The following is a 287,190-nucleotide window of genomic DNA, read 5'->3' on the forward strand; positions in this document are numbered from 1 at the left end:
GGCAAGTAACATGAGTTTGGTCTCCCCTCTAACGGAGTGAGATAGTCTGAGTCACAGGATTGTTCGGGGCATTAAGTGAAATAAAGCATGTCAACAGGGTAGTCGATTAATATACAGAGATAGCTTTCATGTTATTACGACTCCTGGATCCTCAGAGCGGGGGATGTTTAGAGATCCCTGAGTCCATTGATCACTGAATCAACGATATGTAGATAGCATTCTCCAGGACAGGGGCAGTTTTCAGTTGTATACATATTAGCTCATCTATTCTTCACAACAACTCTATGCAAAAGATACTATGGTTACCCCAGTTTTATGTTTGAGAAAACGAAGAGAAACAAAGAGCCTAGGACACTTGCCCAAGATGTCTTGGAATGGGTAAACAAGATAAAGCTGCTGTTTCCGCTCCTGCCTCTACTGAGAGGAGTACTCCCAAGTGTTCAGTTTTTTAAAAAAAAAGGAATGTTGTTTACAGTAGGCTTAGCCTGGCCTGATGGCGAGAGAAGGGCTGATAACCACTCCCCGGCCATTGCAAGGTCATCTCAAGTTTCTGGAGAACTCCCAGTTGGGACCCTCACCAAGATGAGAGGAGCCATAGATCCAGACCCCAGGTGTGGGCCACAGTCCTCCCGACCCCACAATGCCCCAGGCAGCATTCCTGGATGCTCTCCCCTAGGTTTGCAAGAACCACCTTTGGAGGCTCTTATGAGGGACCACCCACTCTCCTTACACATAGCTGCCACCTGCCCACTTTCTTCTAAAGCTTCCATTAGATTCTCAAAGAGGCTCATCATCTCAAAGAAAGTCCATTCACCAAACATACCTCTGGTCTAAATCTGGTGCTCCCCCAAAAAACTGACAGATGTACCTTTTTTTTTTTTTTTTTTTTTAACTTCTACAGTAAAGGGAGTTTCAGTTTCCCTAGCTTCTGGGACTTCTTGAGTGAGCTTTACTTGTGTGGATAAAAGAGAATCCATAGGTGGTATAGGGGGAGGAAAAAAAACATGTTTCCCTGTGCCCTCTTAGGATCAGTGTCTAGGGATCTGCATTTTAAACTGCCCGCCCCCCCCCCAATCCCAAAAAAAATGTGTTTATTTTACATCCCTATGAGAGGCCATACAGAAATGAAATGAAAACCCCAAAGAAATGGTTAAGTCTGAGGACATCTATGCCATTTTCAACGAAGAGCAACCAATAGTGGAGACGAGACAGAGGGAAAGAAGTTTAGGCTTCTAGAAAAGTGGCAAATTGTGGGAGATAAATATATGGGGACCAGTGATGGGAGACAAGGTCCGTCCTGGAAAGTCTGTGCATGCAGATGCGCATCAGTGTTGGCTCTGGGTCCCAGGTGATGAGAATGCTCTCTTGTTGGTACCGGGCGGGCACCTGATCACAGACATTTTATGACCTGCTTTTTTGGGTGGAAAGGAAGGCAGAGAGGCTGTCCTACATCTGTTGTTTCTCAAGTCCCTTTAGCTCAAAATAATCAATATGCCCACGTGGCATGATTTAGGGTGGCATGTCCTGATCCCTTCAGTGGGGAGGGTCCCATGATCTTCCCTCCACCCTCATCCTACCAGCCTCCTCCTAGGGCAGGGCCGCTGCCTCTCAGTACGCAGGTTAACAGCCTGGAGGTCTGCACAGGAGAGCAGAGCTGTGGGGACTTTGATGAGCTTTGCTGCAGGACCCGAATTTGTGATCCACGTGGGCCCCCGGCGGGGGACCTTCCCAGTGTTATCCCCACCCCGTGGGCTTCACCCAGTCCACTAAGGACGACGGTTTACAGCCACAAGGCTCCTTCCTTCTCAGAGGGAATTGGGGCTGCGCAGCGTCATTCTAAACGCTTTCCTGAAAAGCAATGCTTTCAAAGTTTACTTCTATAAAAAGAGTTTTCTGAATTAAACCCACTTAGGTTAAAAACCCATTCAAAGTTTTAACAGAGCATGGTGAACAAGTGCTGTTTTCAGGCAGCGCTAATACTCCTATACAGTTACACTTAGGTAGGGGAACCTGGGCTTAATTTAATCCAGTGCCTGGCCCACAGCGCGCCAAGGTCCGCAGGGAGTTTGCTCAAGCAGTTCTGCTCTCTCAAAGCCAAAATATAAGTAAATTAAAGTTCTTTACCGATTTGGGGGAAATTTTAACAGATCACATTTTTCCCGGTGCTACTCTTTTCAAAAGGAGAGCGATGAATAAAATCGCGTGTATTTTACAAGCTAACAGAATAATCTCCCTAACACCATTCTAATGTGTAAACAAACAGGTGTGTGTGCCCACAGGGCAGCAACCATGGGTGGAGGGGCAACCTGTGCAACCTGTATCTGTGGCAAAGTGAGATTTCTATTCCATTTGGACCAGGGTTCAAGGATGGCGTTAAGGGATATTTCAAGTAACATTCTTTTTTTTTTTTTTTAAGATTTTATTTATTTATTCATGAAAGACACGAGTGAGAGAGGCAGAGACACAGGCAGAGGGAGAAGAAGCAGGGTCCGTGCAGGGAGCCCAATGTGGGACTCGATCCCGGGACCCCAGGGTCTCACCCTGGGCTGAAGGCGGCACTAAACCGCTGAGCCACCCGGGCTGCCCACATTCTATTATAGTAGACGAAATACACATTCGTGGTCTAAAAAACCTTTGAAGTTCAGGCAAGTCTCAGGTACAAAAATCACCCTTGACCCTGTTGCAAGGAAGTAACGGACAAATTATTATTAAGATTTGAAAGTAGTAACCTACCTAGTGCCAGAGTTAGTTTAGGGAGTAGAGGGGCAGTCTATTATTATTATTATTATCATCATCATCATCATCATCATCATCATCATTATTTATTATTATTTTAAGTAAGCTTTACACCCAATGTGGGGCTTGAACTCATGACCCTGAGATCAAGAGTCACCTACCCACAGAGCCAGCTAGCCAGGTATCCCGGACAGTCTTTAAAGAAGTATTTGGGGCCCTGGGTGGCTTAGTTTGTTGGGCATCTGCCTTTGGCTGGTGGTTCTGGGATCCTGGGATCAAGCCCCGTGTCAGGCTCCCTGCTCAGCGACAGAGTCTGCTTTTCCTTCTCCCTCTGTCCCTCACCTCCTGCTCGTGCTCACTTGCACATGTTTTCTCTCTCACATGAATGCATAAAATATTTTTTAAAAATGAATAAATATATGAAGATGGTGCATGTAACACTGAAAAACAAGATAATAGTAATCTTGATTTTATATAGATGTTGATTGTTCGGAACTTCTGTGTCTTTATACATTGTCCTATTTATAATTATATTGCACCTGAGTGCTGTGAACAGCAATAATAATAGCAATTAGTGTTTCAGGAGCCCTCACAGTCTATCAAGCCTATATTTGATACCCTCCAAAACCAGGCAAAGCCTCCCATGAACACCACATCATATTTATATGATGAATAAATTTAATCATCACATCAAGTTAAATGAGTAGGATACTATATGAAGGAAGATATTAGAAAAAGATCTAGTGACTTTTGCATGGGACGCTCATCAGAGGAAACCAAAAACCACCTCTGGTTTTAAAGCCATTGTGCATCAGTTACACCTGCACCAGGAGGGAGACAGCGCACCCATATTAGGACAGGACAGGAAGCAAATGGAGCAGCACAGTGCACAACAGTGACAGAGTCCAAGCTTCAGAATAAAATGAAGATCCGTGAGTCCACTCTCACATAGATACAGCCTTGAATTACAGGTCAGCAAGTGCAGGAAGTGGGAATAGAACTTTCCTCACAGATGAATCCCACATCACAAGCAGAAGGAACAAGAGAAATAGAAAACCACCTTACTCTCTGTCAATTAAATAAATAAAATCTTAGAAAGAAAAAGAAAGAAAGAAGAAAAGAAAGAAAGAAGAAAGAAAAAGAAAGAAAGAAAAAAGAAAGAAAGAAAGAAAGAAAAAGAAAGAAAGAAAAGAAAGAAAGAAAGAAAGAAAGAAAGAAGAAAGAAAGAAAGAAAGAAAGAAAGAAAGAAAGAAAAAAAAAAAAGAAAGAAAGAAAGAAAGAAAGAAAGAAAGAAAGAAAGAAAGAAAGAAAGGAAGGAAGGAAGGAGAAAGAGCGAGCCAGCCACCTTGGGCAGATAGCCAAGCAATAATTGTCAGAGGCAAGGTCCTCCGAGGGGTGGGGTGGAGGGTTGAGGAAAAATGGAGTATTTGTAGTGTCTCAGAATAATCTCCCTCTACTCCTGACACTGCACCATGGGGACCCCGACACACAGCCTGACCCAGGGGCCCCGGGACATCCTCACTGAGGGTCAGACAGCCTGACCCGGGGCCCCGAGATCCCATCGCCATGCGGTTGTCCTTGCTAAAAACGTGTAACCTCTGTGTGATGGTGAAAGCATCAAATGAGCCTGGTCAAGATAGGGCACCAAGGCCAGGGGGGACCAAGCAGCCCCCGGAGCTGCCCCTGCAGGGAGGAGACTCAGGAGCCCCGCGGGCCCAGTGCCAGTGGGACCCGGGACCCCAAGCAGAGAAAGGACATTGATGGCAAATCCGGCCAGATGGGCGTCAGGCCTGTAGCGCGTTGAGCCGCATCCTATTAACGCCAATCTCCTGGAATGGGACCTGCTGCCTTGGAAGGTGCTAGCATGGGAGGAGCCGGGCGGGAGCCCCCGTCCCGAGGCCTTTCTGTACGGCTAACATTGTTTCAAAGGAAACAGTGAGGCAAAGAGAAGCGATGGCAACGGAGAGCGTGCCTGGCCTCCTCCCACTGGCGCCCCAGCCCGGCGTCCCCGGGGAGGTGCGGAGTGCTCGGTGGCCCCGGGCTTCTCCCAGGAGCAGGTGCTGCAGGCCCTGGAGAATCACCCTCAGGGCTGGAGGAAGGTTCCAGAAGCCAGTTACAGGAGCGCGGGCTCCAGCTTCCCGGGGACTGGCCTGTGACCCTGGCAGCGCGTTGCACTGAGGCGTCTGCAGGGCTGTGCAGGCAAGTCGGCAAAAGCGTGTGGATGATTTGAAATATGCAGAATCTGCAACATTCCCAGACTCATGCTGAGGTTGAGAGCAGGCCCCCCAGGGACACCCCTTCTCTTTTCCTGAGTTCTGAGCCACCGGACGACCAGGACAGCAGAGAGCAGATCCCCACTCTGCTAGTGTTACAGCCGGTTGGAACAAAGGGCTTTGTCCTGTCCATGGCTTTCTCTGAATATGCTCTGTCCAGCCCCCGGCCCCCCGCGGGCAGATCGGAGCGCCTGGCCCCCCGAGAAGGCAGGAGAGCCCGGCCGCCAGACCTGGAAGTGTGCAGAAGCCGCGGGCGAGCCGGGCACCCCTGGCTTCCCCCAGGCACCCATCAGAGGAGGCCCCTTGCCCGGCTCCAGGTGCCCTGGCAGGTGGGCAGGCTCCGGAGGCTGGGGCAGCGGGCGAGGGGTTTCTCTGCAGCTCCTACCTGCAGCACTAGCCGGAGTCCGTGAGTTAAGGCTGCCAGGGGCAGAGGGGACGGGGACAGAGTGTTGGTTTTGCGAGATGGGGGGCTCCTGGGGTTGGATGGTGTGACAGCGCGAGAACCCGCTCTGTGCCCCAGCCCTGCACGCTTACCCAGGGTGGGGACGGCACACCTGATGCTCTGTGTATTTTACCCTAATGCTTAAAACTTTTCGTTTAAAAACGCAAGGACAGAAGGTCCATGAGTTGCATAGCATGGCCGCGAGTCCCTCACGACTCCGCCAAATCTGTGTTCTTCAAAAGCAAAACAAGACACCATCACTCCGCCCTGCAGAGAAGCAGAAAACAGTCTCCGAAACTTCTAGTTGTTCCCTCTGCAAGGACTATAGCACGGGGTGACCGGAAAGCCCCCCCTCAGGGCCTCCCTGCTTGCTCCAGGAACGGGCGACAGGGGTGCAGGGAGCCCCCCCAGCCAAGCCGGGTCCCCGTCCAGGGCGCGGCGGGTGACCCCAGGGCCGCCGAGGTGGCCACGGCGCCGCGTCCTCACCCAGGATGCATCCGGACTCCCTTAGATCCGGAGCGGCTCTGGGGCGGCTCCAGATGGAGACTGAACCCGTGACCTCTGCACATAAAGACGTCCGTGACACCCACCGCGCCATCTGGGGCTCATAAAACCACATTCTCTATCTGTTCTTGGCTCGCAGGCCACTCCGGAGCTGAAGGGCAATATTTGGGACCGCTCTGGTTTATTCGTGGGCTTTAATTCAGAACACATTTCCACAAAGAGAAGCAGAACAAAGCACAATAGCACTAAAGTTCAATTTACATTCTCCGTCAGTGAAACAAAATGGAAATAAAAAACAGTTGTGCGGGACTCATTTATGACTACGCTGTGGCTCCAAAGGCTCCTTTCTTACAATGTCATGGAATAAAGGACATTTTTTAAACCGCCGGCAAAAGAGCTTAAGTGACCAAAAAAGGAGAGGTGAAGAATTTCTATTATGAAAAAAAATATTTTTAATGAGAGTGGTGATGACAGCCTGCGATCTCTCTCTCCCAACTTGGCAGAGGCGAAGTTATTAGAATATTTCCTGCCTCCGAGTCTCCTCGTGCGGGGACCGGGGTGTCTGGGGGTCCCTGGGAAGCCCCAGGAAATGCTGGCTCGGGGAAGCGGGTTTGCTGGCAGCCTGGCCTCCACCTGCCGGGACCGCGGGGCGCTAGGGCATCACCCCCTGACCTGCCCTCTGGGCCCACGTGCCCTCACGAGTTACATCTGGCTTGTCCTGCAGAACCCACTCCAGGTCCCCGCCGATGTCTGCACTGCCAACCCCCGTGTCGGCGATGCGGTCCTGCCCGCGGGATGGGACACGTCCTGAGATGCCGGTGTAGGCGCCGGGCTCCCCGAGTTCAACGTCAGGCTGGATCGTGGGCAGCTCAGCGGCAATAGAGGCACGAATAGACTCCTGAGCCCACGTCCTGCACAGTCTCCACCCGGCTGAGAAATGCAAACTCTTCGAGGAACACGTGGGGACTTTCATGACCATGGCCCCACCAAGCCCCTGGCAGCAAGCTGTCCTCGTCACCAGGCCTTCCCTTGCATCGAGTCTTCTCTACAACTGGGTCTCCCGGCCGGTTTATCTCTGTTTGTGTTTCTTTTGTAGGCTCTTCTTCACAGGACACCCTCACTACTCGTTCCCACGCCTGGCCCCACTGTTGTACCGTCGCCTCCCTAACCCTGGGAAGCATTTCTGCTTCATCTTTGGCTCTTGGCCTTTCGGCCCAATGCTTGCTGTGCCATCGGGGGCTTGTTCAGTGCCAGTAGGAGGAAGGAATGCTCCATCCGTGCTAAATTCGATCATTTTTCAAATTAAGTTTTAAAAAATGTTTTGTGTTCTTTTCATTGTGTATGAATACTTGCTAAAGAAATGCACTTTGGGGTACGCCTGGGTGGCTCAGTGGTTGGGTGCCTGCCTTTGGCCCAGGGCATGATCCTGGAGTCCTGGGATCGAGTCCCACATTGGGCTCCCTGCATGGAGCCTGCTTCTCCCTCTGCCTGTGTCTCTCCCTCTCTGTGTGTCTCTCATGAATAAATAAATAAATAAAAATCTTAAAAAAGAAAGAAAGAAAGAAAAGAAATGCATTTAGATTGTAGGAGATGTGGGGCACCTGGGTGGCTGAGTGGTTGAGCATCTGCCTTTGGCTCAGGGCATGATCCTGGGGTCCTGGGATCAAGTCCCACATCGGGCTCCCCACAGGGAATCTGCTTCTCCCTCTGCCTGTGTCTCTCCCTCTCTCTCTGTGTCTCTCATGAATAAATAAATAAAATTTAAAAAATAGGTTATGGTTTTCATGCCATTCACTAAGGAATACACCATCCTACACATCCAAGAAATAGGGGTTTTCTCTTCTATGGCCATGATATCATGATCATACTTAGTAATTCCCAAATAAAACCTAATGCCCAATCCATATCCAAATTTCCCCACTGTCCACCCCAAACGTCTTCTATAGTAGTTTTTTTTAGAGCCACGATCCAAGCATTGCATTCTACTTTTATCCCTGTCTTCTTACTTCTGTGTGACATTGTCCTGTCGGGGAGGCCAGGCCAGTTGTCATGAAAAGTGTCTCACTTTACAGATTTTTGTCAGATTGTTTCCTGCTGGTGTCATTTCGTGGCTCCTCTATCCCCATATTTCCTGTAACTAGAGTTATGTGTAAAGGTTTGATGAGATTTGAGTTAAAATGTTTCGAGCAAGGACACGGTAGGAGATCCACATGGATATTTCCCATGAATTCCTCTCATCCTCATGAAGCCATGTGCTGCCTCCCACACCCAGACAAGCTTCTTGGCCATCAGTCTTGTGCCTCCTCTCCCTGTCGAGAGCAATATGCTTGTCGCTGTGTCTCCTCGGGCCCCACACATCCACACCTCTGTTAGTAGTGTGCTCCATACAGAGGTCGTCTTTCTCTCGCAGGCAGGATCCATGGTAGCAGGCACAGTAGATGTGGCCCTTGAGTGTGGCTGGGACCTGGGACTCTCTTCCAATCGGTAGAACATAGCACAGGTGAAGGGATGGTGGATCGGCCTCCAAGGTCCAGCCTAAGGACCTTAGCATCTTTGGTCCCCTAAGGCTCCGAGTCTCTGCTGATCCCTTATTATCAGAACCACATACTTCATTTCTCAAATTACACCAGGACCATTAATATCACCCCCCACACACACACAATGGAACCATAAGTTCTTTGCAGGCAGGAGCCACATTTAAATACTGTACCTCCTGCATTCTGAGGCACCATGTTGCCTACCTAGGAGGTTCTCACTGAACACTTGTTATTAGCAAAGGTAGCAATTATTATATTCAACAACCTGCAAGTGCACACCGACTACCATCCTGGCTTTCCAGATGTTGAAAGCTATATCAATACATGTCTATATACAGAACCAAGTATGTTTATAATAAGGAGAGAAGTATAATAATATTTGGCTCTGCAAAAGAAAACACTGTTATTTGGAATTTCCTTTTATTTTTTTTTACTCCTTGGAAAAACAATACAAATGGAGTGAGTTAGTGACAATGCTTTCCAGATGTTCTCTAGATAAGACAATAACAAATATAAACAAGAATCTTTTCTTATTTTTCCTGAGAAAATTCAAATGAAAGTTCAGTCTTTAACCAATTGACCTTTGCCCAAACTCACATTCCCCAGTTAAGCTTCGGATGCCAAACACAGAAAGGACTTGAAAACGCCGTGAGTTGGTCAAGGCGCTGTAAGTCTAAGATGGAGTTCTGAGCACAGGGTTTCTTTCTCATAAATCCCACTAAAATGAGAAGAAACTTATTTTTTCAATGACACATCTATGGACTTGATAAAAAATAGCAAAAGGGCTTATTAGAGAAGTGAAATATTGTCCCTAATCACAAACAAGAGGGTGGCAGCTAATACAGAGACCAATGTGAATTGGAATCACCATCCCCAGGGGCGCCTGGATAGCTCAGTAGGTTAAGCATCTGCCTTCAGCTCAGGTCATGATCCCAGAGTCTGGCTCCCTGCTCAGCAGGGAGCCTGATTTTTCCTCCTCCTTCCCCTCTCCCTCTCTCTCCTCTTCCCCTCTTCCCCTACTCATTCTCTCTCTCTCTCAAATAAATAAATAAAATCATTTTTAAAAAAGGAATTACCATCCTTAGATCCAAGTGCATACTGAGTCAATAAGGTAAGAATGGGCTGCAATGAAAAAGGAGCAATAAAAGCAAAAGTTGCTAGAATTTTTTGAAATTGTGTATGTTATATCTAAAATGAATGATTTTACAACTGAAAATTTCCTTTGAAGTTTGAAATTGTTGATTGAACACAAGCAAAAGGAATTATCTGTGGTCTGTAAGGTAAAACCTAGGATTTCACAAATTAGAGAAAACTTAAGAGGTCCAAAGTACAGAGAGAAGTCAAGCATCTATTGGGTCCTCTGAAGAATAAAATAAAGTCAATAGACAGGTAGGAAACAATAAAAAATAATTAATGTAAGAAAATTTCCTAGAGATGTATATAAACTCAAGTTTTGAGATACAAAGAACCAAGCAGAAATGCCAAGCAGAAATGTTTAAAAGATGCTCATCAAGGTACAACTAGGAGAAACTGCTAATATCAAGGATAAAGAGGAGACTCCAAAACTTTTGAAGAGGGAAAATCAGTTTGTTTCATAAATGATGAGGATTAGACTGAGGGCATATCTGATGCTATACTGACACTTGAGAAAAGGGAAATAATGCTTTCCTTCTCAGGGAAATTATTTTGAACCTGGACTCTTGTTCCCACCCAAAACATCAACACAGTGTGAGGGAAAATAAAGACAAAGGTGAGTTTTTGATTGCAAGTAACCGGAGCCCCAGAGAGAGCCCCAGAGAGAGAGGATGACTGTCACATGGACTTGCTTCAGGGCCGAAGGATGCATGGAGACCTGTCTGCCCATCTCTCCATCCTGCCCTCATTAGCATTGGCTTCTTTCTAAAACTTGCTCCCACAAGGGTGTCAAGTTTCCTCATTTACGTGCATCAGAGGAGAATGAGGAGAAACTTTCCTTCCAGCAACAGGATATTAGTTTCTCTTTTCAATCTCATTGGACTGACTCAGGCTGTTTGTGCCCTACACAGAGTAACATGTGCCAATTGCCTTAGACTCATCCACCAACTGGGAATGGGGGTTACGTACCCTGAGTCATGTGCTCTAAGCAGATGAGGGGTAAATGCCTGAGAAAAACAGATTTTCTTGAAAAAAAAGAAGGGAACGTGGAGGCTGGATTCCTAAATGGCAATGTCCAGTGCATATCCTCACAGCCTTTCTCAAAAAATCCCTTGAGGACATATTCAAAAAAAAAAAAAAGAAAAAAAGGAAAAGCAGTCAGGAAAAGGATGACACATAAATCAAAGGATGATGAGCCAAGACACATAATGACATTAGAGGCATGTCCATGATAAGATGGCTCTCAAGACAACTTCACTTGTTGAATAAGGAATTCCCGAAAAAGTAGAAGCATACATTGTTAGTTTTTTTAAAAATAAAAGCGAATCTGGAGCTGCAACTCCCAATTATTTCAGTAAATATAGGAGAAAGAGGTAAAAAGGGAAGTGAAGATAGTTCAAAGACAACAAAACATACCATTGAGTTTGTCTTGAAAGGGAAGAGTAAACATAAGTACGTTTATTCTCAAAATTATAAGAAATATATCTTTGCCGAAGCGGTCGTGGTGAAATCACAAATATGAAAAAATAACAGATTCTTCCTCATTAGCACTCCGGGAAAAACAGGGTGAAACAACGAGAAACCATTTCTTCCCCCATCATTTTGGCGAACGTTTATTTTGATAATCCCGTTTTGGTAAAGGCGAGGGGAAATAGACTCTCGTAGAAGTATAAACATATGAACCGTTTGGGAGATGATTTACCAAGACCTCTCAAACGTTCAAACACACATACACATTCAACTAGCAATCCCCCTTCTGAGGAACCTTCCGACAGAAATATTTGCGCTGTTCACACAAATAAATATTGACAATGAGCCATGCAGTATGACTTAAAATAGCAAACAGTGATAAAGGACTGATATGCCCTCAGAGGAACAACCAAATAAAATGTTGAGTATCCATAGCACACAATCTTCTGTAGCCCTCTGAAGCAGAGTTTGGTGAGATTTTTTTTTTTTTTCTGTAAAGGGCCAGATAGTAAATGTTTTAGGTTTAGGGTGCCACACTCATGGTCTCTTGCAACTTCTCAACTCTGACATTAGAATGTGGAAGTAGATTAGAGAGGAAGACAAACCATGAGAGACTTCTGACTCTGGGAAACAAACAAAGGGTTGCAGAAGGGGAGGTGGATGGAAAGGTGGATGGGGTGACTGGGTGATGGCCACTAAGGAGGGCAAATGATGAGATGAGCACAGGAGCACAGGGTGTTGTACTATCTGTTGGCAAACTGAATTTAAATAAAATATTAAAAAAAAAAAGAATGCAGAAGTAGCAATAGGCAGTACTGAAATGAATGAGCATGGCAGTGTTTCAATAAAACTTTATTAAAAGAAGCAGCAATAGTCCAAGGGGACCTGGCTGGCTCCATCTGAAGAGCACATGACCCTTGATTTCGGGGTCATGAGTGCCAGCCCCACGTTGGGTGTAGAGATTACTAAAAAAAAAATAAAAATAAAAAAAGGCAGCAATAGCAGGCTGGATCTGACTACAGATTGTCTGACCTTTGCATTAAGGATTTCATTTGACCTACATACACTGATATGAAAATACCTCCATGATGCATTAATTTAAAAAATGAAGTTGGAGGGCAGCCCTGGTGGCGCAGCAATTTGGCGCCGCCTGCAGCCTGGGGTGTGATCCTGGAGACCCGGGATGGAGTCCCACATCGGGCTCCCTGCATGGAGCCTGCTTCTCCCTCTCTCTCTGCCTGTGTCTCTGCCTCTCTCTGTGTGTCTATGAATAAATAAATAAAATATTAAAAAAATGAAGTTGGAAAGCAATGTATTATACAATGCAATTTTGAAAAATTGTATGTAAATTTACATACATATGCAGTCAACGCTCATGACTCACAAGAATCATGTTCTGTTAAGCCATCATGAACAGTGAATTATCAAACACTGAACCAATGCTCCTAAGAGAAATAGATTTAGATTTAGGTTCCTGGGAGCATCTGGTCACAACTACTCAATATATAATCTTGTTTAAGTGTGTTTCCTTTTAAAGACACCTTATTTAATATATACCGTTGATTCATGAATATTGAACTCACAGCCAGCAGGACCGCCACTCACTCCTGAAGGAAGCTTATCCAGCACACGTGTTTTCTCCATGGGACCCATCACAGCCTTCCTGGGCTTGGGAGTACAAGCCAGCACTTCAACACCACGCTTGGGGGGATTTTCAATAGAGAAATCACCAGCAAATGCACGAGAATGAGAAAAACATGGCACTGAGTAGACCACATAAAGGATATTCCAGAATGAGCTAGAACAAGGAGGCAGAGCAACACCTGTTTGACCTTGGCTGGGGAAGTGCAAGTTGGATGACATGTTTTTTGCAGCTGCACCAATGTCCAAAAATGATGTTTTAAGTGTCCCAAGTAAGGAGGTTGGGGTTGCAGGTACATTTTAGTTACTAGAAAGACTTGCAAATGTGAAAGACTTGCAAATGAATAGCACGGATTAGGTGTACACATGTGTTTGTAAATGCGGAGGGAAAAGCTTTAGACAAAAACACTAGAAATAGGGGGTTAACTTCTGGGAAGGAAAGGAGTTTGGGGGATATAGGGAGGCTTTCAATGTCTTCCACCTGCCCTTCTGGCTGTGTTTCGGTTTCTCATGGGCCCATATTATTTTTGTGATATTCAAAACCTTTGAAAGATTTTTAAAAAATAATTGAGAATATATGTAGCTTGCTGGTCAAAGTATTTAAAAATGAGCTTAGAATTAATTTTCAAATTTCAGTGAGTACCCAAATGCTTGTCAGCTGATGGGTAGACAAAATGTGGTGTATCTGTCGAAGGGGAAATGAGTCCACAGTGATAAGAAGGGGGGATGCTGATACATGTTACAGTGTGGAGGACCTCACAGACTATCTGCTAAATGAAAGAAGCTGGTCGCAAATGACCACATTTTATACGATTTCACTCATTTATTTGAAATTCTAGGATAGACCAATCCCTATACACAGAAAGTAGATTAGCAGTTGCCCAAGGCTGGAGTTTTGGAGGGGGGGAATGAGGCTAGAAAGGTTTCTTTTAGGGGAGACAAATATTTTAAAATTCCATGGGACACGTGGGTGGCTTAGAGGTTGGGCGTCTGCCTTTGGCTCAGGGCGTGGTCCCAGAGTTCCAGGATCGAGTCCCACATCGGGCTTCCTGCATGGAGCCTGCTTCTCCCTCTGCCTGTGTCTCTGCCTCTCTCTGTGTCTCTCATGAATAAATAAATAAAATCTTAAAAATAAATAAATAAATAAAATGAAATTCCATTGTAAGGGCAATATATTCATAATTCTGTGAATATACTAAAAACACTGTTCATATACTTTATTATTTTTTAAATTTTATTTCTTTAAATATTTTATTTATTTATTTGAGAGAGAGACAGAGAGAGAGAGCACGAGCAAGGGGCAGAGGCAGAAGGAGAAATAGGCTCCCTGCCTAGCAGGGAGCCTGACACAGGGCTCAGTCCCAGGACCTCAAGATCATGACCTGAGAAGAAGGCAGATGCTTCCCCGACTGAGCCCCCCAGGTGCCCCCAAGTTGTACACTTTATTTTTTTTAAGATTTTATTTATTTATTCATGAGACACACACACATACACACACACACACACACACACACGCACACAGAGGGACAGAGACACAGGCAGAGGGAGAAGCAGGCTCCATGCAGGGAGCCTGACAGAGGACCTGATCCCAGGTCTCCAGGATCACACCCCAGGCCAAAGGCGGCGCTAAAACGCTGAGCCACCCAGGCTGCCCAGTTGTACACTTTAAATGAGTGAATTGTAGAGGATATGAACTGTATCCTAAGAAAGCTATTTTAAAAAATTGTTTTTTTTCAGTGAGTTATTTCCCTCCAACTCAATTTTAACTTCTTGTATATTTTCCTCAGAGGCCTCTGTGTTTTTTCTGATTTATTTTCCTTTTTATTGACATAATGAAGAGCAAGCATTTAAAAGATTCCGGAAAGTCACATGCTGGAAAGAAAGAGGTGTTGGTTTTGCATGATGTCTGGATTAAAGGTGATCTTTATTTATTTATTTTTAAGATTTTATTTATTTATTCATGAGAAACACAGAGAGACAGAGACAGAAGGAGAAGCAGGCTCCATACAGGGAGCCCAACGTGGGACTCGATCCTGGGTCTCCAGGATCAGGCCTTGAGCTGAAGGCAGCGCTAAATGGCTGAGCCACCAGGGCTGCCCAAGGTGATCTTTATTTTCTACTTTGTGCTCCCTCTTCTGGATTATGCAGATTTCCCAATGAGCATTGATTAAACACACTGATATTTTCATGATAAAGGTGGGCGCCTTCTTTGCCCTGCTTTTACATTTCAAAATCACTCAAACGATAGATCTGACTTTCCCATGGCACTTGTTTGGAATCTAGCTCCAATTTCCAAATAAAAGTCTTTATGGTTATTTTTTTGAAATTTGTTTCTTTTTTTATTTGTCACTGTGGAATTAAAGAGAAAAGTTTCTGTGTGCTTCCTGTAGTAAGATCTTCATGGTGAGAAGGTGAGTCATCAGATTTCTGAATAAAGCAGACTCATCTTCCGAGGAAGCATCCCTGCACTGTGATTCAGTAGTTGTCTTCCAGCGGGTTTTGGAAGTCTGGACTCAGTCAAGGCAACTAAGCTCCATTATTTACTAAAAAGGGTGGGATCCCCTCTTGGTATCTGTGGGGGACTGATAAAGGTTCCCGGTGAATCATACGTCCTTGTGTCCAGCTGCCTGTGCCCAGTGTCCCCAGCCTGTAGCTAGCATGTTGGAGTGAGGTCATCTGGGAGCTACCCTCCCTGTGAAACCGGGAAAAACCAGGACAGAATCTACCCACCCTGGTCACAGAAACATGAGCAATGAACCATTGCTTCTTTAAGCCATTAAAACACTTTGGGATGCTGTGTTTTTACAATAGATACCTGAGTCAGTATTTGAGGACCTAAAAGGATGAATTTTGACCCTAAGGACAGACGGAAAGTATAACAGGCCAGGGCACTGCTAGTTTGAGAGGCACTGGGAGATGTTCTTCCATACAAATTCCTATTTGCTTAAGGAAACCTGGGTTTCTTTCTGTTCCTTCCAAAAAATAAGCCCTAAGTAACACATATAAATTAGTACCAGGAGAGGGGTTAATGTAGCAATGGGTTCAAGATGGCCACAGATTCTTCAATACTTCTCCAGAAGAGTGTTCTTTGGTACCCCATCACTGAGAGTGTGGCAGGTGTGAAACTACATCAAATCTGGGCATAGCCTTTAAGACCAGTAGACATTATCTTACCGTCTTGCAGCCCTGAGCTGCCATGCATGTCTGACTCCCCAGAGGCCATCGAACTATGAGAAACCCAAACTGTGTGAAGACATCCCAGAGAGGAAGACATCAGGTGAAAAGAAAAGGGAAGAAAAGCCCATGAGGATGGAGACATGCTGAGTAGAGAAGGCATTTGGGAGGAAGTGCCAAGCCTCAGGCATCCTTGTTGACCCTACCTCACTCAGAGACTGACTAACCAGTTGAGCTCTTCCAAAATTCCTGATCCACATTCATGAGCAAAATCAAATGGCTGTTTTAAAACCCGTAGCTGTTTTTTAAATGGTTTAAAATCAAATGGTTGGAGGTACCTGGCTGGCTCAGCCAGTAGAGCATGCAACTTTTGATCTTGGAGTCATGAGACTCATGGCAGAGTTTACTTAAAAAATAAGTAAAGTTTTTTTTTTTAAAGGAAAATGGTTGTTTTAAGCCACTAAGTTTCAGTGGGGGGGGGGGGTCGTTATGTAACAATAAGTAACTGGAGAAAGTAACAGACCCTCAGGAAAAGTTGACAGTGGATTTGAGTCAAAGACCTTACTTTTCTATGAGAAGAGAGTAGCCAATGGCACCTGCAGGAAAACCTGCACTCTTGGGATAAACTCCATGTGGGCCACGTGATGTATCAGCCTTCTTATGTCTATAGGATTTGATCTGCTAGAATATTCCTTAGAATATTTTACATCGAGTTCCTGAGAAGTATGGGTCTGTAGTTTTGTTTTCTTGTAATGTCGTCGTATTGTTTTAGTATCATGGTGACACTGGCCTCATAAATTGAGCTGAGAATATCTCCTCCTTTTCAGTTTTATGGAAGACTAGATATAGAATTGCTGTTATTTCTTCCTCAGACATTTTGTAGAATTCACCAACAAAGTCATCTGGATTTGGCATTTTCTTTGGGAGGAAGGTTTCAACTATAATTTCAATTTCTTTAATAAATAGAGGGTCATTCGGTTTATCTATTTCCTTCAGAATGAGCTTTGGAGTTTTATCTTTCAAGTAATCTGATGATCTCTGACTTTTAATCATGGTGTTTAGCCATACTTACTGTGATTATCAGGCATCTTGCTCTTTGTTTTCTACTTGTCCCATCAGCTTTCTATTCCCTTTTCTGTCTTTTTTTCAGCCTCTTTAGGATTTATTGAATGGTTGTGTGTTTTTTGTTTTGTTTTGTTTTGTTTTGTTTTTTATGATTCTACTTGATCTCTTTCATTGGCTAATGGTCACAACTTTTTGTTTTGTTATGTTAGTGGTTGCTTTGGGGTTTACAGTATTCATCTTCATTTCATCACAATGTACTTATAAGTAACATTACACTTCTAGTATGAGAACCTTATAATACTATACATCCATTTTTCTTTCTTTCTTCTGTTTATTTTGTATTCAATTGTTGTCATATATTTTACTTCTACTTATGTTATAAACTCCACAAATTGTTCTGTCACATACTTTTAGAGCCTGGATTGTCTGATCCAAATTCCATTCTCTTCATCTACATGCTAACAACAAAACAAGAAAACAGAGGTGCCTGGATGGTTCAGTCAGTTGAGTATCTGACTCTTGGTTTTAGCTCAGGTCATGATCTCAGGGTCGTAAGACTGACCCCCGTGTCAGGTCCTGTGCTCAGTGCAGAGTCTGACTGAGGCTATCCCTCTCTCTCTCTCTTTCTGCCTGTCTTCCCATTTGCACATGCTCTCTAAATAAATAAAGTTTAAAAATCTTTTTAAAAAGCAACAAGAAGAAAACAAACAAAAACAAAAATTTCTGTTCAAAGTAGTCTTTGACAAGCCTACTTTAGCAAGTAGGAAAGGTTATGGGACATCTGGGTGGCTCAGTCTGTAAGCATCTGCCTTTGACTCAGGTCATGATCCCAGGGTCCTGAGATAGAGCCCTGTGTCAGGCTCCCTGCTGCTCAGCAAGGACCCTGCTTCTTCCTCTGCTGTTCCCCCTGCTTGTACTCTCTCTCTCTCTCTCTCTGTAAAATAAATACATAACTATAATCTTAAAAATGGGAAAGGTTATGCTGGTTAAATGTGCAGTGCTTGCCTAAAATGCAACACAATCAGGAAATTCAACTGCATGTTAGTATAGATTCTTCATGCTTTCAACAATGCATGTTCATTTCAGCCTCAAAAAGTTCTCAAAGAGCTGCTGGAATAAAATTGATAGACTTACAGGGTAATGTTACTATAAACTTTTTTTTTTCATGTAGAAAGTAAAAATGCATAATGTAGCACACGGCTTTGTGTTCTATAATGAATCATAATTGCTTACACATATGGTGCTTGCAGTATGCTGGGCACCATCCTGAGTGCTGTTCGTATATTAATTTATTTAACCTTACCTCACTGTTAAGTAGTCCATTTACAACAGGGCAGTGAGAATTACTATATATGGCAATTCAGAAAATGTTTAACTCAAGAGTGCAATCAATTTTAAGGATGATGTGCATCCTGTTATATTACTTTGCTACGTCAGTGAGATCAAGATTTACTAAAAAGGATTCAGTTTCCATCCCATGTGAATACTAAATTTCTTTCCCTCCTTAAAAAGAAAAACACTTTGTGCTTTATTATTTCAACAAGTTCTCAATCTTATTGCTTCAACTAGTCCCGATAAATTGTAGTTGTTACTGTTCATATCGTTTTTATACTATGGCATCAGACTCTCAAACAAATACTGACAGGAGCAGGGCTGGAATTTGCGGCGTTCTGCATTGTTTGTATAATCTACACTCCCGAAGAGATGAATAAATCATGCATTCTTGTGTAGCAGGGTAGAAAGAGTTCCCACATGCTCTCAGCAAAGGAACTCTGAGCACATCTGTGGAATGTCAGAGCCCTGGTTCAGGAGGTGAAGACCAGGGGAGGTATAAGTCCCATAGCACAGACTCTCAGGGAAGGTAGATGAGACCAGGGAGTGGGCCAGTCCAGCTAGCAATCCCACCTGGGAGGCTGCAGGGCTCTCTTTGAGGACCTGAGGACCTTCCCCATCCCCCACCCCCAGGCAGGATGCAGTAAGCCACACCCACACTCACAGCCAATGTCTTAGGGAAGAGAAGAGATGAAATCAGAAAACAAAAAACCAGCAGCTTTTGGGCCAGCTCATGTGGGGAGTTGAGTATTGAGTAAATACTTAATAAAAATAAGTAAAACATGTGGTAGTATAGATAGTGGTACATGCTCAGGAGAAAAAATAGAGCAGCCACAGGAGATAGGGATGGTCCACTCTGAGAACAGGGTTTCAGGGAAGGCACCACTGAGAAGGAGACTTTGAGGAGGTGAAGAAGTATGCCATGCAGCCTCTCAATAAGACCCTTCCAGGAAGCAGGTATGCAGGGCCCAGGTGGTTGAGGAAGACTAAGGAAGCCAGGACGGAAGGAAAGACAGGATTGCAGGAGTAGAAGGTCCATGGAGAGCAGATCATGTGGAATCTGTGAACCATTGGACAGATGTTTGCTTTTCCTACAGATGGGAACAGTCACAGAGGAAGTTGGTGGATGAGGAAGAGAAGACATGAGTTGGAGTCTAAGTGTGTCACCTTGGCTACCATCTAATTGCACTAACTCAGCTTCGAGTTAATGGAGGCCTGGACCATGGTAGAGGTCGTACAAATTACTTTGTGTAGGCATATATTCTGAAGATGGAGCCAACATGCCTTCTGATAGATTTGACGTGGGAGAAGATGAGGAGTCCAGGATGACATAGAAGTTTTTGGCCTGAGTAATGTTTGCAGAAATGGGAAAGACTGGAAGAGTAGGCCCAGGGGAAAATAAGCAGTCACGTTTGGGACAGTTTCAGTTGGATGTGTCTCTGATAAATTCAAGAGGAAATGTTGAGTGTGTTGTTGGGCATGTGACAGTGGTATTTAGGGGAGCGATTCAGCTGAGATGCCCATTTGGAAGTGTCGGTCTACAGTTGGCATTTACAGACACGAGACTGCCTGCCATCTCCCAGGGAATGACATTTAGAAGTTAGGGAGAGGAGAGGAAACAGAAAAGGAGGTGAAAATGGTGTGGCCAGTATGGTCTGAAGAAAACCAGGGTATGTTTAGGAAGCCAATTGAGAAAGTCTTTCCAAAAGGTAGTGGTCAAGGCTACTAATAAAGAGGGTTAGGACTTATAATTGACCCTTGAGATTACAACCATGGAAACCACAAAAGACCCTCCCGTGGGGAGCCTTTGTGGCTAGGTAGAGGTGAAATCCTGCTAGGAGTGATTTCAAGGTCAGAGAAAATGGTAGAGCAAGGACATCTGAACATTCTCTGCTCCGTAAAGGTAATGAGAAAACTGGCAAAATTATCAGTCAACTTTCCAAGAAGGCTGGAAGCTAACCAGAGGCTTGTAGCAATCGTAAATGTAGGAAGCGCTTCCATGAGACAAGCAGCCAAGTTTCAGTGAGAGCAGAAAGACATTTGAATAGAACAGAAGCTTTGTGGAGCTTTAACTGGTCCTTTTCTCAGCTTCTGCTCTCTCCTGCTTTGCAAAGTCTGAAAACCCAGCAGCCTGACAGCCACCAGGGAGGGCACAGTGGAGGCGAAGCTTCTCTACAGCCCCACTCCCAGAGCAGTGTCCTTGTTGGACATGTCTGGGGTTCCCTGGGAGACCCGCTTTCAAGGTTGAGCTCCTCCAGGAAGAAGAGAGATGTGTTGAGACCATGTAGAGGTAACTGGCCAACTTCACAAGTGTACGAAGCTGGGGCAAACGACAGACTGATGGCAAAGCTTGAAAGGGAAATTTGGAGAATGAGCTATCCAAAGGGGCTTTGGAAAGCTCCAGTCTTGCTCTGCTAGGTATGAAGACATGGATCTGTGAGGCTGTACTCTGTCCTTCTCCCCTAAAGTTGGGAGATCAAGTCTTTCCTGGAAGCTCTCGATCTTGCTCTGATGAGACTCCTCAGCGTGAATCCAGTTGTGGAATGGCCCAGCCGCCCCCCGAGAGCAGAAGCGTCCACGTGGACATGGTGATCACTAAGCCAGCTCTCCCTCTCTCCTAGGGGCAAAGACTCTGAGGTCTTCCCCTAACGCAAGGACCTGTTCCAGGCCTGTCTCCTAGCTTCTGGTCTTGGGCTGGTGGCAGCATCCCTGCCATCTTCCCTGGGGGTCTTCCCTCTCTACCTGGCTGTCTCCATGCCTCTTCGTAAGGATCCAGGCAAGGTGGATTAGGGCCCCTGATGATGTCATCTTAGGAGACATCACCTGAAAAGACCCTGTTCCCAAATAAGGCACTGTGAGTTAGAACTTCAACATCTTTTGTGGGGCACAAGGCAACCCATCACGTACATGAAAACCAGCTCACTGCAGGCCTCAGGCTCCCAGAAGCTTGAACTAGTGGAAACAGGACAATCCTCCAGGTGTCTCAGAGATGCTATTGCATAGGTAAGGAGTTAGATGGATAAGCGCCAGCCAGTAAGGATATGGTGGTTGGTCCACAGAGGATGGAGAGTCTACATTTGCTTTTAAGACTGAGAAATAAATTATATTTAAAGAGGATGTTGGAAGGTGTTCTAAGGCATGAAACCTTGTTGAACAAAAACCTTTGTAATATCAGTACTTTCGTCCCATAACCCTATTGCTGTAACCATGGTGATATAAATACATGTTGGTTTTATTGACTTTCCTTTTCGAAAAAGAATGAACTATTATTTTTAACTGCCCTGTCAGGGAAAATATTCTGACCATGTGTATGCTACAATGAGAAATTTATATCTGGTCTTTGTCCCAGGTTCCTGGCACAGAGCTCTTAATCCTCTTAGACTCTCCTGAGAGATGAGTAGCCTTTGTTTTTCATAAGGAGCTCCTCTCAAGCACACATGAGTTCATGCTAATGAGGGGACTGTGGGAGGGACCCTGACCCGCTTCGGATGGGGGCTGGTCACCAGAAAGGCCAAGCCGAGGGTAGAGGGGATGGAAGAGGGGCCAGAGATGTAGTTCAGTCACCGATGGCCAATGGTTTAATCAATTGTGCCCATGTCATGGAGCCTCCATATAGGGTCCTCAATGAAAGGCTTCGGAGAGCTTCCAAGATGGTGAAGCCATGGAGGAGCTGGGAGGGTGGTGCACCCACCTCTACCTTGCCTTGCACCTCCCAAGTTGAGAGTTGAATCGTATCTTTTAGAATAAACTGGAGGTAGTCAATAATGTGCTTCTCTGAATTCTGGGAGCCGTTCTAGCAGATTTCCAGAACTGAGGAGCCAAATGGGAGCCAAAGCCAGGGGCACCCAGGCTTGGACTGGCATCTGATGTGAGGGGGTGTGGTGGGAGTGAGCTCTTGGCCCGTGGAGTCTGTGCTAAATGCGGTTGGTCAGTGTCAGAATGGAGTTAAATTGAGGGACCAACCCCCAGGTGTTCTTTGGAAAATTGGTGTTGGAAAAGACACCATGTCCTTGATGTCAGGAGAGGAAAACACATCTCCCAAAAAACCTCTGGGAAGATGGAAGCTTTGCTAGCGGCAGTCCTTCTCAGGACGCCCACCTGCCCGGCAGGAGTCATCTTTGCACAAAATGCTGGCTCACAAAGAAAGATATTTCCTGTCAGTGTCTTTCCGCTGCTCCCTTTTCCTGACCTAAAGACTGGAAATTTAGGATAAAGTTTCTTTGTTAGAATCACGATGCTCGAGCTGCCACAAGCTTAGGAAGTTCGCGGTTCTTGGTGACAACAGAGAACTTGGTTTCCTCGTCTCTGAATCTGAATGTTGGGGAACAAGAAAGCATATTAGGCAGGTGGACCTATAGGGTTTGGGATGAAATTTATTTCACAAAACCACTGTAGTATCAGGCAGATGTGTAATTTTAGGATAAGCCTAAAAAGAATTCACTCAGTCGTGTAAGCATGAAATGGAGAACCTGCCAGCGTCATGTCATGAACATGGGCTCCCCATTAGAGAAAGGCAGTGGGCTGGGAAATGAAAGAATGTATTGTATTTGTCCCGAATCAGAGTTGAGCACAGCATTTTCTGCTCCCTCCCCCTCAGTCCCTCCCAGGTATGCCACCGCTGCTGCCTCTTGGGTGCTGGTGGGCACACATGGTTAGTGGCAGCTCAGCAGGCAGACGGGACCAGCACCACTTGGGCACCGTCACACCTGTGAGGTGTGCCTCCAGCTGGGGTTCCAGGCACACTGTCTGCATAGAGCCTTGACCTGTCGTGGGGTGACGGTGATAAAGGAGCTGTCCCCAAGGAAGGGACAGCCACAGGGAGGAGTGAGAGCCACAGCAGGGGAGGAAGTCAGGAAGAGCATGTTCCAGGTGGGAGGAGCAGCCTGGACCAGGCCCCACATGGAAGGGATCTTGGGCTCTTTGTAATTTGGAATGAAAGAGCCATATGGCTGGAATATGGGAGGAGGGTCACGTGCAGCAGAATGAGGCTGGGTATTGGTCCTTTGCGCAAGGTAAGGGCATCAGGCTTTAACCCTGAGAGCTGACATGCCATCGGAGAGTGGTGCAGTTCAACTTGGGTGTGAAAGAACTTTTTGAGGCGCCTGGGTGGCTTGGTTGAACATCTGACTCTTGATCTCAGCTCGGGTCTTTTTTTTTTTTTTTTTTTTCTGAAAGGTTTTATTTGTTTATTTATGAGAAACACGGAGAGAGAGGCAGAGACACAGGCAGAGGGAGAAGTAGTCTCCCCGTGGGGAGCCCAATGTGGGACTTGACCCCAGGACCCCAAGGTCATGCCCTGAGCCGAAGGCAGATGATCAACCACTGAGCCACTCTGGTGTCCCTCAGCTCCGATCTTGATCTCAGGGTTGTGAGTTCAAACCCCATGTTGGGTTCCACATTGGATGTGGACCCTACAGAAAGAAAGAAAGAAAGAAAGAAAGAAAGAAAGAAAGAAAGAAGAAAGAAAGAGACAGAGAAAGAAAGGCCTAAATCATTTTTATAGGGGATCTTATTACATAGCTGTGGAGAGCCCGTTGGAGCTGGGTGATGGAGGAGGGGACACTGGAACAGAGGCTCTTAATGAGGCAAGAGAGGATATTATCTTGAGTTAGGGTGATGGCCCTGGGGACAGAGGATAGTTGGCAGAAGCACCGCGGACAGGGCAATGGGCTGGATGTGCCGAGAAGAGGAGCCAAGTTGGGGGCGGTTGGTGTGTGTGTGTCTCGTGGAGCATGCATGGCAGTACCTTTCGGTGAGGGAGGGAATTTGGGAAAAAGATCAGGTTTTGGGCTGGGTTCAGGGTTGAGAAGAATGTAGGTCAGGAGATCAAGTTTGTATAATCGGAGTCTGAGGTGTCCCTGGGACAGCCAGGTGGAGATGCCCAAGCGGAGGTTGAGAGCACGGGCCCGGTTCAGGTTGGAGAAACGGACGCCAGCGTCGCCAGGATGGCAGCTGAAACCTTGGGCTGGGAAGAGGTTGTAGAGCGAAGAGACCCAGTGCAGCCTAACGGCCAAGGAAAAACAAGGAGGGACACCCGGAGAAACCACGGCGGGGCCGGGCCTTGGTGTCAGGAAGCCGAGGGGAAACGTGTGCTTTCAGGCGGGAATGGTCTAGGATACCATGCTGTGGAGGGGCTGAGCAAGAGAGAAACAAAGGCGTCCTTGATCCTGGCCAAGCTGTTTGCGTGATTCAAGGTGGGGCGGGGGGCCCGAAGCTGGACTGGCCAGGAGAGTGGGGACATGGAGCCCTCCTGTTTGTGGTTGGATGTTTGCATTGCTTGCTGCTGGTAGAGCAGAAAGATACAAGTCAGGGGAGGATTTTTCCAGTTGAAATGGAAAGAAACACGCGAGACCCCCCCACCACCACCACCACCCTGCACTGGTTTGCATGTACTCCCCACAGAAGCCCCCTGGGCAGAGGCTGTGCCGGGCAGCAGCCGCTCACCTTTCCCATCAGTGCAGTGATGCCTGCTAGGCTCTGATACCCCAGATCCCAGACCTCATTTGATCTGATCTAGCATTGCTGATACTCAAAAAGCATTACTCGTAAAAGAAAAAATTTCATTAAAATAAGAACGTGCTTCTTATGAAAGGACACTGTTTAAAAAAAAAAAAAAAAAAAAAAGACACCAAAGGACAAACTGGAGGCTGAGAGAACACATTATCTAGATCTGGATCTGCCTGAAATGAGCTTCTATACAGAACATAGAAAGAACTCATAAAACTATAAAACTCAAAAATAAGAAGATATATGACCCAGCTAGCAAATGAGCAAAAGATTTAAACAGACATTTCATACAAGAAGGTACACAAATGGCCAATAGGCTGTTGCTCAGATACGCCGGGACCCTTCTGCCCCAGAGCCTTCACACTGGCCTGTCAATGCACCTCAATGTTTTCCTCCGTTACCTGCATGACCCCTTCTCCTGGTCTTCCAGGGGGCCCACCACGCTCATTTCCTCCCTTCCTGCCAGCTGCCTGTCCCGAGGACAGCGTGGCTGTGTCCCATCCTGGTGGGGTGGCCGTCAGCCTCCTGGTGCACACTCCTCCACCAAGAGGCCCATGAAAGCAACAGTACACTGTGGAAACCCCACCAGGCTCTCAGGGTGGGGGAAGTGGGCTGCCGTGTTGGGAGGATGTTCAGGGAGCCCTGCGGGGACGTCCACGTGGGGGGAAGGGAGGCCTCCCCCCTGGTTAAGACCTGGGGCCTGTTAAGCCTTCAGATGAGGCAGCACTGGCTGACTTTGAGTAAAGCCTCTCCTGAACTCCTGACCCTCAGAAACTCGTAGATTAATAAATGTTTACTGTTTTATGCTGTCAGGTTTGGGGCTGATTTGTCATGCAGCGATCAGTAAGCAGTCCAGGCTGGAGGGAACGAGCAGCTTCGTTCTGACGTGGGATCAAAGCCACATTCTGCTACTTAGAAAGCACGTTATTGTGACTCTCCCCATGCATGAAGGCAAATGTGCTGTATTTTTTTGGTTCCTGTGGGTTCTGAACTCATAGAAAGGGAAGGAAGGAGGGAGTGCAGGGGAAGTTGCTGGGAACCAGCCAGAGTTATAGGTAGGGGAACTTTGGAGAAAGAAATGCTGCAAAGATAAAATTAAAAAAAAAAGATTTTATTTATTTATTCATGAGAGACCGAGAGAGAGGCAGAGACGCAGGCGGAGGGAGAAGCAGGCTCCCTGAGGGGAGCCCGATGTGGGATTAGATCCCGGGACCCCAGGATCACAGCCTGAGCTGAAGGCAGATGCTCAACCAGTGAGCCTCCCCGCAGGTGCCACTGCAAAGATAATTGCTATAAACCCTGTGTGATGGAATCCTGCATGATACAGTCTGCATTTCTGACTCCATCCCAGGAAGATGGCAAAAATATATGTTGCTGTTTAAACTTTCAGGTGGGCTTTGTTGGGGACCCCAGTCCTGTGAAAATTGCACACAGATGAGGGTCTGTGTGCACGATTAGGTCATTTCCCCAAAGTTCACACCAAAAGTAAGTGGCGCGGAGCTCTGACCCACTCGCCCTCCAGGCCCAGCAGAAAGCACAAGGAGCACAGATGCAGCACCCAGGGCTTTGCTGATGGCCCCTTCCCTGCCTTCCCTGTTTCCTCCAGAACCATGATGGAAGAGTCTGGAACTAAGTGCTTCAAGACCAACCCTTAAAGCTTTATTTACTCATAAAGCATCCTTGAGGGCCCCCAGGGGAAGAGAAGTGAGGGAAAAAACCCAAAGATAAAGATCTGGCAGTCCTCAAACAATGCGCGGGGGAGATTGCTGCCCGAAGCTGAGACAGGCACGAGCGCCAGCACCACGGGCTGTGCTCGGGCATCCGGCATCCGCAGCTGGCTCACGCTTTTACCATCTTTTCCCTTTCTGCCTGGATTTCCGGCGGCCCCTGGCCAGTGCCTGGCACAGTCCTTACAATGTGCATTAGGGAAGAGAGGTGTGTGGGATGTGGCTGCAAACAGATTCGGCCAGAGACGGAAGGGCCTAAAATCATTTTAACAGGGGTAATGCGGCGGGGCGGCCCAGCCGTACTGTCAGCAGGAGAACTTGGGTTTCCTGCCATGTGTGAGGCAGCGAGGGCCAATCCGGGGGTGGGGTGGGGCTGGGGGTGAGGGGGTAGGGGGTGGGGGTGGGGGTGGGGTGGCGAGTTCCGCCGTCTCGGGGGTCTGGCACCCAAGGCTAGGGCTCTCCCCAAATCACTGCAACCCGCAGGAAATGGGGCTTGAGGGGAAAAAAAAAAAAAGCCAAACAAACTGCTTGGTAATCAGTTAGAAGATAAATCTCACAAAACAAACAACGGAGATGCTGGCGGTGCCAAGTCCTTTGCTCCAAGAGAGCAAAAACAAAGAAAATTCCTAAGTTACAAACAGGAGGGTCAGGCTTTCCAATTGCAGACCCTGGCATGTGTTAAGCAAAACCAAGAATAAGCAAGAAAATATGCCATTTGAATTGCATTCAGAATGTCTTTTACAAGTGAAGCAAATTACTTCTGCATGTTCTGGGGCTCTGCAGAGAACAAATAGTGTTCTGCCTTTAATGGGTAAAATTACACAATTTGCTTTTAACAGTAAACCCGAAGCCACGGTGGCTTCAGATAGCATCGCGCTGCCTCTGCGCGGCTGTCCTCTCGGCGGTTTCCGGGCGTGCAGGAGGGACGCGGTCGTCCCCAGCGCGCAGCGTGGCGAGGGGGCCCCCGAGGGCGCCGCGGGGACGCGGCCCGGCCGGTTTCTTTCCCTGAACGGCTCGCTTCTCCACGCCCCGGCTCCGCGCCCTCCCGCACCGCTGGTTTCTGGGGCCGAGGGGCTGTCGGATTTGGGGTGGGCCCGGCCGGGAGCAGAGTGGTCCGGGGTTACTGAGCAGTGAGCGGGGCCCCGCGCGTCCCGCCCCCGGAGGTGGATGCCGGCGGCTCGGGCGCCCCTGCGGCCAGCGCGGCCGCCGCGAGGTCCGGCCACACGCCCCCGGGGCGCACCCCCGCGGCCCGGCGACCCGAGGGCGCGCGCGGGAGGCCCGTGCGGGGACCGAGCGGCCGCCCCCGCCCCCGGCCCGGGCCCCGGCCCCGGCCCCCCGCTTCCCGCGCGCCCCGCCCGCCCTCCCGCCCGCCGCGGGCGCGTCCCTCCGGCAGGGGGCGCCGGCGCCGGCCTCGCTCTGCCCATCGGGGCGGGCGAGCCCGGGACCCTGCCTCCTGCGCGCCGCGGTCCGCCCCCCGCGCTCCTCCCGGCGGCCGGCGGGACGCCCAGCCCGCGCCCCGGAGCCTCGCAGCCAGCCCGCGCCGCGCCCCAGCCCAGCGGCCGTCCGGGCCGGGCCGGGCCGGGAGAACACTAGGAGCTCCGCGGCGGGGACGCAGTCGCGCGGCGCCGGGGACGAAGGGCAGCGGCCGCGCGGCCCACAGGGGTGGTGGCGCCCGGCCCCGCGCGCCCCGCCGGCCCCCGCGCGCCCCGCCGGCCCCCGCGGCCCCCGCGGCCCCCACGGCCCCCACGGCCCACGGCCCGCGGCATGGCCCGGGGCTCGGCGCCGCCGCTGCTGTGCGCCCCGGCCGTCTGGGTGGCCGCCGCGCTCCTGCTCTGCGCGCCCCGGACCTCAGGTAGGACCCGCCGCCCCTCGGTGCCCAGGCGGGCGCCGCGCTCTGGGTCTGCGCCGCCGCCGCGGGGGCCCGGCCGCTTCCCGGGGGGCGCGCTCTGGGGGCGGCCGCGGCCTGCAGGGCCCGGGCGGGCGGGAGGCGCGGGCGCCGGCGGGGAAGCCCGCGTGCGGGGCGTGCGGGGCCGTGCGGGGCGGCGAGTGTGCCGGCGGCCCGGTCCCGCCGCGGCGTCCTCAGCTCTCGGGACCCGGGCTCGGGCCCTGCCGCCCAGGCTACTCCCGCGGGCTCCCGGCCCCCGCGCCCCCCTGTGCGCCCGAGCCTGGGGTTCCCGCGCCCCCCCGCCCCCAGATCCGAGGAGACGCTGCCTTCCCTTTTGTTGGCCCCGCCACCCCCTCCTCCTCTCCCGGGAGGTAGCCGAGCGGGGGCCTTTCGGCTGCCGGGCGGCTCCCCGAGACCCGGGCCGGGCCGGGACACGCGGCCGGGGGTCGGCCCGGGGCTCCCGGTGGCCCTGTCTGGGGGGCGGGCCCGCGCGGGCTGTGTGCGTGCGCCCCGGACACGCAGGAGCGCCCGAGGAGGCGGCGCCCGCCCACGCCGTCCGGACCCCTGGGCACCTCGGCCCGCGCGGGCTGCATTCCGGGCACCCCGCCGGGTGGGGGAGGGCGGCGCTGCCGCGGGCCGGGACGCTGGGAGGCCGAGGAGGGTCGCCCCCGCCCCTTCACACGAGAGACGGACCCGGCGTCGCCCCCTCTTGCACCGTGCACCCCCACCCCCATGTATTCCTGCAGGCAGGTGAGAGGGAGGGACAGGGACCGCCGCCCCGGGGGCCTCGCGCCTCCCGCGGTTTGCTGCCAGCCGCGCGCTCCGGGACGGGTGTACAGCACCAGGGGGGCCGGCCAGCCTTCTTTTGGGGGGAGTCGTCCGCGTTTAAGCAGATGCTGATTACTTCAGACATCGCTGATGACTTGATTTGGGAAGGGGGCTTGCGTTTCTGTCGCTGTCCCTTCAGCGCGTAAAAAAGCGCGCAGGGTGCCCTGCGCAATGGTGAGCAAACCTGGCCTATTCCGAGTCAGGCCGGGGGACCCTCACGACATCCCTGCACCCCTCCTCCCCGCACGGATCCCTCCCCCCGTTAGAGTGGGCGGGGGAATCTGCCGCTGCGCGGGGAGAGGGGGGCGCACGGGGCCTAAATCCGGGCCTGGACGCGCGGTGGCGCAGCGCTGGCGCTGGCGGTGCGCGGGGCTCGGTGGCCCTGCACGGCTGCCTGGCTGCACGCGCTGCGGCGGCTTTCGTTGCACGAGCGTTGCACGAGGGTGGGGTGCCGTGGGGTGCCGTGGGGTGCCGTGGGGTGCGGAGGGCTGTCAGCGGGGCGCTGCGAGAAAGGCGACTCCTCTGTTGCTCAGACCGACATCGGAACAAGCCCGGGGAAGTTGCTCGCGTTTCGGACCGAGTAGTTGAAACGTTGCCCGTCTCTTTCAGTCGTATTTCAGGAATCTCACGAGGAACAAAGCAATCCTGGGTCATTCTCCTTAACTCTGGAACCCCGAGCGGAGGTCACTTGCTTTTTTCCAGTAAAATAATCGTCTCCATAAGGGAGGGAGGAGGAAAGGTGTTCATCGTCATCCTCTTACTTCTGGAATGCTCCCGTTAGCTGAACGTTCAAACTTGTTCATATTCAAAATATGAATTCAGTTGTATGCTTACAGGAGATTTGGGTACTTTTGGCATCTTTTCTGCTGTGAAGAGGAATCCCTGCAATCTGAGTGTATTTTATACACAAAAGATGTGACTATATAAAAACATGGAAAGGTTATTGCAGAAGGATTCGTAGATTCTTATTCTGCATTTTTATGGAGAGCTCTGTTCCCTGAGGAGACAAATACCTAATGGGACTGTGTGCCCCGCCCAGGTAGGAAAGGCTGGAGTGGTGGTTTGGGGGTTCGCCCTTTTCCCATTTTGAGAGCGCAGGAGTGTTGATTTCTGGCCCAGATTCTTGGAGTGATGGTCATAATAAATAATGCTATCGGTCCATTTGGAAGCCAGCACAGGACAACATCTTGAATAAGACTTTGGAAAAAGAAAAGTTTTCATGTATGTTGTAAGGCAACATGTTTTTCTCATTATGGCTGTGTATGCAGCAAAGAAGCACACTTTTGAAATGTTTCGGCATTTAACAGCGGGGGCAGGCTTAACTCTGGTGTCCACTCAGTGCTGAATGCCATCCTGAGACCTGGATACACTGGCCCTGCGGGTCACCATCCACGTGGCAAGCTGCTGTATGAAGGATTCACAGAAACACCCTTGGGTGCCCATGGGTGCCTAACTCTCAATTAGTAAAGCAAGTCCCAGTTTGGAAAAAAAATGACCAGAATTTTGCTTAATGTTTTGCGTGCAACATGAGTTTGAGAATGTGCTTCCTGGGGACCATATCTGCAGATTGACGAGGCAAAATGGGAACCGCATTTCTGTTTTTATTGTTAAGCCTTTCTCCTCTTGTTGGGTCAAAGCACAGCCTTGTTAGGCGTTTGTGTGTCACTCTGCAGTAAAGTACTTGTTACCGGTGAACGGTTAGCCTTGGTTTAACCTCTGAGACACCAGAGCCTGGCAGAGCCAGATCTTTCCTTTGCAGTCTACCCCCCCCCCCGCCCCCCCCCCCGACCCCCAGGCCAGATCAGTGGGATAGAAATGTGGGGCCGCAGCTTGTCTGACAGGTAGGGAGGGTGCATCCTCTAAGAGGGGGATTCTGAAGCGGGTTTCCGCCGCAGAAGTGGCGTTCCTTTAAAATGCATTCCACGGGAGGCCAGGATGTGGAAAGTTATTATCATTGAAATGGGACCCGGGTGTGAAGGGCTGGCCCTCCCTAATCTGCAGAACCCTGGCCAGTCTGATTAAGCACAGGAAATTTGTGTACTCTGTAGCTCTTTTCCCTGGGAGAGCTCTAATGATATAATTCCAGGTCGTCGTCAAGGAAAAGACAGTGGGCTGCGAAGTGTTATCCCCACCTCGGGTTTATGACCATCTTCGGAAACGTTCCGTCGATGTCAGAGGCCTTTTGGTGTTTATTTGGTCCATTCCCTGGGAACCTGAAAGCGGACCCAAAGTCCTCCCCCACAGGAGTGTCCTGCGGTCACCGAGTGGAGAAGGACGGGGTAGCAGAGCTTTGGGTTTGCCCTGCTGTGCCCCATGGTGGGGGGCTCCTTAAAGGCTCTGACCCCATCCTGATGGATAAGGTTGTCCTTAAGATACTTCCTTCTTTGGGGACCCTGAGGTGACTGCCAGGCAAACTCCATGAATACCGTGCATGAAAGCTTTCAAAGCAAAGGGGGCTTTGCTTTGCAGAGAGAGGAAGCATTGCTGGGGAAGTCTTGCATGGCCAATAGCAATTTCATGAAAGGACAATTGGGGTTAAAAGCACTGATGTTGGAAACATTGCTTCGTGGTGACCCTTTGGGTCCTTTGGTTTTGTGTTCACTGCAGCACGGTATCAGAAATGTTAGGAGTTTGATGAGTACTGAGGACTTCCTGAGTATTGAAATAAAAAAAAATGGAGCAACCAGAGGAGGAGCTCTGACCCATTAAGTATGGATGCAACTGGGAGAGAGTGGGGGGTGGCTGGTACCAGCCTCTCTCTTTCTAGTAGGTATTTGGTTTTGTCCAGGAGCTTGCCACGTTGGAAATAAAAGGGCAGGACAGCTCTGCTTGCATGGACAAATGGTCATGAAACCTACCTGGGGTGTGATCTATTTAAAATCATGGTGACAGAGTGGCCGAGGAATTGTTGAACAATGCTGGGAATTTGCTGAAAGCTTTTCAAAAATAAGGAATTGTGTTGGTGTGGTGGTTTGCACCATTTTTGGGATTTCGGGTTTTTTGTTTTGATTTGATTTTTTAAAAATTCTATCTTGGAGAGAACCAAAAAAAAAAAAAATCAAAAACCAAAGGGAAGGAAGTAATTACAGAAAAATTTAGCCTCATTAGACTAAGTGGCTTGTCCTCTAGAAAGTCTCACGTTTCAGTGGGAAGTGGAGTGTGTGTCTTTAATTGTCATTGGAATGAGCTCCAGTAGGCACCCTGTCACTTGTGAGATGTTATCTGGGGAGAATGTGGTCGCTTCTTTGAGTCCTCCATGGGTGGGGGAGGGTTTGCCCCAAATCCCCCCAGTCCCCAGCCCAGTGATTTCCACAGCCCGGTGCCCTGCTGTGGGGGTGGGGTCGGTAACCCAGTGTGCACTTAAATTACAGAAATCCCCTTTGCAGATTGGAGCAGCAGAGGACAGTTGCTGCCGGGCACACTTTGCTATTCGGGTTAAAATTCATTAAACTGAAATGAAGGCTTGACTTCCTTCACTGCCCTGGCTGCATTTCACAGGCCCACGCACACAGAGGACATTCCTGGCACCGCAGGGAGCTCTGTCGCCACCCCCCGGGGCTGTTCCTCCCCTCTGTCCTGGGGCTCAGTGTTTGTCCTTAGCTTCAGGAGCACGTTGGAGAGTCCAGAGCAAGGAGGGGCTCCATCTGGTTTGCCTAGAGTTTGGATTGTTGCTGGTGGGAGATGGGAGGGCAGAACTGGATCCAACCGGATTGACCCTAACGTGTGGGACCCGGCCCTGAGCCTCTCGTGCAGTCCGTGGCACTGGGCGGGATGTCGCGGACAGGTGTGTGCACCATGCATGTGTGCCTGCGTGTGCTTGGGAGGGGCAACCCCGTAGCTCCATTAAGAGCGTGTCAAATGTTTTTTTTTTTTTTAAGATTTTATTTATTTATTCATGAGAGACATAGAGAGAGAGAGAGAGAGAGAGAGAGAGGCAGAGACACAGGCAGAGGGAGAAGCAGGATCCCTGCAGGGAGCCCGAGGCAGGACTCATCCCAGGTCTCCAGGATCACACCCTGGGCTGAAGGCGGCGCTAAACCACTGAACCACCGGGGCTGCCCCAAGAGCGTATAAAATGGTCTTAGGGGTGCCTGGGTGTCTTCCTTTTGGCCCAGATCATGATATTGGAGTCCTGGGATCAAACTTCATGTCGGACTCCCTGCTCAGCAGGGGAATCTGCTTCTCCCTCTGCCCCCCTGCCCCCGCCTTGTGCTCTCTCTCTCTCTCTCTCTGTAAAAGAAATAAATGAAATCTTTAGAAAAAAATCATCTTAGTGACGACTGTTGACTTGAATTAGGCCGAGTCTGAGATCTTGCAGCAGGACACCTTGAAGAAGTGAAAGGAACATAGTGTCTTGGAGGAATGTGCACCGTGCAGATTCAAAGCACATGCACAGGGGAAGGGACAAGGACTCCTTGCCCCCCCGTACCTGTGAGCCGCCCCCCCACAAGGCACCCTGGGGGTGCAGAAAGCAGGGTCCCACAGGGAGACCCACTCGTAGTGGTCCGGGCCAGGGAGAAAGGATGTGACATGTGAGGACACGCTCACGGAGTGTGTCAAATTCAGTCAAGTCTGGCAGCGTCAGTATTTGTCAGCCCTCCTAGAGAGAGCAGAAGACATGTGTGCACCCGGACGCGGAGGTCTCCCTTAGCCCAGACGCCAGCAGCCGCCCTGGGGATGGCCAGGTGCCCGCAGCAGCGGGAGCAGTAGGAAGTAGAAGCGGCCCGGGGCAGTCCATGGGGTAGGGGAGATCTCTGGAGTCAGGTCACAGGTGTGTTCAGGTCGTGAGGGGGTGAGTGGTCCAAGGGACTGGCCTGCAGTCATGTTCTAGATAATGGCAGCAGTGGTTGGGATGAGAGGATCTTGTTTGTACCCAAGACAGGAGGTGCATGAAATATCAAGGGGCTTGGTGTCGGACTCACTGGGGAGTTTCCAGGAAAGGTGCTGGATAAGGAGCTTCCTGGGGGGAAACCGACAGGGGACATGTCCATGTCTCGCTTAGGGGTCTGGAGGACGGTCACACTCAGCATTTTGGCTCCTGGCAGGCAGTGGGCATTGGACCAGAGAATGAGTGGGCTTTGGGGCACGGTGAGGAACTTGGTGTGGACATGGGAGCCCCACCTGGAAAGTGAGTGGCCCACCAATGGGTGGCAGGACAGATGTGGAAACAGGGGAGGGGCTGCAGGCTCAAAAAAGCTTTCAGGCACAGCCTCTGGGTCCCCCTAGGTGCAGGGTCTACCTTATAGCCCTACAGTGTGTTCTTATTTTGTGTTTTTCTTGTGGAACACCCCCCTCGAGAACATTTGGAAATAACATTTGGAAACTGAGAGTTTTCTTCCCAACAGTTGAAATAACCCCAGGTCACCGTATCATAATCATAGTCTTCACATAGTAGACTTCATATAACATCGGCTGTTGTTTCCAAAGCAACTTGAGATAGGGAAACATTGAGTGACACGCTACGTCTGCAGGAGATGATGGGACAAGGGGGTGCCCCCTCTAATGAACGTGAGAGGTGGATGCTGTGCAGAAGCGGAGAGCCTGGCTGGTTGTGCATCTGCAGTTTTTTTTTTTTTTTTTTTAAGATTTATTTATTTGAGAGAGTGAGAGAGAGAGAGCATGGGGGAGGGGTGGGGAGTGCAGAAGGGGAGGGAGAAGCAGACTCCCTGCTGAGCAGGGAGCCCCGATGCAGGACTCCATCCCAGGACCCTGAGATCATGACCTGAGCTGAAGGCAGGTGCTTCACCGACTGAGCCACCCAGGGGCCCCTGAAAACATTTTTAGTGATCCACTTCAGTTCAGTGGCAGGAAGCACGTTCACACTGTCCTGTGACCCCACCGTGCATCTCCAGAACTCTTCATCCCCCAAACTGAAATTCTGTCCCCATTAATCCCTGGCTCCCCCGTTCCCTCTCCCTCCAGCCCCCGGCACCCACTGTTCTGCTGTCTGTGTCTATGACTGGGCCGGCCGCCGAAGGTACCTTGAATAGATGGGCTTATTCGGCATTCATCCTTTGGTAACTGGCTTCTTTCACTTCGCCTAGTGTTTTCAAAGTTCATCCACTTGTAGGATATGTCAGTACTTCCTTCCTGACGCTGAAGAATATTCTGTTACGTTCACCCCCCACACACACCCCACGTCTCCTGCGTTCTGCTTTGCCATCTGTTGGTGGACATTCGGGTTGTTTCCCCTTTGCGGCTGGTCAGTCACGCTGTCCTGCACACGGGTGTACGTGGGGGGTGTCTCCGGGGCTTTGGGTGTATGCTCGCAAGTGGAATCGCTGGACGGCGTGGTGGTTCTCGTTTTACTGCCCAGGAACCGTCATCCTGCCCCTGCCGTAGCCACTTGCTGCTTTCCGTGTTACTGATAGTTGCGGTCACGGTGGATGTGAGGTGGGATTTCACTGCAGTTTGGATTTGCGTGTCTCCAACGACTAGTGACATTGAGCATCTTTTCCTGTCATTTGTGTGTATTTCATGGCCACCTGCATATCTTCTTTGGAGGAATGTCTATTCCAATCCTTTGCTCATTTTAAAAATCAGATTGTTTGGGTGTGTTTTTTTTTTTTTTTTTTGGTTGCATTGTAGGAGTTCTATATATCCTGGATATTAACTCCTTATCAGGTATAAGTGTAATTGTACATATTTACTCCCATTCCGTGGGCCACCTTTCCATTCTGCTTTGTGTGAGGTGCGTGTAGGGTTGGGCAAGGACCAAGTGTGTTGATTGTGTTGTAGGCAGAGTTCCTACTGTGGAAAGAAGGAGATGCTAATCTGGGATCCAGGAAAGCAAGAACCCACAGGAGGCTGGATTGGAATTGGAGACAGTGGCGTAAGTCATGATTTCATCTATTTGCTGACACAACAACACACACACGTGAATGTTCACGTTAGGAAGTCATAACTTGTAAACTGTCAATGATCTCTGATGTAGTCATGTTCCGCCGGCACCTCACTAGCAACGAGCACTCCCGCTGCCCGCATCTGGGCGGGTAGATGGGGTTCCCCAGTCAAGGAGCTGGGAGTCCTGGGGAGGCAAGACCGCTTGTGGGGCCAGCATGGGGAGGGATGCAAGGTGAGCCCGGAGCATGTTCTTGGGCCAGAAAGTAAGTGATCAGAGATAATGGGAATGTCTCAAACGTGCAGGTGCCCATTGCAGGAGCTCTGGAGGTCACATCTGGGACGTGCTAAGTGTCGAACAAAGGTGAGCGCGGGTTCGACATGGAACAAAATGGTTCAACGCTGATGAGTCAGTGAGTAACCGCATACATGTGTGTGTTTCCCGGGGCCGCCTGATGGAGCAGCACAAACAAGGGGACTTCAAACATAGGAAATAGAGGATGTCCGCAGAAAATGCCCGTGTCAGCGGTCCACACTCTTGGGAGTCTCCAGGGAATTTGTTTGTTTGTTTGTTTGTTTTTTGCCTCTTCCAGGTCCTGGTGACTGTCCCTTGTGGTGTCCCTTGTATCGTGGCGGCATCAGCTTGCTTTCTCCCTCACCTTCTCAGAGTTGCCCTTCCTTGGTGTCTGTGTGGGTCCCTTCCTCTTCTTGTAAGGACATCTATCATTGTGTTTAGGCTCCCTTTAAATCCAGGACAGTTTCGTCTCAGGGTCCCTTCACTTGTTACTGCTGCAAAGACTATTTCTAGATAAGGTCACATTTGAAGTTCTGGGTGAATATGAATTTTGAGAGACACTATTTAACCCACTTTGTTCCACAAATAAATAGAAGGGATGGGGAAGAGAGAGCACTTCCCTATAGCAAAATGCCAATTAGGGGACTCTGGGTGGCTCAGCGGTTGAGCGTCTGCCTTTGGCTCAGGGCGTGATCCCGGGGTCCCAGGATCGAGTCCCACATCGGGCTCCCTGCAGAGAGTCTGCTTCTCCCTCTATGTCTCTGCCTCTCATGAATAAATAAATAAATAAATAAATAAATAAATAAATAAATAAATAAATAAAAATTTAAAATGCCAATTAATAAATGTGCAGTGAGCAGGAAAAACCCCATTTAGCGATAGTAATTGTAGAGATTGATTTGGGCAAGAGTCCTCAATGAATGCTGAATCTAATTAGAAGAGGCCACGCATGGTGGGGAGCAGGAAATGTTCCTGGCCCACAGTGTTTCCCACTGCCCCCCACCCCAGCCCTCATTTGCAAGGGGACAGTTAGTGACAAGACTGGAGAGGCATAGGACGTCGCCCTAACTCGGTGATCAAGGCTCACGCCACCCGGGCGGGCCGATGGACACGTTCTTCTGAGAAGGGTGTCACTTGGGTTGCTTTCCAGCTGGAGATATGACACCTGACTCTGACGGTGACACACACCAGCAAGCCCAACTGGAGAAGCATCTTACTGAAACAGTTGGCTTTTAGCAGCAAACCTCAAGGTCGTGAACGACGAAGATGGCCAAGGAACGGGCCTATGGGACGGGGTGACCACATGCACTGTGTGATTCCAGATGGGTCGGTGCTATGGCAAAAACACGTGATGTGGGTATCGGTGGAACGTTTGATGAAATTGAAATATGGGCGTAAAATACTCAAAAATGTTGTCCAAGTTAACTTCCCTGAGTTTGTGAATCATAGGGAGGTCGTTGAAGAGAATGTCCTGACGTTTGGGATGTATATACTGTGCATTAATGGATAACGTAATGTCTACAATCTATTCGGAGTCTTTGGAGGGAGAGCATGGCGTGTGCGGAGACAGTATGGTGGACACATGGGGGAAATGTGAAAAATCTGTGGGTCTGATCAAGAGGATGGGTGTGTGTGTAGGGGGGAGTTTCCTGCATGAATCTTGCAACTTTTTTGTAAATTGGAATTGATTTACAGGGACTCCTGGGTGGCTAAGTAGTGGAGCATCTGCCTTCGCCTCCGGATGTGATCCCCGGGGTGCCGGGATCGAGTCCCACATCGGGGCTCCCTGCAGGGAGCCTGCTTCTCCCTCTGCCTCTCTCTCCGTGTCTTTCATGAATGAATAAATAAAATCTTAAAAAAAAAAAAGGAAATGATTTACAAGTAGAGGATTGAACAGGTCATTGCACACGTGTGACCATAGCCAGTGTCTCTAAGAAGAAAGACACAAACAGTTGTGTTTTATTGGAAATGGTGTCAGACCTCACACAGGGCTGGGGAGGCTGGCGGGGGGGGGGGGGGGGGGGAGACGCTCGTGTTTTCGACACAGGTTTCTTCAACGAGGCTGAAAATTGCCAAGTGTGAGTCTCGTCTCTAGATTGCCAGGACTTCTAACACATTTCCCCTTTGCTTTTTCATTATAAAAAACGTCAGGCAGACACACAATGAGACTAAGTACAGTGAACCCCTCTATATTTTTCCTGCAGCCTCCACAGTTACACGTCCTGTTAATTTTGTTTCATTTCCCCCGGCCCTCTTAATGGGTCCCAGACAGCCTTAATTTTTTTTTTTTAACCTGTAAATACTTCAGCATGAATGGTAAGGACTGTTCTCCACATAATCTCAATACTGTTATCACAGACAGGCGTTATCTGAGACCCAAGCCCTGCCCTGTTTTCCGCAGCCGGCTAGAAAATGGCCTTTGACACTTGCCTTGATCGCAGCGGGGGTGCAGGCGAGGTGTACCCCGAGCCTCGGTGTTCGCCATCCGAGCAGCCGTCAGCCAGACCTGGGGTTTGCAGTGGGTCTGCGCCGCTGCGTGGCGGCAGGTGCAGAGGTGTTCGCGCGGTGCAGGGGCTGTGGGTGCTCTGGGGGGGAAGGACCCCGCTGGGTCCTGGTGCAGAGGTGTGTGGGGGCCCGGGCTGGTGCTCCGGGAGAAAGGCGCTGCGGTGCGCTGCCTGGAGCAGGTGCTTCCTCACCACTCTCGGGGCTCGGTGTCGTCACACAAGGGTATCCAGGTGAAGGAACACAGGGTGGGGGAGATATGGGACCTCTTGGGTCCCTCCGACCCCTTCCTGCATTTCTCAGCATCAGTGCATCAGAAGGGTCCGTTTTGTGTGTCTCGGTGCAGAGGGTGTGATGTCCAGCCCCCCAGGGTTGGGGGGACCCGTTTACAGTCCGTAGGGCAGGTGAGGGGGTTTGTATCCAGAGCACCTGACCCCCGAGGTAGATGAGAAGGTTAATGTCCCACTTGCAGCAGAGACACAGCACACAGCAAACAGTTCATGGAGCAGCAGATGCAAAGGGCCAGAACCCCTAGGAAGGCGTCGGGCCTTGTTAGGCTCGAACATGATGCAGCTTACAAGACAGTCACCCCCCGCCAGTGGCGTTCCCCCTGAACCTTGGCTGGAGTCACCAGTGGGTAACGAGAGCCGTGCCAGCAGTGATGTGGGTGGCGTGGTGCTGGGGGAGGGTGGTGCACGCTGCCACTTGGAGGGCGGTCGGCACTGGCTCTTACCGTCACAAGGGTGCACGTCCTGGTCTTGCTCTAGAACAAGACATGTGTGCCCGGGCGGCACGCTGCTCACTGCCACCCCAGTTCGAATGGAGAGGAGTTGGAAACAGCGACGTGTCTTGCGATGGGAGCCAGATAGCCGGCACTGTGTCTCCTTGGGGGCTGACGTGGAAATGGGGACCCCTGGGTACCAACAGCGCAGTGATTCAGCGCGGGATGCTGGGTGGGACAAAAGTCAGGCCACAGAGGGATGCATGTTGCATGTGACTGGTGTAAAAAATCCCCCCACCATCCCCCCTTCCGTGTGTGTGTGTGTGTAGATGCTGGCCTCCAGAATCAGGCGTCTAGTCTACAAACACAGAATGACACCAGCGGTTCCCCAGGGGGAGGGGAGAGGAGGGCAGAGGGGTCTCAGGATCTTTTGTGCCGTTGTGCCTCCTGCACCGGTGACACCTCGTTGGGTCCTTTCTTTAAGCTGCCAGGGAAGACACTGTGTCTGGCATTTGAATAAAGGAGTCGAGGCTGTTGTCACAGACGCTGTTGCCTCCCATCACCTCCCTCCTTGCTTTGTCCTTTGCTGGCCAGAGCGGGAGGTGAAGGAGAACCGTGGGAAGGCTGTCTGTCGAGGAGACCGTGGCAGTTCCTAAGCCTGTTGGGGAGCGTTTTGATTTTTAGGGTGTTCACAGACAGGTAAGGACATAGGAGGCTGGGATGTGGGAACCCTAGGCCAGCCAGTTCCCCAGTTCTGCAGACTCTCTACCTCCAAGTGTCACATCCCCATCCCGTTCTTCACATATTGATCCTTTTTGAAGCTGTCCCCAAACCCTCCACGTGGAGTTGCACCTGCTGGGCAGCTTGTTGCAGGGCAACAGGGGGCAGCCAGTCCCCCTGTTTACTGCCACGGTCCCCAGAGCCACTGAGATATTTGGACCTTATGTAAATAGCCACAAGAACCAGAGTCTTCTGCATATTTTGAAACCGAAGCAAAAAACGGGAAATCTGAAAGAATGTTAAGATGGAACTATAGTGGGAGCTGCCTTTCAAAACTAACAACTTTGTGTTTCTCCGGTTGTGAGGCTGGAGGGCCCTTGCTCTCACTGGATGACTTTCCGTAAAGACAACACCACATGGGCACAGGGTGGATGACGTGACCCCCACAGAAAGGGATGCTGGAGCCCTAACTCTCAGGACTTCAGAATATGGTGTTGGCTGGAGAGAGGATTTTTACAGATGTGATCAAGTTAAAATGAGGTCATGACGGTGGGTCCTAAGGCAGTCTGACTGGCGTCCCTACAAAAAAGGAGAAACCAGGGCCCAGAAACAGCCTTGTGGTGGAGAGAAGGTGACAAAGGTGACGAGAAGACACAGGGAGAAAAGATGCCAAAGTCAGCCAGGCCCACATCTTGCGATCTCGGGGTTCAGCCTCTAGGTCAGTGGGATGATGAATGCCTGTTGTTCTGGTGCCGTTTGTTACCATGGCCTGTGCTGACCCATACGCTGCTGCCAGACACCCCTTCTGTCGATGAGCCTGGGAGTCCCGGGGACTGGTCAGTGTTAGGGTCTGGAACTGGGTCCCAGACACAGCAGGGCCAGTGCCACCCGATGGGGACGAGCCACTTGGCACAGAGGGCAGGGCTGTCCTCCTGGAGAGCTCGCTGTCCCGTGCTGCTCTCTCGACAGCGCTGTGGCCAGCCCTGTGTGCTGCTGCCAGCCGCCAGGCTGCCGTCGGGGGGCCGTGGGGCAGCCACCCGCCTGTCCCCCCACGTTCCTCCAGCCTCTTGCCTGGCTCTCGATGGGGGACGTGAGGCTTTGACGGGGGCGGACAGGGTGGGAGGGGGCAGCCCCCAGAGGTCAGAGCCGGGTGAGGTGCCTGCACACGCTCCCCTCCGGGGTGAGGCCTCCTCGAGGTGCCAGGCGCCCATCCCTTTGTGACTCTCGGGGGAACCACGGTAACAGCAAAAACAAAACCCGCTGAGAGCAAACATCCTGGGCGCTAGGATTGCGCTGCTTGTCAGCGTGGGTGATTTATCGGGGCCTGGAAGCCTTTGAAGCGGGAGGCGATTGGACTCCTTGAAGTCTGGCCCCACGGGGAAGCCATGGAAGCGCCAAATGGAGAGGAAGGGGTGAGGGGCCCCGGCTGGCTCGTGGGGTCCCCGGCTCCTGGTGTGGGGAGGGTTTCTCCTTTCTTCCCTTTTGTCCGGTTCCAAGGCTCGGGTGGCTCTGGGGGCAGTGGAGAATTGCCAGCAAGCAGAAAGAGACCTTTTGTGGGGACCTCCCGGGCAGGCCGCAGGGGCACGCGACCAGCAGGGTGGTACATGGTGTCAGCTCCTTTGGGTGCTGGACAGTGGGCATCGCAGGGGGCCGCACAGGGCGGAGAGTTCTAGGCAGGGGTGTCGGCGCGCACCCCAGCAGATTGCAAGGAGGCGTTGGCAGGGGCCGAGGCCACGTGCAAGGTGTCACCCAGACAAGGCCTGGTTGCATCAGGAATGGTCCAGTGCCTGATTATTTCATTGCGAAGATTCAGATGGCTGTTTTGACCTCTATGAGTTTTCTTTCATGGTTTGCAAAATTCAGTATGTCCTCGTCATTTCATTTTGGGAGAAGGAAAACCAGCCCGTTGTTTCTCAAGGCAGAGCTGAGGCACAATGACTTCTAATTAGTGGAGGGTTTCCAGAGTTCAACTAAAATTCACTTAACTTTGATTGTTGTTTTCTTCTGCTACTCTAAACTTGGAGCCCATTTCTTTTCTTTTTGAATAATAATTAAAAAAAAAAAATCCCCCAAACCCAAGATAGTCCAGTTTCTCCTACTTGACTAAGTCACTTTAGATCATGGACTCTAAAAGCCAAGCTGATTCAAAACAAAACAGAATAGAGCAAAACAAAAGAGAAAGAATGAAAACCAAGTGTGGGTATAAGCGGATTTGCTCAGGATTAAGGTTTTTAATTAATTAATTTTTAAAAAGATTTTATTTATTTATTCATGAGAGACACACAGAGGCAGGGACATAGGCAGAGGGAGAAGCAGGCTCTATGCAGGGAGCCCGATGTGGGACTCGATCCCGGGTCTCCAGAATCACACCCTGGGCTGAAGGCAGCACTAAACTGCTGAGCCACCGGGGCTGCCCAGGATTAAGGTTTTTAAAATGTTCTTTATAATGTTTTGTTCCTCCAGGCTATAGAATGAGGCCTGCCCTGTATTCTGGGTGTGTGGGGCGTGGGGTTGGGGGTTTTTACAATGTTGAGGGAGCTTTGGCTTGGGCCCAATTATCAATCTACTGTTGGGCCTAATTATCAATCTACCGTTGCAGGTATTTATTTAAAGAATCATTATGTGACAACCCCCACAAAACAATTCTATGCTGTTTTCTGTTTTTTACAGAAAATAGACAGATACTTCCAAGGGGCCTCCCTCTTGGCTTTGGGGCTTCATTTAGCTCTCTCTGGAATGTTTAAGTCTTACATCAGGGTAACTCACGTATTTATTACAGGACGAGGTACGAGTCAGGAAACACCAATCATACACGAAAAGCCCAGTAACACATGCTGATGGTTTGGGAAGAACCCCGTGAAGGGTGTAAACTGAGAAGCTCCCCCTCCCCCAACTCCTTCTCATGCCCCCCCCCACAATCCGGAGATCCCCAGATAGATGGTGGCCCGTCCATCTTGGCAGTCTCTGTGCTTCATTCCAGATGCTTTCTAGGCACATGTGCTTGCCTGTGCATCTCCTTTGTTTTTATTTAAATTGTGGCAAAATTTGCCTAACATAAAATTAACCATTATATTTATTTATTTAAAGATTTTATTTATTTCAGAGAGAGAGAGAGAGAAAGAATGAGCAGGAGGAGGGGCAGAGGGAGAAGCAGACTCCCTGCTGTGCATCCCAGTATGCCCGGGATCATGACCTGAGCCGACTGAGCCACCCAGGCGCCCCAGAATTAACCTTTATCTATGTATTTATGTATTTATTCATTCATTCATTCATTCATTCATTCATTCATGAGAGACACATACAGAGAGGCAGAGACACAGGCAGAGGGAGAAGCAGGCTCCCTGCAGGTAGCCTGATGCAGGACTCAATCCTGGGACTCCAGGATCATGCCCTGAGCCAAAGGCACACGCTCAACCGCTGAGCCACCGGGGCTGCCCAGAATTAACCATTTTAAAGTGCACAACCCAGGGGAGTTTAGTCTACTGACAGTGTTGTGCTCCCCTCCCAACTCCATCTGGTTCCAGAACATTCCCATCGCCACACTCACGGACTCTGTCTCTCTGGATTTGCCTTTTCTGGAAATTTTACATAAATAGAATCCTACACTGTGTGGCCTTTGTATCTGGCTTCCCTCACTGGGCAAAGTGTTTCCAAGCCCGTGCTGTGGCATCCCTGATCTGTTTTTATATTCAGTGAGATTATACCACACAGACTGCGCTGCTGTTTTGAACAACACTGGCTCTTAGAAATCTTTCCCTATTAGCACATGCCAGGCACCATTTCCACCCCTCGGCCTTTGCTAATATCTGCCGGTGGAGGCCCAAGGATGCCCACATTTCACTGGCCTCCCACCGGTGGATCCTTCTAATCCGAAGTTGGAGCTGATGCATACACTTCAGTGCTGCAGGGAACATCTGGATACACATTTTGTTTTGTTTTGTTTGCACTTGTGTATCTGGAGAGTCAGTTCCCAGAAGTGAATTTTTTTTTTTTTTAAATCTGGCATGTTTATGTTTAAATCTTTCATAGATTCTACAGGATTGCTCTTCCAGAAGGCAGCACTTTATCCTCCCAGTCCCGGGGTGTGAGCCAAGCCCTGTCCAACTCTGGGCATTGTCAGGCATTTTCATCTTGTTAAGCCTGAAAAGTGGAAATGGTATGTTAATCCTGTGTATTGACATTTTACCGTGAGGCCAAGTGTCTCCTAAATCCCCGTGTTTTCCTTTTTTCAGGGAAATAACTGTTTACTTTTTCTACTAATTTTCTGTTAGTTGTTCTCTGTTATTTCCCTGACTGCTCTTTTTTTTTTTTTTTTTTAAAGATTTTTATTTATTCATGAGAGACACAGAGTGGCAGAGACAGGCAGAGAGAGAAGCAGGCTTCTCGCAGGGAGCCCGATGTGGGACTCAATCCCTGGACCCTGGGATCATGACCTGAGACAAAGGCAGATTCTCAACCACTGAGCCACCCAGGCATCCTTTAGCTCTACTCCTGATCACATTTAACTGTTGATCACGGGAAAGTATTTTTTCTTTCCCGTGATCAAGATTGTCCTTGGTCTTTGCTTGATGGTATTTGTTTCTATACAGAAAGTTTTATGGGGACAAAGGAAACTGGCTTTTCTATACTTTGAATTTTGCCACAGTAATGTTATTTTTAATATTATCCTTTTTGGAGGGGTTCTTATGATTCATCTCTTAGGGTTGAATCTTTCATTGACATGGAATTCGGATCCACCTTTACTCTCCTCAGACAAATTGCTTGGAGATCCTTTATTGAATCATGCATTCCTTTCCATGATGGGAACAGCAGCCTTTTCTGGGTATTAAAAATTCCTTGTTAGCTTGGCGTTATTTTTAGGTTGTTCACTGGCTGTTCCACTTTCAGATACCACAGCTTTATATGTTTTAACATTCGGCTGCAGTAATCCGTTCTCTTACTCCCACCCCACTCCCCAGAGTTTTTTTAGCTAGTCCCACTTAGCTTTCTGAATGAATCTTGGAGCAGTTTTATTCTTCAGTAATGCAAGTTCTTAAGGGTCTGTTTTCCTGAGTGTGGCTTCAGCTTTACCTTTTAGATTGTGTCACGTATCGTGCAATGTTTTTGTTACTGTTGTTTCCAGGGTGGTCTGTAATCTCAGTTTCTGTATCTTCTGTGATTCGAGAGCAGGTTAAGAAGAAACCTTGATTGGGATGCCCAGGTGGCTCAGCGGTTGAGCATCTGCCTTCAGCTCAGGGCGTGATCTCGGGGTCCTGGGATCGAGTCCCACATTGGGCTCCCCACAGGGAACCTGCTTCTCCCTCTGCCTGTGTCTCTGCCTCTCTCTCTGTGTCTCTCATGGATAAATAAATAAAATCTTTAAAAAAATTTAATGATCTAACGTTTAAAAATGCTATGACAAAGTGGATAGGACTGTTGGCATCTGAGGATGTGTCAGTATTTACTGGAGAGTGATGAGGACCGCAAGCTTCGGTGGCACCCAGTCGGTCCTGGGGACCCAGCCCCCGGCTGGCCAGGGCAGCCAGCCACTGTGGTGCGCACCATATGGACAGGCCTCTGGGCGCCACGGTCGTCCCTCGGCAGCAGCTTCGGGTTGGGATTGGCCTTGTGCTCTTTGGACAGATTGTCCCGTATCTTTGGATCTGCCCATGAGAGGAGGCGTTATTATTACCCCCGTTATGGATGAGGAAGCTGCAGCAGGGAGGGATATGACCTGCCCAGAGCCATGCCTCTGCGCTGGTGGGGCCTGGGGACCCAGCTCTCTGAGTCCCACTCGCCCACCCCAGAGTCAGCAGGGCCACTGACCTTGGAGTGCAGGCCACCTTCCTTTCTTCTGTCCCCACACTGCTGTGGGCTGTAGGTGCACCACGGACTGTCCCCACGGGAGCTTCCACTGAAGGAAGGTTCTGTTCCAGGTCCCAAGGCAGAGGGACACGCAGGCCATGCAGGGCTCCAGAGGGAGGCATTAGGTCCATCGGGAGCAGAAGTGGGAGTGGGGGGCAGTGAGGCCAGAGCCTTCCTTGGGCTTCTGCAGGAAAGGTGAGGCCAGGCCAAGTAAGCAGCTTAGGCTCAGCCAGCTGGAATCTGGCGAGCTCTGGGCCCTGGGGGCTCTCCCTTGTTGGGTTCCTGGGCCCCGAGCACTTGGGGGTGTGGGTGCTGCACTGGTTGGTTTGCACAAGAAAGGCCTGCCCGGGAGCCCTTTGCACCTGGAAGAATTGGGTGGCCCAGGGCGGGGCTGCCTCTCCCCATCTGTGAGGTTGAGGTCCTAGATGCCAGAGCTTTGAGAAAGCAGCAAATAAGCAAATCTAGTTAGCACGGTTGGCTCTGTGATGAATGGGTGCCAAGTAGGCAAGTGCAGAACGTCAGGCAGCCGCAGAGTTAGGAGTGGCAGGCGGCGGCCCCTGGCACGGGCCCCAGCAGCCGTCCTGCCCCGGCCGGTGGGTGGGCGAGGACTTCTCCTCCGGGTGGCCTGCCTGCTGGTCACACTTCACTGTGGGTAGTTTGGGATTTGGATAGGCGTCCAAATGCGATGGAGGGCAGAGGCCACCGGGTGACTATTGAGATCCTCGGGTCTCGGGGTGTTTTGTTCCCTCCTGGGAGGGCGGCTCCAGGGCGAGGAGTCTGGACCTCTGACCTGCTGTGGGAGGACAGTCCCATCCAGGACACAGTTTGGCGCTGATGAAATAGTTATGGTCTGAACAAGACTGCTTTGCTCCGTTTGGCTGCATCTGGCTTGCGAAACGGGGCTAAACGTCCATTTCCCCCACTCCAGTGACACACCACTCCAAAAAATGTGTTACTGTGCACTTTTTCAAGTTGTGGTAAAATGCGCATCAGATTTGCCATTTTAATCATCATGAAGTGTGCAGTTGGTGGGGATCGACCCCATTCACACCGTTGTGCAACCATCCCCACCATCTGTCGTCAGGACTCTTGCTCCTGCAGGACTGAAGCTCTGTCCCCGTGAAGCCCAGACTCCCCGTCCCCATGCCCTCCCCCAGCCACTGTCCTCCCTGCCTCTCACTGAATCTGACACTCAAGGGACCTCATGTGCTGGACTCCTCCACTGTCTTTTAGTGGCTGGCTTATTTCACTTCGTACAACAAGGTTATCTGCAGACTGACCACTCTTGATCTTTTGCAAAGGTGGATGGATTTCTGCCTCTCCCAGCAGGGATGACCGGTGGCAATGACGATGGCTTGAAGTTTGAAGATGAGCCTCCGTCTATGGATCCACCTTAAATCGCTGTTGGAAAGGAAAATGCCAGATGTCTTCTTAAGTGCACTCTTGAGCGATGTGGGGTCTGGGGGGCACTGACTCCCCCTGCGCAGATGAAAATCCCCATGTAACTTCCGACTCTCCCAAAACGTAACTGCAGTCACTCTCCTGTTGACCGGAAGCCTTAGCAATAACATATCAGCAATGGATTAGCATGGTTTGTAGGGTGTGTGTGAGTGTAACATATTGCATTCTTACAAAAAGTCAGCCAGAGGAAAGAAAATATCATTAAGAAAATCGTAAGGAAGAGAGAATACATTCACGGTACCCTAATGTATTCATCAAAACACTTTTTACGTAAGTGGACAGTTCTGCTCAGTGTGAACCCGTGGTGTTTGAGGGTCAATTGTACACGCAAGTCAGACCCAAACAACTGAGGCCGGGGCCACGGAAGGCAAGTTACTCGTTCCCCACCAAAGAGGAATATGGGCAGCTGGCTGTTCTGTCCAGGAGTCCGTCACTGTGGGGTCAGAATGGTGTCCGCCCCCGGATCTGCCCCACTGCTTCTGTTGGATGGCGCAGGGGGCCGGCTTTCCTCTCCCCCGACCACCTCTCCTAATAGAGGGTCTCCGTTATCACGAGTTTGAGCTCCGGTGGATTAACCCATCTGTAGACTTGCTGCCCTACAAGAAGCTTTGGGGCATATGCATTTTGACTCAGGGAGTAATTAGGAGAGGGGATTGAAAACTGGGGCTTGTGCAGAGACAAGTCATAAGTTTGTGAAAAAGTGGGTGGTTGTGCCAGGCACCAGAAGTGTGCACACACACACATACTGGAAGCCAAGGACATCACTGGGGGCCTGGCTTGGTGAGCCCACCTGCACTGGATGAGGGCAGAGCTTGCCCGGGAGGGGCTGGGGTCCCCTCAGTGGGCTGTGTGAAGGCCGTATTGAGGAATTGCATTCCTGAGAGCTGTGTGAGTTCATGTCTGCAAGACAAACAGGTCCTGGGTGCTGGGAGGGTGTCCTTCTCCAGAGAACCAGAACCCCACGGCCATGATCATCTTAGTGTGGTCCCTGGGCCAGCAACACCTGGGCGAGAACTTGTTAGAAATGCAAGTTCTTGGGGCACCTCGGTGGCTCAGGGGCTAAATGCCCTCCTTTGGCTCACATGATCTCAAGGTCCTGGGATCGAGTCCTGCATCGAACTCCTTGCTCAGCCAAGCATCTCCTTCTCCCTCTGCCTGCCACTCCACCTGCTTGTGCTCTCGCTTTTTCTCTCAAATAAATAAATATAATTTAAAAAAATGCAAGTTCTTCTGGCCCAAGAACTGAGCCCGGCAGAGGGCCCTGGGCTCAGGGATGTCACAGAGGTACCAGTGGGGCTGTTCCTCTGACAACCCTGGTGTCCCCCCAGCCCTGTGTGCCCGGGGACCCTGCTCGCCTTAATCAGGAGGATAGTGAGCAGGTGGGCAGGTGCGCAGTCCAGAAAATGGGCTCCTTTGTGCGGACATTATTTGCAACAGGCCACGAATTTATAAGCACATTGGTAAAAATCTCAGATCAGTGTTAAAGTATTGATCAGTTCTGTCAACCTGAGTGATTCTAAGGCAGTGATTGCTCAGGGAGATTAATTGTGGTCCTTGAGGCACCGTCTTTAATGCTTTCTGTACAAATTTTAGGAAGAAAGCATGCGTCCAGGTGTGTGTTCATTTCCTCAGCCCGTGGTCTCCAGACCCATTTTCCTTCCCACGTCCTGAAGTAGCCAGTGGCAGGTTTTCTTGTCTTGGATGTTTCTGGCACGCGGTTTCTGGACGCTGGCATTGCAGCTCTGAATGCTGCCCGGGACGCATCATTTCAGCTAGCCAGAGCGCTACCTGCTGTACACCCGGGGGCTGCCCATTTGTTGGTTTATTCAGCAGCATACAGGGAGCCTCTCTGTTGCAAAGTGCACACTGAAATCCTCAGAGCTGATGACAACACATGCTTCACGTTCTCTTAATTGTTAATTATAACTTCAAGAAGTCTTTGGCGTGTGGGAGTGTTTTTTTTTTCTAAAGATTTTATTTATTTTAGAGAGAAAGAGAGAGTGCATGTATGTGTGTGTGTGTGTGTGTGCGCACACACAAACACGGAAGGAAAGGGAGAGAGAGAATCTAGAGCAGACTCCACACTGAGCATGGAGCCTGATGTGGGGCTCAATCTCACGACCCTGAGATCATGACCTGAATGGAAACCAAGAGTTAGACACTTAAAGGACTGAGCCACCCAGCCACCGAGGGAGTAGCTTTATGTGGAGGTTGAGGTGTCTTTGGGCAGGATTTGCTTGATGGAGCTGGGGGAGGCCATGTCCAGCAGAGCCCCAACATGTGGGCCTATGGGGGATGGTGCTTGGATATGCTTCATGCTGTGTACCGAGGACAAAGTCCGGACAGGCTGCAGGACCCACCCACAGGGCCCATCTGCAGAGCTTGACAGGAGAGGAGATGCTAAAACCCAGGAGTTGGTGCTTTGGAAAAGGTTCTCATGTAATGCTTATAAAGACTCTTCAAGGGGCATCCGGGTGGCTCAGCGGTTGAGCATCTGCCTTTGGCTCAGGTCATGATCCCAAGGTCCTGGGATTGGGTCCTGCATCGGGCTCCTCACAGGGAGCCTGCTTCTCCCTCTGCCTATGTCTCTGCCTCTCTCTCTGTGTCTCTCATGAATAAATAATTCTTAAAAAAAAAAAGTTCTTCAAGTCTGCAGAACATGCAACAGTTAGTATGCACATCTAATTGCCACTATGTAAACTGTTTCTCATTGCATTGTAAGGATGGGGGGGGGCAGGTGAGATTGGTGTGAGTTTCCGTTACACAGACCAGGTACATTTAGGAATGCGGTTCTGGGGTCACAGGGTGACTGTGTGTAGTGTTTGAGGCACAGCCAGTCTGTTTGTCGCAGGGGCCCACATCCTCACCAGGCAGGGTGTGAGGGATCTGGCTCCTCACATCCTCTGCAGTACTTGGCGGTGGCCTTCTTTTATTTATTCATTTACTATTTATATTTATTTATTTATTTTTAAGTAGGTTCCATGCCCAGCTGGAGCCCAACCCGGGGCTTGAACTCATGCCTGGAGATCAGGAGTCCCATGCTTAACTGAATGAGCTACCCAGGCTCCCCGAGTTGGCCTTCCTTTTTGATAAATGCTGGCCTTGGCCCACTGCCCTCTGTCCTCTCCCCCCTCCCTCAGGCGGGAGGGTCAAGCATGGTATTTATTCTTTTTTTTTTTTTTTTTTAAGATTTTATCTATTTATTCATAGACACAGAGAGAGAGGGGCAGAGACACAGACAGAGGGAGAAGCAGGCTCCATGCAGGGAGCCCGATGCGGGACTCGATCCCTGGTCTCCAGGATCACACCCCAGGCCGCAGGCGGCGCCAAACCGCTGCGCCACCGGGGCTGCCCTGGTATTTATTCTTAAATAAAAACAAGTGTGTGAAGTTAAAGAAGAAATTAGCATCATAGTTCCAGAGATTTCGAATCAGCAGTGTGTGCTCTATCAATATTCAGGTCCCAGTGATAACACTGTGGAGTCTTCTAGGTCATTCGATGAGGGTTACCTTTTCCAGCTTCTAAATCCTTTTTTTTTTTTTTTAATTTTTTTTTATTTATTTATGATAGCCACACACACAGAGAGAGAGAGAGAGGCAGAGACACAGGCAGAGGGAGAAGCAGGCTCCATGCACCGGGAGCCCGATGTGGGATTCGATCCCGGGTCTCCAGGATCGCGCCCTGGGCCAAAGGCAGGCGCCAAACCACTGCGCCACCCAGGGATCCCCCTTTTCCAGCTTCTTACCGGTTACTCAAAAGAGGATGGGAAAATAGCTCTCAAAGCTTCCATTTCACATAGTGTGCCCCTAATGTCAGGAGTTGAATTGGCTGTCCAGAGGCTGGACTTGCAGACCTCCAGGGGTCAGGTGGCATCAGAGGGGCAGGTGTAGGGTCGGGAGCCAGGGCTGCTCAGAGCTGTCCCGTCTGGCCTGTGCAAATATGTCTGAGAAAACGCAGGCTTGGTAGGTGTTGGAGCTCTTGGTTCACAGCTCCCTCATATTTCACCTGGCGGTGCACAGTGGATACCTGCTCTGAGGGGTGCAGAGAAACCTTCCAGTAAGGTCAGAGCAAGCGGGATGCGAGATCGCAGGCCCGAGTCCCACCTCCCACCGCTGCACCCCGCCTCTGGCAGCCTGAAATCCCCACTGTGCTAGTGGGAGCAGCTGAAATGAGAATTTAGATTGCCAAGAGCAAGTACCTCCAGAGACTTGGCTAACGTGGTGTTGTAGGAGCCCAGGTACACGTTTGGTAAGAAGAAAAAAAAAATTGAACAAGGCCGTTAACACGTGAAATGATCCTCTGAGATTTTTTTGAAAACGTTCATACTGGAAGCAGACTGGAGGTAGAAGAATAATATTTGGAAGGTCATAAATCACGGTTAGTTGTTCAGACGGTCCTGTGCTCAGGGACAGGGAGGCATCTGTGAGTTGTATTGAACCGGTACTTTTACGAGCTGGCCTTTGCTTTAATATGAATTTATACTGGATGAATTTGGTATTTAAAGAACAGAGTCAAGAAAAAGGAGGCTCGTGTAGGAATCCAAAGCACATCGTGTTATACAGTTGGGCTGAGGAGTTATGGTTGTCTGAGAAGGCAGCTGTTTAAGAAGCAAGAGATCTTGGGGGCGTCTGGGGGGCTCAGTGGGTGAAGTGTCTGCCTTCAGCTCAGGTCACGATCCCAGGGCCCTGGAATTGAACCCCGCATTGGGCTTCTTGCTTAGTGAGGAGTCTGCTTCTTTGTCTTCCTCTGCCCCTCTCTGCTTGTGCCTGTGTGCACGCTCTCTCTCTCTCAAATAAATAAAATCTTAAAAAAAAAAAAAAAAAAAAAAGGAAGCCGGGAGCCTGGGTGGCTCAGCGCTGGAGCATCAGCCTTTGGCTCAGGGTGTTATCCCGGGGTCCTGGGATCGAGTTCCACGTCGGGCTCCCTGCATGGAGCCTGCTTGTCTCTCTGCCTGTGTCTCTGCCTCTCTCTCTCTCTGTGTCTCTCACAAATACATAAATAGAATCTGGGAAAAAAAAAAAAAGAAGCAGGAGACCTTGTATAAAAACCCTATTTATTGGGAGTAGTCATCATGAACACTTATTCGGTGCCTATTGAGCAAAGAAGTTCATTCATGACACCTATGTGTCCCTTAGAGATTTCCCAGTGTGGGAAGCTGGATGCCATTTGTTTAAAAATGTGTCAAATCTTAGGCTGCGTGGTTGTGTCGAGAAGTGGCCTGGAATGTAAGGTCAACAGGGAATATGGACTTTGTAGAGTCATCGCCATGGGCTTGATGGGTGAGGAGGGTCTGGCTGGGGGTGGTGGCCAGTGTGTGTCACGGGCCTGACCGGGGCCAGAGAGGGCCGATCGCTGATTCTGTCTTGCTTGTTTTTTCAACTTCAGTCATCTGGAATGAAAGTCGTTTTTGGCTACCACGAAGCTAACCTCTTAGGTGCCACTGCAGACCGTGTGCACGGCTCATGTGCACGTGCTTCCTGCCCCTTTTATTTTCACAACAGAATTACTGCCATAGAGTACACATAAACTCTCCTCTTTGGAGGGAAGAACTCAGGATATTCGCAGAATCCCGCAGGACGCGACATCACCAGTGCCTTCTTTGACAAGATAGGACATTGCTGGCCCATGGCTATTGTCAGCCTGCAACAGTGGCTGTCTCGTGTGCTCCCGCTTTCACACATTTGTCTTAAAAGACCTTTTCCTGGGGACGCCTGGGTGACTCAGCAGTTGAATGTCTGCCTTCAGCTCAGGTCATGATCCTGCAGTCCTGGGGTCCCAGGGATCGGGATCGAGTGACCTCCTGCAGTCTTGGGGCCCCAGCTCTCCTGCCGTACCTGAAGGTCCCAGAAGATAGGACTATGGCCGCCTTTCTCACTGGTGCATCCCCATCCCACCCGTGGTGGGCACAGATCCATGGGCTTCTCAATTGTGTTGGAAGAGGGGATCCCTGGGTGGCGCAGCGGTTTAGCGCCTGCCTTTGGCCCAGGGCGCGATCCTGGAGACCCAGGATCGAATCCCACGTCGGGCTCCCAGTGCATGGAGCCTGCTTCTCCCTCTGCCTAGGTCTCTGCCTCTCTCTCTCTCTCTCTCTCTCTCTATCATAAATAAATAAAAAAAAAAATAAAAAAAAATTGTGTTGGAAGAAATGATGGGGCTCACCTCGTAAGCAGGTGTGTGTGTATGTATAGGTATATGTGCGTGTGCACATGCGTAGGTTTTATTTTTGTGCATATCGTTTTAAAAAAAGTATTTATCCATGAGAGACACAGGGAGAGGCAGAGACACAGGCAGAGGGAGAAGCAGGCTCCTTGCAGGGTCCCCGATTGGGGACTCCATCCCAGGACTCTAGGGTCACGCCCTGAGCCAAAGGCAGATGCTCCACCGCTGAGCCACCCAGGTGTCCCCTATTTTTGTGCATATCTGAAGGAAAATAATTCTGTTAGGCTGAACGAATGGTAGAGGACTCCATGACGGTGCAGGTGGTGTGGCCCCCCTGCACCGTGGGCAGCGAGGGCACGAGATCACCCCATCTGGGGCGGCCTCTATGTCTTTTTTTTTTTGCCACATCAAGGAAACTTCCCCACGATACCTCTTTCCTGGGAGCTCCTCTCTAGGTATCTTCTTCCCCCTAGTTTCTGGGTTTCGGATTCTTTTCTAAAAATCTGCTTTGAGTATCAGCACAGTTTAGGACCGAAAAACCTGGAGACTGGTGTGTGTGGGGGAGGGGCAGCCTGTGAGGCAGGAGATGGATTCCTCCCTGAGAGGGTGTTCGAGGCCCCAGCCAGCCCGGGAGTGCTGAGCCCAAGCGGCAGCCCTTCAGTGTGCAAGGGAGCGGGAGGAGATTAACGACTGTGCACCCGCGGCTGGTGATGAAGCTGATAACCAGCACTTGAGCAAACACTGGAATTAATTTTTGAGCCTCTGGGAAGGGGAGAGCTGAAGAATTATGGAAGAGCACAGTGTCCTGTGGTTTCATTTGTTCCCATCGACTCGGAAGCAGTGAATGTTTTCTACCCATCGATGAGAAAACCCTTGGGTGCTTGGGGAACCTTGTTCTTTTTAAAGATCTTTATTTTTAAAATATTTACTTATTATTTTTTCCCTAAGTAGGCTCCATGCCCAACGTGGAGCCCATCGCAGGGCTCAAACCCGTGACTCTGAGATCAAGACCTGAGCTGAGATGCAGAGTCGAATACTTAACTGAGATGGGTCATGCTACCTAGGTGCCCCTTCAGGATCTTTCTTATTTAGAGAAAACTAATTTAAGTTTTTAAATAACCTCTACACCCAACATGGGGCTTGAACACACGACCCTGAGATCAGGAGTCACGTGCTCCACAGACTGAGCCAGCCAGTCTTCCTACCATTGTGGCAGCCAGCCACAGTTGTCTTCCTCTTTGCCTGTTTCTTGGGAGAAAGCAGGAGTTCAGGATCCTTTATATAATAAGACTTCACATTCCAAAAAAGTGTTGCTAAGTTTCTGACCTTAGTTACAAGGAAAGACATATATGAGATAGCTGGTGTCGGGACCAGGAGAAGGGCCCCAAATGTGGCCATTGTCATCCCGTTGGGCGTTCTGCTGGAGGTCTGAGTGATCATAAGGAAAACAGTGGCCACGAGGGCACAGATGGGGTCAGCTGTCTAGTGGGTACGAAGCCTTCACTTGAGAATTTTCTGACCTTTTAAAAGAGGAGTTTTGGATTTGAAGTCTGGCAGATGTTGGCATTGGGTAGCAGAGGGTTGTGAGGATAAAGGTTGAAGGGTGGGAGCCAGTGGAGGCCGGGGTCCCTCAGGATTTCTCTGCAGGAGGGGGTGCCCCACTGAGGCTTTGAGGAGAGGGCTTAGGTGGCGGCCAGGGGTGCTGGCTGCTGCCCCAAGCATTGATAGGCAGAGCATTACACATGGGAAATGCTTGACGAGATTAGAGAATCCACCAACAGAAAAGTCATGGCAGCTTCCCCCGAACAAAATAAGCTCACAGGACTGGAAATCCGCATGAGCTTATTCATGACTTTGAGTTTCTAATTTCCGTCCAGAGTTACTGACTCCTGGCAAGACCATGGAAGAATTCCAGGCGCCAAAATGATTAGTGGCCAAGGAAACAAATCCCCATGATTCGATCAAGCCAGCACTGGCTCCTTCCTCCTTGGCGCTCTCCTGAGTGGGGCCAGTTGTAGCCAAGATGTGACCACACACCTTCTAGAAGCTGCTGGGTTTCCTGGGGTCCTCTTGAAGACTGAGATCTGAGAGCCCGTGTGAACAGACCCCCAGGATACCGTTGAACACCGATGTTACGAATCCCCCAACACCCACTCTAGAACCTAAGCTCAGCCAGCCCTCGGCCTCCCCTCCTCACTCCCTCCGACGGGAACAGAAGCGGATTGGACTCTTCCCCCAGGGGTGCCAGAGGAAGGGATGGGTTCCAGGGGCCGCTGAGGCCGGGCGCGTGTTCGGGTCATCTGTGGGGGCAGCCCATGGGGTCCTGGTCCTCAGTTCACTTCATCCCCCTGTGGGAGGTGGAGTCCATCCTCCGCGTCATCTCCTCATCAATGCTGAGCTTGGCGCGGAGATCTCAGCTCCCAGCAGTGCCAGCTGCAGGAAGCCTGCGGGTCCCTGCCGCTGCTCTTAGGATGGCGTCCCGTTGTCTGAACGGCCAGTCGCTGACCGTAGAGGCAGCCCTGCTGTCAGATGCTACATTAGGGGGATGGAGATGTTCAGTTGTGGAGGATGGAACCACCTTGGTTACAAAAAGTGGCAAATTGGCTCTTAAGTGGTGGTGTTTAGCAGACTTGTGGCATATTTTTAATCCAGAAACCAGAAAAAGAAACCGAAGGATTCCCCTCTGTGTGAGCCCTGCCCTGACCTGCCCTGAGGCCTGTGGGCCCACGTTCAGGTGTCCGGGAGCAGGTGAGGCTTTGAGCTCAGCCACTTCCTGGTGAGCCCCAGTCGTGATTGGCTAAGACCTGCATGGCAACCACCTTCTCCTTTGCCGGTGATTGGCTGGGGGCCAGTCCCTATCCTGGTTCTGGCCAATGAGGTATGAGGGAAAGAGGGCTGGAGACAGCCTCTGGCCACCTGCTCCTCCTTCCTGCTGGGGCTGGTGTGATCTCTGCAGCTTGATGGAGACCCTCCGGTACCAAACTTGAGGGTGAAATGTCATTGCAAAGCATGATGCGATGGGCAGGTGGAACTTTCAGCCTCTGTGACATCACTGGACCCCTCCCCGTGGACCTCATCATCTGTAAAGGCTCTTAAGGTTAGGATTTTTTTGTTTTCCCCTGGAGCCCCCAAAACATCCTAACTCCTAAATGCCAATAGAATTGCATCACATGAGCAAAACTGAAAACTTTGTTGCAGGCTTAAACTCTCTGTGAAGACATTAGTGGGGAAAATACAATGTATCCAGTTGCAAGCTGACCCATGAGCCAAAAGGAGGCTAGTTCCTGCTTCAGTTCTTGGCTTGTAAACGTGAAGTTGTCTTATTTGCTCAGAGCACCTGTGCTCACATCTTCCCTGTTTCCTCGGGCCTGGCTGTGGTGGAGGGCTGCCCCGAGGAGGGTGCCCCAGGAAGCCGACTGGCTGACCCCTGGGCACCGGCTGCGGGCGGACTGCTGGTTGGTTGGCCTTGGTGAGCAGCAGCTTGAGTATTTTCAGTTTGGTAGGAAACCTTTCTCCTGGCCAGGAGCTACAGAGGGAGTATGTAATCTTATTCTCTGGAAGGTCTTTTTTTTTTTTTAAAACATTAAACAAAATTTCTGGTTACATATATACCAACTCACCATTTTAGCCATTTTTTTCTAAGTAGGCTCCACACCCAACATGGGGCTTGGACTCAAGACTCCTAGATCAAGGGTCACCCGCTCTACCAACTAAGCCAGCCAGGTGCACTGGTTTTAGCCATTTTTTAATAAAAGATTTTATTTATTCATGAGAGACACAGGCAGAAGGAGTAGCAGGCTCCCTGTGGGAAGCCGGATGTGGGACTCGATCCCAGGACCCTGGGATCATGCCCTGAGCTGAAGGCAGATGCTCAACCACTGAGTCACCTAGGTCTCCCATTTTAGCCATTTTTAAGCGTCCTGTTCAGTGGCACCAAGTATGTTCACACTGTCACCATCATCCTTCACAATCATCCTTCTCTAGAGTTCTTTACATCTTGCAAAAGTGAAATTCTGTCTCCATTAAACACTACCTGCCCACCTGCTCCCCAGCCCCTGGCGCTCACTATTCTACCTTTTGTCTTTGGGACGACTCCAGGTATTTCGTATGTGAAAGATGTGGGAAAGATGTGGGAACGTCTGATTTCTTCAACTTCACGAATGCTGAAAGCTGTTAGACCCGCTGGAGCAGAGGGGGTTTGGGAGGATAGCTTGCAAAAGAAATGTATCTGGGGTTTTCGGTAGATCATGGGAAGCAGAGCTTGTGCCCTTGGTGGGGGGTGGTGGGGGGTGGAGGGGGGTGGGGGGTGGATTTTCCAGGAGCGAGAAGTGAGTCCTGCGTTGGTCTGATTCAGTGATTCTATGTGGGATCCTTGCCTCTCTCCGTGACTCAAAACCTTCTCTGGGTGATGTCTGTTTTCGGCTTCCTGTTGCCAACGAGCATGAGCCTGTTGCCTCAGTTGGCGTCTTATTGTTACCGGATGGTGGATCCTGGGGGCAGCTGTTGGTGGTTCCGTCTTCCCCCTTGGTCGGCTTTGTCCGTTGAGTCCCTGGCAGGCAGCTGAATCGCTCTGAATCCCCCCAGCTGTGCACCGTCCAATCCCACGCTGTTATCATGGACTGGCAGGGCCGGGACCTTTTTGTAGAGAGAAAGGAGATGAAGTCTTTTCAGTGTGATTCATTCCAAAGAATAAAAGTCTGCTCAGCCTGTATGAGCTGCGGGTCCTTGAAGACCTGTTACCTGTGTCCTTGAGGCTGGAGATCAGAAATTCCCGTATGATAGATTTTTGTCTTCATTTTAGGTTTTCATGAATATTGTCAATATTTTTTTCTGTAAAAAGCTTCACCACGTTATACTCTTGGCTGGCCTGTTGGGGGACAAGTACTTCTTCTTTTTTTTTTTTTTTTTTCTGATCTCAAGATAATGTTACCTAAAGGTCTAATGACTCCATTAACTTTAATACAATGTGAGAAATAGAATATTAAAGAAATATTACATTAAAAACTTTCTTAAACAATAGTTACAACAAAGTTTCACCTGTTGCATGTTTGATGGTTTCAATATTTTTTTTTCTGAAATATTTATCCTTCACATTTTTTTCCAAATATAAAATCTTTTGCTCAGACTTAGAAGAATTGCATCTCGGCGGGACAATACATACAGACATACACATATACTCACATGCACCCTCTTCTTTTTTTACTCGAAAATAGTTTGATATGGATAGAAAGTCACAAAAAGAGTACAATTCCCTCCACCCTTCACCCTGCTTTCCCCAGGGTTAGCATCACCCATCGAAACAACACGTTTATCAGAACTAGGAAATGGACGTTGGCGTGATCTTCTTAAGGGAACTGCAGAGCGTGTTTGAATCCCGCCAGTCCTCGCACTAGTCTGTTGGCTGTCCAGGATCCGATCCAGGATCCCACGTTTCCCGATCTGTGATGTCTTCAGCATTGCCTTGTTTTTCTTGACCTCAACACCTTGGAAGAGCACTGGCCGTTGTGTGGGTGGGATGTTCCTCGTTTCGGGCTTGTCTGTTTTCTATCGTGTGGATTCAGATTCAGACGATGTGCTTTTGGCGGGAAGGCAGCGGGAGCGAGGCACCCCCCGTCCCTGTGCTGGGGTGTTCGCCTGGTCATTCGGTGAAGCTGGTGTCTGCCAGGTTTCTTTGCTGTACAATCTCTGTGGCTTCTTTCTTGATTAGTTCCTATCGTTCAGGGAGATACTTGGAGACTCGGTAACTATCCTGTGTCTCTTCATGCTTTTTTTTTTGGTCATTGGTTTTGACAACTGGGATAATTATCGTGGCTTCTGATTATGTTGGCTCTCGATTTCCATCATCCTGTCTACACTTAGCAATTGGAATGTCTACTTTTGAAGAGAGCTTGTGTGTAGAACGCTGAGTTTTGCCTATTTTTAAAGGGAGCACGTGACAGCGTTGATGGGACCACAGCGATGGGATCTTTTGCTTTGTCCCAGATATTTGTGTAGAAACATCATTTATAGGGAATGCATAATAGTGTCTTTAAATATTCTTTCCTTAGTTCTCTTTTTAGTTGCTTCCTAAGTTATTCCGTGTTATTAACGATGCTACATATTTTAGGCATTAAATAGAAAGCCTGATTTATTTGGCTATGATTCTCTCTCTGTATTTGAAGCTATTTTTTTCTTTTAAGATTTTATTTATTTATTAGAGAGAGAGAGAGAGAGAGAGTGAACATGCATGTGCACAAGCAGGGGGAGAGACACAGGCAGAGGGAGAAGCAAGGCTCCCCAGTGAGCAGGGAGCCCAACACAGGTCTCAACCTCAGGACCCTGGGATCATGACCTGAGCCAAAGGCAGATGCTTAACCGACTTAACCCATGCTCCCCCTGAAGCTATTTCTTAAGTATAGATTTCCATATAGGATGTTGGTAGGTCCTTAATATGTTCCAGGAGGGAGGCAGCTATTAGCAGTAATAATAACGTGTGTGGGGATGCTGTGGTTGTTTGATAGAGCCGACCCCATGGCCTCTAGTACACCTTCGGCCCATCTGCAGCTTCCCCACACCTTCGCCAGCACCAGGCATTACTCGTTAACTTTCTTTTCTGCTGAATCCACAAATCAAAAATAACAAGAATCATAAAGCTTAAAAAAACCCAACCCAACAAAACAGATGATTTGAAGAAAAAGCACTGTATTTATGTTCCTTTGGAAGAAATAAAGTTTCCCAAGGGACCAAATTCCCAGCTGGAGTGGGAAGGAAAAACCAGACAGGAGGGGCCGTGAATCATGTGAGTCTGGGGTGGTAGAAGCGGCCCAGGAGGCCCAGGAGGCCCGTCGAGGTTTCAGCAGTCATTCCTTTTCCTTTTCTCTTTTTTAAAAAATATTTTATTTAAATTCAATTTGCCAACATATGGTGTAACACCCAGTTCTCATCTCATCCAGCGGTTATTCCTGATTCCCATAAGAAGGGGAGCTTTCCCGCCCGGGCAGCAGATCGGGCTCGCCATCCTCCCACATGCCCTCTGCGTGGACTTGTGTGGGGCTCCTCTCCAGGGAAGGGGCCACATGGACGGCGGCCCCCGAGGGGTCGAGGAAGCCCAGCTTGGACTCCTCCTGCCCCCGGCGATGGTGGGAGAGGTGCACCCAGGCCTGCAGATTCCAAGACAGGTCGCTGGAGAGGAAAAGCAATTAGCAAGGCATTTTAGTTTTCTCATCCGAAAGAAATTCTATAGGTTGTTTTTGGCAGAGCAGTGTGTTGCATTAGGCCCCCTGGACCCTGGTGCTCTGTAAATTAAAGAGGTTTGGGGAGCATTGTGGTTTCTTCTTAAATTCCTTCCGTTGGCTGGACGCCTGACAACAGCCGGGTCGGGCATTGGTTTGCTAATTTGGGGATAAGGGAAGGGGAAGGGAAACGTTCCCTCCTGGTCAGCAGAGTCCAACTGTCCAAGGTGTCAGCTTTATGGATTCTCATAATGAAATTATAAGGGTTTGCGTTTCTAGGGACTTCAGTCACTTTCTTAATTGGCACCTTCCACTTGCAATCTCAGTGCTGTTTCTTTTGGCTCCATTGAGTGTTTTAAAATCTCGGTGGAGCTCAATGTGGATAATCTTTTAAATACGAGATTAATTTTGTTTGTTATTCGTATCAATTAATCATCAGCTTTGAAGGAGGGGGGAAGGATGTTGAGCTTATTTTAAGCATCTTTCTTTGGAGTCCTAGTCTGTGGTCTGGGTTCCTGGGTAAACACCCTTCCTGCAGGCAAAGGACCAGGACCTCCCTCCTTCCCTCAGGGGGTTCTCGTCTTGGGGATTTAAATGAGTTAATAGCTATAAAGCCCTTAGGACTGTGCTTGGCTTGCAGAAAGTGCTAGATTGGTGTTTGCTAAGACTACGTCTATAAAGCCTGTTTGTACTCCTTGTGAAAAACTCATTAAAAACTTATATTTTTCCCTTGCTAAATATTCTGTTTATAAGAATAGAATAGACCGTGGTCCCATGGGTGGGAGATGTTTTCTGTTGAGCTCTTGCTACTCTGGGTCTAGGGCTGGGGGTGATGGGGGTGCCGCAGGGGCTGCATTTCTAAAAGCGGGCTTGTCATCCAGCCTCCTCTGGAGGTCTTTCAGCCTGTCCTTCAAGGCACAGAGAGTGTCCCCTCCATCCCTCTGGCGACCAAGACGAAAGCCAGGACGTGCTTGGGGGCTCCTGCCACTCCTCGCTCCCGTCCCCCACAGTTGATAACACAGCTGGGTCTGCTTCAGCTCCAGGCTAATTTTAGACGCCTCCCCTATCTTGTCCCTCTTACCTGACCTGTCCCTGCCCCACGCAGCTGTGCCGACCCCGGGGGCAGAGGCTGCTCCTCCTCTAGCACTTTGGGGAGTGTCTTTTGCAGGGGCCTCGATGACACCCACGCTGCTACAGGAATCCCGAAGGGGCTTCTGGAAGCAGCGAGGGAAGCCCTGTGTCTCCTCCAGGCTGTGCTCCTGGGAGCGGGCCTCGTCCCCTCCCTCCGTCACAGCCCAGACTAAGTGTGGTGCACAATGCTTCTAGAAGGGTGGCCGGCTTCCTTTCCAGATGGACATTCCTCTGAGCTTGCATTGCTTCCTGCAGCCTTGGGACCCCCCCCCCCCCCCCCGCCCCCGTCCTTATGACTGTTGACGTTTAGAAGCATCTCCACCAAATCAAGGATCTGCAGTCTTAGGTCCATAACTCGGCACACGTCTGTGGTCACGAGCCTGCTTGATGCCTGGTTTATGAATTGGTCCCTGTTTCCAGGACCTTGCACCTCGTTCCCCGATGTATCCCAAACGTCCAGGCATGCAGAAGACCTGTCATAGCTTGTCTTTGTTTAAGGTCAACACCACCATCACCAACAACAACCCCCCCCCAAAAAAAACTTAAAAAATTTTAACTGTGGTAAAGCATCCCCTGTCCCAGGTCCCCTTTCCCGGTCCCCTCCCCTGTCCCTGTCCCCGTCCCCTCCCCAGTCCCCATCCCCTCCTCAGTCCCCAATCTCCGTCCCCTCCCCAGTCCTCATCCCTTCCCCAGTCCCCATCCTTTCCCCAGTCCCGTCCCCTCCCTGGTCCCTGTCCCCTCCCCCAGTCCCCTACAGCCACCAGGCTACTTTGTGTCTCTGTGCCCACTGCCTGTACCTGATGGAAGTGGAGTCACAAAGGATTTGTCCTCTCGTGCCGCGCTTATTGCACTTGGACCGATGTCCTCAAAGTTCACCTGTGTTGCGGCAGGTGCTAGGATCCCCTTCCTTCTTAGGATGAATGTTGTGCTGTGTGCGGATTCCACGTTTTGTCTGTCCCTTCCTCTATCCATGGGCACTTGGGTCGCTTTGACCTTCTGACCAGTGGGACTCATGCTGCTGTGAGCATGGGGATGCACGGATCGCCTTGAGACTCAGCTTTCGCTTCCTTCAGTTTCGACCCTTGCCAGTGGCCCGAAGTGGAATATCCATGTGTTACCATCATCCTGCTTTTCGTTTTCATTGTGGTGTTTCCTGCGTTCTGGTATTTTCATTCTCCAAGAAAGCTATTTTCCAGTACAGGTGAGTTCGATCTCCAATGCCACATGTTTCCCGGAGGCCCAGATCCCTCCTCTGGCCCCCACTGGAGGCGCGTGGGGAGGTGTCCCGTGCCCCTGAGCACCCAGAGTGCGGCTGTGGGGCTGCTTGGTGTCCTGGCGGAGGCTGTGCCAGTGGGAGGCTCACCTTTCGTTTCACCCTGTGATCGCGTCCGTGTAGAAGAGAAGAGCTCCCCTGACAGGTCCTTGGAGGACACTTGTGTCTGACTGGGCTGAAAGCTGGTCCCCTTTGGACTAAATTAAAGTGAGTGCCGATGCGTGGTGTGCTGGCCCAGCAGGTCCTGCCTGACCCCTCAGATCGCCGATCCCAGCCCTCGACTCTGATTTTCCATCCTGCACAGTGTCATCTCACTCCCACCTGCCCGGGGGTCGGGGGGAAGCATGCTGGCTCCCGAGACTTTGGGGCGCTTGTACCTCCCGGCTTCCTGTCTAGGGTTTGAAGACTGTGAAGCAGGTTTCTCACGGGTGCGGGATTCCATTTGGACGCAGCCCTTGCCCGTTAGCTCCCTTGACCTGACACGGGGGTGAGCTCCACGGGTGTCAGTTTTGCACGATGCAGGGTCCACGTGGGGCTGCGTGGGGCTTGCTGCACAGCCGTGTGAACGGACCTCGTGCCGCCTGACGGGATTCCGGGAGGTGGTGGAGATGGCGGCTGTTTACGGGGTGTGCTCCCCACAGTTCAAAAAGCCTGACAACCCTTGGTGGAGACCTTGTGAGTCTGGAGCCTGGACGTTTTGTCGGGGGTACTCTGTGCTTCTCCGACCATCAGGGAAAGAACTAGTTTCCTTGCCCCGTCACCGCAAGCCAGTCCTTTAACTAAATCACGATGAAAGGCATCGATAGATGATGAATGGATAGAGGGACATGGTGTGTGTACAAGGAATACGGCTCAGCCGTAGAAAAGGATGAGATCTTGCCATTCCTGCCAACCTGGGGAGACCTAGAGGGTTTTGTGCTGGGGGTGTGACACCATCAGAGAAGGACACGTGGCCTCTGGGAAACAAAACCAACCAACAAACAAAACAGAAACAAATTCATAAATATGGAGGACAAACCAGTGGTCCCCAGAGTGGAAGGGTAGGGGGGATGGGCCACCTAAATAAAGAGGATAGAGAAATACTTGCTTATGGTTCTAAAATACCTAAGTTGCAGGACGCCTGGGTGGCTCAGTGGTTGAGCATCTGCCTTCGGCTCAGGGCGTGATCCCGGGGTCCTGGGATCGAGTCCTGTATCAAGTTCCCTGTGGGGAGCCCACTTCTCCCTCTGCCTGTGTCTTTGCCTCTCTCTCGTGAGTACACAAATAAAAAATAAATAAAATACGTAAATCGCAGGAATGAAAAGTACAGCTTAGGAATATAGTCAATGATACTGGAATCACTCTGCAGGGCAATGGATGGTGGCGGCACTGAACTAGGGTGAGCTCTTCGTAATGTTTGTGAGCGTGGAGCCACCGTGCTGTACGCCTGCAACTGAGACAGTGCTGCTCCTTGACTACAGTTAAAAAAAACAAACAAACAAAAAACAACCCACAATTGGATAAAATCCATCTCATCATGCCAGGACCACGCGAGCATGATTTAAATCTAAAACCCAATAAACAAAGCCTATGGGATTTTCTTTCCTTTTTTTTTTAAGGTTTTATTTATTTATTCATGAGAGAGAGAGAGAGAGAGAGAGAGAGGCAGAGACACAGGCAGAGGGAGAAGCAGGCTCCCAGGCGCCCTGCCGATGGGACTTTCACTTGGGGAAGGACGGTCCGTGCTGCATTGGAAGAGCTGCTCTGGCTGTTGGGAGGCAGGTACCTGTGGCGGAGCACCCCCAGCCACAGTTGTGACACCCTGGGCCCTGGGAAGGCCGGTCGGGGTTTGGAAGCCGTGCAGGCTGTGGAGTCATCTCCCACGGCTTCTTTTTCCCCAAACATGCAGACTTCTCAGAGATTGCTGGGTACAGGTCTGGTTCAGTGGATCAGGGAAGGATTTTCTTTTTTAAAAAGATGTTATTTATTTATTTATGAGAGACACACAGAGAGAGAGAGAGAGAGGCAGAGACAGAGGTAGAGGGAGAAGCAGGCTCCATGCAGGGAGCCCGATGTGGGACTCGATCCCGGGTCTCCAGGATCAGGCCCTGAGCCGAAGGCGGACGCTCAACTGCTGAGCCTCCCAGGGGTCCCAGGGAAGCATTTTCCTTCTAAATTGGAAGCTTGTCATTGACATGCCAGGTTGACTTCCGTGGTTAAGCTACCGAAACGTCAGTCTGTTCCCTCCCTGTGGGAGAGCCGCCTACGGCCTGGGGTACACATGCCTGCCCCCCTACCCCAACCCCAGCCCCACAGAGCAGACTGAAGGGCTCCCTGGAGGAGGCTGCCTTTTGTGCATGCTGGTCTCCCGTCTGCCCCCCCGTCCCCCCCCCCCCCGCCCCACCTCCCGCAGCCAGGGCTGAGGTCACCTCTGGGACAGTGACCAATGCCACGCCTCTGGTTTGCTGTGGTTTGTAAAGCCTCCTCCTGAGTTTTACTTTAGTATGTCTGCTCAGCACTTATTACTGGTGTTTTTACATTTTTTTTTTAAAGCCTTCTCTTCAAATGAGCGGCATTTTCCCCTTTTCATTAATAATTGTTTCTTTGAAAACCGGCAATTCGGAGTCGCATCTGAACGTAGTCTATAATTTTCTGCATTTCCTTTAATATACAATCTTGTGCTGGGATCTAGAATTTCCCAGGAAAGACTCCACTCTTAGTTCCAAAAGAAAAAAAAAAAAAACCCAAAACCTCAAACCCCAGCATGCTGGTGGGCTCCCTTTCTTTGTTCTTGGACTTTCTCCCCGATTTCTGCACATTGGCTCTCATTTCCAGATCCTCTATCTGGAGCTTGCATTTTGCCCCTCAAGTGCACGCACGTAGGTGCACGTGTGCATTCACATGCCTGCCCACATTACGCGGCCACGGGTGAGGTGCAGTCCCAGGCAGTTTGTGTGAGTGACGAGGCTGTGAGTAACAAGCAGTCTTATCTTTCCTCCTGGATGAACCACGGGGACCCCAAAGTCCTAGGTGGCATCCCTAGGTGGCATGAGAAATGAGCTGCTAAGACCCACTGGGGATCGTGACGAGCCAGAGTATCTGATTTCAGAGACTGGTCGGCGTTGGCCCAGAAGGGCACCAAGGTGTGTGGTTGGCCTTCACCATCGTGCTGGTCTGCAGGGCAGGTGGCCCCTCGAGAATGCAGCCAAGAGGCCTGGTCCCGCTGTCTTAAGGGCACCCCAGGCGGCGGGCACAGTGCCCGGACTCCCGCCAGGCCTCTGCCTCTGTCCCCGCGCTGGGAAGCAGGAGGGCCGAGACTTCTCTCCGAGGTGAGGGCGTGTGTGGCTTTGGCCCAGGTCCTGCCACCCAACCCTGGAAGGCAGCCTGGAGGAAGACAGCTTGGGCCAACCCAGTCTGGTGACTCCGGGGCGGACCGGGTCAGCAGAAGGAAGAAGGGAGCACCCCCAGGTTCTGATCCCAGGAACCTGCTTGCCCCGATGTGCAGCCACTACCCCTGGGATTCCCTGAGGGGGCGGGGGGCTCCCCTCGATTGTGTTCCTCTGAGCATGGAAGGTTACTCACTTTCCCTCTCAAATATCTCAGCCCTCAACTGCTTGTGTCTTTGGAAATCGAGTGGATCTGGTGTGAACCTTGTGCCCTTGTATATGTGAAACAGGCGCGGGCATTTTATCGGCATAGACTCTATCGCAGACCTGAGACTCGGGGATTTTTTTATACGAGCTCCTACGGAGCCTGCTCTAGAAACCGACTGCATTTGCTGTGAGCCCCCTTTGTCTGCAGAGCCGCCAGCGTTCTCGCTGCGCCCGGGATGACCTGGCCGGGCGAAGGGGGGCCAGCGTGCTGCCTTCTGGAACGTGGAGCATGTGGGGGAGACCCGTTCCTGGGAGGGGGCGCAGCTCCCAGGCTTCCCTGGCCTTCCGCGGCAAGCGTGTTGGTGAGCACCTGAGCCCCTCACCTTGCATCCGCCGCTGGCTGGAGTTGGGCATCCAGGAGGGGGCACAGAAATCCCCCATTGCTGTCTTCAGGGGGCTGCTTTCCTTTCCCTTGAATTCACACTTTAGGGGGGAAGGTATTTATCTTATTTTATTTTGTTATTTTTGAACGGATGGGTTTTTTCTTTATTATTTTTATTGTGCTAAAAAGCATACACCATAAATCGACCGTTTTAACCATTTTGCAGGGTATGGTTTGGTGGCACTAAGCACCCTCCCCTTCTCCAGAGTTCTTTCCATCTTGCCAAAGTGAAATTCCGTCCCCCCCATCAAAAGCGAAGCCCCCCACCCCCCTCCCCGGCCCCAGGCAACCACGTGCTGCTTTCTGTCTCCGTGGATTTGGTGACTAGAGGCCCCTCATGTAAGTGGAGTTTTACGGTATTTTTCTTTTTGTGCCTGGCTCATTTCACGTGGTGAGACGTCTTCAAGATTCATCCAGGCCATGCCATGTGACAAGATTTCTTTCTCGATTGTATGGTTTTTACATGGTCGTTTGTCAGTGCAGACAAAATGTTCCTACTGGGCGGCTCAGTCGGTGAAGGGTCTGCCTTCAGCTCAGGGCGTGATCCCGGGGTCCTGGGATCGAGTTCTGCGTCGGGCTCCCTGCTTGGTGGGGAGCCTGCTTCTCCCTCTGCCTCTGCCGCTCCCCCTACTCGTGCTCTCTTGCTCACTCTCTCCTGTCAAATAAACAAATAAAACCTTAAAAAAAAGTTCCTACATTAACTCCATGCTGATGAACTGGCTTGTATTATTATTATTATTAATTATTATTATTATTATTTTATTTTATGATTTTATTTATTTAAGAGAGAGAGAGAGAACATGAATGAGGAGGAGGGGGGGTGCAGAGGCAGAGGGCGAAGCAGGCTCCCCGTGGGGAGCCCGACACAAGAGTTGATCCTAGGACCCCGGATCACACCCTGAGCCCGAAGGCAGACGCCCAACCCACCGAACCACCCAGGTGCCCCAAGTCAGGTTCATATCAGAATGAATTCAGCGGTGTTCTCGGTACCTGTGGGCTGGTGTGTCCGAGAGGGCCGGCCCCACCTGGGTCCTGGACACGCCGGGGCCTGACCCGCAGCAGCCTGGAGGCCCAGTGCGTGGACGTCGGTAGAGCCCCCATCAGGTGCTGCTTGTGGGGATCTGCTTGCGGTCGGGGCAGCCGCAGGCCCGGGGCAGAGGCATGGGGAGGTGGCAAGGAGTGGGCCCGGCCACCCAGGGCACGAGAGCCGGAGGGAAGGGCCCCTGAGGGATGGGGGAGGTTTACTCCATTTTGTGATATGTAAGGATAGAAGACTGAACATGCTGCTTTGGCTTAGACATAAGCCAATTGTCTCACGGAGGAAGAAATCAGGTAAAGCAAACACAAGGGAAACTTTGAAAACAATCGCGTCTTGTCCTTTCGTCTCCTTTTTTTGTGGGAGCCCCAATCTCTTCGGGGTTTGCAGAGCTCCTGGGATGCCAAGCAGCACTTGGAGATGTGCCCAGGAGGCCGGCTCCCCTTTCTGGAGGAGAGATCCCTGCCTGTCAGGCCTCGGGCTTGTTGGGGAGGAGAAAACTCCAGAACGTCCCGGAGCTGGGGCCTGGAGCCCCTGTGAGCCATCTTGTCTCTCCAAGCCTCACTTTCTCCATCTGCAGCATGGGCGTGACAGTCCCCTTGAATGGGTTAAAGCGTCATTGGGTCAACTGAGAGAGAAGTCTCTTGGAGGACCCCTGTCAAGGTTCTTTAGCCTCTTGGCCCAGTGCTCTGGTCGCACATGCTGGCTGGCACCTGGCTCAGGTATAGGTGGCCTCGTTTGCACGGGAGCTGTGCATGGAGAAACTTAGCTCCTCCTGAGCCTCATGTTGAGAAACTGAGTCAGAGTGCTTTAATTTTTCACCCTCTGCTGAAGGAGGTAAGATACTAAGCTAACATTTGAAATTGCTTTTTCTCCTGCAGGGAAACCTAGAACTTATTTTTATATGGGGTGAGGAGCAGATAGATCAACCGGGGAGAGCAGCATTGTGGTTTGGTTACATCTAAAGTAGCTTATAAACTGTTTCTGTCTCCTGGTTCTACGAGTTTTATGACATGTCACAGGATCTCTGAGATAAGCGGGCAGATGGCACGGAGTTTGCACTGGGTGCGGGTGGGGCTGGATTTGGTGTAATTCACCCTGTATGTGCTGCTCATACCACACGGTCTCTGTCACATTGCCCTCTGCACTTCAGGTGGGTATAGTAAGGTGTTGCATGGACCGTCTTGGATTCTTTTTTTTTTTTTTGTAAAGATTTTACTTATTCATTCATGAGAGACACAGAGAGAGGCAGAGACACAGGCAGAGGGAGAAGCAGGTTCCCTGTGGGGTGGGACTAAATCTCAGGACCCCGGGGTCATGCCCTGAGCAAAAGGCGGTCTCTCCCTGCGGTCCCCTCCCTCCTTGCGGTCCCCTCCCTGCAGCTGTCAGCACACACAGCCACTTCTCCGCCTCATTAAGCCCCGAGCAGTTTCGCAGACACCCTCCTTCCCTGCCATCACCTGCTCTCTCTGCTTTCCTGGGGGCCTCCATCACCCCGCTTCTGAACTCGGCCGTGACCCTGCCAGGGACTGGAATAGGTCGCAGCCTCTGGGTATTGCACGGGGGGCGCTCCTGGTGGCATGTATCCTGGAGGCATGGACGGTGGGACCCGGCTGCCCTTCACCGCTCCCCTTGTAGGGGAGCTGCCCCTGCCGTTGCTTCTGGAGCAGAACAGGGTGCCCTGGGCCAAGGCCAGCAGGAGGGGCCTCGGGCACTGGGCGGGTGGGTTCCAAGGCCCCCTGGCTGCCTCCCTGGGGCCTCGGGCGGGCAGAGCAGGTGGAGGTGGGCAGGTGCCCTCTGGGGTCCCTTCCTCTGCACTGGGGTCCGCGGGGGCTCTGGGCCAGCTGGGTACCCAGGCAGGGGCTGCAGGACACCAGCTCGGCTTGTAAGCAGGACTGGGCCTGGACATTGCTGAGAGAATCCCTGAGTTGAGGGCACCTGGGTGGGGGGGTCCCCTTCATGTGTAGGGCCCTGGCACAGACCCCTCGGTGAAGGGGGCCCCGTGTTGTGCCGGCTGCATGGGCAAGTGCATTTGTCGTACCTGCCAATGGGCACAAGTGTCCTACAGAAATCACACCTCAGTAAAGGCGCTGTGACCCCAAGCGTGATCTTGGGGCTCCGACCCTGGCTCTTCCCGTGTGTTTTTGGGCGGGTCGTTTAACATCATGGGTCTGTGGAAGCAAACACGTCTTCTCCACACACCAGTACCTTGCCGGTCAACCTGGGTCCTTAAGTAGGCCACAGGTCACCTTTCCCCCAAGGGAAATTGAAATGGTCTGTTTGCAGAGAAGCAGCCGGACGCAGGATGCCTCACTGACCGTGCATGGCCCGCCGGGACTCCCTTTCTGGAGGTGGTGCCCATCATGCTGAGGCCCCAGGGGTCAGGGGCCCAGCGTGGTGAGGTCTGCTCTGAACCTGTGGGGGTCCCTGTGGCCTGTCTGTCTCCCTCCCTCTGTCCTCCGGCGCCTTCATTCTGGTGCCTTGTGGCTCCCAGGCCTGAGGGATGTGCTGTGAATGCGTGCGTGGACTTGGTAATGTGGCTTGGGACACTCTGAAGGGGACCCAGCTTCAGGGAGGACATCCGGTGTCCTGCTTTGGAGTGGATGTCCTTTGATCTCAAATGCCTTCATGCAAAAGAAGCACTTGAGGGGCCCCTGGGTGGCTCAGTGGTTGAGCATCTGCCTTTGGCTCAGGGCTTGATCCCAGGGTCCTGGGGTCAAGTCCCGCACTGGGCTCCCCACAGGGAGCCTGCTTCTCCCTCTGCCTGTGTCTCTGCCCCTCGCTGTGTATCCTTCATGAATAAATAAATAAAATCTTAAAAAGAAATAAAAGAAGCTTTGAGTTTCAGAGTGAGCTACCCCCTGGCCTCAGGCCCCTCCTTGGTGACCCCCTTAGTGACATACTCAACTGTATATCCACCCCCAGGAAGCATGTTGTCTACACTGTGGGCTCCTGAGGCTCAGCTCACATCCTACCCCCACACCTTCGACCAAGCCCTTCCGTACCACTAGAATACCCTCCTTGTTCTGCCTTCAGAATCCTGCCCATTGGTCTGAACACCGCTTAGCATGCGTGCCTGCTTTTATCTGGTGAAAATATCCTGAGGTGATGCAAATTTGTGCTACTTTTTAGGGGGCCCCTGCCATGGGATTATTTATACCATTTATTAGCCCCTGACGTCTGGCAGTCCCTGAAAGGACACTGCACCAGGGGACCCTGGTGCCGATGGGGCAGGAATGCCTGCCGTGAATCTGCAATTATTCTGGCCTCAGACGGAGACTGTATTTGGATGCACTTTGAAAATTAAGCAGTATTGTTTTAATTGCTAATGTTAATAATTAGCTTGATTCTGAGGTTTAATGGGACTTGCAGACTCCCAGCCCCCCACTTAATTTGGGGGTGTTGATTCAGATCACAGCACCTCGCTAGACTGGATGGGGGTCCTCCAGCACCCCTAGCCCATTCAGTGTATGCCCAGCTCCCAGGGCTGAATTTAACAGATGAGGAAGAGGAGCTTTCCCCACCCTCTTCCTGCCGGCTTACCCCCCTCTCTCCAAGTGAGCTTTTACCCCCAGGAGAGGGTCTGGGGAGAGCTGCGGAGGGCGATGCAGCCCAGCGGTGTTTGCTGGGGCCTGGCCAAGCGGAAAGCAGGCCCGTCAGGAATGATTACAGAGCCCAGTGTTGGAAAAGAACAGGCCTTTATGTCGGTGGTAAAATGATTAGGAAGTAATAAGAAAAACGCAGGTTTGGACAGAACATTGTTTTGTTTAATCAGTTCTAAGTCCAAGAGGAAAAAAAAGAAAAAAGGACCCTTAGAAGTCATTTTAAAAGGGATTACAACATACACGTGAACATTTTTCCATCTACTTTACGGGTTTAAACTTTCAGGGGAAGGGGCCGGTCAGGTCTCTCTGTTCCTGGTTCTGGTCTCATTCTCCCTTGGATGAGGCTGTTTCTGTAATGGGATCCAGAAGTAGAGGTGAGTGAGACAGACGTGTGAGCAGGAAATGTCACCTAGTGACTCACCGTTTTGTGGGCTGCACAAAATCCAGGTGGGGCCAGATCTTTGCAGAACCTGAGGAGGGAAGCCCGGAGCTTGATCTGCTTGTAAGGAGAAATGAGGATCTGAGGAGAATGAATCCTGTTGGTTTTAAAGCACAGGTGTCGCTCTACTTACCATGCGCTGCTTTATTGTGCTCTGTGGATACAGTGTTTGTTTTTTTTTTTACAAATTCAATTTTTTTTTTTTTTTAGGTTTTATTTATTTATTCCTGAGAGACACAAAGAGGCAGAGACACAGGCAGAGGGAGAAGCAGGCTTCCTTTGGGGATCCTGATGCAGGACTCGATCCCAGGACCCCAGGATCACTCTCTGAGCCAAAGACAGATGCTCACTGAGCCACCCAGGTGCCCCACAAATTCAAGATTTGTGGCAACCCTGTGTTAAGCAAGTCTGTCCTCACTATTTTTCCAGCAGCATTTGCTCACTTTGTGCCTCCATGTTACATTTTTGTAATTCTTGCAACACTTCACACTTTTCTGTTATTACAGTGATCTGTGCTCAGGGCTTTCGACTTGCTGAAAGTGAGTGGTTAGCATTTTAAAGTAATAAAGTATTTTTTAATTAATGTGAGTACATTTGTTTTTAGACATAATGCTATGGTGCCTTTACTAGACTACAGTGTAGTGTACATGTAAGTTTTCTATGCACCGGGAAACCAAAAAATTCATCTGACTCACTTTAGTGAGGTATTACTTGCTGTATTGCCTGGTCTGGAACTGAACCTGCAACATCTCTGAGGCGTGTCTGTTCTGTTTCTAAAGATAAAGTTGGGATCCCTGGGTGGCGCAGCGGTTTGGCGCCTGCCTTTGGCCCAGGGCGCGATCCTGGAGACCCGGGATCGAATCCCACATCGGGCTCCCGGTGCATGGAGCCTGCTTCTCCCTCTGCCTATGTCTCTGCCTCTCTCTCTCTCTCTGTGACTATCATAAAAAAAAAAAAAATAAATAAAGATAAACTTGACAGGGACAGACCTGTGGGGAAGCAGGAATTCTAAGGTTGCATCTAGAAGACTCAGTCAGAGACCAAGTCCACAGCTATGAATATGCCCAGTGGAGCAGCACTGACTGACTGTTTTTTTTTTTTTTTTTTTTTTTTTTTAATAGACTCCAGGGTATAGAATGCTTGACTTTCCCCTTTGGAAGGAGGTAGACAAACAGATTTGGGGAAACTTTTCCAATAACAGGTCTTAATTTCTGTTGGACTGTATGGCTGTTATTATCACTTACAACACTCAACTTCCAATGTTTGTAAAAACGTTAAGTATTCTTTTTTTTAAAGATTTTATTTATTTATTCAGGAGAGACACACAGAGAGAGGCAGAGACACAGGCAGAGGGAGAAGCAGGCTTCCTGCATTGAGCCCATTGTGAGTCTTGATCCCTGGACCCCAGGATCACGCCCTGAGCCAAAGGAAGACGCTCAACCACATCTGCCACGCCAGCCACCCAGGAGTCCCATAAAACGTTGAATATTCTTGAGTGATTTGACTTGGGTTAATGCCTTACTGATGCTCTCGCCTCAGAGTTTCCACACGTGTCCCTGGCTTCCCTGCATCACCAAATGCTCAGATCATCAAATGAAGGAAGAGGTTTTTAATTTTTTAATAGACTTTAATTTTTTAGAGTACTTTTAAATTCACAGTAAAACTGAGCAGAAGATATGAAGAATTCCCATATACCTCCTACCCCCCACATATGCACAGCCTCTGCCATTATGGACATCCCCCACCAGAGTTACAATCAGTGAATCTGCATGGACACATCATAATCACCCAAAGTCTATAGTTTATGTTATATGGTTTACTCTTGATGCTGTGTACTCTGGACTTTTGGACAAATGTACAAAGACGTGTCCACCCTTATAGTATCAGAGTAGTTTCAGTGCCCTAAAAATCCATTGTTCTCTGCCTGCTTATCCCTACCCCAATCCCCTGGCAACCACTGATCCCTTTATTGTCTCCATAGTTTTGCATTTCCTCAAATGTCATACAGATGGAATCCTACAGAATTAGCTTTTTCAGATTGGCTTTTTTTTTTTTTTTAACTTAGCATACATTTAAGTTTCTTCCATGTCTTTCCATGGTTTAATAGCTCATTTCTTTTTAGTGCTGAGAAATGTTTAATTGCTTTTACCACAGTTTCTTTATCTATTCACTTGCTGGAGGACATTCTGGTTGCTTCCAAATTTTAGCAATTATGAATAAGGCTTCTGTAAACATCCACGTGCATGTTTTTGCGTGAACATAAATTTTCATTTCCTTGAGTTAGGTACCAAGGAGTGCTCATGGGATTGAATGGTACGAATATGTTTAGTTTTGCAAGAATCTGCCAAATGTATTCCAGTGTGGCTGCACTATTTTTTTATTCTCACCAGCAATAAATGAGAGGTCATGTTGCTCCACATCCTCACCAGCATTTGGGGTTGCCAGTGTTCTGGATAGGAAGAGTTTTCAGAGAAGGAATAATTGAGTATTCTAAAAGGGACTAGAGAGGCCCAAATTCTCTTACCTCCCCAGGAATAACAATGGAAATGCCAAGGGACATTCACAGTTTCCAGGTAGGATCCTGGGCATATTTGGGGCACCTGCAAGTTTTCGATGAGAACTTCCATGTTTGTCTGTTCAGTGGTAATCTAATCTAAAGTTAGCATTGATCGATTAGCAAATGCATATACAGGTTTCCCCTGCTTTTTTTTAAAAGTTTGCCTTATATCACTTTGCTTTCATGGAATGCCTACATTAGTACCTGTTTTCACGAGTCAAAGGAAATCCGAAGAGGATTTTCATTTTTATGACAAAAGGTGTGAAGTGAAAAGAACGTTAGTGCTGATTTTGCAGCGAGCCCTGGTAGAGGTAGTGCGCACCCGAGCAGCGAGGGTGCACCACCCTGCCCCTTCCCTGGGAACTACACTCAGCAGTATCTCTCCATCAAGCTTCCAGGGCTTCAGACAGTGTCTGTGAGCATCTGTGCTTTATCTCGATTTATTTTGTGCATCCGTTAGCAAGATATATCCTCAAATCTCTGAAAAGCCTAAGAATTATTTTTTGGGGTCTGAAAACACTCAAAAAATTGCCCATTTCAATGGATGGAAATTCCATCTTTGCTTTATGCTGTGTTGGCTTATGAAAGGTTTCATGGAAGCACTCTACTTTTGGATAGTGGGGAAATCCTGTGATGTCAGTGGGGATCAGGTGACCTGAAGTTAAGTGCAGGTTGGAATTGAGGGACAGAAACACTGGAGGGTCTGAGGAAGACCTTCCCTGTAGACAGAATGGCCAGTGCCAAGGCTTTGAGGCTGAAACAAGGGTGGAATGTTCCTGGAACAGCACGGGGTCTATATGGCTGGAATCGGGTGCTGGTGGAGCAGGACCAGGCTTGGAGGGCCTTGTAAGCCACAGTAGGGATGTAGATTTGTATTCTGCATGCACTGGGGAGCTTTTGGAAAGCTTTGAGCAGAAGCAGAAGAATGTTGTAATCTGGCTTTATGTTAAAACACACACACACACACACACACACACACACACACACACACAGAAAACACCCTGCCCAAGAGCAGAGCCAGAAATGGCAGGTGATGGTGCTCGGTTGTAGGCACCTGGCTGGCTGTAGTTCTGCATTCCTGCAGGTGGTAGGCAGGGTGCAGAGGTGCCCTGGCTTCCTGTCCTACTCCTACCCCCCAGCCTGTGATTAGGATGGACTTCCTCTTTGTCATTAGGTTGTGTCACATGGCACCATTAACTCTAAGAAACAGAGACTCTCCAGCCCCCCAGCCTTGTTGCATGAGACCCGCCTGAGTCTGGAGGTCCAAGAAGGAAGTCAGGAGTCGAACTGTGAGAAGGATTTGAGGTGTGTTGCCTGCTTTGAGGATGGAGGGGGCCACATGGAGAGGAATGTGAGCAGCTTCTAGGAGCTGAGAGCAGCTCCTGGGAACAGCCAGAGAGGGAACGAGGGATTCAGTTCTGCAGACACAAGGAACAGAAATCAGAGAACATCCCGAAGGAGCCCAGAGCCACTGGAAAGGAATCCAGCCATGCTTTACAGCTTGGTTTTAGCTTGCAGAGGCTGTGGGCTGAGAAGCTGCCATGCCATGCCCGGACTTCTCATCTGCAGGACTGTACACTTGTCAGCAAGTGTTGTTCTGAGCCTCTGAATTTGTGGACATTTGTCACATGGCATCAGGAGACTGAGAACTTGAAAACACAGATGCAGAATTCCTATCTAGAATTTAGCAGATGAGACCAGGCAACGTGTTAAAAGAACAATTGGAAAGGAAAAAGATTTATCCTAGAAATTCTGTTATGAGTCAGCATGAAAACATCCACGTGAACAGGTTGGCAGGGAAAAAAAGTCTCAGCGAATGCAGTGGTGCTTGTGCTAAATTTCAGAATTCTTTGCTAATGAAAAATTAGCATAAAAAGCTTGGCTGACTTAGTAAAAGCAATTTTCTGGAACCTGTAGGGAATATTACATTTCATGTAAGACATGCAAAAGTCAGTGACAAGGTAGGGAGGTCAGCTATCACTGTTGCTGACTGGTGCCATTCCTGAAGTCCCAGACAACATAATAATTAGAAAGCTGTCTTTATTTGTGGGTTATATAAATGTTAATCTGGAAAATTCAAGAGGATCAACTGACAAGTATTAAAAATTAGGGCATTTAAGCCAGGTGACCGGATGTAAGTTAACAGAGAAAAGCCACTGGTTTTCTGCTGCATCAAGAATGACCCTGTTGGAACAAGACCAGTAACTGTAAACATCTGACAGTTTATAAATTCAGTGCATTGCTAACCAGAATCCCAAAAGGCTTTGTCATCAAAGTCAGCAAGTTTTTCTAAAATTCATGTAGAAGTGAAAAACCTCAGCACAACCAAGGCTGTTTTGAAAATTAACAATAAGAATGGGGAGGTGATCTTTACGGAGAGTGCAGTGTGTAGTCTATGGCTCTCCTGACGGGAATTGCACTGCGTGGCCTTGGGAACAGGTAACTGCCAAGGCTGTGTCATGTCCCCCAGATTCACGTGTTGACGTCCTAGGGTCCACTACCTCCAAATGGACTGTATAAGCTGGTGTGGTCTTAAGGAGATCAGGACACAGATATGCACGGGTGAACACCCACATGAGGGCACAGCGAGGAGACGGCTGGCACACTCAGGAGAAATCCCTGCTCACACCGTGGTCTTGGATGTCCAGCCTCTGGGACCTGGAGGATATACATTTCTGTGTCTTATGCTGCCCAGGCTGTGGTGCTTTGCTGTGGCAGCTGCAGAAAACAAATAACACTGACCAAGTAAGAAAACAGGAGTCCCAACATTGAGCCTTGCTTGTGTGAACATGTCCTATGATAAAAAGGTGTTAGTGCTATTGACTTTTCAACTGGGGAAAAGTGGGTCTCCCTTCACTAATTACAAAAAGAAATTCTGGATGGGATTTTGAGCTAATATACATATAAATAATATATACATACACACACACACACACACACCTACACACACACAAGATTTATTTGTTTAGAGAGTGAGCTTGTCAGGAGCAGGGGCAGAGAGAGAGAGATTTCCAAGCCGACTCTGCTGAGTGAGGAGCCTGTTGCAGGACTTGATCCCAGGACCCTGAGATCATGACCTGAACTGCAGTCAAGAGTTGGACACTTAACTTGCTGAGCTACCCAAGCCCCACTTGAGCTAAAGTTTAAAGAAGTGCATTTAAAAGGTCAAGTTTATAATCTCAGTGTGGGAAGATTTGTTAATTAATACTAAAAAATAAAAAAAAAAATACCTCCAGGGATGAAGGTGCCCACGTTGTTGATGTAAAACGTTGCTCGGTGACGCTCTCTGGAAGTGAGTGCATCTTCTCATTTTCTTGAGAAATCTTGCACTCTGAAATTCAGTGTTTTCTTGTCCTGGAGAAGGGAGGCTGGGAGGCAGAGGACTGAGCTGGAGAGACCCCAGCCGTGGACAGGATGGGATTTGTGGCTTTATTTGGGAACTGCTGAAATCCCAGCGTGACTGTGCTCTGTCACGGGATGGCCAGTATCTGTGCTGCCTTGCAAACCCTCGTGTGTCAGGCACAGAATCGAGAAGTGTACCCCAAAACATGCGAGGAAGATGACTCTTTGGATGGAGGGGATCTTTTTCCTGCTGGCTGAGCTGGGCATCCATCCCATTGTAATGGACTCCGAGTGTGTGAACCTTGGTCTTTAAACAGCATTCGTCTCTTGTGACATCTTCTTAGCCCTTTGAAGCCCAGCTGTGTTCTGTGAGTTGTAGGTATGAAGTCTCTCTGAAAGATCTGGAATTGGGGTGGGCACAGTGTATGTGTGCACTCACAAAAGTCCCTGCAGACCCCCTGCAGACCTCGGGAAGCTGGAGCATCAGTGTGGGGGGCATTGAGGAAATGGGTGCAGGCTCCCAAAAGGTTGCAGAGAGAGAGGTCTGGAAGAGTATGCATACATGCAATGAGGAGAGAAAGCACCGTCGTCTTGAAGGACAGGCTGCCTGGGTTCCCAGGAAGTTTCTAGAAGCTGAGGTTTGCGTCTCCCTGCTGGAGGCTGAGCATGGCTTCCCAGGGAGCGAGTCTCTGTGCACAGAAGGGTCCTTGTCCAGCTGTCCGTGTCCCCAGAGGGGAATTGCTCTCCAGCCTCTGATTCTTTTGGGGGACTTGTCTTCCAGGAAACTGAGAAAAGGGGTTGTTTGCATTTTCTAAGTAGAGAACAGCCTGTGAAGGGAGCATTTCTGACCCACACTGGGCTGAGGTCCTGGGGCCCTACAGCGTGTAGTAGCAGAGCTACGAGGCCTCCCTGTCCTGCTTTGCAAAGGCTGGCTGGCTGGGAGGCTTATCTCAGGGGCCGTGACCCCTGCCCCAGCTCACCTCCTGTGCTCAGGGGCTCTAGCCAGAGTGACTCCGGAGCCTGTCCTGTGTGAGGGGATTTCCTGGGGGAATCGGCCACGGAGTGCTTCCTTTTCACCCTACAAGCCCCTTGAAGAGGCAGGGTGCACATGTGCCAATTTTAAAGTTTTCAGATCCCGAGAAATTTCCAAGTCAGCCTTTCTGAAGCTGGGTCTCTCGGCTCGGTGTTAGGGTGTCAGTGTGTTCTATGCTGAGATTTTGAGTCTCATGTTGGTCCTCAAATGTTGAGAAAGCCGTTTTTTGATTGCTGTCGTCGGAGGGGCTGCAGATGCCTCCTGGTCCACCTGGTGCCCTGGTCAGTGTGGGGGTGGAAGGGGGGCTTGCCAAGGAGGAAGGAGGCTCTAGATCCTCAAGCAGAAGGCCAGCAGGTGCAGAGCTCAGGCCCCCTGATCCAGAGACCCCCGCATGCAGCCACACGATGGGGCATTCATTGCCCGTTCCCTGTGGGCTGACGTTCAAGACATAGACCTGACACTGGAACTTGGGCGTGTCCACTGGCAGGCCAGCAATCGTGTATCTGGGGCCCTAGAGTCTATGCTTGGTGGCCTCAGCCCTGCAGGCAGGGGCTGCTTGCTGAGCACCATGTGCTGGTGCCTGGGCCCGGTAGGTCACCACCAGTGTCGCTGGAGAGGAGTCCCGGTGCAGGGCAGCCCCAGCTGGATGTCGGGGCACGAAGCACCCACCGTCTTGTCTACTACATGGCCTCTCTTCCAAACATAGCTGATCTGTGATATTTGCTTTTCCGAGGAGCTCTCAGACCCAGCTCGAAAGCAAAGAAAAGCAGACCACCATAGATGTTGGGAAGTGTTTAGAGAAGCCCATGAGGGCACTTGGGGCGCGGCGTGTGGATGAGTGCCAGCTGTCCCCCAGCACAGCGGAGCCGACTTGGCGGCTGGGGGCCCCCTGTGCCCGGCGTGGCTGCTGGAAGTGTCTGCTGGTTTCTCTGAGTCAACTGAGTCTGGGTGTCCGTGTCTCCAGTTACACGCCCTGACATACATGCTTTGTGCCTTCTGTGATTTCTGAGCAGTGGCTTTGGCCACGGCCAGCCTCTGAGCGCAGGGTGGGCTCACAGGGCAGTGGTGTTCTCGTGTGTCTCGCCCCATTCAAGCCTGCCACACTCGTGAGTGCGTATACGGAGTGGGTGAGCCCAGGGGGGTGCTGAGAGTGAGAACCATCAGCTGGAGAACGAGTCTGAACAAGCCGATTGGCACAGGGGGTGTCTGTGTCGGGAGAGGGAGGCTGAGGTTACTGCCCCGGGGTTTTGCTACCGACGGCGCCCTCTGACGTGGTCCTGGTCCTCCCAGGGGTCAGCGCAGTTTGTGGCCCATTGTGCATGCCCGTGAACCCGGGTGACCGTCCACATTCCCCTCCATCTAGATCAGTGGAACACAAAACCGTCACAGGAAGCCCCCCTTGGGGAGAAGCCTGGGGATGGCTTCTCCATCACAAGGAGGCACAGCTTCTCCCCGTCGGGCGCCTGACAGTTTGGAAGTCTTGATGGTTCCAGGTGTGCACATGAACGTGCTGAAGCAAGAGGAACGAGACACGGGGAGCGCAGATGGGAGCATCTAGTTTTGGGGGCAGCTTGGCCCTGTCTGGAGCTGGGCTGGAGGAGGGCTGCATGTGCTCCGAGGACGGGGTGGGATGCGGGGGATACGTCCGTGGGGCTTCCGAACCGCAGTGCCGGTGTTCACACCGCAGACAACCCGGCGTCCGCCGACAGGGCGCTGGACACCGATGGTGATGCCTGGTTGAGTGGATGGCTCAGCACTCAGCTCGGGCAGGAGAAGCCCCTTGGTAGCAGGAGGGCCCAGATGCTCTTTATGTGAAGGTCAGATCCCCGCAGAGCCGTCTTCTGCGAGTGGCTTTGGGATGGATCCATGTGCGGGAGAGGTGCGCAGCTGTGTACGGGCGCTCGAGTTAGGGGACCTTGGAGGGGGCGCTGCGAAATGGATAATGGGGCTTTCACCTGGCTCTTGTGTGGCTCATTCACTTTTCTTTTTGGGGGGGGGTGGGTACATCTGAAATATTTCATACTAAATTATTTCCAAACCTGAAAAGCAGATGGACCCTGGAACCTTCAAATACTTTGCCCCGAGGGCCCAGGGTGGGAGTCGGTCTCCCCAAGCCAAACCGCACCTGCGGGTCCTGCTTGGTGAGATGTCAGAAGTTGAGTCGTGGCTCCCCCCACCACCCCCCCGCCCCCGCAGTCCTGGATAAAAGAAAGACGGCCCATCCTGCCGACCCCGCAGGGGAGCCGCTTCTGGGTCTGTATTTGTACACTCAGGGGACCCTCTCCTGCCGGGCTTTTAAATGGTAAGTAATGGGTTCATGACCCTTGGTGAGAAGAAAGATAACCCCAGCAGGTAATATTATCTTTTCCTTTCATCTGCTAATCTCCCTGCTGCCGGCCAAACACCCTGGAGCCCTGGGTCTGCCCTGGGTCTGCACGTCGTCGCCAGAACCCTACAATTACAGCCTTTGCCGCCGCCCCCACCCCAAGCTGGAAAACCTGATTTTCTTAAGGGGCAAAGCAAAGAAACCTCATCCCGGGAACGGAATTCGGTTTGTGTTTCCAGAGAAGCGCGGGGTGGTCAGGGGTGACTTCCTCTCCTTCTAGTGTAGCACCCGGAGTGGCATCCCATCCTGGAGGAAGAGGAGGAGGAGGAGGAGGAGGAGGGCCTTTGTCTCAGAGCCAGGAGACAGCAGCTCTGGATCCTTGTCCCCCGGCCCGGACATTGCGGTGTAGACAGTCTGTGTGTCCACAGAGCCCTTGGGGATAGACATTGTCAGGCCAGCCCAGGCTCGGCGTGTCCCCTCGAAATGGGGACGGAGAGGGATTGATGAGAAGGTGTCCTGCGGAAGCTGCAGAGCCCCCAGAAGCAGGAGTAGCTTCAACGCCGCGGGCCCCACCCTGGCTCCAACAGCAACTGCCCATTCCTGCCCCCATCCCAGTCCCCGGATTCGTCACTGCATTTGTGAAAACGTTACTAGGTGTCTCGAAAAGATAAGGGCTCCTTCACCAAGGAACCGCCTGGCCATGGCCATGATAACATTTCATACCGTGGAGATGGTTTCACGATATAACACACTCAGGGTCCACTTCTTACTGTGTGTTTCATGATTTCTATTTTGTTAATTGTTCAACCAGGGTTGACCTAAGACCTAGACGCTGCAACTGGCTGATGGACTTAAGACATGTTAAATTTTTTAAGATGTTATTTATTTATTCATGAGAGACACAGAGAGAGAGACAGAGACATAGGCGGTGGGAGAAGCAGGTTCCCTGTAGGGAGCCCGATGTGGGACTCGATCCCAGGACCCAGGGGTCACGCCCTGAGCCCAAGGCAGATGCTCAACCGCTGAGCCACCCAGGTGCCCCAAGATGCATTAAATTAATGTAAATCTCAACCCTGGGGGAGGGGCTCCTGTAGGTCTCCTGCTGGAATTCGGGGTCTGAAATCCCAAGTCCTTCTGCTTTCCAGGCATTGTGTCCTTTAACGATCCTGGGTGTGTACGTGTTCATCCTGGGGCAGGAGGTGCTCTGGCCCTGCCGCCCCCCTACAAAACCCCTTCCCCTGACACCCCTGGGGAGGCAAAGGGACCCAGAAGCCAGGAAGACCAGCGCCTGTTGGGGCTCTAGCTTTATGAAAAGCACCCTCCTTGGAGGCTGGTTCGTTCCCCTTGAAGAGGTCCAGGAACGGGGCCTGTTATGTACCCCCAGTCCCCTTTCACCTCCTTCAGAGGCTTATTTTTTTTTTTTTTTTTAACTTTTCTGCAGCCCTTTGCCCTTGCCGCCCTGCCTTTGTTCTTCTGGGGCCAGCTGCAGGCCATGCTGCCATTTGGAAACCATGCCGTCCCCTTGGGCCTGGTTCACTGGTGGGATGGGGGGCGGGTACAGAGCCTCCCGACTTTCAGGGTACATTGTGGGGCTAGGTGGAACGTGGGGAGGGATGCTGGCTCTCTCACCTGGGTCTTGGGGCCCCTGAGCTTGGTGGCGCATTAACTTTGTCAGTACAAGGCTTAGTGAGTGCTCTGCCTGGAAACAGAAAATGCTGAGTGAGGGCAATAAAACGCTTCCTACTCAGGCTCCCCCGCTGATTAATCACCTTCTCAGGGCAGGAAACCGATGATTTAATTTAGAAAATATGGTTTAAAAAAAAAAAAAGTTGGTGCAGAGGCTGTTGGGACTTCATTCACTGCATGTTTATGCCAATGTAGATTATATCCTGACATTCCTTTTTAAAAAAAAGGACTCGAACGTTTTGTCAAACTGGACCTGGAAGCGTGTTCAGTGGGTGGAACCGTGTGGGACGTGCCTGGCAGCCCCGGGGAGGCCTCAGCTCCAGTTTGAGCCAGAAATCCAGGAGAGCCGGGAGTATGTCAGCTATGGTCAGGTCAGATGTGTCACATCACCGAGGTGGGGCCCTCAGCACCCAGACCCTGACAATATGAAAACCAAACAGACTGGAGGCTCTTCCGTGGAAGACCTGCATTTAAAAAAAAAAACAAAACAAAACACAACAACCAAAGTAAGGAAGGGTAAGCAGGGAGTAGGTGATCCGATCCTCTTTGGGGGTCAATTAGGTAAATGTCGCCTAAATGATTACCGGAAGGGGTGACCATGTCCTGGGGCCTCCTGCCAACAGCGCCTTGTGAAAGCCACCATGCTAGTGCGACGGGCCTGGAGCCGGGTGTGTGTGTGTGCATGCATGTGTGCGTGTGCTGCTGTCTGTGTGTGTGGGTTTGATTCTGCAGAAGCTGGCATGTGGATGGGAGGTGGGTGTTATTGGATGGTGTTGAGTGCAGGACGATGGAGCGCGGCTGATGGATAGACAGGCTGAGCGGAAGGAGGAAGGAAGGTACCATGGTCAAGTGCCTGGGCTTCCCACACGGAGCTCCCCTGCAGGGCTCAGTGGTTCCAGGCAGCTGGCAGGGCGGTGAGTGTGTTTTCTCTCTGGCTCTGCCCTTGGGTCTTTGGCAGTGAGCACAACACACGCTTCCTAAGACACGCGTGTGTCCTGGCAAGACTCTGGTGGGTGTGACCTCCCCGAGAGTTTGCTTCTGCCGGAACCCGTGCTGGGAAGCAGCTGGGGCGGAGGGCCCAGGGACGATCTCCTTTGGTGGTGGGGTCTCAGCTGCAGTGAGGGCTCTGCTGGAGGGGGTGTCACAGCGTCCAGCTTTTCCAGTGTCAAGGCCACCATGCAGGGGGCTGTGGAAGCATCTGCCTTTGGCCCCGGTCATGATCTCAGGGTCCTGGGATCGAGTCCTGTGTCGGGCACCCTGCTTGGCGGAAAGTCAGCTTCCCCCTCTGCCTCTGCCCCCTGCTCATGCTCACTCGGGCGTGCTCTCTCTCTCTCTCTGTCTCAAATAAATAAATAAAATTAAAAAAAAAAAAAAAAAGAGAGAAACTGAGCTTCCTTCTCCGTTCCTAGGAAGCATTCTGGGTTTCATCGTCTTCCAGCATAACAGGTACCCTGTGCTTCGTGTCAGTGATCCCCCTGCTTACCTTGGCAGCCTCGCCACCTGCTAGCATGCCCATGTCCCCGAATTAGGGCGGCCGTAACAAAGCTCAGGGGCCCGGCCACTTGATCAAGGGGAGAGAGAGCCTTTCCCCACAGTCTGGAGGCTGGAAGCCAAATTCAAGGTGTCAGCAGGCTCTGTTTCCTCTGAGGTCTCTCTCTCCTTGGTGTGTAGTCACCGTCTTCTGCCCGTGTCCCCACATGGTCATCAATCTGTCCCTGTCCGTGTCCTAATTGCTTCCTATGACACCCAGTCACATCCGGTTAGGGTCCACCCTAAGGACGTCATTTAAACTGAACTACTTCTTTGAAATGTGGTTCTCCAAATGTGGTTGCATTCTGAGATGTGGGGAGCTGGGGTGCCCACCGAAGAATTTTGGAGACGTACACTAGAGCCATACCCATCCCTAACGAGCATTTTGCTTGGATTTGCCTGCGTGGGCCTTTTTGCAGGTGGAGGCATATTCGGGATGCTTCTGCGGCTGGCTTCCTTCCCTCAGCACAGCCCCTGGCTCTTCACGGTCACTTGGAGGCTGCCTCATGGCTCCCTTGGAGCTGTGCTTGCCTGGGCAATGGGCTAGTTCCTTCAGGGTTCAGAGGGCTGGAATGAGACCCTACTTGCTGTTGGCTTAGTAGACTCTACCCTGGAGCTGACAAGGGGAGGTGGCTCCACGGGCAGCCCTGCTCTCGCTGCCCGACTACCTGTGGACACGTGTGGACACCGGCGTGCGAGTGGCCCTGGGGCCCCTGGACCTAGCATTCTTCCCAGCCTCCACTTCAGAACTGGGATCTCTTAACACCTCTCCCCACGTCTGCCTCTGGCATCTGCTCTTCGGGCCCTCCCCCGGGGGAGGGGGCGGGGGGGAGTGGGGGGAATGTTGCTCTTGCTAACGTTCCCACACGGTCTTAGTTTTGCTCTCTGCTACTGGCCTTTCCCAAAGAAACCGAACAGTTCAGAGAAGCTCTCTCTACCCCTAATTTTTTTTTTTTTACCTAATTATCAAATTGACTCATGTACATCAGTACTTCAGTGGAAAAACATACTAGGAAGAGAAAAAATTGTTCCTCCTTATGCTACTGCAGACAGCTATATATTAAAAAACTAGAGTATTTATGTCCATGATCATATGTGTATGGTAACACCTAACAGGCTTTTATTATATAAACATTCATTCTCGTTGCCTGTTCCGTTTTTCCGTGACTACCATTTTTAATGGTTACGTATGATCGAGTCAAGTATGGTATTCCGTCACGGACCAAACACCTCACTGTTTTTAGACACATTGCATTTTCCAGTTTTTCCAAATTATATTCATGAAGTTCAGAGCTTACTGGAAAATTACAAGTACAGCACACCGAACTTTTTTCCTCTAAATTTAAAGTAAGTAGTTGACAGGGTACCTCATCGTCCCTGAATGATTTTGTGTGTGTTTTCTACAAACAAGGAAATTCTTGTACGTAATCCTGATACACCACCACCATTGGAATCAGGATGCGAACCTTGACTTGTGTCTGCTGTCAGACCCCACCCATGACAGTGTCACAAGTGGTCCTAAGGGATGTCCGTCTGTGCAGTATTCCGTCCAGGGTCATGTGCTGCATTTGGCCGTAGGCCTCTTTGGCTTCTTCCCTTCTGGAGCATTCCTCAGCCTGGTCTTGACCTTTGCAGCCTTGGCACTTGGAAGGAAACAGCCCACTTTTATAGAAAGTCCCACAGTTTGGGTGTATCGGGTTTTGCATGTTCAGCAGGTAGAAAAGGAGAAGGACTTTGGGCCCAGGGAGGGGAGGGGGCTGTCATGGTCTGCTGAGGCAAGAGTCACTCATTCTTGGGACTCCCACCTCCCACTGCCTCCACCAGCCTGTAGAATAAGTGAATTTAATGAATGCGGCCAAAGTACTACTCGTCTATTTTTCTAGCAATAAAGGGATTTCTCAGGTATTGTAAATATTCCATTTGTTGGAGGAAGCCATGGTTGGTGCTGGGGCCTTGTGAAGTTCTAAACGCTCTGAAAATCTTGTTAATCCTGGAGGCTTAAACAAATTAAAGGGTCCTCATCCTTAAAATCTTTCTTTTGCAGCCTGCTTTTGATGAGAAAATAATTGATTATCTTTGGGGATAATGATACCTTGAGTTATTTATAGCCCTCCTTCCTGGGGAGCTCTGGAACTCTTTGCAAATGCAATCTAATTTTGAGTCTTACAACCTCCCACTGAGGTGGGAGTCAAGTATTATTACCTCTTCGCCCCCTTCCTCTAGTGTTTGAGCATAAAATCTAAATCTGGGAGATGCAGCGACCTGCCTGAGTATAATTTAGTCTGTCAATAGACATAACAGGAAAACTGGTACACAGCACACTCCAGCTGTAAAGTGATTTGATCACTTCATCCGTGATGGTTCTTCAGAGTTATCCAAGACTGAACAATTGACTTTTTTTTTTTTTTGAGGATTTTATTTATTTACTAATGAGAGACACACAGAGAGAGGCAGAGACATAGCAGAGGGAGAAGCAGGCTCCCTGTGGGGTCCCCGATGCGGGACTCAATCCCAGGACCCCAGGATCACGACCTGAGCCAAAGACAGATGCTCAACCACTGAGCCATCCAGGTGTCCCTGAGCAATTGACTCTTAAGACATGAATGTAAGAATGTCATCTGGCAGCACTTAGTAGGTTTCCTAGAAATCCAGGTATTTGGATACATCAAGATGATAATTTTCCCTTTATACCTATAGATGTCTCTTTCTTTTCCCTGAATACCATAGTCTTTGAGTGACCCTTTTGATCCTTTTCTGGTCTTAGAATCTCAGTCCTCTGGAGGCTCATTCTGGGTCTTTCTGCCTCCCATCAATCAGTGCTGGGCTCATGACTTAGGGGCAGGCATATGCCTTGGGACTTCCTGAGCTCCTTCTTTTGAGAAGTGTGGGTCAAACCTTGAGAATATGGTGGTGAGTGAGGTCAGAAGGAGTGTGGAGGGGCCATTGGGAGCAGAGATGAGAACTTTATAAGAAATGCTCAATGGGAAGTTTGAGTCCTTGTAAGTTCTCTGTACATGTACTGATAGTTTGGCTGGGTATCATTCTCAGTTGATGCCAAGTTACCTGAAACGTCACCCCATTGTCGCCTAGCACCCTGTGCTGCTTTCTTAGAGGTCTGCTGCTTTTGGAGTCTCATTTCTTTTCTGGTAATGTTTTTGCTTGGAGAGATTTGAGCATCTTTTCCTTCTCCTTGGTGTTCTGAAATTTTGTGATGCTAGATGAGGGGTACGTGTCTTCTTGTTCCTTCTTCTGAGTGCTGGCTTGCTTTTTTACTCTAGATTCATGAGTCTTCTGGCTTGAGAATGGGGTTCTCTCCAATGTCTGGTGATTCTTGATTGATTCATAGTAGAAATGATCACATACATCTATTGAGGCCCAAGTGGACTCAGTTTGGGTTCAGTGTTGGGGCTGGTCAGATTACAAGGCCTACTGGTCTGTTTCTGGAGTGGTCCATTTCATTTTACTTTTGATTAACAGGGGATGTCCCTTGCTGCTGTTAGCAGGGAAAGAAGTGGAAGTAGAGGCCTGAGTGCCGGCCTGCCCCGAGCTTGGGTGGGAGAGGATGTAGCCTGGTTGTGATGGGAGTTCTTGGTTTGGGTTTCTGCTGGTCCTTCCACATGTTTGCACCACTATTTTTCACCCCCTACCAGCTGTGTGATGAACCTGGTATCTCAGTTCTGTATCATTCTTCACCTGTGTCAGCCATGTAGACTCTATACTGTTTGTCCTTCTGTTCATCCTCCACAGATCTCCACGGCTATGGGTTCTCCTGTGTGTTGTACCACATGACTTGCTTTCTTCTATAAATTTCTGGGCTTTCTCTTTTCCTTTCACCTTTGTCTTGTTTTCTTCATGATTATGGGTTTATATCTTATTTTATTTCATTCCCATTACTTTGTGAGGCATTTAGAAAGAAGAACAGAAAAGCATGTGGTCAATCCAGCTGTTTTTCCCTGCTGCATATAATAATGTGAGAAGCACCACAACAGGCCTTTCTTATTTTATGCTGGCTCTTAAAATAAGAAAATTAACCAGTTAGTTTCTTAAGGGCTCTTGGAAATTCTTTTGAAAGCATTTACATTTCTGCACCTTTGTCAAGTGAATTGAGAGCCTTACTGGGATTTTTGCATAGGCTTCTCTTTGCCAGATGTCTCTTACTTCTGGTAGAATCAGCTTCTTGTCCACTTAAAAAATTGCCATCAACAAAAGTACAAAAGCCTTGGGGCATATCTTTAGGCATTCCACGGGCAGCCTTGCATGCTGCAGTTAGCGAAGTCTGCTAACTCTCTGCCACGGGGATCTGTGATCAGGTGGGCTAACCAAAAAACTGTTTTTTAAAATTAGCAGAACATAGTAAAACAACACAACCATGTATTAAACATTGTATTCAACTTAAAATCACATGAACAACCATGCATCTGCTAGTCTTTGGATGTTGGCCAAGGTCTTCCAGTCAGGGTCACCTGATAGGAGTCCCCAGATGTCTCTTTTGCCTAAACTAAACCCAGAGTTTTCAGTTCGGGGTTCTTTAGAAACAGAATGAAAACCAAGAGGAACTTGTGACACAGGCCAAGGTCTGAAGGGTATAAGGTCTTCTTATCCTTTATATCTTCATCCCCCACACTCCGGTTTCTTTACTGTGTTCTCCAAAACCAGTTCCGTTCTCCTAGAACGAATTCCTTTTGCCCTCATGTTTCTGCAGAAATATTAGGAATTTAGACAACATTTAATTATACAATTTAATACTCTGATAGGTATAACTGGTGTGAACAGGTTTGGGCGCCGATGTGGTTGAGTCCTGGGGAGTGTGTGCGTCACTTCGAGGAGCAGAAGTGGGCAGTGTGGTCTCAGTGTGATTGCTCAGTGCAATTTTCAGGGGCCATGAGGACCTCCCATAACCAGAATAGTTGCTTGAGTAGAAGTTGGTGAAGAGACTTTTGCTGGAATAATCCTGCTCTGATGCAGATTCGGTTTCCCACTGTTGGAGTGGAAATGAATGATATTCTGTTTCCCGAGCATGAGCCCAGATTTGATGGCTCCTGGAAGCCCTTTCTGGGAGCCAGGCTTTGTCAGCCCTTCCAGGTGGCTGTCATCATTTTCCCATGTCCTGATTTGATCTTCTACAGACAGACACTGAGTTACTCGTCTAAGTCTTGGTCTAAGCAGAAGTCCAAGACCCCCAGCCAATTCAGCAGACCACCAGATGGAAAAGCCTTTAATGGACTCTGTTAGATGCTTTCCTCTTAAAATTTATCTCGAAGGAGAAGTGAAGGTTAATTTGTCAGAGGTAATTTACAGCCTGAATTTTCAGGGGAGGTGAAGTTTCCCTGAAGGCATCTCTTTATGGAAGAATCTGGGTGTAGAAGGAGACTCTGGGATTCAGCTGCTTGGCGCTGGATAAATTACAGTACTGTCAACGCAGCCGTATTTATCGCCGGGTTGGGCACACTGTACTACTTTGGAGATGGTTCATGCATCTGCCCTGGCTCGGATGCACTCAGATGTCTCTGGGGCTGCAACAGAGAGGCCCTGTTGCACTCTGTGTTGCCATTGGTGGCATTTTAGTACTCTGGCGAGAGGGCGGGATGGTGGACAAGGGACGCAGGGACATGGGGACATGCAGGTGCTAGGGAGTTAACCTATGTGCAGTTCTCCCGAGTGGAAGATGATGGAGGGGGGTGGGAGGAGGGGCAAACCCAGCCTTTATGCTGTTTCATCCAGAGGAAGGAACCCAAACCACAAGGCCAGAAAGTCCTCACCACAGGGGACAAGCCTTAGCTCCTAGCTGTCAGAATCAGGAGAAAGTATGATGATAATGGTAATATCAAAGAGTCGAGTCTCTCCATTAACTTTAAGAAATTCGGAGGCTCTCCTGCAGAGCCAGGACCTCGAGTCTCATGCCACACCAAGGGGACACTAGGCCTGTGCCCTGTGTGGGTCTGGTATTTGAGTTTGATGCAAAGCACACCAAGATGCCTTTGGTTTTTCTCAGGGTGAACAGGACCACAGTGTGCAGATCCCTCTCTGCCCCCAGCATGTGTTGGTACTTTGGCCGTGAGCCACGCCTTCCCCATTTATCCCGAGGAGCTCCTGAAGGAGTTCTTATTCTGCACATTTTTATATTTCCAGCCCAGCCTCCTGGGTGCCACGGTAGAATGCAAGCCCTGTGTGTTGGCAGCAGATAGAGTTGCCTCTTGAGCGGTGAGCGGCACAAGGGCCACACTGAAGACACTGACTGCTAAGTATGCCAGCCCAGAGTAGGAGTTGGGAAATACCAAGGTGGAAGGCGAGTTAACACAGTAGTGACCTCCCAAAAATCTATGGACCCCAAAATAGAATTGATTCCGCTGCGTGTGAATGGTGCCCGCTTCCTCCTCCAGGCCGGGCATGGGCTTGCAGAAGAGTTGGTTGCACATGTGGAAAGTCTTGGGGGTGGCTAAATGCTGTTGAGGAAGAGTGGCTGCTTCCCTTGGGTGACATAGTTATTCCTGATTAAAATGACAAGTTGGATCAAGGAGTAAACTGCCCACCTGAGCCTGTAACTGCAAATGCACTTATAACGAGGGACCTGGGTTGGAAAACTTTCTTTGCGCCATGGACTCAGCTTCACTTACCAAAGATGAGAAGTGTGTGTGTGTGTGGGCCTCTTTCATACTGGCTGTTTTTCCCAGAAAGAACAGGAAGAAAGAAAGAACAATGAGGTTGAAGAAATCCTGTAACCTTTATTTAGAATTTATGGAGATTTAGAATTTATGTGATTCCTTCATCTCTGTTTTGCTTATTATCTATTACTGTGTAATAAAACACTCCACCGGGAAGCCCCGGTGGCGCAGAGGTTTAGCGCCACCTGCAGCCCAGGGTCTTGATCCTGGGGACCTGGGATCAAATCCCACATCAGGCTCCTTGCATGGAGCCTGCTTCTCCCTCTGCCTGTGTCTCTGCCTCTCTCTCTCTGTGTGTCTCTCATGAATAAATAAATAAAATCTTTAAAAATAAAAAATAAAAAAATAAAACACTCCACCATTTAGAGGCTGGAATGATGGCTTGTTATCATTGATACCAACCTTCTCTGGGTTCCAAGATCCCTTCTTGTGTCTCTCATGAGGCTCTAGTAAGGTACCAATGAGGGCTGCATCTCATCTGAAGGCTCATCCAGGCTATTTGCCCAAGAAGGTGCAGGAACATGACGGGTGGCTGGTGCTGATTGTTGGCTTGGAACTCAGGGGTTTATTGACTGAGAACTCACATGTGGCCTCTCTGCATGGCTTGGCCTTCCCACAGAGTGGTGGCTGGGTTCCAGAAGGATGCTGTGGAGAGTAAGTGTCCTAAGGGCAGGAAGAGGAATCTGGCCAGGAACAGGCTTCATTCAGAACCGACACGGGGTCACTTCTTCTATATTCTGTGGGCCAAAGGCATCCGAGGGTCCACTTTGATTCTCGGGGGTGGAAAAATTGACAAATAGACCCCAGTTCTTGGTGGAGAGTGTCAAGGTCACCATGTAGAAGAACATAATAGAAGATACTGATGCAGCCTATCTTGGAAAATGCAACCTATCAGAGATTTTAAAATCTAAATTGGATATAAAATCCCTTTAAAAATATTTCTATTTTTATTTTACATTTCTATTTTACAGCCCATGAACACGTTCTTTCAGTTTGCAGGCCTATTCATTTATTCATTCAATAAACATTTATCAAGTGGGTGCTATTGGATATGTCATGGCCAATAAATGTCAAAATGGAAGAATGATAGGGAGAATAAGAGTCACAGACAATGTCTAAGGTAGAGACAGACACACAGTGGTATATGTGTCATACAAGCTGCTCTACACATGGTGGGGCTGCCCATTGTGTAAGCAGAGAAAGTAAGACTCATGGACAGCGGGGAAGCTGATGAGGGAGCTGATGTGGGCAGCACTCCGGCTGTACCTTCTCACTTAGAGAAAATGGTGCACTCTCTGCTTTGGGACTGTTGCTAGAACAACCAGGGGGTTCTGAGGTCAGCAGAATCCCTAAATCTGGATTGTGCCTCTCTCTGGAAAGCATTCTTTTAAAGAGTAATTTGACTGAGCTGTAGAACAATTCTATTTTTAATGTGGGCATTAACAATTCTTTGTAATTGTATTTTTTACTTATTGTGAGCTCTGCTAATAGCGTTCTGGAAACTAAGGCACGCTCATGCCTAGAGTTTCCTTGTTCCTGTGAGTGTCCTTAAAATAAGTATTGTCTCCAGGTATATAAAAGTATTATATACACTTGCTCAGACTCTCCTTAAAATCAGTTCCAAATCTGTGGCTTTGGGCCATTTGCAGGCTGCATAAAATAATGCAGTCCAGATTTGTTGAAATATGAGGGCTTTTTCTTTTTTTTCCTTTTGACATCTGCACTTTGAGCATTCAGTATTTTATTCACTATTAAAAAAATCACTTTTGATCTTCAGTTGCCTTCAGCATCACAACCATAGATGGGTAACCACGACCAAAATCAGGATTCAGAATGGTCTCAGCAGCCCCAAAACTTGCTTGTGGTACCCCTTTATAGCTGTGCTTCTGGTCACCCATAAATCTTGGTGACCACTGATGTGTTGGATTTTGTTTTTTCAAGAATTTCATGTCGTGGAGTCATAAAGGGTTTAATCTTCTGAGTCTGCATAAACCTTTATGATATACCCATGTGGTTTCAGCTATCAATAGTTCATTCCATTTTTGTTCCTTTTCCATCAGGCCTGATCATCCAAGGTCTCGGGCACAAATTTCCTTCTGTATGAAGTGCTTCCTTCAGCAGATATTTTTCTGCAAGTCTGCTGACAGGGAGTTCCATTAGTTTCCCTTCTTTTGAAAATGAAAATCCCTCATCTGGTAAGGATGCTTTCACTGGCTGGGTATAGAAGTCTGGCTTGATAGTTTGTTTCTTTGAGAACTTTAATATTTTGTTTTCCACCCTTCTGACCTCCATTATTTTTTAATAAGAAATCTGCAGCTATAAAAATGGTTTTTCCTCCATAAATATTTTTTCTCTGATTGCCTTAACGATCTTTGTGACTTTGTCTTTAGTTTTTTTTCAGCAATTTGATTAGTATATGTGTGGTTAAACTCGATTTCTTTATCTTTTTAGGGATTCATTGAGTGTCTTTATTTTGTGGCTTTGTGTTTTTTTGCCTCATTTTGGAAAGGCGTAACTATTATTTTTTTTTCTTTCTTTTTTTTTTTAAAGGTTTTATTTTATTTTTTATTTTATTTATTTATTCATAGACACAGAGAGAGAGAGGCAGAGACACAGGCAGAGGGAGAAGCAGGCTCCACGCAGGGAGCCCAATGTGGGACTCGATCCTGGGTCTCCAGGATCACACCCCGGGCTGCAGGCGGCGCTAAACCGCTGCGCCACCGGGGCTGCCCTCTTTCTTTTTTTTAAAGTGTGACTTGAACTCATGACGCCAAGATCAGGAGTTGCATGCTCTGCTGCAAGCCAGCCATGCACCTCTTGGCTATTATTTCTTTCCCTTTATCCATCTGGGACTCTGATAATATGAATGTCAGATCACTTCGTCTCACAAGTCTCTCTTCATTTCTTTCTCCAATCTTGTTGTTCAGACCCTGTAATTTTTTATTGATATCTGTCATCTCTGTATTAGTTTCAATCTCATACAGTGAGGTATTTCTTCCATTGATTGTGTTTTCATTCTAAAATTTCCTTTTTTTAAAAAATAAATAAATAAAATTTCCTTTTCCCGCCTTTTTATATCTTCATTTTCTTTGCTAAGACATTTCATATTTCTGTTTTCCAAAGTGCTTATCCTTACTTGTTGGAGTGTTTTATAGTTGTTATATGAAAGTTTTTGTCAGATAACTTTCCAACATCTATGTCCCCTTGTTCTTTTTTTAAAGGTTTTGTTTATTTATTCATGAGAGAGACACAGAGAAAGGCAGAGACATAGGCAGTAGGAGAAGCAGGCTCCCTGCAGGGAGCCTGATGTGGGACTCGATCCCAGGACCCTGGGATCATGACCTGAGCTAAAGGCAGACGCTCAACCACTGAGCCACCCAGGCACCCCTATGTCCTCTTGTTCTTAATCTCTGTTGAGTTTTTTGAGATTTTCCTGGTTTTCTTTATGTTGAATATCTTTGGGTTGTATCATGGAGACTTGAGATGTTATATTTGGCTGTGAGACTCCATGTGTTGTTTGATCCCTGTGGGGGATGTTGTTTGAGCACAGTTGGTCCATTTGGGTTCAGCTTCAGGTTCCCAGCAGCTTCCTGTATTTGTAGCTCCAATATCAGCTCTGCTTTCAAAGCCTTTGTAACGCTTCTCAGGTCTGTCCCACACATGCAACCTTTCAGTGGCCAGTCTGGGACCTGCTTGGTATTATTCTGTTTTTCAGTTATTTTCTGCATCTGTTTGGGTTTGGATCCATATACACAGCTCATGGGTGGCCTTGGGAGTTTATAAACAAATTTAAGAGATGGCTTTTCTGAATTTCTAACCCCCCTTGATCTATCTCCTCTATACTTTCTGCTTCCCAAGAGCTCCCATTTTCAATCCCCTGGTACAAAACCCTGGGCTTTTCACTACCTTTTCTTTTAAAAAACCAGATTTTATTTATTTGAGAGAGAGAGAGAGAGAGAGACAGTGAGAACAAGCAGAGGGGAAGGACAGAGGGAGAGGGAGAAGCAGATTCTCTCCTGAACAGAGAGGCTGATGCAGGGTTTGATCCCAGGTCGTTCGATCACCACCCCAGCCGAAGGCAGACACTCAAATGACTGAGCCACCCAGGCACCCCTAGCTACCTTTTCTGCTGCTTGCTCACCTGGACTGTGCCCCTGTCCAGGGCTAGGCAGTTGGAGGACAGAAAGAGACAAGACAACAACAGGTTTGCCCTCCTTCTGGGACCCCAACCTCTCTGATCATGGAGGTAGTTTCTCTTCAGAGGTTCAAGTTCCTGCAGTCATCTCCTGCCATCTCCGGCACCACCTCCATCCAACCACCATGGAGGGGTGCAAGAGAATGAAGAAAAGAAGGAAAATGAAAAATAAGAATGCCCCATACACTCTTCTGTATCTATCTCTGCACTCCTCAAGCAGAGCTAGAAGGTTTTTCATGGCGCTCACTTGACTATGCTGGTGCCCGTGTGTGTGTGTGTGTGTGTGTGTGTGTGTGTGTGAGAGAGAGAGAGAGAGAGAGAGAGAGAGAGGAGGAGGAGGGGAGGGCTGTGTTCAGTTCAGGTCCAGGTGCCTGGATTCCTGGATTCATTCACTGGGAGACACAGGCAGAATCACTCCACCTTGTCCAGAACCACAGCCCTCAATGTGTTTTGGTCACCATAGATAGTTTGCAAGTCTCCTTTCTGTTTTGCCTTAAAACGCAAGAGCCCCAACACCATTCTGAGAAGGATTTGTGGATTTTAGGTTATATCTAGAGCCTATCCATTTTTTCCCCCAAGCAAAAACATCTACATGCAGTAGTTTATTAGATTGCTTCATCACAGGGCTCTGGGGGGCTGGCTCAGTCGGTTAAGCATCCAACTCTTGGTCTCAGCTCAGGTCTTGATCTTAGGGTTGTGAGTCTGAGCCCTGTGTTGGGTTCCATGCTGTGTATGGAGTCTACTTAAAAAAAAAAAAAAAAAAGATTGCTTCATCACTTCTGACCCATAGAACTTTGGGGATTGGTGAAGACATTCCACATTGGCGTATGGTAGCCATTAGCCTCATGAGACTATGCAGCACTGGAAATGTGGCTTAGTGGGACCACGTAACTGAATTTTAAATCTTCTTTCACTTTAATTAATTGAAGTGTCAGCAGCCCCATCTGTCTAGCAGTGCCCTTACCATACGATGCAGCTCTGAAACATGCAGCAGGCAAGCTTGGATTTCGGTCAAGGGAGAGAACATCTCTATTTCTTCCTTTGCCAGTTCACATGAAAGCTTTCTCTCTGTGCCTCAAACCGACTCCACTGTTGTAACACAACACCTAGCCGGAGTGTGTTTTGATTTAGGTAATTCAGGAAGTGGCTGTTTTTTCAACATGTGTTGCTAAATTTGGATAGTGGCTCACGTTAGAGGCATATGCTCTGGAGCAGCTTAAAGAAAACATCTTCCATATTTCATTTGGAGGGGGCTGGCTGTTGAACATCTCCAGCAACTCTGAGTAAGCTGCTCCCCTTCCTTTAGAAATCTCCTCAGGCAGGTTGACCTGGCCTCCAAAGAAGCCAATGTTTTTCCGCTGTACCCCCGCCCCCGCCCATGTTTCGAACTGCAAACCAAAGTGGAATTCGTCCACAGGCTCATAATTGTGCATTTAAAACAAACTCGCGTCTTCGGACCATATTTGGCAAAGGAAATGTTATCATGCCCTTGTCTAATTTTTTTAAGGATGATGAAGGACTCCTTTGCAAATGGAAATATTTCTTTTCCGCTCAGAACAAGACTTTCACCTAACTGCTTTTGGTTACTTCGTGTGGTTTTAAAAAAATGAAATGGCTCTTCTACCTTCCCCGCGAAGCCAGCATTTCGATCTCCTTATTTATAAAGAGGAGTAAGGTTAATGTGGTTACCATCACATTATTTTCAGTTAAATTGGAAAAAAAAAAAAAAAAAAAAGAACAAACTGGTCTCACAGTTGAGTCATTTGATCCTGTGAGTCTGTCATCTGGTGACTGTTTTCCTAAGCCGAGGTATCACTTTCACGGAGAGGTGACATTGTACGTCGAAGGAAGAGCCTGCTGGTTGGAAGTGTGCAAACTGCCTATTTACTTGGAGCGGTGGGTTTAAGGACTCCGAATACCTTCATGTGGTTTTCCCCTTTGTTGTTCCTTGAAAGGACTGCTGGAGATCTCTTAAGCTTTTTATTGCCATATAGAATTACTGTATTTGAAAACTATACAGGAAAAAAACTTGGAGCTTTAGCCTGTACTTTGAGGATGCGTGGATCACAGACAACTGAGTCCAAGACTTCGCTGTTGGGGGTGGGAGGGGGGAGTATTGTGCCAAGTGCAGAAATTCCTGGCTAAGGGAACAACTGTGGTCATTTGAATTTCCCTTTTGAGGAAAGCAGTCTGTCGGCTGAAAGGATGCAAAATAACTTTTTCATGAGCCACTGCCCTCGCCTTTCAGAGCCGACCGGAGGAGGATCAAACGGGTGTGCAAGATCAGCAGAAATGAAACATATGGCACCCTTGAATTTAAAGCTCTGATTTACCTGTTACATTTTCTGTGCTCTGTTAAGGTGAAAATGATAAATAAGTTGCTTAAAGCAAGCACGTGCTGCAAAACTCCCCAGCCTCGTCTGCATCTTTGGCACACCCTTGTGAACGTTGGGAACCAGACCTCTTTGGACTTCTCTTTAGAAGGAGACACCATGCAAGGGACCGCTCTGGAAGGGAGCCTTCTTGACTCCTGTGACTTTGGCCTTCCAGGCTAGGCGCCTTTCACACACTTTGATCTGTGGCGGCACTTCCCTGCAGATTTTGGCACCAGAATCATAACATCTCTGAGTTGTAATTAGGACTGCATGGCAGGACTGGAAGGGTCCCCTCCTGCGGTGTGTGCCTTGGCAGTGCTCCCTTACTCCCAATGCCCCTTGTCCTCTCGATGTCGGTGGCTGTGTTCTCAGCTCCCAGCGTGGACAGGGACCCAGGGTAGGTTTGGTGACTCAGAGTAAAATGTAGGGTTTTTTTCCTCCATTGCAGGAACCAGGTCTTGTTCTGGCCAAAACCACTGACAAGCGTCAGAAACAGGAGGACTGTGTTTGTGGGTGGTGCCTGGTCATCTGACACCTGCCCCCTTGTCCCAGGGCTTTGTGGGTTGAGTTTAAATTCTTGGCCTCACAGAGGTGTGTAGCGGCAGAGGACGTTAGTTAGCAAAAGAGCATAGAGATGGGAACCTTGGCTGCTGAAATGAGTCCAAACAGAGCCCACCTCCACCTTTTCCTGAAACCACCTTATCTTCTGCTTTGTTTCTGCTTTCTTGCTTTTGTTCTAGATGTTATATCGCCTAAGCTTGTCCCCTGTCCTATTTCCAGCATCTCCAGATTCATCATTCTTTTCTTTAAAGAAGATTTTATTTATTTATTCATGAGAGACACAGAGAGAGAGAGAGAGAGGCAGAGGGAGAAGCAGGCTCCATGCCAGGAGCTGGACGTGGGACTCGATCCCAGGACCCAGGAGCACACCCTGGACCAAAAGCAGGTGCTCAACCCCGCTGAGCCACCCAGGCATCCCTCCAGATTCATCATTCTTATCGATACACTTTTGTTGAGATATAAATGCAGCTCCCCATAGAAGGTATAAAATTCAATGACTTTTAGAGTATTCATAGAGTTGGACAGCCATCTCCACCATCAATTTTAGGATGTTTCACCACCCCCAGAAAGAGACTTATTCCCTTCAGCTATCACCCCAGTCTCCCCAGCACCCCAACCCCAGCCCCGTCATCCACTGAAGTACTTTTGTCTCTAGGGACCTGTTTGGAACATTTCATATGGAGTCACGCAATATGTGGTCTCTGCGAGTGGGTGTCTTTTCACTTAGCATAATGTTTCCTGGTTCATCCACACTGTAGCGTGTCCTAGGACCTCCTTCCTCTTACAGCTGGATGATATTGCATTGTACAGAGAGACCACATTTTATTTATTGATTTATCAGTATATGGACATTCAGGTTGTTTTTGCTTTTTCCCTGTTATGAATAATGCTGCTGTGAACACTCCTATGCGGGTATTTCTATGGTCATGCTCTAATTTCTCTTGGGGATCTACCCAGGAGTGGAATTGCTGGATCACATTGTAACCTTGTTTTTCTTTTCTTTTCTTTTTTTTAACCTTGTGTTTAATACTTTGAGGGACTGCCAGCGGTTTCCCTCAGCAACTGCTCCATTTTAGGTTTTCCCACCAGCACTGTGTGAGGGTTTCAGTTCTCCACGTCCATCCTTGCCGAAACTTGTTAGGATGTGTCTTCTTGACTTGCCCAATAGGTGTGAAGTAGGATCTTGCTGTGATTCTTGATTTGCATTTAACGAATGGCTCATGATGTTGAACACCTTTACACGTGCTGCTTTGCCATGTGTGTACCATTCCTGGAGGAGTAACTGTTCATCATCTTGGCCATATTTTGACCATATTTTGACCCTATTTTTTCTTTTGATTATTCAATTATGTTTATATTAGTATGCTTGGGCTGCCATAACAGCCTACCGTAAGACAGGTGGCTTGGACAACAGAGACTTGTTTCTCTTGTTCTGAAGGCTGGGAAGCCTAAGATTAAGGTGCTGGTGTGGTCGGTTCCTGGTGAGGGCCAGCTTCCTGGCCGCCATCGTGCTGTGTCTTCACATAGCAGACAGACAGGGTCAATGCTGACGTCTTCCTCTTCTGTTAAGGGCATAATCCCCTTTGAAGGGGGCCCCCCTTCAAGACCTCGTCTATACCTTATCAGCTTCCAAATCTTACCACCTATATAAATACCATCCCATTGGGGGTTAGGGCTTTAGCATGTGAACTTTAGGGGGACATAATCATTTAGTCCATGACAGCGTTTTCTATGTATTCTAGAAATAAGTCCTTCATCAAATTTATCACTTGGGAATTTTTTTTCTCCCATTCTGTGGGTATCTTTTCATTTTCTTGAGGACGTCCTTTGAAGCACAAACGTTTTTAATATTGACGAAACCCAACTCATGTATATTTTGTTGCTTTTTCTTTTGGTGTCATATCTTAGAGACCATCAACTAACTGAAGGTCATGAAGATTTACACCTTTGTTTTCTTCTAAGCATTTTTTAAAAAAGATTTTATTTATTTATTCATGAGAGAGACAGAGAGAGAGAGGCACAGACACAGGCAGTGGGAGAAGCAGGCCCCATGCAGGGAGCCCGTCGTGGGACTCAATCCTGGGTCTCCAGGATCACGCCCTGGGCTGAAGGCGGTGCTAAACCGCTGAGCCACCCGGGCTGCCCTCTTCTAAGCATTTTATAGTGTTAGCTCTGGCATTTGGGTCTGTAGTCGATTTTGACTTATTTTTTCTGTTTAATTTTGTGAGGAAGGGGCTCAGCTTCATTCTTTTGCCTGTGAATGTCCTGTTGTCCCAACACCAGCTGGATTGTCTTGGCAGCCTCAGCAAAATGCAGTTGCCCGTTAATGTGATGGCTCATTTCTGGACTGGGAATTCCACTCCATTGATTTGCACGTCCATCCTAGACCATCACCTCACTGTCTCAGTCACCAGGAAGTGTGAGGCCTCTAGCTCTGTTGTTCTGTTTCAGGATTGCTTTGGCTATTCTGTGTCGCTTGCATTTCCATGTGAATTTTAAGAGAAGCCAGTCAGTTTCTGCAGAAAAAACCATGGGGTGTTTGTAGGGATTGTGTTCAGTCTATAGAGAAGTTTGGGGGAGTGTTGCCATCTTAACTGAACTGAACCTTCCAGTCTGCAAACGTGGGGTGCTTTTCTGTTTATTTCGATCTTCTTAAATTCTTTAGACAGTGCATTATAGTTTTTAGACTTGAAGTTTTGCACTTTCTTGGGATGTCATTTATTCCTAAGCGGCTTTTGAGGTTTTCTTTGAGGTTATTACAAATGGAATAATTTTCTTAATTTCAGATTTTTTGTTGCTAGTGCATAGAAATCCAGTTTGCCTTTTGTATTTATGTGTCATGTATTGATCATCAACCATGCTTGCAGGTGGATTAATTATCTCCTCTCACTCTTCTTCTGGACTCCTCTTTTCCCTTTTTTTTTTTTTTTTTTGAGATTTTTAGTTTTATTTATTCATGAGAGACACAGAGAGAGAGGCAGAGACACAACACAGGCAGAGGGAGAAGCAGGCTCCCCATGGGAGCCCGATGTGGGACTCAATCACAAGACCCCAGGATCATGACCTGAGTTGAAGGCAGACGCTTAACCGCTGAGCCACCCAGGCATCCCAGGACTCCTCTGTTCCTGATAAGGTCCCTCCATTCATCCAGAGAGCAGGGGACAACCCCGGTGGGCTTTGATTGTTTTTGCCATCAGGGAGTCCCCAGAGGTGCCCTGCCTCTGGGCATCCCACTGCCGTCCTCTCGTGGAGAAGAGGATGTGTTGGCCTCTTGACCCTTTCCCTGGGAGATTGAAGGTGTCCAGATGCTGGTCAGGGTTCTGATAGGCAGGGTCCCTTGTGTCCTCCCATACTTCCCTCAAACCATCCCAGTTGAAATCTCCACTCTCCTCCCTGAGAAGGGCCTCCTCTCTGTGGCTGTCACAGAGTCCTGGGCCTGCAGGGCCACACTCGCGTCTCAGAGCAGGTAGGGCTGGGGTGGCCAGACCTTCTGGGGTGGTGGCCATCATGATGTTCCCACCAGCTGGAGTGGCCCACACGCATCATGTCTAGAATGCTCCAGAGAGTACCCGTGCCTTCAACAGAGATTTTCCTGGGGGTGCAGAAGCAAGACTTTCAAATGCTATGTCTAGCAAGGGCCTTCACGTGGGGCTGGGCCAGAGTTGGTGTCTCATAACGTTTTTGTTGACCCACTTGCTGTGGCTGGGCCTCGCATGTGGCCGGACACAGACCTGCAGGCTCCGGAGCTCCCTGTCCTCTGTCTGTCCATCGTCTGTTCTTCATCTGTCCTCAGGAGCTCTGAAAGGCAGGACTGTGCCTTGCGCGATGCCTGCCACAGCTGTGTGTCTAGGGGGTGGACCCCAGTCCCTGATGCCTCACAGGCTGTGTGACCTTGGGCATGTTACTCAACATTCCTGTGCCCCAGTTCCTCAGCCCTATGGTGCAGGTGTAGCACAGCCCCAGGGGGTCACTCTGAGATAAGTGAGTTGGTGTGTGGCACGTGGAGGCCCTGAGGAGACACTCAGTGCTTTTGTTATTACTGCCCGTGAGTGCAGAAAGCGCTAAGTGAAGTCATAAAGCTGCACTCTAATTTTTTAAAAAAAAATGTAAATAGACCTCTTTTTAGGGCCGTTGTGGGTCACAGGTCATTTGGGTGAAAGGCACAGATTTCTCCTATACTTCTTGACCCCACAGGCATCTCCCCACTGTCAACATCCCCACCACCTGCTGGGTTTGTCACAGTCCACAAAACTGCGATGACGTGTCATAAGCACCCAGAGCCCAGCGCTTACCCCAGGCTGACTCTTGGTGTTGTACAATCTGTGGGTTTGGAGCACGTGGAATGCTGCACAGCCCTTGCTACTGCTCCGTTTGTTCATCCTTCCCTTCGACTCCCTGATCCCTATACTCTGTAGTTTTGTGCTTCTGGGGTGTCACGTAGCTGGGACCAGTATGTCACCTTTTCCCGTTGGCTTTCACTGAGTGATAGGCATTGAAGGTTCCTCCGTGTCTTTTTGTGGCTTGATGGCTCATTTCTTTGTAGCGCTGAATAAGATTCTCTTGCCTGGGCTGCAGTCTTGTTTTGTAAACCAAAGCTTGGCCTGTGTATGAATAAGACCCGCTCAAGGTGTCCGAGGTCCTCAGTCTTAGCCTGCTCCAGGGTACTGGATTCTGGAGGTCTGCGGTGGGGCTGGGGTCCTGCGTTTCTGAGGACTTTTTGGGCTGCCTTGGGCCCCGAGGCAGTTTGGGAACCACTGCCCTGTGGTGTGTGTGTGTGTGTACATGTGTGTCCATGTACATGCGTGTGCATGTCTGTCAGTGCATATACGTGTGCACATGTGCACTTTTATGTGAGTGGGTGTGTCTATGAATGTGCATTTGCATGTGAGTGTATGTTTCTGTGTGCCTGTTAGTGCATATATGTGTGCACGTGTGCACTTTTATGAGTGGGTGTGTACATGTGTGTGCATGTGAGTGCATGTCTGTGTGCCTCTGTGTGTATGTGTGTGTGTGTGCGCATTTGCATGTGAGTGGATGTGTACCTGCATGTGCACGTGAGTGCATGTCTATGGATGCATGTGTGTGTGTCCATGTGAGCACATGTGTACATGCATGTGCACTTGAATACCTGTGTGTGTGCATGTGCATTTGTCCCTTGCCCAGGTTGGGGGCTGTGGGACAGAGGCCTGCCCCTTGGGGACAGCCTGGGGGGACACTGCTTTGTTTCCCGGAGCTGCATTTGGGTGGGGCATGGCCGCCTTTGTTTCCGCTCTGCAGTAGAACCAGGGCGGGATTCTGGGGGGAGTGGGGGTCGGGGGCGCGTTTTGATTTACTGGGCTTGGCGGCCGCACGCGGGCTTTCTCCTGAATCCAGAGGACCTCTGGGTGTAGTTCCCACCCCCTTCCCTACGTTCACCCCTTTATTTGCTCATGTTCATTTCAACAGGATGTATGCTTGATTAAGTTACTCTCTTTTATCATAATTAAAGAAAAATGTGGTGGGAGAGCACTCCAAACTGTGCTCAATGAAAACCAGATTGTCGAACCTGCGGGGAAGCACGGGCGGCGCCCTCACACCCGGAGCCCCGAGTTCCCGGCCGGCAGGGAGCCTGAGGGGCTGCAGGCGGTGGGGAGCGTGTGCCAGCGGGTGTTGCCCCGGATGACCTGACCCCGTCCCCCGCACCTGGGCCTGCCCCGGGTGTGGCGTCCCTGGTGCCCCCCTGAATGCCGGGGTGTGGGGGGGCTGCGTGCACAGCAGGCTTGGATGGGCCCTTTCTAGGGGTGGGGGGACCATGGGCCTCTGGCCAGCCCGTGTGCACGATCGTGAAGCGTATGCATCTGGCTGACCTGCCGTCTGTAGACGGCGGTGCTGGTCACGCTTAGCACGACAGCCACACCGTGCAAGCCTGGCTGTGCTGTCTGTGGGTCACGATGCCCTTGGTCTTCAAGGGGCCGGGGAGGTGCGGGCCAGGCTGGCAGGTGGAATGGAACTCAGGCCTGCTGCTGTGCCTCGTGACCTCGTCTCTGTGACGTGTGTGGGATGTCTAGAACACTTAGTGGGGGTGCTCAACTCCCAGACCTGCAGAGCCAGACGGGGCGGGTGTGGAGGGGCCGCTTGCTGACAGCTTTGCCGACGGGCACCAGTGAATCAGTAGCCAGGGCCCTGTTCTGTCACTGCGCACGAGCCTGGGCCGCATCCCCTGAGCCCTGGGCCGTGCTGGGGGGCGGGTGGGTGTGAGCAAGGGCTCTGCATCCTCGCGGCCCGGGCCCAGTCCCAGCCCTGCCACCCACTAGGAGGTGAGGTTGCGGGAGTCCGTGCACCAGAGACTGGTCACATAACGAACTGATAACTGGCGCATGACGTCTTTGCAGCGACGGGAAGAGATTGAGCACAGACAGCGCTCAGAGCAGCGGGCACCCATGGGCGTTGGAATTACCGCTGATCTTACAGGTTGTCCGCTGTAGGAGGCGAAGCTCTGCACCATGGCAGGGTATTTATTGGACGGGACACCGGGTGTGTGTCACCTGCTTGGCGGATGGTCACCGAGCCCCACATGTGCCCGCACTGGGCACCCAGCGCCTCCACCCCGATGTGGCTCGCAGTTCTGGGGTTTGTCCTGAGGTCTGTCTACCTCCTCGACCCTCACCTGCCACCTGGCTGCAGGCAGCTCATGGGGTGCAGTCATTGCTTCAGTGGGCAAGTGCCTGTCCCAACCCCATGGGCGTGGAAGCGTCTCCCCCTCTGCAGCCGGGGAGTTTGGGCCTCAGGGCTACGGGACCGTGCCTGGGCCAGGTGGAGATGGGTGCTGTGGCAAATGCCATGCCCTGGGGCAGACGGCTTGCCCGGGTCGAGTCCCATCCAGCCTCTCCGTGTCACGCCAGTGTGGGAAAATAAAGACCCGAGGATGTCTATTGAGCTTTCTGAAAACATGCTGGTCTGCTGCCCCGTCTGAGAACGGGCTTGACCTTAAGATAGATTTTCGATGGTCTGATAGGTGTTTCCCGGACCCACGGGATACCTGCCAGCCCCATGAGGACTTAGGGCCCTACTGCAGCCTCCAGGGAGTGAAAGGATGAGCCATCCTCCTGAGGGTGGGGGTGAGACTTGAGCTTAAGGCCAGGGTACTTTTGGGGGAGGAATTGAACTAGATTTTATATTCTCACGTGTATGAGGATAATCCCATTCACTTAAAAACATTGTTTTAAGCATTTGAGAAATAATAAGTTGTGGCCACAACTAGCACCCGGTTGGCTTAGGTGGAGGAGCATGTAACTCCTGGTCTTGGGGTTGTGAGTTCGAGCTGCATGTTGGGTGTAGAGATTATGGGGGGAAAAAAAAAACCTTAAAAAAAAAAGAAAGGAAATAGCAGTTGTGATTTTAACCTTGTGAGAGGTGTTTCCATGTACCTCCTGTAAAATAATTGAGGCATCTCTACTAATTACAGTTTTTAAAAGAAAGCGTTTGCTATTTCCCTGTGGGCTTGTCCCAACCAAAGGCTACGGCGGCAATTCTCCACAGTTCAAATCTCACCTCTGACTCGAGTTGCTGCTAGAAGGGCTTTATCTAAAAAAGTCATTTTGTCCGATTGCGTCTCAGGGTAAGAGCCCTGCCTTCCCAACACATGTGCCACGGGGCCACGCTCTTGGAGGCCACAGAAGATCCCATGCCCTGAGGTTACTCCCTGCCTCGTGACTGGGGCTCCTTAAAAGAGGATCCTTGATCTGAGTTTCTTTCTTTTTTTTTCTTGTTAAAGATTTTATTTATTTATTCATGAGAGACACACAGAGAGAGGCAGAGACACAGGCTGCAGGGAGCCTGATGTAGGACTCGATCCCAGGACCCCAGGATCATGCCCTGAGTTGAAAGCAGACACTCCACCACTGAGCCACCCAGGCGCCCCATGATCTGAATTTCTTGACGTACATAATTGGGAGGTGATGTGAAGCCACAGCTCCTTTACTGAGAGGTGATCAGGGTGGAGTCAAGTTAGTGCTTTATTCCTCTGCACCGAGTCATGTCTGCACACAGAATGTGAATTTCCCTAGCAAAGTGTCAAACCCAGGGGTTGGGGTGTGAGAGCCCCCAGCTTTGCAGCCAAGTGGGACAGAAATGTGGGGGCCCGTGGGGATCTGGTTCTGGCAACTGGCATCTGAAGTGAGGGCTGTTGTGTGGGCCTGGACCCTTAGAGCCACAGAGCCTGACACTAAGTCTGGGCAGCTTGTGTTAGGAGTGAATGGTGGGACGCCCGCTCTGCATCTGGAGAGTGGGAGAATGGGTTGGCGTGGGGACAGCACGTGTGTTGTCAGAATGCTGTGGGTGTAGAAGCAGTTTGTCTTTACAGGGCTGCCAGGGCTCGCCCCCTGAATACACTGCTTGCTCTCAAAGTCTTGTCTTTGAGTTGGCTTCTCCAGAAAGCTACCCGAGGATAGAAATATTGTGGGTTTGGGCTCAGGAATTGTTGTTCAGGCACAGGTCACAAATCGCTGTTCTGCAGACAGTTGACCCTCTTCCTACCATCTTCTGCGTCTATACCACTGTACGTGGTTGGTGTCGCCACCACGGTGCTGTCAGGCATTCTTCCATGCAATTCGACGGAAGGCAGCCTGTACACACAGGCACAGCGTCAGCCCGTGTGTCTGTTCACGGCAGGATGTCCAGGGGGATGTGTCCCATCATTGTGAATTAGTGTCCGGGACCCCGAGCTGAGGATGGGCAGGTGAAGAGCTCAGGGGAGGTCACCACTCTGTGGTGATTGAGGGCACAGAGAAGCTGGCAGGACAGTGGGGGTCCCCAGCACCTCGGTTTTCTCACAGGGCTGTACATCCGCAGAGGCCACCCAGATGTATGGCTGGGTTGACACTGTGATGTCTGGGGCCTGGGCCTCCTCATCTCCAGGGACTGTCTCCTTTACCCCATGCTGGGGGTGGCTTCCCTTCAACCCCAGCTCTGTTACCTGGGAAAGCCGTCTCTCCTTCCATCTCGTGGGAGCCACCAACCAGCCTGCCTGTTCACGGCACAGTCCTCAACCTCCTTGTTGACGTCGTGGTCCCCACACTTTGCCTATCCACGGAGCCATCGCCTTTTCTAGGACTCTAGGAGCAGGTCTTTACACTTGCTGTGCCCTGGTCCCGCAGCCCTGGTGCCATCTGGTAAAGCCCAGCCCCGGAGGAGCCCAGCTGGCCATGGTCTGTGAGCCGAGGCCTGGCAGCCATGCCCAGCTGGAGGGCGTCCCACAGGGCAGGGTGCTCAGGCCCATTTGCTTGCGGTTGGTACCTCCCGCCGGGCCTCTCACCGTTTGGCGGACTCCCCACATGTCTCAGGGGGCCTCATCATCCCATGCCCTACCATGATTATTTTTATCTGTTCACTTAACTGGCATTTCCCAAGTGCCCTCAAGAGCGGATAAGAGAGGCAGTGTGCACGTGGACGCCGGCCGGGTGGTGTGAAATGATGAGCCCGTTAAGCAGGACATTGCCATGGGTGGCCTGAGACCCCTTCACTTGGATGCTGGAGACCTCCTCTTCCTCTCCACCTCCCTGGATGGTCCTGCCCGCCCTGGTTCTCAGAGAAGAGAGAGGCCTTTGGAAGAGCAACGCATCGAATCGGGTCCATGGTCTGCGTCCTGCCAGCCTCCCGTCCTCCCTCTCCTCTTGAGGATGGAAAAGAGTGTCTCCGAAGGATGATTCCTCGACGGACCTTGAGCTACATTCCCTTCCGGCTTCTTATGGCCTCGTGTCTTTGTGCATCGATTTCACTTATTGATGGCCCTGTTCTTCCAACTGAGTTCCCATTTCCTTTTAGATATGCTGTAATTTCCCTCATTTGGAGCTAAAGTTGTGCCTTCCATCCTTCTTTAAGGAAGCTGTCCCGTACTGTATCTCGAATGCACCCCCACCCCCGGCGGCGATGGAGTCACTGGTGACTCAGAGGGGTCAGTGTATTCACGTACCACCTTCACAGTATGAAAGAAAGTCTGAGAAGCAGCGACAGCTAGCTAACTTCAAAGAGAAGTCACATACTCAGCGGTGAGCCCCCAGGAGCGTGGGCTCTACAGGAGTGGACCTGGTTTTCAGGCCCGTGTGAGCTCAGCCAGGTGGCCAGGCCAGGACTCCAGCCAGAGCCATGGTTTGCAGCAGGTGTCCTTGGATGTGTTAGACACAACCGAAGAGCCGAAGCCCACAGTCCTGCTCTGGGGTCTGCATTTTCTCGCCTCCAGAAAGAGCACCATCTGCTCATCTGTTGAGATGCTTCTCACATTGCATTATATTGCCACCTTCTAGGTCCCTTTATCCAGTCTTTTTCTCTTTTGCCCCCCAGGACGGCTCAGTGTTGAAACCAAGAGAAGCCCAAGAACCCCTGTGTGACCGTGGTTGGGATGTGAGCAGAGTCTGGGTGCCTTTCCCGTAACACTCCCGAAACCACACAACCACGAAAGAAGGGTTTGGTCCCACGGTAACGTGGGCCCATGTGACCTTGCCTAGTGGGTAGCCTGTGGTCGCCTCCGGAATGACACAGTGTGGAACTAACTGGACAGCCTGATGGACCTGCGAACAGGGGTGGCTGTAGGTAGACCTGACCTCTCAGTTCTCAGGGGTCGAGCATTAAAAGTCCCGAGTTTCCTATGGTGCCGTTGCTTTAAAGCTCTTTGAGGGGAATCCCTGGGTGGCTAGCACCTGCCTTTGGCCCAGAGCATGATCCTGGAGACCCGGGATCAAGTCCCACGTCAGGCTCCTTGCATGGAGCCTGCTTCTCTCTCTCTCTCTCTCTCTCTCTCTCTCTCTCATGAATAAATAAATAAAATCTTTAAAAAAAAATAAAGCTCTTTGAGCATCACGTGTCGTGTAAGGTATTTCTGTCCTCCGTGTACGATCCGGAGGTTATTATAAGAGTGGATCCAATTGTAGGCCAGCATGAGTCCAGCAGGATCTCATGAACTAAAGCCCCATGTCCTGCTGTTGTAGACATAACAGAGCTTTGGCAGGCGAGTGAAGAAAGTTGGTGACCCCAGCGGGGGCCCCGTGCTTGCATGCGCACATCCCCTCATGTCTCTGGATGGCTGGACGCACAGATGTCCACCCGTTCTCGAGAAGAGTGTAGATACCACCACCCTCCCCCGGTTTAATTACCTTAAAACCTCCCTCGTAATCCCGACCCTCAGGGGGATTCTCAGGAAAGCGTGGCTTCACCCAACAGCATTTTCCCCTTGATTGATGAGCGTGGCATGCATCTGTTACTGGAAAGAGAAATCAAGAAACAGAAATCGCACCAACACGTTTCCTTGTCTCTCGTTTCCATAAAACACATCCGTCCGTTCAGGGCAGGAAGACCCCGAGTACCATTAGCTGTACACCCCAGGTGATAAACCTCTTCAAGTTTCTGCTTGCTTCGAAGGATTCCACAATATAAATAACTTTTTTTTTTCTTTCCCCCCTTTACGAGGCTCATCTGTTTTACATTTCGAGGCAGTTTCGACACTGCCTGGCGGGAAATGCTAGCTAGGCTGGGAGTTGTGCTGAGGCTGGTGCCTGCGTGCTTCCCATCCTGGAGAATGAGTCTGCACTGCTCTCAAGATCAAAGACAGACGCGCATCCAGCCGAGTGGAACCGGGGCTCTGGGGAGTGTAATTCTGATGGCAGCAAAGACGTGAAGGATGCTTTCCTGCTCAGCAGCAGAGTGGAGGGGGCAGGGTCCACCGTGCACTGGGGCCGCCTCACAAATGCTCACATGCCCCTGAGCCCCCAGCCTGGCACCCACTGCACGGAATTGAGGACAGGAGTGTGGTGGGCGCGTGGCTGGGTGTTGTGGGCCCAGGACCAACGGCCTGACACTGTAAAGACTGCAGTTGCTGCTTCGTTGGCTGTCTCTCTTGCCTCATCTGCTTGGTGCCCTTGGAGCCGGCCTGGGTTTGGGGAGCAGTGGTCTGCATTCCCCCCACGTCTGTGTGGGTGGTATTTGGTGTGGGGGTTGAAGGGGGGAGATTAGTGTTGGAGGAATCCACATGTGGGGTGTCTGTGGTAGGATCAGTGCCCGTGTAAGAAGAGGAAGCCACAGCACAGCGCTCTCCCTGCGGCATGAGAACCACCAGAAGGCAGCCGCCTGCCCACCGGGCAGAGAGCCCTCACCACGCTGAACCTGCTGGCGCCTCGATCCCAGATGTGCAGCCTCCAGCGCCTCGAGAAAGAAGTGTCTGTGCTTTACAGCTCCCGGGCTGTGATGAGCTGTGGGGTCCGGTTGCATCAGTCAAACTGACTGAGATGGGGGAGCTAGGTTGGGTGGCTATTTGGGGGGCATGTTTGGGCTTCCATACGGTGCATGGATGCAACCTTCCATTTTGGGGTGTACTGCATGGAGGAGCAGGGCAGGGGTAAGCACTTAGGGGTACTGGCACTCAGAGAGACAGTGGCCCTGCCTACTGTCCTTTAACATGGGCCTCCACCAAGTGGGAAGTCCCAGGAGTGGGGGCTTGTGGCCTCTGTTGGGGGTCAGGCCCCACCCCTGGAGCCCCAGCTCCTGCCATATGTGCCTGCTGCTTGCAGGGCTGGTGTGGGTTGCTCATACCTTGAGGCTCATCTCATGCCTCTGTGGGGGACCGTGTTCCACCTGGGCTCATGGGGCTGTTGTGAACGGCTGCCCATTCCTGGCCACAGTGCCCCCAGGATCCTTTTGGGGAGGATGGGGTGACTCCCACTTCTGGCTGAGATTCCCTTGCAGACAGCTGCTGCTCCCTCTCTAGATTCACCTGTCACTCTCCACACCCAGCCCACAGTGTCCCTGTCCGGTTTTGTGCCTCGGTGCCTTTGCACATGCCGTTCCCACCATGTGTGCTGTCTTTCCCTTCACTTCCTGAGAAACCCAGTCATCTTTGGGCTTTGGCTCTGCAGTGCCCTCTCCCCCTGCCCCAGCATCCCCATCCACACCATGTGCTTGGCTTGGCCCCGGGTCTGATGGGCACTATTTCTTTCTTTCTTTTTAAATTTTATTTATTTATTCATGAGACACACAGAGAGAGGCAGAGACACAGGCAGAGGGAGAAGAGGCTTCCTGCAGGGAGCCTGATGTGGGACTCAATCCCAGAACCGTGCGATCATACCCTGAGCCAGAGGCAGAGGCTCAACCACTGAGCCCCCCGGGTGCCCCAATGGGCACTATTTCCTAAGCGTGTCTTTCTGCATTTTGACCTGTGGCTCCTGGAGGCATATTTCTGTCCCTGAAGTAATTGGTATGTGGATCATGGGGTTTCCCAGGGAAATGCAGCTCCTCTTCTGTGGAAGGCAAGCAGCAATAACAAGAAGATGTTTCCAGCCCAGCAGCCTTCCAGGGGATTCTCCTGAGCCCCGGATTCAAAGGAGGTTTGGCCACAGAGGAGATGGCGGGCAGGAAACCCTAAGCCCCCCTGCGCCCTTGAAGAGGGCAGGCCCGTCACGCGACTACGTGCCCAAGAAGAGAGGGGCTTGGCCGGGGACTGTCCGCAAGGGAAGCAGGCTCTAGCGCAGGCCCTGAAACACAGCACCGAGGGCTGGGTGGCTCCGTCCCCCCGACCCCAGCTCAGGCGCTCGGGATCCCGCACCCGGATGCCAGCAGGGCCGTGTTCTGGTGACCTGCCTCCTCGCTGGGTCCTCGCGTGGCAGAGAGAGAGCTCTGCTGCCTCTTCCTCGGCCACAGAAGATCGTCCAGTGAGTCCGGGACGGGCCGCTCCGGGATCTGCACCGACTCTGAGCAGCCCAGGCCGGACAGCAGGGTTTGGGGTGCCAGGGGGACCCCACCGTGTCCTGCCTCCAACGCCATGGGGGCGGGGACCCAGAATGAGTGGACCCCGCCCACCCCCCCCAACCCCCCCCCCCACATATTTTTGATTGGATCCATCATTTCGTTCAGCGTTGCCTGGGAGTAGTTTGCAAACCATGAAATGGTTGCTTTGAATCAGGACACATGATTCAAAGGGATCATTCCTCCCCGCTTTCCTGTCTGGTCCTGACCTGACCCACAGGCGACCGCTGAGCTTACTGGAAGGGAATTACCAAATGTAGCTTTTTTTTTTTTTGCCCCAGCAGATCCCCCCTGGGGATCTGGTTCTCCCCTCAGCCTCCCCAGCCCTGGAGGTTCTGGTGGCAGCGAGCTGTCGCACAGCCACGGAAGGGACCCTGCTGCGTTGCACGCGGCCCACCGAAAGCTCTGGAGTGAAGCTGTGGCGTGCGTGGCGGTGGTGGGCAGGGGAGCACACCTCGGTGGCCGCGTCCTCGGGGCGGGAACAAGCGCCCGTCTGTGGGGGTAGCCGGAGCCCGGGGCCGCAGCCCGCCGCACCTTCCTGGCCGAGGCCCCGAAACCCAGCCAACAGTGTTCCTTTGTGCTCGCGGCTCCCGGGACCAACGGCCTGACGCTGGTAGCTACAAGTCTAGTCACCGGGCAGCGGTTTAAATCAAAATAATCACTTTAAGAAACAGTAGGGAGCTTAGCTGGAGAGCCATTTCCTCTGCCCCGAAACGCTGAGACGCGTTCTGATTTATGCCCTTGGCTCTGGCAGCGCGCAGAAACTGCAGCTCTGAGTTATGATGAACCCCTCCCCCCCACTCCCCCACTCCAGGGATGAAAAAGCACTTCAGAAGGGGAGCGAGGAGGCCTTTGGTGCAGAGAGTGGCTGTTGAAAGGAAGGGGGTCTGCGGGGAAGTGGCCCTGGGCTGGCCAAGCAGCGGGGAAGTGTGCGAGGAGGGCTGGTTTCCTTTTGTGCTGGGCGGAGATGTTTAGGACCCTGTGCTCTGCCCCTCCAACTGAAGAGCCCCGATTTGAGGTTGGATGGGAAGTGGGGACTGCCTCCTGGAGGCCTGCCTGGTGGGGGTGCGGAGGGGCAGGATCTGGGCTCAGTATCCCCAGGTCCCTCAGCCTCTCTGCACTTCTGGCATCAGACAGCTGTGCATCTGAGGCCTGTGCAGGTGTCCCCACGGTGGTGGGTGGGCAAGCCTCAGGGCCCCCGGCCTCCTGTGTCGTCCTTGCGTGTTCTCCCCTCCTCCCTCCACGTGGAGTCTGGTCTGTCTGCCTTAGGCTTTGATCCACGTGTGGACTGTGCTCCAGGGGGATCGGGTCTGCCCGCTTTGCTCTGACAGCTCAGTCGATGGGCGGGTGACCTTGCAGGACCAGTGGCCTCTGTTTCCAGGAAGAGGAGGGAGTGGGGGGGGGGTGGAGAAGCAGGTGGCACAGGTGCTTCGGGCTCCCATCTGCACCCCCCACCCTGGGCTTGTTGTATACAGATGTTCATGTACATGGGGAAGGACATGCGGCCATGTGGACGCTGTGGACATAGGTCATTAAGTGGAAGAAGCTTGAAAGACAGTAGGGGATTGACGGTGTGAGGCCCCTGCCACCCTAGTCGAGATTGGCACCTCTTACAGGGCCTGTGGGCTGTCAGGATGTGTTCTCTGGGGCATGAAGAACATTTCTGGAACAATCAGTGAGATTGGGGTAAACGGTGGTCTGGAGGGGCTGTGTGGGCTTTTGAGCAGCTCCTGTACACATGTGTCCCGGGGGCAGAAAGGAGGCCCCTCCGCCGGGAGCTGGCTGTGGTCGGGATCTGGCCTGCTGCCCCTCCACAACCCAGACTTCCTGTTTGTCTGAACCCCTCCCCCAACTGCCCCCTGGGTCACCGTAGGGGGGCCCCTCGCAGCTCAGGCCAGCAGACATACCCAGGATGGCTGATTTCCCCCATCCCTGTCCCTGTCCCTGCTGGGTCTCTCAGAGGTTCACAGCCTCCCGGCATGGCTCACAGAAAAGTCCAGAAGGCCCTCCGGCAGGAATGTGCACTCCACCAGCCCCGCACATGGCCACCTGGGTCCCAGGGCGGGAGGGCGCACATCCTGACGCCAGGAACCCACACGATCGTGTCTTCGGTGCCCTTTGTCACTGCTGCACGTGGGGTGGCCCGGTGGTCTGCGGACCCGGCAGACGTATAAGACATAGTAACATGCGCACAGTGGACAGGCAGCTTGAGGACCTGGGGTGTCTTGGGGTCTGCATCCCAGGCTCTTCATGGGAGCAGGGGCTCCTCCCATCTCACCGGGGCGCTGGCACCCCCCATGCTCCAGCCTCCTTGGGTGAGGCTTCACATTTTGGGCCATCTCATCCTCGGCAGCTGGGGCTGTCGGCCATGGGTCTGTCCTGTCCTTCTGTCCCCGTGCCCATGGCAGGTGGGGCTGGGCTGTGCAGGATGCGTGCGGCTGTGTGGCCCCGGCCCCGACACTGACCCAAAGGCTGTTTGTTGGTCCGCATCACCGCCGGGAGGCAGACGTTGCATTTCTCCTCGCCTCCAGAGCCAAGGACTTATTTTTTTAGGAACAGGGGCCTCCGAGAAGCGGTTTGGTGTGTGGACGACTCTAGAATATGCAGTATTGGAAGTGTTTGTGCTTGTCATGCGTCTCATCACAGAGGGACACACGATATCACCGTTGGCGGTGGCGCGTGGATGGGGTGGCACAGAGGGGCAGCCATGCAGCTGGCAGTTTCTGCCCCCTTTGGCCACATCCCGATGTCCATCAGCCGTGGATGCAGTTACCTGTCCCTGCCGGACACCTGGATCCACGCGGGCTGTCTGTGCAGTGCGCTCACGTCTTAGTGGAGCTCTGGGATATTCTAGGTGGGCTCGGGTGCAGGAGGCTGTTGTCCAGGAGAAGAGAGGCCAGCAGGTGCCTCGAGCAGCTCGGGGGTGGGTCCTGCCCAGCAGCAGCCAGGGCTTCCTGAGAGTGGTAGAAGCAAACACACCTGTGAAAACAAGCTGTCGCAAGCTGGAGCATTGGAGGGTCAGGGGCTTGGGGGCTTGGCCACAGGTAGTGGTGTGACAACAGCTGAGAAGAGAGGCTTCTGTTGCTGCACCCTCTGCCCCCATCCGCAGACACACTGGCACAGACACTTGGCGACACACACTCACACTCACACATGCAGGCACAGGTGTTCTCTGGGTCACATCAGGAACCAGCCTGGGATACTGGAGGAGGTGTTTTGGGAAGATGACCTAAGCCCCCTACCCCACCCCCCTGCGGTCCCCCGGGAGCCTTGTGCCATCCCCGATCTTTCCCTTGTCCCCTGACCCCAGGCCTGTGCTGGATGCCGTGCATGCGGCGGCTGCACAGGGGGCCCACGCCTCGTGGAGAGCTGGCTCTGCGGATCTTTATTTCCAAGTCCCTTTGACTCTCTGCCCAGGATCGGTTACTGGGCTTTCCTCCCGCAAAGGGGGCGCGTGTGCACGTTCCCCTCAGACTGCACAAAGAAGGCCTCTCTCCAGTTCGCACAGCAGCCGACCTCCACCGTTTGCCGAAAAACGATGTCCTTGTTCTTTGTGTTCTTTTATTTAAAATCCCGGAGTGGAGCATTGGCTTTCGTGAATGTGGGGTTTCACGAAGATCCATAGCATCTGTAGTGGTTCAGCGGGTAGACACACGCTGCCTGCCTTGCGAGTTTAAACGGGCCTAGTAAGATCTGTCATGTGTCCTGACCATGGGGGATTGCGTCTGTGGGAGCCCAGGGGGGACTGAGCCACCCTCTGGGTGTCCCCCTATGTGCCCGGTGGGGGAACGGGGCCTTTTTAATGTCAGGTCCTGGATCCTGGGGTGAGGGGGAGGCCCTTGTGTTCTGATCTCTGAGTATTTCTGTGTGTATCGTTTTATAAAAAGGCGATTCATGGTGAAGCGGGGACGAGGAGGCATGCTCGGGGACAGAGGTACCTTTTGTGGAGCGCCAGCAGGTGAGGCCTTGCAGCTCAGGTCTGGGCCCCCTAGACAGAGGGAGCAGACTGGGCATGCAGGGTGGGCCGTGTGGGGGTCCAGGTGGTCTGGGCCGCGTGCCCTCCATCTGCACCATCAGGTTGATGCGTCCCAGCCTTGTGGTTCCGGAGACTTGCTCTGTCCCCAGACGGCTCCCACCGCCTGGTTTCGTTTGCCTTTACAAGCTGACCGGGGATGCTGACCTTTTCAAAGGGACGCTGTTTTCCTGGTTTGAGTGGCATCTTTCAGGATCCAGGAGGGAGCATTCCAACATCTCAGGTATGCCCGACCTAAGGAATACCGTAAAGATGTTAACTGCCTAGGAAACTATAAATCCCAAGCTAAACCCTAGATGAGGCAGGAAAATGTCCAGGTCAACAGTCAGATGCGAAACTGGTCTTGCGAGGGCAGTGGGAGTGTGGGCGATTCCTGTTTTCCTAAAATAACTGCTATTAAATGTAGCAGTTTGATAATGAGAACTACCCATTGAGATTTTTTTTTCCTTCTTTGTGTTCCAGTTCGAATGTGTGGGCAAGTGGCCCTTTCGTCCATGTTTCTTACTCTTTTCACTTCTGCTTTTCAGTCTAAAATCAAGGTGTGGGGAAGAGGAGTCCAACACAACAACAGCAGTTTAAAAATATTTGTTTCTCTTTGCCAAATGTGCAGAGATAATCTAAGAGCCCTGGGCCTTAAGGGCATTTTTCTGGCTGCACAACTGGATTGGTTTTTTTCCTCCCTTCCTTTTGAAACCCATTAAGCGTCCTGGAAACGAGACAGTCGGGAAATGGAAAATTTATGAGAAGTGTGTGAGATTGTAAGTGCCGCCCCCTCCCCAAGCCTCTCAAGATCTCCCAACCTTGGATGGCGTTCCTGGACGTCGAGTTGGGGGTTCCGATAGAGCCCCTCCCTCTCCAACAGTTACGTCTCCACTTAGACTATTTGGTGGTGGTTGTTTTTCTTTTTTTTCCTTTAATTGTTACGGTTTTGAGTTTTGCGACACTAGGTGGGACCTCATTACCTGCTTTTCTTGTTTTAAACCCCAAGAAGACACCGCAGAACAGAAATTCTTGGGGAGAGATTTAATCACGTACATCTATATGATTATTTACAAACCTGAATTAAGCTTTTAACGCAGTTCCTTTGGATACACATCCCTTAGAGAGAGAGATGTCTTCATTAATTTTCTTCTCGTGGTTCTCAAATGCAATAATCTGAACTCAGTGAAACTTCTGTCTGTGAGCTACTGACAGTGCACCATTGGCTGGGGGTGCAAACACAGATCGCCCCAGCTTTTATTTATTTATTTATTTATTTATTTATTTATTTATTTATTTACTTATCTTTAAAGATTTTATTTATTTGAGAGAGAGCACAAGTGTTGGGGGTCGGAGGGCAGAGGGAGAGGGAGAAGCAGGCTCCCTGCTGAGCAAGGAGCCGGATACGGCACTGGATCCTGGGACCCCAAGATCATGACCTGAACCAAAGGCAGACACTCAACTGACGGAGCCACCCAGGCGCCCCTCGCCCCAGCTTTTAAATGTTGTGGCTGGTCCAGTGCATCCGAGCAGGCAGGGTGAAGGGGACAGGGCTGAGCTGGCCTGACGCATCCTCTGCCACCTGGGCTGGGAGGCTGGAACCCTGGGCGGGGAAAGGTCACTGTTCTCTCTTCAGGTCTGTGGGAGGTTGAGGCCAGTGGCATCTTGCCTGGGGGTTCGGGCTCACAGGGGAAGTTTTCGGGGAGACCAGAAGTGCAGACTACCAGGCTCCTGAGCCCTGGGTCCAGGAATGGCACAGCAACGCTTCTCCTGCCTTATTCTTAGGGTCAGAGCGGCCTTGGAGCCCGCTCAGATTCAGGGGGAGGTGAGACGAGACCACGGCTTCTGCGCTGTCTCCAGATCTGTGGTGAGGCCGCACCCAGATGCCTGGGATTCTCCCCTGGGACCGGCTCCGGAAATGCTGATGCCCAGGCCTGCACACCCAGAGGCTGTGACTTCACTGGTCCAGGCTGTGGCGTGGGAATACGTATTAGGTGCCCTCGAGTTGTTCTAACATATGGCCAAGTTTAGGAGCCGCTGTTACGACTGAATGGAAGTGGGTGTTTGCTATGTGAGCTGTCTCCTGAGGGGAACAGGACCACGAACGGGAAGAATGCACAGACGTGGCACTGGACAGGAGTTTTCAGTGTCTCCTTGAGAAAGATCTCACAGGGTGACCTTCCCAGGCTGGGGGGTGGCTCTGCCTCCACGGGTCAGCCCCTAGTCTCTGGTCAGCCCCCCTCCCCCGTGGTCAGGCCTCTCCTCACTCTCCTACAGGGACTTTTACACCATTATTTCAGGAGTCTTCTGGAAAGAGTGCCCAGTGCTGCCGTGATAGGCTCCTGGGCCCATGCCTGTGGACTGGGAGTGTTGCATCTTCTCTTCCCTTGGTGGATCGGGGGCCAAGAATGAGGTGGCTGGACCCTGTAGAGACCCATCCCAAAGTGTGTTGAACCCAAAACATGCCAGGGCAGCCCAGGGTTCCAGGTCTGCTTAAGTTGCCGCTGATGCTTTTTTGGAATAGGGAATGGGGGCAGGGCGGTGAGTGTGGGAGAGAGCTAAGGAGCCCTTAAACCAGCACCACTGGGGTACCTGGGTGGCTCAGGGGTTGAGCGTCTGCCTTTGGCTCAGGGTGTGATCTGGGGTCCTGGGATCGAGTCCCACGTCGGGCTCCCTGCGAGGAGCCTGCTTCTCCCTCTGCCTGTGTCTCTCTGCCTCTCTCTGTGTCTCTCATGAATAAATAAATAAAATCTTAAAAAAAAAATCCAGCGCCACAATCCCAGTGACTTGCAGAAGCAGCATGGGATGGGAATGCTTTAAGAAGACAGGCCTGTTTTTCATGCACGGTTGGTAAACGACGCACATGTTCACTTTCGTTAGCAAGCGGCTGGGTTGGTGAAGAACACGGGCAGGTGAAGAGGAGGTGGTTTGTGGGTCCCCTTCCCTTCCTGCTGCGGCTCCCAGACCCCAGACTGAAGGGGCTGTGTTCCCGGAGGGCCCTCGCCGGGCGTGCAAACTCGCGTCGCTGTTTTCAGACCCGCGCGGCCTCTGGCTCCCTGCCCCGGGCCCACCCGTTCGCATGACGTCTGTGCTCCGAGACATAAGGCAGAGCGCATTCCTGTGCTGGGTTGGAAAAGCGATCACTCCCTGGCAGAGGGCTTGGCCGGGTTATAAAGTGGCCTCCCCTGAGCAGAGCCCGTGCTATCGGGTTTTATTAGGGCTGTGTTTGTCTTGAGTCCCTCGGGAGTCAGAGCCGTTGCTCAAATGGAACTTTTAGGTAAACCTCCCGGCTGCGTTTGATGAACCACACCTTCCTTGGGTTCGGGATTTAACAAAAGACTTTCTCAGCTTTAAAATCATGAGAGCTTCCACTTGGGACACATCCCTTTTGAGAAGGCTTTAAAAATCCGATTCCACTTTAGTTTTTTTTTTTTTTTTTCATTTTGGAATTTTAAGTGTCTGGGTAGATGGGTCCATTACCTGGTGATGCTGGTTTTGTTGGAGCTAGAACATAAATCCCGCGGACATTTGCCTTATGTGGCCACAAAGGGAGCCAGGTTGACTGCGTGCTGGGGGGGCCGTGTCTCTCTCTCTCTCTCTCTCTCTCTCTCTCTCTCTCCCTCCCTCCCTCCCTCCCTCCCTCCCTCCCTCCCTCCCTCCCTCTCCCTTCTCATTATTCCTCCAGGAGGCCTGGCAGGCCCGTCTCCTGCCTCTATTGGAGTTAGAAATAACGAAAATTCAGGTATCACATGCGAGGCCAGGTCCAGAATTCATGTTTGCTTGGTGGCTGGATCGAAAAATAAACCGCAAAACACAGTGGCCCCTCAAAGGGAGCTGGCTTGAAGAGCTCGAAGCCATGGGGGCCGTAGGTTTGAGTGTGAGAAGCTGGTCCTCGTGGTTTCTGAGGAGCTGGGCAAGTGGGGAGGCCGGAGGTGACCCCAGGGACATCAGGGGAATGCTAGGGAGGCACGCCCCGCCTGGCCCCCACTCCCCCCTGCTCCTAGTCCTGTCCCCTGAGCCAGGGGTGTGCCTCTCTCTCTCTCTCTCTCTCTCTTTCTCTAACAAGATTTACTGTTCTTTGTCATGGAAATCAATTTGCAACCTGATCCACATTTTTACTTTCCAGCCTGTAGCTGGAAGGGAACTTGGATGCGCTTTATAGCCCTAGCAGCCCAGGAGGAAGTGCCAGCCCCCCTCCTTGCCCTCTTGCACCATCCCTGACCCCAGGCAGTAACACTTGAGGTTGGGGGCAAGACCTCTGGAAGAGATCATGTTGCTCACAAATGCCTTGGATTTTCTAAGAAACCGGGCTGGGAAAAAGTGGTTCTAATCAGCGCATTCAAGCCTATGCTTGCAGCTCATTTTTCCTGTGTGGGGAGGAGGGGACTTGGGGTCCAGCAGGTGGACCGGGACATGCGTCACTGAGGGTATCCGGGTGGTGGTCAAGTCACACAAGGTCCACGGACCTGGTGGGACTTGGGCCCTTCCAGTGAGTGGAAGGCACTGGAGGATGGTGCACAGGGCTGGGGTCTGCGGGTGCCATGGGGGGACCAGGGATGCTGGGCACCTGGAGGATGAGGTTATGAACACAGCTGCCCCTAAGAAGTAGCAGCAGGGAAATCCAAACTCTTTGGGTCCCTTCCAGAAAGTCACTTGCTTCATCTGTCCGCAAAGCGTGACTTCCTGCTGGCATTCTTTTTCTCGAAAACAACAAACTTACAGAAAGTAATAAAGTGAATTTCTTAGATAACTCTAATCATAAACAGTGTGTAATGTCAATTCCTACATTCCCATTTCTCTCTCTCTCTCTCTTTTTTAATATTTTATTTATGAGAGACACAGAGAGAGAGGCAGAGACACAGGCAGAGGGACAAGCAGGCTCCCTGCAGGGATCCCGATGCAGGACTCGATCCCAGGACTCCAGGATCATGCCCTGAGCCAAAGGCAGATGCTCAACAGCTGAGCCACCCAGGCGTCCCCACAGTCCCATTTCTCAAAGGCCAGGTGTAGTTACTGGTAATAGTCTGGTATGTCTGTCTTTCCAACTTTTTTCTCTATACATACAAAAAAAAATTTTTTTTTAAGTGTTGCTCTTAACATTTTTCTCTCAATATTGTAACATGAACATCATTGACATCAAGGATTGGTTGCATAATTCTTTGACTCTTTCTCATGAGCCAGAGGCTCCACTCCCTGCGTAAGTGAACCGCCGGCCGCCTGCGCCAGGGCCACTGGCCCCTTCCAAGGAAGGAGCAGTACAAGCTGAATGCTTTGAAAATGAAGAACGAGGAAAACTTGTTAAAAACAGTGGCTCTTGATGGGGCACCTGGGGGCTCTGTCGGTCGGGTGTCTGACTCTTGGTTTCAGCTCACGTCCTGATCTCAGGGGTCGTGGGATCGAGCCCCATGTTGGGCTCTGCACTCAGCGTGGAGCCTGCTTGAGATTCCCTCTTTCTCTCTCTCTCTCTTTCTCACTAAAATAAATAAAATCTTAAACAAAACAAAACCCAATGGCTGTTGATTTTGATGTGTCATAGTGAAAATTGATCAGGGGTTTGTATTTGGATTTATGCGTGCATGGAAACACTTCACTTTAAGAATACTAAACCAGCAAACAGATGATATATTATAATACACACTTGACCCTTGAACAGTGCAGGATGCTGACCCCCCTCAGAGTCGAAAATCTGCATATAACTTTTAACTCCCCAAAACTTAACTACTGCTAGCCTACTATTGACCGGAAGGCTTATTGATAACATAAACAGTCAATTAACACATATGTGGTATGTTCTAGGTACTACTGCTTGTATTCTTACAATAAAATAGACGAAGGAAAAAATGTTACTAAAATTATTGTAAGGAAGGGGCGCCTGGGTGGCTTAGTTGGTTGAGAGGCCAACTCTGGGTTTTGGCTCAGGTTGTGATCTCAGGGTCCTGGGTTTGACCTACAGGTCAGGCTCTGCGATCAGCAGGAAGTCTGCCTGGAATTCTCTCTCCCTCTGCCCCTCCCTCTCCTCATGCTCTCTCTCTCTCTCTCTCTCTCTCTCAAATAAATAAATAAATAAATCTTTAAAAAAATCGTAAGGAAGAGAAAATACAATTATGGTGCTCTATCAAAAAAAATCTGCGTTAACAGTGGACTCAAACAGGTCAAACTCATGTTGTTCAAGGATCAACGGACTCTATGTGATTTGTGAAGAAATCTTTGTAAACAGAAATCAGTAGATTTTGACTTAGAGAAAGGCTCCAGGCTCTGCATCAGTATATTGATTCATATGTATGTTTTTGGTTAAAATAAGATATTTATTATAGGTACCCAACATTTTTTAAGACTACCCCACCGTATATGATAGGCTTCCATTAATCAACCATCTGTAAATCCCAGTTGCATTGGGACAAAGGCATCAGCCGACCTGCCCTCTGGAACGTGGCCACACATTCATTTTATCCCTCCCTGTTCTGATGGTTTAAATTTTCTCTCATGGAACACCTGGGTGGCTCAGTGGTTGAGCGTCTGCCTTCAGCTCATGGGATCCAGGATCAAGTCCCACATTGGGCTCCCTGCAAGGAGCCTGCTTCTCCCTCTGCCTGTGTCTCTGCCTCTCTCTATCTGTGTCTCTCATGAATAAACAAATAAATCTTTTAAAAAATTAAAAAAAAATTTTCTCTCATGGTTCCAGGTTCGTGGAAATACTCCCAGTTACCTCTGAGCTTGCTGTGTATTCTCAGTTGTCTGTGGCTAAGTGCGGTTGTATGAGAACATGTGGGATTTCTCCACATTTAGGGAAGAATGGCTCTGTGCGGATTCACCTGCCTCTCTGAGTGCGCTCGAGGGAAGGGGCAGCGGTACGCGTGGTGTGATTTATTCAGAGGTGCGTTGGTGTGGCCGGGGTAGTTAGTGTGCAGTTAGGCTGTCCCTGGAGGTCAATTGAAAATTGAGTTCTCCTTCCTCCTCAGCTGGTGTGTGTTTTCTGGTGTCTGAAATCGTTTAGACGTTATAAATAGGGGAGATTATGAGATACCCAAAAAGGCTTTCAGGAAAATTAATCACACACTTTTCATTTTTAAAAACCACAGGAAACTAGAGATGGAAGGATAACCTCTTATAATGTTAATTAATATCTGTGCCAAAGTGAAAACAAGCATTAGTGGTGTAACCTAGATAATCGTATTAATATCAGGCCAATTATGAAAACCTGATGTGATGTTGTTCTGTAAGGGAGGTATTGAATGCGTTGTGCAAGATACAGTTACTGTTTTTGGAGATTAAGTAAACAGACTAAAAACTTTCAGTAGACTCATTAACGTATTTGGAAAAGATCTATTGGAAAAGGTTTTCTGTATATCACCAATAATCGGAAGTGTACATCTGTTTGGGGGGAAAATGACGCAGCATGAAGCAAAACCAGACAACCCATTTACCAAAGAATATGAAAGCGTGTTAGAATAATGAAAAAAATTTTAAAAGGACAATAATCCATTCATGGTCTGCATTCTAGTCACCTCTCCACCCAGCGTGGTGCTCGAACTCACAATCCCGAGTTCAAAAGTTGCACGCTCCACAGAATGAGCCAGCTGGGCACCCCAGGAAGACTAAATGTTTTAAAGATATCTGTCCCAAACATTTGAAACAAACAACAAACATTTGAAATAATCTCAATCCATATCTTGGTAGGACTTTGGGGGACACGGGAAAAAATGACACGACCGCCCAACCTGAAGAATAAAGAATTGGTTCAGTGGCCACAACAGTTTTGAGTAAGAAAAGTGGTGAAAGCAGATCATTGTTAGATTTAAGATACATTATAAAACTGTAGTCACTAACACGATATGATTCTGCCCCGAATTCTGGCGGCTGATAGGAAAATAGGTGAATGGCACGAGTGACTTTGCAGAAGAGAAATACTGATGAGTGACACAGAAATTTAAAAAGGGCCTCAGAATCCTTCAGAGTTCACGAGAAGTTAAGCTTAATTATGGACTACTTTTGGGTTGTTGCATTATGAAGTTTTCAAAAATCATATTCTTGTATGTAACACAAACAGGTGTGTGAATATAGGATCAGTCCTTGTGTCCGGTGCTTTCACTTTTAGGAATCCCTCTGAGACTATGGGGAGAGAAATAAAGATTTATAGATGGGGGGTTATTACAGCTCCATTCAGTACAGTTAACGATTAGAAGGAGCCTGAGTGTCCAGCAGCAGCAGAAGAGTTCAGTAAACTTGATATGTTACATAGAGAGGTATTCTGTAGACACGTAAAAGATTATATTTTCAAAGAATAACAGACGATACAGCAAAATCTTTATAATATCATGTTACCTGTAATGATATGGGGAAAACGTTCGATGTAATATTCATCTGTTCAAGTAAGACACGGTGAGTGCTTGATATGCACCTGGCAGTGTCCCAGACTCCCAAGATCTGATTGAACGATGCAGATTCCCTTCTTTTTTTTGTTGTTGTTTAAAATATTTTATTTATTTATTCATGAGACACAGAGAGAGAGGCGAGACACAGGCAGAGGGAGAAGCAGGCCCCCTGCGGGGAACCCAATCCTGGAACTCCAGGATCACACTCTGAGCCAGAGGCAGAGCCACTGAGCCACTCAGGCGCCCCACAGATTCTCTTATGGGCATATAGTTCAGGGGAGGAATTATTATTGTATTATTAGTGATAACAGAATAATTTTTTAAAAACCCTCAATTTAGGAAATGACTCGGATCTTGCAAAAAAACGTGTTTATGTTAACATGTAATAAGGATGTGTCATCTGGGGAGTCCAAAAGAAATGGACCAAAATTTTAATATTGCTTTCGTTTGGCTCCAAGTCTAACGTTTTTTTTGTTGTTGTTTTTGTGTTTGTTTGTTTATGGTGGCGGTGGTGGTGGTTGTTTCCCTGGGCTTTCCAGTCCTTTCCAAATTTTCTATAAGATCTGACGTCTATTTTAGCAATCAGAGCAAAGTTAAGACAGAAGCCCTCTCACGGTCACCCCTTCTCAGAACGTTACACACAGAGTAACTTAAACCACAGTGACTTATACACATAGTCATTGTTGCTTCTTTACAGAAGACCGTTTGCTTTAACCTGGGAAGTACATGCTGGCTTTCGAGTAACCTTGTGCAGTCGCCGGGGCGTGGAATTTAACCTCAGTCTACGTGGGGGTTTTAGGAGCGCATAGGTTGTAGCACAAAGGAGGATGTAGGTATGTCAAGGAAGGAAGTGCCTCGTGGAAGACGCAGGGCCCGGAGGGTGTGAGAGGACACACACACACACACACACACACACACACGTCTAAAAATGAAATAGCACTGCCAGTGCAGCTGGGGTGCTCCCCGTTCATGCTCTGTTCACACTTCTGTGCACTTCATCCTGGGAGCTGGGGCAGCATCTTCCTTGGGGGCATCTTGGCCTGGCTAGTCCTTGGCTGAGCCGAGCTTTGAACCCAGGGAGCCAAACCACAGGACGTCCACAACAATGCTGGCAGCCTCCCCTGGGACCCCCCAGAAAAGCAGTTACTGCTCTGGGGGGTCAGAACCCCTATATATGCCTTCCTGTTTGCCACCCGGTTAGATTTCCATAGAAGCCAGGAGGGTGTGGACCTGAAAGGCTGTGTCCCTCGGGGCCTCTGGATCCTGGCTCACTTCACGAGCCCCAGTGCCTTTCCTCGGTGTCTTTGCTGAACCATGGATTTTTTTTTTTTTTTTCTCTTCCCTGCTGAAAATCAAGTGTGTTTGCCCAAGTCAGCAGTTTGTGGCTGTGGAGAAAATCTGAGGATTCTCTCTGTGGCTTTGCTAAATTGATGCTTTTCCTTTCACGGCCCAATTCCGAACTGATTCAAGAATCCTGTGATTTTTTTTAAAAATGTGACATGGGATGGGCACCCTGTTTCCTCGGGGTGCTCCTGTCTCTTGGGGCCTTCCAGAAGGTGGCAGCCGGGATGTGCCCGCAAACCCGCCTTCTCTCCCCCTCCCAGGTGTCAGGCTGGATGTTCTTGTAGAAATCTTTGCGAGCAGTCAGGACAGCTCTCCAGGGTCCCCAAGGGGACGGCTCCAGGATGGTTTCTCAGACACTCCGCTCTGTCTCAGGTTTTCTCCCCAAAGTGATGAGGCCTGAGTTGAACGTGAGCAGGACCTCCTGGTCGCCAGCAGGTTTGGAGAGTTGCCCAGCCATCCACACTGGATCTCCAGGTGGGAGTGTGCCTCGGGCCCGTCCCCAGCCAGCTGGCTGGCACCTTCCAACGCTGGCTCTTGGGGGGCGGGGGCAAGTGTCTGCAGCACAGGTTTTATTTCCCTGCGGGTCCAGCACTCTGCAGGGTTCCTGCCAGCCTTCCTCTCTGAGAGGTGGTCTTGTTTTCAGGGCTTCTGTGTGTTACAGACCTGTGTGTTGCCAGTGGTGGGAACAGATGTGTGTGTGTGTGTGTGTGTGTGTGTGTGTTTCTGATTGTCCCCTATGTCTGAGAGGCACATGTTATTGGTCACTGCTTCCAGGAGGCTACAGAGAAGCACTTGGGGGCTTGGCGATGTGGCCCATCTGACGTGGGCATGAGTCTGAAGCCCGGGGCTCCCTCCCCTTCGTGTCCTGGAGGCCAGGGCCCTGGGGTGCCATACGGGCAGTGCCGTTGGCTGGATTAAGGAGGCCTGGTCCTGGCAGCTGGCAAGAGGCCCTGCCGAGCTCTCCCCTTGTGCCAGGCAGCCTCCTGATTGCAAACACATGGGCTGCTTCCTTCCAGAGCTTGGGGACCGGCTGCAGGTCCTGCCTGCTGAGAGCTACACATGCCTTCCCACCGACGTCCTGTTTCTCCTTGAGGAAACGGGGCCATCCCTTCTAATCCCAGCCTCCTCGGCTTGGGCAGACCTCCCAGATGCACCTGCCATAAGCATCCTGGGGCGGGTTGGTGGCCATTGGGGTTATGGTTGCATTTTGGCCACTTCTGCAGTTCTGGCAAAAAATTTGGGGTCTTTCTCCCTCTCCTTTCCCTGCCTGTGCTATTATAAATAGACTCCTGGAATGCCTCATGTGCTGCAGCAGGGACGCCGACACTGCCCGCGAGGACTTACCTCAAGCGAGGAGAGGCAGCCAGGACGGCGGGGTGCGTGGGTGGGTCATGGGCTCGTGTCAGACCAGCCAGTTCTCCAGGGGCCCTGAGCATCTGTTGACCTTCCTGAAGTCTGTTGTTGATGTGGAAGGGGCCAGAGCCATCTCTGCCCTGCAGGGTGGTCATGACGTGTACCGGGGAGGCGGGAAGGGGTGTCCAGCACATGCGTGTGGTCGGCAGACCTCGTCCTTATTTTCTCCTTGAGAGTCCGCATCTATAGGCCTGGGGACCCAAGGGCGGCGGGGAAGAGGGGTTACTCCCGCTCAGAGTCTTGGAGGGTCCCCCCCTGAATCCAGCAGGACTGTATTGAGAGATTGGGAAGCCGCACACACTGGGGACTTCGGGGTGTGGCACCTTAGGGCTTTCCTGGGAACCTATTTACTTAATGCAACCTTGGGGATTCATTTGCTACCCAGTCAATGAGCCTCTGTATGTTCCCTCATCCACCCGTGATGCAGGTTTTCCAGTGTGTAAAAGCGTCGAAGGATAGTGCAGCAGACACACATAGACTGTCCACCTGGGCTCAGCGGCCACAAGGGTTCAGCTCTCTCACACACACAAACACACACATTTTATAAAAATTGTTCACTCAACAGCTTGAAAATAAGCTGTTGACACTGTGACATTTCCCCCAACCCAGCAGCACCGGAACATCTCCTAAGAATTACGGCTTTCTCGTATATTTTAGCAATGTTGTTACACAGAGGAACAGGAGCTGAAGTCTTGGACATCGGAGGTTGGCTGGATACTCTTTTTTTTTAGGGAGGAGAGAGAGCACCAGCGCAGGGGGAAGGGCAGAGGAAGAGGGAGGAGCAGGCTCCCCACTGAGCAGGGAGCCTGATGCGGAGCTCCATCTCACCCCCCTGAGATTCTGATCTGAGCTGAAATCCAGAGTCGGACGCTTCACCCATTGAGCCACCCAGGCGCCCCTCCTTGGATGCTCACTGTTATCCAAGTCTCTCCGAGCAGGTGTCATTTCCTTCTTCCCAAACCAGGATCTAGTCAAGATTCCCTCATCGACTGGGTTGTTATAACCATTTGGTCTCTTTAATCTAGAAAGTCTCCTCCCTTTTTTTCTTATCTCTGTGATGTCGGTGAAGCGGTGCCACAGGCTGGTGGGATGTCGCTGTTGGAAGGCAGCACTGCCTGCAAGCCAGAGTCCCTCCTCCCGGTAGCAGTGGCTATGCTGCACCTCTGTCCCTCGTACACGCTTCTGGGAGGATGTGTGAACACTGGTGGCCCCAGCACGGGCCCCAGCACGGGCCCCAGGACTGGACAGGTGAGCTGCACAGAGGGTCCTACCCGAGGGGATGCTTAGTCTGATCCCGTCTGGGGACTGTGCTCCTTGACTTCATCAGGGCCCATCGTTTCCCTGTTTACTGCTCGGCAACCACACATGTGGATACTTGGCCTAGATCCTGTTCCCCAGGCGGCCTTCCATGCAGGGCTTTGCAGTCCGTCATGAGCGTCATCCGAACCAGTTATTGCACCACAGGTTGCAGAACGATGGCGCTCTTTCTCATGGAGTCATTTATATTGAAAAGTATCCTCCCAGCCCAACTTTTGGGAATCGTTAAGGACTCAGGATTTTTGAAAAAACCTCCATGTGTTACAATCAAAGTCATTTTTATTCTTCCGGACACTCACGTTTAGTCGCTGGAATGCTTAAGGCCAGCACCTGTGTCCTTTCGACGTGACCTGACCTGTGTTTGCAGCGTTCTTGCTGTCTGGTTCCGCCTTCCTTGTCCCAGACTGGCTGGCAGCTGATTTCCCAGGAGGCCTGGTCCGCGCTGGTAGTGTGGAGACACTGGTGTGTGGGTGCTGCTGTGCTCCTGGGTACTGGGCCCTCATTGCTTCCAGGCCCTTTCTGTGGCCAGTGCCAGCAAGAGTGTGTTTTAAAGACCATGACTTTGTCCAGACAGTTCTAATTCGAATTAGTATTAGAATGTATGACCCTTTCCAGGGATACCGGGGTGGCTCAGTCAGTTAAACATCAGATTCTTGGTTTCTGGGATCCCTGGGTGGCGCAGCGGTTTGGCGCCTGCCTTTGGCCCAGGGCGCGATCCTGGAGACCCGGGATCGAATCCCACGTCAGGCTCCCGGTGCATGGAGCCTGCTTCTCCCTCTGCCTATGTCTCTGCCTCTCTCTCTCTCTCTCTCTCTCTCTGTGACTATCATAAATAAGTAAAAAATTAAAAAAAAAAAAAGATTCTTGGTTTCTGCTCAGGTCATGATCTCAGGGTGGTATGATCCATCCTTGTGTCGGGCTCCCTGCTGAGCATGGAGCCTGTATGGGATTCTCTCTCTCCCTCTGCTCCTCCCCCCACTGCACTCTCTCTCTCTTAAAAAGAAGAAGGGGCACCTGGGTGGCTCTGTTGGTGAAGCATCTGCCTTTGGCTCAGGTCATGATCTCAGGGTCCTGGGGTCGAGTCCCACATCAGGCTCCCTGCTCAGTGGAGAGCCTGCTTCTCCCTCTGCCCATCTCCAGCTCATGCTCCCTCTCTCTCTGTCTCTCTCAAAGGAATAAATAAAATCTTAAGAAAAAAAAAGTAAGAGCATGTATGCCTCCTCCATGTTTATCACTCTCCTGGATTCACTATGTCCCGGCTTGGGTAAACTATTTGCCATTCCTTGAAGAGTCTTTTTAAAATTTTTGTTTATTAGTGAGTTTGTAAAGCCGTCTTCCTTCCGTCTTTATCTTGGCTTGCGTTCGCCCTTTACTAAGTGGACCTCACGTACCAAGTTTATGAGACCTGCCCAGGAAATAGATCAAAAGCCTTGAAAGTTAGGGACCCCAGGTCCCAGCCACAGGGACCACGTGCCTTGTGTTGTTCAACCAGTTTCTAGTCCTGGCTGCTTAGAGGAACACACGTTTCCGGGAGGGGGATAGCTGCTTCCCCCACTAGTGGTTCACAGCTGGAACTGGTCCGATTTTACTTTGTCATTCCTAGCAAACCCAGGGTGTGTCAGAAACACGGAACTGACCCCCACCCCCACCCCCACCAGGTAATGTAGCCCGTGGCAGAGTGCCGTGCCCACGGCTGGCAGGTTGTCACAGATGCTCTGGAGGATGGTGCGCTGGCCCCTTCTCACCACGGCCTTGAGGCCTCGTGCACAGGAGATGGCGAAGCAGGGGTGCTTCCTCTCTGGGGGTAACTCTGGAGGGGCCCAGGGGCTGAAGGACTCAGAAGCTCAGTGACCAGATGGCAGCAGACGGGCAGTTGCTGATGCCTCTGCCCTGTAATTACTTTGTTCCCATGCTTTACAAATCCTTGCCCCAGGAGCAGCATCAGTGGTGCTCCCTCTGGGACCGGACTCCCCAGTGCAGCTCTCTGCTCCTGGCCCCTTGCCCAGGCTCCCCGGGGCCACAGTGGGAGTGGGTCAGCTTGTCCTCTGGGCGCACATCCTGGCCTGGCCGATTACCCAGCCATGGTCTTTTCACCGATGCTGGACCCCCAGGCTCATCAATGGACTTGAGGCAGGGAAGGAGGGGTGACTTCTTCAGGGTGGGCCTGGGCCATATGCTCTCTTCCTGGTACAAAAGGGGGGGGGTGTCATCCTTGCGGAACAGAGGCGAGTGACGTGGACTCAGGGACAGGAGCCCAAAGGAGGGGCGGGGAGAGTGATCCGTAGGCCTTATGGATCTGCAGTCCTGCCCCCGGAAGGTCTAGTAGGGAAATCCCAGGGTCTGGAAGTCAGGTTTGCCTCTGTCCCAGCTAAGAGGCCAACAGTCATATAACTGGAGCTGTGGGTGCGGCAGGTCCCCCCTCTGGCTGGCATTTGGGGTTTCCAAGCTGGCTTCATCCGTGTGGGCTGCTCTAAAGACATCCCACATTCTGGTTGGCTTAGAGAAGCAACCGAGGTTTCTCCCAGTTGTGGAGATGAGGAGTGTGGGATCAAGGTGCCAGCCTGGTCTGCCGAGAGCCCTCTTCTGGGTGGCAGATGGCGCCTCCCCACTGCATCCTACGGGAGGAGGAGGTGCAGGGGAATCTCTGGAGCCTCTCAAAAGGGCGCTAATCCCATTTGTGAGGGCCGCATCCCTGTGACCTGCTCACCTCCCAGAGGCCCCACGTGCTCACATCGCCTTATCAGGGGCAGGTTTCCAGGCATGAATAGGTGTGCAGACCACAGCACGAGGGCCCCGGGGTGGCTCAGTGCCCCCGAGCTGTGCCTGTTCTTCTGGTTTCTCCTGTGCAAGGGGTTAGGTTTCTTCATGGCCCACTCCAGCAGCTCCCATTCCTCCGCCACGGAGCCATGGGGGCTCCCTTTGTGATGGATTCTTCCTCTGTCACCCCAGAGGGCTCTGTTAGGAACCCTTCAGGCTTCCAGAGACCTGGTGTCCACACTCCGAAGGAGGGCTGGCATCGTCGCGTGGGGTTTAGTGGCAGCGATGGGCCAGGGGCAGGGGGACCCATGGGCATGCGTGGCCTTTTGTTCCGGTTACAGATCCTACAAGAGACACCAGCGCCTGCCGGGCGGGTTGCCGTTAGGCCGGGAGAGTGTTTCTGCCGACTTGAATGAAAGAAAGACACGTTTAGCAGCGCATATCAAAGAGTGGAAATCTGTCATCTCAGGAGTCGCTAATGTACAGTTATGTGACACAGATTTGAGTAATTAGAGGGTTTGATCAGCAGGCATGAGAAGCCTGTACAAATGTTGGTCGACGTTCTTGGAAGGAAGTCAAACTCGTTGACTGTTCGAGCGAGTCATGACTCTTTCAAGGTTGCCACAGGCTGGATTGATTTAGTTTGGCAGAAACTACAAAAACAAACATGGAGTTTAGAAAAGCGTAGGCTCATGTGATCCCAGCTCCGGCCCCAGAGAAAAGGAAATGCTTCATAAATCGCCCCGTGGACCCCGTGCACCGAGGCTTCCTCGCCCCCACCTGACCATTGTCAGATCGTCTGGAACAGCCACAGACACACGCAGGGAGATGCTGAGAGGCCTAGCCTGGCCTCCCTGTCCCCCCCATCCCCACCCCACACCCTCCGCCTGCCTCCCCCCACCCCCCGCCCCCATCCTGTTAGCAACTGGCTGGGCTTGTGGTTTCTTTCTGCTTTTACTCCCTAAGTAAATCTGCAGCATGGTCATTAAGGACAGCATTGACTTCTTCCATTGCCGTGGATACAAGATGGGGCCTCAGCTTGGCAAGATGGGACACAGGGCTGCCCGGGTCCATAGGGGCCATGGAGCTGTATTCCCGGGTGTCAGCTCCTGGACCGGTGGGGACCAAGGGAGTCCCCCTCTTGGTGCTGGGCTGGGCACCCCCCGGGGTTGGGAAGATGGGGTGACAGCCTTCAGGACACAGACCTTCTTCCCTGGCTCCTTGTGGTAGATGCCCTGTCCTCAGGTGCATACATGTCACAGGGCCACCGCTGCACCTGAGGTGGCCTTGCTTGTTTATGGTGACCACGTCATCCCATCAGCTGGCCTGCAGGCAGGCACAGCCCTCTGGGTCTCTGGATACCGTGGAAGGCCTCCCACCTGTTGGAGGCCGTTCACTGTCCTGGAATGAACTTGGGGAGGTGGGGACACACCCACCCAGGTCTGTCCCATGGCTGTGCCCAAACCTTCCTCCCCCAGGCTCTGCCTCAGATGTGAAAGTTGGCCAAGATGCAGGCCAAGGGCTTTCCCTGCACTGAGCTTCCAGAACATGTTACTCAAAGTGTTTGAAGCAGGGGTGGAGGCTGGCGGGTGACAGGTGGATATAGTCACTTAAAATACTGAACTTTGGGGGGCACTTGGGGGTCTCAGCGGTTGAGCATCTGCCCTCAGCCCAGGGTGTGACCCCAGGGTCTTGGGATTGAGTCCCGTATCGGGCTCCTCACAGGGAGCCTGCTTCTTCCTCTGCCTGTCTCTCTCTCTCTCTCTCTCTCTGTGTCTCTCATGAAAAAATAAATAAAATCTTTAAAAAGAATACTACACTTGGTCACAGTTTGAGGAGAGTTTAGATAAAGTCAAGATAAAATAGTACAATTTGCTAGTGACTGTTGATAAATATTTCTCAAATCATATTTGTAAGTGTCCTTTTTGACGTTGGGCTCAAAACCAGGAACAAGTGGTAAATGAAGGATTTTTTCCCCCTACTGGACCGTGCCCTTGATTCTTTATCTCATGTTTAGATCCTCTTTGGATCATCACATAATTTCCCATGAAATACACAGAACCCACTGCCAGTCCTGGAGGGGGCAGAGACAGTAAGCCACTAAAAGGTAAATGAAGGGTTTGTGGATGGAATCGCAGCAATGAAGACAGTCAGGTGGGGATGTGGGGCATGTGGTGGACTGCAGGGCGTGGAGAGCGGTGGGGGGCCTTCTGGGAGGTGGTGTGGGAGGCCTCTGAGAAGGCGCTCTGTGTGGAAACGGGGCCCACAAGACACAAGGTCCACGTCTTGTGGCGGGGGAGAGGTTGGGGGATGAGGACCCGCAGGGAGGTCAACTGGCTACTGTGGCAGGAGCCGAGCCTGCCTGAGTAAGGACCTGCCTCTGCTGAGTAGCAGGAAGCGGGCAGTGAGGATTTGGGGCTTTAGTTGAAGTGGGGTGGGCTGTTCCTTGGAAGGTTTGAGGCAAGGAAGTGAAAGGACAGGGTTTATCCTTTGAAGAGACTCCTGTGGCCACGTGCAACCATGTGGGTCATGATGTGTGAGGGTGAAGTAGGGAGGCTGGGGTAAGGCCGTGTTGGTGAGCCAGCACAAGGGTGGTGGCCATGGGTGTTTGGGTGGGGGCAGGGGGACACTGCGAGAAGTAACTCTCTTTGGGACCTGTCCTGGGGTAGAACTGACTCCTGACCCACTGGCTGCCAGGACTCTGGGGAGGGTGGAGCAAGATGACGGATGGTGTTTGGCTTGAGCAACTGGATCAATGGTGGGGCCGTTCACCATTTATTGAGAAGGGTTTTCTGAGAGGGAGAAGCCATGGCCTCTGGAGTTCTATGGGGCTGTTAGCTATCGGTTGCCCATGACCATGAGCATCCTTACAGAACAGCCATGGAAAGCAGACTCAAGAGCCTCCCCTCCCTCTTGGTGGTGGATGCTTTTGCCTTGGTTTCCTTGTTGGGTGTTTGAAGCGCACTCACCTCCCAGACACATGAGTGCTGCTTTAGGGATTTGACTCTTTCCTCCTCATCGATTTAGAAAGGTCCTCTGGAGCCACCCGCCATTGCAAAGAGGTCCTTTTCGATTTCTTCGGCATCCCGTCCAATTGGTTTGGCTTGCAGGGAATTCACAAGAAGACCATCCATCCATTTCTGGAAGGCTGACAGTCACGGTGCTGTCACATTTTCTGTTAAGAATACCCATTGATAGCTGTCAGGCAATTTCTGAACTAAGAGCAGTATTTACACTGTTTATTTGGGGATTAGTGGAAATCCTGTAATTCTCTAGGAGGCCGTCAGAAGCAAGAGGCGCTTGATTTAATGCCTCAGTCTTGAGCAAAATGCACTCATTTTACCTGCAAATATTTAACGTTCTCCTAAGCACCTTTTCTGACCCAGGTACTCTAACTGCCTTAAGGTTTATTTTTCAGACCATGTGATAACTTTTATTATGAATGAAAATGCCTGTGGTTTCTTCGCTCTGAGAGGGAGCTGCATTGCTCCGTAATAACTGCTCATTGGAGAAAAATCATTTCATATAGGCCATGAATCCATAACATGGCATGCTGGAAGCCATCGATCATTTAAAAAATGTAACGCATATCATTTCTTATGGAAAAGGGTGGTTGACATTATTGGATTTTCTTCTTGAAACATAATCCACATGACCACGAGCTTTTTCTTTAATAAAACCCGTTACGTTGTACCTTCACAATTCAGTAGAGCTAAATTGCCTTCATTCACGGAACCATTACCGAGTTCCGCGCCCTGGTTTTTGAGCACGTGGTGAAAGCCAGCTTTGCTGGGTGACTAACACTTGACTAGCACTTTGCAGGAAGAGTTTATTTCCCACCCTTGCCCCATGACTGTGGGATGTGGAGGATTGTCATGGACTGTGTCGCCCTGTTGGGCTGAGGGGGAGAGAGGTGCCCGGTGAGCCAGCTGTTGGGAACCAGCAGAACCTGGCCTTGAACTCTATTTTTTTTTTCCTTTTTTCTTTTTTTAATTCCAAAGCCGACATTCTTATTAATCAATGCATGCCTCATCTCCTTTTCCTGGGAGTTCTGTGGTTGTCCCACCATCATTCGCATCCTTGGAAGGCACAAAGGGACCCCTGTTGCTTAGATCTAGCAGAGAAGGCACAAGGAGCACCAGTAGAGCTCCTGAGCGTCAGGGAGCCGAGGTCAACTCATTTGGTCAGTGTGATATCGAGCGTGTGGCCTGCGTCGGCAGTGGTGCTTAGAGCCATGTTGTATTTTTAAGTTTGGAAGTCACGGCTTGTGGGCAGCACTGCCTTCGCGGAGGGAGACCCCGCAGGCGGGTAGGATCTAGGCCGCCTGCGGTGCCGTGGCCTCTGGCGGCCACCCTGCTGTGACACATGCTCCTCCCCCCGGAACCCATCTTATCTGCAGCGAGGGGTGTCTCCCCTTCCTCACCAGAACGTGCAGAGGGCTGCGATGAAGGCCGGAGCCTGTGTGCGTGCGTGCGTGCGTCGGGCATGGTTTCCGCCTCTCTCTGGGTTGCTGACAAAGCCGGGCTGCTGCCTTCCAGAAATGGCAGATGCCTTCCAGTAGTAGAGTGATGCCAGGCTTTCCTTTCCTTTGATTTTTTACCCCCTCCTTCTTTTTTTTGTTTTTTCCCCTCCTTGATAGAACACCTTATTTTACGATTTCTCCTTCCTTTTAGAAAACGCGATACGATTCAGGATTCTCATGAGCGCCTGGGGTGCCCAGCAGGTCCTCAGCTTTCTTGTTCTGCTACCTTGACATTTTCCCCATGGATTTTGCTCATTGCCAGTGTCCCAGGGCCTTCTCTGGACTTGCAGAAACGTCATGATCACAATGGGACCTCGTCGGAAAGTCCTATTTGGGGAATTCTCTAGAGTGGACCCTGACTTCATACTGAGTGACAGAGTGCACAGTGGAACGTTCTAGGAGGCTGTGCTGGGCTCCCGGACAGGGACCAGCCGGCTTCCCTATGGTCAAATGTTTTTCACTTGTGTGGTTTGTTGAGGATCCAGAAAGCAAGTCCTACTACGATGTATGGCTGGCTGCAACCCACAGCTCCCCACGTCCTCATTGCTTGGCTCCTTTAGATGCGAGGGCTCCGAGCAGCGGTCCATGTGCAGACGGCAAGCACCCCCCCTCCCCGACCCAGACGCACCAGCCAGCCCCAAACAATCTGGTTACTGTTTAAACAACCGGTGTAAATAATGAGCCCCTCCATTACCGAGAGCATAAATACATTTCGACAAGTAAGAGGTCTGCAGAGTGAACGTTTAGATTATGTGGAAACATCCACAGCTGTAATTTGTGTGCTGCATAGGCCGAGGGGTGTGAGTGATGCGAGCTGGAGAAAGCCCACCTCTCGCGCATGTGTATTTTGTCATCCTGCCAGGAGGCCAACGTTGTTATAGTTCCTTCGCTGGGAATTAATCATGAGGGGGCAGCACCTGCCAGAAAAAAACAATTCTTTTGCCAAAAGTCCAGGTCGTATATAGGTGGCTGGTGTTAACAAGCGCCCTGGCGAGGCGGGTCTGGGCGTGAGCGTTCGCTCCGCCGAGGCCTGCAGTTAGTTAGCCGCTCTTTCCCTCGTCCCGAGAAATAACGGAAGGCAAACCACAAAGGCATGTGATGAAGGTGAATTCAACGCCAAGTAGGCAGAAGGACACATGAGAAGGAGCCGCAGCGCGGCCTCCAGGTACCAGGTCTCATGCGCCCTCCCCGCCTTCCCAGCCGGAATTGGGGCGGGAGGGGTTGCTCCCTAAGTCAACACAGCCTTGGCGGGCTGCAGCCCGGGAAGGGGAGAGGGAAGGCTCCGTCTTTTTATTTTTTGGCCAAGGTGGGAACTACGTGAAGTCCTATAAAATTAAGTACTTTGCTTTACAAGGAGACACGGGAGAGGCACAGAGTCGCCCGGGTGGGAGGCACCGCTGGGTTTTCTCCCCAGCGAGCACGGTGTGTGTGACCCCGGCTCCTGTCCCCGGCCCGTTTGGGAGGCTCCCCGGGCTCCAGGCGGCCACACACGCGGGCGTGCCTGACCCTCGGACGTGCTGATCCCGCCTCATATATGCAGCTGACGGCTTTTGCCAACTGTCACGGTCGCTACAAACTCGTGGATCTGCTCCCAAGGCATCCCCGACGCCCCCTCCTCCCCGAACGCCCAGCCCAGCGTCGGGGGTTTGAGGCTGAGTTTGTTTTAGGGTCACCTACGTGAGCATGTGTGTGGGGTCAGCCATCTCGACTCGATGCTCACTGAATCTGCTTGTTTTTGCCTTGTCTCCACGTTCAGGAGACGCGAACTACTCGTTATGCACATGCACGCACACGCACACGCACACGCACACACACGGGCTGACAGGATTGTGTGGATTTTAGCAAATGAAGAATCCAACGAACTGAACACCAGTCAGAACCGGAGTTAGGGAGGAGAGACAGGTGCTTGACGTGTGCGGGGTCTTGCTGTGGCAGCAAGGCTCCGTTTTAAAATGTGCTGAGGGTGCCTGGGGGGCTCAGTGGTTGAGTGTTTGCCTTCAGCTCAGGGCGTGACCCCGGGGTCCTGGGATCGAGTCCCACATCGGGCTCCCCACAGGGAGCCTGCTTCTCATCTGCCTGTGTCTCTGCCTCTCTCTGTGTCTCTCACGAATAAATAAATAAAATCCTAAAAAAAAAAAGTGCTGGGATTTGTTCGCATCATGTGCAATAAACACACAGACAGGGAAATGACTGGCATGAGGAGAGAAGCCCTATCTTTCCAGATGCCTGGAAGCAGGAGGCAGGCACGTAGGGCGCCACAGGGCAGCTCCAGGGTCCGTCCCCAGGGTGAGGTTTTGGGAATACGGGCTGGAGCCTTGATGGGAAAGAAGTGGGCAAGGCAGGTTGAGCAGGCCAAGCAGGGTGGGGTGCAGGGCTGCCCTCAATGTGTGGTACCTGGCCCTGGGGAGGGGGGAGATGGGGGCTGGGGATCAGGGTCAGAGAATTTGGTGGGTTTGCATATTGGCTAGCCCTGGGTGGGGGGCTCTGTCTCTCCGGGGTCCCCAAGGCCCCTGGTATGAAAACATCAGAATGACCGAAAACGCAAAGGACTGGTTAATATTAATATAGGGGGGACCTCGGCTGGGCCCCAGGCACACCCAGGAGCAGGGGGTCCCCCCGGACCCGGGAGGGCCATCCCAGGGCCGCAGGTGACCACCCCACAGGGAGGACAGCTAGCTGCAGGTGGGGTCTGGTGATGGCTTGGAGCCTGTCCTCGGAGATTCCCGTGAGTTCTCCTCCCATGTGTGGGAGGCGCTGTGTCTACGCAGGAGCCTGCACCCCAGCCCAGAGATGTGGGGAGGTCCGGCTCCAGTGTCCTGCAGCTGGGGGGGCTGGAGACTCCCACTGGCGATCTTGCTCTACTTTAAGTCCCCCCTTGCTATCTGGACTAATGACCAAAAGCGGATTCTACGTGAGGAACAGCAGCCCGGGCTGGGGCTGCCACGGCGGGAGGGGGCCAGCCTGCTCCTGGCTCCCCGGCGGGAGACGAGCGCCACCCCGGGCAGCTGCAGATGCCTCTGTCTGCGCCTCCACCCTGTTAGCACCTAGCGGCAGCGCTTTTTAAAAGATGCCATGTGCATTGGCCGGGGCTGCGCTCATAAAGTGCCAAAACCCCGGGCAACTTACACAACACGCATTTATCACCTCCCACGCCTGGAGGCTGGAAGTCTGAGATCCATGCGTGGGCAGGGCTGGTTTCTCCTGAGGCCTCTCTCCTGGGCGTGCAAGCCCGTCTTCCCTGTGTCCTCGTGGGTCATCCCTCTGGGCATGTCTGTGTCCTGGTCTCCTCTCTTATAAGGACACCAGCCCTATGGAATTAGGACCCACCCTGGTGACCTCCTACTACTTTAATCACCTCTTTTTTTTTTTTTTAAGATTTTATTTATTTATTCATGAGAGACACAGAGAGAGAGGCAGAGGGTGAAGCAGGCTCCATGCAGGGAGCTGGATGTGGGACTCGATTCCAGGACCCAGGATCACGACCTGAGCTGAAGACAGACACTCAACCCCAGTCGCCCATCCCCATCTCTTCTTATAAGGACACCAGCTCTATGGGATTAGGACCCACCCTGGTGACCTCATACTACTTTAATCACCTCTCTAAATGCTCCACCTCCAAATATGGTGCCATTCTGAGGTGCAGGGGGTCAGGACTGCAACACATGGATTGGGGCGGAGGCTGTATAATTCAGCCCAGCACAGAAAGCAGGAAAGTGAAGGTCACTGAACCCACATGGGGCTTCTCCTGCTTTGTCCTCTGTCGCCGCCATCACTAGCACTTGGAGAGGGCTCTGGGTGAGGTGAGGGGCTGCCTCCCCTCCCTGTGCAACATGTCCAGTCCCAGTCCGGTCCTTGGAAGAGACTGAGGTCATTGTGTCCTGCCTGTGACCCCAAGGGCCACCAGTGCCCAGTCCAGGGACTCCCAGCCTTCCTGGGCACACCCCACCCTGCTGTGCCCCAGGGTGGCCTGTATTCCTGCGTACTGGGTTTCTGTCGGGAGACCCAGAGCCCCCCAACCCCCCACCGTCCACACCCTGTCTGAGGTCCAGTTGACCCAAGTGTTAGATGTGCGGGGACTGCGGGTGCCGTGTTGTGTGTCCTGCTGGCGAGGTCACCACAACCAGCAGCCTGGATGGGGCATGCGTCTGCGTGTCACCAGCCAGAAGCACAGGCAGGAGGAGGTCCCCAGCATGGCTGCTAGTTCCGGTTGCTCCTGTAAAGCTCCATGAGTGTGCATCACAGGTCAGTGATCCCCGTGAAAACATCTGCTTACACACAACGCAAAACCACACCTGTCAATCCAGCGGGCCTTTGGGTCTTGACTGTCAATTCTCAGAAGGCTTTGCTGGCTTCCTCTGGGGTTTGGGAGCAATGCCCCTGTGCAGATGCTAGGATGAGCTCGGTCTTCACCTTGAGGCTGGATGGTTGCAAAGGCTTTCCCAGACAGCCAGAGCTACTGCACAAACACTCATGGATGTGGGAATATCACTGCGCCTTGTGTTCCAGACGCGGTGGCTGGGGCTGTCTCAGGCATGGTGGAGGGTGTCCTAGCCTGGCCTGTGGGCGCCAGTGCCCTCTGCGTCGTCCTTTCTGAGGCTGGAACCTGCACCCTTCGTGGCCGGGTGTCACTGGGGGTTAGCAGCACGGCATGGCCAGTGCTCTGCACCTCCCCCTCCCCGCCCCATGGTGCATATTATTGGTTTTACTAGATTGCCACAAATTCTGTGTCTGAGAGAGGTGCTCATCTTTAGCTGACCGTCCTGTAGATACCGTCACCATTTGGGAATGTGTTAAGGCCGTTCCTAGAGGTATCACTCGCATCCCTGACAGGTTAACACTAGCCCTTCCGACGCCCACCGTAGGGTTGAGGGAAGCCCCTGGGCCTGGTCCCTGGGCAGTGTGCTTTTGGGCACATGCAGTAGTGGGGGAGCCCACTCCCTTGGCCACCCCCACCCTGGCTGCCTGCCCATTCCCCGGAAAGCCACAAAATGTTGCCACATGTCAGTGAGTCATGCTGGTGGGCGCTGGCAGGCTGCTGGCCACGGTTTGGCTTGGGCCTGCGACCTTCCCTCTTCCTACAAGCTGCACACAGCTCTGAGGCAGGCCTGGCTCTTCCCCATCTGGGTCCTCTTCCCGGGCCTCTCCTCCCCTCCTTCCCTTCCTCCACCAACTGTCTTCCCTCTCTCCTCTCCCTCCTCCTCTTTCTCCCCTCCTCTTTCTCTCCCTCATCTCTCAGGTATGTGTGTGGGGGCAGAGTCAGCGATATATCCAAAGGGATACAGAGAATTGCAAGGCAAAAAAATCATCGCTTCTGCCAGAATAGTGCCTGGAAAGGTGTGTGGTTATCTGCAGAGAAGTAGAAATCACAGGAAGTGGAGCAAAGGTGGAATGCCATTGTTTCCGGTAGGCCGCTGAGCATCAGTGTCTCAGATCCTGTTTGGTGAGACTCAAATGACCTGATGTGGGTGCAGTGTCTAGGGCAGCCGTTGGGGGAATGGGGTCCCTGGCCCTGCAGCACCAGCACCGCCTGGGGCCTTGCTGCAAATACAAGTTCCTGGGCCCCACCCCAGACCTGCTGAGCAGCAAGCCTGGAGGTGAAGGCAGTGCTCTGCTCCCCACCCCCAGGTGCTTCCGATGCCCACTCAGGGTTAAGATTCCCTGGGCAGAGGAGGGGACAGCCTGCAGGGCCGAGTGGGGATGGACAGCTGTGCTCCCTGACTGCTGCAGGAACCATCCAGGGAGTTGGCAGGTTTGGGGTATAGCCCGAGCGTGGGATTTACAAATGCCCTGTGGTTCTGGGGTGCACCTAGGGCCAAGAGCCACCTCTCCCCAGGCTCCCTAACTACCAGGGGACTTCTTGTGAAGAAGCTTGGGGCAAAATGTGAAGCTGCCTGAGTGAGTGGTCTTCCTGGCTGCTTCCTGAGCTCTGCTTTCTTCCTGTGACACGGGGACAGGGGGGACGGGTGGGGTCCCTTGGCACATTCCAGGGACTGACTCCCCAGGTAGGCACGTACATGTCCATAAAGCTGTTCACAACCACCTGGTGTGTCCTTCCAGGGAAGAGCACTGGAAGGCCTCTTGTCATTTGGGGGCATGTCTTCCACAAACTCAGAAGGCATCCTCCTTGTCGGTCAGCGCGGCAGGGGTGATGTGAGAGTGCTGATTCTGGGACGGTCCATGCCCCCTTGGGCTTGCGTGCGCAGGGGTGCCCTGGAGGTGCTCTATCCACGCGGGCGCGGTGCTAGGGATGGCAGGGGATGGGGAGTGGGTGTCTGGGCCCCCCCCCTCCGCCCCGGGGCCGCAGCCTGCGTCCTGCTCTCACTTTCAGGGCAGAGTTTCGCCTGAGTCTGTTGCACAGGTGCCCTGTGTTCCTGCTCCTCAAGGAGACAAGTGTGCAAGCTCCGGGGTGGCTGGGGACTAGGGGGTGAAGTGCCGGGCAAGTGAGGGGCTCCATGGCCCAGATTCATGTGTCGGGCCTGAGGGGAAGTTTCCGATTTTTTAAAAGAGAATTAGGTGTCACATGTTGCTGTGGCTTTGCCCATTATTTCCCTGGGCACGTTCTGTGCTGGCAGTTTTATTGTCATAAGAACAGTTTCGGGAAAGACCTTGTGGAGGCTCCATGCAGGTGCGTGCAGGTGCGCCCAGCTGCGAGAATGGGCCCCGCCGGCCTGGGGCTGTTGGGTCGGGAGACCCGGGCAGACCCCTCACGGCCCTGGGTGGACCCTCAGTTCCCTCAGTCACTCACCTGCAGGATGGGTATGATGGTGATACTTCACTGGGTCCTGGAAAGGGATAAAGGAGATGAGACCGGAACATTCCCAGGATCAGCGTTCCACAGATGAGGCGTGGCGGCCGCGGCGGTGTTGACAGTGTCTGCGTTTGGTATGGCCAGACTGTCCCCTGAAGGGAGGCTGCATCAGGGAGTGTGGCGCGTTTTATTTAAACTCCCAGTGTGCGCTGACGGGCTGCCATCGTAGCCGAGCAGGCTGTGCGCATCCTCTTTCCCAGCCGCGCCCCAGCGCATCTGCCGTGATCGTCACGTTTCCACGTCTTTAAAAACGCAAAGGAAAGGGATCCCTGGGTGGCGCAGCGGTTTGGCGCCTGCCTTTGGCCCATGGCGCGATCCTGGAGACCCGGGATCGAATCCCACGTCGGGCTCCCGGTGCATGGAGCCTTCTTCTCCCTCTGCCTGTGTCTCTGCCTCTCTCTCTCTCTCTCTCTCTGTGACTATCATAAATAAATAAAAACTAAAAAAAAAAAAAAATACGCAAAGGAAGCTCGCAGACCCTGGCAGCACACAGGCTTCCAGCCCCGCGCTGGCCACCGCTGTCCTGTGCGCACAGAGCCGAGTACTTTCCAGCAGCTCGCTTCTATTCCTCTTCCTGAAACGTTCGGCTTCATTTCTCTGGCCGTAGCGTCCTCGCGAGCACTCTCGTGTCACCCCAGTTTGTAATCATTAGCCGAGCAACATCACAGCTGCCACGCGCAGGTTTGGGATGACAGCTGGCCCTCGAAGGTCACGGTCAGGGCGTGGACAGCAGTTTGGAAACCATCTGTCCTGCTCCTCCTGTTCCCTGGATGTGCAGTTACCTCGTCGACCTCCCCCGACGGGCCAAACCCCCATGCACCTGTTCTCCCTGATTCTGCTAATAATCCCCCCCCAGGCCCTTCCTCTTCCTCCCATCTTCCCGCCCACGAGTCCCAGAGTGGCTGGTCCTAGCACTGATATGCGCCTCGGGTGCAGTTTTACTTTTTAACATCCAGTTAAAGCTGAACTTGTGGGGTGGGGGGTGGTGATGTGTGGTCCTCCATGTGCTTCCCCATCAGTTACATCCCTGCGGGGATGCAGACTGAGGATATTCTGTCCCTTTATCCTTTTGGGAGGGATGATATTGATGATGGAATGTGATTTGGTTGGAAGTTTGAGTGGGACTGGGCTCCCACCGTCCCATCCCAGTTCTTTCTTCATCCAACCCCAGGAAGTCTCATGGAGTGCTTCCTGACTAGGCGTCTTGAAAAGCGTGATTGTGTGTGCATATGTATGTGTGCATGATGGCAGGTGTGCCTGCATGTGTGTGTGTAAGTGCGTGACGGCAGGTGTGGATGTGTGTGTGTGCACGTCAGTGGGCATCTGAACATGTGTAGAGCTTGCAGGTATATGTGCATGCATGTGTGTGTGTGTATACATGCATCTAGGGGCGCTGCTTTCCTGTAAAGACGTACCCAGAGCACGCTGGCATTTCTTCCTCTGCCGCTCCCTTTGCTTACAGGTGTCTGCATTGTTGGCTCTTCACTTCTCATGCTGAGAGTGTGTGACCATTAAGCCAGGAGGTGCAGCATCTCTAGGCTTCTTCCTTGAGGCAAGACCATAGTGTCATTCGGGACAGAGGGACAGGGGCGCTATGTCTGATAGAAGGTGAGGGGCATCTGGGAGAAGGCAGGACCACAGGGCAGCTCTGGCTCTGCCACTGACCACTCTGGGCTGTCTTTGTTTGTGGGTTTGTGTTTTAGATTTTATTTATTCACGAGAGACCCAGAGAGAGGCAGAGACACAGGCAGAAGCAGAAGCAGGCTCCCTATGGGGAGCCCGATGTAGGACTTGATCCCAGGACCCCGGGGTCACGCCCTAAGCCGAAGGCAGACGCTCAACCACTGAGCCACCCAGGTGTCCCTCCAGGGCTGTCTTTGGATCTGTACTATGTAACTGGGCCCCAGGTGGGACAACGAATGCCACATGAGGGCCTGTCATGTTTGCTGTTTCCCTGAACTCAAGGCCTGGGAAATGGGCACGTAAAGAGCAAATGGTCCTGTGACTGTTGCTGGCCAAGCGTGGGTGTCCACAGGCCCGAGTTGGCACGGTATGACTATCTTTGCACTCTCTCTGTGTATGTGTGTACAAGGGATACTGAGGCACAGAGAGGGGGAGACTCAGGAGATTGGAGACTTGAGGATAGTCTCAGACAGACTTGGAAAGGCAGCTGCTGTTCAATACCGTGTGTAGTCATTAAATATTTACCCTGACAGTGTTAACGTGAAGTGCTTTAGTTAAGTCAGGGGGATTAAGGGCATACTCCTTATTCCTGCAGAGCATTTTGCTTAAAGCTTTTAAACTATTAAAAAAACAAAAACAAAAAAGGAAAAAGAATTTTCCTGGGGGTGGGGGAGGAATACTAATAGAGATGGCTGGAAAATATCAACGAAGATGTCACATGATCCAGTTAATTGACCTCCAGGAAGATGACCCAGAGGTCATGTGCTGAAGGAAGGTCACAGCGGTCTTCATTCAATCTTCTGGTCTGCCCAGCTCAGGGCTGTGGCTGTAGTTTTCACCCTAAAGATCTGCTCCTGGTGGATTCCAGCCCTGAGGTGGCCTGGGGATGATGGTGGCATCTCGAGGAATGGGCGCTGGCAAGAACTGGCTGCAGAAGGCAAGGCATGCTGGGATCCTGTGCCCTGGGTAGTAGGCTCTTGCCAACCTGCTGAATCCTGACCCGAGCAGTGGGCGCCTTTCCTTTACTTCTGTGTCCAGGCTGGGAGGAGCCTTGGTCCCCTGTGCCTGTTACCTCCTGGCCACTTGGAGCCTGCAGGCTAGGACTTTGGGGCTGAGCCTCCCATCCTGGAGGAGGGGCAGCTGGGCAGAGTCTCAGGTGAAGAGGTAACCAAGACTCCTCCAGGGGCAGCCAGGTGACTCTGCTGCTGTGGGGACAGGCACAAGCTCTAGTGATGTGATGGGCACAGGGTTTGAAATCAGGGGCTGTTGCGCAGCAGAGGGAGCGGGCAGAGACAAGATGGTACGGAATGCTTTGAGTTGGGTGACACGTGCAGGGCGCCAGCCCTGAGCCCTGCAGCTCTCACGGGTGGGTGCTGCTCGTGCTCTGCCTACTTCCAGATGAGGGGAGGCAGAACCACAAGATGCTCTCATTATGTCAGACATTTGGAAATGAGTGTGTTTCTGGTGACAGTAGCCTCTGTAGGGTCGCAGTCCAGTGAAAATAAAATGTAAAATGTTCTCACCCAGAGAAGAGAAGACACAATCCCACGTGATGTGGGCCTTGACACCCACACCCTGACTCAGTGAGATTCGAGAGGCAGCCATTGCCAAGCAGAACTTGCAGGGTCAGAATAATTCCTGACAGTGCCGTGGAAAGCTCAGACCACGCCACTTTGTGTGCAGGCTCCTGAAAATCCCAAATGGATGTGTGTCCATGCTTGTCCACGTGTGGCTGTGGTCCCCCCAACCCTGGGGGTGGTGCGTGCACAGAGTCTCGTATGAGAACTCTGGATGCTTCTCTGCTTGGAACGTTGTCCGTGGGTCTTGACTCCAGCCCATGTGTCTTCGATGCGCCCATCCAGCGTGTGTGTGTCAGTTCAGCAGTGTTAAGTATACCCACAATGTGGTGCGATCTCCAGAACTCTTTCGTTTTGCACAACTGAAAGTGTATACCCATAAGCAACTATGCCCCAGATCCCCTGCCCTGGCCTCTGGCAACTACCATTCTTCATTCTGTTTCCATGGAGTTGACTACTCTAGACACTTCATATGAATCATGGAATATTTGTCCTATTGTGAGTGGCTTATCCCACTTGGCATAATATCCTTAGGTTTGTCCATGTTGCAGCACAAGTTAGAATTACCTTAAAAAAAGAGATTTATTTATTTATTTGAGGGGTACATTGAGGGAGGGGCAGTGGGGAGGAGAGAGAGAGAATCCCAAGCAGACTCCCTGCTGAGCGTGGAGACCGATGTGAGGCTCAGTCCCAAGATCCTCAGACCATGACCCGAGCCAAAATCAAGAGTCAGACACCCATCTGACTGAGCCACCCAGGCTCCCCAGGAGTTCCATTTTAAGACTGCATAGTATCTCTTTGTGTGTACATACCACACTTGGCTTATCCACTCATCCATCAATGGACATTTGGGTTGTTGCTTCCATGTTTCAGCTGCTCTGAACACAAGTGTGCAAATAGCTCTTCAACACCTTGCTTTCAATTCTGGGTGTATATTTGGAAGTGGAGTTATTAGGTCGAGTGGTAATCATAGTCTTCATTTTGGGGGGGAGCTGCCGTACTGTTTTCCCAGCAGCTGTGCCATTTCACATTCCCACCATGGCACACGAGGGTTCCAGTGTCTCCACATCCTCCCCAACACTTGCTCTTTTCCATGAATGGATGTAAAGTGGTATCTCATTTGTTCTGCAAATGATTGGTGATGTTTTTGTAATCTCTTTAATGACCAGTGATTTTTCCATGTTTTTTTGGACATTTGTGCATCCTCTTTGGAGAAATGTCTGTTTCGGTCCTTTGCCTGTTTTTTGTTTTATTTTGTTTTTGTCGATCCCCTCCACTCTTCACAAGGCAGCATCCCTGCATGGCCCTCCGATGCCCTGCATTTTCTCCTTGGGGTAGTGGTGTGGTGGTTCCTGTGCCTCCCCAGTGGTTGGGAGACCAAGAGAACCTCACATTGGCTTTCCTGGCACATGTGGCTGGATTCAGTTCATTTCCCCTGGGCAAAAAGGGAGGTGTTCTAGAGCTCTTCAGTGGGTTTTCTGTGAGCCTTCCTCCCCACAACCCTGGTTCTTCCTCTTTCTGTCTTTGCTGAGCCCCAGAGGTAAACTTGCCTCTGTTTAAGAGGCCTTTGAAAACACTGCACCGTGCAGAGAAACTGCTACCTTTACATCCTGAGTCTGTAAACATCTGTGTTTCTTCTGTTCACAGATGAGACTCAGCAGTGTCTCAAACCCAAATGCCTACAGGGTTCGGGTGGGTAATACCAATGCCAAGTGTACCCTTCACCTAAAACCTGCCAAATTAAGAAAAGCTCTATTTATGAGGAGCTCCGTTAGTGATGGCTGCCAGTCTTAACTCCACTCACCCAAACTTAAAAGGGTGCACTAGGGTATGGCCTGTCTGCCTGGAAGACGGGATCTCTGCATTCACTGTGGTCCACAGACCAGCAGCATGGCGTTGCTTGGGAGCCGTTAGGAATGCAGAATCCCAGGCACCACCCTGCAGAATCTGAATCTGTACATAACAAGCCCTTTGTGTGACTTGTGTGCTTGTTAAAGTGTGAGTGAGGCCTCGTCCAAAAGGATCACCTCAGAGTAGCTACTCCCCATTCTTAGGCCCATCCACAATGTGGAATACTGTTTTGCAAGAAAGACAAATGCATGATTTCTACAAACACCAAATTAGAAGGCCCCTCAAAGGCATTACAGTGAATGAAAGGAGACAGTTTCAAACGTTTATCTGGGGGAAGAGAAAAACTTCTATTCTCTTAGGTTCTGTGACTGAGACTTAGGAATTAAACTGACAAATGTCATTTCACAGTAGGAAAGGCACACAGATTTTATTGATGTTGCTATTTTTATGTGCATTAAGGCTTTACAGAAAAAAATGTGAAAACCCAAAGAACTGGTTAGCCATGGATGCTATATACCATACAAACAAAGGGCAATAAATTGTGGAGACGAGATTAAGCAAAGGGAAAGAGTTTGAGCTTCCAGCAGTGGTAGATTATGGCAGAGTGACTAGGAAGTATGTGTGGGAGACTCATGGTAGGTGAGGATTATTTAGTGGGATTTAGTTAGGCAGACTCATCCTGGTGCTGCCTCCCCCTACAGCAATAAGGTTGTTTTTCCCTCTTGGTACAAAAGAGGAGGATGGCTTCACAAAGAGAAATTTGTGTCTTGCTTTTAGACAGTTGAGGAAGACAGAGAGCTCCTCCTGTCTCTGCTATTTCTTAGTTGTCTTCAGCTCAAAATAATCCTTATGCCAAAGTGGCCTATTTTGGGGTGCCAGGATCTGATCTCTATCAGTTGTATACTCTATAATTCCATTTTTCTAAAAAAATTCAAATCTATAGCAATGGAGAAAAAAGTATGTGTGTGTATGTGGGGTGTGTGTATGTGTGTGTGTGTAAAGCAAAAGTATGGGAAGGGTGTTTTGGGTGATTAGACCGTTGTATATATTGGCTATGGTTGTGGTGATGTGAATTTATTCCTGTGTGAAAATTCATAAGTTTATACAACAAAAGGAAATAAAAGTCAGCGAAGATGCAAACAAAAACAAAAAGACAGTACGTCAATGATTAAATGTGTGCATGTATGATTTCACCCATGTGTGAGTTCATTTTGCAGGATATGTTTCCTGGAGGTGGAACAGTTGGGTGGCAGGTGTGTACTTGTGGATGCAGGTGGCTGTCCCATGTGGACTTTGCCCCACTTACACACCTACTGCTATGTCTGCACCCTCCTCAGCCTGGCCTGGGACCTTTGGCAGCTGATGCATGGGAAACCATCACAGTTTTTACATGTCAGGTAAACTTTTGGTCCATGGCAGCTCACATGCCAGAGTCACAAAAGTGAGCCCTCCCGCGTGGAGTGGTTTTCCACGGCACAGATTCACTAAACTCCTTTAGGCAGCCTGCTAGGGATTGTTTTGTTCCGTATGTGTGCTTGTCCTTCGGGACTTGGTGATGGGCAGCTGCAAGGCCTCTTCCTGGGCCCTGGCCACAGCCTACCTGTCGACAGGTGAGATGGCCTCAGGGATGTCTCACAAATCACAGCAGCCCTCAAAGCCTAGCTCACTTACCATGCACGGCCGCTGCCTCGGGCCCTCAGGGACCCTCCCCGCTGACAGGCCACCCAGTGTGGGCCTGTTTGCCCTCCCGAGGGCTTTCCTGAGTGGATGCTGCTTTTCACTGTGCTGGGCAGCAGCGTGGTGCGCCCAGGACTCCCATTTCTGTTCCCAATGAGGAGAATTTATGCACTGCAGGTCCCCCTTTGGCATTTATCCCCCTTGGAAATTGCCATCGAGACATCCCTGGGGTTTTCCCTCTGTTCTCCCTGCTTTTAGCACAAGGCCTGGTGGGCGGTGGTCAGTTAGGTCCAAAGCTCCAGCAGAGAATGGCCACATCCAGCACCTTACCCAGAAAGTCTTGGCTAGTCCTTGTGTTCCCAGGATGGCTTAGCCTCCTGTTGTGGGTTCCTCACACATAAAAATAATGGTGGGAAGGAAAGCAAGGTGGGTACAATCCAGCTGCCTTTGCAGGAGCTCCTGCTGCTGGAGTGCCTTGGTCTGACACCCCCAGTTATGCAAAACTTTACCCTCCAGGGTGCAGGATTTCCAGGCCTTCCATCTAGTTGACTTTCATGTGGTGTGAGACTTCGCATCTGTTTCGGTGACTGTTTTCAGCAAGACTGCGGCCCACCATGAGCTCCTTGCTGTCTGCAAGCCCGCGCACATGGAGAGTGGCTTGTTTGCATCAATAATGGGTCCCTTCGGCTACATGGCCATGACCTTCACTGTGGCATGGTATCCGAACGTGGAAGCAAGTGGGAAAGGAGGTGAGGGCCCGGCGGGGAAGGGGGGTTGTCTGAGCAGCCGTGCAGGCTCTGGAAGCCCCAGTCCCTGACCTCTTTCCTGTTCACACATTTATCACGATGAGAAACCACGGGCTGGCGAGAGCATACACGGGTCCTTCACGCACCTGTTTCCCCAAATGGTTCAGCCCTCTGGGTGACCCGCGTCTGTCCATGGCCAGCGACTGTGGCGCCACCTTCCCTGTGGCCCCAGCCATCCGCCTAGGACCCTCGGACGCGTTTGTGGGCTTCCGTGGAAAGAATGTAAAGAACAGCCCGCCAAGTTCTCTGTGACCTGCGCTGACCCATACGGCCACCAGGCAGTAAGGTCCCCTCACTCCCATCTCACAGCTCAGGAGTCTGGGAGGCCGAGAAGCCGCTGCCCTGGGCCCTGGCTCAGAGCTGGGAGGAGGCGGAGGCAGGGTTTCCCTGGCGTCTGTCTGACTGCACGTAGAGGTTGGGCTCTTCCCACATGCCAGAACCTTCCAGGGCTCCATTTGTATGTGAAATTGGAGAAGGATGAGCCGGGAGCCCCCATGACTGGACGAGATTGTAGCTAAGTTTTATTCCAACTCTCAGGCTTGCTGGCTCTAAACTAAGACCAAGCAGGAAAATAGAGGGTAGAGCGGAGCGGAGCTTCTCGTGCTCACAGAATTGATATCTGGGGCCCAGTAATTCCAGGTGATGGGGCTTGCCTGCATAGCAAACGTGTGTGAGAGCATCCCTGGCCTCGAGCCATCAGGTGCCACCGGGGCCTGCACCCGGGTCTGACTGTCACAAATGTCTCCAGGCATCGCTGGGTGTCGGGGTGCTGTGCAAAGTCCCCCCTGCCCATTGAGATAGTGGGGCAAGGGACAGGTTCCCCCTGGGAGGCTGGAAGGCGATTCAGACCAGGAGACAGAGATGGGGTCGATCCCTGACAGCCTCCGACCCCCGCACATGCAGACCTCTGAAATGAGAAGGAAAAATAGAGAATTCAAGTGAGAGGGGGAGGACAGGTGGGCTGTGTGTGTGTGTGTGTGTGTGTGTGAGAGAGAGAGAGAGAGAGAGAGATTCATCTCTATTAACTTGTTTGTTCCCTTTGAAAATTCTTTACAAGCAGCTCTCCCAACGGGTCATTTTGTCCATGTGAAATTGCCTGCAGATGAGCAGGGAGGGGATTCACTCCTGCTGGTGGCATCTCTGTCTCTCCCCTGCTTCCCTTATCCCAAGGTCCCCCCAGGCTCACAAATGTATTATGGGCAGAAATGGTGTTTTCCCTGAATTCTGTGTTGGGAAAGAAGGTTTCAGAAAAATAGAACACAGAGCTGAAAGATTTGATAGAAGGGATGCCATGCTACCATTTCTGTGGACAAGGAAGCAGAATCCAGGGGCGTCAGCCCCACGCATGTGTCCAGGGGTTGCCAGCAGCCTGTCCATATGTCCAGAGGTGTCAGCGCCCGCCATGGGGCTAAGGAGCCCTTCTTGTTCTTTTCATTTGGTTACAATTTCTTCCAAATCTAACTGCTTGAGATAACGGAAAGCCTCAAGTCGTGAGGACGAAGCTGCAGGGCCCCTCTGAGTCCCAGGCGGGTGCACAAGGGCATGTTTCCTGGATGTCCCACATGCACCCATTCACATGTGTTTTTGTGGTATTGACAGAGAGAGGTTCCTGGGTGCCGTTTGGTTGTTAAAGCAAAAGAACTTTAAAATACCCAGCTCAGAGCACACCTGCAGCCTCGAGAGACAGAACAGGCGCGTCAACCCCGTGGTAATTACCCATGACATTACTCCATGATTGATTAGTTTAGGGCTTCTGGCTGTGAAAATAAGAAAGCCTCAAAGAAAACCTTGAAAGAACCATGATTTATGAGTTTAAAGAGTCTCACTTAGGTAAAACAATGTATTGAAAAATGTCCTTTTTTATTGGAGCGTGGGGCAATAGGCAGTGTCTGGTGATCTAATTGCCGACTTAATTCTTTCGGTAAATTATTTAAAAGGAGAAGCTTATAAAAGACAAAGACATTAATTTATAGAAAAGAATGATAATTGGCAATTATGTGCATTTTATGATAAGCACTAGCATAGGTTTATATTGCTATAATATAGTCAATACTAATGGTCCAAAGTTGTACCTATAAAATGGAAATAGTTGCATCGCTGTTGCAAATCCTTGCTCTTTGTATTGAAGGAATCAGATATTCTCTAATGGTATTCACTGTTTAAAGATGGTGGATGAAAGATATTTGGGAAATAGAATATAATGACTATTTCCAGGGGTGCCTGGGTGGCTCAGCGGTTGAGCGTCTGCCTTCGACTCAAGGTGTGATCCTGGAGTTCTGGGATCGAGTCTCACATCAGGCTCCCTGCAGGGTGTCTCTGCTCCTCTCTCCATGTCTCTCATGAGTACATAAATAAAATCTTTTTTTTTTTTTTTAAAAAAAGCTATTTCTAGGTTGTTTAAAATGCAGGGGGTGGGCAGAGCATGCAGGGAATCTAAATACAGCGATGCCTCTTTTTGTGCAGTAGATATTTGAAGTTACGTAGCTTCATTAAATTGTTAATGTTCTTAAAAAACTAGAGAATGGGGGTGCCTGGGTGGCTCAATGGTTGAACATCTGCCTTCGGCTCAGGGCATGATCCCGGGGTCCTGGGATGGAGTCCCACATTGGGCTCCCTGCAGGGAGCCTGCTTCTCCCTCTGCCTGTGTCTCTGCCTCTCTCTCAGTGTCTCTCATGAATAAATAAATAAAATCTTTAAAAAAAACCCTAGAGAATCTCATTAATTATAGAATTCCCGTGGTGAATTATTTTGTTCTACTTAAAAAAATTAGTTTTTTTTTTTTTTTTTTTCCAAAAAGGACTTGTCTTGAATTTGCTAAAACGATTCAGACGTGGCTCACCCTGTTTCCTTCCTAAGTCTCCACACGGATGTGTTTCCTGCCGAGCTTCCAGGACTGCTGGTCGCCCCGTCTTTGTGTGCCCGGGAGTGGCCTGGAAGGACACGGTGCAGCTAGCGCTCACCTTGCTTTGCTCACTCAGGGGTCTGTCTTTGCATCTTGTGTACAGATTTACTTCGTGCTGCAAGCCCCACAAAGTGTACTGGTATCAGGGTACTGCCGGCCTCCTCGCATGTGTTGGAAACTATTCCTCTCTCTTATTTATATGTGTTTTTTTTTGAAGCGTCTGTGAAGTTATTGGTGTTAATTCTTCTCTAAACATTGGGTAGAATTTGGCAGAGAGGCCATCTGGTCCTCGGCTGTTCTTTCTGGGAATGTTTCTGGTTGCTCCTTGAGTGTCTTCACTTCTTGTAGACCGTCTGTTTCTTCTGAAGCCAGTCCGGTAACTGTATTTCTTTTGTAGAAACATGTCCATTTCATCTATGTGACTAACGTGTTGGCGCACAATTATTCAGAATATCATAGTCCTTTTTATTTCTTTTAATTCAATGGTGATGCCCTCCTCTTTCATTTCTGACGTTAATAATTTGAATCTCCTTTTTCTTTTGGTCACCCCAACTAAAACTTTCTCAATTTGGTTGATCTTTTCAAAGAACCAGCTTTTGGGGTCATTGATTTTCTCTGTCGTTTCTCCATTTCCTGTTTTATTTGTCTCTGCCCTGTTTTTGTTCTTTCCTTTCTTCTGCCAGCTTTGGGTTAAGTTTGCTCTTCTTTCTGTAAGTTCTTAAGGTGTAAAGTTAGGTTATAGTTCTAAGATCTTTCTAAATACGAGCACAATGCTATAACTCTCCCTCTAAGCACTACTTTAGTAGCACTACTTAAGGTTTCTTTTTTTACATCCATCGCTTCCATTCCTCGCAGAGTATTTTATATAATCTCTTTGTGATACTTTCTGTGACTCTGGTTATTTAGAAACATCTTAACTTCCACATATTTGTGAATTTCTCAAATTTTCTTCTGTTACTGATTTCTAATTTCATTCTGTTGTTAGAGAACATAGGTTTAAATGGATTAAACCATATTTTATTGCCTAGAATATGGTCTTTCCTGGAATACATTCTGTGTAAGCTTCAGGAGAATGTGTATCTTCCTGTCGAGGTGGAATGTTCTGTAGTGTTAGTTAATCGTTGGTTTATAGAGTTGTTTACATTTTTTGTTCCCCTGCCGACCTGCCTAGTTCTATCCATTATTGAAATCTCCAGTTACTGTTGTTGACGTAGCTATATTTTCCTTCATTTCTGTCAGTTTTTGCTTCGTGTTTTTGGGACTTTGTTGTTAGGTGCATATAGATTTAAAATAGATTGGGTTGACCTTCTTGTCATAAAATGTCTGTTGTTTCTAATAATGATTTATGTCTTGTAATTTATTTTGTTTGATAATTATATAAGCCTTTGGAGCTTTCTTCTGATTGCTGTGTGTGCGATCTATCTTTTCAGCTATTTGTGTTCTTGAATATGAAGTGTCTTTTATAAACAACATAAAGTTGGATGTTTTTAAATCCCTTTTGCCAGTCTCTTTTTTGATTTGCCCTTTTAACCCACTTGCCTTTAATTAATTAATGACAGGTTTTACTTCTACTTGCTACTTGTTTTCTATGTGTTGCTTCTTTTTTGTTCCTCTGTTCCTTGATTCTAGCCTTTTCTGTGTTAAATAGTTCCTAGTGTGATTTAAAAATTTGTTTATTTTGTCTCTCCTATATAGAATTTTTAAAAATAATTTTCTTAGTGGTTGCATGAAAATTACTTACTGTCTTACTTTTTAAAAAGTCTAGTTCAGGTTAATACTAACTTAATATCAATAGTAAATACTTTGCTTCAATATGTTGCTATTCCTTCTCCTTATCTCTAAACTATTAGTGCCATACAAATTATGTCTTCATATGTTTTAAGTCTATCAATACAATTTTATAATCACAGTTTTATGTAGTAGTCTTGTAAGGTAAATTGAAGAAAAGAGCTACTGACAAAAATATGTTTATATTATATTTCATTACTGGCACTGTTTTATTTCTTTGTGTGAATTAGGATTCTTCCCATTGTCCTTTCATTTTAACTCAACTCCCTTTACTATTTCTTACAGAGCAGGCTGCTAGTTACAGATTTTCCTCATTTTTGTTCATCAGGAAGTGGCCTAACTTACTTATTTTTGAAAAAGAGTTTAGCTGGATATAGCATTCTTGGTTGACAGTCTTTGTCTTCCCCCAACAATTTTAATATATCATCCCCCCTGGGTTTCTGATGAAAAGCCAGCTCTTAATCTTATTGAAGATCCCTCATACTTGATGAGTCACTTCTCTTGCTGCTTTTAAGATTCTGCTTTTTTTTTTCAAGTTTGTTTATCTTATATCTAGTTGTAGATATCTTAGAGGTTGTCCTACTTGGAGTTTGTTGATTTTCTTAAGTGTGTAAATTAATACTTCTTATGAAGTTTGGTTAAGTTTTTGGTCATTATTTCTTTAAATATATTTTTTTCTCTTTCTGGACTCCTATGTGTTGATGCTCTTGGTCCTATCCCACAGGTCTCTTAGGGTCTATTATTTTTCTTTATTCTTTTTATTTATTTTTTCTCTTTGGGGTAGATAATCTCTATTCCAGTAAAGGTATTAAACTGTCTTCCAGTTCACTAATTCTTTCCTCTGCCAGCTCAAATCTGCTATTGAGCCCACCTGGTAAATTTCAGCTCTTGTTCTTTCAACTGCAGAATTTCTATATGATTCTTTTAATTTCCATCTCTTAATTGTTATTTCCTGGTTGGTGAAAAAAACTTGTTATAATTTCCTTTGATTCTTTAGGTGTGGTTTTCTTTAGTTTTTTGAACATATTTATAATAATTTCAGTCCCCTCAGGGACATTTTCTGTTGGGTGTTTCTTCCTGTGTATGTGGCCTATATTTTCTGTTTTTATTTTTTGCTTGTCTTTGTAATTCTTTGTTAAAAACTGGACATTTTAGGTAATATTTTAGCAACTCTAGGAGCAAACCCCTCTACCCATCAAAGTTTGTTTTTGCTGCTGTGGTTTTATTTTTGTTTTTCATTTTGGTTTTTGGTGGTGTTTTTCTTGCTACTATTTGTTTGTTTTGAGGCTTTCCTTTACTAATTCTGCGGGTTCTCTGTTTCCTGTGATGGGTGACCACTGAGTTGTCTGCCATTCTTTTCAAATTATTTTTCTTTTCTTTTTAAACTGCTTTATTGAGGTATGATTGGCATTCAGAAAACATTCCAGATTTGACTTACACAACTTGATAAATTCGGAGGTAAGTACATGCTCATGAGACCATCACCATAGTCTGTGCTATAAACATACCCATCCCCTTCAAAAGTTTCCTTCTCCCAACTTTATTTATTACTATTGTTATTGTTATTATTTTGTTTGTGTGATAAGAACTCTTAACATAAGGTCCTTTACATTTTCAAGCTTGGATTCCTAAGGGTCACATCTCCATCAGTAATGCTATGTGGTTAGCCAGTCACTGGTCAGGAGATTTTCTCAGGTACCTCGTGGTATGTCTTGAACCTTTTGCCAAGGGGATCCTATGAGCAGGCATCCATCAAACTTCAGCCTTTACTGCCTGTTCCTGATGGCACCAGCAACAGGGGGCCATGTCTTCTCCTTCCAGGTCTTCCTTGGGCATGTGCATGTCTTTCCATGTGTGCATAGCATTGTTGATCCTAGAAATACGTCAGACCTTCTGAAGTGCCCTGGAGCCCTCTGGTTCTGTATTTCCTTTTAAATTCCAGGCTGTGCACACATTTACTGCCACTGTAGTCAGCACAAAGAAGACCATCGTTGGCATATTGTTGTGGGCAGTTTGTTGTTGTTTGGAAATGCCCCAGAGGTGGCCACCCCCTGCCACCTCCCCACGACCCCCAGCACAGCTGAGCCAGAGATGGAGCCTCCCCCAGGTGCTGCAAGTCCAGACAATGCAGTCACTGTGTGATGGCACTCTCGACAGAGCTTTAGGGCGTCGGCTCTCCGACCATTGCAGTGCACAGCAAACTGGTACAGCCCACCATCTCTTTGAGGTTCATTCCTTTCTCCCAGATGGATGGATGTTTTCAGTTCATTCTGCGGCTTTCGTGAATTCTCTGAGTTCTGAGATGCTTGGTTTCGGTTGTGTTGCCCAGGTTTTTGTTTTTTGTTTTTTGAAGCAGAGTGGCTTCATCTGGATCCTCAGGCCACCATTGTGCCAGCCAGATGTCCGTGGGGGCCTGGTGCCTCTCACTTAGCAGAACGCACCTCCGCTGCACCTGCCGAGGGAGGGGGGTGGTGACAGCAACTGGCTCTTCCTGTGGGGGAGCAGCGCATGGTACAGCCTTAATGTTGTCACCATTTCTTACTCGTTTGCAGTTGTGAAATTGTACATACACATTTAGAAGGACATGTTGTGAGACAGTGGCGTGTGGGGCCTGGCAGGGCCTGGGGATTTTGGAGGACTGTCTGGGCTGAGGATAGATGAGCAGGGAACTGCTCAGCAGCGGTTTGGAGGAGCAGGGGCCCGTCCTGCATGAACCTGAGAATGACCCCATTATCTGCCTCTGAGAAGAGGAAATGCACAAAGAGGCGCTGCCACAGGTGCCCTGAGCCCACCTGCAGCAGCCCGAGCCCCACCCTTTGCACTGTCAGCTGAAACACAGGGATGCCAGAGCATGAGCCAGGTGGTCCCACACACTTGTTTATCCTCACATGGTCGTGTCTGGGTTCGAGGGCCTGCATTGACTGTCACCCTGCCGTCCTGGAGCAGATGTGCTGCCCTGGAGAGAAATGCAGCAAGGGACAGGGCAGGTGGTACGTGGGCTGAGACGTTTCCAGAGAGAGTGTCCAGGGAGTTAATGCTGGAGCAGAGAAAGCGAGGGGTGATGGGGAGGGAGGCCTGGGGGGGCAGTTTTCCAGGCAAGGGACAGAATAGATGCAAACCCCAGAGGGAGAAGGGGCTGGATTTGTTTCTGAGGGTGTGAAGGGTAGAGGAGCTGAGGCGAGTTCAGGAGGGTGCATGTGTGCATGGATGCATGGAGGGGGAACCTCTAGCACCTCTGAGGAGGTGGAAGGTGCTAGAAGGTGTTGAGCACAGAAGCCTTCATTCGTTCACCGGATGAAGAGCTCCTGCTCCTGCCCAGCTGCTGGGGATAGAGCAAGCAGCAGAAAGAGGAAGAAGAGGGAGGCGTTGTTTCTTGGAAATTTTAAGGAGAAAAGGAAGACAGGAAAGAGGGTAGACAGCAGGATCATGTGCATTATGTGCAGAGAAGTGTTTGGCTTGTGGAATGAGGTCAGGGTGGGCCTTGCATTACAGGAGAGATTCTGCTAGAACCGTAGAAAGCTCTGTGTAGGTGTGATAACGCAGAGATACAAGTGTGTAAATTCCCGTATCACTGGGCCACACCAGCAATCTCTCAGAAACCTTTGTCCTAAGAAAAGGAAAAGAAAGGAGGACCTAGGTGGCTCAGTCAGATAAGCATCTGCCTTCGGCTCAGGTCATGATCTCGGGGTCCTGGGATTGAGCGCCAGGTTGGGCTCCCTGCTCAACGGGGAGTCTGCTTCTCCCTCTCCCTCTGCCCCTCCCCCTGCTCGTGCTCTCCTTCTCTCTCCCTCTCAAATGAATAAATAAAATCTTAAATTAAAAAAGAAAAAGAAAAAGAAACCTTCTCCTACTCCGTCTTGGCCATCACCCCCACAGGTAATGCTGACCCTCATTGCCACAGATGCCTCTGCCCCATGTTGAACTTGGTGTGAGGGGATCATACAATCCAGGCTTCTTTGTCAAAATCCACCTCTCCTGTCACAGTGAAGCCCATTTTAGAGGTCCAGTGTGACCGGTACAGGGAGGTGGGCCCATGCATGGAGGCCTGTCCAGAGGCTGTCGAGTGACCCTGCTGGGCCCAAGCGTGAGTAGCGAGGGGCTGAGTGCATCAGACTCTGATGCAGACACCGAAGATAGAGCCAATGACATTTCTTGATGGGTTGGATGCAGAAGGTGGTTGAAAAGGGAGTCAGGACCACCAGGGTGTGTGGCTTTTGCCTGTGAAAGGGCAGCGTGATAATTGAGGAAGTGGGGGTTGCTCCAGGGAAGCAGTCTGTGCTGGGAGGCTGGGTTCAAGTTTGGACAAGTCGAACGTGACGTGTGTGTCGGATGCGAGCCTGTCCTCGGGCCTCTGCTGCTGGCTTTTGGACGAGTGGTTGGACCCGTAAAGGAGCCTGTTGGGGGCCCTGTGCACTGTGTTCATTTGCAGCCAGGCCCTCAACGGGATAGAGGTAGAGGGAAGGGGGGAGCTTTGCAGGCCCAGCCCCCAACGCTGCAGCATCAGAGGACTGAGGAGGAGACGCTCACACGGAACAGGTGGACGCAAGATGTGGCACTCGTGTGAAGGGCTCATGAGAAGGATGTGCCTAAAGCGGGGTGCCCGTCAGTGCTGACCAGCGCCGCTCCTGTGAATGGTCAGGCCTGCCTGCTGCTCAGCACTGGTGTACGTGAGCCTGTGAGGCAGGGACCCGAGGGATGTGGGCTCAGGTGTCACTGCTGCCGCTGGCAACTGCAGGCGCACGGAGCTTGGAGGACAGCGCTGTCTGTTGGAGGACAGCCACGGGACGTCTTCCTACAGGAAGGAGGGTGTCCAAGGGAGGGAGCCAGGGTGCTGGGACCATTAGTGGGCAGTGGGCGGTCCCCTCTGTACTTAGTCCAGACCCCGACTTAAGCAGTGTCACCAAGGCCTGGCCCCGTCCACCGGCACCACACACTTGCCTAACCTGCTTTCATATCAGCATCACCTCTAAAGCAGCCGTGAAGACAAGTAACACTGCCTGCTACGGGTTGAGTTGTGCTCCCCCCAATATAGACACCTTGGAGTCCCTGCCCCAGCATCTCAAAGTGTGGCCTTGCCCAGACATAGCATCATTAGAAGTGATTAAGTTTAGACGAGCTCATTAAGGTGGGCCTGAGTCCAGTGGGCCTGGTGTCCCTATAAGAAGAGACAAGGGCCCAGACATGCGAGGACAGCCCAGGAGGGCACAGGGAGAGGGGCCTGGAGAGAAAACAACCCTGCTCAACCTGCATCTCCAGATTCTGGCCTCCAGGATGTAGCCACCCAGGCTGTGGCACTGCATCACTGGCAAACTCATACAGAAAAAAAAAAAAGTCACTGTTGCCACCTCAGCGTGAGTGGACGTGAACCTCTGTTGGTTGGTTGTTTCCATGAACATGAGAGCATCACTGCTGACGAACGTCATGCTTGCGAAACAGCAAATGGACGGTGTCTCGGAGACGAGCCGGCCAGAATGCTGCAGACCCCTGACCGGTTACCTCGGGTCACCTTCCCACCAGCCCACGGGTCTCCCAGCAGCAGGTGGGGCCTGGGCCCCTAAGCCCCTCCCTTGGGCACCTAGAAGGTGGCTTCCATTGTCACCACAGGACAGTACCCTACTCAGTTCTTTTCCCTATCAGGATCATTCTGTTCTTTTCTTTTTCTAAAAGATTTAATCTATTTATTCATGAGAGACACAGAGAGAGGCAGAGACACAGGCAGAGCGAGAAGCAGGCTCCCTGCGGGGAGCCCGATGTGGGACTCGATCCCAGGACCCCAGGGTCACAACCTGAGCCAAAGGGAGATGCTCAACCACTGAGCCACCTGGACGTCCCAGGATTGTTTAAAAAAAAAAAGAAAAGAAAAGAAAAGGTATCTTTTTCTCCTTCTCTACCTTTAAACCTAGGGATTTGAGGTAAAAAGCTTGTGTGCAGGGGAACAGCCAGTATTTGAGAGTCTCCCATGAAACCAGATGGGGTCGGAGGGTGCACGCGGCATTTCTGTGAGTTGCTCTTTTTCTGCTGGGTTTGCCAAGGTGACAGGCGGGCACGGCCGGGGAAGGGGGCCCCGAGCTGGTCTCGCCGTGCAGGGGTGCCTGGCGGGGGTGGGGAGGTCTCCCTTCTCCGCAGCATCTGGGGGTCGGGGCGCCGGCCTTCCGGCTCTGCCCGGGGGCCCTAGGTGTTGGGGAAGAGGGAAGGTGGATGAAAGACCCTGATTCAGCCTCCCGGGCGGCCTCTCCCCCTCCTCAGCCCCAGACTCCCTGAGCACTGACAGTGGGGCCTTTGTTGGGGACCCCGGGGGCTGTCAGAGACGCCGGGTGGAAAAAGCTCTCACCTCCGGCGGTGCCGGGGGTGGGGTGGGATGGGGAGCCGCGTCTACACTGGGACTCACTTGGGGCTTTGATGCTCTTTGCCATAGAGGTGGAATCCAAGCCAGAGTTCACACTGGTGAGGGACTCTGGCGACTGCCGTTCAGGCTGCCGGACTCTACTCTGTTCCCAGAGCAGGGTCAGGCCGGGCCCTTGCAGGAGGAGTGGCACCGGCCTTCGCTCCGCCCCACGTTAGCAAGAGGGAAAATGCGAGATCACAGGCTGTTAAGACAACCAGCGCTGAGCCAGCGGCGCTCGCCCCGACTGCTCTGTGGTTTTCGAGCTGGCGGTTCACCCGGGGTCACCAGGGCGCTCCCAGTGACCTTACGGGGTCTCTTTACTATCGACACACCTCGTCTGGCCCAGCGCCCCGATGAATGGACGCCCCTTCGGGGCTTTGTACGGTGCCCGTTCCCAGGTATTCGTTTCTTGTCTTCCATTCTCCCGTCGCGGGCATCACGAGCGGTTTCGACTGCGCGTGTCGCCCAGCTCAGAGGTGGCTCAGGGACGCGTGGCCAGCGTTTCCCACGGCAAGCGGATGGGCTGAGTTTTCATTGTAAAACTCCAAGGCTCCCGGCTCGCTTCGCCGTCACCCCCTCCAGGCTGGGGGCTTTTTCTGGGCGCTGGCTGCTGTTCTTTCTCATATCTTGCAAATTATACCTTTTCCCGGGGATGACCAAATCCAGGAATGCCAAGCCTTGGTGAATAAAGTGCCCCTCACTAATTAAAAAAGGAGCCTGCTTTGAAGTTGTCCAGATATGCCAGAGACTACACCTAATTAAATCACAACAAGTGTACTGATTCAGATCAACAGGTAGAGATTAGTGGATGAAAAGTATGAATAACAAAACATTTTAAGAGACACGAATCAAAACAAAAAGGCCCCATGGACTCTAAATCCAAGGGCGTGGGTTGAACTTCATTAGGAAATTCTTGCCTAATAGTGTCTCTGCCTCTAATGAGAGACTGAGTATTTTAATAGTACAGAAAGAGCCTGGAAACCAGAATGGGCCCACTCGCCACTTTACAGACAGAAATTTCTCTCACTGGCCCCACACGTCAGGATGTCGTGTTGGAGGCCCACGTCGGGAGCAGGTCCAGAGAAGATTTTTGTGTGACTGCTGCACGGTTTGTGATTACTCCGCATTTCCGACACTGGTGCAGGGCGTACCTGTCCAGCAGGCCGCCCCCCACCCTGTGAAACCCTGGCAACTCAGCAAGCATCATCCAACATCGGCGGTGAACCCTTTCTCTGGGTCACTCTGCAGACGCCAGCTGCTCCAGCTCTGAACTTGTAGGACCCCTGATAAGTGATGCAAAGGATACACCCTGAGTTCCTGGTTCAGAGCTGCTATCGCCGTGCCTGACAATTAAGGCAGGATTCAACTCAAAACCCCACATTCTCCAGGGTGACCTCATGTCTGAGCATTCACTGGCCTGCTGTTGAGCCTTTGAACAATGCAGACGAAATCCAGTGAGTCTGTGGTGTTGCACTCCTGTGGTTAGCATTCTGGCCTGGCTTTGGGGCTGTATCTGGTGATCAAGAATGTAGGGTGTTTGGAGATGGGATCTTCCCTACAGCCCTTCTTTACCTGTAGAAGATATTATATTTTGACGGGTTAGTCTAAATTTTTGCTCACGGGCTTGAACCATGGGATGGGATGTGTGATTGTTTCCCAGTACGCTTACTGTGTAGGATAGTTTCGGATTTAGAGAGAGTTGTGATGGTTGTAGCGAGTTCCCGTGTACGGCTCGCCTGTCTCCCCCCAGTATTAAACCTTACACGAGTCTGCTACGTTCGTCACAGTGCCTCATCTGGCTCATTATTCACAACCAAAATCCACGCGGTTCCTATTTCCTTAGACTTTACCTAATGTATTTTTTTTTCTGTTCCAGAATCCCATGTGGGTTGTTACCACACTGTATTTAGTCTTTGCTTCTGGGCATTGAAGTGTAATTTTGACATGGGTCAAACCGTACATGTAACGTGTCATTGTATTAAAGCAGCCACTTTTAAATTTGTTTCGCATTACATGTTCTCTTTTCTTTAAACATCAAGAAAACAAATAAGGAGCTAATAAATCATGCCTACTTGATTGATGCCAGCGACGGTTTGAGGTTTCCAGTGGCTTTGCACTCTCTCGCTGTATGGGCTTTTAGAGAGACAATCACTCCTATCCAGTGCATCATAAATGGACACATGGCCTTCATAGCACACCTTGTAGCATTTTGCCAAAACGAAGGACACGCCATTTGCTCCAAAGAGGTGCTCTAATTCAGAGGGAGATGATGAAAGTCCAAGGCATTAGGGCAAGTGGGGCTCCTCCCCTAGGTGGTTCTCCGTTCAGGTCTCCTCGTCTGTCGGGGGGCCAGCGGGGGTGAAGGCAGCAGCACCAGGTAACCCGAGTGGGCCTTTGTGTGAGGAGGTGCTGGGCAGGCCATTGGGGAGATGTCGCAGAGTCACACCACCTGGGACAGTCACCAGCCAGCCGGGATCGCCTGGGCAATGCATGGGGTTAGGTAGTGGATTCAGCCAGCACCACTGACGGGCAGGAGAACCCACTAGTCAGGGAGCCTCAGGTGATGCCAGTTCCAGTGCTGGTGCTGCTGGACCCACACTCAGTCCCCTGTGTCCAGAGCCCGAGAGCCCCACCTTCCCTGCAGCATCACGTGAACATGCGCTGGTCTCCTGGCAGGTGCACGTCAGGCCCCAAGCATCCCACCTTCCCAGCGGCTCCTCCGGTCCCATCCTGTATCACCTCCGATCTCGATCTCGAGTGCACCTCCACATCCTGTTCCCCTCGGGGAGCCAGATCTCCTGTCCACTCTGGGTGCTCTGATGTGCCAAGGAGGCAGGGAATGGTCTCTTTTGCTGGTCACCTGCCCCAGCTTCATCCAGCCTCTTCCTTCCTTCCTTCTCTCCTTGCTGCCTAACATTTAAAAAATCAAATTATAAAATTGTTCTTTGTTCAAAATGCCACATACTGTATGACTTCATTTATGTAAAATATCCAGAACAGATAAATCCCCAGAGAGAGAGAGAGAGAGCATGCAGACTAGTAGATATGGGGTCTGGGAGAGGTGAGAGTGGGAACGACTGCTGATGGTAACAAGGTCTCTTTTGGGAGTGTTGAAAGATTCTGGGATTAGATCGTGGAGACGGTTGTACGACCTTGTCAACGTACCCAGACACACTGGATTGTAGACTTGCAAATGGCGAGTTTTATGGGATGTGAATTATGGCAATTATTTGATGCTTTTTAATTGGAGAGATGTTGAAAAATAAAATAAAGGAAGAAATTTTAAATGACTTTTAAAATTCCAGATATGTAATAGTGACATTTTGATGTGCGTGTGCACGTGTGTGTGTGTGAGAGAGTTTTTGTGGTTGTTTTGTTGGTTTTGGCTTGTGTTTGTCTTATTATTTTTCCTTTGGGGTGTTTTGGACCCTTTCGGGGGAGCCAGGAGAGAGCCTGTTGGAATCTGCTGAGACGCTGTCACATGTCATCGGTCCCCAAGTTCATATTTGCACTTGTTACGTTTCACTTAGACATTTAAGACACTCTGTGTGTGACAGGAGTGAGAACAGCCATTTTGTGTGTGACTATGCTCTGTGGGAGAACGACAGTTTCTAATATCAGACCATCAATGGGGTCCTTATTTCTCAGTTAGGAAGCCACAACAGGGCCCAGTTGTGTTGAAACGTAAGGCGACAGCTCAAAGGACCACGACAATTGGCCAATTCTGCGTTTATTCACATATATGGCTTGTCTTGGCAGGGTGTCTTGTATCAGTCTTGTGGGCTGCTTGAAACTCTGCCCAGGTTTCCAGACATGTAGATGACACCCTTTTGCTCACATACCCAAACTAAATTATTACCAAACCACACTAATGTGTTTAGGGCAAAGCTTGAGACTTAAAGAAACGAAAAGTCAAATCCCAGCTTATATGTCGACCAGCACAACCTTTTCAGACAGAATCATAGCATCTCTAAGGTCAATAGCGACTTGGTGGGTCTGGGGGGGTGGTGACGTCTGCTCAGGAGTCAGCAGAACAGGGACGCCTGGGTGGCTCAGTGGTTGAGCGTCTGCCTTCGGCTCAGGGCGGGATCCCGGGGTCCTGAGATCGAGTCCTGCATCAGGCTTTCTGCTCGGTGGGGAATCTGCTTCTCCCTCTGCCTCTGCTGCTCCCCTTGCTTGTGTTCTCTCTCTCTCTTTTTCTCTCATAAATAAATAAATAAATAAATAAATTAATTAATTAATTAATTAAAAAAGTCACCAGAAATGTTGGGATCACCTCTGGCTCCTTCCACACAGGGAGCGTGCTTGTCTCCACTGCGCCTCGGGTGGAACATGTTTGCCTCAGAACCAAGAGTTGCCTTGGAAGAGCTGGGAATCTATTCCACAGTGGAATTGGGCTAATAGTGCTTATTTTTCTTCAGGGTGTATATTTATTTGACCGTTTCACACCATTTGTCAATTTCTAAGCAGTTAATAACTTTTATGCCTCCTTCAGATGTGTGTATATAGCACGAGTGTGTTGGATTTCCTGTGGTCTCCCTGCATTTACACAGTGCTGAGTGATGGTATGTGTGACGTGCCAATTTACAGTTTCAAACTCAACTGAACTTTAATTCTCGAGCACAGATGCGTCGACTGCCTCACGGGTGTAGTTCATGCCAGTCTCCGCCCCGGATTGGGTCTAGGTTGTAATGCCGGGACCACCAGCCGTCACCGGGATGCACCCCACATGTCCTACAGCTGTTCACAGTCCCCTGGGCAAGCTCATGATTCCTGAGGTTACGCTATGACCACTGCAGGGGACGTGTTACCATTGGGGGCGTCATCTCAGAGGAGAAGGGTGGTACTTCCACGTGGTTGATCGTGGGGGGACATTTCACCAAAGCTGGCATGGAGTGAGGCATCTGCTGGCTGGCCCGGTTTGGACTGGACACAATAGGAAGAGGAGCGTGAGAAGCCCGGGCAGAAACAGCCTCTCACTGGCCTCGTGGGCGCCGGGGCTGGACTCCCAAGGGCGCAGGTTGTGTGTCACTGGGCTCGTCCTGCAATTTAGGAGCTGGCGGGATGGGCAGGATCAGCTTAGAGACGTCTTGCTGGTGCCCTTACCTGCCCTCTGGCCAGTGTTCATGTAGCTGAACAGTCTGAAGACTCTTGTGCGCCTGGTTCTGTCTGCAAACCGCTTGTACCACTTGTACCCCACTTTCAGAGCTCAGCGGCCTGGGGCCAGGCCTCATCTTGAGAGCGGCCTGATGGGTCTGGGTGCTTTGTTCACTCCTGAGTCTCGTTTAAGAGAGGCGGGGGGGAGGGGGGCGTTGATAATTGAATTATCTTCTGTAGGATTCTTTAAAAACGGAGGCGAATGCCCATCCCCTAGAGGTTGCCATCTGAACCACGTCTAAGTGTGTGATGTGGTGGCATTCACAGCATTCGCACTGTTGTGCACCTGCTGCCACCACCTACGGCCAGAACTTTCTCATCTCCCTCATGTGCAACCATCCCCATGGAACACTAGCTCCCGGGCCCCCTGCCTGCAGCCCCGGTGCCCACCATCTGCTTTCTGCCCATGAATTTGATGACCCCGGGGACCTCATCCACCATTTATGTGTCTTTCTGTGTCAGGCTGTTTCCATCAGCGTCACGTTCTCCAGGTTCCTCTGTGTGTAGCTGGGCAGGATTTCTTCCTTCCTGAGCCACACGATGTTCAGTGTGTGTCCCCCACTCTTCGGTCGGCTTTAATGCCATGAACCCAGTCCCTCCAGACCTGTTGTCAGGGCCGCCCCTGATGTCACTTCATCTCCCCCACCCACTCCTGCCCCCGACCTACCAGGGGAACCCAGTCATGGCCAGGCTACCAGGTGACAGGGGTCACACTGGGACAGGGAGCAGGGTGTCCCTTGCCCCTGCCCTTCCTTCCCCCAGGATCTGGGGGCCTGTGTCTTTGAGTGGCATTTCTGGCCGAGCAGGCCAGATCTGCTCTTGTGCTTGGCGTGGGTGAGTCTGGAGCTGGCTGCTCCTGCCGACACCACCTCCCTCTGAGGGGCGGGCTGCTGGTGCCATAGCATGAGACACTTCTGTCCTCACAGCTGTGCGTGGATCGGTTCTTGGCTGCTGACCCAGGAGCCGGGAGGGGAATGAGCTGCCTATGACGCACTCCAGTTCTGAATTCACTCAGAATTACCAGGGGCCGCATGTGGAGGGCAACCTGCAGACTCTGGCCATTTGTTTTATTTACTTTGTTGACCGGTGTTGTTGAATTTCTCTCCTGCCCTGCACGGCGCTCAGGGCCTCGGTCACACGCTGGCCTCATCTATGCGTACTGCGTAGCACCTGCATTCTGCTGCCCTTGGGACAGACATTAAGAAGCACAGCTGCTGTTAAACCAAATCTGATGCTATAAGAGCCCTCTCTGCAAGTCACTACAATGTCTCATCCCTCTAGGTTTTCTATAAACAGTGGGCAGTTTTGCTGGAATACTGTTGTCTTTGCATGAGAAGCAAAGTAAAGACCTTGCAGTACAATCTCATTAATGGACATGCTGTGCTCTTTTCCTCAGGGGAAGTGGAGGTTCCTGACGCGAATGACCCTTTGGGACAACTGGATGGACAGGATGGCCCTATTCCAACTCTGAAAGGTAAAGTGTGAGTTGCTCTTGGGAGCAGGTGTTGGAAAGTGTTCCCGGAGTTGCAGGCAGAGAGGCACATGGTTGGCTGGCTGTCTCAGGGCTCGGCTGCTGGGGCGGGTGGCAGGGTGCCCGGGGCCCAGCACCCCCCTGCTGGTAAGTGTGATGGCATGACGTGCCTGCATCTGGGGCTATGAGGGCATCAAGGGCTGGCGTGTGCCAGTTGGAAGGTGGTAGGTGACAGGTGACCAGGCAGGGGTGGACAGATGGCTGCTGGAGGGAGGCTGGGGTCTTGTGGGGAGCTGGACTCCTGGCTTGGCCACTGTCACCTGCTGCCAGGTGCTGGTCCTCTGGGGTCACTGTGTCTATGGAGTCGTCCAGAGGTAAGGGGCTGCAGACCGAAAGGCTGCCATAGCCCATGGTCCAGGTGGGGTGGGGGTGTTGTGGTTACCAGGGGGGCAGGTGACTCCCCTAGGAGCAGGTCTCCTGAAAAGCTTCAGCGTTTCCCACAGGTCACCGTCCGGGTCACTGCTCACCTGGCACACTGTAGGCATCTCGGGTTGGTCGAGTCGATAGGGCGGGTTTCCTCAGATGCAGCCCGGTTTCTTAATTAAGGAGGCTTGCAAGTGGCGCCCTCTCGCTGTCCCCAGGTGCCGGAGACAGTGCTCTGGCCCTCCTCCTATTAGGGCACTGATCCCCTTGAGCTTCATCTACCCTAATGCCTCTCAAAGGCCCAACCTCAAAGACCCTCCCCCTGGGGACTAGGCCTTTTACGTGTGCATTTCTGGGAGACACAGTTCAGTGCCTAACGGTGATCTATTAAAGCATTGACTTTATTTCTGCTTAGCATCTTTCTGGTTATTCAAAGACCAGAAGCCTAAAATAATTGCTGAGCTCCCTGCCCTGAGGGTCCTAGGTCCCCTCAGGAGGTGGTTTCCCTCCACGTGTCCATGGCTGGGTCTCCTGGGCACTGAGCAGCCAGGACTCAAGTCTCCTGGCTCCAGTCTTGGGACTGGCGCGTCCCCGTCGGTCTCAAGAGGCTTCCTGGGGTGACATGGGACGCTCACTGGTACATGCTGTTTGCTCGAGGCCAGTGGTCTCAGTCAAGGGCATGTGGAGCTCTGTCTGCCCTTGGTGACGCCCAGGTGTGCAGAGCCCACTACGGTTGCACAGAGACCCAGGGCTTGCAGGGATCAGGCCTCGACCAGGACAAGGATATATCCTTAGGCGGGCAAGGCCTATGCCCCAGGTGCTGGGCCTTGGGAAATGTTTCTTCAGAAGGAAGATGGTTTTTGATGGTGAGTCTGAAATCATTTCTTGAAAGGCTGCCGTAGCCCACGGTCCAGATGGCCCACACATACTCCTTGACGGGCCCTCTGTGCCAGCTGTGTGTGAGACCCAGCCACATGTTGGGGACCCAAATAACATAACACCGTTGTGTGTGGTCTCTGCCTCGTGATGTTTCCCATACTGGGGAGTCAGCATCCTGAGACCTTGACAGAGTAGCTCGGGGGAAGAGACGGGGCTGTGGTGAGCTAGAAGGAAGGAAAGGGATGTGACACAGAGATCTGAGGAGCTGACAGTCAAAGAGGAGGGTGTCCTGGGCCATGGCAGTGCCTGTCCAAAGGCCCCAGGGTCAAGACAACTTAGTGTCTTGGAGCAACTGAGAGAAAGGACTGGGGTAGCTGAGGTCAGAAGGATCACCAGAGGCTAAACGAACATGACCCAATACCAAGGCCATCAGCTGTGCATGGGTCTTTAAATCAATTAAAATTAAATAAAATTAAGAATCCAGTTCCTCAGTCTTTGAGCTACATTTCAAGTGCTCAGTGGCCACATGTGGATAAAGGCCACCACGATAGGCAGCACGGATCCAGAATATTCCCTCACCACAGACAGCTCTGTTTGGGCAGCCATAGGTAGGACATACACTGCTCTTTAGGTGGCGGGAGAATGTTCTATTTTATTCTGAGCACCATCCTCCACTGTGCAGGGTTCTGGCCTGGAACATGGTGTAGCCTGATCATTCTCTGCAAAGATCACCTTGGTCTGGAGGGTGATGGAGGAGAAGTAGAAGGGGCTGAGGAGGGAAGAGGGAGGTGAAGGGCTGCAGGATGGAAGTGAGGGGCTGAGGAGGGAGGTGAGGGGCTGCAGGAGGGAGATGGGGCTGCAGGATGGAGGGGAGGGGCTGCAGGAGAGAGATGATGGGCTGCAGGACAGAGGTGAGGCTGCAGGAAGGTGAGGGGCAGGTGGAGGGAGGTGTGGGGCAGGTGGAGTGAGGTCAGGGGCTGCAGGATGGAGGTGAGGGATACAGGAGGGAGGTGAGGGGCTGCGGGAGGGAGGTGCGGGGCTGCAAGAGGAAGGTGAGGGGCTGCAGGAGGGAGATGAGAGGCAGGGAGTAGGTAAGATGCAGGGAGGGGGAGGTGAGGCAGGCTGAGCAGAGGTGGATGAACCATAGAGTCCAAACCTAACCTGCACTCACCTGGTAGCCTCAGGAGCACCCAGGGGAAGCAGCGTGTTTACAGCAGACCTGTCCCCCAGGTGCAGGGTGCTGGGTCCCTGGGGGCCAGAGGGGCTGGGAGCACCCCCCCAGCCACAGCTGTGCCTCAAGCAGCATGGCGGGGATGGCAGAGGCGACTGCAGGATGGACGGCAGTGGGGGGTCCACCTGGAGGGAAGACACACTTGCTGACTGAGGCACGGAAATGATCGTGACCTGAACTTTCACAGAAATTGTTATTCCCATCCAGCCACAAGCTCCAAACCTGGACAAGATCTGGTGCCTTGGGTGGTATTCTGGGTCTTTCTTTTTGGTGTTTGAGCAGTATCTCAGGCCCACAACTGCATGCTTTGTAACACCCTCTGCTTAGTTGGGATTTGATAGCCTCCGTCTGTTTCTGTTAACCCACATGGGATCGTGTGAAAGCCATGCGTGCTTCGTGTCTACAGTGCTGAGGCCTTTGGACACTTGCTTTCCCTTCTCCTGGGCACAGAAACACCAAGTGCAGAAGTTCACTGGTGAAGCAGGTGTGTGTGTGCATGCATGTGCATGCATGTATGCAGGTGTGTTTGTGCATGTGCATGCATGTGTGTTTCTCTGTGTGCATGAGTGTACATGCACATGTGTATGCACATGCATGTGTTTCTGGGTGTACATGCATGCATGTGATTATGTGCGTGCATGCATGTGCATACGTGTATGCAGGTGTGTTTCTGTGCATGTGTGCATGTATTTCTGTGTTTACATACATGTGTATGTGACAGTGTGCATATATGTGTGTGTACACATGCGTGCATGTGTGTTTGTATGTGCATGTGCATTTCTCTGTGTGTGCGTGCATGTGTGTGTGCGCACGTGCGTGCATGCATGCTGTGGGTGGCAGCACAGAGGAAGCAGAGGGCCATGCACGGGTGGTGCAGCACGCTGGGCACAGCTGTCTGAATGGGGCTTGGCCTGAGTGCACAGCAGGCCGGGAAGTGGCTGCGGCTGCCCCTGCAGCCCAAGCACCCACGGCCATCGGGGGCTAAAGGGGCTCAGGGTGCCGCCCTTGTCAGGAAGCAGCGGCAGGAGGCATGTACCGTGTGTTACCTTCCCAGGTGTGACGGTCAGCATGGGCCTCCGTTCTAGGCCTCTGGACCTCCACGGGCCTCGGGAACAGGATCGTAGCAGATGGCCCACCCGGGGCCCCCGCCACTCCCCTGCAGCCCTATGCTCTGCTTCTCTGGCGTGATATTCTTCCTTTTCTGGGTTATGGCTTTTGCACAAAAGGATACTGACGCTGCCTTCCTCTCTGCTCCCCTGGCCTCCTCCTTGTACGCTCAGTGACGAGAGGAATTGGCCTGGCCATGCTTATTCCATGTGATTTTTGTTGAACATCAGACTATGGCACCACTTGGCCCCATTTGGCTGAACTCTTAGAAAAAAGTAGTAACAGCTGGATGGGCTGTAGGAGCTACTGCTTTAACCTGCTTTACATTCATGGTGCCCCCGCGTCTGTGAACTCACGGGCAGGTGAGAACGGCCAGTAGGTCAGTCCCTCGGTGAGAGAACCACTTTGCTTCTTCTGCGCGGACTAGGATCTGGGAATTCGGTATAGGTGTAGACGGTGCTTGTGTTCGGATACACTGCGCCAGTACTGAGCGCTGAACACGTATAGAGTTGGTGGTCGGTCCTGAGAGAGAAAGATCTCCAGGCAGAAAACCTACGTAGAAGAGAAAATAAACACAGGAGACTGTGATTTACAGCTGGGAAGTTTGCCTGAGACCTCGGTATGCCAGACGACGGTCACCGGTAGGACTGAAGCTGGCCCGGGAGGGGGCGATTCCAGCTGAAGTGCTGTTCACGCAGGAGGGAGGGCTTACCAGGAGCCTGCGTTCCTTGCTACGTTTGACACACTACCTGTTACGAGTAAGACCATTAGTGGTATTTTTGTCACGGTCACTGTTCCTGTCGGGACACTCACAAAAGCACACGTTTAGCCTGGAAGCCATTTGCCCTTGTGTTCCGAGGCTGTGTTTTAAGTACATATGTAACACGTCTTGGGTTTTGTAAAATCACTACTTTGGAATGCTTGTGGGGAGCGGGTAACTCCGAGAGCCCAGAGGGTGGTGCTGGGGGCCGGCGTGTCCCGCGGCCTCTGCAGACAGACCCGGTGTGCTCCTGTCTCCCGTCCCAGGAGAGGGGCTGCTCGTCGTCCAGGTGAAACCAGGAGGGGAGTTCCGACCTCTTCCCCCTGGGGATACATTGCAATTATAGGTGGTCCTCGGGGCATTCTAAGTCACAGGGCAGACATGACGCCTCACTCACCAGGCTGGCCCTGCTACGTGCAGCCTGTGGCGCTGCGGTGCTGACCTCAGGTCTCCTTGGGCACAGGGAACAGAAAAATCAGCAGAGATCACCGCGTTGGCATGGAGACGAGGCCCGTTGTTTCTGTTTGCTGAGCTCTGGGTTTCCGGCTCATGTAAGAGGCATGGATTGATTAGAGTGTGTGTTGGGTACGTTTCTGGAACTTTTGGGTGTGTGTGTGTGTGTGTGATTGCTTCCTGGAGTTTGCTGCAGGTATAAGGGCTCCAGGGCTGATGGGTAAAGTAGAAAACCTCACCCCCCTGTTGCAGACACAGTGCAAAGAGCCCTGAGCTCTGTGCCACTCCTTGGGGAAGGCCCGTTATTGAACACCCTCGCTCCTTCCCACGCCGAGAATTTGCAGCTCCCGTTGGACTGTCCAGGATGTGGACAGACTGAGCAGTGGTTGGAGTAAGGCCTAGCTCATGGAGAAGAGGTGTGAGAGCACACACACTCGTGCTGTCCTGGGCTGAGGGCGGGGAGAGGCCTCGTGCGAGCTCACGGTGAGTCTTCCCCAGGGAGGGTGGACATGCACCCCAACTCCCGGAGCATGAGGCTGGGCTTTGCCCCCACACCTTCCTCTTCATTGCCCCTTCGTCCCAGATTCCCCTCAACTCCCGGCCCCCTGTCCTTGCAGAGACAGCCTCGGCCAGGAAGGAGTGGCTGCAGCTGGCGGCCACTGCCTGGCATTGTGACTGTGGCTCCTGCTGGAGACAAGCAAGGCTCATTGGGTTTGGCCACCACCCTATGATCGGCTTGTTCACATGTGCTTGTCTTAACAGCTGTCTGTGTGTGTGTGCATGCGTGTGCATGTGTGTGTGTGCGTGCGTGTGTGCATGCCTCCAACCCCTGGATCTGTGTCTGTTTCCCTCTGTCTCATGTCCGTGTGCACTGGCTGGCATGTGGCCCCCTCCAGCTGTTCTTGGGGCGTGTTTCTCTCTGGGCTTGTCCATGTCTGGGTCTGCTAGCTGCACATGGGTGTGGTGATGCCCTACCCCCTTGTGAGGCCAGGACATGGCCCCGTGTGCAGGTGTTGGAATGTGGTGCCAGCTCCCCCCCCCACCACTGCTCCCTGCTGTCGCCTCTGAGGGCTGTCGTACCTGGGGAGCACACACTAGGTGTCTCTAACCTCTGAAATCTACTGAAGGCCAGATGTCCAAAGTCAGGGTGTCAGCGGCGGGCTCAGTTCCTTTGGAATGTCCGAGGGGGACCTGGTGCCGCTGGAGGGGCTGGCAGGGTGGATGTCCTGCTCTTGTGACCGCAGCCACTCCCACCTCTGCCCCTGTCGCTGCACGGTCTGCCACATGGTCTTCTCTGTGCGTCTGGGTCCAAATGTCCCTCTTCCGATGGAGCCACTGCACCGGGGCCTGCCCGTACGACCTCAGATTGATGAGATGACATCAGCAATGCCCCCATTTGCCGATAAGAGCATGTTCACATGTCCTAGGGACTGAGCCCCAACACGCGGCATTGTGGGGGCCACCGTTCGCTGCCCCGCAGGACGGGCACTCTCCTCCAGACTGCAGACCCTGTCACATGAGTTCCTGCATTGCTCAGGGCCTCAGACTTCCTGTGCTCCTGTTTTCCCCTGCTCTCTGATTCCCACCTTTGGCAATCTCATGCCCTCCTCCCCTGCCCCTGCTGCTCCTTGGCTCGTCCAACCCACTTGTCCAGCCCACCCCGCTGCTGCCGCCGTTTGCAGCTGCCGCTGGGCAGACCACTAGACGGCTCAGCGGGAACGTCTGAGCCACAGTGACCCACTGACCCTGCCCCCGGCTCATTTATTGGCCTGTAAATGCTTCTCCAAGAGAAGAGCAGCTTTATGTTCTGTGTGCAGCTCTCGGGGTCTCCCCCTCACCTGCCCTGCCAGACAGGTTGTCTGTTTTATTTCCCACCAGCCAAAGCCCTGTGACCTTGTGACCCCGTGACCCCAAGTGCACACGGCCTTCCTCATCTCCTTCCCAGACCAGTTGGTGTGGCCTGGTAAACAAGCAGCTCCTCAGGCACCTAAGTGATTTGACCATGTTGGAGAACATGTGGACGGCCAGTCAGGATTTGAAAAAAAACAACAGCATTAATCGCTGATCTGACTGTGAGGTGGGAGGGGTATCCCATGGTGATGAGGTCTCCTGTTACCTCTGCCTTGGGTGTCTTCATGCTTGGACTCAGCTCCACTTTCCAGAGTTAGGGATGAGCACAAGGCTGGCCTGGCAGCAGGGCCACGGAGCCCATTAGCATCGTTCTTAAAGTTACCCTGCTGTGCAGCAGGGGAAACCCTCTTGATTAAAAGGGAAGACTTCTGTTCTCCTCTAACACTGTGGGGTGTCGACTGATCCAAGGGAGCCAGATTCTCAGTTGTCTGGGTCCCACCCTACTTGGGCTGTTTGGTCCTGTCTGGAGAGGTTTATGGTGGCCATAAAGGGAGCCTTGTGAGCTAGAGGAGAGCTTAGCAAAAGTTAGTTACACACCCCGTATTTTGCACAAAAGGGAAACGAAGCCGGGAGTTTAAATGGGTGCCTGTGAATAAAGCCAAGGGCCAAAGCAATGGTGTGCTTCATCTTGAGAGAACTTTCTTTCTGCCTTTCCTTTTGGCCTCCAGAGAATGAATGATGGTTAGTTACAGTGGTGGACCAGATGAACTTGGCCACCTTCCTGCTTAAATTACATACAAGTGCTCCATAAAAATTAGTAAAAGATGGAAATGCTTAAGTGAACTTGCAGAGAGAGATAGAGCAATGTCCAGGAGCCAGATAGGAAGGAAGCAGAACTGTGACAGCCCTGGGCTGCCAGGAAGGATCCACTCTGGGTGGTCTCACTCTGTGGCCTTGGAGAATGTCTTCATGGCTTAGCTTATCTGAGACAGAGAGTTGTGTTCTGCAAGTGTCATGCACGTATGACATGGGATCCCCAGCAGTGAAAGATGGTGTCCCCATGTGGCCGTGGGCACATCCATGGGCTCCAGGGGAGAAGGAACACCCAGTAAGTCATGGGCACCTTAACAATAGCTGGGGATGGGCCACGGGCTTCTGCAGATATATCAAATCCTCCAAAGCACTGATACCAGAAGAGACCCCCAAATGTAAATGCTACACTAGAGAGAATACCCAGGAGTAGGAGAATGCTGATTGAGATTATGTGAACAAATAAATGCCTTTGGTGTTACCAATTTCACTTGGAATTGGAGCTATTACATTTCCTTCAACTGGGAAAAATAAGAATTGTAACAAAAATCAAATTTGCTTTTAGGAAAATGAAAGAATTTACAATTCTTGTACCCTAAATAAGGCTTCTGGAAGATCATTACAGAAACTGTTACAGAAACTGTTCCGCAAGGCTCAGCTGCAGCTGCTGGAGCCTTGGGTTTCAGCGTCAAACCAGAGGGAATCCGTGGGGTTCAGAGAACTGAGTGTGGTAGGTAAGCCTTTGGTAGCAAGCCAGGAGACCTAGGGCCTACAGTCCTCACCTGAACCTTGGCTCGAGGGGGCAAGCACAGTAGCTGCTACTGTGAGAAATCAGGAAACCCAGTTTATGTGACAGGAATGTTGTGGGGAAATCCCAGGCCCAAGAGTTAACATGAAAACTTGGCACTGCCTGTTGCAGGAACTCCGTCCTCAAGGGGTTCCCACAGAAAAACCAGTCCTACAGTGGAAAATTATAAAGCACACTCAGAGAGGCTTGGGATGAGTGGTGAGCTAGTAAACAAGGGAGTCAGAGGGATTAAAGATAAAGGAAGAAAAGGCAGTGATGGGTTTGAAAACCAAACAGACCTTCTAGAAATAAGTTGTAGTCAGAGAAACGAGAAACTTGATGAGCAGGTCAAGGAGCAGATGGCGCACAGCTGGAGATTACAAAGGTTTAGAGAGTATAAAAGCAGTGAAGCACAGTGAGGACCTGCATACAAGGGGAAGTTCAGCATCTATCCAGGAGGAAAATTTAGAGGAGAAATAGAGGGGTATGGAGAAACAATGTTTGATGAGATACTGGTGGAGAATTTTATAGAATGGATGGAATTGGGATGGAAGCCCATTAAGGCTACATACAAATAAATTCACAGCTCAAGATCCATGGAAATGGCAAAGACAGAGAGGAAATATGCAAGGTAGCTTACAAGGGGAAAGGTCAGATTACCTAGGAAGGAACAAGAAGTAGGACTTGCAGCAGTCAACACAGAAGCCAGAAGATGGCAGTGTAATCTCCAGTCTAGAATTCCATACCCAGCTAAACTGTTACTCAAGTGTGAAAATCACGGGTTACTCTTCGACCAAGACTGAGGATCTTCACAACCGCAGTCCTTTACCCAAAGAGCAAATGCGATTCAGGATGAGGAAACACCTGAGGAACCTGCTCTTCTCTAAGGCAAGCATGTACAGGTTAATAGATTAGTAAGGGAAAAATGGAGAATAAAGAAAGAAACCCAGTAGAACACAGGAAAGGAGGATTAATGAATGAAGAATAAAATGCAAAATGAAAACATTAAAAATAAAACTTGCCAGTTAAAAAACTCATCATTCACACAGATAGACACATCAATTAACGTGTTAAATTATATGTTCTTTACAAGATCCATCTTTAAAATATAATCACAAAAATGATTTTAAAAATGAAAAATACAGTGTAAGACTGTGTTAATCAAAAGTACCCTGAGGTAGCTACGTTATTGTCAGACAAAATGGTCTCTTAGACAAAAGCCTTACTGAGTGACCTAATGACTAGCTGATGCCATAAACCTAAAGTTTGTTGTACCTAGCAACATGGTTTCCAATACATAAACACAACCCGACAAAATTACTAATAGTCATCTGACAAATACAGAACCAGTGAACACAGGTACCACTGAAAGTAATAGATAAGCATATTAAAATTTGAAAAACTTTACAAGCTTCATCTACTGGACATTTAAAAATCCCTGCACTGAGCAGTTAGAGAAACACATTCTTTTTTTTTTTTTTTTTTAGATTTTTAAAAAAATTTATGCATTTGAGAGAGAGAGAGCATGAGCAGAGGGGCAGAGGGAGAGGGAGAAGCAGACTCTCCACTGATACAGAGTTCAGTCTCAGGACTTGGAGATCAAGATCTGAGTTGAAGGCTGATGCTTAACAGACTGAGCCACCCAGGCGCCCTGAGAAAACGCATTCTTACCAATAAAATGTGCAACACTTACTGTAAGTATTATCTCTGTGGTAGACTGTAAAACAAATCTCAGTGATATCAAAGAATTGTCATCACCTAGGCCATGTTCTGTGACAACAGCGCAGTTAGGAACACTTTCGGGGCGGCCCGAGTGGCTCAGTCGGTTGAGCGGCTGCCTTCAGCTCAAGTCATGATCCCAGGGTCCTGCGTTCGAGCCCCACATTGGGCTCCCACTCCCTCTGCTCCTCCCCCCGCTTGTGCTCTCTCTCCCAGATAAATAAAATCTTAAAAAAGAATACTTTCAACAACATACCTAAAAGGGAAAACATAATGTAAGTTTTTTTTTTTTTTTTTTTCATAATGTAAGTTTTAAGATACACTTGGGTCTGGGCAACGTTATGGAGATTAAATAATTTGTTAGTTGGCAAAGAAAAAGTTGAAGGGTATTTGTACTCTAAATGCATGTATTAGAAAAATCATTAACTGCAGAAGTTAGAAAAAGAGCAATAGTGTAAAAATTTGAACGGAAAGCTGCAGAAGGAGAGCCCAGTGGGTAGTAAACCTTTCAAAACACTCAAGCTCGTGACATCTTTAAGATGCAGTAGTGAAACAGCACTATTTCAGATCCATCGGATGGCAAACATTTTTAATCCCCTAAACACCAAATGTTAACACAGTTGTGGGGGAAACAGATTAACTGACATTGATAGTGAGCATGCATGATTTCAAGCATTCTTGAGACTTAGAAAAATGAGAGACTTCAAGGTCCTGTGACATCCCCTCTGCATACAAGTAGATGCTCTCAAGATATTTTTGCATGTGTGCAGGATGAGACGTGTATACATGTGGTCTTTAAACACTCGCAAAAATATGGAAACAGCTTGCTACCCCTCAGTTGGGAAAAGGATAAAGAAGTCCTGGTTTGTTTGTACAGTGAAGTATTATACAGTTGTTAAAATAAATGAACACCAACAAAGATAAATCCCAAGATGACTTTGATTGAAAAAAAAATAACTAGCAAAGATGATCTTTCAGAGAAAATTTCTAAAAATATAAAACAATAAAAATGCACATTGGAATGGTGTGTACCATTTCTCAGGAGAGGGAGGGAGAAATGGGGAAGTGTGGATTTTAGTTGCATCCTAGAATGTCTAATTTTTAAAAAAGCATTCTAAGTCAGAGATCCCTGGGTGGCTCAGTGGTTGAGTGTCTGCCTTTGGCTTAGGTTGTGATCCTGGGATTCTAGGATCAAGTCCTTTATCGGGCTCCCTGCTGGGAACCTGCCTCTTCCTCTGCCTGTCTCTGCCTCTCTCTCTCTCTTTCTGTCTCTCATGAATAAATAAAATCTTTATAAAAAAGTGTTCTAAGTCAAATATGGTAAAATTAGTATAAAATGTTGATATGTACACACACTATTGATGTGTGCAACAGGTATCTGTTACATTACTATTTATATTTTTTATATGTTTGTATCATTTCAGTATTTAAAATTTAAATTAAGGGATCCCTGGGTGGCGCAGCAGTTTAGCGCCTGCCTTTGGCCCAGGGCGCGATCCTGGAGACCCAGGATCGAATCCCACATCGGGCACCCGGTGCATGGAGCCTGCTTCTCCCTCTGCCTGTGTCTCTGCCTCTCTGTGTGTGTGTGTGTGTGTGTGTGACTATCATAAATAAAAAAAAAACTCTAAAATTTTAATTAATACAAACTAATATTGAGCAAAAACGATTAGGTAAAAGGATATGTGAGCAGTATGAATTTTAAAAGCAAAAAGGCTACAGTATTGCTCTTTGAAGAAAAAGTTTGCATAGAAAATCCAAGATGGTCAGGTCAGAAACTATTTTAACTAATAAGATAGTTGAGTAAAGTGGCAAGATAAAAGAAAAATATACACAGTGGACAGAATATTGACCTCCCAAAAATGTCCCTGGAATCTGTGAATGTTTCGCTTTTCATGGTGTAGGGACTTTGCAGACAGGATTAAGATTTTGAGATGGGAAATGATCCTGGGTGATCCGGGTGGGCCCAGTGTAAGCACAAAGGTCCCCCCTTAGGGAGGCAGGAGTGTCAGATCACTATCTGGAGATGTACTGCTGGAGGCAGATATGGGGCTGAATGCAAGGGAAGTGCCATCACCCAGGGCATGTGTGGCCTCCAGAAGCTGTAAAGGCAAGGACAGAGACTCCCAGAGCCTCCAGAAGGAACACAACCCTGCCGTTACCTTGATGTCAGGACTTCTGACCTCCAGAACTATAAGATAGTAAATTTGTGTTGGTTTATGCTACTAAGTCTGTGCTAATTTGTTATAGCAGGAATAGGAAATTAGTACAATATGTAGAAATCCAAGACTTGTCCTATAAGCCTTCCTTAAACCACTTAGATGGAAATAAAAACAATTCTTAAAGTACTAAGAATTCTAGGATACCTAAAAAACTGCCTAAAAATACATATGAAGGTCTCTACAAAGAAAATGACCAAACTTTCTTGACTAGGTGAGAAGGTCTGACATAGAAACATAGACTGTACTTTCTCCAAATTGTCAATAAGTCAGTTTAACGTAAATCATCTGTAAATGCAGCCTTTCTCTGACACCCCAAGTCTTATTTTTTTAATTTTTATTTTTTTAAAGATTTTTATTTTACTTATTCATAGAGACACACACACACAGAGGCAGGGACATAGGCAGAGGGAGAAGCAGGCTCCATGCAGAGAGCCCGATGTGGGACTCGATCCAGAGTCTCCAGGATCACGCCCAGGGCTGCAGGCAGCGCTAAACCGCTGCACCACAGGGGCTGCCCCGACACCCCAAGTTTTAAACCGAAACTACCAGGATGGTTCTAAATTGAATCTGGACAAGAAATAGCCATGAGATCGAGAAACCTTTCTTTTTTTGGAGACTGAGAGAAAGCGCGTGCATGCGTGCTTGCACATTGGGGAGGTGGGGGGGAGCAGAGGGAGAGAGAGAATCTTTTTTTTTTTTTTAATTTATTTATGATAGTCATACAGAGAGAGAGAGAGAGAGAGAGAGGCAGAGACACAGGCAGAGGGAGAAGCAGGCTCCATGCACCGGGAGCCTGACGTGGGATTCGATCCCGGGTCTCCAGGATCGTGCCCTGGGCCAAAGGCAGGTGCCAAACCGCTGCGCCACCCAGGGATCCCTTTTTTTTTTTTTTTTGGAGAGAGAGAATCTTAAGCAGACTTCTCACCCTGCACAGAGCCCAACGAGGGGCTCGATCTCGCAAACCTGAAATCGTGAACTGAGCCAAAACCAACAGTCGGGTTGCCAACTGACTGAACCATCCAGGCGCCCCAACATTTGCTATTCTTGATGTCAAAGCTTATTTCATTTATTATAATTTAACAAATGTGACACTGCCCTAGCAACAGGCTGAGATCAGTGGTGTGGGGAGTGAAGTTAGAAACGAATAGAGGCTGTTTTAGATGCGGCGGCAGCTGAGGGATCACCCTCTGTGGACACAACCTTGTGGCAGAGACTTGACCCTGGAGAATCAGCAAATATCTGAGGATGGGGTGTTCTGGTTGACTGCATGATAAAGGGCCAGCTGGGTGTGTTTTAGGAAGAGTAAGGGACCCTTCCCCCCCCTCCAGTAAGTGAGAGTATGGGGAGAATAGAGAAAATTTCCAAAGTATTGATACCATGGACGTCAGCTGTCTGCCGTTACATGTCTTCCTAATTTCTTCCCTTTAAAAGCTCAGTTTAATCACCCACCTGGTGGGGGAGGTTGCGCCATGAGTTTTTGCAGTTACTGTGTCATCTACCTATGGTTTTGGTCTCTCTGACCTTCCAGTAGAGCAGGAAGGAGGCTGATTCAAGACCTAGCTTGGGGCACAGGTGCCATCCGTGGAGAGTCAGCCTTATCCATTCCCAGCAGGACAAGGCTTTCATATGCCGTTGCATCTAGAATCACCGGGGGCCGGTGCTGGAGATGTAGGTACCTTCTTCCCAGTCCTGATGTCTTCCTCTAGTGGTGCTTCATCGTGGGGTGGTTTCTGGCCTGCTCTTAAGTTTGTTCTTGGATGGCTTCGGTTCACTGACACTACAGCTGTTCTTTGTCCTCAGCAACCGAAAGCAAGTATTCCTGGCCCCAGCCACGTGTCTAAGAGCTTTTGGGAGATACCATTGCCCAGACCCCTCCTGGGTCTTGGTTGCCATGGGGGTGAAGGTGGTCTTTTTTATAAGCTCCCGGGTGGCTCCAGTGTGAAGACAGAGTTGAGCACTAGTGGTTTAGATGCGGGCAGGATCGAGGAGAATTAGTAAGAATACCACGTGAGGATGAGATTGCTGCACTAGGTTCTCTTTTGTTTTCTGCAAACTGAGGAGGGTGTGGCTTCAGGGGTGAGTGTTCATCTGTTGAGAGTGAAGGGGATCTGGAAAAATTGGATGCCTCAGGCTCGGAAGAAATCGGTGGATGCCTTACCTACCCTAGGATCTGAGCAAAGCTGAGGGTGGTTGCCAGCACTCAGGGAAGGATGCTTTCAACACAGTGGCTCCTCCTCCCACCTGGTACTTCCATCCACCCCACCCCACCCCACCTCCCACTTTTACCAGGTTTGTCCACCTCGTCTCCCCTTGCTCATCGACATGTACCTCGTCCCTCCTTAGGGGCATTTTCTGACCAAGGATTACATTTGTGATGACATGTAGCCATCAGCACGCTCTAGTTCCAAACTTTTTCTGCACCCCAGCGGGAGACCCCGTACCCATTAAGAGTCACTCCCTAATTTCCCCTCCCCCAGCCTCTGGCAACTAACTATTAATCTGCTTTCTGTTTCTGGAGATTTACTTGGTCTAGATATTTCATGTAAACAGGGAGAGCCAAGAGTGCTTTAATGATTAAATCAGTGGTGTAAGGCACACGAGCATTTCTTCAGGCCACATTAGCTATCATGATGAAGACGTCTGACGGGGAATTGCTGGCACTGTCTCTGAACTAAACCTCGTTCTGACTCCAGTAGATGGTTTCACAGTGTCCTGCGCGGTGGGATGGAGTCAACACCAAGCTCTTCGTGTCCATGCAGAGGGCAGAGGAGCCAGAGAATGGGGAACACTGACAGGTTCAAGTCTTACGCTTAGCAGTTTGTCGATCGAGGATGTAGGAGAAGCTGTGGACGGATATGATGAAGAATTCCATGTTTCCACACCCATTCAATGTAAAAAAGATATTCTGGAGAAGAAACATACTGGCTCTGTTTGCATCATTGGGCAATAATTATCAGCTGGCTGCTCCTCAAGTCTGCTTGGTTGGACGAAAGGAACAGACCCCTTAACTTTCTTCTCTGGCTTCTATCCCACTTTCTCTCCCTTTCTAGAGAAATGTTTCCATGTTGAAGAAGATCCTCCTCTATCTTTCAGAATATTTAGCCAGCCAGTGGAGCTGTCCCAGGTTGACGTATGCAAATGTCCTTAAAGTGGAGGGAGGTGGTGGCAGAGCCACCATCAAGCCAGTCCCCCAAAGGCAGGAGATGAGAGCCAGCAGTGACCACCATGTCCCCCGGCCCCGAGAACCCCCAGGCCCTGCTGCTCGTAGATGTTTGCTGATCACTTTGGAGACACAGACCCTTATGTTCAACCTTTACATGGAGCCATTGCCCTGGTCTGCCAGGAAGCTCTGGTTTGTCACAGGTCTCTGGAGGAACTGTCAGCAACGTGGAGATGAGAATTATAATTAAGCTTAGGCCAAGAAGAGATCGTTGTAACTTTAACGTGTCATCTGCTATTTTACATCATAATTTGATGGCTGTTTTGTATGCCCCACTCTGCATCCATGTTATGCAAACCTCAACGAAGCATTTGAATATTAAGCAACTTGAAAGTGCTTCATATGAAGCTCTCTGATTAAGTTGGGCTCCGGCCAGACACAGTGAAATGGTGCGTTCACCGTCATCTGTGCCTGAGATTATGTCAGAGTAACTGCTTCAGACCGTCCAAATCAGATTGGCTCTTGTGTTTGAAGACCCAGAGGTCTAGGGTGGGAGCTGCAGGAACCAGATCTCCCCAAGTCCAGCTTGTGCAATCGAGTTAATGAAGAGTGTACGTCCAGAACATCACCCTACTTGGTTCCAGGGAGCTGTCATTGACATGTCTCTCACATTCCAGCTTTGTGTCATCCATGAGAATTCTGTTCCATAGGTTAATTCAGTGAATTAAGTGGAGAGCATCAAGGTGGAATTTAATGATGTGAGTAATAATGATTAGTGCTAGTTAGTAACACCTCTCCAGACAGCTATCCACTGTCCCTTGTCGAGAAAAACCATCCCAGCCTATTAAAATCCACAGCCTCCCATCCGCTTTGCTGCCTCCTGTCACCCAACACCTAGCGGCTCTCACCCAGCCTGTGAAACGTACCTCAGGGGTCCACTAGAAACCCTATAGTTTTCCATCCAGTGAGGCAGTAATAAGAGATATGTGCCATCTTTCAACTTCATTTTATTTTTTTAAAAGGGTAGGAACCTACCAGAAATGAAGCCAAAAGATTCATAGCATGAATGTATCTTAGTTTTGTCTGAAGTGAGTTCACCTCCTCATGGTTGATTGTCTTATCTGTCTAACCTTAGGGTCTTTGTGTGTGTTGCAGAATTTTAGCTTGCATGCTTATCTTGACAGCATGATCTCCCAGCTCCTGACCTGGACTACGCATATACTCACACATCACACACTAAAATGCACACACATCACACAACACACCGCACATACACGGAGTTACACTCCCTGCACCATGAGTAAACCACATCACACCCACATACCTCATGCCTCACACACATATCAGAGGTGCACACACACACACACACACTGCACCACACCTACACCCACACCACACAAGCATGTACATACATACTCCTCACACACAGCACACCACATACACCTCATACACCATGTCACACTTGCACACCACACACCATACCACAAATACACCACATCACACAAATACACCATTTCACACACACATATCACACCACACACACCTATCAGAGATGCACACCACACACACACTGTACCACACCCATACCACACAAACACACACATACACTACTCACACACACACCATATACACCATGTCACACTTGCACACCACACCCACACACCACACCCACAAATATACACACCACATCACACACACATACCACACACACATCAGAGATGCACACCACGCACATACATACATACCCTCTCCTCTCTAATCTGTTTTACTTCCTCCTGTTCCCCATGGCCTATGTCACCAGCTGAGCATCCCCACCCCTGAGTGGATTGAGCCCCATACTCCAGCTGCACTCACTCTGTCCTCTGGGTCCTCTCGGGTCCTGCACTCCATCCAGTGTGGGTCCCCACACAGCTTCTCCAGCGCCTGTCCCAGGTGCAGCAGGACAGGGCCTTCAGCAGCACTCAGCCTTGACATCCTTGTTCTGTCCAGGCCAGTGGTTAGCTCATTTCTGAGGGTGTGTCTGTTTTGCGATGAATTTTTCCTTATCGAGGTTTTGTAGTTGGTGGTGTGGCAGGAAAGAGCATGGCCTTTCCAAGTGTGACTTACATGGTGGCTCAGTGAGATGAAACCTAGTGCTTGCAAAGAGAAACACAGTTGATCCTCGCTCTGGCTTTCGTACTTACGAGTACCCCTACTGTCTGAAGTGTACCCGTAATGCCCAAATCAGTGCTCACGAAGCCACTGTGGTCATTCACAGACGTGCCTAGAGCCGTGACAATTTAGACTTGCCCGATGTACACATTCCTAGCTGAGGCTCAATAAGGCGACCCCTGCCTAACTGTTTCAGCTCATATTGTGAACAAGTATCCTTTCTGTGGTCCATATAGTTCTGTGTTTTTTGCTTTTTTTTTTCTTTCTGTTGGTGATTTCGCTGTTTAAAATCCCCCCAGTGATGGTGCTGGAGTGCTGGTTGGCCTTCCTAAGCCCCAGAAAGCTGTGATGTGCCTTACAGAGAAAACACGAGTTAGCTAAGCTTCCTTCAGGCACGAGTTAACAGCAGTGGTGGCCGTGGGCTCAATGTTGATGATCCACGACCCATATTAGTCATGGACACCTAATAAGGTGTCTTCGGGCAGAAACACACGTAAAATGAACTTATGCCATGATTGAGGACAATACTGTGACCAGAGGCCCAAAGGAACCTGACGGTATTTCCATAGGAGCAGTGCTTTGCTAACCCAGTGTTCTCAGAACATTCTGGAACATTATTATCACCAGTGCCGGGAATGGGCTGTATTTACGTGAGAGAAAACAGGAGCCCTCCTGAGCCGGTCCCAGGAGGAGCGCCCGGCAGCCCCCTCTGCCAGCCCTCACTCAGTGTTGCTGTTCTGTGATCGCTCTCTGCTGCAGGCTACTTCCTGAATTTTCTGGAGCCAGTGAACAACATCACCATCGTGCAAGGCCAGACAGCCATTCTCCAGTGCAAGGTGGCGGGGAACCCCACCCCCACCGTGCGATGGCTGAAGAACGATGCCCCCGTGGTGCAGGAGCCCCGGCGCGTCATCATCCGCAAGACAGAATACGGCTCGCGATTGCGGATCCAAGATCTGGACACGACGGACACCGGCTACTACCAGTGCGTGGCCACCAACGGGGTGAAGACCATCACGGCCACTGGCATCCTATTTGTGCGGCTCGGTGAGTCGGGGCAGCCTGGGTGTGCGGTTATCAGGTGGGGACACTTGAAGCCCCGGGACAGAAGGGTCATTTGCAGCTTGAAACCGCACCCCCACCTGCCAGCAGAAGGATCAATAAAACCCTTCCCTGTGGCCTCTCCCTGTGCACGAGGGCCCGGCCTAACCTGCAGCCACTTGCTAGTAGTAAAGGAACACAGACACAGACGGAGCGGTCTGTAAACCCAGAGTGCAGAAGGGAGCCCCAGACACGTTTCCGTGAGGTGAGCGTGAAGGCCGTGTCCTAGGTGGTGGTCCCACAAGGAGGTGCACGCACACACACACACTGCACTACCAGGTACCTGGTACCTGGTGCCGAGCCCAGGGGCGACCGTCCTCATCACCGGTGGCGACAGGGAGGGGTGGATGAGTCCTCTCTCATCCCAGCTGCCAGATGATCCCCGCGCTGCCCCAGCCCTGCCACCCGGGCTCCAGACCATTCGGGCCCTGGTTAGGAAACATCTCCTGAATCAAGGTTAGATGAGGAGAGAGGGAGACAAGGCAGCAAGAACTCCAAAAATACCTCCAAATGTTTCTGCAGAAACCGAGAGTGCTCCCCATCCACATTTTGTGGTTTTCGGCGTCCCTGGCATGTAATCTTGGGCAGCAGCAGAGCCCAGGGCCCGAGGACGGCTCACCACAAATGAGCACACTGGCCTGTGGCTGCCTTTACCATGGGCTGGATTGGAAAAAAAAAAAAAAAAAAAAGATTGATTCCAAATTGTGAAGTATTAATAACCTGTCTTCTTTCTTTCTTTCTTTTTTTTTTTTTTAGGTCCAACACACAGCCCAAATCATAACTTTCAGTAAGTATCTGTTTTCCTCAAACCATTTTCTCATTCCCAGAGGGTTTCCGTTATATAAGGATCCAGGATTTAAATCCAGCAACTGCACGTCTTTACCGAATTTGCTGGACGTTGGCTGGACTTCACATAAGGATGGCGATGTGCTTGCTTCGGGGGGAACACCGTTACATTTTCTGTGGCTCAGCATTGGGGAGAGATGTCGCAAGAGCAATTGTTGGTGGTTCCTTCCAGTGACAGTAAGCTTACAAGGCAGCTGGGAGGAGTGTAAGTGTCCAGGCCAGGTTCTTGGGGCCACCAGGTGTCCTGAGCACATTTAGAAACAGGGAGTCCCCTCTCACTAAAATCCTAGCATCACTCGTGACCGGCTGTGGGTCTAGGACATGTGTGGCCACTGAGCCTCCTGGCATCCTCCGATGTAGGCAAGTGTCGGACCCACCTTCCCAGGTGAGGACACTGAGGCTGAGTCTGGCTCATGCATCTTTCTCAGCCGTGGATGGGTCCTGACTGTGAACCGAGGTGCCTTTTCCCTGATGCATCATCTTTGCATTGTACCTGTCCATCTTGGGAGATTCTCTGGACCCTGCACGTCCTGTCATCCTGCATACCAGAACCCCTCTTGTCAGGGCTTCTTAGCAGGGGCTACTGGGCTCCTCATTTCTTGTCCAGACGTATCAGAGAGCCATGGCTTCAGCTCCAGATGTTGTGAACGGTGACACAGATGCTACGTGTTGGTCAGTATTTGCTCATCCACGTTCCCCACCCCCCGGCACCTCGTCAGCACTGGTCACTGGGAAGGGTGGGCAGGGGCCCCAGGTAGCACTATTTGTAGAAGGTGGATCTTGATATATTTAAAGAAATCTTCTTACCCTGCTGCTATGGACTGAATTACATCTCCCACCCTTTCTCTTCCCAGCCCTCCACTTCCCGATTCATACACTGAAGCCTTAACCCCCTGGCCCCTGGGACAGTATTAGAGAGAAGGCCTTTATGGAAGAAATGACAGTTAAATGAGGTCCTGAGAATGGGACCCTGATCCTATAAGACTCATGTCCTTACAAGCAGAGGAAGACACATCAGAGCTCTTTCTGTCTACCATGTGAGGACACAGCAAGAGGGTCGCTGTCTATAAGCCAGGAGCTGAAGAGGCTGTTACTTTGATACTGAACTTCTCAGCGGCCCCCAAACTATGAAAAGTCAGGTTGTCCCACCTGGGCTATTTGTTATGGCAGCCTGAGCTGACTCATACATCCACTTTACCATATTTTTAGGCTTCTTTGCCATTGTCTTTTACTCTTTCATCTGGACTTTTGTCCATTTGTATTTTTATCAGAATTGCATAGAACTCGGATTTTTTGCAGTTACTTTTTCAGATACAAAGGTTGCTGTGTGGTTTTACTCCTTTTAATGTATTAATGTTATGTTACGTAATAGAGCTCCTGGTGTTGAGTAGCTTTGCGGTCCAGGTCTGAAATCTACTCAGCTGGGGTGAGTTATTCTTTCATTGGGCTGCTGAATCGATCTGCTGCTTTGTGCCAGCAGACGACCTTCTGTAATCAGGGACCTCGTAGTCAGAGGCACCAACGGTGACCACGACCTTTATTCAGTAGACTAAACTCTGAATAAAGGCATCTCCATGTGGCATCTCTGGAAGTTAACCAAAACCAAGACAGAAAGAGAGGGAATCAGTGGGCTTAAGACAGATTTGTCCATAAGTTCTCCACCTTTGTCTCTGGAGTGTCACCAGCTCATCCCACCTGTTGACTCCTCTCTTGGGACATTTCCTGATTCTTTCCCTGCTGGACCAGCCGAGTGCCTGTGCCTGCAAATGCAGAGCTGAACAGTGAGTAATGGTGGAGCCTCGGTCGATCACTGAGTGCAGCAGGCCAGCACTGGGTTGCTGCTCTGAAATGTGAGTGGGAACGGCTGCTAGGACTCCCTTCCAGGCCCCCTTTCCCAGCTGCAGCCCTTGCACAACCACACCTGCACATGCTGCCAGATCCTTGGACACCCCACCGGCTCGTGTGTGTTGAGCGAGGTACAGGGATTTACTGCTGTTCAAACAATGCTTTTCCTTTCATGCTTTTGAAGAGAAGGTGAGGAGGGTGTGTGTATGGGAAACAAAGACTTTAAGAACAGGCTGTGACTCCACAGACCCAAGTTCAAAGACGGCGTTATTACGGCTTACTCAGGTAGCAGCTTGGGTAACGTGAGGGGATTAATGTAAGGCTCTGTGTCTCATGTTTCATGTATGGGTTTCATTTTTATCTGCTCTTTTAGAATGTGGTTCATTTTCATGATGACAGACCTGTATGTACACCGCAGGGTAGCCTGGTGGCACGGCCAGGCGGTGGAGGGGTGTTAGAATGGGGTAGCCCCGAGACCTGCACATCAGAGCTTCCCTGTTCCCAGCATTGCTGTTCTGGCCGACATCGTGGCCCACACGTGTGTGCACACATAATGTGTAGCAGCAGACGCTGCCTAAAGGGAGCTGTGGTGTTCTCTTGGACAATTAAAAATTACATTAGTCATTGGCCTCTGGAAAATCGCCTTCCTTGGGGCTGTTTCCTGAGCCCTTTTCTTACCTTACAAATGGCAAGTGACTCCAAGGCTTTGGCCACTCACCACCCCTACTGTTTGTGGCCCTGGAAGCCCCATTTCCTGGTCTATCTCCCCATCTCCAGGCCCCCAAACTCCACCACATCAGGGGCATCTCCGGGCAGATGACTCAGAGGTACCCCACCGTTGACATGTCTAAACAGAACTCACCTCTCTGCTCCCTCCAATTCCTTCCACTGCTATTTTTTGGGGAACTGTCATAACCAAGTTCAAGCTTTATCCTAATTACAGGAAAATAGCCCTATTAAAAAAAAAAAACTGAAACTGCCAACAAGCCAATTATTAAAAATGACTTCAGGAGAAACCAAGCTGCCTTACTGTTGGTAAGTAAACCGGCTCAGACAAAAGGCTGACACTGTGCATTTGATGTGAAAGCCATTATACCAGCAACCTAATCAAACTGAGTTGGAGGGAGGAGAGAAGCCAGCCTAATTTTTTTTTTTCTCTGTGACTTCTTGTCATGATAGATGCTGCTTCTCGGAAAATATAACTCCTTAAATCCCACAGTACAGGACTTGAATAAAAATAGAAACTAATTCATCTTAAGATTATGTGATGCAGGCAATAAGCGAGTAAAGAGATCATCGTGGGTAAAGTCATTAGAGAACACACACCCTCCTTAACTCAGACCACATAACGACACAGTCGAAAATGTTTGCGCTCTAGCGGTAATGATAGTATTAGTGCTGGACGTGTAGTAACACATTTAATGCCTCCACTTGGTCTTTCTCTGTTTTCAGTTGAGCCCATGCATTAGCTGTTATGCCCTGTGATGCATGGATGAGAGCTTTTCACACACCGACCTCCAAAGTCATCCAAGGAAATACCAACCTTCTGAGGTTTGCCCCGGAGGGACCAGCTCCCTGAACACAGTGTGGGAGAATTACACTTACTTCCTGGTGAACTGGTCACACGTGAGCTGCCGTTTCTCTGCTTCTGGCCGTCTCGCGTGATCCTGGCCTTAGAGATGACCAGGGCAGAACCAAGTGTTTCTGAGAGGTTCTGCTGACTTGGGTTTTTATGGTGTGAATGTTGGCGTTGATTGTGTTCAGTTGGACCAAGTGCACACTTTTGTCACATCTAATATGACATCAGCGTAGTTGGATGCTAGGAGTACTTTATCTTGGAATTAGAAATATAAAGCATGGTGTCTTACTTTTAAGGAAATCATTCATTCATTTAACAGATTTATACTGGGGGGCAACTACATGCCAGGCTTTGTTCAAGGGGTCGGGAATATAACAATGAATGAAACAAACAAAAACTAAAAATTCCTGCTGTGCAGTGGTTACACCCTCTTGGGAGACTCTTGTGTCTGGCTTCTTTCATGACATGTAGTATCTGAAAGATTCCTCCTGTGGCTTATTCCTGTTTGTTGGTGGTAAGTCCTCTGTTTTATGACAATACTACAATATGTTTATGTACCCATGGGTGGACATTTGGGTGTCCAGTTTGGGGCAGTTATAAATAAGGCTGCTTTGAATGTTTTGTGTTCAGGTATTTTTGTGAGCATGTTTCAGTTTCTCTGGAATACATCCTTGTCTGTGGGATTACTGGGTCAGATGGTAAGTATGTACATAAGCCATAAGAAATGGCCAAACTCTTCCCTTAGAGTGGTTTTTCCACCTGATGCTGCCACCAACAGTGTGTGAGTTGCAGCCACATCCACGCCAACACATGGTGTTGTCTGATTTTAGCCATTCAGCATCTTGTGTTGTGATGATTCAGGGTGGTTTAATTTACATTTTCTCCTCACAAAAGGTAAGACCATCTTTTCAGGCCACACTTTTGTAAAGTATCTGTTAGGCTTTTGTCCAATTTTACTGTGGTGTTTGTCTTCCTATTGAGCAACAAGAGTTCATTATATATTCTGTATACAGTTCCTTTGTCAAATACATAAAATGTTTTCTCCCAGTCTGTGGTTTGCCTTTTTCTCTTCCTTTTTTATGATTTTACTTATTTATTTGAGAGAGAGAGCATGAGCATGAGGTGGGAGGGGCAGAGGGAGAAGCAGACTCCCCACTGATCAGGGAGCCCAATGGGGGTTTGATCCCAGGACCCTGAGATTGTGAACTGAGCTGAAGGCAGACACTTCACCGACTGAGCCACCCAGGATCCCTGCCTTTTTATCTTCTTAATGCCGTCTTTTGATGAGCAGGAAAATTTAATTTTGATAAGTCTAATTTATCATTCTTTTCTTTTATGCATCATGTCTGAGAAATCTTTGCCTTTGCTTCTTCAGTACAATAAAGATATTCTCTGGTGTTTCCTTCTATAAGTGACATAGTTTTAGCTTTTATGGTCAGGTCTGTGATCCAACTCAAAGGCAGTTTTTGTGTATAGTAGGAGTCATGACTTTATTTTTTTCCATACAAATGTCCAGTTCTTCTGACACCATTTTTGAAATGATTGATCCTTCTCAAATGCCTTCATGCCTTTATTGAAAATCAGTTGATCATAGGAGAGGGTCTATTTTGAGAGATTCTCCATCATGTTCTGTTGATCTGTCCTTATATCCCAGCATCACATTGTCTTCATAATTGTAACGTTGTGGTACCTGTTACAGTTGGATGGGGCAAATTCACCCTCATCCTTCCTCTCTTTCGTGATTGTTGTGGCTATTCTATTTTGCATTTGCCTGTAAATTCTAGAATCAGTTTGTCAATGTCTACATAAGTGTGTCTGGGGATGTTCTTAACTTTCCATTTTGAAATAGCTTCAAATGTACAGAAAAGTTACGATGAGAAGAGTAATAGTAATGTTTCGTGTATCTTTTTACCCAGGCTTACCAACTCTCATTTTGCCATATTTGATTTATTATTGTCCTGTACATATTTGTAATTACTACTTTTCCTGAGCCACTTGAGAATTGGCTGCACTCATCATGCCCTTTCCCTCTTTATGCTTCTGTGTGTATTTCCTAAGATCAACCATATTTCCTTATAGAACAAGAGCTTCAAATCCAGTGAGAATTGCCATTCATTTTCCAGTTTCTTTAATTGTCATTAATTTAATTTATAGTAATACCATTTAGACCCCTTCCCAGTAATACCATTTAGACCCCTTCCCTGGGACAGAATCCTCTTCACATTGTTTTCACATCCTTTAATCTGGAACAGTTTCTCAGCCTTTCAGGACATGGAAATTTTTGACAAATGCAAGGCAGTTATCATACAGAATATCTCGGCATTTGAATTTGGCTAATGTGTATGGTGATGTCCATGATTAGATGCTGCATATGCATTTTTTTACTTAAAGTATGTAAGTGACGTTTCCTTTTCAGGGTCACACATCTGGAGATACATGGTAGAAGTCTACCCCTTATTGGTGCTATTAATTTTGCTCACTTGTTTATTTTCACATTATATAGTTATTTACTTTTTTATAATCTAAAGTAATTTGTGAAGAAATTCTGCTAGGATTTTGATAGGTGATATTGTACTGTGGGAGAATTGACTCCTTAGAACCACTGAATGGTCCACCCAATGAATATGGAATATATTTCTATTTATGTAGGTTCTCTTTTATTTATCTCTACAGTGTTTTGAAGTTTGAAGTGTAGAGGTCTTGTACATACTTTATTATATTTATTCCTAAGTATTTCAACCATTTTTAAGTGTATAACTCAGTGGTATTAAGCACATTCATGTTGCCATGCACCCATCACCCAAACTCTCCAGAACATCTTCATCTTTTCAAACTGAAACTCTGTATCTGTTAAACAATGACTCCCCATTTCCCTTTGCCCCAATTCTTAGCAACCATGATTCTACTTTCTGTTTCTATGAATTTGGCTACTCTTGTGTACTTTTAACATTATTGTAAATGACTTCTTAAAAAAGATTTATTTATTTATTTGAGAGAGAGACAGAGAGAGAGAGAGAACGCGCAGGCAGTGGGGAGAAGCAGTGGCAGAGAGAGGGAAGAGAATCCCAAATAGACTGCACAGAGCATGGAGCCTGATGTGGGGCTCGATCCCATAGCCATGAGATCACGACCTGAGCCAAAACCAAGAGTCACATGCTCAACCAACTGTACCATTGAGGCACCCCTGGAAATGACATTTTTAAAATTTTCATTTGCTAACTGCTATGTACAGAAATAGAATTGATTGTATTGATCTTGTCCTGTGATCTTACTAAATCTGTATTCATTTTAGTAGTTTAAAAATATATTCCTTAGGATTTTCTATGTAAATTATGGTATGAAACGTGAGTAAAGGCAGTCTTATTTCTTCCTTTCCAATCTATAAGCCATTTGTCTATATACCATTTATCTATCCATCCATCGATCAAATTGATCAATCTATCCCCTGATCAGAATGGTTAAGACCTCCACGGTAATGTCTGCTAAAATTGGTAAGAGCAGACAGGTTTATCTCTTTCAATGTCTATGGGGGAAAATGTTCCTTATTTCACCGTTAAGTCACACATCCATTGTAGGGTTCTGATAGATGCCCTTTTTTAATAGATTAAGAGTGATTTTTTTTTATTGAGAGTTTTAGTAATGAATGAATGTTGACTTTTGTCAACTGCTTTTTCCCTGTCAACTGAGATTATTACATGGTTTCCCTCTTTGTCTCTGTTTTCAGTAACTAGTTTTTAAATGTTGAAATAACCTTACATTCTTGGTTAGCCCAGTTGGTTTATTACCTATTTTTCTATTGTCTTTTTATTTGGGTGGGTCCAGTTTTTTTATTTTTATTTTTTTGTGAAGCATGTTGCCCATTTGGTCAAGGGCATTTTGGTCTGTTATGTCCTTAGACATCCTTGTGAGGCATTTGTATCATTTGACCTTATAAAATGAATTAGGAAGTATCTCATTCCTTTATATTTCAAGAAGAAACTACTGTTTCTTCCCTAAATATCTGATAGAATACACCAGTTTCTATTATTTGGGGCTGGGGTTTTTGATCACGGGAAGGTTTTTTATTACTTCAAATTCCTTAAGATGTTTAAGGCTATTGTGAGTTTATTTCTATTTCCACTAATTTTACTGTATTGTGTTTTTCAAGGAATTTGCCATACTTTTCTAAGTTACTGGATCTGTGTTCACATATTTCTGCATAATGTTTCCTATTATCTTTTAACATCCATCCAGTCTTTGATGATGTCCCCTTTTGCACTCCTGATATTGGTAATGTGTATTTTCTCTTTTTCTTTATCAGTTTTTCTAGGTATAAACAATTTTGTTCTTTTTTTTTTTTTTGAAGAACCAACTTTTGGTTTTATTGATTTTTATGTTTCTTTTATATTGATTTATGCTCTCATCATTAGTATTTTTTTAATTACTTCAGGTTTAGCTTGACATTCTTATTCCAACTTCTTACAATATAAAACCTTACCTAATTTAAGCATTTAAAGTCATAAATTTCTCTTTAATTGCTGTTGTAGCTGCAGTCCACAATTTTTGGTATCCTGTTTTCACTTCTCATATTTTATGTGAATTCCATTTAAAATACCATTTAATTTTTCTTGTATTTTCTTTTTTGAGCCCAAAGATTATTTAGAAGTGGGCTATTTAATTTTCAAGTATTTGCAGAGTTTCTAAACCTTTTTGTTATTGATTTTTAATTTAATTTGATGCGATCTGAGACTTATGATTCCAATTCTGTTAAATTTACTGTGAGTTACTTTGTGGCGAGAATATGGTCTGTCGGGTGGATGTGCTGTGCACTGAAACATGGATGCTGTCTCGTTGAGTATGTTGTTTTACAAACATCCATTAGGTCAAGAGGGGTGGTCAGTGTTTCCACTGTTGTTTCTTTATGAGTTTTTTTTATCTAGTTCGATGAATTGCTGTGAGACAAGTGTTAACATTTCCAAGTGTAATTATGGATTTTTCTGTTTCATTCTCTAGTCCTGTAAGTGCTTGTTCATATATTTTAATGCTCTGATATATGTTCACATTTATATCTTTTTGGTTACCCTCCTGTTTGAAAGATGTTTCCATTGAGTGTGGAATTCCAGGTTCACGATTTATTTTCTCTGCTGGTGAGTAGAAGCTATCCTTCTGTTTTGCTAAGGGGCATTGTTTCTGATGAGGGGCCAGCAATTATTTGTCATGTTCCCCCTTTTCTATTTATCTTAAGTTTTCAGGAGGTTGACTGTTATGTGAGTGGATGTTCTTTCCTTTTTTTTTTTTTATCTTTCTTGCTTGCTGTTTGCTGACATTGCTTGATTAATGTGCTACTATTTTTTCATCAACTCTGGAAAAATGTTGGTGATTATTTCTTCAAATCTTTTTCCCAACTCTTTGTGTCTCTCTTCTCCTGGGATTTGATGGCACATCAGTTAGACCCCTTGTACTCGCCCCCAGCTCACTGAGGTGCTGTTTATTATTTTGTAAATTTTTAAATCTATGTTTCAGTTTGGAAATTTTCTTTTGACCTGTCAAGCTTACCATTTTTTTCCTTTATCTAATCTGTTCATACCATCCAATGTGGGGTTTATTGTGGATTATGTGTTTTAGTTCTTTAATTCTTTTATAGTCTCCACGTCTCCTGAAATTACCCATATTTTTCTTCTGTGCATTTTTTACTACACTTAGAGTTCCTGAAAGGTCTGGTCTGCTAACATCTGGATCGTCTTTGAGTTTCTTTTGACCATGGGTTATACTTGCCTGTGTCTTCATGTCTGCTAATTTTTCGTTGTGTACCCGACATTATAGTTTGTACTCTAGATTTTGTTACCTTCCTCTGAAGAATCTTTTGTTACTGCAACCTATGGGCTTACTGTCAGGTCACCTGAAGCTTATGAAAGTTAGTCTCAGGCTTTGTTAAAGTGCTGTACCTCGGTTTACTCTTTGTGCTTTTGCCCTTTGTGAAAAACGCTTTCTATCCTTCTGCTGCTCTCACTCACCTACTCCTTTCCTTATTTTTTTTTACATAAATTATAGTTATTTATCTGTCTCCCCTCCTTGACCATGAATTTGTTGGTTTATAAGTTCCTTCTTCATCTGTGTCATTAAGCCTTAGATTAGTGTGTGAGGCATTAGGAATGTAGGAGATACCTGAAATGGAATTTCCAAACATTGCTGTTCTGTGATTCAGTATGCCTGGATGTTTCGCTCCTGTGGTTTAAGGGCTTTTACAGATGGTGGCTTCTGTCTCGGTGCTTTTCTTTAGTCTCTGAATGACCTTTTGTTTTCTTAAAAGATTTTATTTATTTATTTATTCATGAGAGACACAGAGAGAGGCAGAGACATAGGTAGAGGGGAAGCAGGCTCCCTGCAGGGAGCCTGATGTGGGACTCAAACCCAGGACCCTGGAATCACACCCTGAGGCAGATGCTCAACTGCTTGAGCCACCCAGGCATCCCATCTGAGTGACCAGTTTTACAGACTTCAGTAGCTCTGTCACTCTTCAGAGGTCCAAAACTATGCCAGGTAAAGGTAAAATATAATTGTGCTAAAAACTAAACAGGAGTTTCCACGTGTTTTCTCAAAATTCAGAAAGCTGAAGGATGTCATTTTCTAGCTACTTCTGTTTGTGGTTTTGGACATTCTCTACAATTCAGCTTAGAAGCCCAGTGAGCTGAGTTAGCAGCAGATGAGATGAGATGGCCTTGAGCCCCTTCTCAGCATGTCTTCCCTACCCATCCCTCCCATCTCCCCCTGCTCTCCTGGTCCTGGAGGCACCTGCCCACCATGGGGGACCAGGCTTTCTATTCCTTGATTCTTGAAGTGAAGAAAAGAAATCGCTTCCTCTTGTGGAGTCACCCCAAGGGACTGACTGCATCACATCTCCTATCCCAGTCACAGGTGACGTTAAACAGAGCATGTATATCTCATTGATCTTCCTGGCACAGTGGGTAAGTGCCCCGAACCCACCCGCAGACAGTGACTTGTGGCACACACACTGGGGCAGAGGGAACTTGGGCTCGTGTAAGCATCGGTTTTAATTTAGTCAGCAGTTAACTCCAGGTCACAAAGAGTGAAGGAGTGAGTTGGGTGTATATTGTTAGCACCTGTGCTTGGTTGTTTAAACTCTATTTAAGGAATCCTTGACCCAAAGAAATAATGGCTAAGCGAGATTGTGAGAAAGGGCATCCAGCTCTTGTTGACACCAGACTCTCTTTGTTTAGATTATTTATGGCTCCAGGTTCCTTTCTTTGAAAAAGAGAGTTCCTGCAGGTGCCGAGGAGGGAGAGAGCCAGAGGTGGCTGAAGAGACCATATTGTTCCAGACCCTTTGTCTCCACTATTATGAGCATCCAGATTTTACGTTTGTAAAATACAGATTTTTAAGTCCATTTGGTGAAATTGGACACAACACAGATTTTCATTGGGGGATGGGCTAAACCAGTGTAGGGCGGAAAGACAAGTGTTGTTAGGCTTGGGGGCAGGTTACAGATTTGCTAGAAAACAAGTGACTTTATGACAGGCCTAAGGCACTTGCCAGAAGCTTGCCCCTGGAGCCCCAACCCCCGCTCCTCTGCTCCCAGCAGATGGCAGCCGTCATATATCGGCTGTGGCCACATCCACCGTCTCCTGGGAGCATCCTGAGGGCCCTCTGAGAAGCATGTGGGTCCTCAGAATGTCTGATCTCCTCAGCTGAAGGCAGGACTAATAGGTTCTACAGAACAGAATGTAGAGCAGGGGACACATGGGTGGTTCAACGGTTGAGCGTCTGCCTTTGGCTCAGGGCATGATCCTGGGGTCCCGGGATCGAGTCCCACATCAGGCTTCCTGCACAGAGCCTGCTTCTACCTCTGCCTGTGTCTCTGCCTCTCTCTCTATCTCTCCCCCCCTCTCTCTGTGTCTCTCATGAATAAATAAATAAAATCTTAAAGCAAAAAAGAATGTGGCACAGACTCTAGTGGGGCCGTGCACAGGCTCCGACGAGGGAGTCAGACTGGGGGGCCCAGTGGAGGGCCATGTTCTTGTAAGGCTCCCCATCCAACCTCTGCATTTAGAAGTGTGATCTGTGGTATCCGTCTACATTGCACACTTCCCTGTTGTATAATAAGCACATCTCGTTGTACAAATTATTTGAAGGTCAGATTTTGGGCATCTCCCCTCCCCCACGGCTTCCCTCCATTTCAGAGATGCCTCTCATGCAGTGTAATGGTAGAGCACAGTTTCTGGATTATTGTCATTTTCATAAAAGTCTTGCTTTCAAACCGCAGACATTTACAGGGGTGTGCTGTAGTGTTTCTGATGTAGTTCGCGTGTAAGATGAAACATGCTCTTGATGAGTGTTCAGTGTGTATTTGTACATATACAGGAACATGTACCCACACACGTGTATGCTTCACATTTCGAATCCATCTTTCAGAACTCTGTGGCTCTACTCCCTTAAAGGTGCTGGATTTTTAAGTTAATAGACTTTACGTTTTAGAGCAATTTTGGGTTTCCAGAAGAATCAAACAGAAAGTGTAGAGAGTTCTCACATACCACCCCCCAACATCCACACCTACAGTTCCCCCATTAGTAGCATCTTGCATTAGCGTGGTGCATTGGTTGGAATTGATGAGCCAATATCAATACGTTATGATTAATGGAAGTCTGTTCCCTCTTGGTGCTACCTCTTGGTGTTGGGCATTCTATGAATTTAGACAACAGATTTTTGAACAGCGTGGGGACTGAGACGCCCACCCCTCTGCGTGGTTGGAAATCTGCGTGTAATGTTAGACTCCCCAAAAACTTGACTACTAGTAGCCTACTGTTGTTGACTGGAAGCCAACCATCAATAACAGTAGGCTGTTATCGATAATGATCAAGTAACATATATTTTGTACATTGTACGTATTATATACTGAATTCTTGCCATAAAGTAAGCTGCAGGACAGAAAATTTTACTAAGAAAATCATAAGGGAGAGAAAGTACATTTATCATATTCTATTTTGTTTATTGAAATCAAATTGCATGTAAATGGACTCACAAGGCTCAAACCTATGCTGTTCTGGGGTCAAATATGAGATGACTTGTATCCACCATTTTAGTATCATACAGAGTAGGTTCCCTGGCCTGAAGTCCTGGTTCTCTGCAGGTTCATCCCATGTACCACCCCCTCCACCAACCCTTGGCAACCACTGACCTTTTGCCGTCCCCATAGTTCTGCCATTTTCAGAATGTCAGATGGCTAGAATCATACAGCACGTAGCCTTTCCACATCGGTATTTTATTTCGTATCGTGCATTTAAGCACCGGACCCTTTGTGTCTTTTTGCGGCTCATTTTTTGTTTGTTTGTTTGTTTGTTTAAACATTTTATTTATTTATTCATGAGAGAGAGAGAGAGAGAGAGAGAGACGGGCAGAAGGAGAAGCAGGCTCCATGCAGGGAGCCCGATGCGGGACTCGATCCCGGGTCTACAGGATCAGGCCCTGGGCTGCAGGCAGCGCTAAACCACTGAGCCACCCGGGCTGCCCGACTCATTTGTTTTTGGTGCTGGCTAATATTCTGTCTGGATGGACCACAGTTTGTTTATCCATTCACCTCCTGAAGGACATCTTGGTTGCTTCCGAGTTTTGGCAATCCAAATAAATAGAACCGCGGTCAACATTTGTGGGCAGGTTCTTGTGTGATCCTCTGTTTTTAGTTCATTTGGGTAAATACCAAGGAACGAGATGCCTTGATCATAAGATGCTGGATTTGAAAAGAAAAAAAAAAGAAAGAAAGAAAACCAGCATGCTCACAGACCGTATCTTCCCCAGAGACGACTACCATGAGGACGGCTTCTGCCAGCCTTACCGGGGGATCGCGTGTGCACGCTTCATTGGGAACCGGACCATCTATGTGGACTCCCTCCAGATGCAGGGGGAGATTGAAAACCGAATCACAGGTAGGAGCGACGCCGTGGGACAGTGAGCATGTGCCCCGCTGCCACATGTCTGCACAGACAGTCCCACCGGCGTCTTGGACGGTCCAACCCTGGTGTGTGTGTCTTGCCATGGAAAGTCAGAGGGCTTTGTTAGAAGGAGTTGGGACTGCCACCCCGGTTTCCCCTAAAATGTTCCCACTTGTGTGTTCCCACTAGCAAGTGCAGATTGCTTAGAGTAGATGTCCGATATACTTCATTGGGTCAACCACGTGGGTTCAAAGCCCTGAGATGTCCTGTCCTCACTGGGTCACCAGGGCCTCCCTGTCCCCAGGCTGGCCACCCTGGAGGCAGGCCAGTGCCCACACCATTCAAACACTTGACTTTTTTATTTTCCCTGACTCTGGCTCCCTCTCAGACAGGGGCTTAGTTAAAAGGTTCACAGGGCCCCTCGGAGTTTGGGAGAGAGGTTTGCGGGTCAGCAGCAGTGCTCGGGGCTTTCAGGTGCCTGCTTCACGGCGTGAGAAACGAAGCTACGTGTTCTCTGTCTCTGCTATTTGCCATTTCTGGTTGCCTTTGGTCCTCAGTGCACTGACTTTTACATGTTGATGTGAAGGTCTTCTTGGGGAAAATCCTTTGAGAAGTAAGACAATGAATTAGACCAAAGCCTTGCAAAACCCTCTTCCTCTGGACTCTCCTCCCCCTACAAACACACGCACATTTTTCTCTCCAGACTATCTAAGGAATGAGGAAAATCTTATGAAGATGGCAGATGGCCCAGTTCAACTGGGTTCTCTGCATAATAGTTCTTGACCCTGGCTGCCCACTAGAGCTACCCACCCACCTCTGATGCTGGACTCCCTGGGAGACGTGTTGGGGTTTGCAGAGAGGCTTGCAAAAAAAGCACTGCCCTGGTGAGGATGCTAGGGGATGCTCATGGAGGTGTCACTGACATGTCCTTCTAAATTCAGGCCAGCCTTCCCCTTGTCTTTCACCTCAATCTGGAGGGTCTGAGGTCATGGTCTATCACAGATCTGCCTAGCCCATAGTTACTGAACCCCTGAGAACGTTCTGGAAACATCAGTATCTCTCATTGGAAAAGCTTTTCATGTCATTAAAGCAGAACTTCTCAGACCTCTTTGATCCCAACAGACAGTAAAATGTGTGCTTTACTTATGATTTGGTTTTTAGTTTACCCATACCTGTATCTCAGAGATGTGACATCGGTTACAAGAAACAAAAACCATCCCTAACAAAACCAGTGCACTTGGATTTTTCTCTTCAGTTCTATTTCATTAAGGGAAAAAGTTGGTTACAGCCTTAATATGAGCCATGCATTCTGCTATCTTCTGTTCTGCTCTAATCATCTTGTAAAATGCTAGTGGCAGACTCCAGAATGTTCATCCCACTAACTGACAGGCCCTGATTCCAGGCACAAGATTGTTCCCGAGTTATATTTGAGGGACCTGTTTGCAGCCTTCAACAACTCAGATATTGAAGCAGACTGATTTTATAGCAGTTTTTAGACACAAGCCTAGAACGATGTTCTCTAGATTTGTGAATTTGGGAGAGAATAAAGTCGAAGTTGCTCTAGACTGCCGGCCTGTGGTTTTGAGACTGTTGGTTGTGGAGATGTTCTGTTTGGAGAGCAGGCTTGTCAGAACTTGTTCCCAGGACTCTGGAAGCTTCCCAGGGAATGGGCCCCAGGAGGCCTTCAGGGTGACCTGTGAGGAGCGGGCAAAGGTGAGGACATGACCTGTTGGACCTTCTGGGTCCAACTAGAGCCATAGTTTCAGAAATAAGCCTTCACGGGATATGTTCGGAGGGGGTCAGGGGAGAGGAGAGATCATTAAAGGGTCAGCTGTGACACTCTATTGGTTGATTACCCCCAAAGAAATGCTAGGTTTGGCTTTTTTAGAACATCTTTCCATGCCTTGGGGGGGGGGGGGGGCGTTGGGTCACAGCCCACATCATGACAGCCCTCACGATGGTCACCACCTCTGCCGTGATGGGACTGAACTGGGTTCACACCTGGTTCTTGAGCCAGCTCCGAGACAGCCTGCACCTAAACCTCTTAACTCTCTGCTCCTCGATTTTAATATTGGCCAGAAGGAGGAGTAAGGACCACGCGTTCATCTTACAGGCTCTGTGCAGGCTTCCATCCCCCAGCGCGTGGCCTCAACAAATTGCTTGACAGATACACAGGACCAGAAAGGACTGAGTGACTCCCTATCCTGTAGTAAATAGCGAGCAGGGCCAGAAGTGGGCTCCCTCGCCAGCTCATCTGTTCCCCTGGCTGCCCTGGGTGCTCAGCAGGTCCCCAGGAGAATGGGTGCCCACAGCGCCACCTGCTGGCCTCACTGGGCACCGCACCACAAGTCATGGGTCGAACTGGTGTCCCAGGGATGGAAGCCCAGCCTGTCCTGTTCTCTCCCCATCTCTGCAGGGTGTGTGGGCAGAGGGGCGTCGGAGGTTAGATAGTCACAAGCAGGTCCTCCACAGGTCAAAGCAGATGGGCCTCCTGGCAGTGGGCTTGCTGGCTGATGCCTCCTTTGAGCCCTGGTGGCCGAGAGAGGGCGACTCAGCCCTCCTGCCACAGGCATTGCTGTTCCCCGCTCACCCTGCAGCCCCCACCCGCTTCCTCTCTCCACGTCAGAGGTCATGTTCATGCCCCTCACACTCCATCCTCTGTCCTACCTCCAAAAATCAAAGCAGCCGACCCTGGCTCCAGACCCTCCGGGCCCCAGACCCTCCTGCCTCAATGTGCTTCTCTGCTCCCTGTATCACAAAGCACCCCCATCTCTCCCTGCCACCGCGAACACCCTCCAGCTGCCTGCTGGCTCTCCCTCTCATCCCTGCCTCTCCCATTGTTTTCTTTACTCCTCCCGTGGCTGCATTTCACAGGGCTGGTTGCCCACCTGTCTGGCCTACTCCCTTCCTCCTTCGGGGGCACCCCTCTACCCAGGCCCTGACAGGGCCTCCCCAGATGGCCTCACTGCCCACAGACCCAAGGACTCGGATGTCAGAAAGAAGACTGGGGCTTGGTCCTTGTGTGCTTTTCCCATCTCTGCTTCTAGAAGTCACCCAGCCCCGTTGCTCTACAAGCCGCCCTGTGCTTGCAGAGCCCAGTTCATAGCAGGGCCTTAGGAAGTGGCTTTTGGGTGTAAAATCTGAATCTTCCTGGGGTGGAAGAAGCATCTAGCTGGATGAGAACCTGGGTGTGGTTTTCCTTTCTTATTCTGCTTATGATGTCTGTAAGTGAAGCCCTGGGACCTGGGACTTTCTTCATCTGGTGCAGATCAGGGTGGCTCATGCTCCCTGGGAGTCTGCTTGGGTGAGAGCCTTTCTGGGCATGCGGAAGACAGGAAGACAGGGCGACAGGGCGGAGGATTGGGGGGCCCTGGTGGGCGGGGGAGGGGAGAGGGTGGGTGGGCACGAGTGAGGGAAGGGGCCAGGGGCTCCGAGCAGGTGAGAGACACCTGGCTGGCGATGCGGGTGCCCGCCCACCCTGACGCCAGTCTCCCCGCCCCCGCAGCGGCCTTCACCATGATCGGCACCTCCACGCACCTGTCGGACCAGTGCTCGCAGTTCGCCATCCCGTCCTTCTGCCACTTCGTGTTCCCGCTGTGCGACGCGCGCTCCCGGGCGCCCAAGCCCCGCGAGCTGTGCCGGGACGAGTGCGAGGTGCTGGAGAGCGACCTGTGCCGCCAGGAGTACACCATCGCGCGCTCCAACCCGCTCATCCTCATGCGGCTGCAGCTGCCCAAGTGCGAGGCGCTGCCCCTGCCCGAGAGCCCCGACGCCGCCAACTGCATGCGCATCGGCATCCCGGCCGAGCGCCTGGGCCGCTGTGAGTCCCCCGACCCGGTGCCCCCCTCCCGCCGGGCCGTGTGTGTCGGAGCTGGGCCCTCCCAAGGCCGGGCGGCCCCCCAGGGAGGAGGGGGTGCCCACGTTAGGGCTCCAGGCCCAGCCGCTGCGCCCCTGCTCTTAGGGACGAGTGAGTCACCACCCGCTAGGGCTTCAGACTCCACACACACCCCAAGGGGGCGGCATCCTAGGGGTGCTGCAGAGGCCTCTGAGCAGCGGGAGCCCGGCGGGGCCGCGTTCCATACCTGCCCTGGGCCCCAAACATCTGTCATCTCTGAGGAGGTCGGGGTGCTGCCCCTTGAAGGGGAGGGAGGGGCAAACCTGGGGAAGAGGCCGCCTTCCTCCCGGGCCTGGGACTCTCTTCAGCTCTCTGGTGAGGCTGGGGGTTCCCAGAGCACCACGGAGCTCCTCCGTAGGGCAGCCAGAGCCTGGTCTCTGGGCTCACCGCTCTGTCCAAATCCTGGCTCAGGGCTCACCCCAGGTGAGCTTGGACATGTTGCTTAAATACCAGTTTCCTCGTATTGCCCGGAGATGGCAACTACGATCCTCAGAAGATGGGGAATGTGAATTACATGAGTGAGTCTGTAGAAGCTGCTTAGAGTAGTGTCTACACCCGGTAAGCTCTGCAGGACTGCTGTTCAGCACACACATGCACCCCGGGTCTGGCTCAGGGAGCACCCTGGGTTTGGGTCCCCACCCCCCGTGCACTGCAGAGATGATGCAGTGTCCTACCGGGCAGCACAGTGGCCGTTGGAGGGTGTGGGCCTGGGTGCTCACTGTCCCTCCTGGCCAGTTCGGCTCTGCTTCTAGTGCAAGTGAACAGGAGGTTGGGGTCGACATCCTCATTTGGGAATGAAGGTGCCTGGCAGGTCCCAAATGTGCTCTCAGGATCATAGCATCACTTCAAATGGGCTTCCTGCCCCCCATGTATCCCCTGACTCACCCCTGATTTAACTTGTGGCCTTGGGGCTTCGTGGAAGTCATGAGATTCCTTTAAAATGAGTTTTAAATGCTGCTTTTCTGGGAAGGAAACTCTTTTGGGTCTCCTGGGAATTCCCGTTTGGGTAGGTGCAGGCTTAGTGATTCTGTTGTTGCTTTTGGGGAGAGGCGGAGATGGATACTCTCTGGACACCCCCTCCCCCCGAGAAAGGCTTAATTTTTGGGCCTCCTAACATGTCTTTTCCCTCCCAGACCATCAGTGCTACAATGGCTCGGGCACAGATTACAGAGGCACCGCCAGCACCACCAAGTCAGGGCACCAGTGCCAGCCGTGGGGCCTGCAGCTCCCCCACAGCCACCACCTAACCAGCGCAGACTTCCCCGAGCTCGGAGGGGGGCATGCCTACTGCCGGAACCCTGGGGGGCAGATGGAAGGCCCCTGGTGCTTCACGCAGAATAAAAACGTACGCATGGAACTGTGTGACGTACCCTCTTGTAGTATGTATTCTCTCTCTCTCTTTTTTTTTTGAACGCATTAACTGTTGAGTGCACTGTGTGGTGGTGTGGGGCTGGGGGGCTGGTGGCCCTGGCACCTTCCCCATTTCCCCACCATGATTGTTGGTTGTAAATACAGCCGTTGTGGGTCCTAGCAGTCCTATCTGGTTGTGATGTTTGACAGAAGAGGAAAGTCTGAAGGGTCATGTGCCTTTCACCCCAGATTTCACCTCTCCGTGGAGACTGCTGTTTACATGTTGGGTCCGTCAGTGCTTTCCTCCCTGTGTGTGGTCCCGAGCTGTTGAGTTTGGCATCTGGTTTCTCCATCGACGCTGTTACATAATGTTTCCCAATGTTAGGAAAAGTGCTTCCTGCTGCAGTCAAGCCTAGGCCTGGCCTCTGGTGCTGGGGACGCAGCACCCCCCGCCCTCCTTCACCTCCTGCCACGCCAGCTTTCACAGGTGGACTTGGCCAACTGAGGAAGAACTGAACTTCAGTCTCCCTGCCAGTTTCCCTGCAATTTCTTTGTGAAATTAAGGACAGAAGAAGAGAGGGCCGTTAAGGGTTGCGAACCTGACAAGCATGACTCTCTGTTGAGACCATTTACATTTTGCCATCTTCCGCCAGCCTGGGTGCCCGAGAGAAGATTGGCTGCCTTCTGAGTGTTACATTTGGGCACCTAGAGGCAGTGGTTTGCTGGAAAACACTACAGAGAAGAGACAGAGGAGGAGAGATTAACCGTGAAGCAAAGCCAGGCTCGCCGTCCACCCGCCAACCTCCTCCCCCTGCCCCAGCGGCCCCGGGCTGGGCGAGCCTGCACCTGCAGCTGCTCGGATCCCTTACTTCCCGGGAGTGTAATTGGGCAGTTCCAAATTTGCCACTCCTCTTAGCACAGATCTTAACACAGATCTTCAAGAATGTGAGTTCACTGCAGGAATAAATTTTAAGAGAGTGTCAGGAGTTAGATGATTGTAAAGCTGCTTTGCAGAATGCCACAGTTGTCTAAAAAAAATTTCCTGCGAGGAAGGATGTCCATGATGTCCTGTTAGAGAAAGGACATTGTAGGGTTGTAGCTGTGTTCTTCCTGCTTGCTGCTTCTCCCCCTACCCCACCCCTGTCTGCATCCCTCCCTCCCTCCCCCTTTCCCTTCCCTTCCCTTCCCTTCCCTTCCCTTCCCTTCCCTTCCCTTCCCTTCCCTTCCCTTCCCTTCCCTTCCCTTCCCTTCCCTTCCCTTCCCTTCCCTTCCCTTCCCCTCCCTTCCCTTCCCTTCCCTTCCCTTCCCTTCCCTTCTCTGGCTCTTTCTTCGCAAAGGAAAGCTGTGCATGTACGTGTGTGAGCACACATAGGCACCTACATTTTATGGATGAAGTTTTGGAAAGATACACACCAAACTTTTAGCAGGGACTTCCATCGCCTACAGAAATGTTACCATCAGAGACTTTTAACCATAGGAAACAAACTGAGGGCCGCTGGAGGGGAGGGGTGCGGGGGGACAGGGTACCTGAGTGCCGGGCATGAAGGAGAGCATGTGATGTGATGAGCACGGGGTGTTATATGCAACTGATGAATCACTAAATCTACTTCTGAAACCAATAATACTATGGGTTAATTAGTTGAATTTAAATTAAGAGAAGACCCCCCCCCAAAAAAAAGGATGCGTTCTTAAAACGAGCAGTTGTTACTTTTGTAATTAAAAATTAATCAAAACATTAAAAATATACATTCGGTTTGATCTGGCAGGTCTAGGATTATCTTACATCGCAGAAATCTTTGCACTTGGCAGGAATGCTAAGGATACGTGTTGCAGGATCACTTTGAGTCGCTAAATAAGCAGCAGGCTAATTGCTTCCCAGCAGGGGCAGGAGGATGACCGAGAGATACATCTGTACACGGAGTTGTGTGCGGCTCCCGACAAATGCCTGGAGCTGTCTGTTCTTCGTGGAACCTCGTCTCAGACGTATAAATCTGCCACAAAAACCAGGGGCGGGGCAACATGGAGGCTTGGATCCCATTTAAAAAGAATTCTATTTAAAATTCTAGTTGTGAGACTATTGTCAGAACAGCTCTGTCTGTCATTTCTTTGGGGTTCGCCTTAACACGAATATAGAAAATCAGGTGAACACCAACCTGCTAACAGCGGTGTAGCCTTTGGTAAACGGGCCAGTAGGAATGTTCGCGGCCCCATAATCACCGCAGTTGTTAGTAAGCATGGTATCTGTTGGTGATTTTGAAAAGATGATGATAAAATAAATGGTTGCACAGGTGTTTGGACGGCGCTCACATCCCTGACCTGGGCCTGAGGGGCATGAAATCTCCCCGGAGAAATGACCCAAGCCTCCACTGCCCCGGAGGCTTCTAGAACATCTGCCTGGAATAGGGGGAGCGGAGAGCAAGAGCCTTCTGTAGTGTTATTTGATTTTAACTCTAGTAGGGTGTGGGGGCGTGGTCAGCGTGGCACTGTTGGGACAGACAGACAGACACTGCGGCCCCGCATGGCCCCTGCACCTGTCTGTGGATCCTGTAGAGGGAGACAGAGCATTGCTCCTCCCTGTGAAAATGGCAAGGCTACCTGGAAAGCCACAATCTGCACATTTTACCATCGTGTTTTCGAGCGTGCTTGTGGCCCCAGGTTGCGGTTGGGTCAAACTCACTGGCTACCAGCGCTCTCTTACGTCAAATGCATTTTGAATTATTACAAAGAATATATGTTCATTATATTGAAAACTGGAGGAAAATCCTAAAATGTTGCAGAAAGGGTCATTTCTCACCCCAGGATGTTCGTTCTTACTACACTAAGACCCTTAGAGTCCATGGGGTTTTGTTTTGTTCTGTTTTGTTTTTTTGGTGCCGGGTATTCCCGATTCATCCCATGGCGGCAGTTTTGGATTATGTCTCACACCCGTGCAAGGGGTTGTGTGCTTTTCAGTATGTCACCCGTTTTTAGGCTTGGTGTGCCGTTTTGCCCCTCTGTGGAACTCACGGGATCGTCCACTTATGCTTGAATATTGCAGCTGGGGGAGGGCGTGGGCTGGTGGAGAATTTGGAGTTGGAACGGAGGATTGTGTCTTAAAAAAATTGTGAACGTTGCCGTTGCCAGGTCCCCAGGACAGCAGCAGGATGGGAATTCTGTACATCTTGGTCCCGAGCATCGCCATCCCCCTGGTCATCGCGTGTCTTTTCTTCTTGGTCTGCATGTGCCGGAATAAGCAGAAGGCCTCGGCGTCTACACCGCAGCGGCGCCAGCTGATGGCTTCCCCAAGCCAGGATGTGGAAATGCCTCTCATCACCCAGCACAAGCAGGTCTCCTCCGCACACCCCCCCACCCCTACCCCCACCCCGGCGCAGCCTCTGCCTGGAGCTCGCTTGCCTGCGACATTTGGGCTCTTGGTTTACTTGATACACAACACATAAGTATCTGAAATGGCCCTTTATCTTCTTGTATCTGCTCTAAGACATGTCAGGACCCATGTGTCATTATGAAGGAAGCGGTAGGAGTGTTGGGAACCCCCTGTCCCACGGTCCATGGCTTGTCCCTCCGCCTCGATGGCTGCTTTAGCGGGAGCCTGAGGAGCTGTGCCGAGGTCCCCACAGAACAAAATGTAAAGGGCTCGGGTGGGCCACCAGGCAAGGGCCCGTCTGGCTCTTGTAAGGGACGGAGCCCTGCTTTCTGGCCAGTTTGGGCTTGGGTCGGTTTTGCTTTGATTTTCAGGGAAAGGGTGGATTGGCAGACTTATAGAGAAGTTAGGACGGGGCTGGTCTAACCTCCACCTGGGGCTGGAGGCCATCCCTCCAGCCCCTGCCCACCCCCCACACACCTCAAGAGCCCCCAGGACGGTAAGAACACCCCAACACACAGCACAGGAGACAGGCTGTCACAGCCAGCGTGGCCTACGTGAGGGAACATTACTACTTGCAGGCAGGCTGGGCTCTGAAGGGGGTGTTCAGGGTGGTCGGGGGGAGAAGGGACTCACCTGGCTCTGTAGCCATCGGCCACTGCACACTCACTGGGGCTTTGGGGGTGGACGGTGAGGAGAGGGGGAGCCTCTGAGCACAGGGAGGGACACACAGAAGGAGCAGGACGTTGGGCTGATTTCACCATGTGCCGCCTCTGTCACAACGGAGCCAATCAAGAGGAAGCAGCGGGATGGGCCCATGGTGGAGCCCCTGGAGAGCAGCTGGCCTAGGCTCTGACAATGGCAGACACCGTGGGGAGCTCGCCACGGGGTCCCAGAAACACGCTGGGTCTCTCCAGGAGCAGTGGTGGTGCCTGGGCCTCGACGCCGGCCGCACATTGGGGAGCTCTGGGAAGGGTCCTGCATGGGGGATATGGATGCGAGAGTCCAGGGGTGCCTCCGGGATGGTGGAGCCCAGCTTGGTTGGGTGTGTGTGCGTGTGTGTGTGTGTGTATATGTGCTTGAGTGTGAGCAGGTGTGCACACACAGTCTGTGATGGTGCCTCTGGAGTTTTGGGGGGACAGAACTTGCAGCCCAGCGGGGGTCCTCAGGCAGCCTCATGCTGTCAGTGTGGTTAAGAGCAGAGAGCGGTGTGCAGGGCAGGCTGAGCCTGGGATGGGCAGCGCTGGGGGTCCTTTGCTGGGCCGTGCAGGTGGGCGACACCGGGACCGCCCCTGGTCCCCCCCCGGTCCCCCCCCAACCCCCCTCCCCCCCCATCCTTGCCCTGTTGTGCAAATGCAAGTGTTTCACGACAGCTTTTCTTCTCGGCAGGCCAAGCTCAAGGAGATCAGCTTGTCGTCGGTGAGGTTCATGGAGGAGCTCGGAGAGGACCGGTTTGGGAAGGTCTACAAAGGCCACCTGTTCGGCCCGGCGCCAGGGGAGCAGAGCCAGGCCGTGGCCATCAAAACGCTGAAGGACAAAGCAGAGGGGCCGCTCCGGGAGGAGTTCCGGCACGAGGCCATGCTGCGGGCCCGGCTGCAGCACCCCAACATCGTCTGCCTGCTGGGCATGGTGACCAAGGACCAGCCGCTCAGTATGGTCTTCAGCTACTGCTCACACGGTGACCTCCACGAGTTCCTGGTCATGCGCTCGCCCCACTCCGACGTGGGCAGCACAGACGACGACCGCACAGTGAAGTCGGCCCTGGAGCCCCCCGACTTCGTGCACGTGGTGGCGCAGATCGCTTCGGGGATGGAGTACCTGTCCAGCCACCACGTGGTGCACAAGGACCTGGCCACCCGCAACGTCCTCGTGTACGACAAGCTGAACGTGAAGATCTCCGACTTGGGGCTGTTCCGCGAGGTGTACTCGGCCGACTACTACAAGCTGATGGGGAGCGCGCTGCTGCCCATCCGCTGGATGTCCCCCGAGGCCATCATGTACGGCAAGTTCTCCGTGGACTCAGACATCTGGTCCTACGGCGTGGTCCTGTGGGAGGTCTTCAGCTACGGCCTGCAGCCCTACTGCGGACACTCGAACCAGGATGTGGTGGAGATGGTCCGCAGCCGGCAGGTGCTGCCCTGCCCGGACGACTGCCCCGCCTGGGTGTATGCCCTGATGATCGAGTGCTGGAACGAGTTTCCCAGCCGGCGGCCCCGCTTCAAGGACATCCACAGCCGGCTGCGTGCCTGGGGCAGCCTGTCCACCTACAACAGCTCAGCGCAGACCTCGGGCGCCAGCAACACCACGCAGACCAGCTCCCTGAGCACCAGCCCGGTCAGCAATGTCAGCAATGCCCGCTACGGGGGCCCCAAGCAGAAGGCCCAGCCCTTCCCGCAGCCCCCGTTCATCCCCATGAAGGGCCAGATCCGGCCCATGGTGCCCCCTCCCCAGCTCTACATCCCAGTCAATGGGTACCAGCCGGTGCCCGCCTATGGGGCCTACCTGTCCAACTTCTATCCGGTCCAGATCCCGATGCAGATGGCCCCGCAGCAGGTGCCCGCCCAGGTGGTCCCCAAGCCCGGCTCCCACCACAGTGGCAGTGGCTCCACCAGCACAGGCTATGTCACCACGGCGCCCTCCAACACGTCCATGGCCGACAGGGCAGCCCTGCTCTCAGAAGCCACCGAGGACACCCAGAACGCCCCAGATGACGCGGCCCAGAGCCCAGTGCAGGAAGCAGAGGAGGAGGAGGATGGCTCTGTCCCAGAAACCGAGCTGCTAGGGGACAATGAGACTCTGCAGATGGATGAGGCCGAGGGGCAGCTGGAGGCCTGAGGGGGCTCGGGGCCACTGGGCACTCAGCGGGGAGGCTCGAGCCCAGGCACCAGTGGGCTGGCGTGCACTCCCACTGCACAGAATCTGCACCTGTGTCGTCCTCTCGTGCGCAGAGCTGCCGTTTGTGGCCACTTGAGGCTGGAGGGTCTTTGAGCTGGTGGCGCCTGACCGGGCAAAGGTGGTGGCCCAGAGGGATGCCCGGTGACCACCTACGCCCCCAGCATTCCCCGAGGGAGATGGGCAGTGGGTGAGCAGAGCCTGCACTTTGCAGGGACGTAGGTACTGTCTGCCCTCCACCTTGCACGTAGGATCGGATGTGGAGCAACTTTGGGAATACAGGCCTGTGGGGCCGCGAGGCGGGACGTCGGGCTTTGGGATTCGGGGCAGCCGGCCTGTTCGAGGATGGAGCCGGCCTGCTGTCTCCCTGCCACCCACCCCGCCCTGCCCCTCTGCCAGAGACCGTCTCCCCACTGCCGCCCAGGATCGGCCGGAACAGGATGCTGCCGCCTGCCTGCCGGGGTCCCGTGAACACGGGGCTTCTGAAATGGGAATTCTCTGTGCCTTACATGCAAATGTGCCTTAAAAGAAACCCAATGCAATTTTGCATTTTTGTGAAATGATTTTAATCATCCTGCATGTGTATTTCGCCCACTTTTCTGGAATTCAGGGGCAAGTGTTTCTTGGGTTTGGAATGTTTGGAGCGACGTTGTACAGAGCACAGTATTGTTGTTTTGTTTCTCGAGAATCATGTACAGACCTGAAATGTAATTTATATGGTTTTGTATGCCATTTTCATGGACGTATGGCGAGCTTAGTAATTTAACTGTTTACTTTACCCACCCTGGGACGCCACCTGATTGTAATTTGGTTTGCTAGTGTTTGTGTCCTACGTAGGCGAGGTCCGTTCATTTCAGAGCCGGCGGGAGAGGAGGCTCACAGGCTGGCACACCGATCGATCTCACTAGTAACTCCCATACCTGGTGTATCCAATAAAGTGAAACAGAACTTTTGATGGGCTCTGTGCGGGCTGCGAGGATGGCGGGCAGCCGCGGTGCCGCGGGACCCAACGGCGCTGCCATGGGCTGTTTGCAGTGGCTTTGGGGCGTCTTGTCCAGGACGGGCAACTCCTGAGCGCAGCCAAACGATGGAAGCACGTTCCGTTGCTTCTGTGTTATGATCTGGGAGGCGAGTTCACTGCAGATGATGTGAAGTTGCTGTTTGGTTTTAACCTCTCTGCTTTGAGGTCCCTTGGTCCCTGGCACTTTGAGATCTGGAGGTTGGACCTGGCACTTCCTCGGGGCCCTGGAACAGGGTGGGGAGGTGAGGTGAGGCTGTGAGTGCGAATGGAGCCGCTTTCACCACCCTGGGCCACCTGGGCCACCTGGGCCTCTGCTCCCTTGGCACGTCAGCTGTCTGAACCACGGTCACCCCAGGGTCCAGCTCTCCACGGCTTCCAGCAATGAGACCCAGAGGGGCTCCTGAACGCCGAGGACTCTGCTGGTGCTGCCTGGCAGGTTCCACAGTCCTGGGGCCGGCTCGGCTCAGCTGGGGATTTGTGTCCTGTGTGCGGGCCGCAGTGCATCTGCCTGCAGCAGGTCCAGGTGCAGCCGAGAGTGTGCACATACAAGTGCCTAACAGGTGCTGATGCTGGGCTCAGGGTCCCCGGCCAGCCACTGAAGCCCAGGACTGACGGTCCTGATCATGCAGGACCTCGGGTCATCCTGAGCTCCAGGGCTCTCCTGCGCATGGCCCTTGCCCACGGCTCCGGCATAATGCTGCTCTCTCGTAGAGCCACAGAGACCAATAAAGAACTCACTTGTCTCAATGTGTATCCTGAAATCGGGGTGGTGGGGAGGGGGTTTCTTCTCTGCTTGGCAGAGGAAGCATGATTGGCGCTGGGGCCGGGAGCTCCCCCGACCAGAGCCCCTGCTCCTGGCGAGTGTGGTCCACATGGCATAGTGAAAGAGCTCAAGGTTAAATGGAGCTACTTCTCATTTCCCTGATCGGAAAGAGGAACTTCATCTTATCTCTAATTTGGTGCACCTGATGGTCTAACTGTTGGGTTGGCACCTGAGAGTAGAATATGGGAACTAGCCCCCTGCTGCCCTCTCCTCAGCCGCTACCTTGGTTTACCACCTGGGACGGGCGGGGGGTGGGGTGGGGGGTGGGGTGGGGGGGTGGGCCCGCAGCTCAGGCCACCCACAGTGCTGAGGTGCCCCTCCCGGCCCCCTGCCAAGTTCTGCGGAAACGTTTGCAAGGTTTTTTTGCAGAGTGGGAGAGGTTTTGATTTGGGGGATTTTACGTTGGGGCCCAACATAGCCTTTGGTCGTCGCAGCTCCCTGTCGTTGTGAAGTCTTACTCGTCTGCCGGAAGGTCACTCAGTTTCTCAAGTTCACTGAACAGTGGCTTAGACGGGATGTTCCCGAACAACTGACCTTAGAGCGAAATTGCCCCATCATGAGATCAACGTCGCGCGGGCTGTCTGCCGGCCACTCGCCCTGTTCACCCCACAGAGGGCGATGGCCACCGCTACTAAGTCACTCACGAAAGTGTGATCAGCTCAGTCAAGCCCGTACGATGCCACGGACAGCTTTTGCGGTCCTTCTATTTTTTGATAAATGATCCTCATGGAAACGGTCCATCAGAGCAATGGCTAGTTTTTCTGGACTAATTGTAGGGTGTTGGCCTAAGAGCCACAGTATACCCTAGCTCCCCCTCTACGCAAGAAACCTGCTGGCCTCTCTGGACATGGAAACGTTGATTAAGTGGGCTCCCTTTGCATTTGGGTTCTGCCTCGACACGCTCTGCTGATGCCTATTTCAGGGCGACTTTGTTTAAAGCGGGCCTCACACGGATGTCAGTTGTGTGTGAGATTCTTACAGGGACCTAGAAAACCTCTGTTGAGGTGAACTTGTAAGAAGGCTCTCGTGTCCGAGTAAATCAAGGTCAGAGTACCAGCTGGAAGCCTCACTGCTGCGAGCTAAGGTGACTCCGGCAAGGCCCATCTTGCTCCCACCTCGTCCCCTTGTCCCCCTCATCAGTCCCCAAGGTAGTAGAGACGAAGGCCTTGCTGGCCTGGGACGTCATGAGCACACAGTAGGTGGCTCTTGAGACAGGAGTGGTGCTTTATTTAGCTGGAGGACGCCTGGATTTAGCCTAGCTGGCGCCTGTACAGAGAAGGCCATGACCCCGGGGTCAGGTGTCCACACTCAAGACTGTGGCACTGTTACAAGACAGTATTTCCTTTTCACGTTTGTTTCACTTGGGTACTGTGCGGTGACTACGTCCCTGTGGTTCAGAGACATGCACACTGGGAAGTCCTGCCCGTCCCAGTCCGTCCTGTCTCCCCACACTCTCTTCCTCCAGGTAGACGGCGGTCATCGGCTTCCTACGGGTCCTCCCCGTTTATACGTATCCCTTTACTTTAATACATAAGCGGTTCTCTTCTTTACAGATGGTTTCCTGCCTCGCTTTTTTGTCACATTAACAATGTATCCTGGGGCTCTCTGGCCTTCAGTGGATGGGGAGCCGCTCAGCTGGAGGATTCCTAGCAGGGCCCCTACTGGTGAGCAAGGGCAGGACTTGAAGGCAGCAGGTGTCTCAGCAGAGCCTCCCCACGGGGCCCTGCCACGGAGCTGCCACCAGCAATGTCTCAGTGCCAGTCGGGACCCCCAGCCCTGGAGCGCTGGGCATAGGTGGAGAGGACTGGGAACCCGTGGCCGGGCTCTAGGGCATGTTTTCAAAAAGGCAGGAAAAGTTCACATTTTTAACTCATTAGCATTGCTTTTCATGAATTTGTCCTGTTTGGGTTATTATTATTTTTTTTTAAGATTTTATTTGTTTATTCATGAGAGACACAGAGAGGCAGAGACACAGGCAGAGGGAGAAGCAGGCTCCCTGTGTGGAACCTGATGCAGGGCTCGATCCCAGGACCCCGAGATCATGACTTGAACCAAAGGCTCAACCACTGAGCCACCCAGGGGCCCTTGTCCTGTTTGCTTTCTTTTCCAATCTGAAGTGCTGAGGTTTTAGTGAAAAATGTTGCCCAGAGGCAGAGGCAGATTGAAAACCATCCCTTGGATGTTGGAAGGCCTCAGGGACACATGCAGGTTCCCGGGGAGGGCAGGGCCAAGTGACCTGACTCCAGAAGGCAGGGGGAAGGATCCCCACCACCTCAGGGTGGGAAGGGGTGATGCAGCGCCAGTGCCATTCACAAGTGTGCCCACCAGGGGGCCAAGCTCGGGGAACCGCGCTAGTGATCAAGGTCTAAGGGGGAGGCTGACAGGCAGGTGACAGAGAATTCAGGGGAGGAGAGAGCCCGGCCCCACCCTGTGCTCCTGCTGCACGCCCCCATTCAGATCCGTTCCTTTTTCTCTAAAGAACTTGACAGGAACAGCACACCCCATTTCCCGGTGCTGGCTCTTCACTCCTAGTGCCTTGTCTTTCACCATTTCCTTAATATGGTCTTTCTTTCTTAAGGTTTTAATGCTCATCTTATTGTCACTTTAATTAACCAAATTTTATATTTTACTTTGTTCCTTCACTATAGTGTCTTTCATTTTTTTAAAATTTTATTTACTTATTTGAGAGAGAGAGAAAGAGAGCATGAGTTGGAGGAGAAACCGAGGGAGAGGGAGAAGCAGACTCCCCTGCTGAGCGGGGAGCCCAAGGTAGGACTCGATCCCAGGACCCTGAGATCATGACCTGAGCCAAAGGCAAATGCCCCCCTACTCTGATGTCTTTATTAGAAAATCGCACTAGAGCCACATCTTTGGGGGAAAGCCAATCTACACTGATAAGAATGTGCAACCAAAGAATTCTGTTAAGATTCACCATTACCTTGGGGGATGCCTGCATGGCTCAGTCGGTTGAGTGTCTGCCTTCAGCTCAGGTCATGATCTCAGAGTCCTGGGATCGAGTCCTGTATCGAGCTCCCTGCTTGGCAGGGAGTCTGCTCCCTATGTCCCCTGCAAATGCTTTCTCTCTCTCATTCTCTGTTTCTTTCTTAAATAAATAAATAACATCTTTATTAAAAGAAAAAAAAAAGAAGAAGCAGATTCCCCATTACTTTGAGATACATGAATTGGGCTATAAGAGCCAAGGAAAAGAGTAAAGAAACTGACCTACAAGTTGTCCAGAAGTTGGTTTCCGTGTTCAGGACCCCTCCTCCTGCTACCTGGTTTCCATTCTCAATTTGCTTGTTGGAGCTTTTTCCTGTAAGTGACACACAGGTGCACTTGGTCTGTGGTGCTGAAGTAGACACGAGTCTGTGGAGTCTGTGTCCACGCGACTTTTCCAACCTGCAGACAGGCAGCCTGAAGGGGTCGCCGTGGACACCTCCAGGCCTGGCTCTTACCTTGTATCCAGTCTCTGTGTCTTCACATCGCTCACCCCAGGAGACCCATGGCATTTTGTAAGAGGGACTTCGTTCTGGGCTCCAGAGAAGACACTTCCCTTTCCTTCGGGGAGAGATCTCAAGGCTCCTTGAGTCTCTACTGGTCAGGCCATCACCCCCTTTTTACTTTTTAATTTTTTAAATTCTGCTGTGATTTACTCTCATAAAACTCAGCCATTCCAAAGGTACAATTCAGTGATTTTTTTAAGATTTGCAGAGTGTGCAGCCTTCACTCGAATCTAACTTTAGGACATTTCTATCCCCTCACAAAAATCCTTCATGCTTGTCAGCCCTGGGCTATCTGCTCTGTTTTCTGCCTCAATAGATTTGCCTTCTTTGGACGTTTTATATAAATGGAATTATACAATATGTGGCGTTTTGCTTCTGGCTCCTTTCACCAAACAATGTTTTCAGGATTCATCCGTGTTGTAGTCCATTATCAGAAGTTCATTTTATTGCTGCATAGTATTCCATCATATGGATATGCTATATTTGTTTATCCACTCATCTGTCAGTGGACATTTGGATTTTTCCAGTTTTCAGATATTCTGAATAATGCTGCTGTGAACTTTTGCACGTGCTCATATGTGGATGGAGGCTTTTGTTTCTCTCAGGTAGATTCCTAGGAGTGGAATTGCTAGGTCATATGGTAATCAGTGCTTTCGTTCATTTTTTTAAGGTTTTATTTATTTATTTGAGAGATAGAGAATGGAGAAGGAGGGTGGAGGAAGCAGCAGAGGCAGAGGGAGAAGCAGGGGCCCCACTGAGCAGGGAGCCATCGGGCTCTGAGATCATGACCTGAGCTGAAGGCAGATGCTTCACTGACTGAGCCCCCAGGCGCCCCAGTAAATTAGTGATCTTTCTAAGAAATATCTCAAACTATTCTCCAAAGAGGCTGCACCACTGTACCTTCCCATCAACAATGACTGAGGACATGGCATTTCAGTGCTTCTTCACCAGCCCTTGTTATCATCATCTGTTTTGTTTTCCTCGGCTTTCATTAGAGCCGTCCACTTTCAAGAATATTAAAAGAAAACATCCCTTAGATGAAAGATCTGAAGGTGCAGGACAAGTGCTGTGGACAGGATGCTAGGCCTCCCCAAACGCCTTTCACATAAGTGTTCATACGGTCGTCCTACGAATACTTCTCGGACATATCCTATTGGCTGGATTCAGTGGTGAACCGGACAGGAAACATTCCTACTTTCTTGGGAGGAAGGTGATTGAACAAGAAATACTGTGAGAAAGGCCAAGTCTTCCTGGGGAACAGTCCCTGCCATTTGGTGACACCTCGGGCAGATTAACTGTGGGACTCAACCAGGGTCCCTCAGGTATCATTAGATCGGGTCCCTGCATTTGCAAACAACGAAGGACAGAGACATGCCCCTCCACCATGAGCACGCTGGCAGGTGGGTACCCACGGTCTTCCAGAGCTTGTGAAGACTCCAGGCTCCTGGGGTGTCTTTGTGGAGGCTCCACTGTCATCTAGAGACCCCAGCATTGCCAGGACCTCAGAACATAGTGGCAGGGCCCTGTCCGGGGGGCCCAGGCCCCCCAGACCTGCCTGTGAACATGGTGGGGAAACCACATGTTTATTTTCACTAACCTCTGAGTGAAATGTAGCATTTCCTCTTCTGATGAACGCAGGGAAAGCCCAGAGATACTCATCGCACTCACGGCTGGCTGCTAGAGAAAATCGCTATGCCCTCGAACCCCTGCGGTTGCGGCAGATGCCCCAACGTTCGGTTTTGCTCATCACTACTCCGTGATTACACCCCTCGGCGGGCCTGCCGCAAAATCCTGTTATGCACTGAATACAGGAGCTCACGTATCTCATCCTTTGTTTTGAAAAATATTTAATAATTTTGCTACAGATGTTTTCCGTACAATGTGTTTCATTTTATGCATTAAAAGGGACCCAGGTGCAAAAGGGTCCGTCTTCACGGTCTCGCTCCCTAGACCCCCCCTCCCCATGCCCAGTGATGCAGCCCTTCCTCCTGTGGCTGCCCCCAGGCCCCAGGCCATCCTCCCAGACTCCTGCCTCTCCCTGGGCTGCTCGGATCCAGGCCGGAGGCAGGAGGAGGGGGTGAGGCCTGCTGCCACCTGGCCTCCGCTGTCCCCCTTTCTCAGGCTGTTTGCAAAAGTGCGTGTCAGGAAGACCCGACCAGCCAGAGAAGCAGAGCCGAATAGGAGCACAAAACGGTTCTGCATCTTCTTGAAACGATCAAAATCATTGCTTGCTCACATCCCCCGCGCTCACGGGCTCCTACAGTACAGTAGGTGTTCTGGGGGCGCCCCCGCGTCCCGGGACGGGGAGACCACCGTCTCACGTGGGGGGAGCTGGGCTTCTCATTTTCTCACAGGTAAATGTTCTTGGAGTTTTAATTATTATCCAATAGGCGTCAATTTCTAGTTACTTCAAATAGCTCTCAGTGTGGATTTCATTAGCCGAAGAGAAACGGCACATTTCTCTCATACAAAACACAAATTTACTCTGTACTTCGTGGTGTGTGGTGATCTGATGACAGCCGGGGTGATTCTGTGGGTCCTATGAATATGCATGTTCATCGCATGTATTCAGGGCATTTATTCTCCTAATAAGTTTCATTAACTTGATTATGCCTGGGGGGCATTCTTTTTTTTTTTTTTTTTTGCTAAGACGACAGAGCATGGAAACCTGATATGTGGAAGGAAACGAGGATTCCTAGTGGAAAACTCTGCTTTTGCTCTACTGCCGTTGACGCAATTACCCCGCAGGGCGTGAGCGGATCTAATTGTGGGTGGAATATTCTGTTGCACGTGCAGACACACAGTGTGACCACGTGGCCCGCGGAAACCACACGAGACCCTCTCCAAACGGACCCGAGGCGAGATCATGAGATCGATCTGGTGACAAATGCCGGTGGCAGCCTGCTGTTCGCTCCCTGTGCAAGGGGTCGCGCAAAGAACCAGAAAGAGCCAGCAGATGGGCTCAGAAGCCACGCACGTTCTCGAATGTCCGTGGTGTTGCAACTTTCTGAAGAAAACTCAGCAGCCTGAGGGGAGATTCCTTGGCAGGACTGGGCAGTCTAAATAATCTGGTCTTTACTCACCAAATGTGCCCCTAAAAAAAAAAAAAAAAATACTGTGACCCAGAAGCCTCTGGAAAGGTTTGTCTTCAAAGTTCCTTTCCTTGTGACTGGTGATGGCTTATTTCCTCGCTTTAGCTGGAAACAAAATCATACAGGTGGGCGCCTCGGTGGTTCAGTGGTGGAGCGTCTGCCTTTGGCTTAGGTCATGATCCCAGGGTCCTGGGATCGAGTCCCACATTGGGCTCCCTGTGGGCTCCCCGTGGGCTCCGCTTCTCCCTATGCCTGTGTCTCTGCCTCTGTGTGTGTGTGTGTCTCATGAATAAATAAAATCTTAAAAAAAAAATCATGCAGGTATAGCCACAAGGGCATCTGCTCATGCAAGACAGAAAAGCAGAAATTCACTCTATGAACGACGTATATTCCCTTCCTACAAACGGTGCATTTCCCATTCCCAAGGTTGGGGTCTCAGAATCCTGGGGGGTGGCCGAAGGAAACAGGGAGTGAGCAGTTTTGATTTTTATGGGGACAAAAAGCCGGTCTCACCCCTACGGGATCAGCTGTGCAGGAGCGCGGTGTCCTTTTCAAGCAGAGCTGACAGTGCATTCCAGCCTGGGGGGTAGTGGTTGGGGGGTCCTCAGCCTCCCCCGGGGACGTGGGGTCCCCAAACCACAGACTGAGATGCAACTCTGACAAGTGCCGCTAGAGGCCACTAGAAAATAAACTCTAATTCATCTGTCCAGATCCTTACATACCTGTTTCCCTAAAAATGATTTTAGTTCACATACACAGCCAAAAAAAAAAAAAAAAAAGAGGGGGGACATCTGTTTGGTGCCCCAATTTCAAGTGTGGTGGGCGATAATATAAATGCTAATTAATTAGTGGAGGAAAGTGTGTTCCGGGTGCCTCTCCAACCACAGACAGTAGGTCGTTCCCTCCTGAAAAGGTGGGATTATAAGAGGTTAAGTGCCCAAGGCGGGGAGTGTCTCCCTTTCTTGCTCACTGCTGCCTCCCCAGGGCTGGGCTGACTTCTGGGCTTTGGTGGGCATGGTCTTTACATTTGGAACCAGAAGGAGATTGCTGGAGGCCGCAGAGCGAAGGTGACACTGTGATGCCCAGTGTGACCTTCAGGAAGGAGCTTAAAGACCTCTCCCCAACCAAGTGTCGGGAAAGATGGCCGTGATGACCCAGAACATAGATGTCACACCTTCCCTTTGCTAAGAAGTCACTTATGGCTGTGTTCCCCCAAACGGGGAGCAAATCCAGAGAAAGGATAATGAGGGATCAAGAAAATATCAAGAAGCCCTCCCCAAACTCCTTTCCCAGATTCGCGAACCCAAAGTAGCTGCTGTGTCCCTGCCTCTTCCCTCCCCGGAGGTCACACACACACGTGTCCGTTCAACCTGAGGAGTTCAGTTCTTTGCTCATGGATGGTTTTGCTTTCTAAAAATCCTCATGGCAGATTTCGGATAAGTGGAATTCTCCACTTAGAGATTTCTTGTTAGTACTCAGCTATTTGCGAATGCCCTTATAACGTTGCCGTGAACATTCTTGTGCGGAAAACCATGACCTGCGCGGTGCCTGGCCCTGAGAAGCACCAGATATGTGGTTGCTTCTACCTTTTCCACATGTGCGTGTTCTGCTTGCCCTCCCCCCTTCTCTCTGCGTCCACCTTTATGTGACCCTACAGACCTGTCTCTTCTGATGCCTTTGTACTTTCTTCTAACTCACCACTTGTCTCCTCAGAATCTCCAGGCCCACACGTGGACGCCGGAGGAACGAAGTTGTATGTCCCACCGGTACTTCTGTGTCCTTGAAGCCCAGTGGTTAAGGTTGTCATACCCAAGGCTCTGTGGCCACCAATATCGGTCCAGGTCTGTGTGAATTTAAATGCACGTGTGGTTTTGAAAATCAACCCAGGATAAAAAGCCATGAAATCAAAGTATTGAGATTTTCAAGATGACCTCTCTGCTCCAAAGAAGAGTCTCAGTACTAGTCCTCCTCCTGATAAAGATGTAGGATGCCAGCATTGACATGGGGATGGGGCACGTGTGTGTGCTGACATTCCTTCCTTCAGAAGTTAACCCCTTAGGGACTCATGTCGCTGGATGACCTGGGGTCCCCTCTTGAATACAGAATACCATGTGCCTCTGGCAGAGATCCTCAGCCCACCCTGCCCTCCCCTGAGGAAGGTGAAGTGACTTGCCTCTGGTCTAGAAGATGGATGAAAAACACAGACAAACAGAAGAAGGTCACCATGGGTGTTAAATATGGTGAGAGTTAAGGCCCAAAGTACTCAGAGATAATGAGGGGCTCCATGAAAAAGTCAGAGCAGCCACAGATGTTTACACACTAAGTATGGCAGATAAACACAGCAAGCAACAACCCCAACCCCCAGGAGCATGCAGCCTTAGCAGGGGCAACTGCATCTTTTAGAATATGAAAGAGCAAGTCAGAAAAACGTGAGCAATCACAGGAGCGTATTAGCAGCACAGTCCCCGGATTGAGCTAATGCAATGAGAATTGTGTTCCCTCCAGAGAGGGTCTAATCTTTTCCCAGAACACATTTCAACCATCGATCATGTACCTGACAACAAAGTCAACCTGAGTACAATCCTGAAAGTAGAGATGTCACAGGCTTTCCCCTCTGGCCATCATCCCAGAAAACAGAAGATGGCCATTCCGAGGTCGAGGATGATGAAGAGCTGACTCCCTCTGTTTCTTGCCCCAGTGAGAAGATTGGACCCATTGGGGCCTGGAATCCCACTATGCACAGACGATCACTGTGGCAGCTGGTGTGCCTGCCCTACCAGCACCACCATTTCTACAGCTAAGATGGTAAATGACTACACCCAAGAAAGTCTGGGTTTTTCTTTCTCTCTCTTGTCAGAAGTAAGTTTGTAACTGTTGGCTCCTGATGAACTTTTAAAAAATTATTATTAATTTTAGTGATTGTGAGAGCCTGTAATTGGGCACAGCAGTGGGTGGGACTGCTGTCATCTCGTTGGTCTCTTGACTCTTCAGAGGAAGGAAACTTCTCTTTGCTTCTATCATGGAAGGGATGGGTTAGATCATCCGTAAGAGGGTGGCCCACCGCAAATATGAATCTGAATCTAAGGACATGGGGGGCCTGGGAACTGCATGTTCTCTTGCACAAACACGGAGATACAAGAAAGGATTACTTGGGAGTCAGGGGAGAGGTCAAGGAGACAGGCCCCTGTGAAGTCTAACAGTCAAGAAGCGGCATCCCTCTCTCCCTCTCTCCCTCTCTCCCTCTCTCTCTCTCAGTAACAGATTTAATGGCATACTTTTCGTTTTGGGTATTTTGTGAAGCCCGTGGTGCAGAGCCACTTTGATGAAACTGCTCACAGAACATCATGTCCTTCCATTGTTCCTCACGGAAGAACTAAATCATACCGAGGTGAAATCAGACCCTCCTTGAAGATCTTGTTTCTCAGTTCTTTCCTCTGCCTTCTAGATTTGAATCTGGCCAAAGATCCCGTTTCTATGCCATTTTTACTAGGAAGCTGATGGGATGGGGATTGGGGCAGAGACACAGAAAGGATGACACAGCAAGAGCTTTTTGCCTTCTCTGACCTCATCCTCAGCAAAATCCCAGCTCACAGCTGGGGAAACTGAGGCTCAGGGGGATCAAGAAAGCCAAGGTGCAGTGCATTAAGAAGCAGGCATTTGAACCAAACAGCGCTGTGACATGTGTCTGGTGAATGGGAGCAGGAGTGCTCCAGGTCTGAGCCAGGGTTCCACACCTGGGGACACTTCAGTGCTTGCACCTGTCATGGCTCCTACCACCAGGAAACTCAGGCTGTGGCCCAAGGCGAGTGGGCAGGGCCTGAGAGCCAAGTGCGTGGTATGTGGGGCTGAGGGACTCCTTCAGCAGTATGTGGAACATGGGGACTTGTGGGGGCACAGGCACTCCTCCCAGGAGTGGAGCATGGAAACCCAGAGGGTGTGGGTGCTCCACTCAGGGATAGGGTGTGGGCAATCATGGGGCACAGACACTCCTCCTGGGTGGGAGACTGACCTCCATCCCATCCCCCCCAGGGCCACTGTGTCCTAGGACAGGTCCCCACAAGATGGGCCCATGCTCCAGCTGGATGGGGCCCATGGCTGAAGGGGCCTCCTAGGGCCTCCTGTCCTTGAGGACAGATCACTGTGACCCAAGCAGCAGGGGTCTGCACAGGGCAATTCCCCAGAGAAAGAGCTCCACATGAGGTCTCTGGCCATGGAGATTTTGGTCAATTTATTTTTCTCTACCTCAATTAATTAATATTAATTAAGCTGGAAACCCATACAAACCCCAAAATAGAATTTTACCAATTGTCACCTCCAAAACAGGGAAGCTTATTTTCTACTTTTTAAATACCAGATCAAACGCTTAGGGTATTAACATGATGTATATCACACATCACTTGTTTTATTACTGTTCTTTATAACTTAATATTCTTATGCCCCAAGCACTCGAGCTCCACATTAGATGCAACATTCTGCAGTGGAAGAAGCAAATATTTTAGGAAGTTAACTTCATTTATTTTTTTTTAAGGTTTTATTTATTTATTCATGAGAAAGAGCGAGAGAGAGGCAGAGACACAGGCAGAGGGACAAGCAGGCTCCCTGCAGGGAGCCCGATGTGGGACTTGATCCCGGGATCACGATGTGAGCCAAAGGCAGACACTCAACCACTGAGCCACCAGGGGCCCCAATGCCACCTAATCCTAATGAGAAGACAGAAGAGGCATGCTTTGGCCTCTTGACAAAGCATGCCTTGAAAAGCCAATTTGTGGTTTAACACTGGTTTTTTTTCCTGGTTGCCATGATGCCTGCACTGTTTTAAAAGCCACAAGTCTGGCAGCCCTTTGGAGTCCACGACGTGTCTGAGTGAGGAGCCACCTGGCAGCAGGGGGCCTGGGTCCCAGGAGGCTCACTACCATTTCCCCTCCTCCAGTGGCTCACCGCGTGCAGGTGACACAGGGCCAGACACAGGGCACAGAGGAGTCTGGAAAGCACCGGTGGCAGATTGAGGTGCTGCAGCAGAGGGAGACCTGGTCCAAAAGCCTCTGATACGAAGACAAAAGGCTTCCCACAAACCTGTGATAGTGACACGGTGGGTCACCGAGGAGCCGAAGAGGTTGGAAGGAGGTTTGGTGGTTGTCCAGGTGGTACACCTGGACACCTGGTACAGCCGTCCACCGCAAGATCCCCCTGGAGGGACGCGGAGCCCATGGTGGGCACTGGCCAGCAGTCGTCGAAGACCAGATGAACGTCCAACCGGCATCTTTCCACCTGGGACAGGGGCAACTGGGGAGAGTAGGACCAGGGGAGAGCAGGTATGTCAGAGTCAGAGACAGGGTCAGCACTGCTGGCTCCAGGAGCCGTCAGGGGACTGTCGTCACAGCTGTGTGAGGTGCAGCACCTGGGGACAGTCTATCTGCAGGCGATCCACCCGCCAGCTCCGACCTCTCCCACTCATGGTCTCATCCCAGCACTTCTGCTCATGTGGGTGGCACGAGTATGGTCACCTCCGCGGGGATGGGGAATGTCCAGAGCGGGTCCCTAGGGTGTCCGGTGTGGCTCCACAGCTGCACAGACCCACACAGGGGGTCCCAAGTGGTGGAAGGCGCTAGGGGAGGGCTACTCCGGTCAAGGGCAAGCCCAGCCTGGCCAAAGCCAAACGCCTCGTCTGCTTATTTCCTTTCTCCCACGCTGCCCGACAGCCCAGCCCAGCCAGCGGCCACAGCCACCATACTCGCCCCTGTTGCCCGTGACTCAGGGGTGGACGGGGGCTCTGGTCTCCCCTGCACCTGCAGTCGTGTGGGGTTGAGCTGGGGTCACCTCCCCTGTCTCGCAACCTGACCCCTCGCTCCCCTCTCCAAGCCTGAAGAAGAGACTCTTTCCATCACAACGGTGCAAAGAGTTTTTAAAACCACACTTAAATGTAAATAGACTGGCCTTTTGAAATTTTGTGATTGGCAAGTATTGGCATCTGCATTTGAGAACATCAGAGGGGTTCTTTGTCTTTTAAAATAAAAAGCACTACTTTTTCAAGGTATGATTTAAAGTGTATAATTTGGTGGATTAAATGTACACACTCACGTACCCATCACTGCACTCAAATTGCAGACTATTTCCCTCAGTCCTGTCAGTCTCTGCCTGCATCCCCCCTACATCCCCCTCCCCCCACGCCCTCACTCCCCCACCCCCCACCCCAGCTCCAGACAGGCTCTGAGATGCTACAGGTTACCATTGCCTGTTCCAGAACTTGACGCAGAGTCAGACTGTATTATGCACCATTTTCTGTTGGGTCCCTCTGCTCTGCATGGTCTTGAGACCCACCTGTGTGTGAGTGCGTGCGTGCGTGTGTGTGTGTGTGTGTGTATGTGATTGTTATTGCCCAGTAGAATTCCCTCACGTTGGTGTACGGGGTTGGTTTTCAGCTGCTGAGGGAAACTGGGAGGTCCCCCATGTCCAGACCCCAGGACTGAAGCCGCTCTGCACATGCCCGCACCCCTCTGTGCGGAGACCAGTCTTTTCATTTCTCTTGGTCAAACGCCCAGGGGCAGAGCTTCTGGACCATGAAGAGGATGTATGTTAAACTTTATTAAAAACTACCAAATAGTTTTCTGCAGCACTTGTGTCACCACAGGATGTGACAGTCCGTCCATAACTTGCCAGGGGACCGAATGCACACGACTCTGTCTTAATTCTCCCTCATGGATGGAGATGCATCTGCTCGCTGCGTCCCCCGGAGCAGGAGGGTGTCCTCACGTCTCCACGTGTCTGCCAGCCTGGTCCGGAGTCGGGACAACCCTCGGGAAGCATTCCTGAGACGTGGCACTCCTGCAGCCCGTGCTGGGCACCTGAGATGCAGGGCCAGGGCCCGCTGCCTCACTAGACTCGTCTCCCACCCCTCGTCGGAGACAGAACACGCAGCAATATTAGCGGGGCCTTCCACAAGCGGTACTCGTGCCAATTTCAAAATCGGGGCAATTAAACTTTGAAAACTAGATTTAAACAGCATTTAAAAACATTTTCTTATAATGGGGAGAAGATAGGTATTGAAGTACCTAATGTTTTTGATATTTGGGAGAATTTTATCTGAGATGTTCGGCAACCTTCTAGTGGGCAGTTTGAGTTTTTGTCACGAGGTTTCCTCGTGGATAATATTGTGATTTGCTAGTTGTCTTCTAAAGTTAACTTCCCAGGGCCCTGGGAGGCTCAGCGGTTGAGCATCTGCCTTTGGCTCAGGTCATGACCCCGGGGTCCTGGGATCGAATCTCACATTGGGCTCCCCACAGGGAGCCTGCTTCTCCCTCTGCCTGTGTCTCTGCCTCTCTCTGTCTCTCTCTGTGTCTCTCATGAATAAATAAATAAAATCTTTAAAAAAAAAAAGGGCTAGGTAGCTTTGGGGATGATTTCCTGAGGTCATCCTTCAGAGGGAACACAGCATTTCTGCCATCCTGTGGGTGCGCTTTGGTCTGTGTGCTGTAAATAAGAACATTTATGACTCAATTGCTTCCAGTCATTCAACTTTTTCTGACCCCCCCCCCCCCGCCCCCGCCCATCACGGCCGTGCCAGAGAATTCAGTCACTAAAAACAAAACAAACAAGTGAACAAGCAAACAAGCACTGAGCTGTCTGGGCTCCTTGGAGGTGAGGGGGAGCAGTACAGGTCTCCCCGCACCTCCCTGGCCAGCTGGGACGAGCAGCCCCACACAGGTCCTCCCAGGATGGGACACTTGCTGGGATGAGACCCTCCCTGCGGTGGTCCCTGCTGGCCGAGCTCTCAGTGCTGTGGAATCCTGGGCTTTGCCTCAGGTCTCCAGACAAGGCGAGACCCCCTCTCTGCAGCTCGTTCCTCAGCAACCATTCCACCTTGTGCCAGCTTTCCTATGGACACCTGATCTCACCTGTGGCCTCAGAGTCCACGAGCTCCTAGCTCTGCAGGGTCTCAGTCCTGAGAGATTTGAGCAAAGAATTCAGAGAAGAGATCCACTGGCCGGCTTCCTTGAACACTGTTTCCTGCATTTTAGGGGACAGTGGTCGGCCGTCACCCCAGAACCCACTCCCCACCTTTTCTTCCCAATATCCCTGAGTTTCTGTTAGGAGACCCTGTGGATTCAGAGAAGCTGGCTCTGCACTTGACTTTGGGAGCGACGCAGGTGGTCTGGCTAAGTGGACCCAGCAGAATGAGCTGGGGACAGGCGTATGTCCTGAACTAGACAGGTCAGCTGAAGGGCCTTGCCAGGAGTGCTCTCCTCACATCCTTCCCCCCGGACGTGATCAATGGGCTGTGGGGCTCTGGAAGCTGCTGGCAAGAATTCTGAGATCACAATAGAAGCCATTTTCGGCGGACCCAGCAGTGTGTAGACAGAGCTGAAGACCCAAAGAAAGTGGTTCTCTGTGACAATGGTCAGCCCAGATCCGACGTTGGATGCCCACACTCACATGCTTGAGTGCCCTCTGGATGCTTCTGCCTGCATGGAGCACGGGCGCAGCAAACTCACATTGAAAGACATCATCTCTTTACCCCAAACCCATTCTCCTCCTGGTTTTGTGTTTCCTCTGAAACTCTCCCCACCATCTACCCAGCTCTGCTTCCTCAGTGCAAGCCACCATCTCCCCTTACAAGGGGCAGCACGTCCGAACCCCCAGCTCCCAACTCTGCAGGATTTTCTCATCCATTCCAGGGGTCAGACTGGACTTCCCAAAGTATACATTGGGTTGGGTCCCCTCTTCTTCATGAAAGGCTTTCATGAATCCTCATCACCCTTGGGATGAAGGCACACACGCTAGCCTGTTTTGCACAAAAACCACACCTACGCTGGTATGGGTTTACTGCTCAGGGGACAAAGAGAGTTGCCCCAAAATGACCCCGGGGTTTCCCTCTGGGTCACTAGCTGGAACCCTGGGTGAGTTGGGTGGGATCAAGACCTCCCCATCTCCCAGCAGGAGGACGTAAACCCTCGCAGGCCCTGAGATTCCCGGGTTGGGCAGCTGGCTTTCCCAGACAACTTCCAGGGAGCAAGGCTCCTTCCCAGGATGAGAACCCACAGAGTACCCTGACCCCCTGCTTCTCCCTGGGGCCCTGGGGTGGGGGTGGGGTGTAAGGGACCAGGGTCTTCCATTTCTTTTGTTTAATTAATTTATTTCTTATTTATTTAAAAAAAATTATTTGAGAGAGAGACAGAGATAGCGAAAGAGTGAGAGAGAGAGAGAGAGAAAGAGCACAAGCAGGGAGGAGAGGGGGAAGCAGGCTCCCTGTGAGGAGCCCAATATGGGACTTGATCCCAGAACCCTGGGACCACAATCTGAGCCACAGGCAGATGCTCAGCTGACTGAGCACCCCTAGGTGTCCCTTGTCATCTCTTTTGGGTATCTCGCACGCTCTCCCATCTGTATCACTTGTTTTACCACAGCTGATGGCACTAGTTCAGCATCCAGGGAAATAAATCCCACTATACAGGTAGTGTCATTTTGCACCGCAAGCCCTAGGCTTCCCCACCCCGTGTGTGTGGAACGGTACCTTCATGAAATCTTTTTTATTTGCGCTTTTAATTTGGTTTTAATTTGCGTTTGCCTGATTGGTGGAGGGGTTGAACACCTTTTCACGTTTCCTAGCCCCCTGGTTTCCTTTTTTCATTAATCAAGTCATTTCTGTCTCTTGCCCGTGACTGTTGACGGCTCACCATTTTCTTAGTGTTTCATGGAGGTCCTGTATATATACTGGATATTAATCCTTAGTTGGCCAGTGAAATTAAAAACAGACTTTCTAATGTACTGCTTGACTTTTAACTTTGTTTATAATGTCTGGCTCACAAAACTTTTTATGTCTAACATAATAAAGCAAATCAACTTTCCTAATATGCTTTGGGTCTTATTCAATAATCTCTTTCTACCTTGATATGCTACTAGGAGCTGCCTATAGTTCTGTCCAAAAATTTCGGTTTGTTTTCACATTTAGGTCTTTCATCCATTTAGAGTATGGTGCTTGCAAGTGTGTGTGTGTGTGTGTGTGTGTGCGTGTGCACATGTGAGGTAGTAAAATAAAGGTGCCTATTTTTCTTTTCCAAAGATTTTTTTTAAATTTATTTATTCATGAGAGACACAGAGAGAGAGAGAGGCAGAGACATAGGCAGAGGGAGAAGCAGGCTCCATGCAGGGAGCCCGATGTGGGACTCGATCCCCGAACTCCAGGATCACGGCCTGAGCCAAAGGCAGATGCTCAACCGCTGAGCCACCCAGGTGTTCCAAGGTGCCTATTTTTCTGTAGGACAGCCATTTATTGAGTTGATGGTTCTCTGCTAACGAAATGCCACTTCTGGATCACACACAGATAAGTCTGTCTCCAGACTGTCCCCTGACTGATTTGTCTAGCCACATTTTAAGAACAAATGCTTCTTTAAAACCAATAATACGGGGCGCCCAGGTGGGTCAGTGGTTGAGCATCTGCCTTTGGCTCAGGGTATGATCCTGGGGTCCTGGGATCGAGTCCCGCATTGGGCTCCCTGCAGGGAGCCTGCTTCTCCCTCTGCCTGTGTCTTTACTATTCTCCCTGTGTCTCTCATGAATAAATAAATAAAATCTTAAAAAAAAAACCCAATCATACTAAAATTTTAAGCTTCTGTTTGCCTGTCATATGCTGCCCATAGATGCAAACACATCATAGCAGGTTTGGGAAATGACATTCTTGTACTGCAATCAACCAGCCATCATTTACCAGAGTCATTCCTTCCCCTGGGTGGTGGAGACAGGTTAGTGTCGTTAGGGTGGAGTGGTTTGCGGGGCCACACAGCCTGCGCTGTTTCCCCTCACTGGCACAGTGATTTCAGAAGGCATTTGGACACCCTGGGGCCATCGTCCTATGAAATCGATCAGCAAATATTTCAGCAGTTTACTTTTACCTGCAAAATGAGATTTCTTCTTCTTCTAAAAACTTAAAGCATGGCAATGCAAGTGTTAAGCAGTTTTGTCATTGGTCCTGTTACCTATCCATTTATTTTTCTTTCAGAACTCCCTAGTATTTTCTGAGTTGTGAAAATCAAGCCCACAAACTTCTGGACTGTGGAGTAGCAGTCTCCGTCTTTAGAATTTACGTGGTGATCATTACGGTGAGCTGCATGACGCGTCTTGGCTCTGTTTTATTTTCTGCAATAAGATGTACTTAAGAAACAACAGCTGTGTCTTCTTTTCCTACTCTGTACGTTTTGAGAACTAGATGTGGACAGACCCCAAGGTGTCCCCTGTCCTGAGCTCACGCCCCTGAATGATTCCCTCTTTCTGAGTGTGGGCAGGACGTGTGGCTTCCTCAAAGAGATGCCAGTGGTCAAGGCCGTAGGACGTTGCTCTGTGATCGGAGCCTGTTGTATAAGACTCTGCTGCTGGTGGACTTGCCCTCGCCTCTCCACCGTTGACTTCGAAGAAGCAAGCTGCCACAAACCCTAGGTCCCTGCCCAGGCCTCTGATGGAAACCCGGCCCTGGTCACCATCCTCGCTAGTGCCCGTGCGACCCCAGACAAGGGCCCAGCTCAGAGCGCCTGGGCCCAGCTCCAGGACTCCTGGCCTGGAGAAACAGTGAGATGATAAATGTGTGTTGTTGTGAGCCTCCTTGGAGGAGTGTGGCGATTGTTATGTAGCAGCGATAGACACTAATACATTAACCTACAGACAATTTCTGAAAGTCACTCTCGGGCTAATGCCTAATGTTGTTGGTTGGAACATTCCAACCAGTTCCACTGAGTTTGTATTTATCCAGATACGAGGTATGAGAATGTTTGTACTAACTCTCTCCCAGGACAAAAGTGGTTCTAAATCACGTAATATTTCCTCCTCTGCCCACCTACGTTCTAGGCGCGGAGTCGGGGTGCTGGAGCCGATGGCTTGCTCAGTGTGGAAGCCCCGGCACCCAGCCAGGGCCTGGCACACAGCAGCCTCAATAACACTGGTTGCAGAAATAGGCAAAGCAACAGGCGGCTGTCATCTGGAGTTCTCCGTTGCGGCTCTGTGGTGAGCGTGTCACGTGCGGCATCTCCTGAATCACTCCAATAGTTTCGCTAGGCAGGTGGTGTCATCTGCCCTTCGGAGCAGGCCAGCGGAGGCTCTGAGGGCTGGCGATTGCCCAAGACCCAGCAGAATGGGCGCCGAGCGTGGGGCCCGCCCTTCTCCACGGAAAACACTTGCACACCCACACATCCATGTCCCTGTGTAAAGCTTTCCTGAAAGGACTAAAATTCTCTTTTATCCACACGGATCACATCCCTGTGAAGGGATCCTGGCTGGGGAGCTGGGCGAGACCTGAGCTCGGCCAGCCCCTGTGACCGGGCCGCGGGCTGCAGGTGGCGCTCGAGGGCTTGTCACCGGCTCCTCGGAAGTGTCTGTGTTTACTCCCGGCATTCTTGGCTCTTTGGAGAGCTTCTTTTCTCACAATTAATACAGATGGGTGGTCCCATTATGGCCGATTCTTCATCTGTGAATTATTTAGTGTGAGGAGAAGGGCTTGCACGTGCTTGATTGCTAGGAGCGGCGGGAAGCCTCTGTGCGAACCACTAGGAGGGAAGGGGAGAGGCAGAGGCTCGCGCAGGCCTGCTCTTGGCCTCCTGAGCAAGGTACCCAGGGATGGGATTTGCATCTACAGAGTGCTTACTCTGCGACTTTAAATGACTTCTCTCGCTTCATTAATCTCGTCACATCCCTGGGAGGGAGGTACTCTTATTATTCCTCTCACAAAGAAGCAGAGCCAGGGAGTGAAATTATTCTAAAGGAGGGGAAGGACAGGGGTAGTGGCCGCGTCCCCACATCCAGAGCTTGAAGGCTAGAAAGAGGCGAAGAACTCCGCCCCCCCCCCCCCAGCCCGGGAGGGGGATGCCCTTATTTCTGTGTGTTTCCTTTTTATTGCCAACAAGAGTGAGCCACAGAGCCGTGCAGAGGAGCCCAAGCCTCGTTCTGAGCAGCGGTGTGACCCGGGCTCCCCACCGCACTGATGTCCACACCCAGCGGTCACATCCCCCCTGGCTGTGGGAGGACGGTGGATAGGGAGCCGCGGGGCAGGTGCTGGTGACGTTGGGGGACCACATGATGTGTTGAGTGGGCTTGAGGGGGGAAGACAGTGGGGAGGGAGGGTGTTGCAGGGGTCCCTGCTGTTTAAAATAATTCCTATGCCATTCAAAGGAGCAACTCTCAGGAACACTAGATGAAACAGATTGCGACTAAACAAGATAAGCCGATAGGATGAGAAATGTGGGTCGCTCTATCTTTCGTCAAGGGCTAGCGTGAAAAGAGCTGAACTCACTTTCGCAGGGCTCCGTGCAAAAGAGCTGGTTCGTCGGGGCAAAGCCAAGGACAGACCCTTCCCGCAAAGCTCAGGGGAGAGGAACTGCCTTTCCTATGTTACCCACCTCAGTAAGTTTGGGCTGCCAGGAAGGGGGTGGCAGGACATTTAAAGTCCACCAGGAGATGGAGTCTTTTCCTGAAACCCATGTGCTTGCCAGAGCTAATAAGGGTCATGCTAAAATGATGAGACCAACACTACGAATTGAATTACGCTGATTTTAGTCGGAATAAAACCACAAGTGGTCATCGGCCTGTTGAAGAAATGCACACGGAGACAGTAAGGACTTTAGATGACCTCGCTGGGCGTGGGGCCCGAGGCTTGACTGTGAAGTCTTCATCAAGTACCTGGATGTGCTGGATTGTGGACGAGTTCCAAGCATCTCCTGTGAGACTCTGGATTATTTATCACTTAGCTACTGAAGAGTCTAAGTTGCACTGCTGAGTTAGCTTCAAACCCCAAGTTAGTGCAAAGATCTAACCCAGGATGCTTCTGGACCTCACAGATCAGCTTCCACGGGACTTCTAACCACTTCTTTTCCAGAACTGGTGCCTGAGTGCTCCTTCCTCACACAGACTTTCCATGTGTTTCTGTGTCAATAACACCTGACAAGGGGCTAACCCATCCCTTTATCTGGAGGACTGAGGGTAAGGCTGTGTTACAGGTGTTCGGTCCAAATTCAGACAGTGCTCTGTTGGTGTGCATGAGTTAAAATTTGAGATGAGCCTGATAATGTAGCCCAAAGGATACATATACCTCATTTCCTTCTGTTTCCCAGGCCTCAAGGGCACTTCCCATATGCTTATTGGGGTATAAGAGGCAAACACTTATTAAAAGTCATGAGTTGGAGGGACGTCAGGGTGGCTCAGTGGTTGAGCATCTGCCTTCGGCTCAGGGTGTGATCCCGGGTCCGGGGATAGAGTCCCCACATCGGACTCCCCGCAGGGAGCCTGCTTCTCCCTCAGCCTCTCTCTGTGTGTCTCTCATGAATAAATAAATAAAATCTTAAGAAAAAGATAAATCAAAGTCATGAGTAGGGCAATATAAACATGATAGAATCTTTAAAACCCTTTATTCTGTTGCTTTTTTTATTACTCATCAAATATTTTGTGGGTGTACATTTAATGATGAGCCAGGCAGCTGCATGAGGGGCCAAGAAGGCACCAGCCAAACCCAGGGACCGAGTCTTCTGGAGTCTGCAGCCTCATAGCGAGGAGAGTGGAGGAAAGCCAGTGGCAGAAGGAGCGTGGGGTCTGTGGGACGGCAGGACTTAGACCAGCAATCTGCAGTTGGAATCGGCCTCCCCAGCGGGAGAGGGTCCTACCCAGGCAGGTGGAAAGCCTGGGGTGCCCTCAGGTCAGGGTCCCCCACCCCAGGGAGATTCCCAGGCAGGAGGTGGAAGGTGGCAGGAGGGGAGATGAGCACAGCCACAAAGGCAGGTGTGGAGAAGGAGGCATGAGACTCGGAAGGTCTTGAGGGCCAGGCAGGGAGCCGGGGTGTACGTGTACTCTCAGCAGGGGGCAGGATGGCTGCGTGTGTAAGCACAGCCCAGCCCGGTGCACACCTGCAGGAGGCCCTGGGAGGTTTGCTGCAAATACATTCTCCAGGAGAGCACCCAGGGCAGACCGACTTCTCCGTCTCTCGTCGCAGGTTCACAAATGACTCACATCACATTCTGTTGTGTGTAATTTAAATTCATAGTAAAAAGAAGTGTTCACAGCTTCCTGGCTAAGGTGGTGTAACACCACGTGTTACTCTGCTGGGGCTGCCATAGCAAAGTGCCACGGGTTGGCGGCTGAAACAACAGAAATTTAGGTCCCACGGTGACAGAGGCTGGAAGTCGGAGATCACCTTGTTTCCCCTGGGCTTGCAGATGGCCGTCCTGTCTCTGTGTCCTCACACGGTTGCCCTGCTGTGCCTCCGTGTGTCCCCATCTCCTCTTCTTATAAGGACACTAGTTGCACTGGATTAGGGCCCGTCCGTATGGCCTCGTTTTATTTACTTACACTCAATAGAGATCCAATCTCCAAATATAATCACATTCCAGGGTACTAAGGGTTAGGGCTTGAACATAGGAATTTGAGGCGCAGGGATAATTCAACCCACAACACTCCGCTTAAGTAAAATGCTTTTTCCAAGATGTTACGGCAAAAGAATTTTAAAGCAAAGGAGCTAACACATATTCTCTTGAGATGCTGGAAGCTCAACCAGTCAAATTTAATTAAATTCATTTGCCAGTAAGTGAGTGTCTCTGTACACAATGTACTCCTCTAGAGGAAAGCCTATTGTCACCTCATCTTTGTGATTGAATCACAAAGGATGCCTTCCTCCTCTTCCTCCGCCACCCCCACCCAAGGCCTTTTATCCCTTTCCAGTAAGGAAAAAAGAGAGCTCTTCTGGGCATGTCTACATTTTATCTTTAAACAAAAAGAAATGGATTCAGACATTGCAGAGCCAAGCCTTGTTACGTGTCAACGTGAAATGAAGACCTTCTCTGTGGTGTTCTCAGTATCCCTGACATGGAACGTGTGTCGAGCCAGGAAAAGGAGTGGGGAGAGGGGGCCTTTATAATATCTGTGAGGATAAGATGTTGTTACTTAAAAAGCCTTTAGTGCTGGTTATTGAATTTAAAAGTCCCACTTTGTCTTAAATACTCTTTTTTCCAATTTCACTGTGATTTGCATCATACGCTCTTACATAAAAATTACTCTCCAGACCAGAAATTCTTCATTCCGACATCTGTCCAAAAATGTTCCTTCTGCATCTTGTAGTCATAACTCCTTGTTTTAATACCACCACCTCCTCCTTCCTGCTGTCACATTCTTGCAGAAATGGCAAGTGAAGAGAAAACACTCCCTCCTGGGAACCCAGGAGATGCAATGTAATGCTCTGTCGAGAGATTTGCTATATTTATGCAACCAGTAGAAAACAAACACAGACATGTACTACAATCAGGAAACTCCTGTTTGCTCTATTTTTAAAAATCTTGGTTTGGTTTCTCAAGACGGAGAGCCAGCTAAAGCCAGAGTTTACAGATTCTTTACCAACAGTGACATACCATGCCATGATCGGCTGAAAGACCTCTCACTTAAAAGCAGTGACATGAGAAACGCTAGTAAAACAAATGCCCTGGTTAGCATGGCACACACTCTCAGGAGCTCATAGCCCTACCCTTGGGTGGAAAATTGAGAAGAGCTGAATTTTTATAATAGCGTAGTGTGGTATGCTAGAAAAAAAAGTCACTAATAAGGAAAGACCTATTGAGGTAGAACTTAGGATCAAACTGTTATATATGAAGTGGAAGGCCTCTAATCTTGGAATCTTTGTTAAGGATGCGGAGCTGATATGTGAACCTAAGATTTTTCATCATTCTGCTGTGAGACCCTGGATTATTTACAGTTGAATAAGTGAATATTCTAAATAACTGGGTCATAGAGTCACATTACATTTAATCTAATCCCAGTGGGAACTTTAAGTGAGAACTCAACAAGTTTATCCCAAATAGTCTTTGAAAGAGCAAAACATAATAGCCAAAATAATTTTGAAAAATAAACACAAACGGAGATTGCTTTTCTTTACCAGATGCAGAACATGCTCTAGGGACTTCTACCACTGGGGAAATAAGTGGATGGACATTTCCCTCTTCCTCCCAATAAATGCAACTAAAAAACCTTAAAACATATATAAAACAAACATAGGGTATACTCTGACTGGCCGAGAGAAAAATCAGACTGTTTAGGGACGTTGGATCCCAAGGAATGACAGGGTGGTGAGTACTCTGGGTTTTCTTTTTGGCCTCATATACCTCGGACTAGATACTGGAGAAGCTGGCAATCAGAAAACACCCATCTGCAAAGGACAGAAAAGGTTCCCAGAGAGGTCGGCAGCCTACAAAGGACTAGGAAAGGTGCAGCGTAGCAAGGCAAGAAACTGTCAGGCAGTAACTGCTTTGTTCAAACAAAACACTATGGAAAGGCTGTGGCCCCAGCTCCATACTCACAGCTGGCAGAGTGGGGAGCCTAGACATCCACTTCTGATAAGCCAACAAGGTGCTCCAACTTCTCACTGGATAGTGTCAGAGAAGGCAGAGGTAGGAACTGGGACTTTCATGCACACTGGGTGGCCGTGAGCCCTTCTCCTGTATCCTGTGGTGATGGTGGAGATCAGATGGGGAGATTGGACTTTCACTGTCACACCAGGTGCATCTCCCCCTGGTCACAGAAGTGATGTCAGGAGAGACCTACAGATTAACAAAGCTAAGTGAACCCCAAGCCCGATCAACTCGAAAAACCCCACTTAAGGACACATTAAAAACAATTTAAAAATCTTGAAGCAGCCAGAGAAAGATGACACATTACCTACTGGAGAGACACAATTTAATGATGGTGGATATCTCACTTAAAAACATGGAAACCAGAAGGAAGTGACATGTCATTCGATGCACTGAAAAAAATGTTTAAACCCAAGAATTTTGTATCCAGCAAAAATATCCTTCAGTGATCAAGATGAAATAAAAGAAGTTTTACATGAAGACTGGGAGAAATGATTGCCCATTCCTGCCTGAAAATAACATCTAGAGGAAATTATCTAAACAGAAAAAAAAATAAGAGAAAGAATCTCAGAACATCAGAAAGGGAAACACAGTAGAGCTAAAATATGGAAAAATATGGTAGATTTTTCTTCTGTTCTTGGGTTTTCTAAATTATATTTGGTGACTAAAGCAAAAATTATATGGTTCTCAACGTATGTAGGGGAAAGATTTGAATCAACAATATTATTGACTATGGAGGGTAAAGAGGTATAAAAGGATGTGGTTTTTCCTCAGCTCATTTGAATTTGTAAAATGTCAACACCAATAGACCTTACAAGTTTTGAATATATTATATAATACAATGTCTAGAGCAATCACTAAAAAAGCAACACAAAAAGACACCAACAAAATTCCTATAAATAAATAAAGGTGAATTCTAGAAAAAATTAAGAAACCCAACAAAGGCAGGAAAAACAAAACAGAGAAATTCAAGAAAAACTTGACAAATTAAATGGCAGACTTAAGGCTTGATGATCAATAGTTAAATTAAGATAAATGTTCTAAATGTACCAATTAAAAGACAGAGATCCACAGAATAGATTAAAAAACATGAACCAATGACATATTGCCTACAAAACTCACTTGAAGATAACGATACTCATTTGTGGGAAGGTAAAAAGATGGAAAAGATATACTGCACAAATTTTGATCCATAGAAAGCTGGAGTGGCCATATTAATATCAGATAAAGTAAATTTTAGAGCAAAGGTAATTGTCAGTGACAAGAAAAAACATTATATGTGATGACTGAGTCAATCCACTAAGAAACATAGCAATTCCATGTATGAATGAACTAAAGGGCTGCCAAATATATTCAGCAGAAATGAGTAAAACTAGAAGGAGAAAGACAAGTCCACGTTGGGGACTTCTACACTGTTCTCTCAATAACTGACAACAAACTAGACAGGAAAACAGGAAATGTGTAGACCTCAAAGACACCATCCCTAAGCAGGATCTAAGCAGCATACATAGAGCAGTCCCATGCACAATGGCAGAGTTGCTTCTTTTTAAGAGACCACAGAACAGACACCAAGGTGGACATAACCTAGACCATAAAGCAAACTAAACACATTTAAAATAATTGAAGTCATGCAGGGTATGTCTTCACACCCCCACCTAAGATTAAAGTAGAAATAACAGAAAGGTAAGTGGAAAATGATCTTCTGGAGATACCTTTCTCCATGCGTTTGGAAAAACACTTGGAACCTTCACAGCACACTTCCAAATAATCCACGGGTCAAAGAGGGAGTGTCAGAGGAACAAGAAAAACAAAAACAAAAACACAAACTAAATGAAAATGAAAACACATCTTACCAACACGTGTGGAACACAAAGGCAGCAGTGCAGGGAGGGGAATTCACAGCACTAAATATCTGCAGTAAGGAAGAATAAAATTTTCCGAGTAATAGAAGCTCCCATTGTATGAAACCAGGCAACAAAGAGCAAAGCAAACATAATGCAAGAGAAAGGAAGGAAATAGTACAGAGAGAAGCAGGAATCGATGAAATTGTAAACAGAAAAACAATACAGAAAATCAATGAGACAGAGCACTGGTGCTTTGAAAAGGTCAATGAGGCTGGCTGACAAAGAAAAAAAAAAGAAGACACAAATTATTGATATCAGGGATGAAACAGAAGATACCAAGACAGACCCTGTAGACATCAGAAGGATAAGATGGGAGAGCTATGCACAACTGTGCGCATATAAATTTGATAACTTACATAACACAGACCAGTTCCTTAGAACATAAACTGCCACAATTCACCTAATATGAAATAGATCCTTTGAAGCCATGTAACAATTAAGGCAAATAAAGTAGTAATTAAAAAGCTCCTGAAAAAGCAATCTCCAGACCCAGGTAGTTTCACTGGAGAATTTTACCAAGCATTTAAAGAAGAATTATCACAAATTTTACAAAATATCTTCCAGGAAATAAAAGAGAAGGAAACATTTTCACCTCAATTTACCAAGCAAATATTATCCTCACAGCAAAATCAGACAAAGATGGTACAGAAAAGGAAGAAAACCTAGAGAGAGGATTATCTTCGGGAAGATGCAAAAATTCTTAATATTGGCAAATAGAATTCACCATTATGTAAAAAAAAAATAAAATAAAACCTACACATCGTGTCCAAAGTACATGAGAATGCTTAAACATTAAAAAAATATATCAATCAAGGTAATCCACTATATTCACATGCTAAAGAAGAAAGTCACATGATTATAGCCATTGATGAAGAAATAGCATTTGAAAAATTCAGCACTCGTTTATGAAAAAAATGTGGAAAACTAGGAGGGGAGGGGAACTTTCTTAACTTGACAAAGAATATGTACAAAACCCCACAGCTAAAGTCATCTGCAAAAGTAGGTGTTTTCCCACCATGGTCAGGAACAAGGTAAAGATGTCCACTCTCATTGCTGCTATTCAACATCCTACTAGAAGTTCTAGGCAATATTATAAGACAAGAAAAAGAAATAAGAGTCATATAGACCAGAAAGGAAGATCTAAAATGCTCCTATTGACAGATGACATGACAGTCTGTGTAGAGAGTACCAAGGAAAATACAGTAGATAAGAAAAAAAACAAAGTCCCCAAGTTCCCAGAATGAATACATGAGATCAGCGAGGTTGCAAGATATATAAGGTCAACATACAAAAAATCAGCTTTGTTTCTGTACACTAACAATGAACGTGAGGGAATGGAATTTTTAACTACTATGCAATGTGCAATCTCTCAATGAATCATGAAACACTTGGGCATGAATCTAAGAAAACATATATGGGACTTGTATGGTGGCAAAGTTCTCATTGAATGTCTAAATAGACAGATTGTCTGCATTCATAGACTGGAAGACTCAGCGTAGTAAGAGTGTCAATTCTCCTCAGATTGATATACAGACTTAACACAATTCCTATGAAGGATTCTAAGAGATATAGACAAGAGTAATCTAAAATCTACACAGAAAGGCAAAGCAACTAGAAGAGCTAAAACAACTTTGAAAAAGAAGAACACGGTAGGAGCAATTGTTCTACCCAATTTCAAGACCTACTCCATAGCTGTAGTCATCTAGGCTGCTCTGGATTAGGAAGAAGGGTAGACATGCAGATCAGTGGAACAAAATCATGGGTCCTTAAATTATTCCATGATATGGCCACTAATTTTTGACGGAGTTGCGAAAGACAGTCAACAGATAGAGTTGAATTGGATCTCCGCAGGCAACCCCCCCCACCCCCCCGCCAAAACCTATACCTCACACATCATGTGAAAACTCACCCGAATTGAGCATAGATTTAAAGATAAAACAAAGATTTAAGAGGAAAAAAATTTAGAGAAAAAAATCGTTGAGACCTATGGCTTGGTGAAGAGTTTTTAGTTATGACATCAAAAGCATGTGTATATTAAAAAAAAATTGTGAAGAGGACTTCATCAGCAATTAGAACTCTTGTTCTACAACATATCCTGCTAAGAACATGGAAAGACACATGGATAAAAAATATTTGCAAACAACATATCTGACAAAGGACTCATATCTAAAATAATAAATTCTCAGAAATCAAAGTCAAAAAATAATCTGATTATACAGTGAGCAAAAGACATGAAGAGATTATGTGGATGGCAAAAAAACCCCACTTAAATAGATACTCAATATCATTAGCTTAATTTACATTAAGGAAATGGAAATTAAGACCTCGGTGGGATATCATTATACATTTATTAGAAGAACTAAAAAAAATTTTTTTAAAGTGATAATCCCAAAATCTGGTGAGGAAGCAGAGAAACTGGATCTTTCATACACTGCTGGTGGAGATGAAAAATGGTACAGCCACTCTGGCAAATATTCGCAGTTTCTTATAAAGCTAAATCATATACTTACTATACAACCCAGCAGTTGTACGCTTGAATGTTTATCTCAATGAAAAACTCACATCCACAGAAAAACCTGTAAATAATTGTTTGTAGCAGCTCTATTGGTAATCGCCCCAAAGTGTAAACAACCACAATGTCCTCGAATGGATGAATGGTTAAGCAAAGTGTGATAAATCATACATGGAGTGGACTGTGGGTACACACAGTAACTTGGACAGGTCTCACGGGCATTAGGTGGAGCAGAAAAGGCCAGTACCAAAGGTCACATACTGCATGATTCCATTCATGCGCCGTTCTTGGAAAAACAAAATTGCAGAGATGGAAAAAGATTAGTTGTTGCCAGGGTCTAGGGATGATGGGGAAAGGATGGCGGGGTGACAACAAAGGGTCCCATGGGTCAGATCTTTCTGATGATGGGATAGTTTTGTGTCCTGATTGTAGTGGTAGTTACACAAATTTGCAATCTGTGATAACATGGCATTGACACACATACACACACACACACACACACACACATACACTATACAATGTGGACTTCCTTGTTCTGATACGGCGCTCTAATTATGTAAGATGTAACCATTGGGAGAAACGGGAAGGGTACACGGGCCCTCTCTTTACCATCTTTGATCTATAATTATATTTTTAAAAGTTCCCCAAATGGCAAAACCCAAAGTTAGACTAATTACAACAGTGAGGGTAGAGACCAAAGGATCAATAGAACAGAGTGCAACGATTCAAAAACAAGTCAATATAGAAATTTGGTACATGATCATAGTCAGATTTCAAATCAGTGTGGAAAATATGGATTGTTTAAGAAAACTGGCAATCCAAAACAAAACAAGTTAGATCTCTATACCACGTTGTAAATAAATTCCAGAAGATTCAAGAACTGAAATATAATTACGAGGGGCAGAAAACGATATTTTTTATAATAAGCAGGTGGCAAGAGCCTTTCTGAGAATGATGTAGAATTGTAAGCCTGAGGGAGAAGAATCGCAGACTTGATATTGAGAAACAATACATTGTTATTTAGTAAGTGATATTATAAAGAATATGAGACCTGTGACCAATTTAGAGAACATTTTTGGAACAATCGTGAGTAATAAATAAAATACTCCTATTAATGAGAAAGTGGGCACGTAATTACAAAATAGATCAAGGAAATGAACAGAGGGGATGAAAACTAAGATGCCACACAGTATGTGAAAAGAAGCTCAGACTTATCAATAACCAATAAAATTCAAATTAATGAAATTAAAAAGATTCATTGGTTAAAGGGAGTGATTGTGTCTTGCATTCAAAGGACGGGGGTAGGGGACAGACACTTGTGCACACAGTTCGTGGGCTGGGTCACTATCTGTGGGGAGATGCAAATATCATGACCTTTAGGTCCAGCAGTTCAAATTGTAGAAAACTATCTCCTGGAATTAGGCAGGAAATGTCAACATATATATGAAGGGAACTTATTTGCAGCATTAGTTAGAATTGTCCAAAATTTGAACCACTTTCATGTTAATTGGTTAAATAAAATATGATATTTAAATATACTGGAATTTTGAGAAGATTTAAAAAATAGTGAAGCAGACCTCTATACACTATAAATAATTTAAAAAGTAGAGGATAGGGATGCCTGGGTGGCTCAGCGGTTGAGCATCTGCCTTTGGCTCAGGTCATGATCCCAGGGTCCTGGGATCGAGTCCCACATCGGGCTCCCCAGAGCCTGCTTCTCCCTCTGCCTGTGTCTCTGCTTCTCTGTGTTTCTCATGAATAAATAAATGAGATCTTAAAAAAATTAATAAAAAGGAGAAGATAGCAGTTCAAAAGAAACCTGAATTTTAGAGAATCCAGGGTCATTTAAGCTTCTACCACTTATATTGGCAATTATGTATGTTAATATTCATACATATATATGTAAATATATAAAATATATATTTGGGTATTTTTTTCGGTGGACTATTTATAGAAGGATACACAAGAAATTGATAAAACTTCCCAGAGAGAACAGTGGAATGAGGAATTGGGGGAAAGATGATTTCTTTAACATACTTTTCCTTTTTACTGAAGTGATACAGATGTGTTGCCTAGAATGTCAAATGGCACTAGAGGTTCACAGTGAAAATGGGGTGTAGGAGTGGGATAGAGGTCTCTAGTTAAAAAGGAAAAAGAACCATTGAAGAGACAAATTATGCCACACTACAAATGAAAGAGAACACATGAGTGAGCTGATTTTGGGAATCCACACAAGCACAGACATGTTTATTTTCCTCTTTTGGCTCATTTGAGATTCTCGGGAGCACAACTCTGGAGACCTCTCTCGATGTTTCCAAAGGAAGGGACCATCTGTACTGATCCACGGGCTAGGAAATGACGGGGCACCATCATCTCCTCTGCGTATGAAGGGCATGGGTGGTTAGAGGAATGAAGCTGGCGGGAGAGCGTGCATCTCCTCAGCTGTTCGTGGAAGTGGCCTCCTGTCCCTTCCTTGGTTGGCGACAGAGAGAAAAGGTGAGAGGGCCATGCGTGATCATGAAGTCACCCAGATTTCCGTGAGACACCAAGGGCTAGTGGGACCCTTGCCCTGTCTCCTCAGTTTCACCAATATGTCATACACCAATATGATCACACATTCCAAGTGGTGGCACTTGGAATGTGTGATCCCAGAGCCACATGGTGCACTCGTGGACACCTCCCAAGGTCTGGGCTGCACTGGCCTCAGACTTTGCACAGCGAACCGTGAAAGGAGTGGAGATGCACTCGTCCCAGGCAGACCCTGTCCCCTATGCTCCGGGACTCACAGTCACTTCAAATCATTCATCTTCTTCTCATGTGGCTCCAGGGGCTGCGCAGCGTGTCACCTTTCTCAGCATTTTAGGTCTCTCTTTCGGGTGAATAGGCGGCAGTGTTTTCTTTGTGGAATGAAACTGCACAAAAAATATCTTTGCAAGCAGATTTGCATCTTGATAACACTCTGTTGATGAGTCTGGCCGCAGAGTGCTGATGGAGAGTGTGGATCTCCGGGAACACTTCCAGCGGATACGCATCAGCGCGGTGATGCTCGTCCAGGCTTCACAGCGGTCGGGGCGGCCTATTAGCGCCCGACACCCAGCCCGCCCTCCTGGGCCTCTCCCAGCAGTCCACGCTCCCGACACCCCCAGCTTCTTCGGTGGGTTCCTCCAGGTGCAGCGACTTCCCTGCTGCAGGATGCGGGGCTTCCTCTGTTTCATCCTCCTTTTCCCGAAGAGCCTTCCCGGCTTTGTCCAAGGGTGATAACGATACATGAGGAGGAGGCCATATAACCTACAGGAGAGAACATGGGTTTTGGAGCTAGAGCCACATTCAAATCCTGATACTGCTATTTATAAGTCCTGGGTTGGAATCTGTTTCTTTCTGGGTCAGACAGAGTAGCAATATTTTCATAGACTCTTTTAGTCCAGTTTCTCCATAAAAACAGAACCAGTAGGACATGTATGTGAATACACACACACACACACACACACACAATGGGGTTTATTATAAGGAATTGGATCACATAATTAGGAAAGCTGACAGGTCTCAAGATCTGCAGGATGAGTTGGCAGCTGGAGACCCAGAAAAGCCAGTGGTTTCATTCTAGTCCAAAGGGCTACCGGCCCAGGATCCAGCTGTTCCAGTTCAAATGTGAAAGAGAGAAAGAGCTGATGTCTCAGTTTAATGGCAGGCAGGCGGGAGGAATTCCTTCCTCCTTGGGAGTGGGTCAACTTTTTATTTTTATTTTCTATTCAGGCCTTCAACTGATTAGATGAGGCCCATCCACACGGGAGATGGAGATCTACTTTACTCAGATCTACCAATTTAAATGCTAACCTCATCCAAAGTACTCTCACAGACTCACCCAGATTAATGTTTGACCAAATATCTGGACACCCTGTGTTCCAGTCAAGTTAATACATAAAATATAAAATTAAACATCCCAGAGATTTTTGAGAATTAGAAGTTAATGTTTGGGAAGTGCGTCAGTACCAGAACATGGAATGTGGGATTTTGAAAGTTGTTAGATGATTACTAAAATTTAAAAATGTGTCATATCATTGAATCATTTGATTCCCCGTAACAACCCAAGTTGGTGGGAAAGACAGAGGTAGTCACCTCCTCTTACAGACGAGATCAAGGCACTGGTTGGTTGTGCAACTTGATTCAGGGCTTTCTAGAACATTTCAATCCTTGTGCCTTTGGAGTGGGGTGGGGGCAGGTGCAGAGGAGGGTGGGAGCATGGCACGTGTACCATGCCAGACGCGGGTGGAGCTCTCGATACTCTGGGACCTCTGAACGCCTTGGAGGGATGGGGAGTGGAGTAAGTGGGGTGGCCAGAGGACTCGAGAAAGCTCCTAACCTATCTTTCCGGAAGTCTGAGAGGCGATGACTGAATGCCATAAATCCTCTTCATGCCAGAAGTGGCCGCACTGCCGAGATTCAGCCTCTGTGCGTGGCCAGCCGATGGGAAGCCGAAAAGACACGAGGACTGTTTAGACCCCGTGTCCTGGAACGTGTGATCATTCTACCCGTGTGGGATGGCAGTTTAACTTCCCACTGTCTTAAAAATCACAGAACCTGGAGATTGAGAGGGACCTTAGATTTAAGCTAATCTGCGTAACGACCCATAATTCCACAACCACATAATAATACCCGCATCGTTGCGTCTCTATGTTTGTGAAACACCGTCAGATATATTACTCACGATGACCTGGACACACAGCATGAGAGTAGGATGCACAAGTCTTGGCCAAGGTCTTACGCTATGTAGAGAAGACCTAGGGCAGGGCCTCCTATGACCCTCTCTGCTCAAACTCCCCGGAGAGGGGAGGTCTCTGTTCCACACGGTGTAACATGGCCTAACAGATATCTCCCTGGGCTGACACCATTTTCACTCATTTCTCATCCACGGACTGTAAACTCTTTATTTGAAATACATGTTTGTGTGAGTTCTGTGGGTGACTCAGCCCTCTTCTAGAGGACAGCTGTTCACAAGTTTAAAGACAATTCCTGGGTGCCCCATGAGCATTTGTACTTTTCTTTTTGGGGTCACAACCCTCAGGTCCCTGTGTGCCCCATGATGGGGGCTTTAGACGCCTCCCATACCCCCCACCCAGTCTAGTTGCTGGAGGCATGCTCCAGCAAGCGTTTTGTAAGATGCAGCCTGACAACGACCACGATGCTCCGGTGTGGTCTCAACCTTCAGAGTGGAGCGTGCGCTTGTTCCTGGACCTATAGCCCCAGACCCCAGCACACAGAGAAATGCCAATGCTCAGCACAGCCGCTATCACAGGTGGGGACACTCAACCCATCTGTGCCCCCACTTACTCCTTGAGTTTTGTTCAACCTTCAATGCCTCCACTGTCTGGCCCCTGGTTGGTGACCTCTGGGCCCTACATTTATTCTCTTATGTTTGGCTTCTCTCTTTCCTCTGTTTGGGGGGTGGGTTTGGGACATCACCATCATCTCCTTGGATTCCTGGAACCCTACAGATAGGGCAAATACACACATGGATGGACTATGACCGTCTATTCTATATAGATCACCTTATTAATATATTCATGACCATATTGATTTTATTGAAGGGCTATTGATATTGAGTTTATCATCAGCTATGCCCACCTCCCTTTGTTCAGATATTCGGTTTTGTATCGTGCTATTAATATCTTGGACTCCACCGTAACTCCATAAGAATGTTTAAGGCATTTTTATCCTTTCATCTTTAGAGCTCACCTTTCTTCAAAGCTCCCAAATCACTCATTAAGCTTAACTCAATGTTAAAAGCTGTCCCATGATCCTTTTTAATTTTTGTGATTTTTCCCCCAAGATTTTATTCATGTATTTATGAGAGACACAGAGAGAGAGGTGGAGACACAGGCAGAGGGAGAAGCAGGCTCCATGCAGGGAGCCCGATGAGGGACTCGATCCCAGGACCCCAGTATCACGCCCTGAGCCAAAGGCAGACACTCCACCACGGAGCCCCCCAGGTGCCCCTGGAGGTGAGATTCATCTGAGCATTTATGTTTTGAGAAACAATACATGTTGCTGAGAAATACAAACAAGGAGGCAACGTATGCACAGATTCTGCCCGCAGTGTGTTTGGAACTTGGGACTGGGACCTCGTCTCATGACACAAAGGACCCTAAGAGGAGAATGGGGCTCCCTCGAGGCCCAGGGCAGAATGTCTGCCATTTTTTAAAATAGGCGAGTGGAGCAGATTCAGCATTCACTTTTAAATGTATTTACAACCAATATCAATGTTCTGAGAATTTCACTGACGTGTATTTTCCCTGTTGTTATTCGCCATATCCAGTGCCTCCTGGAAGTCCCTGCTGCATGTAGGGTGAATCCAAGTACCATTCCTGGGTTGTGCAGTCCACATACATGACCTGTTTCTACTATGGAGCATGCAATCATGTTTTACAACACACGGTGTACAGCGAGGTGTGATATATGATGTGGAATACAAACAAGGATTGACAAACTATTTCCCATGGGTTCACCATCCACTTTGTAAAACAGATTTGTTTTAATTTGGATACGGCCACATTCACTTATTTACAGACTGCTTACAGACCTTGGCTACTACGGCAGAGGTGAGGTGTGACAACACAGCCCCTGTGTCCCACAAGCCTAAAATTTTATGTTTACTGTCTTTCCCCTTGATAAAGTCTGCAAATCCCATAATACATAATATAACATATAATAGATGACATGACATGTTAATATAGAATATACCACACACAGTGTATAAGATAGCGTAGGCGATCTATGACAACCTACGGGATCATAATTCATAAACGATCGTTCTATTTGTCCAAAGTCGTGGGATGAGGCATTTGACGGTTTGTATAATTAAACCATTAAAGCCTTTCTCTAACTTAGAGTATTCGTTGTGTCGGAAAAAATCTGAAAATTGTCCCCTGGGACTGGTTAGAAAACCCAGAAACCATTATACAGGAATAATGATTGATCCAGCAATTAACAAACACAACTTAGTTGAGGTTTTTCTGTTTTCTGAATAAATTGTTAACAGATGTAGTAACTTCTGAGGCTGGTCTGCATCAAGGACAATGGTTCAGATTGGGGGTGAGTGATTGATTCTCTGAGCCCTTCAGAGAACACACACAATTGGCACAGAATCAGTAGATTTGAATACTGTGGCCCAGATGGAGAAACAGCTTTGAGGTGTAGAGCGTTCAAAAGCTAATTTTCAGGGATACGGTATAAAAATCTAAATGTGTCGAACAGATGTATGGAGACTTTTTTTTTCTTTTTTTTTACTGTGTACGTTTCTTGGACCTGTTCAGTTTTGTGTGTGTTGCTCTTTGGCCATCCTTACGGCAGAGGACCAGGGTAAAGCTGGTACCGTGCGGACTTTACCCCACAAGGTGGCATAAGGAGTCAGGTGGCCGGGTGTGCGGGGGGCCCTCAGGGGCGTGGAGCCTCGTCCCCTGCCCTCCGGCTGCGGCAGCGGGGTGCGTCTGGGCTGCTCTCCGTCATCGCGCTGCCGGTTGGCTCCCACCTGGGCCGTTGAGGCAGGGCCTTGGTTCACGAGGATTAACCAGGAGTACGTACACTTGGCGGAAACGCACACCTCTCTCTGTTTGTCGACAAGGAGACACGGCCTAGTCTTACTAGAGCCAAACAATGCTCATCTGATACGTATGAATATTCATTGGATGCGAGGAATTAAATTATAGAGGCATCTGTTACACCACGAGAGAGTTAACGGCTACGTCGGGCACTTCTCGTCTGTTTGGAGCATTCACGAAGAACCTTTTATCTGAATAAGACCAGGAGCTTCTTAGTGCACCTCTGCTAAACTCAGGCGGCCCCCCGAGTTCGGCCGGCGTGGAAGTAGGTGTGGCGGGCGGTGTGCAAGCGCCCTCGGGACACGGGTCAGCACGGGGCTGACTTTGGAGACATTGGCGGTATTTACCTGTGGTCCCTGCTCACCTGCTTACCCCCCTGTCCTCTCCTCCGCTGATGACCCTGCCTCTTTTAGGGCATTTACACACAGAGGGCTGGTGACTCTCTCCCTGGCTTTGATGGCCTATGACTCTGCAGGGGGCGGAGGGCGGGGGGCAGTGTTAGGAGGTTCCCACCAGGAGGATGTCACTGGGCTCCTCCACGTTTCTTGATAGAACCACACCTGCAGGAAGAGCTGTGTCCAGCCCCTTGGGCAGTGATTTCCAGAGGGCCTCTCCCAGGACGCCCACCGTCCTCGTGGCCTACATGGGATGGGTGAGGACCTACATGGGATGGGTCACGTATCAGCCTCCTCCTGGGTGGTGCGCTCTGTGAACCTGTGTGAGCAGCTAGGTATATATTTCTCACGCATCCTATTTCCTACCTGCAGTAACAACGCCATTGGATACTCTCTGGTAAATGGGCACCAGGGTCCCCACGAGTCGCTCTGTGGACAGGAAGGGGACCACGACAAGGAAGGGACACTGGGAGCCTGACTGTGGATGGAGCGGGAGCTGCCTCGTTAGGGGAGGTCACGCGGCGGCAGCCAGGGGGAGGAGGATCCCCTAATTACCTGCGGACTCTCCTCTCTGTTCCTAATTAATTTCGCTCCCGATGGGGCAGCACCAGGCCCTCGCTGAGAGAAGAGATAAGTATCTGCCCTCCCTAAGCCATGTGCCCTCACGCCGTTGGCCCCGGCATCAGAGCGCTGGCACAGGTCTGAGCACCCGCCTCGCCGAGAGGTCCTGGCAAAAGCCCGTCTACCCCGTGAAGCTTATAAAGCCACCGACGTTTCGAAATCCTCCTGAGCTTTGTTGTTCTGCTGTTACCCCGTCATCCCTTGGGGGCAGTGTGTCATCTGCTAATTATTCCCTAACGCTCATTATGCTCATCCCACTGTGATGTAAGGAGGAAGGGGGGGCCTCTCTGCCTGGAGCTGGCCCAGGACGGCAGCTACGTGGAATCCCGAGTGATCCAACCTGTGGGCCACTTTGTTTTCATACCCAGTGGGTGCTGTTTGTTTATTGACGTGGAGGATTTGGAAACTACTGTTCTTTCTGCAGGTGCTGACAATCCCAGCTGCGCAGACATGAGCATCTTGTGCGTAGAGGATTTAGCTCTGGTCTCCCAGAGCTGGAGCATGACTGGGCTTTTCCAAGACGAGAGGGAGGCTGGGTTGACAGACAGCCTTTGTTAGCCTGGTTCCTACAAGCTGGAGCTGACTGTCTGGGTTCATCCAGACGGCCCTGGTTCATGGCTGTCATCCTAGCTATTAACTGACAATACTTACTTCCACTGTCAAGGGCGCCCCGGTTTGACGATCACATCCCATGGGTATCCTAGCACATGATCTTCTGAGTGGGTCGAGGAGGCAGTGAGACACCAGAGGAATCAATCACTGTTCCTGAGCTTCCCGCACTAACTGCCCTCTAGGGTGGAGATGCTTGAGATCTTGAAGGTTCTGTGTGCAAAGAGTGGGAGAAGGAGCCGGACTGGTGAGCTACTGGCTTCCAGCAGTCTACACATGACATTAACTCATCCGATCCTCAAGAGAACACAGGGAGTATTGCCACCCCCAATTTACCTTTAGGGAAAGAGGTTAACAGATTCTCCCAACAGTGCAAAGTAAGTGGTAAGACAGGGATTTGAACTGTCTGCCTCAAAGCAGGCCTGTCCAGGACACCATACTCACTGGGAAGACAGGGAGCACACACAAGCTCTACAAGCTGAGCCTTTGAGGGTTATCCCAGGAAAGGGAGAGGACAGTCGGGTGATAGAGGTTGAGACCTACATCAGATGCTGCTAGGCAGGACCTGGAAGTCATGGTGGTGCCTGAGTGGGGACCTTGACAAGGGATCACTGGGACAGGACTGGAGTGACCCTCCATGCAAAGAGTGGGGTGGGTTCCCTGGCTGCTGGACCAAACCTGTGGGTAGAGGACTGGGACCCTGCTCCCTGCAGAACATGAATGTGGCAACGAATTATGCTGTTGCATAGAATCGGGACAAGGAAGGAAAAAGAGAAAATTGCTACTGGAAAACTCGACGTGGGTGTTAGGAAGGGGAGATAATGGTGGGAAGGGAAAGCTGATATCGAGATGGGGAAATTAATGCTGAGAAGGCCAACAGCATCTGCCTCGTGCTTCAAAACAGTTGCCAGGGCACCTCAAGAGTCCTCAGCTCCAGGCTTCGAGCCTCCATCAGGCCTCCATGTGCCCCTCCCTCCCAGTGAGTCATGCCATCTGGGGGTCCTAGGTGATCACGCCCAAGGTCAGGCAGGGCTGGTAAGCCAAGGGTACTACCTCTGTACACCTGAACATTGCATTATGTGGATAATAAAGTGCTGGTGAGCCTCCTTGGTTAACCTTTGCTTCATGGTGTTGTGAAAGTCCCATTTCCCTGCAATCGCAAGGAAGCAAGGCTCTGAGCAGAAGGCAGAGTGAGCCCTAAATATCCTAGGTGATACCTCCTCCTGTCCCATAGCCACACACTCTGCCGGCCAGCTGTGTTTCCTCTGGTACGTTTACCTCGCCAGACTCTGAGAGCCCTTTCTTTTAGATTTGAAAAAAATAAAAAACCAAAGAACATTGACATGATACTATCAACTAAATTGCAATCCTGACAATCATCATATGGTCTCACTCATACGTAGAGTATGAGAAATAGTGACACGGATTATAAGGGAAAGGAGGGGAACTGAGTGGGAAAAATTAGAGAGGGAGACAAACCATGAGACTTCTAACTCCAAGAAACAAACAAAGGGTTGCAGAAGGGGAGGTGGGTGGGGTGACGGGCACTAAGGAGGGCACATGATGGGATGAGCACTGGGTGTTATACTATATGTTGGCAAATTGAATTTAAATAAATAAATAAAGGAAATAAAGACCTCAGAACCAAAAAAAAAAAAAAAAGACAATGATAAATGTTTTCACAGTTGAAATCGAAACAAGTAACACACTGAGGTGCCATTTGCCATCCGTCAGGCTGGAAAAAAATGTAAAAGACTGTCCATAATTAGTGTGGTTGAGGATGAGGGCAACTGGCACTCTCCTACATTGCTAGCAAGAAAGTAAAATTACAATGCTTTGGAAAATAATGTGGCACCTTCTTCAACAAATTTTTGTTGTTGTTCAATAAATTAAACATGTGCCTCCTCACTGATCCCCTCACTGCCCTCCTGGGTGCAACTGTGCCCCAAGAGATTTAAAGCACATGCTCATGTCAAGGACTCCTGCACTAAAGATCCTGGCAGGTCTACTTTTAATAGCTCAGAGTTGGAAACAACATAGATATTCATAAATGAGTGAATGAATTAAAAAAAACCTTACCTTTCTGTATCCTTTCAATGTAACACAACTAAGAGATTAAAAATAATAAAACTAAAAAAAATAAACAAAAAAGTAAATAAATAAAAATAAAAATAATAAAACTGTGAATCCATGCAATAAATGTACCAATGTTAATTTTTTTAAACCAAGCTGTGTAAACTCAACCCTGGCCTCAAATCATATTGTATTATTCAACTTTTCAAAATTCTAAAAAATGTAAACTAATGTAGAACAACAAGTGAATGTAAAGTTTCATTGAACCTGGGAAGGAGGGTGAGAGGGGCCAAAAGAAGAGAATAAAGAGGACACAAGGAGATTTTTGAGAGGAAGGGACATATTCAGTCTTTTCACATAGGAATGAATTCTCTGGTGCATGCACACGGCAAAACTAAATTGTATACTTTGCCAAAATAAATAGATCAATAAATCAATTGCAGACCTAATTTGGATTTCTAAGATTTTAAACATGCACTGCTTCTCATTATCAAAACGTTTCTAAGAACTCACCAGTGAAACTCCTTGGGCCTGCTGATTTCTTTTCTTTTTTCTTTTTGTAGGTTTTAATCTACGACCCCAATTGATTTACTAGTTATGGGACTATTCTTATTATTTAACCTCAAGTGAGTGTTGGTATGTGTGGGTTTTGAGGAATTGGTCTATTTCATCGAAGGTATTAAGCACGTGTGTGTGTAGAGTCCTTCGTAGAATTTCCGTAGCCATTTAATGGTGAAATTGGTAGTGATACTTCCGTAGCCATTTAATGGTGAAATTGGTAGTGATACTTCTTTTTCACTCCTGATATTGCTAATTTTTGTACCTTTCCTTATTTAATTTGTCGGTCTTGTTAGACATTAGTCAATTTTATTGTTTCAAAAATCAGATCAGCTTTTGAATTAATTTTATCTATTATTTTTCTGCTTTCAATTTCACTAATTTCTGCTCTTTCATTATTATTTACTTCCATCTAGTTGTTTGGGTTTATTTGTTCTTTTTATGATTTCTTGAAGCGGAAGCCTAACTCATTAATTTTCTTTCTTTTTTTCTAACAGAAGTATTTAGCGCTATAAATTGCCCCATGTGTGCTGCTTTGGCTACAGCCAAAGCATGTTGTCATTTTATTTTTCTATTCAATTCAATACATTTTCCAATGTCCTGTGAGAATTTCTCTTCGGATTATTTAGAATACATTACTTAATCTTTAAAGTTTGGAGATGATCTTTCTGCTGTTTGTTTCTAGTTTAATTCCCTTATGGTCAGGGAACATGAATTTGTTAAATTTTGTTTTATGGACCCAAATATGGTCTATTTAAATGGATATTTCCATGTGTGCCTGAAAAGAATGTGTATTCTGTTAATGTTGGAGAAAATATTTTATAGATGTTCATTGGATCCCCTCAGTTAATGGTGTTATCAGTTCTTCTACGGCCTTGTTGATCTTCTAAGTATTATATTTATTCTTGAGAGAGGGGTTTTGCCCATGGTCATAATTGTACATTTGTCTTTATGTTTTTAGGTCTGTCAGCTTCATGTATATTGAAGCTCTGTTGTTTGGTGCATACACATTTAGGATTGTTACATCTTTTTGGTGAATTAATTCTTTTTTCATTATGTAATGGTTCTCCTATCCTTGGTAATTTTCTTTTCCCTGGAGGCTACTTAGTCTGATATTAATATAGACATTTCTTGTTTCTTTCTGTTAGTGTTTGCATGTTATACATCTTCCATCCTTTTACTTTTAACATACTATATAACTATATTTGAAGTCAGTTTCTTGAAGACAGCCTATACTTAGCCCAAGTCTTTTTTTAAAAAATCCATTCTGGGGGCACCTGACTGGCGCAGTAAGTAGAGCACGTGACTCTTGACTCAAGGCTGTGAGTCAAGCCCCATATCAGGCATGGGAACTACTTTAAAAAAAAATCCATTCTGATCATTTCTGCCTTCTAATTGAGATGTTTAGAACACTTTCATTTAAAGTAATTATTGCTATGCTAATATTTAGGTTGCCCATTTTATTATTTGTTTTGTTTTATTTTACTGTTTATCTTTTTCTGACTTTCTGTGGATCACTTGAGCATTTTTTAGTGTTCCATTATTATTCACCAATAGTTTTGAGTATTTATTTATTTTTATTTTTTTATTTTTAATTTTTAAAAATTTTTTTATTTATTTATGATAGTCACACACACACACACAGAGGCAGAGACATAGGCAGAGGGAGAAGCAGGCTCTATGCACCAGGAGCCCGACATGGGATTCGATCCCGGGTCTCCAGGATCGCGCCCTGGGCCAAAGGGAGGCGCCAAACCGCTGCGCCACTCAGGGATCCCTTGAGTATTTATTTTTGTATAGTGTGTGAGATGTGTGTGTATGTATGTGTGTGCAGTCTAGAAATTTAAAATCCATCTTGATATATTATAGTTCCCTAGTATCAATATTTTACCACTTGAATGGAATGTAGAAAGTTAGCACCACTTATGTACTTCTACCCACCTCACTTTTCTTTCTTTCTTTTTTTTTATGGTTGTCAAATGATCTTTTATTGAAATATTTTCCTTTGTAGTTAACTCGCTGGGCATTCCACTGCACCACTATTGATGTCATCTATGATGTCATGAGGGTGACAGCCATCAACATTGCAGCCCACAGACTGGCCAGTCCCCAGGATCTCTTTGATGGTTCCAGAGAGTTCTCTGGCTAAAGATTGGTGTTGCATCTGTTGGGCAATATTGACAATCTCATCAAAAGTGTTATTTCCACTGTGCTTAATGTTTTTCTGCTTCTTTCTGTCTCTTGGTGGTTCCTTGAGGGCTTTGATAATCAGGGCAGAGGCAGAAGGTACCACTTCAATCTGGGCCTGTCTGTTTTGAATGGTCAGTTTCACTGTAATCCTTAGACCCTTCCAATCACTGGTTGCCTTGGCGATGTCATCACCAACCTTTTTTGGAGATAGACCCAGCGGGCTGATCTTCAGGGCCAGGGCAGACGTGGCACCAACCTCGCCACCAGTGCATCTCAGGTACACAACTTTGATCTCGTTGGGGTCGAACTTAAGCGGCATGGTGGAGGCAGCTGGTGTCGGATGAACCCGGATTCGGGACAACCAAAGACAGTAGCACCTTTGCCTCCTCTGAGCCTAAAGCCAAAAAAAAAGCCCACTTCCCTTTTCATAATTTTCTTAAATATTGCCTCCACACACATTAAGAACAATATTGGACAAGATGACAATTTACTGCTTTCTACCACAAAGCTGGATTTTGAAATCTTGAGTGGAGCAGAATACAGTATCATTTGAAACGAAATGTTTGTCTTTCCATTGGGCTCTCTTTGTTTCTGATTTTCTGATTTTTTTTTCATTATTTCATTTCTGTCTGAAGAACTTCCTTCAGTGAGTCTTTTAAAGCAAGTCTGTTGGCCACAGATTATCTTAGTTTTCTTTCATCTGGGAGTATGTTTATTTCACTTTCATTCCTAAGGAATATTTTCGATGAGTATAGAATTTTGAGTTGACATTTCTTTCAGCCCTAGAAAAATATTGTGCCATTTTCTTTTCACCTGCATGGTTTTTTTAAAAAAAGATTTTTATTTATTTATTCATGAGAAACACAAAGAGAGAGAGAAAGGCAGAGACACAGGCAGAGGGAGAAGCAGGCTCCATGCAGGGAGCCTGACGTGGGACTCAATCCCAGGTCCAGGATCACGCCCTGGGCTGAAGGCAGCGCTAAACCACTGAGCCACCCGGGATGCCCTCACCTGCATGGTTTTTCATGATTTATCTGGACTCATTTGAATCATTGTTCTCCTACAAGTAGTGTTTTATTTCTTTCTGGCTATTTCAAGGTTTTTTTTTTTTAATGTTTAAAATATGTTTGGGTTCTTTGGATCTTCTCTACTTAGGATTCTCTGAACTTTAATTTGTAGGTTGATGTTTTCAACCAAGTTTTATAGATTTTTGCTATTATTTCTTCAAATATTTTTTCACCCTACAGTCTTTCTCCCTTTCTTCTGGAATCACTATGATGTGAATGTTAGCTCTTTTAATATTATTGCATTACTCTGAGACTCTGTTCAATTTTTCAATCTGTCCCCTTTCTATAGTTTACTTAGATTAGAGGATTTCTGTTGACATATTCTAACTTTACTGCTGGTTTCCTCTATCATATTTATTCTGTTACTGAACTCATCTAGCAAGTTCTAAAATTTTGGTTATTATATTTTTCAGCTTTAAAATATTCATTAGTTCTTCCTTATATTTTGTATTTGATGAGGTTTTTAAAATTTTTTTCTACTTGTTTGAAGGGTGTAATCACTTGTTGGGCTATGTTTATGATCACTGCTTTAAAATCTTTGGCTGATCATTTCAACATCTGTGTGATCCTGACATCTGTATTGATTGATTCTCTTATTCAAGTTGAGATATTTCTGGGTTTTGGTATGATGAGTAAATTTGGGTTGATTCTGGATGTTTTATGTATTATGTCATGAGTGATTTTATTTCCTATTTAAGTATGTATTTTGTCAGTTAGTCAATCTGTTTATATTTAGGATGCACATCCTGGCTCAATTCTGTGGGCTTTTGTTCAAAAATCAATTTAGTTTCAAGTGTTTACAGTGGTATTCAGGATTACTCCATTGTGTGTTACCAAGAGGCAGTCTGGAATATGGAGAATATTTTATGCTGTAGGTTCAGTTCTCAAAGTCATTTCACACATTGGCTACTCAGGGGTATGCCCAGGACTTAAAATCCAGATTAAAAATTCCTTTCCTTACCTCCCTCTTCTCTTTAATTTTCCCTTCCACATTGTAGCACAATGAGATGGTCTCTGAAGGGAACTACCTCTGCTTCCCTTAGTATAAAGGGGATTGTCAGCATGGCTCCTCTCTACTGGCTCTGTGGCTGATGGAACACATGTATATGGGGAATACGCCACCTGTTTGCTGATGTTCACTTAGTGTAGGGTGGGAGCAATCAATAGGGCTCCCTTTCACCATTTCTACTGCACTTAGGGGTAAGGGGGAGGGATGCTATCATTGCTTGTGTTAATGCAGGGGGAATGGAAGGTGAGGGACAACAACCTATCCCAGAGTCTTCACAGGCCCAACATGGATGAGAGAGGTGTGACTTCCTTCATGGTGTTTGCCCAAAATAGAGCAGGTATAGTCTATGTGGTCCCGTCTGCAGAGCTGACCTGTTTCCAGCCTTTGGGTGGAGATAGTAAGTTTGTTTATTGGTCTGTGCCCATTAATGATCCTGGGCATTAATATAGAACCCAAGCTGATATAGAACCCAGGCCAAGATATACAGGAAGCCAAAATCCACAAAATCCAAGGAACTCATAATCAGGTATTCCTGGGAGTCCTAAGGTCCCTAGCCAGTGTCCCTCTCCCACTTTCAGTCTCCTAGTAGTTGCTTTGTTCATTTTATCTAGAGTTTTTTCATTATAAATAGTAGGAGTGGGGTGGAACGTGCCTACTCCATTTTGTCTTTTATCTTTGTTGATAAAATCTTAGTGCCCTTTGACTGTCACCTCGAACCCAAGGATATATGAGTTGTCATTAATGTTCCTTTCTCTTGAGCTCTCAAGGTCCTTTATTAATATCATGTAATTCAGGACATAATTAGATAGCACCTGCAGTTCTTACAGATTTATTCGTGTTTCTCAGTCTTGACCCGTATGGGACTATGTGGGATGCCTTCCTAGTAATCCCATGGTGCTCATTACAGTTCAGGGCTCAAGCTTTGGACTTTTTATTTCTTGGATGAATTAATTAGAACTCTGGAATCAATGTGCTTCTGAAGCCAAACTGACCTTGCATTCAAACCCTGTCTCTACCTAGTACTGCTTGTAGCATCTTGAATAAGTTACTTAATCTCTTTGAGGTCTAGTTTCCTCATCTGTAAAATAGTTCTACTAATAACTTTATCACAGGAGGTAATGTAAGCATTAAAAATCAAAATACACAAGGGCACCTGGGTGGTTCAGTCAGTTAGGTGTCCAACTCATGATCTCAGCAGCTCAGGTCTTGATCTCAGGGTTGTGAGTTCAAGCTCCATGCCAGACATCAAAGTGAAAAAAAAAAAAGGCCAAAGTATGCATTAATTAAGTACCTACTGCAATGAAATAGATTGTGCAACACTTTTCCCTTTTTCTTCCATTCTTCTTTGTTTTGTGACAACCTATCCTTCACTTCATAAAAGGAAAGTAAGAGGAGTTGAGAGACAAAAAGAAACGTTAGGGGGGCCTCCAAACACATCCATTTTTTCTCCTTTTGTTAGGCTAACTTAAATCCAAAAAAAATTGGTCTCTACTTGGCTTGTGCCCTGGTGGTAGCTCTTTTTCCTTTGCTTCTCACTGGGCCTCCTATCCATGGCGAGCCTTCTGGAAGTTGCTGGACACAGCAGCTGCCTCAAACACACCAGAGTGATGTACCCGCCCTCTTTTTGTACATCCCCGCCTTTCCCACAAGGACCCCATAGAATGGGCCCCACTGATTTTGTAAGCAAAAAGGGGTACTTGAAAGCAGCTGGATTGTGTAGATGAGGCAAATAGGGAGAAAGGCCCAGAACTGTGAGCTAGGAGAGCTGCTCATGTCAGCCTCCTGGAGCGCGGGAGGCCCTCCACATCTCCACTGGGAACTAGCACTCTGGAAGTGTGGGGCACCTCATCCACGCAGCTTGTGTCCCCAAGAGACATGTTTTTTCCACCCTGGTGGGACTGTATGGCCAAAGGGAAGGGGGTCAGGCCTCAGAGGGGCATTGGCTTTGGGTCACTGATAAGATATCTGGGGCAGAAAGATATAAATTCAGGAAAATCACATTTGGAAAGGAAGGAAAATTAATACAGCTGGTTGATGAAGTCTGTTGGGAATGGCAAGAAAAGGGTCTCTTGAGGTGACATTAATCTGGAAAGATTTCAGGGAGACTCAGGATTTGGGGGTGGGTAGCACAGGGATTGCCTTTTAAGGAGAATGGCCTCTGTCAATGAGAAAAATCAAAGGGCATATTTGCAGAAGTGGAGGGGGGGCAGTCAGGGGGGGGTGCAGTCCCCCACAGGTTAAACCTCAGGCATAAGATGGGAGAGGTGGGCTGGCTTGGCGGAGTGGAGGCTGTGCCTTCTGTTGAGGGAGCAGGATAGGCGGACATTGGCTGGACATGCGACTTTCTCTGCTAGGTCTCAACTGCATGCTTATATTTTAGGCTTTTCCTTGAAATGTGTGGGAGGTGAGGCCAGAACAAAGTTGGGGCCCCTTCCCCTGGGAGTTCTATATGGCTTTGGACAGACGGAGCGGGTCCTAAAAGTTGGTGTTTAGATTTCCAAAAGGATTCATCATCAATCCCTACAATTCAATATTTTTTTTTCCTGGAGAGAAAGACCGTGCCTTCCCTGGGAATCCTTGCACTCTCACCTCCTGAGGTGTACACACATGTAAGCACATGCACACACAAACACACGAGCACACACCACAGAAAATTTAAAGCAACGGTTCCCGGAGCTGTTGTAACTGTCACATTTTATAATCTGCTCACACGTATGTTATAGTCGATGGAGAGCAAACACTCTGCATTTTAACATCCCCATGCAAGCGTGCAGTGTGTGTGGCTTATTGATGACCACTGGGGGGATTCCTGATTTGTTATTTGTAGGCATATATGATTCTGGTAGCAACACTGATGTGATGCAATTTTCTCTCTTAATTTCCCCAGCGTGCTTGTAATTATTGATTTACCAAATGAAAGAATTCTCATTTCGGCAGGCAGTCATTACCACCGCTAACCGTGTCTTGGCTCCGTACCTGATGGGCACCATCAAAGGCCTGTCAAGATTTTTGGGGTCCTGTTCCTTTCTCCCCAGACCCTACTGCCAGGGAGCACTGATGTGTGTTTATGGGCCTCTGTGCCTATTCCTGCGTGCGATCCACATGATCCCTTCCAGTGCTTTCTATAGGGCTATAATTAATCTCCACTTGCTACATAAAGCTGTGTGCCACTTACAGCCGCACGCTAGTGTTTAAAGTCAGATGGTGTGACCCCGGGCGCGGGACAAGTGGCCGTGCCACCCCACTACACGGGAATCCACATCTTGCACACAGAAGTTCTCAAAGTGGGTCCATGGCCCCAGAGCTCCAGCCTCATCCGGGAGTTTCTGATGTGCACATTCCTGAGTCCGACCCAGACCAGACGAGTTAGCACCGCAGGTGACCAGTCTTGACTGCTTTGGCTGTGAACCCTTGGCGGTGCTCCTTCAAAGGCCCCCTAAGCTCTCAGAGCCTCCCCCCTCCCTCCCGGGCAGGGTTCCGATGCTGCTCAGGGCTGGAAGCACTGGCCTCGCCGACACCTCCCGCTTAAGGAATATCACTTCCTCCCCAGTTCCTTCTTGCCAGAGAGACTCTGGGCTCTTTCTCTCAGAAGCGCGCCTAGCTTCTCCAGAGCCCTCCGTGCCCCTTTGGCCGCTGGCCTTGTGACCCACATGTGGCCGTCCCTGAGACCCTGAGGCGGCGGCCAACCTATTTGACAAGCCCGGCACAGCTTGGCTCTTGCTTTCTACTGCCTTTCTCCAGCTGTTCCCCGGGGGTAACCTTGCCCCGCCCCGAGAGCGTGGGCAGGTCCCCTGACTTCTCCGCCCACTCTTGCATCCACTTGGAGATCAGAACGTCCCGAGACAGGGATGAAACCCCTGGATGTGCCCAGCAGGGTGACCGGAGGGTGGAGGTGACAAGGGACTGAACCCTGACCTGCTGGGATCCTGCCCTGGCCCCCACCATCTGGGCCTGGCAGGTGCTACCGAAGCGCGTGATGGGTTATGTACCACGTGGCTTCTTTCTCTGGTGGGGCCCTGTGGAGATCATGGGGCCCCTGGGCCCCCGCCTGGCACCTCTGAGCACTCCCGTGGCAGCTGCTGCTAGCTGGGCCTGGCTTCTCCTGACCTTGGGGGTCCGTGGCCCCATCCACTAGGTTCTTGTAGGTGGGACAAAGAGTGGCCGATATTCGAGCTTCTTGCCTGGCTGAGTGTAGGGAGTTTTTTTCTCAGATGTGGTGGGAACTTGCCTTTCCTCCAAGCCCACAGCTGCTACACAGCTGTCTCTCCTGTTGACCTGCATGCTTCTAGTTGTGAGAGTGGAGGAGTACAAGTGCGCATGTGTGTGTCTGTGTGTCTCTCCTAGCCACCTGTCATCTGTCTGTCTTCTCTCTGTGTCTATCACCTACCCTCTAGCTGTCTATTCTCGATCTGATCAGCTACTTACCTATCAGGTGTCTCTGTCTCTCATGAGAGCTATCATCTGTCTACTTACCAATGTCTGGAAAACCATGGATTTGTCCCCATATCCCCAAGTCTAATGGAAAACCAGAGTTTGTTCTCATTTCCTCCCTTTTAACTCCTTTTCTGGCAGTAGGAAACCTGGCTGCCATCATCCTTAATACCTTTGCCCAATCTCACTGTACATAACCATCTCTTGCTGCCACTTCTGTTAGTCACCCCACAAAAGTCACAAAAGTCACCCACTGTGTGAGCCAGCTAGGGCCGCCATAACCAAGTGCCACAGGCTGCGGGGCTGGAAAAACAGAAATGTGCTGTCTCACAGTTTTGGAGGCTGGAAGTCTCAAATCAGGTGTTGGCAGGGTGGGTTTCTCCCGAAGCCTCTGTCCTTGGCTTATATATGGGAGCCTCCCACCGATTTGTGCACATGGTCTTCCCTCTGGACATGTCTATGTCCTAATCTCTTCTTCTAAGGACACCAGTAAGATTGGATTAGGGCCCATCCTAATGACCTCATTTTAGCTTCATCACCTTTTTAAATATCTTAACTCCAAACACAGTCCCATTCTGAGTACTAGTAGTTAGGACTTGACCATTTGAATTGGGACGGGGGTGGGGGACACATCCCAGCCTGTAGCACCACCCTCCCTCCTGGATACTCTTTTTTGTGCTCCAACTCCCTGCTCCACACTCACCCCTTGACACCAGCCCCCAGGGGCAGCCTTCTCACCCTCCTCAGGTTCTGACACCCACTCTGGGCTGGTCCCCACTGATGGGCCTCTGGCTTCTGCACCAGGCTCCCCACCCATACAGATGCCCTTCTAACCCCCTAGAGCACCAGTACTAGTTCTGGCAATTGGGTTCCTCCTCCCTCCCCCAACTAGTGTAGATAATATCTTCTTGACTCCACCTGCTGACTTTAGGACTGGAACAGGAAGGAATAGGAAGAGGAGCGGCAGGATTTTATGTCCCAGGTTGGAAGGTCCAGAAGCAGATGCTGAAACAAGTTTGAGGTGCAAGATGTTTTCAATGTCAGTGGAGGGAACCACTGAGCAGGATTGGGCAGGGAAAGGCGTTGGCCTGCAGCGCAGCATCTACAGATCCCTGGTCAATCCGAAGGGGAGCCCTGGAGCTGCTGCTGCCCATCTATGTCCTCTGTCTTCATTTCCCTGCACTGTTGGGTCAAGAGATCTGTGCTCCCCAGGAAGAGGGGTCTCTGGGGACACAGCTGAGGCAGACCCTGCAGGAGTTGCTGGTCACCTACCCATGGATGAGCAGTCCTTCCTTGAGGGGAGTTCGAGTGGTGCATCTCCACATCTACAGCATCTTATGTTTATAAAAGGTTTCCATTCATTTTCTTCAACACCTTGCTAGAAACTTTAAAACACAGCACTTCTTTTCAGCAGGTGAAAATGAACCTAAAGAATTTCATTTCCCATCATGGTAGTTAATCCTCTTGCTGATCGCAGTTATAAACCATAGAAACAACATTAAAAGGGACTATTTGAAGATGGAAAAAAGCTGGAGTCGGTTTAACCCTGAGGTCGAGGACTTGCACTGGGTAGGATGCTCATATGGCTTTTTCCCTGAGGGCACTCCCCAGTCTGCCTGGCATAGAACTCATACAGAGACCCGGGGTTTATTGCCTTAAGATGCCTAAGGACAGAGTGAGGAGCTCTCAGAGCAGCTGGAATGACTTGGGCAGTCACAGACAAACCCCAAAACCTGTATGCAAATCCTCCAATCGCTGTGTACCCCACAAGTGCTGATGTATGGGGAGATCATCGCTGAGGCCAGCAGACAGTGACATCCGAAGACTAAAAGAGCAATACAAGCTTTCTCTGCTGAAGCTGAGACAGAGCTTGGGGGTTTTGGTCTTACTCAGATTGAGCAGCTTATTGGACACCTTAGGTTGTTTTAATTGAAACCCCAGAAAAGCCTAAAATTAGGGGCAGGATTAGAACAGATCTGCCCCAGCAAAGCGCAAAACCAAATCACACAGAGGAACAGATTGGTGTGGTCATTCAGTGAAATACTGCTTAAATGATCAAATAAAAGAATAAACTACTGGAACACATAACAATATTTATAAATCTCAAAACATAAACAATATGTTTAATATGAAAATTGAGAACAGGCCATCCTAACATATGAGCATAGATGTCAGGACACTGTTGCCCAGATAGGAAGAAGATGGGAAGGTGTAAATCTTCAATGGGTGTTCGTGGTTCGTGGGTGTATGCATTTGTCAAAACTCATCAAATCTGTACAAATAAGTACCTGACTATCTGTACATATTAATGAAAGATCAACTCACACCCAACAAATCAATAAAGAAGGCCTCCTTTGCACCCGCCCCCATGGTTACAGGATACAGTGGCTTCCCGTAGAGTACGGAGCCATGTAATGCAGCTGGTACTGCAGAGAATAATTAAAAGAAAATCATCTCTCACTAACCACATTGTAAATGATTGTTTCTCTTTTTGTCTCTATCCATTAAGTCAGACACCTTGAAAATGGTGTTTAGGGCATAATTATTTACTTGAAATAGGAAAACATCTCTTCAGTACTTTGTCAGATAAGTAGAATACTAGCAGAAGGCATCTTATAAAGCTGCTTTTTAAAAATCGCCTAGTTTTGGAGCAATGGTGAAATGAGAGTTAAGAATTAAATTGCACGGGGGATCCCTGGATGGCTCAGCAATTTAGCGCCTACCTTCGGCCCAGGGCCTGGTCCTGGAGTCTCGGGATCGAGTCTCACATCGGGCTCCCTGCATGGAGTCTGCTTCTCCCTCTCCCTGTGTCTCTACCTCTCTCTCTGTGTCTCTCATGAATAAATAAATAAAATCTTTAAAAAAAAAGAATTAAATTGCAAGATGGGGCATCTGGGTGGCTCAGTTGGTTAAGTGTCTACCTTCAGCTCAGGTCATGATCTCAAGGACCCTGCTGAGCAGGGAGGCTGTTTCTCCTTTTTCCTCTTTCTCTGCCCTTAACCCTGTTCGTGTTCTGTCTCTCTTAAATAAATAAATAAATAAATAAATAAATAAATAAATAAATAAATAAATAAAATCGTTTTTAAAAAAGAATTAATTGCAATAGAATTCCTTTCTTCCATCTAGAGATCTTCCTCAATCCACAACAGGGTTACATCCCAATAAATTCGTTGTAGGTTGGAAATACCTTAAATCTAAAATGCACTGGTACACCTGACCTCCTGAACGTCATAGGTGAGCCTCCTCTACTTTAAATGTGCTCAGAACACTTATGCTTGCCTACAGTTGGGCAAAATCATCTAACACAGAGCCTCTTTTATAATAAAGTGTTGACTGTCTCATGTAATTATTGAATACTGTACGAAAGTGAAAAACAGAATGGGTGTGAGTGCATGGGTCGTTTACCCTGGTGATGGCGTGGCTGCCTGGAGGCTGCGGCTGACTCCCCTTGTCCAGCATCATGGGAGAGGATCACACCGCCTATTGCAAGACTGGGAAAAGATCAAAATCCATAATTTGAAATACAGTTTCTATTGAATGTGTTTCACTTTCACACCATTATAAAGTCAAAAAATCATTAAGTTAGAACTTGTGCGTTGCAGACCTCCTGCACTTGCTCACTCTGGGGACTCTTACCCTCATCCATGGGTTCAGGTCCCACCTCTTTGCTGATTACTCAGATCATGTAATTAGGTCTACTTTGTGCACAGACTTCTTGTGAGCAGATATCTTCACTTCAATGTCAGGTACGCATCTGAAGCCCAAATTTAACTCATAACTCTCATTCTACTCACCACTTATACCACCCCGTGGGGCAAAACCAGCCTTCTCTCCCAGGGAAACTTCTTTCTCTCATATTTTCCAAGTTCCAACAAGGATTTGCCTCTGTGTCATCCTCTGCCTTCATCCTCTGCAGGAAAACCTCTGTGGTTCTGGTGGTTCTAGCTCCAGCATGCACCCCCCAGACCTCTCCATTTCTGGCCATGTCATTGACATCCTCCAGTCCCAAGGCACCATCATTGGCCCCCCGGAATGTGCACAGCCTCCTCCTCACTCTCCCAGTCTGTGTCTGCTCCATGGCAGAGTGATCATTTAGAGCTACAAGCTATATGGGGTCATTTTTCTGCTTATATTACCTAAATGGCATTCCAACTGCACTTAGAGTAAAATTAGAGTTCCCTATCATGGCCTGGAAGGCTTCAAATGATTGAGAACCTCTCTGTCTCAAACTTCATCTCTACACCTCACACCTTGCCCACCACATTTCGGCCATCTGGTTTTTCAAAGTATTCAGTATTTTCTCTTTCTATTTTGTTTGTAGCAGGTAGCCTGTGATGTTCTTATGTGTGATTTCATTTGCTTTTTTTCCTGCTTGGGCTTTGCTGAGTTTCTTGAATCTGAAAATTTTTGTCCTTCAACATATTTTGGAATTTTTCTGACACTTCTTCACATATATTTCATGCCTGGTTGTCTCTTTGCCTTCTGAGAGTCCAGTTGCACATATATAAGACTTTTTGATGTCTTTTCACAGGTAAATAAAGGTCAGTTTACTTTTCCCATCCTTTTATCTTCCTCTCTTCAGACTGAATAATTTCTAATTGCTCAATCTTCAAACTCACTTTCTTTAGTCATCTTCAGCCCATTATCAAGCTGTTATTTGTAACATCATAACATGTATATTGTAATTTTTAATCTCTAGAATTTCCATTTGGTTCTTTCCATTTCACTGCTGAGAAATATTTTCACTCATTGAACGCATTCACCTTCTCAAGCATAGTTATAATAATTGCTTTATGTTTACTTAATGACATCTGGGTCAATATGAGTATTCTTAGATTGTGTTGTTCTTTTAAATGAGGTCTGTCATGCTTTGCTGTTTCTTCTATGTCTAATAATTTTGGATTTTATGGACATTTATAGAATTTATGAGTAATATGTTGTTGAGGTTCTGGATTCTATGTTACCCCAAAGGCTATTGACTTTTGTTCGTTTTAGTAGGATGAATCTGGATGAACTCAAATTCCACACCCTGAAGCTCAGCTCAGTTCATCTGCCTCAGCTGAGCTGCTTGCAGTCTGCCTCATGCTTACAATGTTCAAGAATTGGGGTGCTCTCTGTGGCCCTCTCCTTTCATTTCTGGCTGCCATGGTTGCTTTAAACCCTTCTTATTTCTCAAGCCTGTAAAACTGCAGATTCGTTTTGTCAAGGTTTTATCCATTCTGTGTTGTATATGGAGGACAGCATTCGGGCTAAGGACTAAAACAATTGGGAACACACCCAGTTCTGTTCTCTTCCTCTGTTTGTCTGTCCTCTTCCACTGTCTGTCTGCTTAAATCATTCTTCATATCTCTAGGTAGCTGTTTTTATTCTGCTGGTGGCTCACCTGGATGCTCTTTATATACAGAACTTATACAACTCAGCACACACACACACACACATATACACACACACAAGCCAAATAATCTGATTAAAAAGTGGGCAGAGTACATGGTTAGATATTTTTTCAAAGAAGAGATATAGATGGCCAATAGGCACATGAAAAGATAGTCAATATCACTAATCATCAGGGAAATGCAAATCAAAGCCACAATGAAATATTACCTTATACCTGTCAGAATGGCTAATATCAAAAAGACAAGAAATAACAAGTGTTGGTGAGGATGTGAAAAAAAAAGGAACCCTCATCCACTCTTGGTGGGAATGTAAATTTATGCAGCCACTGTGGAAAATAGTATGGAGGTTCCTCAAGAAATTAAAAATAGAATTACCATTTGATTCAGTAATTCCACTAATGAACACTTACTCAAGGAAAATGGAAACACTAATTTGAAAAGATATATGCACCCCTATATTTATTGCAGCATTATTTACATAACAAAGATATGGAAGCAAGTTTAATGTCCATCGGTAGATGAATGGATAAAGAAGCCGTGGTACATAGACACAATGGAATGTCACTCAGCCATGAAAAAGAATGAGATCTTGTCATTTGTAACATGGATGTACCTAGAGGATATTATGCCAAGTGAAATAAGTCAGGGAAAGACAAATACATATTATCACACGTATATGTGGAATCTAAAACGCAAAACAAACAAACCAGAAACTCCCACAAATACAGAGAACAAACTGATGGCCACCAGATGGGAGGGGTGTAAGGGGATGGGCAAAAGGGGTGAAGGGGAATGGGAGGTAGAAGCTTTTAGTTATGGAATGAATAAGCCATGGGCATGAAAGATACTGCTAGGGAATAGAGTCTATGGTATTGTGATTGTGTTGTATTGTGACAGGTGGTAACTACACTTGTGATGAGCATAGCATAGTGTATAGACTTGTCAAATCACTATGTTGTACACCTGAAAGTATTGTAACCCTGTGTCAACTAGATTTCAATAAAAATAAATAGAAATTTAAAAACTGAAGGAAATTTCCAAGACTGAATGAAGGATGTGAGTGTTCAAATTGAATGGGCATATTGACTCCTAAGTACAGTAAATGAGAAAAGACCCCATTTGGGACACATCCTCAAGAAATTTCAGAACATCAAAGAAAAAAAAAGGAGTTCCTAGAAACTAGTTCCTAGAGTAAAACAAAAAAGTTCCTTTTTAAAGGAATGATATTTAGATTGGCATCAAACTTCTTAAAATGAAACAATGTCTTTGATGTTTTAAGATAAAACCATCTTAAATTTAGGATTTTATTTCCAACCAAAATTAAATCAACAGCAAGGATTGAGGAATTGTTCTCTCTTTCTTGAAAAATCACTTTAGCAAAGTGAGAAAGTTCCTGTAAAAAATTGTAAAATTAAAGATCCAATGTAGTTTCAGACAAGAACGGTGAAGGGATACCCCAGGATCACATCTGGGTGGTCTTGGACCAGCACCACCACCCATTTGGGTACCATGTTCCTCATTAATAATATAATAATATTAAAGTGGGGAGAGGTTTAAAAGACCTCTGACAGTGAATATTCCATAAATCTGTTTTTTAGCTATGTTGTATAATAAATGATCACAAAATTAACACCTTAAAACAACATACATTTATGATCTCAGAGTGTCTACTGGTCAGGAGTCTGGACACAGCTTAGCTGGGTCCTCTGCTCATGGTCTCATGAGGCTGCAGCCAAGGTGCCAGCCCAGGCTGGGGTCTCATCAGAGGCCCAACTGGGGAAGGATCCATTTCTAACTGGGCCATTTCAAAGTCTGTCCACAGTTTACCTATTCTAAATTTCAGAGCACAATGTATGATTTCCTTCATCTCAAAAGTAGGCTAGAAGCCAAAGCTGGAAGGTTGTTTCCAGGAAGACTCAGCTTAATTGTGAGGCAACAAGAATGTGATCTGTTGGCAGGAAACCCACTAGGTGTCAAAGAGCAACTGAGACACTAGGGCAGCCCATCTGGTTTAGGATTGCTAAACCAGAAGAATAAAACTTTAATGAGGCAATGGGAGGAAGCTGGGCTCTTCATGGTTTTCTTCTTAATACTGAGTAGCAGACAGTTTTTCTTATTTCTGTGAATTTTCTAAGAACACTCCACTCTACTTGGAAGGTGTCTGATTTCTCAGAATGCTTAGGGTGAGACCCCTGGTGTCCTTGAAGTTTGCTCATCTGCTATAAAGTTAATGAAACAGAAAGGAGAGATAAATAATCTATACATAGATTATTCTTATATATTATAAACAAAGATGGAGGGAAGGCCTTGGAGAAATAAAACTTTCCTCATCTAGTTTTTTAGTTTCCTTTACCCAGAAAAGAAATTATTCAGAAAGTATTGTGAAAATGTCACATTCTTCTTTCTGGAGCATGTCTTATAGGCAGGATCTTGTTTTGGCGTGTTCTCCACTTAAAGAGGTCATAACTATTAAGTATTGTCATGCACACCTAACTCTGGGAAATGAACAAGGGGTAGTGGAAGGGGAGGTGGGCGGGGGGTTGGGGTGACTGGGTGATGGGCACTGAGGGGGGCACTTGGTGGGATGAGCACTGGGTGTTATGCTATATGTTGGCAAATTGAACTCCAATAAAAAAAAGTCTTAAAAAGTATTGTCATGCAAATTCCTTCTTATGTCTTTATTAAAATGGTTTATAAAGTAAGAAACAGCCTAATGTTTATCTTTATGGCCTTTTTCCCCCTGCATATTATATAATTTCTTTTCCTTTCCTTTCTTTTTGTGCAATTATTTCCCTACATTTTCCATTCAACCAGCTTTACAAAGCACCTTTTGTTGCTCAAACCCAGCCTTTCATCTCACTCAGCAGACTAGCTGGTAAACATTTTACCAAATGCTCTCTGGAATGAGTCACCAAATGATGAAGTGACATAAAAGAGAGTTGCTTTACTGCAACCTCATGCTTTGTGATTCTGTTGTCCAGAGTTTCCATCTGGGTAAAAAAAAATTTTTTTCAGTGAATCTGCCTGGCTTTAGAGAGTCTCATTTGTTCCTTATTTGGCAGCTTATTGTAAATTTTGTCTTTTATATGTTGATGGGATGAAGTATACGTACAGACTTCAAGTTATAAAATAAATAGGTTACATAGATGAAGAGTACAGGATCAATGCTACTGTAATAATGTTGTCTAGTGACAGATGGTGACTACGCTTACCATGGTGAGCACTGAGTAATGTACCGGATTGTCAAATCTTCTATGTTGTACATCTGAAACTGATACAGCATTGTATGTCAACTATACTTCAATAAAAAAGCATAATGAATATTTTTATTGAATATTTCTGAAATATGAATATTTCAGCTTTACAAAACTGGAAAGAGAACCCTAGAGGATACACCTATAGCTACGATGAAAGAAACGTGTGTCTATGCTTGATAGGATCTATCTGTGATCTGTGACTTCTTTGTGAAAACTATGATGTAGTTTGGAAACATATGATTCCGTTCTGTGCTTATTAGCGAGTGCTAACCTCGTAAGTGCCATAGCTTACTTTATACCTGATCACTGCTGGAAATGGCATTTGAAGGATACAACTTTAAAATATTATCCAGCATTGGATAATATTCTTCAAGAGACTGCTTAATAAACTCACATGGCAAGGCCACTGTTGCCACTCTTGTTGACATGTGAGAGAGACTGGGAAAATCCTTGAGGGGATCCAGGCCCTGCGTTAGACAAACACAGCCCTCACATGGTGCTCTAATTGAGTGTAAGCAATGAGAATGGGTGTCTTAAGAGGCCTGCGTGGGCCCACAGTTATCAGGAATGTGAGATCGCCCAGCACAGAGCCTGGAGTAGAAAGTGGACCAGGAAGGAACTAGAGAAGCAGAGAAACCCCCACCCCCACCCCCACCCCCACCTCTACCTCTATTTTTATTTTAAACTCTGTGTGGGAGTAAGTGAGCCTGCAGGGATTATTTCATTTTTAGTACTTGAGAACGCATGAGTACTCTGTGATATGGTCTAATCCTTCCAGCCAGGTAAACGAATGAGTCAAACTTAATGAAAATCTCTATAGCAGTCTCTACTTGTTACAGATAACCTGTTCTGTGTAAGTAAAACAGATAATAATTAGCGTGCATCAGGCTGGAAAGGTAGCCAGTCCTGAAATGGGAAGGGTGCGCAGGTGTCATGATGAGTGTGGATGAGACATTCAGTCCAGGTCTACAATAGGCTCTTTATTCCATCACTCATCCTCTGAAAAGGAAGTGTGTTTCAAGCTGATCTCATCAGGAAACCCAGAGGCTCCTTGACAAGAAACGTTTTGACTGACCCTCAAGTGGACTTGCAGGCTCTTGCAATCCAGCATGGTGTCCCTCCTCCACTCACTTTCTCTGAAGGTCAGGCCGGCTGCAGTCCATTGTGCGCCATCAACGCTGGGCACAGAGCACTGAGAGAGGCCCACTGAATGCCTTACATTCCAGAACTCCTCCCAACCCACTTCATAACAGCAACCCCATCTTCTCATGACAGCCAAGGTCAGCAGATCCTTTTATCACCTGCTGGCCCACAGGCAGAGTGCTCAAAGTGTCCAGGTGTTTGCATCTGTACCAGGTATTTGTGGCTACCAGTGCAGCAGGAGGCTTCCTTGGTTCCTTGGTGGAAGCACTGTCTGATGGAACCAGGATTTCTTCTAAGGCAGAGCCTAAGTTCGTGAGAGTAAGGGAAGTTTTTCTTTTCTTTTCTTTTTTTCCTTCCTCCCTATAATTATATTGTGGTGGAATACCTGCAATAAAATGCACATACTTTAGATGTATAATTTGGTGACTTGTAAATGTGTATACCTGTGAATCCACCACCCCAATCAAGATATAGAACATTTACCATCATCCTCATAAAGTTCTCTTGGATCTTTCCTGCAGGTCCAGGAAGTAAAAAAATGATTTTTAGGCGGCTCTTCTCAAGTTGTTGGTACCCAAATAGAGCAATGGGGCATATATCCTTATCTTTCTATGTGTCTGCCTGGCGACCCTATGTTGGATTCTCTTCTTTGAAATCCAGTTTAGTGGAGTGTGCATTTTACTGCCATTCCAAATCAGGTGCACACAGCTGAAGACCATGGCTTGAGGGCATTGTGAGCTGATAGTAAATTATTTTTAGTTTTAGTTAACAAAATGGATAAAGGAATCAGGAACTCCATGGCTGGGCGAGGTAAGGAAATTGGTTGGCACCCTCCGCTTCTGCCCTGCAAGGACTGGATTCTGGTCCTGATGAGTGCCAATGCCATTTCCGGATGATGGAGAATCTTTTACTTGGCCCTCCACTTGCTTGTATTCCTTAGCCACCCTCAAAAGTGAGTTTGGGCTGCATAATTTTGAAAGGAGGAAGGGAAAGCATCAGAGTTTCTTTTTCCTAAATTTGCATTTCATCTCCCCAACTGCCACTCTTTGATTTTGCTAACAGCTTCACTTCTGGTCCTCATCTCTCTCTCTCTCTCTCTCTCTCTCTTTCTCTCTCTCTTTCTCTCCCCAGAGAAGGGGCTGACAAGGTGGCCCCCAGGAGTTGAGGGCCAGGAATGCCAGGGTCTGTAACCAAGATCCAACTAGACTTCAGAGAATCCCAAAGGAAGAGAAAGAAGGGTGATCCAGACTGGGGATATGACAGGAGCAAAAAGGCAAAGACAGAAATCTGAACACGACAGCCTGACAGCACAGGTCTGGGGAGTCTGTCAGAAACTTATCGCTTATGGAGACACTTGGAGCAAGTTACTTAATCTCTCTGACTATCAATTCTCACACCTGTAAAATGGGCAATAATTAATGCCTATGTTGAGGGTAGATGTGAGGATTATTGCTGACACATGTGGAGCGTGCATGATGTGCATGGTGCTCATGAAATGATGGGAAATGATGGCTATTATCATAATGGGATGTGGGCAGGAGCAATGGGGAGACCAGTCTGGCAGAGGAAAGTGCAAGCATGTAGAATTTGAAGAATCCAGTAGGATATAAACCACAGAACACCATTAAATGATCTAATTTCTTTTGAAATCAGTCTTTCCTTCTCAAAGCTTCTTAAAAATGGAAACACATGGAAGATATATAGAACTTGCCTGTTACTTGCCTCTTGAGATTTTGAGATAAAAAATAAAGTTAAGGAATTAAATGCAATGCTACCACTATGTTTCTATGTAATGAATGGTTCAGCACTCTTCATTATTATGACTAAGGCAGTGGAAGGAAAATGTGCTGAGTGATCCTGATCCTGATGTAATACGACTTCCTGTTGTGATAAAGGGGTATTCATTATGGTAGTGTTGGGAGAGCACTAATATTACCAAGAAACTGACCCGAGGGGTGTGATGGGTACAAAAGTTACCTTCCAGGGACAATGGGCTCAACAAATATTTACTCAACAAACGTCACAAAGTATGCAGTGAATGCCAAGCTCTCTTCCCAGCAGTCTGCCCTCATTCTACATTCCTGCATCCCAAGTTCATGACTGAATTCATTTTCATTACAGTGTCTTATTTCCTCTGACACCTGATATGTATGTATGAGCTCTTCTTACGTTAACTCTTTATGGTAATGGAAATATTTCCCTCTAGTTATTTTTCCCATTTTGAGTCTTATTCAGGTGTAATTGACCTATAATAGGCCCATAGATTTCTTTCATTTTCATACACATATACACCTATTAAATGATTGTCATCAGCATCATGATCATCATATCCAAAAGTGTTCCCTTGCCCTTTGTAGTCCCTTTCCCTCACCGCTTACTGGGTCCTGGGCAAATGCCACTGGTAGGTGGGGCTGCATATAGAAATGTCACGTGTGTACCTCATATTTGCCAATAACAGCACGGAAGAGGCACGGGGATAAAACTCTATTAGGGTAAAGAAACGACTGGGGATGGTAAAGTAATTATTACAATGATTGTTGTTGGGTTTACTAAATTAAATATCGGGTTTATAACATTTATGACATATAACAATATGTTATTTATAGCATATGTAACATATTTATAACATGTAACACTTATATAACAATTTATAACAGTTAAAACATATGACAATGTTATAATATGTATAATTATACCACAAACAGAGGGAAAAAGAAACAGGGCTATATTGCACCTACACTTCTATATATCACTAGAAATAAGCTATTATACATTTGAAGCTGATTCTGGTATGTTAAGAGGAATATGCTAAACCCTAGAGCAACCACTAAAAAAATCTTTAAAATACAGTGGGAGAAAAAAAAATCATTGAAGCCATTAAAATGGAACGTTGGAAAATATTCACTGAGTTCAAAGAAAGTAAAAACAGGAACTGAGGAACATGACAGGAGGCATGTGAAAAAACCAAACCAGACAAGTAAAATGTCAAACCTAAATCCAATCATATCAATAATAAATTTAAATGCAAACTAAAGACATAGTTCAAACCAAAGGTAGAGATGGTCAAAATGGATTAAAAAAAATGCTACAAGGATATGTTATCAACAGGAGACACATTTTAAGTTCAAAGATACAAAGAGATTAAAAGAAAAGGAGGCAAAAAGATGTGTAAGAGGACCCACAGGAAGGCTAAAACAGTTACACTGATATCAGACAAAATATGACGTTATAGACACATGTGAGCCTGGTAACAAAACACCATGAAGCAGAAACTGATGGAAATGTGGGGAGCAATGGACAGATGGGGACAGACAGCTGGTGACGTCAGTACTCTAAACTCAGGAGAGGAAAGAATAATGTGGTAGAATGTCACAAATTAGGCGCTGCATCTAAGCAGTGCTTAGAGGGAAATTTACAGCTGGAAATGCCTATGTTGAAGAAGATACAACAAAGGAAACAATCAATTAATGAAAAGGCAGACTATGGAATAAGAGGAAATATTTGCAAATCATACACCTATAATAAGGGTTTAATATCCAAAATAGGTGTGTTTGTGTGTATGTATAAATTCATACAACTTGATAGCAAAACCCAACTAAAAAATGGGCAAAAGAGGGGCGCCTGGGTGGCTCAGTTGATGAAGCGTCTGCCTTCAGCTCAAGTCATGATCTCAGGGTCCTGGGATTGAGTCCCACATCAGGCTCCCTGCTCATCAGAGAGCCTGCTTCTCCTCTTCTTCTGCCTGCCACTCTCACTACTGGTGTGCTCCCTCTCTCTCTCTGACAAATAAATAAATAAAATATTTTTAAAAAAATAAAAAAATAAGAAATGGACAAAAGATCTGAATAGACATTCTTCTGAAGATATTCAGGTGGCCAATAGACACATGAAAAGAGACTAGCATCACTCATCATCAGGGAAATACAGATCAAGACCACCATGAGTTATTACCTCACACCTGTTCTAATGGCTTTTACCAAAAAGACAAGAAATAACAAGTGTTGACGAGAACATAGGGAAAAGGGAACACTGTGCCCTGTTGGTGGGGAAGTAAATTGGTGTAGCTACTGTGGAAAACACATAGGGTTCCTAAAAAAATTACCAATAGAAATACCATACGATCCAGCAATTCTACTTCTGGATATTTATACAAAGAAAATGGAAACACTAATTCAAAAAGATATAGGTACTCCCACCATCGAAACATTTATTTATATAGCCAAGAAATTAAACAACCTAAATGTTGATTGATGGATGAGTTGATTTTTTAAAATGTGATATAGATATTATTCAGCCATAAAAAAGAATGAAATCTTGCCATTTGTGACAACATGAGTACACCCTGAGGGCATTATGCCGAGTGAAATAAGTCAGACAGGAAAAGATAAATCCTATATGATCTCATTTATATGTGGAATCTAAAAACAACAAAGAGAAAAGCTGAGCTCATGGATATAGAGAACAGATCGGTGGTTGCCTGAGGCAGGGGGTGGGTGGTGGGTAAAATGAGTGGAAGGGATCAATAGGTACAAGTTTAAGTTATAAAGTGAATAATCCATAGAGAGCTAATGTACAGCATAGCGACTATAGGTAATAATAATGTTTCATATTCGCAAGTAGCTAGGAGAATGGATCTTAAAGTTCCTCTCAGAAGAAAAAAAATTGTGACTACGTATGATGATGTGTGTTAACTAGACTTATGGTGGTCATTTTGCAATGCATACAGATATCAGATCATGACACTGCACACCTGAAACTGATATAATGTCATATCAATTATACCTCAAAGAAAAAAAAGAGGAAAATCTCAAATCATTAACCCCACTTTCCACCTTAAGATAATTGAAAAAGAAGAGCAATCTAAATCTAAAGCAAGAGAGGGAAGAAAATAATAAAGATTGGTGGAGAAATCAATGAAATAGTAAATAGAAAAAAAATAGAGCTTGTTATTTTTTTTTAAACACATCTTTAGCTGGATTAACCAGGAAAAAGAAAGAGAAAAGACATAAATTACTGACTTAGAAGAGAGGACATTATTACCGACCTACCATAAATAAAAGGATTATAAAGGAATACTATGGGCAGTTGTACACTAATAAATTAGATAAAGTGGGCACCTTTCTAGAAAGACACCAACTACCAAAGCTGACTCAGAAAGAAATAATAATCTGAATTAAACAGAAATGAAAAGATTGAATTAGTAATAATAATGGTAATGATGATGATAAAGCATCTACTTGTAAAGGGGAGTCCAGGCCCAGCTGGCTTCACTGCTAAATTCTACTGCAGAGTAGATTTCAGCATCTGTCAAGTGATGGAAACCCTTCCCAACTCATTTTATGAGGCCAGTCTTACCCTGATACCAAAACCAGACAAATATATCACAAGAAGGCAATAAACCAATACTACTTACGCATATGAATGCAAAAATTATCAACAAAACAGTAAATCAAATCCAGCAACATATAACAAGAATTATAGACCATGACCAAGTGGCGTTTATCTTAGAAACGCAAGATTGGCTTAACATTTGAAAATCGATTAAGGTAATCCGTCATATCGATAGAATAAAACACAAAACTTGGGATGCCTGGGTAGCTCAGCGGCGTGATCCCGGGGTCCTGGGATCGAGTCCCGTGTCGGGCTCCCCACGGGGAGCCTGCTTCTCCCTCTGCCGGTGTCTCTGCCTCTCTCTGTGTCTCTCATGAGTAAATAAATAAAATCTTTAAGAAAAATAATAAGACACAGAACTTAAATGATCATCTCAGGAGACTCGGTAAAAACATTTGGTGAAGTTGAGCGTTCCCTTCATCAGGGTGAGGGAAGTTCCCTTTTAGTCCTAGTTTTCTATGAGGTTCTATCTGGAATGACAGATATTTTCAAATGCTTTTTGTGTATCCATTGAGATCATCAATTGTTCTTATTTCTTTTTTTATTGTGTTACTGTGCACGTGGCGCAGATCCCAGCATTCAGTCTCCGGCTACCCGCTCCTCACCAGGACGCCTGGAGCCCCAAGTGCCTCGGTCTCGCGGGCCTGTCTGTCCATCTCCTCAGCCTCCGGGTACCCCCTCAGTGCCATAGCCCGCACACCCTCCTGGGCGGCAAGCTGGGGTGATGGGAAGGCTCACCTCCTTGGTTTCTTGTCACTAGGACATCCGCTGGCTTTTGTCTCTTGATGGCCAGTATCTTAAAAACTGTTGTTTCACATATTTTTGTCTGATGTTGTGTTTTGTTTTGTGGGTTGGTTTGTTTGGTATTTTGGGCAGGGGGTAGGTCTTGTCCTTGTCCCTCCATCTTGGCTGGTGACAAAAGTTGGTGAGAGTTAAGGGAACCCTACAGGGACCCGCTCAGGGCTAGCCCCTGGCTGAACCTGAAGGGGCCAGGGGATGGGGAGGTGTCAGCAGGGTCAGAGGGGAGCAAAGCTGGAGAAGGTGCTGGGATTGCAGGAGGAAACAGCCGCTGGCAGCCCCTGGGTGTGCAGAAGTCAGCATAGCAGGACAGACTGTTGGATGGCTGTCCTACAAAGGGTCTGCTTGTAAGGCTGGCCCTTGGCTAGCCTCCGGGAATTTGGATTTCAGGAAAATTCCCAGCACCTTAAGCCTGCTCACTGTGCCTAAATGGTGCACAAACAACGTGGTTTACCCTGAACCTCCATTTTCTTTCTGGATGTCTGGGGTGTCTCTGTACAGACTAGGCAAAGGGTACCTACACTGACCAGCGGCCGGTAAAATCACCGAGACCTGAGTTTCCAATGAGCTGCCATGGACTGCAACATCTCATGCGTCATTACAACTTGCTGCTGAAGGAATCTCACGTCCTGTGTGACCCTACTGCAAGGGGGCTTGGAAGTTTGGCCTGGCTTCCTCCAGACACTGCCCCATGTGCCACTTTCTTTGCTGGTTTTGCTCGGTAGCTTTCCCCTGTGTTCAGTCACTATAACAAATCATGACTGTGATGATGCGCTGAGCCCTGTGAACTGTTCTCGCTCATTCTGGAACATGGGGTCTTGGGCTGGGTCCCCAACATACACTTGGCAAGGTGAGGAATGAGCAGGGAACATCAGTACTCCCAAACCCTCTCTCTTTTCTGTGGCTGATTTCCCGCTGGCGAGCAGGTTTGCCTGGAAGCAAAAGGCAGTGGAGTGTGGATAGTGCAGAAGGTGGAGGTGAGCCCCCAGAACAGGCAGGAGGGAGGAGGGCAGGAAGAGGATGCAGGTGGCTAGGCATCAGCCCAGGGGTGGAGTCCGTCCTTACCTGGCACCCAGCTCTGCAGCTGGGTCCAGGGAACCTCCTAGATATGACACCAAAGCCTACATGGCACAGAAAGGAATACTTTTAAAAGTTTAAAAAATGACATTTTAAATTTCAAAAATCAAAATATGACTTTGGAAGTGAGTTTGATATAAAATTTTCCACGTATCCTTGGTTGATGCTCCCAAGTCTGAATACCTTTACTAGTGAAAAGTGCTTTCAATGTCAATAAATTGTTTAAACATCACTGTTGAAAAAGACTAGTAAGATGACAGTTATGGGATTCACTTAGGAAGTGTCTTTTTTTAAAAAGACTTACTTATTTATTTTGAGATAGAGAGAGAGAGAAAGAGGAGGGGCAGAGGAAGAGAGAATCTCAAGCAGACTTCATGCTGAGTGTGGAGCCTGATGTGGGGATCCTGAGACCCCAGGATCCTGGGGTCATGACCTGAGCCGAAGGCAGATGCTTAACAGACTGAGCCCCGCAGGAACCCCAATTTAGGAATTTTCTGAAAGGAAATTCTGTGTTGTACATTTAATTATAAAGGACTTGCATTGCAACCAAGCCAGTACATTAAGCATCTGAGTGCTATTGGCAATTTTTTTGGCCCTTGGTATAAGCATTAATTCACCCATACGACAAATAGCTTTTGCATACTTACCATGTGACAAGCACTCTGCTGAGTAGCAAATAGCGAACTTCCATTTCCAAAGCAGTGATTAGTTTCCATGAAAAGGGAACAAATATCAGATCTTACAGAATCTGCTTAAATCCCCTTAAAATACTCTTTTAAACTACAGGGTAAAAACTTTTGCACACCTTTGCAAAACTAAACTCGCATCTTTCATATTCCAACGGCCCTGCTTGGTAAATAACAACTAAATTAAGTTCTCAGAGTCAGTACTAAATATCCCTGAACTCTGAGCTAATCAAATGCCTTTTTAAATGACCAACAGGAATGGAAAGTCTGGAAAGATTTTCTCATTGAAGGTCCAGAGGACATTCCGAGAAAGTGCAATTTTGCGGTGCTCTGTGTCTCAGTTTTTCCTGGCGGCTGGCGGCAAAGGAGGCCCTTGGAGGCTCCAGGTCAGAGGTGAGCGAGGTCTTGCCTGTCAGTCAAGGGCTTCTCTGTGGTTCTCAGGGAGGTGGTGGTCGGTGGCAAGGGAGCAGGACTGTCCCAATCCAGCTGTCGTGCGGGGTCACAGACGTTGGTGGGCACCATCCTCCTCTCACTGTTTTCCCCAGACTACCCCCCAAAGGTAACCCTTTGACTTTTAATTATCCAGGAGGACCAATGATGCTAAAAAAAAAAAAAAAAAGCTGGCAGGTGTACAGACCTTGGCATCTTCTTTCTAATTCCAATTGGGGTGTGTACCGTGTGATCTTGGCCAATGTAATTAATTTTCCTGAACTTCGGCTTTTGCATTTGAAAACCGACATAGCGGTGGTGATACAACCACGTGTAGGTTTGTATAGGCTGCTTAACTCAATTCGTATTATTTGCCTTTCTCTACTCTGAGCTATGATGATTGGAGCTATTGGTACACAATCCCTTGCACATTAATCAGAGGCCCCAAGACTTAAAAACTCTTAAGAGTCTGAAGTTAATGTTCAAAACGTTGGGCCATTAAGCACTGTAACAGATTAATAGGTTCCATCTGTTCTTGGTTCTTCGCAGGGCTGTCTGGGTGAATCTTTTTTCTTTTTGACTCGCTAATTTTATTTTGTAATCTAAATACTCAAAAAAAAAAAAAAAGGCAAGTCCAGTACAAATAACTTTGTTTTCTTGAATGATTTGAGGGTAAGTCGTGGCCAGGTTGCCCACCACCCCCCAAATACTTGAGTATGTGCCCTGATTAGCAAGGACATCGTCCTGGGTAAGCACAGCGCAGCCAGCAGAAGTCCGGACGTCGTGTTACTACTCACCACGCCTCGGACCTCAGTTTTGTTTCATCAGTAATGTCCTCTTCTAGCTAAAGGATCCAGCCCAGGATCACACGCTGCGTTGACTTAGCAAGCGTCCTGGGGCTTTTCCACCAGGAAGAGTTCAGACCTTGGCACGCGAAGCCAGGCATTTTGTATCATGCGCCTCACTTTGGGTTTGCCTGACATTTCCGCATGAACGGATGCAGGTTATACGTTTTTGGCAAAAACAGTACAGAAGTGGGCTAGGGTCTCCTTGTCTCTTGCCAGGGGGGAAGTGACTTCGGGGTGTCCCATTCCAGGTGATGCTATTTGGTTGTCGGGTAGAGGTGTTCTAGTTTCTCGCTGGCCCTTTCTTTGTAAGCGGCATTTTGTTGAAAGGCATTTTGAGACCATCTGATTATTCCAATTCCTTATCAAACTTCTACCCACTGGTTTTAGCACCTGGTGAGTGTCTTGGCTGAACCAATTATTACCATGATGTTTGGCATTCAGATTTATTATGCATTGATTGTCAGCATTAATTGTAAGGAATGCTGACTTTTCTCCCCGTCTGTATTTATTGGTTTCTCTGTGTGTGTGTGTTTACATCTAGATGGACTCATGGTTTCCTATTTTATTCTGACAGCTTTCCATATCTTGATACTCAAACTATTTCTGATTTAACCGGAGGCAGCCCCTTTAATACTTAACTTCTGTGTTCTTTTGCCATGTCCTCATCTGCAACACAACATTCCAGGCTCATCTTCTATCCGTCCAGCCCCAGTCTTGGAATCACCTCTTTCTCCAAGAAGCCCTGATCCTTTTTAGTGGAGAATGGTATTTTAACCCCAAGGATTTTCTCAGATTAAGTTCAATCAAACTGCTGGCTGGTTTCTCTGGATGTCAGTGACTATAGGGTTGTGAGCTCATATTTGATTGAACTTAATCTGAGAAAATCCTGAGGGTTAAAACAGGGTACTTTGCAGCAGCAAGCATTTTTGTTTGCTTCTGCTGGGAATCTTCGAAGCTGGATCTGCACTGCTCGATCTGGGGCTTGGATTCCATCCTTCACCCCGCATCGAGTACAAGCCTGGCCTCCGCTGCGGGGCCGCTCCAACTGCTTGTCTTTAGATTTTCACATTTCTCACCTGCTCTGTTCAGGTTTCGGCTGGACTCTCTCCCCTCCCCAGGCGAGGCTCCCCCCTCCCAGGTGAGGAATTTGCACCTTGCCACTTCAGGAGCCTGGCCTGGCTGTCCTAGTGGGAGTATCCGTCAGTGTTCTAGAGCCCTGCAGGGGCAGGAGCCCAGGATGCCCTCCTGAGAGTGTTCTCAGGTGATAGCCACGCAACAGCCAGAGACTTCTTCACAAGGTCAATCAGATTATATTCCTTCCTCACTGCAAAGTCGAAAATGCGCAGGCCTCCCAAGCACATTGAGAACAAAATTCAAGCACCATGTATTGGGCTCTGAGGCCTGCATGCTCTGTTCCTGCCTCTTTCTCAGATTCTATTTCTTATCAACATGTGCTCCTTCTGGAAGAGCATTCTTTCTAATCCTTCCACAGACCACCCTGGTTTCCACGTCAGTGTCTGCCCTGGGTGCCCCTGTTTGACATTCTTGCTCTTTCAAACCCCAGGCTCCCTCCTTGACCAGTCTGGACAGCTGGCACCTTTTGTAGTCAGATTCCAACCACGATGCTGCTGTAGCCTGGCTTTATAGAGCTCTGCCGTCCACTACTGTCACCCTCACTCGCTGGAGAGACTCCGAGTCACCTGTGAGCACTCGTCATCATCTGAGATCTTTGTAATTATGTTTAACTTTGTCTGTCAACGTTTGCGTCTTCATTAGGATACAAGCCAGAAGAATAGACCAACCCCCAACCCCAACCCCAGGGCTGAGACCTTCTAGCACATAGTGGCCACTATTGGTGACTATTTTTGTTGAGTAAGTAGATGAAGGAAAAGCTACAACTCAGAAAGATTGTATCAGAATTCTTGCAAAGTACATTCTCTTCTCTTAGGAGCATGCCTGAGGTGGAGGGGAGATGGAGTCACGGAAACCAAGGGGAAGAGGGCGAGGTCCTCCCCACCAGTGTTTTCAAGTGACAGTGGAACCCCAGGAAACCGCTTGCTCATTAACTCATCTGCTCAGCATTCAATGAGTCCATGGAGGGCTCCTGGGTGGCTCAGTGGTGGAGCATCTACCCTGGGCTCAGGTCATGATCCTGGGGTCCTGGGATTGAGTCCTGCATTGAGCTCCCTGCAGAGAGTCTGCTTCTCCCTCTGTCTGTGTCTCTGCCTCTCTCTCTGTGTCTCTCATGAATAAATAAATAAAATATTAAAGAAAAAACAGCACGTGGAAGGTCAACTCTTGACTTTGTCTCTGAACCCAAAGTTCATCCTTTTGCTCACAGAGTAAAGCAAGGTGTGCTCCCCCTCTATAGCCTGGTTGTTTGTTTGGTCTTCGTGAAACGTGCAAGACTTTGGACAAACACACACAACCTCGCGAAAGCTAAGAAGTGCTTCACAAACACTCTCTCATGCGAAATCAGCACCGACATCCTTCCGGTGGCAGCACAGTCCAATCTCTCTCTGGGGAATCTCATTTGGAAAATACTCGTGCCGAGCGGTTGCTTGGGAAGTGAAAAGTTCATGCAACTCTTCGGGAGCAAAGCAGGAAAAGGCCCAACTCGTCTTTTTTGTTCGACAACACCCCTAGCATGGCAGTGTGCACCCGAGTCTCGCTGTGTACGGGGGCAGACCCTGCAGCCCGGCCTCCGTGAGCATAATGAGAAGGGAAAATCCTTTCTAGCTTCTTCTTTTCCTCCCAGTCATGCATAAACTGAAAAGGGAAAGCATCTAAACTTGTTGCAAAAAGTCAAGTGATTGGAAATGTCATTGCCCTGGCAGAGGTGGTTAGTTTTTTGAGCATGGACAAGTGGTCACTTCAGAACTTCTTGTTTGGTTGTTTTGTTTTTTTTCTTTTTAAGATTTTATTTATTTATTCGTGAGAGACACAGAGATAGTCAGAGACACAGGCAGAGGGAGAAGCAGGCTCCCTGCAGGGAGCCCAATGTGGGACTGGATCCCAGGACCTGAGCCCAAGGTAGATGCTCTACCACTGAGCCCCCCAGGTACCCCCAGAACTTCATTTTACCATTGTCAGTGTTCATTCTTACTAGAGGGGGGCTTTGCCAGCTTGTTCCCATTACTCAGGGCTGAACTTGTTGTGGATTTTCTAGGATTTCCCTGATTACAGCCAGGGTTCCAGGCAATGTACGCCTCTCCTCCCCCTCCAAACCTCTCTCTCTCTATATATATATATATTTTTTTTTTCTTTTTCAAACCTCACTGTATACTTTCAGCCAACCAGATGCATTTTATATTGTAAATTGGTTTTGACTTTGAGGTTTGGATTTTCACTCAAGCCTGATGCTAAGCGTTTTGCAAACCTGGCCTTCCAGCTATTCCCATATACCTATGTGTATGGTTCACCCTGATGTCTCTGTATAGATGCATAATGTTTGCTTTTGGTGATCAACCTCTCAAGAGACAGGCTTTTAAAACTATTTTCTGAAGTCCAGTCCTCTTATCCTGAAGGCCTCAACCTAATAATGTATTGCCCTCAGGTAGTGTACAGTATACATGCAAAAAGCAAGACTAGTGATTGCTGTTAGATCATGGTAGGAGAGGCTCAGGAGCAACATTATCTTTTTTGAGTAAAAATAATGTATTTCATTAGCAATTTAATTTAATTTTCTTTTGGGTAAAACGCGGGCAATTTATACAGAAAAGGAGAAGGTATTGGGATATATTCTTGGCTAATAGAACAAGATCCTCTCATTCCCTCTGTGGGTAAGTAAGAGTCTCATGATGTAACTGTGAACAAGCTGTAAAGGTAAAACTCATCTGGTCTTTGTCACAGGCTCCTGGCACAGAGCTCCTAAAACCCTTGGAACTCCCTGAAGTGTTGAGAAGTGTCTTGTCAGTCAGGAGACCCTGGGATTGCTCCTGAGGTTATGCTAATGAGGTGAATCTTGGTGGGTCCCCTCATTACTCTCCAGATGGCTGGGGTTACTCTCCAGAAAGACCCAGCATGTGTTAGAAGACCGGGACTTGGAGCCAGCCTGACCTCCAGAGAAGGGAGGGAGACCTGGAGATGAGTTCAATCACCAATAGCTAATGATTTAACCAATCATGTCTAGATAGCGAGACCCCAATAAAAATGCTGGACACAGAAAACCCTCTTTGGCTGATCAGCATGTGATGCAGCAGCAGAATGATGTACCCGGTTCCCAACGGAGTGGGTGTGGAGGGTCTGCATTTGAGACCCTCCCAGACCTCACCCTGTAATCTCTTCACTTGACTGCTCCTGAGTTGTATGCTTTATAATAAAACGGTAATCGTGGCTACACCACTTTCCTGAGTTTTGGGCACTGTTCTTGTGAATTCTCAAACTGGATGGAGTCATGGGAACTCTGAAATTTGTAGTCGATTGGTCAGAAGTGTGGGTGGCCTGGGACTCCCTGAATTTATGGCTAGGGTCTGAAAAAGGGCCAATCCTATGGAGGACAGTGCCCTTAACTCGTGAGGTCTATGCTGACTGTGGGTGGTTGGTGCCAGAATGGATTTGTAGTATGTCAGTGTCATAATAGAGGCAACATTAAAAAACAAAACAAAACACTGAAGCTAACTAAAAGGCAGACTGTGCACATGTCTGGGTAAAGCATGTAAAGTCCTTCTGAGACAGA

At 49.1% G+C, this 287,190-nt stretch overlaps 1 protein-coding gene, 1 long non-coding RNA gene and 1 pseudogene across 3 annotated transcripts; 1 reads left to right on the forward strand and 2 right to left on the reverse strand.

The window, feature by feature from the left end:
• The first annotated feature begins 28,282 nt into the window (after positions 1-28,282).
• On the forward strand, positions 28,283-213,680 carry ROR2 (receptor tyrosine kinase like orphan receptor 2). Of its 2 annotated transcripts, none has more exons than XR_005354312.1 (9): positions 28,283-28,394; positions 168,308-168,385; positions 186,695-186,982; positions 187,793-187,823; positions 201,096-201,223; positions 204,735-205,049; positions 206,258-206,469; positions 209,598-209,800; positions 211,225-211,360. XR_005354312.1 is itself a non-coding variant. In XM_038527295.1 (9 exons), exons 1-9 carry the CDS (start codon positions 28,307-28,309, stop codon positions 212,668-212,670), a joined length of 2,823 nt encoding a protein of 940 aa, XP_038383223.1. In that variant the 5' UTR covers positions 28,283-28,306; the 3' UTR covers positions 212,671-213,680. The 2 variants fall into 2 exon arrangements, 1 of the variants encoding a protein (XP_038383223.1); XM_038527295.1 differs by having other exon boundaries at positions 206,258-206,503; positions 211,225-213,680.
• LOC111097025 lies at positions 169,219-186,497 on the reverse strand. The gene is made up of 4 exons (XR_005354313.1): positions 185,639-186,497; positions 172,379-172,574; positions 170,856-171,040; positions 169,219-169,908 (listed from the first exon to the last, which is right to left on the reverse strand). It is a non-coding gene; the product is annotated as an uncharacterized LOC111097025 (long non-coding RNA).
• On the reverse strand, positions 256,763-257,385 carry LOC476346 (ribosomal protein L12 pseudogene; annotated as a pseudogene).

This window comes from Canis lupus, chromosome 1, assembly GCF_011100685.1.
Source record: "Canis lupus familiaris isolate Mischka breed German Shepherd chromosome 1, alternate assembly UU_Cfam_GSD_1.0, whole genome shotgun sequence".
Lineage (NCBI taxonomy): Eukaryota > Metazoa > Chordata > Mammalia > Carnivora > Canidae > Canis > Canis lupus.

What these genes read in the sequence shown, in the direction of transcription:
- ROR2 (XM_038527295.1), top strand. Translation starts at nt 28,307, where the DNA reads ATGGCCCGGGGCTCGGCGCCGCCGCTGCTGTGCGCCCCGGCCGTCTGG. An exon ending in CCCTATTCCAACTCTGAAAG is followed by an intron (nt 168,386 to 186,694) that starts GTAAAGTGTGAG and finishes TCTCTGCTGCAG; the next exon opens with GCTACTTCCTGAATTTTCTG. An exon ending in AGCCCAAATCATAACTTTCA is followed by an intron (nt 187,824 to 201,095) that starts GTAAGTATCTGT and finishes TATCTTCCCCAG; the next exon opens with AGACGACTACCATGAGGACG.